The sequence below is a fragment of the Tamandua tetradactyla genome, chromosome 3 (genome assembly GCF_023851605.1).
Source record: "Tamandua tetradactyla isolate mTamTet1 chromosome 3, mTamTet1.pri, whole genome shotgun sequence".
Classification (NCBI taxonomy): Eukaryota; Metazoa; Chordata; class Mammalia; order Pilosa; family Myrmecophagidae; genus Tamandua; species Tamandua tetradactyla.
Window position 1 is genome coordinate 200135520 of NC_135329.1, and position 283141 is coordinate 200418660.

General features: G+C 37.3%; 2 protein-coding genes, 1 long non-coding RNA gene, 1 other non-coding gene and 1 pseudogene across 10 annotated transcripts in view; 2 read left to right on the forward strand and 3 right to left on the reverse strand.

The window, feature by feature from the left end:
- FAM124B (family with sequence similarity 124 member B) overlaps window positions 1-16093 on the reverse strand; it is a 20534-nt gene extending 4441 nt beyond the window's left edge. The window contains exon 1 of the mRNA XM_077155274.1: window positions 14840-16093. Coding sequence (XP_077011389.1) covers window positions 14840-15571 — 732 coding nt within the window. The 5' untranslated portion in view covers window positions 15572-16093. The remainder of the gene's footprint in view (window positions 1-14839) is intronic.
- A 75484-nt stretch (window positions 16094-91577) lies between these two features.
- On the reverse strand, window positions 91578-218696 carry CUL3 (cullin 3). Of its 7 annotated transcripts, none has more exons than XM_077155276.1 (17): window positions 218514-218696; window positions 176370-176567; window positions 155846-155881; window positions 150859-150972; window positions 130272-130432; window positions 129119-129233; window positions 127043-127271; window positions 116686-116831; window positions 115790-115966; window positions 114416-114586; window positions 113746-113853; window positions 108856-108980; window positions 108157-108253; window positions 106701-106874; window positions 97654-97840; window positions 93725-93870; window positions 91578-92047 (listed from the first exon to the last, which is right to left on the reverse strand). In XM_077155276.1, exons 1-17 carry the CDS (start codon window positions 218577-218579, stop codon window positions 91916-91918), a joined length of 2382 nt encoding a protein of 793 aa, XP_077011391.1. In that variant the 5' UTR covers window positions 218580-218696; the 3' UTR covers window positions 91578-91915. The 7 variants fall into 7 exon arrangements, with proteins under 7 accessions (XP_077011391.1, XP_077011394.1, XP_077011392.1 ...); XM_077155279.1 differs by having other exon boundaries at window positions 106701-106835; window positions 218514-218695; XM_077155277.1 differs by lacking the exon at window positions 218514-218696 and adding an exon at window positions 216179-216238.
- Window positions 131927-132029, reverse strand: LOC143678530 (U6 spliceosomal RNA). Its single transcript, XR_013173324.1, has one exon. It is a non-coding gene; the product is annotated as a U6 spliceosomal RNA (small nuclear RNA).
- LOC143678162 (polyadenylate-binding protein-interacting protein 1-like) lies at window positions 188938-191030 on the forward strand (annotated as a pseudogene).
- Window positions 218697-224097: 5401 nt separating the features above from the next.
- Window positions 224098-228936, forward strand: LOC143676593 (uncharacterized). The gene is made up of 3 exons (XR_013172205.1): window positions 224098-225040; window positions 227079-227217; window positions 227873-228936. It is a non-coding gene; the product is annotated as an uncharacterized LOC143676593 (long non-coding RNA).
- Window positions 228937-283141: the final 54205 nt, after the last annotated feature.

Sequence of the window (283141 nt, forward strand, 5' to 3'; positions counted from 1 at the left end):
CAGTGTCAAAGATTTAGCTAGGATCTTATTCATCCTCTACTATGCTGTACCCAGAACTGCCTTTCAATAGAGTTGATTGAATTGAGCAGAAGTGATAAGTACATTCAAACTATAAGGCATATGATCAGCATCAGCACGAAATATCTCTATCTTGGACTCCCTAAAACAAAAGCAAAATTCTGGTAATCAAATGACCACTTGACAACAACACACTTCCATTATATGGATTTGTTCAAATGATACCCCAAAGATGTCCATAGATATTATTTAATGACCTCATTTGAGGTCATCATTTAAGACCATTGGAATAATAAAACTGAAAGCCACCCCAAAATGTGTTCATAGTCAAGAAAGGGAGTAATAAGAATTCAGTCTTTCAAAGTACATGGTCTTCCTTTGAGATCATGCTAATAATGATATATCTCAAAAGCCATTCCAAGATGTAGGCACTCCAGGCAAGCTAATAATTTGGTACCTTTTAAGCCAATATTCTTTAAACGCTTGGGCACCATTTATTCAAAGAAGAGGACTAATATTGAAGTGGGAAAACAGAAGAGAATTGCTTCTATCAGGGCTCAGGTGCTCTAACCCTTAAAATTCCACTTGGCTGCCAAACTTGCAGACCCCACTCAGTCATCCCCATCCCCAGTTGATTGCGCTATCCCTCCTCAGAGTGGAATTCGCTGACCCATCTCCACCATTGGACTCTTGGGAGCCTCACACCCCACCCTTCATCCAACACTCCCCCTAAATGGACTTCTGGAAAAGACAAATTTCTCCTGTTGTTATATTGTTATATTCCTAGTGTCTTTTCAGCTGCCACTGGAAAGCAGTATCCAGGACCACCCCTGCCTGGCCTACCTCTTAACCAAATATTGAAATGATAGTGCATATTTATCTCATAAGACAAGAAGGCAGAAATCAGGATATTGTGGAAGCAGACCTAGAAATGACTAAATCACCATAAACATAGTATTTGTTTGTGTATATCATACCCACATATGTTTTCCTCTCAATGTTCTCCCTGATAGAAAGGGTGAGGTAGCTATTATGAAACTGCAAAACAAAGAAAGTACCAGGAACTTCCATTAATTGTTTAGATTAGAAACCAGCAAATATTTTCTGTAAAGGGCCATATAGTAAATATTTGAGACCACACAGGCCACATGGTCTTTATCACAACTGCTCAACTCTGCCCTAAAGAAGCAAATTATCTGAACACAGAAAACGTGTACATGAATGGGTATAGCTGTCTTTCAATAAAACTTTAACAAACAATTAAATCTCAAATAATTTTCAGGTGCCACAAAATATTCTTGTTTATTTTTCCAACCATTTAAAAATGGAGAACAAGATGATGGCATAAGACATCTCCAGGAAAATTTTCCCTTAGTGACAGCCAAATAAAAGGGCAGATTCAATTTGCTTGGAAATCTGGAAGACAATGAGAGTCTGGAGAAAGAATCACAAATGCTGACTCAAAAGGGAGAAAACTACACATGTCAAAAAAAGAAGTAGGAGAGTAGGTAGATCTGTCAGTACAGACCCATCCTCCCTGATCAGTCCTGCACAGATTAAGAGACACAAAAAAGTGGCAGCACTCTGGCCCAAGCATCTCCTTTCATGGTTGCTGACCATGCTCATGTGGCCAAGAAGTACAACTAACTCCAAACAAGAGAAATACTAATAGACCTATTCCAAAACACATACTTATTAAAATGTCAAATGCCAAAGATAAAGATATTGTTCTCAAAGTGGCAAGAGAAAAGCAATTCATCATCTGCAAGGGATCCTCAATAAAGCTAAGTGTCAATTTTTCATCAGAAACCATGGAGGCAAGAAGGCAATGGTATGGCATATTTAAGGTACTGAAAGAGAAAAACACTCATCAAAATTTTTTTACCTGGAAAAACTGTCCTCCAAATTGAGGAAGGGTTTAGGACACAGGTAAACAAAAACTGTGAGAGTTCATCACTAAGTGACCTGTCCTACAAGAAATACTAAGGGGAGTTCTTCATGTTAAAAGGAAAGAACTGGAGAAAGTAGCATAGAGCAGTATGAAGAAACGAAGATCTCCAGTGAAGGTAATTACATGGATGAATTCAAACCCCAGTAGTATGGTATCCTAGTATATAACTCTACTCATTATTTCCTATAAAATTTAAAATACAATTGAATAAGAAATAATCACATTTCCATGTTATGGATATGCAAAATATAAAAAGTAATGTGTGACAAAAAAAAAACAGAAAGAAAGAAACAGGGAAATAAGAGCAGAGACTGTGTATACTATTAAAATTAAGTTAGTATCTTTTTAAAATAGTAGGTTAGATGTTTTTCCTAAGAAGCAAATATTGTGGCATTTAAAAAAGAAAATATTCAGTTTTGATACTAAGATTTCACCTCAAATAGTATGGAAGCCTGGTTATCATAATCTATAGATTTACTTATGTGTTATTTGACTAGCAGTGCAAATATGAATGAATATGGTAATTAATCTCATCTATAAAAACAAATACTTTAATTATATTAAGGTAGTTTATAAAGATGTATAATTTTTATTACTACCTTGACTATAATCAGTGGATTGAATGTGACTTCATAACTGTACTATAATTGTATTAAAATATCTCTGAAATAAAGGAACTTTGCTATCAAAAAATTAATTAATTAAAAATTTAAAATAAAATAAATAGTAGGTTAGAGACTTATGTTGTTTAGTACAAAATCAGTGAACACAAATAAAGAATATAAAATATATACAGAGATGTAAATGAGAAAGGGAACAATTAGTTATATACTAAAAGATCAACTACACACAAAAGAAGTCTGAAATAAAGGGAAAGAGGAACAAAAAAAGATATGACATATAAGAAACAAAGGACAAAATGGCTGAAGTAAGTCCATCCTTATCAGTAATTGCACTGAATGTAAATGGATTAAAAACTCCAATCAAAAGACACAGATTGGCAGAATGGATAAAATACACAATCCAATTATACATTGTTTATAAGGGACTCACCTTAAACCCAAAGACACAAATAGATTGAAAGTGAAGTGATGGGGAAAAAATATTCCTTGCAAATAGTAAACAAAGAAAAAGAGCTAGGGTAGCTACAATAATACCAGACAAAATAGACTTTAAGTCAAAAATTGTTACAAGAGACAATGAAGGATACTGTATATTAATAAAAAGGTCAATCTACCAAGAAGAAATAACAATCATAAATATTTATATACATAGCCACAGTGCCCCAAAATACACATAGCAGACATTGACAAAACTGAAGGGAGAAATAGACACCTCTACAGTATACAACTTTCATTAATGGATAAATTAATCACATTAAAACATGTAGGCAGAATATCAAATTAAAATTGGAGAAGTTGAACAATACTATAAATGAACTACACCTAACAGGCATATACAGAACGCAGCACCCAAAAACGATAGACTGTATATTCTTCTCAAATGCACATGGATCATTCTTCAGCACAGACCATACATGAGGCCACAAAACAAGTTTCAATAAACTTTAAAAGATGAAGATTATACAGAGCGTCTTCTCTGACCACAATGGGATGCAGCTGGAAATCAATAACAGAGAGAGAACTTGAAAATAAACATATGTAAAAATACATTCTTAAATAATCAATAGATCAAAGAAGAAATCCCAAGGGAAATCAGGAAATAGCTTGTGATGAATGAAAGCAAATGTGCAACATATCAAAACTTATGGGACACAGCCAAGGTACTGCTCAGGGAGAAATTTATAATTCTGGATGCTTACATTTAAAATAGAAAAGCTCAAATCAGAAACCTAACCTTGCATCTGGAGGAACTAGAAAAAGATGAACAAACTAAACCCAAAACAAACAAAAGGAGGGAAATAACAATGATTAGAACAGAGATAAGTTAATAGGGAATAAAAACCCAAATAGAATCAATGAAACCAAAAGTTGGTTCTTTGAAAAGATCAATAAATTGGACAAACCTTCAGGTAGACTGTCAAATTAAAAAAAAGGAGAGAGGCAAATAACTAAAATCAGGAACAAAAGGGGGAACATCACTACCAACCCTACAGAAATAAAAAGGATTATAAGAGGTTACTGTGAACAACTGTATACCAACAAATTAGATTATCTCAAAGAAAAAGACAAATTCCTAGATGCACACAAACTGCCTACACTGACTTAAGAAGAAATAGAAGATCTCAACAGACCAGTAACAAGTAAAGAGATTGAGTCAGCATCAAAAAACTCTTAACAAAAAAAACCCAGAACCCACAGTTGCATAGTGAATTCAACCAAATATTCAAAAAAGAATAGCATTAACATTTCTCAAACTCTTCCAATAAATTGAAGAGGAGGGAACACCTCCCAACTCATTCTATAAGGCCAGCATCACCCTAATACCAAAGGCAGATAAAGATATCCCAAGAAATGAAAATTATAGACCAACAGCTCTCATTAATATAGACACAAAAATCCTAAACAAAATACTAGCAACCTGAATCCAACAGCACATTAAAAAATTATATACTAGATGGTGTGACAGTGACTCAGTGGCAGAGTTTTCACCTGTCATGCCGGAGACCCAGGTTTGATTCCCAGTGCCTGCCCATGCAAAAAAATATATGTATATACCATGATCAAGTGGGATTTATTCCCAGGTATGCAAGAGTAGTTGAATATAAGAAAATTAATTAATGCAACACACCACATTAATAGAAAAAAGAAAAAAACCACAGGATCATTTCAAATGGTGCAGTAAAGGCATTCGAAAAAAAATCAGCACTCCTTTTTGATAAAAACACTCACAAAACTAGAAATAAAAGGAAATATTCTTAACATGAAAAAGGTTATATATGAAAAACCCACAGCTTATATCAACATACTCAACGGTGAAAGACTGAAAGCCTTCCCCAGAAGATCAAGAACAAGACAAGGATGCCCATTGTCACCACTGTTATTGTACTGGAAGTTCTAGCTAGAGCAATTAGGCAAGAGAAAGAGATAAAGCATCCCAACTGGAAAGGAAGAAGTTAAATGTTTCCTATTTGTACATGATCCTACACACAGAAAATCCTGAAAAATCTACAACAAAGCTCCTAGAACTAATAAATGAATTCAGCAAAGTGGTGGGGGACAAAATCAACATGCAAAAATCAGTATTTCTATACACTAGTAATGAACATCCAGAAAAGAATTTTTTTAAAAATGTATTTCCAGTAGCAACTAAAAGAATCAAATATCTAGGAATGAATTTAATTAAGGATATAAAGGGCTAGTACACAGAAAACTAAAAAACATTGCTAAAAGAAATTAAAGAAGATCTAAATAAGTGGAAGGACATTCATTGTTCATGGATTGGACAACTAAATATTGTTAAGATACCAATTCTACCCAAAGAGATAAACAGATTCAATGCAATCCCATTCAAAATCCCAACAGACTTCTTTACAGAAATGGAACAGTCAATAATCAAATTCATATGAAAAGGTAAGTAGCTTGGAATAGCCAAAACTTTGGAAACTAGGTTAAAAGGGGCCCGGTTGGGGAGAAGAATAGGAAATTAATATTTAATTGGTAGGAAGTTTCTGGTTAGAATGATGAAAAAGTTTTGACAATGGATGATAGTGATAGAGGCACAATTTTGTGAATATCATTAGCACCACTAAGTTGTATATTTGGGGGTTTTTTGGTTTTGTTTTTTTTGAGGGGTGCATGGTCTGGGAATTGAACCTGGGTCTCCTGCATGAAAGGCAAGCAAGCATTCTACCACTGAAACACCCATGCACCCTGTATATTTGAAAAGGGACGAAAAGGGAAATTTTAGGTTGCACATAAATTGCCACACAACAAAAAAATCCAACAGAACTGCACAGCACAAAGAGTGAACCGTAATGTAAACAGTGGGCTAAAGTTAACTACATAATTATAATAATATTATTTTATCAATTGTAACAAAGATACTATACTAATGCAAAATGTTAAAATGTGTGAAAAGAGGATAAATGGTAACTGCATTTTCTGCATGATTTTTCTGTAAACATATATCTGCTTTAATAAAAAAAATAGTAAATAAAAATAGAGAAACCTCTCTGAACTCCCAAGTGATACACTGCTGACTTGTGCTGTAGATCAATATTCTCTCTCTTTATCTCTCTTTCTGCTAGTTCCTTTTCAACAGAATTAAACCTGTCAAGTCTCCTATCTTGGAAAACATATTCCTTCAACCTTCTGCCCCCTTTCAACTCTCTCTTTCCTTCCTTTCATAGTCAAACCTCCTTATAAATTTGTCTACTCATTTTTCCTACTAATTTCCCTCTTTTTCAAATACCTGCTATATTGATCTTCCTTCCTACTGCTCCGCTGACATTGCCCTTGCCAATATCATCTACAACCAACCTCCTTGTCATTAATTTTATGTGAGTGCTTGGTAGAATTTTACTATCTCCTTTAGTTACCATGTCAACACATTCTTCTGGTGCTCCTCCTTACCTTCCAACCACCCTGCTTTGGAGCCTCAACCTCTGTCAGTTCATTTAATGTCATAATACTTCAGTAGTAACCTCAACGTTCTTCTCACTCTCCCAAGGTAACTTACCTGCATTTATGCTTTCAATTACATCTAAATGATGAGGGCTCCCACCAGCACAACTACAGCTCAGCTCTGTCTCTTAAGCTTCATTCCTAAGCAACCAACTGCCTTCTAGGCATCGATAGCTCAAGGTCCTCTGGGTTCTTCAAATTCAACATGTCCATAATTGAACTAATCTCTCTCCTCACACCAAATCTGTTCCACTTACTTTTTTCCCTATTTTAGAAGATGGCATTATTAGCCACCACGTTGCTCAAGAAAGAGCATCGTTTTTCCTTCTTCCTCCCACATATATAACTGGTCACCAATACTATGGACTCTGACTCCTAAAGGTTGCTCAGCTCTTCTGTCTTTCCATTCCCACTTCCATTAATCGTAGGGCAGGCCTTCATTGTCTCTTATTTGGATTCCTGCAACAGTCTTCAAACTGGACTCCTCATGGATGCTCTAGTTCCCTCTAATCCATTCTCCACTCCACTGCCAGAGGAGCATTGAAACCACAGGTCTAGTCATGTTACCATCCTGCTTCAGTATTTCCTCATCTTCTTAGGATAAAACTAAGCCCTTTAGCTTGGTCTACTGTACTCTTCGTGGTCTGCTCCTTCTTAACGGGCCTGATAATTCACCACTTTCTCCGTTCAACCTCCACATGCCCAAACTGAACTTCATTTAATTCTTTGAACATGATTTACTCTTCCCTAATGCCAGTATATATTACTTTCTCTGTCTGAGATGTGCCTCCTCTAACCCTTTTTCCCAAAAACTTCTATTCATCAGTCATCTCGAAACTTATACATCATTTCCTATTGGAAGCCTCACCGATGGCACCAAATTTGAGTTACGTGCCCCTAAATATTGGCTCTGGCTCAATTTATCTGTAAAAGAAGATAATAATGAGTTACAATGCCATAAGGTTATCACAGGATTTGGTGATAACATTGCCCAGAAATAGGAAGTGCTGTACATGAACTGCTTATCATCTTATTGTCATCACCATTAATAGTATTGCTAGCTTTCATAGCAACCTGTGCTTACTATAGCATAGTATTTACCACACTGTATTTGCACTTGCCTGATTAATTCTCTCACTCTTTTCCTAGACTTTACTATCTGGAAGAGCAGGATTGCGCGCCTTTTCACCAGTGCATCTCCACTACCTAGCACAGTGCCCCTCACATGGTAAGCAGTCATTAAATGTCTATTGGATGAATAAATAAAGCTCAATACCTAAAAATATATAATTTTTTCACATAAAAGTGTATGGAAATGTAGTATTTATAAATTAAGTCCCTGGTTATTTTACATTTGGTGGACATAAGTTCTTTTATAAGTATTATCAAGAAAACTCAAAGCAAAAGCTTTATCGTTAGGGTTGAGGATTTCTAAGAAAGGGGAATGTCAACTTTTTTAAAAAAGAGAAGTCTAAGTTCCTTAGACCTCATGGCAAAGAGAGCATGGTACTATCAAAGTAGAAATGAATATGTGTGCAATTGGAATGAAGAATTTCCAGCAGAAGCATAATGCTGAGTGATTGAGATGACTCCCTTGAGGAGGAACAACGCTCCTCTTGCCAAAAACTAAACCGAAATGCATTTGTAGAAATTCTGATAATTTAGTGTACTTCTTTCAAAGAAATATTTGTAAAATGTTACAAATTGAGAACTAGGTTCTTTCAAGTTCAGGGAACATTGGCAAATATTATGATGAATAGGAAGATCATTTGTGACCCTCAATACTCGATATCATGAAAAGATAAGTCATAGAAAAATTATTACATTAGTAAGGGTCAGACTGCCCTCATGAAAGGAAAATAATACTATTTCTTAGTAAAAGTGATTCCAAGAAGATAGCAAAAAAGGATTTCTCCTACACTGGAAGAGAAGATTGCATGGAAACAAAAGATTACACTGGAGAAAAAGATTGTATGGGAAACAAATTTCTTATGAGATGAAACCAGCCTTTTCCAAGCAGTTGATCTTTTGAAAAGTACTCGTTTGAGTTGATTGACCAAAATCATTGATGTCCAACTGCTATTCTACAGCAGCAGTAAAGTTTTGATTAACATCAGTGGAGCTTAAACCAAATTATTGAGTTTGAACGCAAGAGTGAGTGTGTGTGTGAGTGTGTGTGTGTGTATGTGTGTGAGTGTGTGTATGTATGCGTGAGTGTGTGTGAGTGTGAATGTGTGTGAGTGTGTATATGAGTGTGTGGGTGTGAGTGTGAGTATGTATATGTGTGTGAGTGCGTGTGTGTGTGTGTGAGTGTGAGTGTGTATATGTATGTGTGAGAGTGTGAGTGTGTATGTGTGTGCATGAGTGTGTGTGTGAGTGTGTGTGTGTGCGTGCGTGAGTGTGTGTGTATATGTGTGCGTGAGTGTGTGTGTGTGTGTGTGTGTGTCTGGCTGTACAGGGTCTGCTGGAGGGAGGGGTTGGGGAGGGGGTGAAGGACGGGCACTAGATGAGGAATGAAAGGAAGAGGATGGGATGGAGCATAGGGAGTGGGAACGACTGAGAGACTCAGAAACGAGAAGGGAGTACTCAATTAATTCTAGAGGAGAAACAGAAAATAAATTACTGACCTCCTGAGAGACTGTTCTTTGATTTTAAATGGCTAACAAAGAACATAAAGATGAATATAGCTAAATATCTATGGACAACATAAAAGGAAGCCCGTTGTTCCAGTTTCTGGAAAAGGATATAGAGAAGTGTGTACATGTTTTTTAAAAAAAGACAAACTTATTTCCTGAAACCAAGTAGTCAATCAATCAACAAATATTTTCAGAAGCAACTGTCTGCCGAGTGCTGTATGGAAATACAACAAAATACTGAAAAGAGGTGGTAAGTCATAAGGTCTCAAATTATATGTTACGAGAACAGGAAAATACATTATCAGTTGCACCTTAACAAAAACTTAGGTGCAAAATGTTCTAGTTAGGAATGGAAGTTAATGTGCCCTTAAGCTTCAGAGGGGATTTCCCAGCAGAAGTGCAATTTGAGCAGAGCCTTAAAGGGTGGATAAGTGAAGAGGAAGAGAAAGACGTCCTTGGACAAGGAACCGTGCAGGTAAATACACGGATGTAGGTGTGAGCAGAGACTCACGGAGAGAAGAAAAGAGCAAGAAGCTTAGAAAGACCAAAGAATAAGGAAACAGAGACATTAGGTGGAGCCTGCTTATACAGAGCCTTGAAAACCAGGAAAGGGAGTTTTAACTTCATTTGCAAGGCTTTTGTTATCAACTGAGAAGGAACAAAAACTGGCAGTCATTCTGACAGTGGGGTGCAGTATAAAGCAGAATGGCTGAGTCAGGGAGAGGAGTTAATGTCACAGTAATAATCCACATTGGCTATTAGGTGGGCTTAAAGAAGGAACGTAGGAAGAAGAACTTAGTCCAAAGGAAAATTGGAAAGGTCTTAGGGACTGATTGGATATGATGGTTCTAGATAAACTTTAAAATAACTGATGTTTCAAAACCTGGACAAGCAGAAGAACGAACAGAGCTGGAGGGGTGGGTGAGGGAGGGCGATAGATGTCTTTTTCCCCTTCCCAACACTCAAGGTTTGTAGCTATACGTCTACTCTGGCATTTATCCCCACCCCCCTGGCCTTTCAGACCCCTGTGGAAGGATCCAGCTCCTCATTAGATTGTCAAGGGCATTATGATATCAGCACAGAGCATCTAACCAAAGGTTTAAAAAGGTGTATTAGTCAGCGCTCTCCAAAGAAACAGAACCAACAGGATATCTATTTATCTGCCTACCTTTCTATCTATCCATCCATCCACACACACAGACATATGTAAAAATTAAGAAATTTATTGTAGGAATTGGCTCACAGGACCATGGAGATTTATAAGTCCAAATTTCTAAGGCAGGCTTAGAAATTTTCTGACAGCTGAAATCATCAGTTCTCCCTTTAAGGCCTTCCATTGATTGAATACAACTTCTCTCATTGCTGAAGGCTATCTCCTTTGTTCACTGTAGATGTAACCAGCCAAAGATACAATCAACTTACTGATGATTTGAATCCATGAAACACCCTCACAGTAACAATCACTCCTTGCTTGCCATAAGCTAGCGAAGTTGGCACATGAACTTAATCATCATAAAAAGAATGGTTATGAAACCATCTCCCACATGATTATGAAATATTGACCTTGCTGGCGCATTTCAAGTAGCTTCCAGGGAGATTTTATCTTTTTAATTTATAACATGTACCTATTAAACATCAAACAGAACAAAAAGGTCACCGATTCCATACTAGAATTCGGGATCTGCCAGAGTCTGACCCCAACTTTGTGGATTTGATACTTGGATCACCCAAATCAGAGATGCCCAAATGCTGATGGCAGGTAAACTAAGGAAGACATAAGTATTATGAATTGAAAAAAAATTATTAAAAATGCAAAGAATGCAACTTTGGACAGTGTTGCTCCAACTATGGAAAGCTGAGAACCAGCAGCAGCTGACTAGGGATACTGCACATGGTTCTTTTGACAAAATAGCCCACTGGACCAAAGGCAGGGTTTAAATTTCAAGAAGTTTAAAGAAAGAACCGAGCATGATCACCTATTCTACTTGTCCTGAGCACAAATGAGACCATCACTAACGCCGGTGGAAAAGGTGAAAGGAGAAGACAAGGGACTGCTAAAACAGGGAGAGGGTAGAAGAATCCACTATATTTTTGCATCCAAAAGGAATTGAAAACACAGGATTAAACCTGCCATAAGGAGAAGAGGGCCTGGAGCACATACCAGGCATGCCATAAATATTTGGTGAATGAATAAATGTTGACATACTTGCTCGTTTATGCACACATTCATTCATTCACTGAGCACCTACTATATAACTCAATATTCTCATCAAAAACATATATCCTAAGAGGCATGGGAGGTAAGGACTTATGGCCTAATGGGTACAGAGTTTCTGTCTGGGGTGGTGAAAAAGTTTTGTTAACAGATGGTGGTGATGGCAGCACGACATTGGGAATAGAGTTACAAATAAGGAACTGTACACTTAAAAAATGGTTAAAATGGGAAATTTTGTGTTATATAGATGTTACCACATAAAAATTTTTTAAAGCAATACCTTTTAGACTCTGAGAGGAGAGACATTAAACAGTCTGCAATGACAAGAAGTCATGTGGAAAGAGAATTATTTGCCATGAGCGTTCGGTAGGACAGCTAGTGGCCTTCCTACACACAGGGCCGCTAACTGCAAGGTCTCCTACAGTTTCCACTTTACAAAGCACCTCCATCTGTATTCTCTCATTTGCTCCTCAAAACACAAGTTATTCGCATGTGTGCCATTCGTAGGCTCCACCAGTGACTGCTCGTTACACTAAGGCTAAAATAGAAGCTACTTAGCAAGACATTTGGTTATTGATACAAAAAATACTTGTCCATCATGTCCCAAACACTGTTCCAAGCACTGGGGATACAGGAGTGAGGGCAGAAAGCTTCCTGCCTCCAGGCGCTTACATTCCGGTGATTGGCCGGGTTCCTGATGAACTGCCCACTGCCCACCTGCCCCTCAACGCCCTCCACCTCACTTCCCCCCAGCCACATGGAACCTCAGGCAGTGCTCTGAACTTGCCCTGATAAAGAAATGACACACCACACATTTTCACCCACTGTCTCCCTTCTCCATCTGGCTAATTCTTTCTGGGCTGTCAGCTCAGCCCCATCCGGGCACCTTTCCTCAGGGCAGCCCCGCTGAGTCTAGCATACCTACCCTCTCCCATGCACACACACCTCCATCTGGTCCTGTGGAAGAATCATTTGTGGAGAAGTTCATTGGTGGCTAGGGTTCTCCCCGCATAGGTGCTGTCTTCTTTTTGGTGAACATTAGTCATCTGGGGCCACCCTGAACTCATCCCTCCACTCTGATCCTCTTTGGGAGTCCTCCCCATCCCCCACATGTCTCACAGGAGAGTCTGACTTCACTCAGACTCTAGGGTACGGCCTTTCCCTTAGCACTATAGAAATCTACTCCACCCAATCCCCCCAGCTGCAGTAACTGCTTTGGAGAGGAGAATTGGATGCAAGCTCGATCTAGACATTTTGCTGTTGGTCCACTGAGAAGAACATAGTCCTTGAAGCTCTGGCAGCCAGGGGTGACCACAAGGGGACGCTGCAGAGGACAGGGCCCCAACAGAGGTGCGGAGATGAGAGTTGGATCCTGGGCACTTGTAAATAACCAGCCCAACTCTTAAGCAAAAGTCAAATCATTCACCACCTACCCCCTCTCTTTTTCCTTCCCTAAGGAAGTTTGAGTTGGCCTTGTTATCCTGAAATTTTCACTCCATTCTAAGAAGGTAAACATGCTTCCTTGAGAGCTTTTATATGGGGCCTGAAGCCAAAGTTTCCAGAAGACAATCAATCCCGCATTTTATTTGCAAAAGGCAAAGCTCATTGACAGATGGGAACAAAGGCTAGTGTTTAGGAGTGGGGAAACAAAAGTACTAAAGTTTAGAGAGTTTCCCAAGACACCAGGAAGCAGGGGGTGTCTCCACAGCCAAGGGTTGTGGGAGGTCTATGAGAAGGAGGGAATAATGTTCTCTTCCTACAATCTACCCTGGAAGGGTAATGAGACTTCTAGAAAATCCAAAGAGGAATATGACTATTTTTATGTTACATACAGAGATTTTCCTTTGTCAAAAAAATAAATGAAACTACTCTGCACTCCCCAAAGTTGATTCAATTTTCCAAAGTAACTACCAGTCAGTAGCTGTAATTCAGGAGTAAAACTGTCAGTAAGCCTCTAAAACCAGAATGATTAAAAATGTGCCCCCTGCTGAATACACATATTAAATTCTTGTTTGACAGTGAGGTTGGATCTAAATTCTGGAGATTAACTAAGACTGAAGGGGAAATTTAGATGCCTTGGAAATTAGTGGGTTATATAACAGACAACTAACAGAAACAGTACTGTCTACAGTATGTGATCAAGAAGGCAAATAATCTAGAAATCATTCAATATAGGCTATGATTCATATTTTATTTAACTAAGAAGTCAAAGCTGATAACAAAATGAGCCAACAGATAAGACAGCTCATCTCAGAGCCTGTTCTTACTTTATCAGTTATGCCTTAAAGGGGTTGGTAATGCTTCCTCAGGGACAGAAGCCACAGCGTATTTTGCTGTGAATATCATGTACATGTCCCTGTCTGCTAACACACACACACTCACTTTCACACCCACAGAGCCCTAGAGTACAACAGTTAAAACCATGAGTTTTGGAGGCTGATAGACAAACCTATAGGTGGGTCTTGGGCAAGTAACAGAACCTCCATGCCTCAGTTTTATTATCTTCAAAATGAGAAAAATAATGACATCTTATGTTACCAGGATTAAATAAAATAATTCAAAGTACTTATTATAGGGCATAATAGGAATAATAGCTAAATTTGAGTTCTGGGCACTATGCTAAGAACTTCATAAGTATTAGGTTATTTACTGTGCATACCAACCATTTAAGAAAATACTATTATCCTCATTGTGCTAAATGAGGAAACTAAGATACTAAGTGACCAGGCTCAACTATCACATAATACACCAGGAGAGATGGCATGGGGAGCCCATCTTGAGAGTTCAGCTTTAATAGGAAGGTTACAAAAGAAGGCTTTCTTTTGAAGGAGATTTAACCATCTAACTTGGTTTGAGGTAAAATTTGACAGCAGTACAGGCTACTTAACAAATTAAGTCAACAGGACCACAAACTTCACATCTCCAAATGTAATCACACCTTCGACTTCCTCAGGTCAGATAGAAAGAGCTTATGATATTTCTGAACCCAAAAATAAGTAGGAACAATATTTGGATCTAGTTGATTGGCATGGTAAAAAGAAAATCTGAGAAACAGGACATGGTCTGCTTCTCCGGCAAACTATATGTGTTAGCCACAAGCTCACTGAGTCTGAATTTCCTTATCTGTCAAGTGGGAGTTTTTTAGATCAGAAAACTCTCAACTGCACTATGTATTAGAATTATCCAAGGAGCTTTTTTTAAAAATGCCCAGTCTTGGATCACCCCCTCCCCCCCACCCCACCCCTAGAGATTCTGATCTAACTGGCCTGGCAAATGACCATGGCATGGGAATTTTTTTTAAGCTCCAGAGGAATGTAATGTGTAACCAAGGTTGAGAACCACTAGATTAAATTATGTCTTCATTCACATCTCAGATGTAAAATTACACAGTCTCATATGCTTTTACAAGTCCAGAGAGGGAAAACAGAAATACCTGCAGCAGAATCTTGTTGCCATCGTAATCCTGAGTTTGCCACCTGGTGCTGCTGATGGGAATGCATGGATTGGGTAGGAGAGGCACCAACTGGCCAATCTCTTGAACCCTGAACTGTAGCACAGAAGACTCTTTCAGGTCCACCGACACCCCGAGGGGCAGCTGCTTCAAAGAAAGCTGCAAGGCAAAGCCCTTGGTGGAGTAGAGCACAAAGAAACAGAAGTCGCTCTTTTGCAAGGTGGCTTCTTTTTGTAAGATCATCTCGTAGAGTCGGATGGTGTCCTCGTAGTTATCAAAACTGCAGTAGAGGGTCACCCTCAGGATCTCGGTGCTACAGTGCACCTGCCTCACTCCCCAGATGGGCATCTGGTTGTCCAGACTGTAGAAATCCTGATTGGCAAGGATGTACGGGTACAGTCTTCCACGTGCATGCTGGGTGGGGTAGTAGTGCCAAGGCGAATGCTGTAGGGAGTCAAGAACACGAAGTATCCGCTGCTCTCCCAGGCTCTCATGCAGAAAGAGCAGAACAGACATCCCCGGGAACCGTGACCGCTTGGGGTGGTACTTTTCATAGTATTTCACTGGACTGACCCGCTCTGACACCAGGAAGACTCGAACCTCTGGGCAAATGCAATCCAGGAGCTGGTCCAGAGTTTGCTGCAGAAGCGAGCCATGCCCTGAGTTGGCAAGGAGATGTACAGTCATGGCCAGAGGCTCTTGTCTTTCATCCATTTTGGAACTGCCAGAATACTAAAAGAAAAGAAAAAGAAGAAGAAGGAAGCATTCAGTGCCCACTGCTCAAACTTCTGAAATCAATGAAGGAGCCAGGAAGGCCATGTTGGGTTCTCACGTGGAACCTTCACCTCACCAAAAATGCTTCAGCTGCAACAGCTACTAAAGAGCAAAGCACTTAGCCAGCTAGTGCACAGCCTAGTGTGTGCTCACGGATGCACAGTGCGGGAACCGCGCACAGCCTGGGCACAACTGCTTCAGCTGCACACAAAGGCAGTCAGGCTGACATCATCCAGCTTCAGCAGAATGGAGCTCTTGTGTTTTGCTTTTTCAGGCGTTCCCCATGGTTTCTGTTTGACCTAAAAACCTATAATCCTGAGAAACAACCAAATGGGTGGTTCTTACAGGCACTCAGTAAAGGAAATGACCACTCAACAAAAAAAGAACATGCTGATAGCAATCTGGTTAGTTGAAAAGATAGCCATTTTATTGACCCACATGGGTTCTGATTTCCTCCCTGCATCTCTGGGTGTTTACAGTAGCCTGCCAGGCCACCTAAATATAAGGACTTCTTTAAAACAATTCTCCAAACTTGTTCCCTTGCCAGGTTTTTTTTTTCTTCTTCCCTTCTTTGTCTTTGGGTTTTTTTTGTTTTCGAACATTGTATGCTAGAGCATTGAGACAAGGTACTTTATCTAAATGATTTTGGCAGGTCACTGAAAATTCTTTGCTCTATTGCAAAATCTGAGTGGTCTAAAAGTACATTGAAAATCAAATCTCCCCTTATTCATCAAAATCTTCAGAAAGAAAAGGCTTTCCAATGTAATAAGAAAAACAATCATTGCTCATCTTTGTTGAGGATCCACAGCTCCGGACATAAACTTCTAAAACGTCATATGAATTCATTTCATCCTCCAAAACACCTATGAAGAGGAAACTATTATCCCCAAATTCCTGATGATGAGATTCAGACGCAGAAAAACTAAGTAACTCATGCGGGTTATCATAGCAAACAAGTGCCTCCGTGAAGGTGTCAACCCAGGAATTGAGAAGCACCTCTGAGACCTTCTCTGAGGTCTGGGCAGCGGCCCCGGGTTTTCTTCCTGAGGTTCTAGTTGAGGACACGTGTCTCCTAGAGGCTTTGTGTTTTGTGGAATCCTAAATTCTTAAATTCTGAAATACTCATCAAGAATATATTCAAGCTCTAAACACTGCCCATAACACACTAATATGCTCTAAACGTCGGTTGGAAAATCAATTGCTATTTTAGGAGCTGTGTCCTAGAAAGGTGTGGACAAGCACATCTATCTAAACATAATTCTTCTTAAAAATAGGCAATTTATTACTTAACAGAACACGGTGTGATTTTATTATTTTATCGATTTAAAAAACACTTTTGTCATGAAAAATATTATCGTAACTTTTATTTTATATATGGTTCCTTTAATAGTATAATAACCAAATATAAAGCCAAAATTACTGTCCATGGATAGGAATCATTTCTATTCAGGTTTATTCCTAAATCTAACCTACAATTTTAATCATTTCTGTTTCATAATTCCAATGCTTTATGCCTTGGAAAACAAATAAATGCAGTTTGTAGAGAAATCTTTTTAAAACAACTATCAGAGACTCAATAATTAAATATATGTTGCTTAAACTTTCCAAAAGTCATTAGAGTTGTTCTTTGTTTTTTTCTTGCATGGACAAGCAGCGGGAAATGAACCCGGGTCTCCGGCATGGCAGGCGAGAACCCCACCTGCTGAGCCACCGTGGCCCTGTTTTGTTTTTTTGTTTTTTTTAAGGATTACATCTCTTGAGTTGGTTTTTTTTTTTATTTTTTAACTCAAGTTATTTTAATTGATGGCAAATGTTAACATCTGAAGGCAAACAACTTCATCACTCAATGTGAAGCCTCTCTCCTTTCCCCTTTCCATCTACCTACAAAACCAACTATGTTCTGGCACTTTCTACAAGACCATGGTTCTTGAAACAGCCTCTGCAATTCTGGAAATAACTCTAAAACTCTGAGGAGGAGAAAAATTATACACTGAGACAAAGATATTAAGCGACAACATTTTGTACAAGGCAAATGTTTAAGTCCTCCTATAGGAAAAGGTTTTCCTTCTGGATGCTATTGTTTGAATCTCCCATTCAATTCTGAAACATACTCTATCCTCTCAGGATTGTCATTTCTGTTACGATTGAAAAGATTTCATGAATCTGATGGCAGTCCAAGTGCCAAGGAATTGGGGGTAGCTAGGGGAGGCGTGGGTGGGGAACCAGCAGTCTCATTTCTGCCTGGCTGTCTCCGCACGTATTTCTCCATGAACTAGCTGATACATTGACCCTTGGAGTGACTGCTTCCACTCCCTGCCACCCACCTCCACCCACACGATGGCCACATTCTCTGCTGCATTCCATGGCACTCTTGATGCTTGCACATGGCTTCTGTTGAATGCACAGATGAAAATGCTAAGGAAAGTTGTCAACTTAGACTCCCAGGAAGTGGACAGAATCAGACACTTGATTCTCTACCTTATTTTTCTTAAACTCGCCGAGATGCGCAGGTTTTAGCTATCGATCACCAGCTCCTGGAGGGCAGCCAAGTAGCCAACTCTTCACAGAGGGCAGAGGAGCTGGCGACAGTGGTGCAGGGAAATCTAAGAACTCTGCTAGAGGATTTGGTGGAACCCAGGGAGGGCCTCACGGATTTGTCCCTGCTGCAAATCTCATAAGCAGTGCAACAAATTCACACCCCGACGTCCTACCCCCACCTCAAGAAAACTTCTCTTTTCTCTCTTTAGTTTGCAAAATCTATTGAGGTATGCAACATGTTGCGAGCCAGGCATTTTGCCAGGAGCAGAGAAAAGATAATCACCTTGTGCCTACTTTGGGGAATGTGCCAATTGTGAGTGTGACCTTTGATTAGAGGGAGATGTAACTCCACCCATTCCAGGTGGGTTTTGATTAGTTTACTGGAATCCTTTAAAAGAGGAAATATTTTGGAGAGAAACAACAGAAATAACAGGGAGAAAGCCAACAGAAACTTTAGAGCAGAGCTGACAGTCAGAGAACAGAGATACAGATGTTTGGAGATGATTGGAGCCCAGCAGACGTCGCCATGAGATGTTAAGCATGTCAGAACCTGGAGAGAGCCAAGGGAAGCCAAGAGAGGAAAGCCAGCCCTGGAGAAGCAAACTCAGAAGCCCCCAAGGAACAGGGGCTGAAAGCTACAGAGTCCAGGAGCAAGGGACCAGCAAATACTAGTCATGTGACTATCCAGCTGGCAGAGGTATTCCTGACCCATTGGCCTTCCTGGAATTATGGTATCTTTCCCTGGATGCCTTAGTTTGGAGAATTTTATAGGCTTAGAACTGTAAACTTATAACATTAAATTCCCCTTTTCAAAAGCCATTCCAGTTCTGGTATATCGCATTCTGGCAGTTTGCAAACTAACAGAGGGAGGAACACCTTAGAGTACATCACTGATGCTGTGATAAGGGTCACTGCAGGATGCCATGGGAATCTTTGAGAGCAGCCACTGGCCTAGATGGGAGGGCCAAGGATGCTATGAAGAAGAGAAAGAAGATGACGCTTGAACTAGTGAAAAGCAAGAAGGAATGAGGTGGGGGAGGTGACTGGATATGGGGAAAGGGAAGGGATCCTAGGGAGAGAAAGGTGATGGGGAAAGCACCCGGGAATGGCTAGGGAGCCTCACTCATTGGTGCAACTAGCAGCAGTTCCAGATGGCAAAGGGTGGGGACTAGGAAAGTGGTAAGAGGCTGGAAAGGTAGGCAGAGGCTCCAACAGGAAGGGCCTCATGTACCACAGTGATGGGTTTGCATTTTATTCTAACGTGAACAGATCCACAGAAGGGTTGGCTTGGAAAAGGGAAGTAACTCCTGCAGGAAGATGTGGACAGGAGTGATAAAAGGAAAGTCAGTGGACAGGCTTGTTTACAGGTCGGATGTGGGCAGAAAGCTACAGTAACTAGTCCAGGAAGCCTCCCAGGTAATACTTAATAGATGCCTGGGTGAGGCTATCAGGGACCCAAAAAGGAATATGGGAGAAAAGGAGCAGTCGGGAGGGAAGGGAAGGAGCATGGTTTGTACATGTTGAGTGTAGATGCCTTTGGGACTTCAGAGTGGAGATGTCCAGTCGGCATTTAACATACAGTTTAGAGAAGGGCTGCAGGCCACAGAATATGGATTAGGGAGCCATTGGTATTTAGGTAACCATGGGAATGGATGCAATTACCAGAAAGAGAATATACAGTGAGGATAGGATAGGGAAGAGGATGGGGCCCTGGGAGCATCCAGGTTAAGGGATAAGTGATGTTTAATTGATGCCCAGGGAGACGTGGAGAGTAGTCTGCATCTCCTACATCTGTGCAGGTGCTTGAGCCTCAGGTTCCAAGGATTTCAGGACACCACACTGCCTGGGCAGACATCTTGCAGGATAACATTTGTGACATACTCCACACTACCTTCTCAAACTCAAAAGAAGCAGCTATCACCAAGCAAGCCTCAGAGTGATCAGCTTCTATTTTCCTTGTTTCCAAAACAACCTTAACTCTGACACTGCCTAATATTCAGTTGTTATCAAGGGACTAAGAGGAATTTGAGACGATAACTGGAGAAAAAGAAAGCAGAAAAGGGACCATGTCCTGCTTATTTTTTAACCCCTGAGACCTGCATAATGGGGTGAATGAATCTTGGCTTCTCTTGAGGAATAACAGTCCCAGAGCGAGTCCCAGGGTCACCCAACTGGTTAGCAAAAGAGCCTGGACTTCTGGATTTAGACTGTGCTTCCCACCACTCCTCAGGGAAGCAGTGCAAAACAGCTGTATCAATTCAGAAAAGAGCCATTTAAGTTCAGGACATGTAGCCAGCATACACACACACACACACACACACACACACACACACACACACAAAAGGGAAAAGGAAGATAGGAGGAGTGGGAATTATTCCTGGACCTCTAAAATACATTCATGCCCCTTACTCATCAAAATGCATTAATGCCTTTTGGGTTCATGTGTATTTCCCCTATTCTAGCCATTCCTGGCCCAGTGCTTTCCCCATGCCGACCCTTTTTCCCCCAATACACACACACACACACCTATGCCCTTGGGTTGCAACTCTTAGCTTCTGCAAGAATTTGGCAGTAGCAGCAGCAGCAGCAGCAGGCAAACAATGGAGTCCTGTGTACTCCCACCCCATCTGGGCTTTTACCAGGGCAAGGGTGGGGAGGGAGGAAGTAGCCAGAGCAAGCTCCTTCTCCAAGCTATTGTGGCTCTCAGTTGAAAACTTCTCTCCCAGTTCCCAGAGGATACCTCCTGCTCAACCCAAAACAATGCTATCAGGTTCCTATTAAATGGCCATCTGTTTCCCCCTTTTCCAGGACAATGCAGCCCAGTCGCAGCCTGTGTGCTGATACCCTGCATTTTTACAGGTGCTAACAAAAAAGGCAAGTTTCCTCCTGGTTCTGTGTTATAGTTTTCTACTGTGACATCACTTCCCATGCTCTGCCCGGTTATAGTTCTCCGATGACCCAACTTGGTAACTGTGGGATAAGGCAGAGGAGTAGCCTGGAATGAGCTATGAGCCAGAGGCCTGGGCTACTCCACCTGGCTGTGCTCCTCAACTAAAGAGGACCTTAGATTCTTAATCCTTTGGCTTTAGTTTCATCATCCATTGAAGACAAAAAAGTAACAATCATAATTGACTCAACTCTCCCAAAGGATTATGGGAGAAGATCAATTGAGTCAATATACCCTAGAAGGCCTTCTAAGTGCTCAACTAGTGTAGTCATTCCAGCAGGACAGATTTTACAACTAATATTGTTATAACTCCTCAAATAGAGTCCAGAAAATACAGTAGGGAAATGGATAAATAAACGATTGTACATTATTTTGATGAAATACTATGCAACTGCAAAAAATAATGGAAGAACTTTGGAGAACAAGATTTGTTGACATCTGGTAAGGTTGAGGATATACATACACTATATCTCAGTACTTCTCCCAGGTATTATCTCTGGTGAAAATCTCTCACATATGTACAAAAGGAGGCAGCTTCAAGAATATTTGTAGCCATAGTGGTTTAAATAACAAAAATTGGAAACTACCTAAATGCCCATCAAGAGAAAAATGGATGATTATATTATATTCTTGCAGTAGAATACTCTGTGTCAAGGCAAATGGATGAATGTGAGCTGCCCATATCAGTTAGAATCAATCTCACAAACACATGATTGGGTGAGAAAAAGAAGTTGAAGAAAATGCATTCATAATAATACAATTTATATAAAATTTTAAGATATGTAAAGGCTCTATTGGGTACGCATACAAACCTATGGAGTAAAAGAATAAATAAATACATATGAATGAGAAACACCAAATTCAAGATAGTGGTTATCTTAGGTGGGGGGGTGGAATGCTATCAGGTATATTATACTCATTGTTTTTTCCTTTAGACCTTTCTGATCTAAAGTATTGCATGATCATTTTAAGAGGTTGTTTATTGTAGTGTATAATTCTATTTTATTTTAAGAACCATAGCACCTTAAAGAATGATATGGTCTATATTTTAAAACTTTAACTTTTGTGTGGGGTCAAAGGAAGAGATGTATATTTGGTCCAAAGTTTATATTTTTGGTAGCACATTAATTTAACTTGTATGATTAACTTATTCAGACACCATAATTACATAGAATCTTGAAAAGGGACTGAGATCTTGCTGGTTTGTACAGGCTAATGTGATGCCCCAATACATCCCAGAGTAATTTGAGCAGAGAACAAAAAGGTGTTTACAAAGTCCCCTTGAGGAAATGGGGAGAAAGGAGGAAATATTAAACTTCCCCACCTGGAGAATTCCTCAGATATTCTGGCAAGAATAAGGGGTAACCAATTTAATAGGCCAAGCCCTACGTCTTGGGCTTCACCCCTATGAAACTTATTCCTGCAAAGGAGAAGCTAAGCCTACTTATAACTATGCCTAAGAGTTATAAAACCCCATAAAACCACTTTTGTTGCTCAGATGTGGCCTCTCTCTCTCTAAGCCAAATTTGCAGGTGAACTCACTGTCCTCCCCCCTACATGGGACATGATTCTCAGGGATGTAAATCTCCCTGGCAACATGGGACAGGACTCTCGGGGATGAGCCGAGACTAGGATCACGGGATCAAGAAAGTCTTTTTGACCATAAAGGGGAAGAGAGAAATTAGCTAAAATAAAGTTTCAGTGGCTGAGAGATTCCAAGTAGAATCGAGAGGTTATTCTGGAGGTTGTCCATATGCATTATATAGATTTCCTATTTTAGTTTTTATTGTAGTAGAAGAGCTGGAAAGAAATACCTGAAACTTTAAGTGTATTCCAGTGGGCTTGAGTCTTGAAGATGAATAGCTCTCAGTGTGACAGTGTGGGGAAAACCTTGCGGCTGATACTCCCTTTATCCAGGGTATGGACAGATGAATAAAACAATAAGGACAACAAATAAATAAATAAATAAATAAAGGGAAAAGGGTGAAATATATGGGGCTTTTCTTTGTTCTTTTTATTTCTTTTTCTGGAGTGATGCAAATGTTCTAAAACTGATCGTGGTGATGAATACACAACTATGTGATGATATTGTGAGCCATTGAGTATATTCTTTGGATGGACTGTATGAGTATGTGAAGATAGCTCTTTAAACATATTTTTTAAAAGGAACTATATATGTGCATACATGTATGTGTGCATGACTGGTAAACACAGAAAAAAACCTGGAAGGATACAAGTAAAGTTTTTAACAATATTGTGTCCATACCGGGTACCTCTGGAAGATGGGAATAAAGGGTGTAGGAGGAGTTTCATTTCTTACTTTACAAATTTATGCATGAGTAGCATTTATTACAAATACCATGTGCTACTTCTGTAATTAAAAACAAGAATTTACCAACTAATTCAGTATAGATTTTTAATCCATTCTTTCAAGAATTATTTATCAAGCACGACTATGCATTTCAGGCACTGGTATGGATTCTGGAGATACTATCATTAACCAAAAAAACTGACACTACGCTGGTTCTCCTGGAGTTTATATTCTGATGGAAAAGGTGGATTTAATCAAATAATCACATAATTAAATGTAAAATGGCATGTGCTAAATGCTGTTGCGTAGGATTTGACCTGTTCAGGAAGATCAGACAGGGCATCTCAGCAGAAAGAAGCTTGAGCAGTGATCAGAAAAGGAGCAGGAGTTAACCGGAGAAGCAAAAAGGGAAGGACATTTTAGGAGAAGGAACACCATGTGCACAGATCCTGTGGCTGGCGAGAGCATAATCCAAGGAAGGTCTGGTTCATATAACTTGTGGTGCTACAGAGATAGGAAATTCTGCAAGAACAGGTTTGGCTCAGCTGCAGTGAGAACAGGGCAAAGAGATTACAGTGTTTGATGTGTTAGCCTCTGGGAAAATGTCATATGATTCAGAATCCTCCTGGCAACCCACCGAAGAAGTAAATTCAGACCATTGTGATAGGAATAATTGCAACCATTTATTAGGTACTTACTTAATGGTGCCAGGCATCATTTTAAGTGTTGCCATGCATTAACTAATTTAATCCTCACAACCACTTCATAAGGCAAGTACTATAATTCTTCCTACTTACAGATGAGAAGACTGAGAAACAGATGGAAAAACAGGGGCATAGAAGATTTAGTCATATGACATCTAGATATGAAAAGTCAAAACAAGAATAATTTTTAAAACAACAGTGAATTATTTGTTATCTTTGTTTTATATATATATATATATGAGGTTAATTGACTTAGGGACCGCAGCTGTGCTCTCCTGGTGGCTGAGACATAGCTTTACAACCATCCATCCCTAACACTGGTGAAATCCTGACCACTTGGCGGCCTTTCATAAATGTTGGCTGCAGGAACCTGTTGGATAAAAATATATACAAAGAATTTTGTACTTAATACATGCACATAATTTCTATCCCCCAATAAAAAAAAAATAAGGGAATTGTCAACAATTTGGGCTGTAGGTCAAGTATAAATATTTTATGCAATAGTATAAATCTTCCCCATCAAAAGTTTAAGAAATGATCCAACTCAAAAACAAACAAGCAAAAAACAGAGCGAAACAACCACAGCAGCACCCTATCAGGTTTGCAAAAGGGATCATAAATGTTGCCATTAACTCTCACCTTGCTTTTAGACAAATACCTTTCCAACATAAGGACTTAAAAAAACACTCACAAAGTGACGCACCTATAAATTGGTAAAGATGGCGCCAATCAACTTTGAACCATAAATAATTTCTAAACATTTTACTATCATATAAAAGACACCTTTAAAAATAAGTTAGAAATGATCATGTAATATAACACCACACCTCAATTCTTCTTGAAATTCTTCTTGAAATGATGTGCCATCAAAAAGTCTGGCTTTAATTACCATGTAGATTACAAATAAGGATGCAAAGCTCATGGCAAGAAGCACCGCTTCCCATGCCAACCTTTAAACCATTAAAGTTTGCTCAGCATAAAGCCAACAAGTCAATCAGACCGAAACCAACGTGCCTGAACTGGCCAGTCGGCCATGCAGAGAGCTGCTGTGCTTTGTCAGCTGTTCTTCCACTCCTAATGGGCCTCCATTCCCGCTTTATATTTGTGTCCCAGCTGCTGCAAAAGGCCACGGCTGTGCTGACCAGACAGCAAAAATAGAAGAAGGGGAAATAACCACACGCATTAAAAGCCAGTCTCTTCCCAAAATATGAAGCAGGAATTTTGGTCTATTCAGCTTCATAAAAGACTTTTCTATGACACAACTTAAAGTTGTATCTATGGTTGCATGATACAAATATCTTGAAGCTGAGTTTTTCTATAAACATGAATCATTCTGAAAACGTTTCCAAATTTATCTCTCATCCATTTTGTGGTGTAATACAGGAGAAAAATAGGAATGGCTCTTGAATTTTTTACACACAGTCTAAATACAAACAATAATGTTTGTTAAATACACAACTTAAAAAATTGCATTATAACACTGGGAAGAGAACTGGTCTGAGGAGTTGGAAGACCTGGGTTGAAGTCCTGCATCTGTTAAATGCTAACTCTGTGATTTTAGGCAAATTGCTTTGCTCATTCCCAAAATGCAGCTGGCCCACCTCCTTCCTTGGTCTCTGTGGGGATTAGTGAGATAAGGGGCATGCACATGCCTGGCACAGGGGCTCTGCCCAGCAAAGCATTTCTTTTTTAAGTGCAGGCAACTATTGCATTGTATTTCCACCTCTTCACCTTGTACTAGCTGACTTGCCTGCTTCCTATTTTTTTCATCCAACCAGTTCTAAGCATCCCTAGGATAACACACAGTTTAACTTAAATTTATTTGCATCCACTGGTCTTATTAAAAAGGTGAGTAGTTTCTATATGTGGGAAACCTAAAGTGCATAGACCAAAACCTGAAACTACCTGCTCAGCAAATACAGACTTAAAGGCTAAGAACAGGGGCCTCTTGACTCATGCCTCCCCAACCTTTCCAGAGGCTCCCAACATGCACACAGGCAAGAGCCTGTCTGGAGAGATTACTGTTGGAAGGAGGGAGAGACAAAGTGGGCACACTGGCGTGCTATTAGCATGGTGAAATCATGAAGATCAAGAGCTGAATTGGGCCTTAGGGGTCTGGTTCAATTTCCTGATATTTTAGATGGAGAATAGGAGGCTTAGGAAGATGCGTGGGTTACCTCAGGTCACCCAGTTCACAATGGTTCAGTGGAACTCGATCATAATCCAGTGGGTGCATTTCGGCCCACAGGTCTAAGAAAGGATAATCCCTAATTCATACTAGTTAACTACTTTCTAAATAGTTCAGGGAGGAGTTATATATTTTTTAATGGTGATTTCCTTTCATTGTGAAAAACAAAGAATTCTTTCCCACATCCTGAATACATGTACCTGATGAAATTCCACATCACCGGGGGAATACTAAAACTAACTGTCATTGTCACAGGGGCTTTCTTTTCCTTATGAGAAAATAGTAGGGAAGAACGTCAGATAAAGTCAAGTGAAAGGGAAATTCAGTAAACATCTTTCCACTTGATATACTCTTCTTACGGCGGAGATGATTTGTAGAGCTGTCAGGGGATTGCATACCTGCTCAAAAGCAACCTGCATGAGGAGAAGGAAATTACAGTGGACATTTAAATGAACTGGGCACCAGATCAATGAAAAGGCAGCCAGTGACTTGGAGACTCATGGAATTAAAATCATAGGCATTTTGCATAGACCTACTGCATGTCTATTTGGATTCAAGTCAAGGTCAGGGGGTTTGGTTTTGTTTGTTTACTGTTGCAAACAATGGCTTTTGAGGTTGGATTTAATAGACTGTAAATCAAAAAAATCATTCATGAAATAAAGACATCTGTTCTTCATAAAATTGGCAAGACTGTTTTGCCCATTGTGGTTGCCTTCTGGTTAGCAATTGATAAAGCAAGGCTAATTGTTACAGAATACCGGGCTAGGTTTCTTCATGGAATCAACAAAGCGGTCAGAGGGAGAGACAATTCTAGATTAAAAGAGACTTAAGATGCCTAATAACCAAATGCAACGTGTGGATCTTAACTGGATCCTGGTTCAAAGAAACCAACTGTAAATAGCATTTAAGAAAGAATCAGAAATTTTGAAAGAAAAAAACTTTGAGTATTTGTGCCAGTTTAAAACTCTCATGTACCCCCAGAAAAGCCATGATCTTAAATCCTTATTCAATATTACTGAGTGGGAATTTTTTTTCTTTTTTTGGGTGGGATCATTTTGATTGTTTCCATGGAGATGTGACCCACTCAATTGTAGGTGGTAACTTTTGACTACATGGTTTCCATGGAGATGTGTCTCCACCTATTCAAGATGGGGTTGCTTACTGAGCCCTTTAAGGGGGAAATATTTTGGAAAAAGCCAACAGAGCCCACACAGCCAGAGACCTTTGGAGATGCAGAAGGAAAACGCCCCTGGAGGTGCCTTATGAAATAAGGAAAGAAAACTAGCAAACTTTGCCTTGTGCCCTCCCAGCTGAGAGAGAAACCCCAAACTTCACCACCCTTTCTTTGGCACAAAGGTATCTTTCTCTGAATGCTTTAATTTGGACATTCTCACAGCCTTACAACTGTGAATTTGCAATTTAATAAATTCCCTTTTTAAAACCCATTCCCTTTCTGGTATATTGCATTCCAGCAGCTTATAAACTAAAATAATACCAGTATTAGCTACTATTAAATGGTATTATATGACATTGTAGTCAGATGGGAAAATGTCCTAACTTTTTACTTTTTAGAGATCCATTCTTAGTATTTGTTGGGGACCAGAGGCTAACCTAAGATGGCGATTAAGCCAACATGGCCACCCCGGCTGATGCAATAGCACCTACATATTACAACAAGGTTCTTCACGGAAATAGGTTCCCGCCAAGAGTCTGTTCTGCCCCTTTTTTCCCCTGACAATAAGCGCCACCAATCATCTAACTAACCCTTCCCGCCGGCGCGAACTCCCTCCTATCATAATGCTCCACATACCCTACTTCCCTCCCCAAGTCGGTATATATACACCCGGCTTGCTTAATAAAATTTGCAGCTTGATCAGAATCCTGTCTTGCTGTCCTTCTTGCGTCTCTCTGTCCCATAGCCATTCTTCCCTCAGCAGGTGGCGGACCCCGTTGACTGTCCTGCGGGTCGGGACAAGTATTTAAGGGAGAAATGTCATGATTTGATCTACTGAATTAAATACTTAAGCAAAACTTACAAATGAAAGCAATTAGTTATTATTTCTACTGTCCTCATTGGCCAACCAGAGCAAACAGACCTTGAGATGTCATTAGGGAAAAGAACAGCATGCTTTATGACATTCCTCCAATTGGTTTATCAGGTCCATTTGCTGTCATCACACAAGAGCCACTAAAGCTCTATTTCTGCCTTAAAAGAGATAGGACACTTGGCATTTGTGTATTTGTTAGGATTGTTTGGTAATGAAGATTACTAACTTCAAAAAAGTATAGTTTTATAGTATTTTTTTAATTTTTAAAATGTCTTTAACAGCACATGGTTTTGGCTGTGACAGTTTCAGGCAATAGAATTCTAAGCTGCAATATTAAATATGATGGAAGAAATGTGGAGGAAAAAGACCATAGTTATGTTCTCCCCCCAAAATTAGAAAATATATTTTTAAAGTGTTAAAGAAATCATCTGAAAATCTTTTGCTAGCCTCCTTTTCTCCACTCATTTGGGAGTCTTACTTTCCTAGGGATGCCATAACAAAGTACCCCAAAAGGGGTTGTTTACAGCAGAAATTCATCATCTCACATTTCTGGAGGCTAGAAGTTCAAAATTAAGGCATTGGCAGGGCGATTCTCCCTCTGAAACCTCTAGGGAAGAATCGTCTCTTGCCTCTTTCAATTTCTTGTGTTTGTTGGCAATCCATAGCATTCCTTGGCCTGTAGATGCATCACCCCAATCTCTGCTTCCATCTCCACGGGCCTTCTTTCTTGTCTCCAACTTTATACGGTGTTTTCCTTTCTGTGTCTACCTGTGTCTCTTCTCTCCTTCTTAAAATTATATTGGATCAGGGCCCATTCTAATCCAATTTTGCCTTATCTTAACTAATCACATCTTCAAAGACCTTACCCCAAACAAGCTCAACTTGTGGGACCAGGGGTTAAAACTTGGACACGTCTTTTTGAGGGAACACAATTCAACCCATAACAGGTCTGTTATGGATTATGCTCTGGGCTGGAATGGAAGGTGGAAGAGTAGTCAGATGTGGTTTTGAAAAGGCTGGCTTCATCATTCCAGAGTTCATCAATGACTATTTCCTAAGTGTCTGTGATGTGATGAGCATCAGCCCAGAGCAAGCCACTGACTTTGCACAGGAAGCAGGTTTGAAACTGAAACCACCAGGTGGCTTCAGCATGTGCTCAGGATACCTTGCACATCTTCTCTCCATGAGCATGGACCTGCCCTCTTTGTGCCCACCCTCAAACATTATCTTTGGCAGTTAATATCTGGCATTTGCTAGGAGAAACCAGGGTTACATCATGAGGCGTATTTTAAACTCTCTGATAACTAATTAGAAAATCATCAAGGATAGTAATGAGGAGAATTCATCACCATGAAGAGAGCCACTGGTGTCAGTAAGTTTGTGCTGAACTATCCTCTCCCACTGACCCAACTTCTCTCATGATAAATTGCCTCAGGTTTTGAGGTAGCTGATGAAGGTGAGGAGAATTATTTATTTAGCATCAATGGAATTAATTTTCTGGTCTTCTGGGGAGGGGGGATTGACACCTTGACCATGCCTCATTAGCACCACATTATTACCAAAAGAGCTAACATCACTGCTCCCCACTTTTCCATGTCTATTGGTGTTATCTGTTCACTTTTATTGACATATACTCAAACAGTGCTCAAAAAGATTCCTGTAAATAGCTGGATCATAGTACCAACAAGCATGCTTAAAAGAAGAAAAGGAAAACTCTTGGAAATAATTGTCCATTTGCCTAGTAATTAGTTAACACCCTAGCATACCTTCAAAGGAAAGCATGATGCATGCACAATGATTCACATCTCCGTTCGCAACTGTACACTCCTGAATAACAGGAAATACAGTGTGAAAAGAATTCAACCCCACTGGAACTGCTGCTTTAAAGACAGGAACATTTATGTCAAGCTTCGTTGTTCTGAAGTTACTGGGATTCTTCAACAGTTACCGCATAGACACTTAGATCTAAGCAGAAACTTCCAACCTGCATGGATATATTGGATCCCATAGCCTACAGAGTATATAGTTCCACATTAGAGCTCTCGCATTCTCTGTACAAACACCCTCACACACACACACACACACACATGCAAAGGCACTGTTTTTGTTATTAATTCACTGTCTTTCACCACAATCAAACCTGTGAAAAATTCCTCACTATGTTCAGTCAACACAGTTTTAAAATTAAATAGTTAAGACGCAGATTTTTAAAAAGCCAAAAATACTCATTTGATGCAGAGTAGTTATCTCTTCTCTCATTAAGAATAAAAAATGACTATTTTTTCAGAAAACTTGTCAGCCCATTGCAATTGCAATTGTTCCCTTGCTTTCAGGTTAAAAAAAAAAAAAACAGCTATCTTAAATGCTGTCTTCCAAAGGTGTTTGCCTAGTGGCCCAAACCTGACCGCTGTAAAAGAGTTGGGGGAATTAAAAAAGCTTGAAATCCTGTTTTCAGTCTCAACACACTAAATTTTTCTAGGTCTTTTGGCACTGCTTCCTTTCATCTCTTTTAATCATGCCCTATATGCTTCAGAGCTTTCCTGAAATGCTTCAGAGCACCATGGGACCAGCTGAAATACAGATTTCTATTCAAAAGTTGTAACTTTTCACAGATATAATGGATTGCTCTGGGAATTTCAACTAACCCACAATCTCCACTTTTCCCTCCAACTTAAGCTCAGGAAACCAGAGCCTAATACAGACAATTCTCCCTAGAATAATGGGGAAAATAAATGTGCAAGAGACTCAATTTAATGCCATCATTGTGTATCCATGCTTTGGGATCATTTTTTTATGGAAGACCACTCCAGAGTGAAGCCAGTTTAGTGCCTTAGCAACAAATCTCTTGGATACAATCCAACATGGGCCTCATTCATACTGGTTCCAGTCTAGAGCAAATTGAAATGCCAAAGTAGCTCTGAGATAAAATAACATACACGGGAAGGCAATTTTTCCAGAAAACAATTTGGCCATATGTTATCAAGAGCTTTAAAAATGTTAATACCTTTTGACTTAGTAATTCCCCTTCTAGGAACCTTTTCTAAGCAATTAATTTTTAACTCTGACAAACTTTGTCGACAGCACATTGTAAATTTGTAAGTGAAAAAAGTCTAAATTTCTAATGGGATAATAATAAAATAAGTTGGAGTGCATCCATGCAATAGGAGAACAGTAAAATAAACCATGGCACTATCGTTTAAAAAACTGCTTTTTGAGTAAAACTACTGATTAAAACCTGTTTCTGTGGATGCTAAATTTAAAAAGCCATGGTAGACATGTTTAGCCCCCCCCCCCCCCAATCAGGATGGCAGAGTGAGGCACCCGGGGCTCTGTCCCCGCAAAGAAGCTCTGAACAGCCAGCAAGAACTGATAGAGACATCTTTCTCAAAACTCCAGAAAACAGCTAAAGGACTACAGAAACAGCGCAAACAGCAAACCAAGAAAAAGGCTACTTAAAAGTGGTCAAATCTCATGGTGCCCTGTCCAGCCCCTCCCCTCCACCCTCCCTTGGCGTGGAGCCAGCCTTGCTCCCAGTGAAGGCCACTGGTCCTGGTTCCAGAGGGAGTGGAGTGACACATGTGCACTTATTGGGAGCACATACGTCTGGTCTGACCTGTCTGGCGGTGGCCTGAAGAACGCGCTCTACCACAACTTGCCCTGTGTTTGGAAGGCAGTTCACAGAACTCCCCTAACCAAGCGTGGTGGGAGCGCAGTCAAGAGGCTGCCGGGACCATTTCAGTTAAGGTGTGACCCACCCACACCCACACACCTTTGACTGGTGGCCAAACAAACCAACATGAAGCTCAGCCCATCCAGGGGTTTTCTGCCAAGTGGACTATGACAAGAACGAGTGGAAAAAATAAATGTCTGTTGTTCGTAAAAAAAAAAAAAGAAAGAAAGAAAGAGGCTGCCTGGAGAAAGGGATTGCTCACTGCAGGACATATAGTGCAGAGCACAGGACCATGAGGAAACTGTTTTCTAGGACAGAGAGGGCATTTGTATCCCTGTAAGTGGGGGAAATCCCAGGAACATATGTGCATGCCAAGGCAAGATGCATGTGCAGATAGGATCAGGGTGTCCTCTAGGCTTTGTCTGGAGGAATTCTCTAAACTCTTTCTATGGATAAGCTCTAAGGACAGCACTTACATACGGCAGTCTGCAAAGACTGGGAGAGGTGTTATCTTCTTCTTTGTCTTTTTTTGGTTAGTTATTGGCATCCAAGGAAAGTTCTGTCATAATACTAAGTAGCTGACTACAGGTTCAAGGAACAGATGTCTCAGATCTAGAGTTCAATGTCAGCACATCAAAATATCAAAATGCCCAAATTTCAACAAAGGATTAAAAAACATATAAAGTAACAGGAAGTGATGGCAAAAGAGAAAATTTAAGTATTAGAAACCAGCAATGAGGAGGACCAGACCTGAGATATATCAGGCAATGACTTTTTAAAAAGTGGTCCTAATTAGGCTTAAAGACCTAAAGGAAAACATGGACAAAGAACTAAAGGAAATCAGGAAAATGATAGATGAACACCGAATAGATTAGCACTAAAGAGATGGAAATTATAAAAAGGAACTAACAGAGCTGAAGACCATAGTAAAAGAAATTAAAAATCCCCTGTAGGTGCTCAATAACAAATTGGAGCTGGCAGAAGAAAGAATCAGTGAATTTGAAGATAAGACAAATGAAATTATCCAATCTCAGGAGAGAAGGAAGAAAGAATGAAGAAAAGTAAACAGAGCCTGAGGAACCTGTGGGGCTCCATCAAGTATTCCAATATATACACTGTATTAGTTTGTAAACTGCTAGAATGCAATATTCCAGAAATGGAATGGCTTTTTTAAAAGGTATTTATTAAGTTACAGGTTTACAATTATAATGCCATAGAAAGTGTTCAAATTAAGACACCAAAAGAGGTTACCTTCACTCAAGAAAGGTTAATGCTATCTTGAACACCTCTGTCAGCTGAAAAGCCATGTGGCTGGCATCTGCTGGTCCTTTGCTCCTGGGCTCCATTACTTCCAGCCTCTGTTCCTGTGGGGGTTCCTCACTTTCTTTCTCTGGGGCTGGCTTTCATCTCTTGGCTTCTGTTGGCTCTCTCCAGGTTCTGAATTAACATCTCATGGGAATATCATCACATGACATTGTCTGCTGGTCTCCAAGCATCTCCAAACATCTGTGTCTCTGTTCTCTGAAGAAGCTGTTCTCAAAGTGTCAACATCTGTTCTGTCAGCTCTCTTCTGTCAGCTCTGCTATCTCCAAAATGTATCCTCTTTTAAAAGATTCCAGTAAACTAATCAAGACCCACCTTGAATGGGTAGAGTCACATCTCCATATAATCAAGAGGTCACACCCACAAATGATTATATTACAACTCCATGGAGATAATCAAGTCAAAAGTTTCCACTCTACAATATTGAATCAATATTAAAAGAAACTGCTTCCACAAGATTGGATCAGGGTTGAAACAAGGCCTTTCTGAGGTCTATAATATTTTTAAACTAGCACATGTCCCAAGAGAGAAAGGGGTAAAGAGAATCTTCAAAGAAATAATGGTTGAAATCTTCCCAAATTTAACAAAAGACATGAATATACTCATACAAGATGGTCAACAAATTCCAAACTGGACAAACCCAAAAAAGACCCACACCTCAGCATATCATAATCAAACTATCAAATACCAAAGATAAGGAGAGAATTCTGAAAGCTAAAAGAGAATAGCAGTGTGTCATTTAAAAGGGAGGCTAAATAAGATTATATGCCCATTTTTCATCAGAAACCATGGAGGCAAGAAGACAATAGGATGACATATTTAAAGTGCTGAAAGCAAAAAAGTGTTAACAAAGAATTCTATAGCCAACAAAACTCCCTGTCAAAAATGAACAAGAGATTGAAGCAATCCCAGATTTTTTGTTAAAAGCTGAGGGAATTTGTCATTACTAGGCCAGCCCTACAAGAGATGCCAGAACAAGTTCTGCAGGATGAAAGTAAAGGACAATGGTCAATATATCAAAGCTGCATGAAGAAATTAAGATCTCTGATAAGGTAACAAATGGGGTAAATATAAATGCCAGTACTATTGCAACCCCACTTTTTACTTTCTACAGGAAGTGAAAGGCAAATGCATAAAATGTAATTATATATCGGAGGTTTTGGACTCATAATGTATAAATATAAACTTTGTAACAAGAACTACATAAAGGTGGGGGGATGGAAGGATATAGGAAAAAAGTTTGTTTATACTACTGAAGTAAAGTTGATATCAAAGAAAACAAGATTGTCATAGATTTAAGATGTTAATTTGAGGCCCCATGGTAATTACAAAGAAAATATCAGAAAATATGCAAACTCATAGAGACAGAAAATAGAGTATAGGTTGCCAGAGGAAAGGGCAGAGAAAATTGGGAGTTAATGCAAAATGGGTTTAGGGATTCTGTTTGGGAAGATGAGAATGTTTTAGTAAAGGAAAGTGGTAAGGGTACTGCAATGTACTGTGATTAATCCCATTGAATAACATGCTTAAGAGTGGTTGAGGTGGGAAAGTTTATGTTGTATATATGTTAACACAATAAAAAAAGAAAGTAAGAAAGAGGGAGAGCACAACTAAAGAAATAATGACAATTAAAGGTAATACATGATTCTGGAATGATCCTGGATGGGATCTAGCAAGGAAGGCAAGAAGATTCTAAAGGACATTATTGGGACATGTGAAAAAAATGGAATATAGATTGCAAGTTTTACATCAATATTAAATTTCTTAAACTTGATAGCTGCACTTAAAGTGGAAACATAAGTGAATATCCTTGTTTTTAGGAAATGTACCCAGCAGCATTAAGTGTTCAAGGAGCATGATGTATATGCACCCTACATTCAAATGTTCAGAAAATGGATTAACAGAAAGAAGATACTTACAGAGATAGACAGATAGTGAATGGATAGAATGATAGCTAGATAGCTAGAATGATACAACATATTTAGTAAAATGTTAAAATAGGTAGATTGAGGGATCTGGGGGAAAGAGGTATATTGAAGTTCCCTGTATGGGGTTTGTATTATTTTGTAACAACCCTGTAAGTTCAAAAGTATTTCAAAATCTTAGTTGTATGCACACACACACACACACACACACACACATTCTAACAGCATTTTATCAAACCAAATTGACTCTTTGTCAATTCAAACTTTTTATTAATGCTTCTTTACATACTGATATCTTCAGTTTCTGATATCTCAAGGCGTGTTTGTTTGTTCTTTCTTTTTATCAGTAAATATTTATTAAACACCTGTTATAGGCCAAGCCCTCTCCTAGGGGTCAAGAATACAGTAACAAACTGTACAGATACAACCTGTTCATTTTTCTCTCTCAAACTAGAACATTAATTCCAATGAATACTAAGCAAACACACATTCCAGATCACAAATAGTGCTATGCAGGAAAAGAGCCAAGTGGGACATCTGGTCTATCTTAGGTGCCAGGAAAGATTCCTCTGGAGCTTGAGGAAGAACCAGCCATGGAAACAATATTGTAGACAGATGAGAGACCATATAGAAACGTCCTGGGACAGAAAGAAGTTGGGTGGATTTTAGGAACCCCTAGGAGGCCAGTGTGGCTGAAGAAGGATAAAACTGACGGGAGACTAACACTGGGTCATGTTGGAAGAACGGTTGGTGGGGGTCAGAGCAAGCAACAATTTCTGCAGGACCAACGGTAAGGAGTTGGATCTGCTGCAGTTGAAAGCCATGGAAGTAATTCTTTTCCTCTTAAACACTTGTTTTTAAAAAACCTTTTTATAGTCCCCTTCGGGGAATGGTGAGAACGGGGGAAAATTCAACATCCCCAAGTTGAATTCTTGATATTCTCACAAGCAGTGAGGACAACCAAAGCCATAGGCTGAGCCCCAGTCTTGGGGTTTGTTCATATGAAACTTAACCCCACAAAGGACAGGTCAAGCTTACTTAAAATTAGACCTAAGAGTCACCCCCAAGAAAGCCTCTTTTGTTGCTCAGATGTGACCTCTCTATCCAGTCAACACAACAAGCAAACTCACCACCCTCCCCCTGTCTACGTGGGACATGACTCCCAGGGGTGTGGACCTTCCTGGCAACATGGGATAGAAATCCTAGGATGAGCTGAGACTCAGCATCAAGGGATTGAGAAAACCTTCTCAACCAAAAGAGGGAAGAGTGAAAAGAGACAAAGTGTCAATGGCTGAGAGATTCCAAACAGAGTCAAGAGATTATCCTGGAGGTTATTCTTGCGCATTAAGTAGATATCACCTTGTTATTCATGATGTAATGGAGAGGCTGGAGGGAACTGCCTGAAAATGTAGAGCTGTGTTCCCGTAGCCATGTTTCTTGATGGTGATTGTATAATGATGTAGCTTTCACAATGTGACTGTGTGATTGTGAAATGCTTGTGTCTGATGCTCCTTTTATCTACCTTGTCAACAGACGAGTAGAACATATGGAATAAAAATAAACAATAGGGGGAACAAATGTTAAAATAAATTTAGTTTGAAATGCTAGTGATAATGAAAGGGAGGGTAAGGGGTATGGTATGTATATGTATGTATTTTCTGTTTTCGTTTTATTTCTTTTTCTGTTGTCTTTTATTTCTTTTTCTGAATTGATGCAAATGTACTAAGAAATGATCATGATGATGAATATGCAACTGTGTGATGATATTGTGAATTACTGATTATATATGTAGAACGGAATGATCAAAATAGGAATGTTTGTGTTTATTTGGTGTTTTTTGTATTTAAAGAAAAATAATAAATAAATAAATAAATAACCTTTTTATTTAAAACTAATTATTAACTCACAGAAAGTGACGACTGGATTGGTAGAGGGGTTTAGAGCAGGTTTGGTAGGGGGCGACTCTGAACATGCGAGTCTGATAAACCAGTGGGACACCAAGACTCCAAGCGGGAGGTCTTTGGTGGAAGACACTCATTTGAAAGTCAGCAGCAGGAAGGCAGAACTGAAAGCCACAGTCCTGAGCGAGGCTAGCCTGCTACGATGATAAGAACGAGGCAGACAAAAAAGGAACACTTGTTCATTGGTTCAACAGAATCATTTTCAAGCTCTCCCCGCATTAAAATAAAGAGAATGGAGTCAAGAAGACACATGCTCTGGTGTTGATTCGACAGTTTAGTACCAAAAACTAGATGAATTTTTTTTTCTCAATACTGGCACCAGTCACCTCTACCAATTTTTTTTAAGCATTAATTCCCTGGAATTATCATATGCCAAAACAACAGATGATTATAAAATACTTTCGAGAGTCTGGGAAAACTAGTTTAGTGTTTAATAAACAGTCTCATTCCTTAAGGATAATGGGGGGACAGCTTATAGATTAATTGAATACTTCAATTGCCATAAAAACAATTTCTAGAATGTTGAATTTCAAGTATCACCATGGTGAGAAATTATCTACTATATCAAAACCAAGGAAAATATCTTTTCCATTCCATAAAATACCCTTTGACTTATTCATTTGATATCATGGGTTTTGTGCACAGCTGGGTGGTTGGCTTGAAACGGAATACACAGCAAGGAGGCTTGATGATGGTGTGAGTGGCTCTTTGCTGTCAACCTGCAAAACCTTTTGCTGTAATGGCCCAGAAACTTCTCACTCTTCAGAAAAATTAGAATTTTGTCCTCTTTCAAAATACTTCTATTGCTTCTCAGACTTTTTGGCTAGGATCAAGTGCAAATACCTCTAATTGCATTTGCTTCTTTTTTTGACTTAAAAACCCATACCATCATTCATTCATTCACTCATTCATTCAGTGGCTGTTCATTCAGCGACGGTACTATATACCTGGTACTGCTCTAGATGAGAAGGCTATAGACATGAAAAAAATAGATAAAACTCCATTTCCCCCATTCATGGGGTACTCGGAAAATAAAAAAGATGTATTTCATAAGAGGAATTCAAGACTGAAATCTGAACACAGAAAAGAGACAGGTGTGACTGTGCTAAAGACCAGAGTGAAAGCATATTCTAGGCTTTGTGGGATCCAACACAAACCAGTTTGATTTATAAGCCAGATAAAGTCAGAAACGTTACTTGCTGCTATAATCCTTAATACTTACTCTTTGATGATTTTTCATGTTTTGATTTGACAGGTAATATTAAAGCAACCAAGACTGATTTGAAAAAGAAAATGTCATTTATATCTTAAATTAAATTCTCCTTTCTTTTCTATCTATATTTATTTATCCTTAACCTCTTTCCAAAGAGGTGTGGAGTGTGCTTATTACAAAAGGCATACACCAAAATAGCAGTGACATTGGAGTAAAAAGAGAAAACAAAAGCATGGAAAGAGAGAAACGTATTCCAGGTAGAAGAACTAACAGTGAGTGGTGTCAAACCTTCTGGGAAATTGAACATTAGATTCGCCAGGTGAAAGGAGTTGGGGGATATCCGTGCCATGTGTGACCTCTGATCAGAGCTGAGCCAGTAAGGACTCAGCTGGTAATCAGCAAATGAAAACTATTCACCAGTAAGCCCACCAAAAACAAAAGATCTGTGGTGATTATTTCCCACTTGCATCTGTTCATCATAAGATTCGACTATTCCTTCCTTGTATGATTTTTCACAAATGAATGAACGGAATTGCAGAGCTACTCAAGTCAGAATTAGAAAATTAGAAAATATTACTTTTTCAGGTGCTCCCAGATGGCAGGTGCCATGCATAATAAAATTGCCCAAAGGGCACCATACAAAAGTTATATCACATAGTTTGCCACTATGCACATCTCTCTCAATGATTTGTGGTGCATTTGGAACCCCAGCCACTGTTTTCCCAATTCTATTTGCACAGAAAGTCCACCAAACCATACTGCTCCCCAGCTAGCCCCAGATGTGAGTATCTGGGGTGCTGCCAAGAAACAGGAGGTCTGGGTACTCTGCTTAGGAAGACAGTCTGGTTCTGTCCCCTGTTTTACCCTAGCTCTCCTTCAGCCCATTCATTCATTCATTCTCTCTCTCCCTCTGTGCATGCATATACACACACACACTCACAATCTCTTTTTCATCCTGAAGAAAGAACACAGAAACTTTCTAAATGACCTCTAAGTAATAAACCAGTTTGAGATTGTTAGCACGCTCTGCTGGGAACTCCCTGGAAAATCTGATAATTTACTTAACAAGTGTCAGGAAGTGTCATGAGAGACAAGTTGAGATTCTTCAGGAGCCGCACTGATCTGCCAAGAGTCAGCATTATTTTGTTGGTGATCCTCTGAGCCCTGGAATTGAGAGGAAATGCCAAAGGGGCTTCTTGGTGGTGCCACCGTGGGGCCACAGTGAGACTGTGGGCTGGATTTCCTGGGATGGTCCTACTCTCACATACTCCAGTTCCCTGACCCTGGAGGTATAATCAGGCTGGTCAGACCAGGAGCCCAGCCCAGGTGGACCAGGAGCCTAGTCCAGCCCACCCATGAACCCAGTCAGGTGGACCAGGAGTCCAGGTGAACCAGGAAGGAGCCCAGCCCAGGTGGACCAGGAGCCCAGCCCAGGTGGACTAGGAGCCCAGCCTGGCCTTGCTGCTCAGCTTCTCTCAGCCCAACCAAGTCCACTGGACTGAGGCTCCTTCCCTGCAGGGCATCTCAAGCTGGCTGCCTCTGAAGGTCACAGCTCCTTTCCCGGGTCCCTTCCAGAATCCACTATCACTCCTCTCCCCTCACCCCTATAGGCCCAGGGTCTTGACAGCAACCCCTTGTGACTTGTGCCCGAGGTCCTGCACTATTCTTAATGGTTTCCCTACACCTTGCCCACACTGTTAAAAATAGTTTCTTTATCATCCTCCCCCCAAAGTACCCAGTTTGAACGTGCCATCTGTTTCCTGATGAGACTTCAACCCAAATGCTCCCATGAACAACTGCAGTCTCATGCAGCAGACAGATCTGGATTCCACACAGCCAGTCACTGTCATTTACCAACATGTGACAAGTTGGTAAATTACTCTGGGCAAGTAATTCCACTTCTTTACGATTGCTACTATAAGCCAGACACCAAAGACAAATATTGCCTGATTTCGCTTATATGAAACACCTAAAATAAACACATTCATAGAGACAAAGTAGATTATAGGCACTAGGGGCTCAGAGGACAGTGGATTGGGGAGTTATTGTTTAATGTGTGCAGAGTTGGTGTTTTGGGTGATGACAACATTTTGGTAATAGATGGTGGAGATGCAGTAAAAGATTGTGAATTTAATTAATGTTACTGGATTACCACATGAAAGTGGTTAAAATGGGAAATTTTGCATTGTATATGTGTTATCATGATAAAATATTTTTTAAGAAAAGACTTTATTAATCAGTAAATGCAGATGACAGTAATGTCCACTTCCAAAGGCTGCTGTGAGGATCAATACATCCATAGGAGAGGCTGACACAATGTGGGTACCCAGTTAATGTTCAACAGACATTATTTCATTTTAGGAGCAGCAGTACCCCAGCCTAGATGTAGTACCCCATCATCCCTACAATCCATGGCTAGCCATCGTCCAACACTGACAATCTGAACCATATTGCCACTATCCCCTCCTTCCTTAGGAACATTCTATAGGGTTCTCAGCTAACTCCTTGGAACTGATTTTCATCCTTCACCACTCTGCCCCATTGCTTCTAAGTTTTTTGATTTCTCCTCCCTGGCTCTGGTAAACCATGTACCCTCAGATGTATCAGTCTTCTGACAGATTACTCCAACACAAGTAGAACAACTTCAGACTCATTTTCACACCACCATTCCCAAGAAGGGAAGGGGCTAGATGGGCAAGACCAAAGTCCAGAGTTCCCCAGACCCAGATCTTCATAGGCTCTCGCTCAGTCCTCCTCTCTCTCTGGATTCGAGGCCTTTGCCATCTGATCCATACCCATGGCCTCTCCTACTGCTCATATCATGATGAGCCCCTAATCTAAATCCTTAAGCCTGATCTGTATATCCAACCACACATCCACTTTTTGGTGGTCCACAGACACCTTACATACAATAAGTCAAAGCTGAGTTGACTTACTCACCACCACCCCCAGTCCTCTCCTCTTCCTATTTTCCTCTCCTGGCTATTAACACCTCACACCGCCAGATTCCCAAGCCAGCAACTCAGCGTCATCTATGAGTCACCACCCTCATTCCTCACATCCTATTGATTGCCAAGTCCTGAAGAATTTATCTTTTAAATATTTTTTGAGCCAGTCCTCCAATCAATTCCACCACTGATCCGATGTTCTCACCTGGTGACCTTCCAACCCCTTCTCATTGGGCCATGCCACTACAGTCTTTCTTCGGTTCCTTCAACCTTTCTCTCCTTGGCCCCCAGAGCCAGAGCAAGCTTTCTGAGTTCATATCCGATGACATCTCTGGCTTCTATTGATAACAGTGACCACTTATGATGATGGCCTAAGCACTGCTCTGGAGGGTGGACATACAGTCAATCATTTCATCTACCCAAGAATTTTACAAGGTGTTTTATTATTGCCCCTATTTTAAGATGAGGACATGAAGCACAGAGAGTCCCTTGTTCCAGGTTCACTCAGCTAGTAAGGAGATGCATTTAGAACCCAGGGGACTCCAGCTTCCAGTCAGAGCTTCTGCCCCCTGAATAATTAGCTTCTCTATGCTCCTACCCTCCCTCCTCTGCCCCTTCTCCTCCTCACCCACCACCACCACCACTTTTATTTACAGACTTAAAACCCTTCAGTGTTTTCACTGTCTGTCCTGCAGAACAGAGCCCCAACTCCTGGGCTTGGCACCAAGGTGCCTCTTACCTGGTCACTGACAACCTTTCCATGCCCACTCCTACAATGCCCAAAGAAAACCTGGTATCCAGCTCCACCCAACTGCTGGCAGCTTCCCCCAACATGCACCATTCTTTCTGCCTATTCACCTGCAGTTCCCTAGTAAATGCCTTTCTCCAATCTCACCCCACTTTCCACATGGTGAATTCCTACTCCTTCTTAGAGATTCAGCTTAAATATTTCTCCTCCAGGAAGCCTCCCCTGATCTCCCCAGGCCTCTCCAGGTCCATATCACAGCATTTAGCAAGTTGCTCCAAATACCTTTAAATGTCTGTCTCCAGGGTAGAAGGGCTATGGCTCTATTCATCCTTAGATCCCCAGAGCCTGACACATAGAAAGTTTATTTTTTAATGCAATATTATAGAGATATATTCACAAATCATACAATCATCCAAGGTATACAATCAGTGGTTCACAGTATCATCAATTATTGTGCATTCATCACCACAAATTTTAAACAATTTCATTACTCCAAAAATAATTAAAATAAGAATAAAAATAAAAACAAAAAAGAATACCCAAAGCATCACATGCCCTTATCTCCCCACCATTATTTATTTATTTATTGTCCTTATTTTTACCCATCTGTCACTATACTAGATAAAGGGAATGCCAGCTATAAGGTTTTTCGCAATCACACGGTCACACTGTAAAAGTTATATAGTTATATGATTGTCTTCAAGAGTTAAGCCTACTGGATTGCAGTTCAACAGTTTCAGGTATTTCCTACTAGCTATTCTAATACACTAAAAACCAAAGAGGGATATCTACATAATGCATAAGAATAACCTCCACAATGACCTCTCAACCCTATTTGAAATCTCACAGCAATGAAACTTCTTTTTGATTCATTTCTCTTCCCCCATTTGGTCAAGAAGGCTTCCTCAATCCCATGATGCCAGATCCAGACTCACTCCCGGGAGTCTTGTCCCACATACGGGAGAGGGCAGTCAGTTCACAAGCCCAGCTGGCTTAGAGAGAGAGAGGCTAGATCTGAGTAAAAAAAGAGGTTCTCTGGGGGTGACTTTTAGGCATAATTATAAATAGGCCCAGCAGGTTTTTCAAAGCTTGGTAAATAACTAAATGAATGAACAGATTAAAAGTTGTGAAAAGCAAACCTAAGGAAAGTAACTGAGGCAACTGTGGATAGTTATCATACCTCCAAAACTTTGGTTTTATATAACATCCATAATATATAGTAAGTTTTATTTTTTTTAACTACAGAAAGTATTATAACTTTTATAACTGCAGAACATCTTTACTTATCACACTTCCTGATTATACATTTAAGTTGGAACATGAAAGTGAAATTTTATCCAACCGACATACTTGATTATCCAAACAAAGTCACCAACTTGGGAGCGTTTTTTTTTTTCCTTAATTAAAAAAAATAACTCTTTTGCAGAGTTAAACTTCATCTAATCAAATACAAATATCACCCACTCCCAGCGTTACTTTTATAATTAAATGCAAATCTTATCTTTTGGAGAGTACTAAAAAACTGAGGAGTGTTAAACAATATTAGATAAAATATTAACTATGGGAGTTTATTTAAGCAGTTTAAGATTCATGAATTGGGCAGCATCCAAATTGCCTATGGAAAGGAGCTCTGCTGGGGAGTGGAAAGCAAAAGCAAATGAGGAAATGTTCTGATTGGCTGACGTTAAGTTTCCATTATACAAAGGGATGGATCTTACAAAGTGGGGAATAGATGTATACTGATTAGCATGATATACTAATCTGGTAAACCATCGCTCCTGTATTAGTATCAGGTGTTGCTTCTCTGCAATTCTGTAGAGTATGTTCCATTGTTACTTTTTTCTCAGAAAGCCCCTGCAGATGAATTGTTTTTGTCTTTCCAGAAAATCCTTTCTCAGAAAGGGGTCTCTCCTGGCAACCCCCAATGCAGGTGGCCTTTTATTTTACTTAGGGAAAATGGGTGTGAGAAAAAAGGGTTTAACAGAAATGGAAGTTCTAAACAGAATGGGTCTTGACAGACATATCTATTTGCTATAATGAAAGTCCAATCAAAGTTCACATCCCCTATCGTACAGGGCCTTCCTTTTAGGAAGAACTGAAATTCCATTCTGATGTAGGTCAATTCCTTCCTAATTACTTATTTCCTCTTGATGACTCAGATGAAGAATAAAATTCTCCACAATTATAATGGCATAATAGTTTCCTTTCATTTATCTGAAAGTATTTGTTTAAGTTTATAGTAAAATCTCCACATAGGAAACATTTGTTTGAAAAGCAAGGGCTCTTTTTAATTTTATCAGAGTGGAAAGTTGTAATAAAACTATCAAATATTATCAAAAAAGCCACTTCCCAGCAGCTCCATACTCAGCTCAGACACTGGTCCCACTACAACTACCTCAGAAAATAATGTTCAGAAAACTATGCCAAGCCTAAAGATTTTCACTTGCAAAACAAAATTCAAATGTGTACCACATACTATAGTTACAAAGGCAGGAAATTAAACTAATAGATTTTCTAATATTTTCCAACAAGAGTTGAAATAGCTAGTATCAAATAATTAAGCAGAAAAATTCAAGTTCTAGGAGCCCATTTCTGAGTATTCTGAAGGATCAAGCTTTTAAGAAGTGTGTCTAAATATATGGTCTGAATCCTGCAAAAATCAGAAAGGTGTACCTGTAAAATTTCTTTCTCGGAAGATAGTTCATCAACTAGGCAGAAAGAAGTAAGTTGTTGGAATGAGGCATATTCAAAAGGATGAGAAATAAATCATTTGGAGCTATGATCATCACCATTTTGTGGGTGACAGGTCCAGTGAGATGGTATATTGTAATGACTTTCCATGTGAATCTTTCCTACCTTCTCCTCTGTTTTCTGACCACCACAGGGCTGAGCTACTTTTCAGCAGAAAATGGTCTAAATCCTTTAATACTCAGATTCTTTATTAGAACCATCATCAGCTAATCTTTGAAAAGTAAAAAGAATGCATTTCATAACCGCAGGAGTGTTTAAAGAGTCAAAGCTCAGATTACCATCTTGGAATGAGGAGCAAATTTCAGCTAAATAGGGAAATACTGTTACAAATAGAGAAGTGCAATACTGACTAGAAGCTTAAGGCAATTTCAGGCATGGACCTGAGGGTCAGACTTGGGTGAAAGAAATAACTCCGCCATTTCCAACAGACTCACATCCTTGTAGTAAGGTTGTCTGCAAAGATGGAGGTCAATGAGCCCTGCCAACCCAGAACATTCTGCTCTTCCCATTAAAAGGTGGAGTCTATTTCCCCACCTATTGACTCTGGTCTGTCCTGTCACTTGCTTTGCCCAATAGAATAGTGCAGAAGTGATGCTGTGTGACTTACAGGCCTCAGCCTTAAGTCGCCTTGCAGCTTCCAAATATACCCTCTTGGAAGCCAGGTATCATAGAAAGAATGTTGGGGTAGCCTATAGAATGATGAGAGAGCATGGAGAGAGAGGTGGAGACCACCATGGGAGAACCAAGGCCCCACCAACACCAAAGCCCTAGGCATTTGAGTTCCACCACCTTGAGGCCTCCAGCCCCAGGTGAGCTACCCCAGCCAACAGCAGAAGAGAGAGACCCAGCCTTCCCGGCCAGTCCCAGCCAATCCCAGCCAACCTCTGCCAGGCCCTGCCAGGTCCAGCCTTTCAAGCCATCGGAGCTGAAGTCCCTAACATCATAGAGTAGAGAAGAGCTGCCCTGCTGAGCCCTACCAGAATCCCTGACCCATAGAATCTGAACAAATACAATGGTTTTGTTTTAAGTCCACTAAGATTCGTTACACAGAAATAGATGATTCTTCTGTGAAACTAGGCAGGTTATATCAAGAGTACTTACCTCACTGGATAGGCAAGGAGACCGGACAGGTGAGAAGTAGCACATCTGTGTGATTCTGTGAGCAGGTCACGTATGTATGGCTGTACCTGTTCCTGCCACGTAACGAACATTCCATTAGAGTGGGCCACTGTTGTTGCTATTGTCATTTTCAAATAAAGAAAGACCCGCCAATCACTCAGGGATATTGTTCTTTAAGATAGAGACCATCGTTCACGCTCTCTGAGGCCTTTTCCTTCCTGTATTCAGTGAGTGCTCAGCTGGTTCCTGGGCCTTCGCACACTGAACACCAAGCACACTCTCAAAAGCAGAAAATAATATCATTCCTGAGGAAGTCTCAGCCCCTTTCTATGGAGGTCTCACCCTCAGGACCTGAGGCAGGGTTAGGATTAGGGCAGTGTCTGGCGGATGAGCAAAGGGTGAAGTCCAAGGAGAAAGATACTTCTGAGAAGCAGCAACAAACAGCATATGAGGCCAACTAACCCCAAGCGAGTCATCCACAGTCACACATCAACAAAGGAGGAAAAAGAGGAGGGTAGTAAATAGTTTAAAAGGAACAAAAAACTGTTGATTAAAGGAATGAAAAACAGTTGCCAGGTGGTATAATGGTGGCTCAGCAGGCAGAATTCTCATCTACCATGCCAGAGATCAGGGTTCGATTCCTGAAGCCTATCCATGCTAAAAAAAAAAAAAAAAAAAAAAATACAAATTGCCCCACAATGCTGGAGCCTCTTGTTTCTATCTTCTTGCAAAAATGCCCACATGTCCTTCTCCATTTGTACTTAATAAATTTTCTGCCTGCCTACTCAATCTGTGCTGTGCCCTTGAATTCTTTCTCGCAGCATGGCCAAGAACCTAAGAACCCAATGAGGTCAACAGACCTGCTAAGGGAAGCAACCCCAGACAGTTCTTAAGTTCTTAAAGCAAAATCTTCTAGAGTAACTCCCCCTCCTCATGGACTTTGAGGAGTAGAGCCCCTATCCCAACCACAATGGGCACAGTGGCACATAAATTAGACCATTTGTTTATTCCTTCTAAGGAGGCATGAATGGGACACACAGAGACAGTTGATATCACAGAGATCCCCAGAGGAGGCTGGTCAGCAGAGGACACCAGTGCCTTGGTAAGCACCAACACTGGGAGCAGAGCAAAGAGACAGGAGCCACCACAGTGGAAGATATTAAAGAATTTATGCAGGAATCTGGCTCCTTTCGTTCTGTGCCACCAATTGTAATTCTCTTCTCATCACTGTGAAGTTGCTGATTTTTCAGTGGGAGTTAATTAGTGTCCTAATTTCCCTAGTATCATTGTAATAAAACCCCATTTTTTTATTAGCAGTTATCCATTATTTTTTATTTTTTTGCAATCAAAAGGATCTCCTGTTCCTTAATATATACCAAGCTCCATATAAATAAGCAAGCTAAGTGAAATCAGGATGTTTACTCTGCAGATGAGCTCCCAGATATATACTGCCAGTCATCTCTAAGTAGGTTGCTGCCCCAAATCGCCTCCTACACTAGAAATTCTGGAGCCACCACAGAAGATACACAGACTTTCTTTAGACCCTTGTCATTCTTTTTACCATACTCCCCTTGCATCACACTAAAATTCTCCTCCAGGACTTCAAGGCTCATCATAAGTACCCCTCACTTTTCCCCCCTGCCCTTTCCAGCATGACTAAATGCTCTGCCCTGTTTTGATTTGTGAGCTTATTCCTATTCCCAGCGCAAGGTCTTCCATCCCCTACCTCCCAACCTTCACTAGCACTATCTCTGCTTTCACACCTCTGCAGGAAGCTTTGTACATCTCACCCAGCTGAACTGCTCCCACCTACCATAACCTCTGAATTTTACTCCAAATAGCAGTCATCATATCAATGTTCACTCAGATTTGTGCAGAATTGGGGTATCTTTATAATAACATTTAGCTGGTGAAGGCAAGTCTGCACAAGCTTTTTCCTAGGAGAGTTAGTCATAAGGAACCAAAAGGATTTCTTTATCATGTAAATTCAGCCTTTGTAATGTAAATCCAATTGTATGGCACTCAGAGCAGAACAAGAGCAATATAAATTTATTTGCTATTTAATTATTCTCCTTGCTCTCTATCACCCTCAGGGATAGAAGCATTCCTGGCACAGGAAGTCCATCCTCCACTTCTTTTCTAACATTCCAAAGCCCTTTGCATCCTGGGAAGCCTAAATATTGACCTTGAGAACAACAAGAAAAACTGGAAGACACCCCAAATCAAAAGGGATCAGGAGTGACAAGGTGTCATTCTGTATAGTCCTGAGTATGCTCCTCTTCCTCATCTTTTCATATTATTTTTCATCATATCATTCGTTTCATTACAGAGTTGTACCTAGCGTCTTTGTGCCAAAGTCAGTAAGCTTCTCTATTATTCTAGAAATAGATATTCTAGAAATAGATATAAAGGGTTGTTCTATTAAATAGAACAAATCAGAACTTTAAAAATGCCAATATTGCCATATTCTGATAGTGAACATGATTGAACAGGGTTGTATAGAGCCATGAATCTCACCGATTAACACTACAAATATAAATAAGTTCTTGAATGAACTACTTCAAAGGTATGAATCTTGTGCAAAGAGTCAACAGTAGAGAGATATGGGGGGAAACTACTATTGCATGCTACAGGCTATATTGCACAGAAGACATCAATCATATCACAGGGTGGTAATAACTGGGGTGGGGAGGACACGAGTTAAGGGCAGGTTTGGGTATTCTCTTTGGTTAGGGGGTGCTTGTCTGTTATTTTTCTCTTTGGAGCAATGAAAATTGTCTAAAATTGAAAGTATTTAGGATTGTACAGCTAAGTGAGGATACTGTGAGACGTGGATTATTTTACTTTGGACATTATCCATGATGCCCAGAGGATGGAGTTGGCTGAAAGAACTCCATTAACTGAGAAGCAGAATGCCGAGCTGTGATGCATGCATATGGCAGAATATTGTGCAGCTACAGAAAGGAACAAGGTCGTGAGGCATGCAATGAAGTGAGTGAACTTCGGCACATTAAGTGGTGCAAAATAAGGCAGAAACAAAAGAAAATATATTGTATGGTCTCTTTTACAAAATACTTACAAGAAAATTGAGGCCTAGATTGTAAACTCCTATCGCAGTCACATTTAGTCTGGAGCTGTAAATGTTATTTCTAGATTCTGAGATGCTGTGCTATATATGTATAACCTGGTATTTCCCTGGAACTTTGGGTACCTGTGTGATACCTAAGACTCAAAGTTAGATATCTGCAAAAAAAAGATAAGTCTTCAATTAAAGATAAAAATGAAGCTGATCGGGTCAGGACTAAAGTAAATCAGAATATAGGGTAAATGACATTGTCTGTGTTTTAGAACATCCAGGGTAGACGACACTGTCTGTTTTTTAGAACTTCACCCACTATATGAGACCAAAAGAAGAGAGGTCTATTTTGTCCAAAATCTAAATTTTCTGTAGCATATAATCTAGCTCAACCTGTCTGGAGACCTCATTTAAACAACCCAAATACACAGAGCCCAGAATGGAAATAAGGGCTTGTAATTCTATATAGCTTAATGTAATACCTGGAAACATCCCCAAGTATGTGGGACAGTATTGGCAAAGTCCATTGATACACTGGGGAAAAAATACGGAACCATTAAACTTTACCACCTGGGAAACTACTGATACTGTCTCCTGTCTCAAACACTGGGGACTCCCAAGTCAATAGGCCAAGTCCTTGATCTTGAGGTTTGCTCTTATGAAGCGTATTTCTGTGATGGAGAAGTAAAGCCTTCTTATAGTTATGCTTAAGTTACTTCCAGAAAACTTCTTTTGTTGCTCAGATGTGGCCTCTCTCTCTCTCTCTCTAAGCCTAACTCTGCAGGGAAAATCATTACCCTTCCCTCTATGTGGGACCTAGCATCTAGGGGTGAAAGTCACCCTGGCAATGTGGGACATCCCAGGAATGAGCCTCGCCCTGGTACCATAGGAGCAGCAATGCTTTCCTGACCAAAAGGAAAAGAAATAAAACAAAATAAAATATCATTGGCTAAGAGAGTTCAAATAGAGTCAAGAAGAGGCTGTTTTGGGGGCTACTTTTATGCACGCTTCAGCTAGATGTTGCTAATTACCACAGTTTGCCAACCCCCAACCAACATTATTTTTGTTAACCTTAAAGAACATCTAGGGCTCTATCTGAGATTCTACAAAAGCTTCACACACTGAGGTTATTTTCCAGAAATCTACAACCTCCAGATGGTTCCTAGGCCAGATAAGTCCTAAGACACAGAAGGGCCACTTCTGCAGAACATCAACTAGTTCCATCCCCCTATCCCATATTGTTGACACCCCTTTCCAACATGAAAAAGTTAGAATGGGCATAGAATTGGGAGAGGGATCAAACGAGAAAGAGGAGTTATAAAAGAGAGGATAGGATTTAACAGGTGGATATGACTGTTGAATCATTATATTGATATTGCTTTTTAGTCTCCAGTGTCTTAGAGCAGCTAGAAGGAAAAACCTGAAATTGTAGAACTGTAACCCATATCAGACTCTGAAATCTGTTCTGTAACTACTTGTTTCAATGTACTTCAAAATTTATTGCTTTTTTGTATATATATTTCACAATTAAAAATGTTCTTAAAATGCCAATATTTTCATTTCTGTAGGATTAGGCAGTAACTATGTGACCATATATAGTTACAGATAATATTACTTATAAATTAGAGTCATTCATTTATTTAAAAATATTTATTGAATGCTTGCTTATTAGAACTGTGGTTATTAGAGCTTTGTGATTTCTACAAAGTAGTTTATTATTATGAATAATGATTTTTAGTAATGACAATTATAGTTTTTCATAGCAACGCCCCAGGGCATGTGGACATTCTGTCATTTAATTCTCACAACAACTCTAGGAGGTAAAAACTGTTATTCCTATTTAGCAGGTGAAGAGACAGAGGCTCTGAAAAATACATAGTCAAGCACCTTGGAAATGCCTGAGTTTGAATTTGAAATGACTCTTTTTTTACTCCAATGTCCATGTTCTTCCACAAAGTTTGAAATAAAACGAATTAACCTCAATCTATAAAATATTTTGTATAATTCATCATTAAAACCACATACCTTTCCCATCTTTGGCTTGCCAGCAATTAGCCAATCCATTAAAGCGATTATTCTTGGATTGGGTTTACCAATGATTAGCTTTCTTCACACTTCAATTCAACTCTGGATGCTTTTAGAGTTCCCTCCTTATTTTTCCTTTTCTTGTCCTAAGTAATGAAGAAATGGCTCTTCTGTGTTATGTTTACTTATTGGCGGCCTGCTCTATTTGACATTTCCTCTCTCACTCACTCACTTGAATTCTAATCCCTTATTAACTAGTGTCCAACTGCAGATGGATACGTCTATTTCTTACTCCTGCAGTTTCCTTCCTAGTCCCTGGAGTTACTGAGGATTTTAGAACAGGTATCCTCTAACTTGAACCATTATTCTCTAACGTATTAATTTGGTAAGCAAATGGTAAATTCACAATTTGAATTTTTTTTCATTGAGCCAGCATTGCACAAGTCACCTGTAACAACGAGGCCTTTCTAAAGCAAACCTGATACACCCAATTTAGAAAGGGGAAGAGAATGTACCATCCTGGGTACTCAAGTAGACTTGAGTTTTCACCTTGCCTTAAGCCGGGTGTCCTCCCTGCCGCTGCAGGCTTTTCATTCAAACACCTGCGGGCTTCACCCAGCTACCCACCCTCTCTAACCATAGAGCTGGGTCACCACTCACCTCCTGTGTCACCACTCACCACCTGGCTCTGGTACAAGAAGAAGAAGGAGAAAGCTTCCTGTATCCAGGAGAAAACAATCATAAACACAAGGAAAGATAATAAGGATGTGGTTAGAGTGGATTTCCACAAACCGCCTTCCAGAGGAAGTGGGTGGAGGTCAAGTGAGACGCACGGCCGCGTCTGAGGAGCCATCGGTGACCCTCCTCTCTGACCCCGGTCCTGGATCTTTTCCTGATGGACCGGGGAGGGGCGCGAGGGAGGGGCCGGACAATGGATGGAGAAGGGGGCGTAACCGGTTAGGATTTCCACAACTTTCTGCTTGCATAAGGTGCAAAGAGACTGCTGTGAACGATGGGGGACAAGGGGGCTTGGGCTGAGGGGCGATGGGTTTCGGAGGAATCCAAAACAGGAAGCCAAAGGATTCAGGGACCAGAGAATCACCGTCCGAGAGGCCGCCGGACCCAGAACCAGCCGGGGCGAGCAAGAAGGAAGCAGAGCGCCTGGCCCGCCCCCGGGGGCACCTGCAGCCCCGCCTGCCGCGCTCCCCGCAGAGGCGCCCTCGGTCCCACCGCCCGTCGCGGCCCGCGCTGCAGGGGGCCCGGTGTCCCGGGCCGGTGTCCCTGGCCGCGCCTCCCCCTCGGCGCACGCCTGACCCACGCGCGCCGCCCCGCGCTGTCCTTCGTCCCCGTCGCGGCCGTGGGTCGTACCTGCCCCACCCACCCCAGACTCGACCCCGCGGCGCCGCCGCCGGGCAGTGGATGTCTCCCGGTCCCGAGCAGCCGAGCCCCCGCCCCGGGACCCGGTTCATCCAGGTCCTCTGAAGGGCAGCAGCGCTATCCCGGAAGGCTTCCTGGAGGCGCGGAGAGAGAAAGACGAAATTGAGTCCCTCACTCCCAGCTTATTGTTTTGTTTTTTTTTTTCCATTTGCTCCGCCTTTCTCCTTTTCATAATGATTATTTTCTTACTAAGCGTAAGTAGCACCTCCTACCCATCTCCATCTCCTTAAGTGATAAGGAGTCCCTTATTACTTTGGCAGGGTCCCTCCTCCACTATAGAACTACCTGTGGCTCCTATAGCCGGCACAGTTAAACTGTCCAAAGTCCTCGGCTCTTGCACTCATGCCCTGCCTTTCAGATGTGGCTTCCACACCCCCTCCAGCTGCTCTGAGCGCTGTGGACAGGTGGGTGTCACCACCAGCTCCAGCAAGTACAGTGAAGTGTGCCCGTGGGAGCTGCAAACCTGCTCCCCTATTTTCCAGTTCACAGCATTTACCTCCCTTCTGAAGGACAAAATCAAATAAAACATTTAATAAGCGCCCCGGATTTCTTTCTTCTTTTTTTTCTTTTCCTGTTCTTCCTTCCTTGTCTTTACGTCCCGGTGGATAGCCTGCAAAGGCCAGGTTCTGGGATGCTTGTATTCACAGCACAAACCCTCACAGAGCTGGCGGGATCCTCCCAAGTGTGCAACGTGTTCCTGTTTAGCTGGTCTCTTCTCTTTCTCCCTGTCCCCACCCCCCCACACACACACACACACACGCACACCCTGTGGATATATATGGGGTTTCCCAGGCTTCCACCGACCCCCACTCCCACTCAGTCACAGAACAGATATCAGCAGTCCCATTGTTTTCCCTTAGCAATCAAGACAGGTTAGGGTTTTCTAAAAGGAAAAATATTCTGGGAAATCAACATTTAACTATTTAAGAAACAAAATATGAAACTATTAAGAAAAAAAAATCCATCTTCGAAATTCAGTCTTTAACCCTTCCTTCCACTTGCCCTCCTCCAGGTTTGGCCCAGAGATGCCCTCCAATCCTTAGGCTGCTCTCTTCCCTCCTACCCTTTCCTCCCCTGGACGTGGGGCTCTCAGCAGAATCTGGTAGCTGATCGTTCCAGGAGAAGATCTCAAGTGAAATGTCCCCCTAATTGGAGACAGCTAACTTTATGGATGACATGTTTCCTGAGGATGTGTCTTGGATATCTTCAACTTATCAAAGCCTAGCCCAGGCTCAGCAGGGGTTATTCATTTTCTTAGAGTGACATCATGTGGCAAAAGAAGGACCACCCAGCTTGTCTCTCTATTGAAAGTGCTGATTCATCTTGAGGTGGGTGATGGGAGTGGAGAGCCCAAAGGCATCAACTTAAATCAGAATCATGCATCCTAGGGATTGGAAGGACTCAGGACTTTCTGACTCTGTCTTCCAGCCAGTTCCAGAATCATCTTATTAGACTTGGAAGTCCCAGAGCTCCCTGGAAACCTGTGCCTAGACTGAGAGCTTACAGAATACCCAGCCTTGTCCATACAAAAGATGAGCCACCCACGCCTGAGCGGAAATGGAAAGCTCAAAAAGTTCCAAAGGAAGGTTTTTTCAATAGAGGTTGTCTGATTTCTAAGGTGCCGTAAACACTGGGTTGCTTAGCAATCAATACTCTCCTCAACTAAACAGGTGAAAAGGGCATTCTCCCGAGTGTACTCTAGGAATCCGATGATGTGGAAATAAAAGGATTCCAGGGCTAAATGGATGTGAATTAAACAAATACTGAGCCAAAAATAAATTTGTTTACTTTATGTAGAACTTCTTAGAAGCTAATGAGCTGCATAGGTTTGAATTTCCAAACCAGGGAGCGTGGCTGTGATAATCAGCCTTCAAGATGGACCCAAGGCGGTCCTTGCCTCCTGCTATAATACCTGGCAGAGGCTCCAGGTCTGAGATCCAGAGACCACAGGGTTGGGGACTTCTGAGGCCAGGTCAAAAAGGAACTTGTACCACGACCTCTTGGACACATAATGGCGAATTCAGTTTGCTGGTATGTTGATTACAATTTTTGCAGCTAAACCAGAAGTGAAATTTGCCTGGGCTTTTCTTCTCTTGTGTGTTCCTTGTCTATCTTGGTATCAAGGTTATATTGACCTTATATAATTAGTTGGGTAAATTCTTTGATTTAGTTTGTTTAAAATAGGGCTTAAATGCCCATTGAAAGTTCAGTAAGACCATCCCTATTAAATATCTGGCGTGGTACCTTTTTTGAAGGGGGAGTTGGGAGAATACCAGGAGAACATCTTATTACTAATTTAATTTGTTTTGTAGCTAATGTTTTATTCCAAGTTTCTTGTCTTCTTGGGTCAGTTTGTGAAATTCATATTTTTTTCTAGAAAATTGTATATCTCGTGAAACTTTTTAATGTTTTGCTATAGAGTTGTTTTTAGTACTCGTGTGGTTTAAAAAATTGTCACAATATCAATAAATGTATTCCATTTCTAATTCCTAATTGTGTGTATATGCCTTTACCAGCTTTTACTTTTTCTACTCTGTTAGTTTAGCCACAGGACTCGCTTTTGCTTTTGTTGATCCTCACTTCCTTTTTGTTTTATATTCCATTATTTTCTGCGCCTATTCTTTTAAATTTCTCCCTTCCATTTCCTTTACATTTGTTCACTGGCTAGCTTCTTGAGTGCTTTTCCCGTTTGTTTACAATATTACTTTTCCAAAACGTACAGTTAATCTTACAAATGTGTTTCTAATTATTGTTTTAGCTGCATCCCACACATTTTGACATGCCACAAATTCTTTATCATTCCGATCTAAATATGTTGCAATTTCTATTGTGAGCTCTTTTTTTTGATTAATCCAAAAATTATACAAGAGTCCACTTCAGAGTTTCCAAGTGTGTTTATTATTTTATTACTACTTTTGCTTCTTTTTAAATTTTTAATTGTTGAGTTCTCATTTAATTTCAGTGTTGCACAGAGTGAATGTGCTCTGTATTACATATTTTTTCATATTTATTTAGACTTTATTACCTATTATGTTGTCATTTATGAAGATGTTTTTTAAAAATCTACTAGAATAAATTCATTAAATCTATATCTTTGCACATATTTTTTTACTTCAAGATCAGTCAGTATCGGATACAGGTGTCTTAAAATCCCCAAGTATTATTATGGGTTTGTCTGTTTTTCCTTCCTAGAATTCAAGACTATTTTGTAAGCACATGAAAATTCATATTATAGCTTTTAGGTGTTTGCTCTTTTCAGTACAATTTCTTTCCCTCTTCATCCATTATGTTTTAACCATGTTATTTTGTGTGAAATGAATATTGCCATTCTGCCTTTCTTTGGGTTTTATTTGATTAGTATTTGCAAGGAGTAGGTTTTTTAATCCCTTTTAGTTTTAGCCAACTTGGAGGAGGAAGAATATTTTATGTGTATTTTCTATGAGAAGACCGTATGTGCTGGTTTGAATCTTTTGCGTACCCCAGAAAAGCCATGTCTTTTACTCCTCATTCAGTATTGCTGGGTGGGAGCTTTTTGATTATCCATGGAGATATGACCCACCCAATTGTGGGTGGTAACTTTTGATTAGATTGTTTCCATGAAGATATGTCTCCATCCATTCAAGGTAGGGTTTGCTTACTGGAGTCCTTTAAGAGGGAACCATTTTGGAAAGAGCTGGGAGAGCCCACGCAGCCAGAGACCTTTGGAGATGAAGAAGGAAAACACCCCCGTGGGAGTGTCATGAAGTAAGAAGCCTGATGAGAAAGCTACCAGATGTTCTATGTTCACTGTGTGCCTTTCTGGTTGAGAGAGAAACTCGGAACTTCATCGGCCTTTCTTGAGTGAAACCTCTTGTTGGTGCCTTAATTTTGACATTCTCATAGTCTTGCCTTAATTTGGTTATTTTCAGAGCCGTAGAACTATAAACTTGCAACTTAATAATTAACTTCCCCTTTTAAAAGCCATTCCTTTTCTAGTATATCGCATACTGGCAGCTTACAAACTAGAACACTATGCTAGATTTTTTAAATTTTTAATCAGTCTCTTCTTTCTTATAGAGGGAGCTTGTTTCATTTTCCACTTTTTTGATTACTGATCAATTTAAAAGTTTTTTTACTTCTTGATTTGTAGTTTCTGTTCACTTTCAGTTACCTTTCTTCCTTTCTCCCTCTTCTACATTCTATTGAATTAGTAAACCTTTCTGTATTTTCCCCCTTTCTCAATTTGGAAGCTACTAATGGTGTTCCCTTTTTTTTTTTTCTTTTTTACATTTAGCTTTTTAACATACATATCAGATCATACATTTTTCTAAGTAACCTAAAATTGTTCTGTAATTTTATTTTTCTCCTGAATAACAACACAAAAAGCTTGTAGCACACTTTAGCTGCCAGCTGACATTCCTCTTCTCCCAGTTATGACTACATAAAATTCTAGTTTTGCACTTCTTGAAACAGAACAAAGGAAATTTGATAATTTTTTACAGTCAATGATTTATAACCATTTGCTTAGGCCCTACCACTTTCCATGCATTCCACCATTTCTTGCATCCCTTCCTTGCCTTGCCTCTGTGCCCCCATTCTCCTACTGACGTCCATCCTTCAGTAATGATTTTAGTGACGGACTGTATGTGACTTGGGCTCTGAGGGCAGCATTGACTTCACGATCCATATTTGGCCCATAAAATAAATGACTTTGGTTTTGATCCAGACTATCTTAATGGTTTTCCCTTTTTTATAGCTCACCTGTCTTTTCTATGCGTTTGGAGCAAGAGGGGGCAAGTTGGAAGGTTAACTTCTGGAGTCATCTAGACTGGAAATCAGAGTTTCCCAGTTTTCAGTTTTTCCAGAAAAACAGAGTACCTGGTCCTCAGAAAGAAGGACCGAAACAGAGCAGAACAAACAAAATACAGCAACTCACCTGAAAGGAGTTTTTTGTTTGTTTGTTTGTTTGTTTGTTTAATTATGAACACATACAACTTTTAAAAAGTATTTGGGTTTGCAAGCTTTCTACATTTTTTCTTGGTTCCATTCACATTAATATTGGGGAGATAATGCTGGGTGTGCTGACCCCTGGTGGAGTGAGCAAGTGCCTGTGTATTAGAATTTTTGCAGCCAAAATGGATCTTATTCATTCGTTAATCCAGGAGACACAGACTCAAAAGCCTTCGTGGGACCAGGCAGGTTATGGAAATGTGTCAGATAACCCTGTATATGAAAACAGATCATGGTGCCAAGAGCTGAATGACTGGAGGACACAAGCTCCATGAAGGTCTATAAACACACACACACCCACGCACAGGCAACCGCAGAGCGTGGGCTTGACTGGCCCATCAGTTTGGCCCAACCTCCCATACTTAGGCACAGAAAAGCTCAGCTTCTAGGCTGAGGTCACACTCAAAGCTTGGCTTCTGAATTAATAACTAATGCTCTTTCCACGATCCGTCCTCAACTTTCCAGAAACATAGCAAAAACTCAAAAATGTTAGAATGGGCTGTTTTTGTAAAATAAGGCTAGACATCTGTTGACAAGATCCAATAGGGGAAAGCACAAATGTTCAAGTAGATTCACGTCTTATTTCTGTGTTCTAAGTAAAAAAAAAAAAAAAGAAGAAGAAAAGAAAGAAAGAAAAAATTGTACAATGTCTTATTTGAATAGTTTTCAAAATTCTCTGCTTTAAAATAAAATAAAATAAAGCAAAAAAATGTTTCATTAATTAAAAATTTTTTCATCTCCATTTTCCTATGGAGTCAACTTCAAGTTTACAATTTTAAAATCAGAAACACATGACAGCATGCTCTGTTCTTCACTGGAGAGCACCTCTAGAGAAAGCAGTGATCATACAAGAGTAGCAAGAGCCACAGTGAGCTGAAGTCAATGGATGTTATGTTGTTGAGGTTTGGAAATATCCAAATGACATTTCTAACTCAGGATCTTTAAAATAATTTTATCTATAATTATTACAGGGCATTTAATCTAATTTTTTCCTGGTTAATTTAAACTTACCCGATTCTTTTCCAGGATCCATTTGATGTCTCACTTCAAAACTTCAGTGGCTTCTTATCCTCTACCACCCTAAGTCACAAACTTTCAGCCTCCCATCCCCCACCATTAGTCCTGTTATTGCAGCTACCACATTTCTGGTATTTACTATGCCATTAAAGAAAATCTGCCTAATTCTCCCATGTAAATGTCTCAAATCCTTACCTCTTGGCCTCCCCCCAGCTTCTTATTAACGTGAAGAAATGGACTGTGGAATCCACAAGGCAAATCTCCAGTTCATTCTTCAATGCCAGTGAAGATGGAATTCTTGGTTCTGGTCCTTTCCCCAGGTCTTGATTTACTGTTCTTCTCCATTACAGTCCCATTCACAGCCACTCAAGGAGCTGACAAAACTTTATGGTGTTATAAAACACTTGAGGAATTGTTTCTTTATATGTGTGTGTGAGTGCACATTTATGCTCATATATATGCATGTATATAAACACATATATTCACATATATGCATATATATTTTTATGAATTAAAATCATTGTCTAAGAGAGATTACAGAAATTTAAAATAGAATATCAATTCTTATATAGGCCAATGACCCAAAAATATCTCCATTAAAAAACAAGAAATGACAATGAGATACAAACTATAACATATATAAGTATCGGCCACCTATGACATTTACATACAAACTTTAATAGCTCTCTAAGACAGTGCTGTCAAATTTTCATGAGCATAAGAAAAATGTATGGGTATTGTTAAATTTGAAAAGAAATCCTAGGCCCACCATTCAGAGATTCTTATTCAGTTGCATGGGAAGAAGTCCAGGCATCAATATTTTTAGCAAGTTTTTACAAGTAATTCTTAGAAATGAAACTCATGGATGACACTTTGAGAACCATTACCTTAAGAATGTTTTCCACAAATAAAGCTACCTCTTTCCTGTTTCTCTATTTGTGTTCTTATTCTGTAAACAAAATTATGGAAATGTAAATTTCAGAATTTTTAGCTTTAGCAATTTTTGGATTTTCATATTATACTTGCATTTTTATATTGTTAACTGTAGATCCCACTTAAAAATTCTCTCAAATAGGTTTTCATTTACAATACAACTTGGTCATTTATTAGAACACCTAGGGAATTTTTTCCCTCCACTCAATGATTACTTAATTCTCAGAAATATTTTTAACTTGCATGTTGGAATCCCTTTTAAAAATCTGCAAACAAGAAACATTTCCAAACAACAACAACAAAAAGGTTTATCATTCATTTTCCTTGGTATATTCCATTAGATTTAGAATAGATAATCAAATAGAGTAATTTACTTGATTCTAGAATTTTAATTGGATATACTCCCATAATTTTTTTAAATTTATTTATTAATTAAAAAAATTAACAAACCAAATAAAACATCAACATATATAATCAGTAATTCACAATATCATCACTTAGTTGCATATTCATCATTTCTTAGAACATTTGCATTAATTCAGAAAAAGAAATAAAAAGACAATAGAAAAAGAAATAAAACAAAAACAGAAAAGAAAAAAAGATTATACCTACCATACCCCTTACCCCTCACTTTCATTGATCATTAGCATTTCAAACTAAATTTATTTTAGCATTTGTTCCCCCTATTATTTATTTTTATTCCATATGTCCCTCTCATCTGTTGACAAGGTAGATAAAAGGAGCATCAGACACAAGGTTTTCACAATCACACAGTCACATTGTGAAAGCTATATCATTATTCAATCATCCTCAAGAAACATGGCTACTGGAACACAGCTCTACATTTTCAGGTAGTTCCCTCCAGCCTCTCCATTACATCTTGAATAACAAGATGATATCTACTTAATGCATAAGAATAACCTCCAGGATAACCTCTCGACTCTGTTTGGAATCTCTCAGCCATTGACACTTTGTCTCATTTCACTCTTTTCCCTTTTGGTGGAGAAGGTTTTCTCAATCCCTTGTTGCTAAGTCTCAGATCATTCTAGGATTTCTGTCCCATGTTGCCAGAAAGGTCCACACCCCTGGGAGTCATGTCCCACGTAGACAGGGAGAGGTGGTGACATTGCTTGTTGTGTTGGCTGGAGAGAGAGGCCACATCCAAATAACAAAAGAGGCTCTCTTGGGGGTGACTCTTAAGCCTAAATTTTAAGTAGATTTGACCTATCCTTTTTGGGGTTAAGTTTCATATGAACAAACCCCAAGACTGACTCCCATTATTTTGAGAGAGCCAATGTCAGGTGTACTTGAGGGAATTCCTAGGCAAAATTCCTCTTTCCCTGAAACAATGGATGTCAGAATTTTGGCCCCAAACTTTCCTTTTCTTAAAACATCCACTCACAGAAAGGCTGAGCAAGGCAGACTTTCTCCTGTAAGAGTAGAGAAGGGTGGGACATCAGGGAAAATCCCACTGTACTGCTAGAGCCCAATCCATTAAAAGTAAGATTATTTTAGACATGGTTTCTTTGTACTTATCATAATGCAAAAACATGTTTGGTGTTAGAAGTAAACATACAGTAATTCCCAGTCCCTGCACACACATACCACCCCCCCAAAAATTCAGTAAAACATGCATTAGCATTTGAGAAGTATAACTTGGGCTGTAAAACACTTTAGAAATCATCTATTTCTAAAACATCTACAACTACTCTAAAGTAAGTAAGAGATCATCTAAGTTATTGAAATCCCAATGACTTCCTTTTACAAATTGGATAGGAGAAGCCCAAACTTGCAGGAACCCCAAGATATCTTTGAGGGTAGGATTGAGCCTTATTCATTTTTACAAGCCTGTGCCCAATCCTTGGCATAAAATAAGTAGTAAACATACCATGTTTGTTGGATAAATGATAAATGAATTAAACAAAGACTAGATTTTCTCTCTCCCAAATCCAATGTCAGGCCCAGAATTAGTCAGTGTGCCTCCAAAATGACCTTTGGTATTTCCTGCAGGTAAATGAGGACCCTAGTGTATTCCAGTTATTTCAAACTGGACACAATTGGAAGTTAATTGTGGTCTCCTATCGGCCACCTATGACATTTACATACAAACTTTAATAGCTCTCTAAGACAGTGCTGTCAAATTTTCATGAGCATAAGAAAAATGTATGGGTATTGTTAAATTTGAAAAGAAATCCTAGGCCCACCATTCAGAGATTCTTATTCAGTTGCATGGGAAGAAATCAACATCTCTATCCAGTGGTCTCCATTTACTCTTTCTGAGAATCAATTTGTTTTGCCAAAAAATGATCTGTCATTGATTCACCAAATGCCAAACTCTTGGTTTTACCCATCACTCTAATTTTGCTTGCCTATTTACTAGTTTCTAGTTGTATGTTTATTACATCCTTCTTCCTTTCTTTTGTTTTGTTTTGTAGTTGCTTTTTGCATGCTTGAATTGAATGCTTTGTCTCTTTATCATTCAATAATAAAAACATTTAATTCTGTATTTTCCTCAGAGTATGGCTTGCCAAATTTGATAATTTTGATATCTAATATTCCTATGGTCATTCAATCCTAGAATAAAATCTAACTCAATTTTTATTTCCTTTCTGACAGGAAATTTAAAATCATTCTTAAATTTCCAAATGAGATTAATTTTTGTTACCTTCTGATTTATTGATCTCTGGCCTTACTTCACTGATTGAGAAAGTAGGCCTACAAGAATTTCACTAAAATTTTTGTTATTTTAAGATTATGCCTCTTGTATTTTAAAGATTCTTTTTACCACCTATAAATTTCATAAGTACCTTATGAAAAGCATTTAGGTTGAACTATAAAGTTTAACTAATACAGTGGAAATAGTTATTTTTAAAATATGTATATGCTTTTCTCTTCTACCTTTTCACTTATATGAGTCAAGGTGTTCATCTGACTTCAAGAGATGCTGGAACATGAGAATTATTAAGATTCATTTGTAGAGAAGAAATGCGATGAACAAAGAGTTTTCAGTTTCTGACATTTAAATGGCATTTCAAAGCAAGACAATAGGCGAGTGTGCCTGAAAGGCAGCTGGAGACAAAGAAATGTTTTAATTCCTTTGCTTCCATTTAATGTATCAGATGTTAGGCCTGGACCACAAAGCAATAGAATTTCTCCCAGAGTTCATAGAAAATACTCCTGTCTGCCATTAGGGTTTCTCCATGAGACTGGAATTGGTAAGTTGGAGGTCATTAAACAGGAAGTAGAAGAGTCTGTCCCTGCAGGTCCTGGGGGTGATTAGAAGAATGACCAAGAGGCAAAGGGAGATAGAGACATGGAGGAAGGAAGTCAGGGGTGTGGGCCAAGTTCTCTTTTTGGAGCCTTGGCCTGGTATTATGAGTTTAATTTTATCCCACAAAAAGTCTTAACCCTCATCTGGTGAATGTGACCTCATGGGGAAATATTATTGAGCTATGATTGGTTTAAAAAAAGGCCAAACTGGATTAGAATGAACCCTAATCCAATAGAACTGGTGTCCTTACAAGAAGACGGCCATGTGAGGACTGCAGCAGAGACAGAAGTGCTGCGGCTAGAAGCCAAGGGACATCAAGCATTGCCAGCAAACCACCAAAAGCTACAAAGAGGCAAGAAGGATTCTCCCCTATAGGGTTAATCAAATTCTGAAGTTGTTCAACACCTTGATTTTAGACTTTTAGCCTTAGATCTGTGAGACAAAAAAACCTTCTGTTGTTTAAAGCCTCCTAGTCTGCGGTACTTGTTCTGGCATCCCTAGGAAGCAAGACGCCTGGTGAGGGGAAGTTGTGTTACATGATGATGGGGCCTCCATTCCCTCCTGAGACTGTAGGAGGAGACCGATGTACAGGGAAACCCTGCTCTGAAGGGGACAACTACAGTTACACAGTGGGACGGCCTAAAGTTATGACCCCATCCTTGTTCAAATTCCAAAAGGTAGTGGATGTTGGAGGTTGGGCCAAAGGCTATGGGTGGCTGGACCGGCTGCGAGCCTCCACAGAACTGTGAGTTCCCCAAGCCGTGGTGGCTGGCGCCCCTCCCCCACAGGCTGCTTCCCAGATGGGAAAGGAAAGAGACTTTAACAGCAGCAGGGGCTGAGTCCAACCAAACACCAATTGTGGCATTCATTAACAAATTCTGACTACTAAAAATAGGCCCCCGGCTCAGGTGAACCTGGTCAAAGTGGAGGTCGCTCATTGGGCTAACGTAAAAAGAAAAAAAGAAAAGAAACAGAGGTTTTTGTGGCTGTGTTTCTACAAAGGCTTGATTGTTCTAGATTCAGCGGCAGGACTTCTTAGGCTGCAACTGCCCCAGGCCTAGGCAGAAATAAGCTTCTTTCAGGGCTTGTCTCGAGCCTATGCCTTCCCCAGGGGAGGGGTGAAGCCCAACTCAGGTGGAATCCCTCCCTCAAGGAATTCAGACACCAGGGCTTGGTAATTTGAAGCCATTAAAACCAGCCTACAACCTCTCCTCTGTCTCCACCACGCCCTCAGCAGGAAGAGTTTTCCAAAATTGAAGGTGCCACATCATCTTATGCTGGTGGGACCCGCAGGCAGACAAGCGCCACATACTGGGCAGGATAAGAAAAACAGAGTCCACAAACTTCACAGGAAATTCTTTTAACCTGCTGGGTCTCACCCTCAGGGAAAACTGATGCAGGTGACTCCTTCCCCCTAATAGGAGGCCAGTTTAGTCCAGGAAAACCTGGCTGGGGTCTATAATACCTACATGGACCCTCTTAAGGGATGGGTGGGGGGAGGCACCATACAAGCAGGGCAAGAAACAAGAAAACAAGAAGCGAAAAATTCTACTCTGTTAAACAAAACCTAAGCTAGAAAAAGATGAACTGAATGTCAAAGAACAGAGAGACAACAAATTCAACCAGCAAGAAAACCCTAGGTAAGAGAAGTGAAAGCAATCTCCAGAATAAACTAATTAAGGTAATTAAATGTCCAGATGCCAGCCAATAATAACAAATCACACCAGGAAAATTGAAGATATGGCCCAGTCAAAGGAACAAACCAACAGTTCAAATGAGATACAAGAGCTGAAACAATTAATTCAGAATATACAAACAGACATAGAAAACCTCATCAAAAACCAAATCAATGAATTGAGGGAGGATATGAAGAAGGCAGGAATGAACAAAAAGAAGAAATGGAAAGTCTGAAAAAACAAATCACAGAACTTAAGGGAATGAAAATCACAGTAGAAGAGATGAAAAAAACTATGGAAACCTACAATGGTAGATTTCAAGAGGCAAAGGATAGGAATAGTGAACTGGAGGATGGAACATCTGAAATCTGACAAGAAACAGAAATTATAGGGAAAAAAGTGGAAAAATATGAGCAGGGACTCAGGGAATTGAATGATGATATGAAGCACACAAATATACATGTTGTGGGTGTCCCAGAAGGAGAAGAGGAGGGAAAAGGAGGAGAAAAACTAATGGAGGAAATTATCACTGAAAATTTCCCAACTCTTATGAAAGACTTAAAATTACAGATCCAAGAAGTGCAGCGCACCCCAAAGAGAATAGATCCAAATAGACATACTCCAAGACACTTACTAATCAGAATGTCAGAGGTCAAAGAGAAAGAGAGGATCTTGAAAGCAGCAAGAGAAAAGCAATTCATCACATACAAGGGAAACCCAATAAGAAATCTGTGTAGATTTCTCAGCAGAAACCATGGAGACGAGAAGACAGTGGGATGATATATTTAAATTACTGAAAGAGAAAAACTGCCAACCAAGAATTCTATATCCAGCAAAATTGCCATTCAAAAATGAGGGAGAAATTAAAACATTTTCAGACAAAAAAATCACTGAGAGAATTTGTGACCAAGAGAACAGCTCTGCAAGAAATACTAAAGGGAGCACTAGAGACAGATATGAACACACAAAAGAAAGAGGTGCGGAGAAGAGTGTAGAAAGAAGGAAAATTAGATATGACATATAAAATCCAAAAGGCAAAATGGTAGCAGAAAGTGCTACCCGTACAGTAATAACACTAAATGTTAGTGGATTGAACTCCCCAATCAAAAGACATAGACTGAAAAGAATGGATTAAAAAACAAAGGCTATGGGTGGGTCAGTAGATCTTAAGTCCAGATGGAGAGTGCAGATGGGGGTCTGCAGCATCATTGGAAACTGAATGGCAGCTGGTGCAGCAAGGAGGGGAAACTGAGTCCAGGTGTTGCCTAGAAAGAGCACCCTATGAATTCATCATCTCCAGAGATTAGAAGCAGCTACCAGTACAATGCTCAGAGTAGGATAAAATAACCAAATTTCAGAAGATTCCAGCCAGCACACACCCACAGACCAACTTGAGATGAGGGGCCTGCTTTTACCCCCAAATGATATGAGACTATGGGTGCCCCTCCCCATATTCCATGCACCAAACTGGAAAGGAATAAGGGGAGGTGGGAAATGAACCCTAACACCGAAGTTATGTCATCACAGACTGAGTTGGTCCTAGAGAGAATAGAAATGATTGTTTTAAGCCAAACTGGAATTAAACATAATTGGACTAAAAATTTTAAAATTCCCCATCACTCAGTAATTAGGGGTTGGAAAGGAGTTTAGATTTTAGGGGAGAGCTTCTCACTGAGAATCTTATTAAATTGCAGATTTAGCTTCAGTACGTCTGGGGAGGAGCATGAGTTTCATTATTCATCTGTTTCTTATATGTCTTGCACTTGCATGACTTTTTAAAATTCAAATTCAGATTCAAAATTTCCTTTGACTAGAGAATTTCAAAGTAATTCTTTTCAGAAAGATGTGTGGCTGGTCTGAAAATTTCATTCTTTTGCCCTCAGAAATGACACATGGTTTGACTGGTATAGAACTCTCAGGGAAATAAAATTAGAGTACAACAAAATGCATTTTCACAAGATATTAATTATGTTCCAGTAATAAATCTAACTAAAGACAATACTGCAAAGCAGTGTACAAGTAAGATTTTGTAGGTCGTAATTATTTAATAACAAAATGTCTCAATAGTTCTTTAATGTTTTAAATCTAAGTACTTATCACAATAAAGTTTTCAAAGCTAAAGAACAAAAATATTAAATGAACCGCTTTATGGCACAGGACACCATGAACTGATTCATGTAGCAGAGAAGGTAGACTGACGTGCTAGAAACAAATTTAGAAAAAAATTAATTAAACCAATGATTCATGGAATGGGTGGTCAAAAATTTCTGACTAACTTTTTAAGGAAAAGGGGCCTTTGAACATGGATCTTTGTTTATAAAAACTTCCTCAAACATCAGTGGTATACTTCTGTACCTCTGTAAAAGTAAAGATACTTTTAATTTGATAATTCAGAATCCTGCAGTTCATTTGTCAAATTTATGAATAATAAATTTATTCATACCAATGACACTATTCAGTTGCTGTTTCTGTTGCATTTTGTTACGAATTTTTTTCCAATGAAGCTAAAACCAATTGTGTGTTTTTTTTTAATTTCCACGAAGTCTTACTTATTTTCAAAGCTATTTCTGTTTTCATGGCAATATTGACTTATTGTTGCAATATTCCTGAAATCATAGTGAGGACACATTTAAACATTTTTCATTTGACTTCTTTCTGCTGAGCCACCGTGGCCAGCCCTCTGCATTAATTCTTAATTAGGCCATTTACTGATCAATAGTTTGGCATCATACTTTCAAGTGGTTGATCCTACTCAAAATCTGTCTATCCCTGCTTTCACTTATGACAAGCCTGATTGTATTATGGAACATAATACACTGTCCATGTAGGTCTAACAGCAGGGAGCCCTCAATTCAGAGTTTCCCTAGATGCACAAGAGTATGTTGGGGTAATTTTATCTCCTGTGAGCTCGAGGTGATAATCCTGAGTTTAGGAAGCTGGTGATGGTTATTCTCTTCCTACTTTGACTAGATGGAATTTACTTGGCAAGTGAGCTTCCTTATAAACAAGATAACTGTAAGTGAACATGGTCTCATTTGTAGCATCTCAGTTGATGTTTTTAGATGATACATGTGCCAGTTTGAATTCGTGCCAGAAAAGCCATTCCTTTAATTCTCATTCAATATTGCTGGCTGGAAGTTTTTTATTGTTTCCACAGAGATGTGACCCACCCAATTGTGGGTGGTAGCTTTGGTTAGATGATTTCCATGGAAGTGTGTTTCCACCCATTCAAGGTGGGATTGCTTATTGATCCCTTTAAGAGGGTACCATTTTGGAAAGAGCCAACAGAGCCCACACAGCCAGAGACCTTTGGATATGAAGAAGGAAAACATCCCCAGGGGAGCTTCATGAAACAAGAAGCTAGAAGAGAAAGCTAGCAGACATTGCCATGTGCCTTTTCAGTTGAGAGAGAAACCCTGAATATCACCGGCCATCTCAAACCAAGGTATCTTCTCCTGGATGCCTTAGATTGGACATTTCTATAGCCTTGCTTTAATTTGGACATTTTCACAGCCTTAGAACATATAAACTTGCGACTTAATAAATTCCCCCTTTAAAAGCCATCCTGTTTCTGGTGTATCATTCTGGCAACTAACAAACTGAACAGTACCCAACTCTAGCTTTCGGTGATCAAGAGGTTTCTTTCCACATTAGCTGGGACACCTGGGTGAAGAATTGGGCAAGGGAAGGAGATCAAAACATCATAGTAATATTTGCCTGATTATTCATTTTTGGGGGTGAGAGGGACTTAGTTTTAGGGCATACTACTTTTAGGGTAATAATCATCCATTTTATAAAAACAATCATATTTTTAGAAAAAGGAAAACCTTTTTTCCCTGACTAGGTAGTAATCTTTTCCTACTCAAAGCCCATCATTACCAGTTAAATTATTTTGCTTGTGAATGAGGTTAAAATGAAAAATCCCCAGAATTTGAAGCTATAAAGAAATGAAATAAGATGGTATTTGCAAATATTGGAAAAAAATAATATTTTCAGAACAGAACTTCATCTAAACAGTAATATTCGATGGAAGCAGATAAGAGCTATATTGAAAACTATACCTTCCTACCCACTTCTCCATGTCTCAATTTTTCCTACATGAAAGTAGGTCAAAATGATGTACTAAAGGGACAAGGAACAATGTAAAGTCTTTCTGATTTATGTGCTCTTCCTCAAGACCATGTATTCTTCCCACATTGTTATATGTTCATGTGGCTTGTCTTGCCTGTCTATTTGGACGGTGTGTTGTTCAGGGTAGTTAGATAAATTTCTTGCAAATGGAGGATTCTTGATAGCAACTAGCTAAATCAACCCACTTCTACATCAATTCTTCAAATTCCTTTTGATATTGCAGACATCAGACGATAAATTGTTAAATTAACTGCCATCAGCATAAAAAAATTAAGATATAAAATTATCCTGTTGACCTGATTTCTACGTGAGTTTTCTACTGTCAAAACACTTACACAGCCTTTTTTACATGAATTCTAAAACCATGTAAAGGATGGCCTCTTAATTCAGAAATAATATTCCAAGTTGTGAAGTAATGAAAAAATATATACTGGCCAATGCAAGAAAAAACAAAGGGGATGTCCATGGTGATCTGAAATTGGTGTCTCATCTTTGACTGCTCTAATCACCTCTCATCATATTAGTGGGTAGATCATTACACTCCCCCAGCTCCTATCCACAAAAAGCATAAATCTTGTCCTATGGCTCAATGAACTAAATGTAATTTATCTTTTGAAGAAAGAAGGAATATAATTAATACACTCAATGTGGTAAGCTGAATAATCCCCCAGTTCCCCAAATGTCCATTACTTTTTATGGCAAACTGTAAATACATTACTTTTTATGGTAAAAGGGACTTTTCTTAAGTGGTTAAATTAAAAATCATAAGAGGAAAGATTATCCTGGGTTACCTGCCCGGGTCTGACGTAATCACAAAGATCCTTACAAGAGAGACACGGGAGGAACCGGAGTTGGAGAAAAGATGATGTGATGATGGAAACGGTGGCAGAGAAGGAGGGAGATGGGAAGATACTGTTCTCACTGTTGGCTTTGAAAACAGAGGAAGGGCCAACGAGCCAAGGAAGTAGGCGGCCTCAAGAATCTGCTGAGGCAAGGAAGTGGACGCCTCCCGAGAGCCTCTAGGAAGAACCAGTCCTGCTGACATTCTGAATTGAGACTACAGTGACTGATTTTGCACTTCTGACTTCCGAAATTGTAAGATAATAAATGGAAGCTGCTAAGTCTTGGGTAATTTGATACAGCAGCAAATAGGAAACCTAGAGTCAAGCAAAAATAATCCATCTAGTAGTAGCTTTCATTCTACGGTAAACTCATTCAAAATTAAGAAAATAGCAATAAACAACAACAACATGAAGCATGTTTGTGCATGTGCATCTGTATGAAAATATGTCCAGTCCACCCAGGACTCCCAGAAATCAAAAGCCCACTCAGAAAGGACTACCAGACTTCGGGAGTCTCAGGTTCTACTTCAGGAAATTCATATCTAACGAAAATGGAGTTGATTCATAATGATTGGCTTACATTAAAATCAAGAAAACTACAAATGTTTGTGATTATTTGAAGATCAAAATTTTTAAGGAAAAATGCTAATTGGTGGATGAATTAAATGTAACTGAGGAGCCAAATTCCACAAACAGGAAATCAGGAAACTCCACTTGGGATTTATGCCCCTCAGAATGTGGTCAAGTCCCAAATTCATTTCTCTATGGTGAAAATGGACACACCCACTGACAAGCACATTTTGTTAAGGCGTTGCTCTCTTTCCCTTAAGAAGCATTAACTTAGCTTGAGATGATAAGAATATACAGTACCACAAGTCAAACAGGTAAAAGAAAAGTAAGTAGGAGTAAGACAAAGTTTAATGGGAGGATTAAAACCAGGTGTGTGGTAGAGGCAAAACAGGAACTCATAAGATGAAGCGATGGGTCTGACTCCATAGAGGAACAGAAGGAGCCAAGGCGTCAGTCTCAGATGAAGCCCACCTGTTCATTTAATCAGGGGCTTGGTTTCAGGTGGCAAGCTCCTGCCAGACACCAACAGATTTGGAAAGAATTTTCTTGGTCCTGTTTTGCTTCTCTTATATGTGAGACAACAGCCTGAAACAGCACAGATTAATAGGAGACAGCTATTGCAGAGAGAAAGGGTGGGAGAAGGTTGAATTGGAAGACAGGATTCATTTCAAAGAGTAAAAATATAAGGGAGAGGACCTTCTAAACATTTAAGCAACATTTACTAGTGTTTATTTTCACCTAAATAAAGTAGAAATCATGAAAAATCAATAAAACATATATAACACATTGAGCTTGTGGGAAAAATTCTGGGTAAGAAAAGGAAATAAAAGGCATACAAATTGGAAAAGAAGTAGTAAAACTTTCATTCTTTGCAGATGACATGATCCTATATTTGGAAAATTCTGAGAAAACTATGATGAAGCTTCTTGAGCTAATAACCTAATTCAGCAACTGGCAGGATATAAGATTACTGTGAAAAAATCAGTAATATTTTTAAACACAAGTAAACACCTAATTAAGTAGGCCAGTAAGAAAAAAATTCCATTCACAATAGCTACTAAAATTATCAAGTATATAGGAATAAACTTAACTAGAGATGTAGAAGACCTGTACACAGAAAACTATACAACACTGCTAAGAAAAATCAAAGAAGATCTGAATAGGTGGAAAGACATTCTGTGTTCATGGATAGGAAGGTTAAATGCCATTGAGATGTCAGTTTTACCCAAACTGATCTACAGATTCAACGCAAAGCCAATCAAAATTCCAACAACCTACTTTGAAGACTTAGAAAAATAGTGAGTAAATGTATTTGAAAGCAAAAGGGGCTGCCAATAGCTAAAAATATCTGTGCTGGTTTGAAAGGAAGTATGCCCTCTAGAAAAGCCATGTTTTAATCAAAATCCCATTTCATAAAGGTAGAATAATCCCTATTCAATACTGTATGTTTGAAACTGTAATCAGATCATCTCCCTGGATGACGTGATTTAGTCAAGAGTGGTTGTTAAACTGGATTAGGTGACGACATGTCTCCACCCATTTGGGTGGGTCATGATTGGTTTATTGGAGTCCTATAAAAGAGGAAACATTTTGGAGTATGGGAGATTCAGAGAGAGCAGAACAACATAGCCATGAGAAGCAAAGTCCACCAGCCAGCGACCTTTGGAGATGAAGAAGGAAAATGCCTCCCAGGGAGCTTCATGAAACAGGAAGCCAGTAGAAGAAGCTAGCAGATGACGCCATGTTCAACATGTACCCTTCCAGATGTGAGAGGAACCCTGACCGTGTTCACCATGTGCCTTTTGAGATGGGAGAGAAACCCTGACTGTGTTCCCCATGTGCCTTCTCACTTGAGAGAGAAACCCTGCACTTCATCGGCCTTCTTGAACCCAGGTATCTTTCCCTGGATGCCTTTGACTGGACATTTCTATAGACTTGTTTTAATTGGATATTTTCTTGGCCTTAGAACTGTAAACTAGCAAGTTATTAAATTCCCCTTTTAAAAAGCATTCTGATTCTGGTATATTGCATTCCAGCATCTAGCAAACTAGAACAATATCCTAAAAGGGAAAGAAGTGGGAGGGCTTACACTTTCTGAACTTAAAGTTTATTGTAGAGAGCTCAAGGCGGGTGGGCCCCAGCTCCTGTCTGTGCACTCCTGCAGGCTCCGCGTCTCCACACAAGCCTCCAGCTTTCTGCTTCTCGGTTCCTTGGCCTCTGCAACCAGGGCTGCCCTATGTGGTGCAGAAGGCTCTCCCAGGTCTTTTTCTCCAGTGGTCCACCTCTCTTGAAGGGTTGTTTTTGGTGGGTAGCTTTGAAGATAAATTTGTACGTGAGTATTTAGAAGGAGCTGTATATATGCTTATCAAAAACTGGCACAAGGATAGATATATTGACCAGTGGAATTTAATTGAGAGTTCAGAAGTATATACACACCTATGGCCAACTAATTTTTGAGAAGACTGCCAAGTACATTCAATTGGTAAAGAATAGTCTCTTCAAAAAACTGGTGCTGGGAAAACTGCATATCCATATGCAAAAAAAAAAAAAAAAAATGAAAGAGGACACCTACCATCACCACTTAAATAGAAAATTAACCCAAAATGGATCAAGAGCCTAAATATAAGAAGCAAGACCATAAAACTCCCAAAAGAAAATGTAGAGAACCATCTTCAAGATCTTGTGGTGGCAATGGTCTCTTAGGCTTTACAAGCAAAAGAAGAAGAAATAGATATATAGGACCCCTACAAAATTAAAAACTTTTGTGCTTCAAAGTATGTTTCAAGAAAGCGAAGATGCAACCTATGCAATGGAGAAAATATTGGAAAACACATATTCAATAAGGGTATAATATCCATAACATAGAAATCCTACAGCTCAACAATAAAAAGACAAACAACCCAATTAAAAATGGGCAAAAGACTGAATAGATATTTGTCCAAAGAGGAAATACAAATGGCTGAAAAGCACATGAAGAGATGGCCAACATCACTAGCTACCAGGGATGTATAAATCAAAACCACAATGAATATCATTTCACATCTACTAAAATGGCCACTATTAAAAAAAAAAAATGAAAACTGCAAACATTGGAGAGATGTGGAGAAAATGAAACACTCATTCACTGCTGATGGGAATGTAAAATGGTGAAACTTCTATGTAAGAGAGTTTGGTGGGTCCTCAAAAAGCTAAGTATAGAACTACCATATGACCCCACAATCCTGTTACTAGTTATATTCCCCAAAGAAATGAAAGCAGCAATTTGAACAGATATTTGCACACCTACGTTCATAGAGGCATTATTCACAATTGCCAAAAATGGAAGCAATGTGAGTGTCTATCAACCAGTGAATGGGTAAACAAAATGTGGAGCATACACACAATGGAATATTATTCACCTGTAAAAAGGAATGACGTCCTGACATGCTACAACATAGATGAACCTTGAAGACATTTTGTTGAGTGAAATAAAGCCAAGCACAAAATGACAAATCTTACATGATCTCACTGATATGAACTAATTCTAGTAAGCAGACTTACAGAGTTAGAATATAAGATACCAAGGAATAAATTATGATAGAGATTGGGGAGCTGATGCTTAATTTGTGAAGAACTTCTATTTAGGTTGATTGAAAATGCTTAGAAATGGATGGAAGTCATAGTAGCACATTATTGTGATTGTATTTAACAGCACTGCAGTATGTGCATGATTGAAAGGGGAAGTTTTGGTTCATGTATGTTATTAGAATGAAAGTTAAGAGATAAAATATGGGACTTTATATAGAACTCAGTGAACCCTGATGTGGATAATGGATTGTAGTTAATAGCACAAATTTAAGGAAGTTCTTTCATGAATCATAACATATGTATGACACTACAACAAGATGCTAAAATAGGGTGATATATGGATTGTAGTTAATAGCACAAATTTAAGGAAGTTCTTTCATGAATCATATCATATGTATGACACTATAACAAGATGCTAAAATAGGGTGACATATGGGGAAAATACATCTAATATAAACTAAGAATTATAATGAGTAATAGTTAATATTTATTTCATCAATTGTTACAAAAGTACCACACTAATGTAAAGTGTCAACAATAAAGGGGTATATGGGAATGTTTTACTTTTTGTACACATGACTTGTGTACATGTAAATCTACACAAAATAAATAAATAAATAAAGTTTATTATAAAGCCACAGTGGTCAAAACAGCATGATACTGGCACAATTATACACATATTGAACAATGGAATTGAACTGAGAGTCAAAAAATTGACCATCAGCTATATGGCCAATTGAGCTTCAAAAAGGTCCCCAATCCACTAAACTGGGACAGAACAGTCTTCAATAAATGGACTGGGAGAACTGGATATCCATAGCCACAGGGATGAAAGAGGACCCCTACCTCACACCCTATACGAAAATTAGCTCAAAATGGATGAAAGACCTAAATATAACAGCCCGTGCCATAAAACTTCCAGAAGAAAATATAGGGAAACAGATTCCTGGTAATAAGACATAGCTTCTTAGACCTTACACTCAAGCCACAAGCAAGAGAGAAAAAAATAAATGGAACTTCCCAAGATCAAAAGCTTCTGTGCCTCAAAGAACTTTGTTAAAATGGTGAAGAGGCAGCCAACTCAATGGAAGAAAATATATGGAAATCATATGTCTGATAAGGGTTTGATACCCAGTTTATACAAAGAAATCATACAACTCAACAACAGAAGAACAAAACAGCCCAATTATAAAATGGGTAAAAGATATGAATAGACATTTTCCTAAAGAGGAAATATAAATGGCTAAAAGGCACATGAAAGATGTTCATCTCCATTAGCTATATGGGAAATGCAAATCAAAACCACAATGAGATATCACCTCACACCTACAAGAATGGCTGCTTTTAAACAAACAGGAAACTACAGGTGTTGGAGAGGATGTGGCGAAACTGAAACACTTATGCACTGCTGGTGGGAAGGTATAATGGTACAGCAGCTGTGGAAGACAGTTTGGTGGTTCCTCAGAAAACTAAATATTTTTGAATTGCCTTATGACCCAGAAATATCACCACTTGGTATATGTCAGAAGAGCTGAAAACAGTGGCACAAACAGACATTTGCAGATTAATGTTCACAGTGGCATTATTCACAATTGCCAAAAAATGGAAACAACCCAAGTGTCCATCAACTGCTGAGGGGATAAACAACATTTGGTATATACATATGATGAAATATTATGCTGCAATAAGAATAAATGAAGTCCTGAAACATATGACAAGATGGATGAAACTTGAGGATGTAATACTGAGTGAAAGAAGCCAGGCACAAAAGAATAGCTACACCATGATTGCAGTATTAGAACTCCCTAGAAAATGTAAACTCAGAGTCTTAAAATATAGAACATAGGGGACCTTGAGATAGATAGAAACTAGAGAAGGGGAAGCAGTTACCTAATATGTACAAACTTCTTTATGAGGTTGAACTTAAACATATGGGGATGAATAGAGAGATGGTAGTTCATTAGTGGAATTGTAAGTAACAGTGCCATATTGAACTGAATATGATTGTAAGGGGTTGTTTAAAGCCATGTATCTCACTAATTAGCACTATAAATATAAATAAGTTATTGCATGAACTGCTTCAAAGGTATGATGCTTGTATAAAGAGTTAGTAATTGAGCAGTGGGTCCATGGGTGGTTCAGTAGGAGAATGGTTACCTTCCATGAGGGATAGCTGGGTTCGATTCCGGGACCATGCACTCCCCCCAACAATAAAAATAATTGAGGGGATATGGGGAAATCTACCTATTGCATTCTATAGACTATATTTAGCAGGAATACATTACTAGTACTACAACAGTACTAGGATTAAATAATTGGGGGGCGGATAAGAGTTAAGGGGGGTTTGGGGTTTTCTCTTTGGTGTGGGAGTGTCTGTTATTTTCTCTTTAGAGCAAAGAAAATTCTTTAAAATTGAGAGTGATGATGACTGTAAAATTAAATGAGGATACTGTAAGACAATGATTGTTTATTTTGGATAGAATATATGCCATGTGTATATATCTCAACAAAATCTGGAGATTCAAAATAAATAAATACATAAACATAAAGATTCAAGTGCTAGAGAAGAATGTAGAGGACGAGGTATACTATCCAATGTTGGTAGGGTAGCAGAATGGCGCAGCCCCTCCGGAAAGTAATGTAGCAGAGCCAAAGGAGGCTACCTATATTAGGCAATATTGTTACTAGAATTATATTCAGAAGAACTGAAAGCAGGGCTTGAGTAGACATTTGCACACTGATGTTTATGGCAGCATTATTCACGATAGCCAATGGATGGAGGCGGCCAGAGGGTACATTGACTGAATAGTGGAAGAGCAAACAATGGTGTATACATACGCTGGAATATTGTGTGGCTGGTGAAAGAAATGAAGTTGTGAGGCATGCAACAAGGTGAATGAACCCTGAAGACATTATGTTGAGCAAAATAAGCCAGAAACAAAAGGACAAATATTGTATGGTCTCATTTAGAAAACACAAGAAAATTAGGGCTTAGACTGTAAGTTTTTATGGCAATCACATATATTCCTGAGTTTTAAGTGTTATTTCTAAATTCTGAGATGCTGTGCTCAATGTGTGTAACTTGGTATTTCCTTGGAACTTTGGGCACCTGTGTGATGCCTAAGATTCTGAGTTGGAGTTCTGCTGTTTTGAGAGTCATCATTACTCCATGTAGCAACTGTTAAAGAAGCTAAAAAAGGAGGTCAGACTTCATTTAGAAATATGAATGAAGCTGATCTGGTTGGGACAAAGGTAAATAAAATACAGGGTAAATGATGATATTTGTGTATTTTAAACTTCACCTTTTATGTGGGACCAAACGAAGAGACATTTATTTTGTCTAAAATTTAAATTTTTGGTAGCATAGAATCTGACTTAACCAGTCTGGCCAATCCATTTAAACAACTTAAGTACATGGAGCATAGAATAGGGAATGAGATCTTGTAATTCTGTATAGCTAATGTAATACCTTAATACATTCCAGAGTGTATTGGACAGATAGTAAAAAAAGTATTTGCAAGATCCCTTGAGAACTGGAGAAAAAAGTATGAAACTATTAAACTTTCCCACCTGGGAACAGACACTGACAAAGTTCATAAACAAGGAATCTGTTATACAAGAAATACTAAAGGGAGCACTACAGGCAGATAAGAAAAGACAGGAGAGAATGGCTTGGAGAAAAGTATAGCAATGAAGATTATCAGTGAGGGTAATAAAAAGAATAAAGAGAAAGAAAATTAATACATGACATAAAAAAATTTAAAAGACAAAATGGTTGAAGAAAGTATTGCCATTACAGTGATAGCATTAAATGTTAATGGATTACATTTCCCAGTCAAAAGACATACTGGCAGAATGAGTAAAAAAATAAAAAGGAACTATGTATATGCTATCTATAAGAGACTCACTTTAGATGCATGATAAAAAATAGGTTGAAAGTGACAGGTTGGTAAAAGATATTTCATGCAAACAACAATGAGAAAAGAGCAGGGGTAGCTATACTAATATCAGAAAAATTAGACTTAAAATGTAAAACAATTAAAGGAGACAAAGAAAGACACTATGTATTAACAAACAGGACAAATCATCAAAAAAAATAAAAATCATAAATAATTATACACTAAGCTAGAGTACCCCAAAATACACGAGGCAAACACTGAAGGGAAAAGTAGGTACCACTACAATAATAGTTGGAGACTTCAATACACCACTCTCATCAATGGATAGAACATCTAGAAAGAGAATCAACAAGGAAATAGAGATCTTGAATAATATAATAAATGAACTAGACTTAACAGATATTTACATAACATTGCACCCCACAACAGCAGGATATACATTTTTCTCAAGTGCTTATGGATCATTTTCCAGGATAGACCATATGCATCACAAAGCAGTTTCAATAAATTCGAAAAGATTGAAATTCTACAAAATACTTTTTTGGATCAATAATAGGCAGAAGGCAGAAAAGTTCACAAATATACAGGGGCTAAACAACACACTGTTAAACAGCCAGTGGGTCAAGATAAAAATGACAAGAGAAATCAGTAAATTTGAGACAAATTAAAATGAGGGCACAACATATCATAACTCATGGGATGCAGCAAAGGCAGTGTGAAGAGAAGAATTTATTGGCCTAAATGCCTATACTAAATTTGTTGACTGCTAGTTCCATCATATCTACATGCTGGGTCTGTCGCTTTTGACTTATTTTTCTCCTGATTATGGGTCATTTTCTGGTTCTTTCCATGTTTATTAATTTTTTTATTGAATGCTGGATACTGTGAATTTCACACACCACAGGATTTTGTTATATTCCTTTCAGTACTATTGGATTTTGTTCTGTGCACAGCTAAGGTACTTGGAGTCAGTTGGATCCCTTTGATGCTTGCTTTTAAGCTTGGCTAGATAGGTCTAGAGTAGCCTTAAGTCTAGAGGCAATTGTTCTCTACTGCTAAATTGACCCCATTCTGAGGATTTTACTCAATGCCCTCTGTATTGTGAGGCTTTTTCACTTGGCTGGTGGGAACAAATGGTTCCCAGCCCTACGTGGGCTCTAAGGACTATTCAGCCTACTCCTTTCTGGTGGATCTTTCCCCAGCTTTGGTATGAATGCTCGGATCAGTACTAGATCGATATCTAGAAAAACATCAGAGGACACCTTAGCAGGTGTCCAGAGTTCACTCCTCTCATCTCGAAACTATGACCCACAAGTTTGAGTGAACCTCTGGCCTCCATAAACTCTAATCTCTTACTCTTCAACTCAGAAAGACTGCAACTCATAAAGACTTTCTGGGTTCCTGCTTCCCTGAATTTCAGCCCGGAAGTTGCCTCCCCATAAAAAGCTGGTGAATTGGAGGGATTCCCTTGTTTCTCGCCCCCCTTCCCCTTTTCTCAGGAATCACAGTTATGAGTTGTGTGGTGGCTAAAATCTAAAACCACTCTTTATATATTTTGTCCAGTTTTCTAGTTGTTTGAAGCAAGAGGGTAGATTTCATTTCTGTTACTCCATCTTCGTTGAAATTGGAAGTCCCTTTGCTTATTTCCTTTTTACCTTATCTCACACCTCTCTCCCAAATTTCACACTGTGCTTCAGTTATTTACTCTCTATAGATTCCCTCAAATATATAAAGCTTCTCCTCTCTATCCATTTATTTGCGACACAGTCTACCTAGAATTCTCTCCTCCCAGATTTTTGCACACCTCTTTCCACATTTAGCTCAAATGCTATCACTTTGGAGAATTGTCTAACCACTGACGTAATTATGGTGCAATTCCCTACTCTGCTGTCACTACCTCTATTTTATTTCTTTTATTGCACATATCGTTCTGAAGACACAGTAGCTTGTTTATTTGTTTATTACCCATTTCTTACTGCAAAATCTAAGCTTTGAGATGGCAAGCTTTTTGTTTTCCTATTTCATTACTGAATCCTAATTCCTAGACCAATAAATGGAATAATGGATGCTCAATAAATATCAGTTAAATTACTATATAATGAGAAGTTCAGACTTTTCCCTATATTCTATGCTTTCTATATTTACAATAACTGATACTTTAATGATTGCAAAAATAAACAAAATTCAAAAATTCACAAACGCAATGGCAATAAATATTAATATTCCAAGCAAATTGAGGTGTTTGTATATATGGTGGAAGATCTATCAAGGGTACCTGGAAAGCAGTGTTGCTTTGGGTTGGAGGTAGGAGGATGAAGTCAATATTACTTCTAACTTTTCCTCTGCTTTGCAAGGTTTCTGACGATCTCCACATAACTTAATCCAATGTTTAATCCTCAGTTCTCAGTTTACATGACTTATCAGCAGTTTTTATATAGGTGATCACTTCCTTCCCTATAAATGCATCCTTTACTTGGCCTCTAGGATATAACACCATATTCTTTTGCTTTCTTCTTTCACTGGCCACTTACTTGCAGTCTCTCTTGCTACTTCCTCTTCCCAACCTTTTAACAATGGAGTGTCCCAGAGCTTAGTCTTAAAACTGCTTCTTTACTCTCAACTCCTGTATCAGCCTGGATCCAATGAGGAAGCAGATCCCACACAGTAATTTAAACAGGGGAGTTTAAAATAAAGAATTATCAAGCTATTACAGGAAAGTAATTATGAAGATGACCAAAAAAACCCTAACTAGTACTCCTATGCTAAGTGAAAGCACTCAAAGAAGGACAAGCTCTCTACTGACAAAGCTTAACATCATGCAAGCTGGAAAGGAAAAATTCTAAAGGACCCAAATTCGTTTTCACAGATCAGGCATTGAAGGGAGCATTTAAAGGTGAAAGGCAATAGATTGATAACTGACACAATACAGTTGATGAGTTCCTCTAGCTATAACTTCAGTCTCACAGCTTTAAATACCATCAACATACTGACAACTCCCAAATTTATATTTATGGCCCCTCACGCTTACCCTAAACTCCAGAGTTATATATCCAACTGCTTACTCAATAACACCCAGGGTTGTCGAGACAATAAAACTTAGAAACTTAGGTTCCAAATTGAACTCCTGATTTCCTCTCTTTCTCAAAATGAAATGAAACAAAACTACTCTACCTACCATCTCCCCCATTGGGTAATGGCAACTCTATCCTTTCTGCTTTTCAGATGAAAAATCATGGTGTCATCCTTGGTGTCTCTCCTTCTCCCACACCCCACTTCCTGTCAGTCTGATTCTACTTTCAAAATACATTTTCAGAGGGCAGGCCACGGTGGCGCCGCAGGAAGAGTTCTCGCCTGCCATGCCAGAGACCCAGGTTCGATTCCCAGTGCCTGTCCATGCAAAAAAAAAAAAAAAAAAAGGTACATCCAGAATCTGATCACTTATCACTATATCCACTCCCTGGTCCAAGCTCTAATCAGCTTTAACCTTGGGATCTTTGCCATAGCCATAAAATACAGAAGCCAGGGAGATCTTTCTGAACAATGAGTTAGATTATGCTAATCCTCTGCCTAAACCTCCACAATTGTTCTCCATTTCACTTGGAGTGAAAGCCAAAATCTTTACAGTTGTTTCACAGTCCTTCATGATTTGACACTGTTTCGGTTTGCTAATGCTGCTGGAATGCAATATACCAGAAATGGACTGGCTTTTACAAAGGGGATTTATTATACTACGAATATACAATTCTAAGGCCATGAAAATGTCCAAATTAAGGCATCAACAAGAGAACACCTTTCCTCAAGAAAGGCTGATCACATCCAAGGTTTCTCTGTCACATGGGACATTATTATTTCAGCCTCCTTTACTCCTATTTTGCCACATTATCTATTTTGTTTCTCAGTCTTTAGCAAATGAGGAGGCTGTCAAAGGTAAACACACTGAAGAGTTTGGGGTCAAAATGCAACTAAACCTGGAGGGAGGAAATGGAAAATTCAAAAGGCACAGAACTTTTAAATACTGCAATGGATGCTCACTGACACTCAGTCATCAGAGAAAACTTAGGTTATGTATCCTCTCGCCTCTTTGTAAGAAGGCATAGACATGTAACATATTTAGGTAAAACTGACACCAAAATATATGAAAAGAATATGAATCATGTATATGTTTGGCTATGCTGGATAAGTATATTTTTTACATATGTAGAAATATTTATGAGCTTCTGGTACAGTATTTTTACCAGAGGTGAAAGAAGTTATTTATAACATAGTATTTGATAATGATATGGTTAAGGATAGGAAATTAACTTAAAAACACAATGTTAATATTTCCTATTAAACAAATTTCCTAAAAAGTTCTATCTGTGTAGGCTTGTGTAGAGTAATTGTATGTGTACATTTTTGCCTAACATAGAATTTTATTTGTATTTAATAATACAGGGCTTCTTAGCAAAGTTAGTAGAATAAAACTATGATTTTAATTCATTTTATTACTATGGGGTCTGCCATTTGGTGAACAGTATATCTGGTAATTTGTAACAGAAATGATCCATTTACCTATCAGCCATCTACTAAAAATTTTAAGATGTAGTGTTACTAGTTATGTATACATCCATATGCAAGCATGCATATACATACAAAGACATGCATAAAAACATTTACACAAAAATGGATTTTAACATGATTATTTTATACCTGTATTGGTTACTCATTTTTTTTGTTGTTGTTGTTGTTTTGTCATATTGTTTGCAAAAAAGAAAAAAGTGATGAAAATGGGATTCTTAAGGAAGGACTACAGGAAGTCATAATAGATAACTAGGCATTATATTTCAGGAAGTTACCCTTGGCGCAAATGAGGGAGCCAATACATAATCTAGTTTACATTATAAATCAAAGCTTCTAGGCAATCATTCTGGGTTAGAGTGTGATGTGCTAAGGCTGAGACAGCTCTGACTCATGCAGGGTTATTAACTTTACAGAGGAGGGGGTGGGGGAGCCTAGCCAGCTGTCCTTAATGGATGGGGGGGAAGGCTTACTGACAATTTACTAACAGCACCCTGCTAAGAGCTACCTGTTGCATGAGAGCATGCTGATGGCTTCTCCTTCACTAAATTCAAGCTCTGACCTTCTGAGAGGCTACAGAGTGGGAAATGTCCCACGGGAGCAGCAATGCCGCCTGTCACCCAGATCTACCAATGGAGTCATAATCCATAGGCCTATGGAGAAGGAAACGTTCTATAGAGTAGTAAACATTAGTAGGGGAAGATGGCAGAATAGGATCGGTTGAGTTCACCCCTGCTCCAAGGAGCAAATGGTGAAGGGACAGGAGGATGACTGAGATGGTAACTCCAGGGTGTAAGTGACCTGGGAGAGTCTTCTGCAGCACATAGGAGGTCCTGGTTGCAAAAGCTGAGGAACTGAGAAGCAGAGAACCAGAGACCGTCCAGCTGGTGCAAACACCATAACGCAGAAGCCCGGAGCCCTCAGGAGTGCACAGATGGGAAGAAGGGGACTAGGAAGTAAGCCAAGCCCTGTTCCTTGATGCACTACCCTCACCAGCACAGCCCTGTGACTTACCCCACACCCGTCACACCTGAACACCACCACCCACTGCCCTCCCCATGCTCCAAGCACCCCCGGCCCCTACATGTGTACCTGCCTCACACCCCCACCCCAAGTGCACGCACGCCTGCCCCAGCCCACCTCTCCTGCAAAAGTGCAGTCTCGCTCCACCCTTTCCAAGAGCTACCTATCTGTCCCTGCCCCCTGCAGATGGTCGCCAGCCAATAAAGGCTGCAGAAGCTTACCTCCATACCCAGGCCAACCTGCCCACAGCCCATACAGTAGTGCAACCCCACCTGCCCCCTTGAGCTCTGTACATCACTTTATGGCCCTCCCAGATCTGTGCATGCGCACAGGCCCCAGTCACACCCCCCAGCTCTGACAAGCACAGTCCTGTGCAGGTAGGGCACATCCACCCCCAGCCCATGCACCCACAATGCTGACCTGCTGCCGTAGCTCTGCACATGCCCACAAAGGGCCCCACGCTCTAGACCTGTGCACATGAAGACCCCACCCCCCCAGATCTGTGCACCCACACAGCCACATCCTCCCTGGCCACTGGGCACCCACAATCTCAGACATCAACATAGCATCCACAACCTGCACCTATACCTGCACTGCAATGTATACTACTGTTGTGCCCTGCCCCGCACCCCTCATCCTCTTCCACATCCATCCTGCAAATACAAGGCTTTAGACTACTGAAGGAAATCAATTCCAAAGTAACCCAATCAAGATATTTACATACCACCAACAACAGAAGATCATTTAGCATATCACAATGTAGACAGATATAGCCTAGCCTAATGACCAAATTAAAACACCAGAGGAGATGCAGATGTTTGAACTGATCAAAGATAGTATATAACTTTACTAAATTAAATACATGGAATGGCTAATGACATAAAGGAGAACAAGAATATATTAGAAGAGAATAAAGAGGAATTTGAAAGAATGAATAGAAAAATAGATATCAGAGACATTAAAGATGTTGTAGACAAAATTAAAAACATACTAGAGACACACAACAGCAGATTTGAAGAGGCAGAAGAAAGAATAAGCAAACTAGAGGACAGGACAACTGATCAAACACTCAAGAAAAAAGATAGAATTTGAATTGGATATCAGGGAAATGATGGAGAAAACGAAGCATGCAAATATACAAATCATTGGTGCCCCAGAAAGAGAAGAGGAGAGTAAAGGGCTAGGAAGATCAGTTGAGGATATAATGGGGGAAAACTTCTCAACCTTTGTAAAGGACATAAATATGCAAGTCAATGAAGCTCAATGAACTCCAAATAGAATAAATCCAAATAGGCTTCACCCTGGACACATACTAATCAGTCTGTCAAATGTGGAAAAGAAGCAAAAAACCCTGAAAGCAGCAAGAGAAAAATAATCTGCTACATACAAGGGAAACCACATAAAACTGAATTCAGACTATTCTACTGGCACTATGGAGGCAAGAAGGCAGTGAGTGGTATGATATATTTCAGATCCTGAAAAAGAAAGACTTCTAGCCAAAAATTCTGTACCCAGCCAAACTGTCCTTCAAAATTGAGGGAGAGATTAAAATTTTCACAGCAAATAAATCCTGAAAGAATTTGTCAACAAGAGACCAGCCTTACAAGAAATACTAAAGGGAGATCTACATGTTGAAAAAAAAAAAAACTGAAGAAGGAGGTGAGGAGGAGGGCACAGAATTAAAGAGTACCAGTAAGGGTAACTGAAAGGATAAAAAGAGAAAAAGGGAAAAGATATAGATATGGCAAATAAAATCCAAAATATAAGATGGTGGATTCAAGAAATGCCTTTTCAGTAACAACTCTGAATATTAACAGACTAAACTTATCAATTAAAAGATACAAATTGGGAAAAAAAATTGGCAGAGTGCATTAAGAAATACAATGTAGCTATATGCTGTTTACAACAGACTCATCTTAAACAGAAGGATACAAATAGATTGAAGTGAAAGGATGGAAAAAGATGTTCCATGCAAGTTGTAATCAAAAGAAAGGAGTATTATTGCTTTTTTGTATATATGCTATTTTTCACAAAAAAAGGAAAAAAAAGTCTATTGTGATTAAAAAAAACAATTTATTCCTTCTCCGTCCTGTATTCTTGAGCAGCTAGAAGAAAAAACCTGAGATGATGATGGTATGGTAGCCCATGACAAACCCTAGGATCTGTCCTGTAACTACTCGTTGAAGAGTGCTTTGAAAACCATTGCTTTTTTGTTTGCCTTGTGTATATGTTATATTATACAATTTAAAAAAGTTAAAAAAAAAAAAAACATAAGTAAGATTTCCAAAGGTTAAGGTGCATCTTCAGATGTCAAAGTACAGGCTGGATGGGGGTCCTCCCTCTTTTGGAGTTGGATTTTATCAAGGAGCTTGTGAATTTCTTTACACACTTAGCCCTACATCTTCTACAATCTTATGAGGGTGTTATTTTTATGAGTCCTAATTTTATTTCAGGAATGAGAGAAGTTAATATGTATTTTGGTTTAATTACCAGTTTGAGAACATGGATAATCATTGAAAACATTATGGAGAAATAATTCAGAAATAAGTTGGGGTGTCATGTTCTCAAGGGATTCACATCATATTAGATTATGTGGATCATCATCAAACTAGACTGTCTCTTACTCTGTACCATTTGGGTTAGACTATGTTACTTGTGAATTTACAAAGTTGGCAACACAACTAAAACATTTTTCTTACCTTATTTCACCACATTGCTTCAGAATCCAATGGTTCTTATGAGGAAAAAAATCCAAATCTCTTCAGCAGGCACTTGCTTTCTGCTTAAGCTTACTCCTTTAGGGCTGATAGTTAAATTCATACCAATAGGATAGAGATCTTTGAGCTTTTAATATTTGATTTCTTGATTTTGTTTCTTCCAATTAGAGTGCCTAAGTAAAATGGTAAAAACAGGTTGCCCTTTGGCCATAAGGAAAATTCTATCGATTTTTTGCTCCTCATTAGGATTCAATAATGACAACTGGTTGGCTGTGATTAATACTGTGATCTGTGACCATGAATAACTTGAAATTAACTGGCCCACTTTACAATCCAACCTCTTCACTAGAATAGCATGCTGCCTTAACCAGCAGAGGTGTATGATTTGCATGCAAGAAATGTTAAAGAAAATTTCACAACTTTATCAAGTGAATGTTCTCTTCCAAATGGTAAAAATGAGTGTATCTGTTATTGTGATACCTATAATTTAAAACAATGAATGCTTTCCATATTTAGCTGTCAAAAAAGTCACCTCAGATATACTAAATCATAATCCCCACAAGAAATACTAGCTTGTTTCTTAAACTTCTCTTGGAAATTCCGTTCAGCTAGGTTTGAAAACACCCAAACATTGCATTCTCTTTTTAAAGTCTGTTTCACACTCTTTTGTATAGTCTTAATATCAAACCTTCATTTCAAGTATGGATTATGTTATTTTTAACCAGCTTAAGTCAAGTCTGGTGAATACTGGTGCCTTATTACAAAATTGTATATTAATTTTGGTTAGAAATTTTTAACACTTGAGGACTGTGAAATAGCTCTACAGAAACTTTAGAGAGAAATTTTTTAAATGTGATGAGAATTAGTATTAATACTTTTGCTTTACAGAGGTGGCCCTTCTCTTTCCCCCCTCATTTCAGATGTAAAAGTTTCAATAGGTTTGCTACTTATTTCAAAGTTATACTCATAAAATTGTTGCATATTATTAGAGCTTAATCTGGAGCAAGATGCAAAGATTACCTTCACTGCCCCACTCGATTCCATGCCTTCAGGCAAATTTTCTTTTGGCCTACAATTCCATTCCATTTAAAAATCTGCCCAGTGGCTATTTTTTAAATACAGTTGGTAGTATGATATGGGAATTTAAACTTAATTAACTTAAGATTAATTCTGTAGGCAGTGATATCTGACATTAGTTCTATAGACCTATTATAAACAAAATAATCCACATGTATATAGTCATATGCACAGCTAATATTAATATTTCTGTGGAGGATCGATAAGTTTCATGGTATCAAATTCTCCAAGAAAATTTTTTACCAAACCAACACATTCATCAAAATATTCACAAAGAAATTTTTATCTTCAGATCTAAATTCAATTCATAAAGTCTACTATCAAAAGAACCAGTTGCTGGGTATACATGTTAACAGTCATTAAAAGGTTTGGGAGCCACACTTGAGCCAAAAATTCTGTACCTCACTTGCAATTAGTAGGAACTTGCATGAAGTTTTCTGTAACTAAGCCTGTTTTTTCCACAGAATCACAGGGAGGATCAAATGAACTAATATTGGTAAGGTGCTTGTCACACTGATACAAGAGGGCCTCAAAATTGGAACTTAATGCCACCTGGAACAGCTCAGCAGTCTGTTTACATTTTCTACTTTTTACCTAAATGAAAATCAAAGAAAAAAATTTCCCATTTATAAAGCCAAAAAGTATAACCCTTATACCATCAATAGTCATACCTCCAGTAATGAGGTACAAATTTTAATTTATAAAGTTACAAAGAAGGCTTCCTTTCGAGACACTTAGTCTCGAAATTATTATTTAGGAATCACATCTGCAGAGAGAATCCCAAGACTTAGAATTTTAATCTTCACACAAAATTTCTATGTGCAATAGTTACATCAGACAGACAACAGCGTCTCAGTAGGGAGAGTTCTTGCCTGCCATACTGGACACCTGGCTTTGATTCTTGGTGCCTGCCTATGCAATAAAGAATAAAGTTTTATATTACTTGGACTATATTTTGCTATAGGAATATTATTTTGGACAATTTCATTGTTACTAAAAACGTACAATACATGGTTACTTAGAGTTCTTCACATACAATTTTAAAAGCTATTTTTGCTTGGCTCACTTCAGGTCAACTTAGACCTCAATATTGAGGAGCATACCATTCAGGTGACATGTTTACAGAACAAATTTGAAACTTGCTATTTCTTAATTTATTAAATGCACGGGGACCTTCAAGCTGTTCATACTCTCCTGGTCAATCTATCATTACGTGTCTCCTTTCACTTCTGACTATTCAATTTATAATATACAAAAAAGTATACAATAAGGAGAATGTTTTAAAACTTTAGATTCGAATTTTTAGCACCTGTGTCTAGTGTATATAAAACTTGCATTAAGATTGGGGGCAGTAAGGCAAAACACTTTCTTTTAAATGGACACATTCCAAAACAGCAACTATCCCCTTCCCTGCTTCCCCCTCCTACCAAAGGGTTATGTCAGCAAAATACATTCAGGAAGTAAAAATATCCGAAGTTCCAGATTGATATGCTTCCTGCATCGTTTTTACCACACAAGTCTATTTTGTTCACGTGAAAAAAAAAGGAAAAAAAGAAAAAAAATTTAAAAATGGAAAACCATGGCAACTTGCAACATGAAATAACAGGTTTTAGAATCAGAACCTAGGATTAAATCTAGTCCAATTCCTGGATTTGCCATTTCCTAGCAACACTCTTGAGCAAAAGGGATTTAATAATGTTTTTTATCTTACAGAGCTGATGTGAAGACTAAATGAATCAATATAATGCACTCAGAACAGCATCTGGCACATGGTCAACACTAAGCTTATAAAACATTAAATTACTTCTGCCTTTATGAATAGAAATGGGTTGTAATACTTCCGCTAACCTGAAACGTTTTCACACTCAGCTAAGAGTACTAGTTATTGAAAATTCTGCACTATATAGTGAACATTAACTATGACTTTGATATACAATAGCTTTCCTTCAAAGACTGAGTCTTCCAAGACAACCTTACAGCATTATACATACGTAACTTATACAAATTTAGGTTATAAAGTCAACCATTAAGTAATATATGAACAAAGATAAATGTATGTAATTCTGGTCAGTTATTCAAAGTGAATATTTAAAGAGAAAACAGCATTATCTATAACTTTAGTATTTTAAAATTGTTTTTCAAATTAAGTAAATTTAATGTAGAAGCCTGAGGTGATGCCAGGTACAGGTGTTATCTTCAGATCATGGATTCTCACCTTAGCCTTTCCTGCTACCCAACATACTGGAGAGAAATAACAATGTGCCTCGCATATGACAAGACTCTTACTGAGGAGGCAAAGTGGCATTTCAGGAGTTGAGAGTAGTACATATGGTCACAATGCCCCACAAGTGACTCATATATATCATCTACAGAGGCATGCACCCTTCCCCGAGCCCACTTTTAAATTGACTGACATGGAGAATCCTTGCGATCACAACCACTTTTTATTTTGTGAGGCTGTGTGTTCCCTAATTGCAATGAACTTCAAACTTTAAATAACTAGAACATAATTCAAAATAAACACTGACCTGGATTCAAAAATGATAAAAGAGCATTACAATTTAACAGTTTCTGAACAGAGATTACATCATTTTTGCAGCTTTAAATCATGTATCCATCCTCCTACGATTCTTAAATTCACCAAAATTTATTCACATAAAAAGAACTGAACAGCTAAGATGCATTTTTCTTTGAAATGAAAACATAAAATCACTGGGAGAAAAAATGCCATCAATGACCTCCTGCTGAAAGAAGTTCAGTGTCAAAGTCTATCTTGTTATGAACTTTGCTAAAGTAATACCTGTAAGTTAAAATACTTAAATATTTTAGGTGCCTTAATTATCTCAATGCAGCATCACCTGCACTCTCCAACCATTCAACTGAACTGTAATTCAGAAATGTATTTCAATATATTGATAAGCATTTAGAAGCACAAATATCAAATTTGTGCCCCAATACAAACAAGCATGTCTCTCTAGATTTGATTTGTACATTCACAGAAGAGACAATGACATAAACTTTAACTTTACTGATTTTTAATGGTTTTTAACTAGCACTTAACATTTTTGTTTTAATGTCTCATTCAGGAGATTTTGAAAAGGTGAAGTTCTTACATCTTTCATATGACCTGATAATCTGAGATGTTTTGTTCCATTTGATTTTCCATTTAATTGGACATTCAGAGCAATGAAAAAATTCACAAACCTCAAATACCAGTATCTTCCTTTGGATAAGCATCTAACCATTATAGAAATTCCAATTATGTTAGTATCAGAAAGTAAATCCCTTTAGCTTTCCATGTTACACCTGACTTACTACTTACTGCTCAAGTATGATAAATGTGTCCTGAGAATGTCTGTGATATTTTCATCTGCATTTAACTTACATCAAGTAAAAGCGGAAAAAGTAGATTAAGAGCATGAGGTTAATAATTCTACAGTATAAATGGAGACAAACAAATGTAATAAAAGCATATTTGCAAGTCTAAAAGGAAAATTATAACCCAAGACGCATGGGGAAAAATATTTCTGTGGAGTTTTTAATCCAGATTAGAGAATTCAGTTGTAACTTGACTATAATTTTAAACAGAAACCATCTTCTGAGACATACATTCTAATAAATGTATAGACAGTACTTTTAGTCAATGAAGGGTCGGTTATTTAAACTTACTAGTAACATTTCACTTATCCACCCAACAGATATCTGTAGTGGTTTGCCCCAAATACATATTTAAAACATTGTCTTATTAAAACAAAATGAAACAAAATTAAATAATTGAAGATAAAAATACTTTGAAGTTAAAAGAAAGCAAACTACAGTCCTTGGCAGATAAATCACATAAAAAACATTGGTGACAGTTGGAAGCACAGGATAACTGATGTGACTCTTTAGTACAGAGCACATCTTTGAAAATGTGAAATGATGACTCTTTGGAGGACAAAAGCTATATCCAAGAATCATCAGGTTTGAAAATATTGCTTAATCAATCTCCAAAACATAGTTAACTGCAAGAACTGAAGATTTCATTAAAAATATCAAGGTAATCATATTTATTGCATCTTTAGATTGCATTTTAAAACAGAAAATTAATAGTGCACCACAGCTTCACCAAAATATATGTTTAAGGTTGGGGGGAGGGTAGGAGACCTAAGACATTTATAAACAAAGTGTAAACTGTATGTGCTTTTCAAAGGGGCTGAAGTAAATATAACCAGCTGCCAACTTTGTGCTCTGACATACTTGAATTAGTGGGTTTGTGTATATTAAGTTCATTTATTTTTCTCTATAATAATTGAAATAAAAACACGCCCTATACACTATTAGCAGAGTACAACAACAAAAAAAATATTGTACAATTTATACATACTAAAATATTTTCTTTCTCTAGAAATAACTCAGAACAAAACCTAATCATTATAGGACACTTAATTTGGGACATCTCAAATTACAACAGGGAAAAACCAAATCAGGGTGTGCACTGAGCCCAAAACAAAGCTTCTTGGTCATAAGGCTATATATAAGATTAGTAAGTGCAAGTTGTAGAATAAACATGCTCAAATTGTATGCTTGGGTCTCTGTATATTTATCAAAACTTTAAATTAAACAAGACTAGCTTAAGCAGAGCAAGATAATTGGGAATCTTGTCATTTCTTTTCACCATTTTTGTTACCCAACTTATACAATGCACAAAGTGCTAAGCAACACTACAGAAACACATTTACATCAACACTGAAGACCTGGGGAAATGAAATCCAACAATTTTATTTTAATGAGCTGTATTTTCTAAATTTTTGTTTTATTTTTTCTTGTTTTCATACAGTATTGAAAACAAAACGCGGCACATTCACATTTTCCCGAGGAACTGTAAAGATGATCTCTACAGGGATAAACGTTGAAAAGCCTGAAGCTCAATCAATTGATGTTGAAAACTCTCAAAGGGAGTAAAGGCTTGATCTGAATGGTCTAGAACATGTACTGTAATTTAATAGAAGAGATGGTCGTCTTAATATTTAATGATTTAAAAGAACTTCCAAGTCCATGCGAAGAATACAGTCCAAGAATAAATCAAATTTCTGAATGCATTTTATGCTACATATGTGTATACTTTGCGATCCTCAGGTGTTCGTGCCAAATATTCTCTCTCAATAAGTCCTTCAATACGTTTCTTAATAACAACTGGACTTGGTAAGAATCGAGCCTTCAACTGCTGTGTTACCTAAAAAAAGAAGAGAAAACGACTAATTCCTACCAGAAAAAAACATTTTTAAGTAAAACGCTTTATATAAACATACTAAAATTCCTTTATTTGAATAGGATCAATGTCATTTTCAGACTCGGAGATCAAACTGAGTTTGATTTATTTACTTAAAAGTACAAAAAAATTAAGAAAGGCTGTATTTGTAATGTAATTTCCTCATATCAGAATGTGAATGCTGAAGTGGAACCACAGTTGAACCATCCATGTTACTACATCTACCACCTTGACTTATTTCATCCCATTTTTTTTTTTTTTTTTAGAGTATCCTTTCCTTATCCTTAGGATATAAAGATACGCCAAATTTTGCTATCTCAAAACACAAAAACAAAATCCCAAACCCCTCAACTCAACACTTATTTCTCTAGTACAGCTCTCTCTCTGCTCTTTTCCACAAGCCAACAACTCAAAGGACAAACCCCTCTGTTGGTTTCTATCTCTATTCTTTTCTCTCCAGGCACTGCCCTCAGATATCCACTCTGATCCATCCAATGATACGCTTTGGGAAAGCTCACCAGTCACTTAACTGTCAATACCTTCTAAGTATTTAAGTGACTTGTTCTGCTCATGCTTTTTGACATTACTGGCCATTTGGTTCCTTGTAATTTTCTTCCCCTGCCAAGTGACATTGTTTTCTTTCCTTTTTCCACTGTAGCAGTCAAACTCTCCTTGTATCAGAATGGCCCAGAGAGCTTGTTAAAATATGATCACTAGGTCCTAACTTGAGAGTTTCTGACTTACTAGGTCAGTGCTGGAGGCTGACAATTCGAATTTCTAACAAATTCCCAGGTGATGCTGACGCAGCTGGTCCAAGGTTCACACTTTAGGAACTACTGCTCTCTAGGCTTTCCTTTTCAAGTGTCTCATTGTTCTAAAAATGGGAAAGAGGAGATCCATCCTCTAGTTTCTATTTTTCTTGCTCTCCATGCTATTCCACACTCACGGCTGTAACTACATTCCCATATGTGAATTATCAATTAAATTTTGAGCCCTCACTTTTCTCCTACTTCCAGCTGCTCCACTGGATACACTAAAAGACAATAAAGTCAACTTGTACAAAATACATTTGGACCACTGCAATTGCCCTTCCATCTGTATTTGCTTTTCCAGTTAAAAGGACCAACCTCTACCCAGTCACAAAAACCAGATATCTGAGAGTCATCCTCAATTCCTCCCTCTCATATCTCATCACCTGTGAACAAATCCTGTCAATCTTACTTCCCAACTGTCTTGATTCAGCTCTCTACCCTCTACCAATACTCAGGCTCTAATCAACTCTTACCTGACTATTCCACTGGTCTCTTGACCTTACTGTGTTTCCTAACTTGTAAAATGGAGGTTCTCAATAAATGATGTTATTCTTTGAAATGAAGCTAGTTTAGTTTTACACAGATTGATTATATATTGCACCAAAAATCTTTTCCTTTATATTATATAACTTTCATAAAAAAATATAAAGTATGCACATACTTTAATGAATTGCTGTATGAAGTGACTACTATGATTTTAATGAGAAGCTTTATCTGACTACTATTTCTGAAATGTAAAATTATTTTTGAAATAGTTGACTATAGTAATTTCCTAACTTTAACATTATTTTGCCTTTTCTACATTGAACCAGATTTGAAGTGCTCTCACCTCTGCTACTAACACATTGTGCTGCATCTTCTTCCTAGATTTCATTATCCGTACTATAGCAGCTTCTATCTCATGTTTTCTGTCATCATCTACTTTCTGCCTTGTTTCTTTCCTTTCTGGGTCAGATTCACCTTGTTTGGCAGCAACTAAAATAGAAACAAAGACATTTTTACCATGAATGTAATGAACAAAATTATATGCAAATTTAATATATTTTAGTATTATTTACAGATAAGAATCTCGAACATTAAGTAGACACACATACCTATTATTTCAACTAAACATTGAAGAAGTGCCTAATTCAATGTTTATTTTAATAAATGTTTAAATAATAAAGTCAGTGATCTAAATGTCTAAATTACCTTTTCTAAAAATTAGGAATTCAATTTTACAAAGATAATAAAACCAATTTCATCTCTATAAAATAAAATGATTGCTTTTCTGGAAGAAAAATGGCAGCTGGATATCTTCAGGAGTAAAACTGTCAAAACAACAACTTCCATAGTTTGTGACCTCTAGAATGCAAGCAGCATTTCACCACCAGGGTTCCAAATTAAACCTCACCAAAAGTATCCCAAAATAGATGAATATCTACTGTCTTATTAACTCAAGATTGTGACCATAATCTCTACAGATTCAAGGGAAATAAAACACATTTATTTTTTAAATTCTATCAGTCAAATAATTAAAAATTACCACTAGAATGTCAGTTAAAAGAACTTTACTAGAGTTTAGCAATTTGTACTTCTCATTCAAATCTCCTAGGATTCTACTATCTAATGGTTTCTTGTCATATATCTTATTAATATTTTTTATGTCAATACCTCATTATCTCTCATTTATACTACATTTCAATCTCAGGAGAGGTCTTAATCTGCCCTTCCCTATAATGTTCAAGGCAACTGCTAAGGGATTAAACATAGAAGTCCCTTTCTCTTACAACTTTGTTCTAATTGAAGCAGAGAAAGAAACTGTACGTATGAATTTTTGTTTATTTAGTCACTGATACAGATAAATGTGAAGTTTCAAGAGACAGAAACTCCAAAATTAAAAACTCCAAAATTAAAAACAAGCACACTGCTGACACAGGTATGGGCACAGCCATGAGAAAGCACACTGTACAATTATTCTGGCATACATACCCATTCAGCTATGTGCTTTCTAATTAGAATCCCTTTCTTAAAAATAATACTGCTTTCAGTATCACCTTCCAAGTAAAAGATAATTCGTATCATAGCTAAAATGAATAAAATTAGATTTAAAATAGACAACTAGTAATAATGGTTTTCTTCAAAAAAAAGTCAGTCATGCAATTGAAAAAAAAAAAAAGTAGAGGTACTGGTCTAGATTAAAATGAACAGAAGAGACATATAAATTAAACATGATTTGACTGAATCCTGGATTTAAAAGGTAAGGTATGAAAGGCATTTTTGAGAGAACAGAGGAAGGACATCTCTAAATACAGGTGGTAGACAGACAATATGGCATTGCCAATTTTCTTGGGTATGACATAGTATTAATGTTTTGTGGGAAAGTGTCCTCATCCTAAGGAGATACGAGCTGAAGTTTTAGGAGGCAAGTGTTAAAATGCTTGCAAATTAATTTCAAATGCTGCAGCAAAAAAAAAAAATTATATATATACACACACACATACACATATATACAGAGAAAGAAAACACATGTGGCAAAATTTCAGTTATTAGAAAACACAGGTGATATCCAGAATACTGTTTTTCATTTTTTCTATGGATTTGAAAATTTTTTAAATAAAAAGTCGGGGTAAAGATAGGAGGTTAACATTAAAAAAAAAAACAAACCAATCTGGTTCATCTGAATTTGGTCACCTAAATAGATCTTAAATACCTGCAGGAAAAAAAATGGTAAGACTGTGGTGATGTACACAATGAGTTGTGCCACTTTAAAAAATTGTTCAGGAGCTCACTCCTCCCAGAGTCTAGCACAATCCTCTGTACAGAGGAAGAGCCAAAGAGATGGTGTGTGCTGCTGGTACATGTAAGTACACGTGGATCTATACTGGCAGAAGGGAGAGAGAAGGCAAGTGGAGAGGGGAAGACTATCAACGATAGGAAATACTGTAAATTTCAGTAAATACAACTTTTTTCAAAAGTTGTGTTACGTGAGGAATTCTTTTAACTTTTTTCCTTAGACTTCCATTACTGGCTACAGTCAATAAAAAGAAAAGCAGCATAAATAGGTAAGATAAGAATCTGTGAGTATTTGATTATGGGACTGAGCATGAGTACTTTCTCCAAAAGATAAACATGTATTTTGACAATTTAAGAAAAGCTACCTGGGTCACAAAAATTTGACACCAGAGGAAAAATCTTTGACTGAGACAAAATGTCAGAAACAAGATTATCTAAGAATCATAATCAAATGAGAAATATTATTACACAGAACTTTATAGGTGAAAAGAACTTTAAGAGATTATCTAATCAAAGACTTTATCATATTTAACTAAATACGAAACATACACATACAAATACTTCACACCAAAAAATAAAAATACCCCAAGAAAGAACTTTTTCTTTTTTTTCATTTTTGGTCATAATAATATCCAACAATATTATTGGTTGACATTATGGAATCTGAAACTACAACTAGGGTAAAGCAGGGCAGGATTAGGTAATTCAAATATCTATCATCATACATTTTCCTCCAAATCTGGGATACATACAAACTTTAAGATCCAAAACCTATAGCTTCTTAAAACTGTGAAGTCAATCATATTTCTTGCATGAGAGGAAAAATAGTTATTCCATCGACTCTCATTAGCAAAGTTAACGTTTTATTTTCAATATATACCTGTGTCACAAAAAATGGGGCCAATCTTGGCCAATGAAGATTACAATGATATAGTTCGCAACTATGGGATAAAGTAGTAAAGGATTTAACTGAGACAACACCCAAGTTTATAAAGTATACATATAAACCAGGATCAAAAAGGAAAACAAAAGTGTGTTTACAAAGTTCTTCAATCAATGTATTCTGGCAATCAATTAGATGTTTAAAATTGAAATAACTTCTCAAAAGAAATTACTAATGTATATATAGCAAGTATAATTAAGTAAGAATCAGAAAATTAGCTTTTTTTTTTAAAAAAAGATCTTATTTTAAAATACTACTTTATTATACTAATATATTTGCTATGATGGAAGTACTACTGGGAAGCTATCTAATACCACTTTTGAAACCAGGTTAGTAAAATGAATTAGAGTTTTAAACATCGGCATGAGAGAAGTAAATATTTTCTGGCTTAAATACATAAGGAAAAGACATCCTGCATTGTATGCTGAATTTACAATGAACAGTATTTTCACTATCAACTTGAAAGCATGGCTGCATATCAGTTCTATGTTTTAAAACTAGAGATAATATGGGTTTAAATATTCTGAAACTCAAAAATATTTCTCAAAATATAGATAGCTATATCTAAAGACCAAACTTTATACAGATAATTTCCAATTTTGAAATACCTATAAATTAGTTTTAAAATTAGACTTCCATTGAGTATTTGGTTAACAACTTCACCTGTTAAAAACAATTATGTTATCGGTTCCCGGTGCCTGCCCATTCAAAAAAAAAGACAAAAAAATTATGTTATAAAAGGGGTAACATGTTTTACAAAATTATATTTCATTTGTACCTTATTCATATATGAATTATCTTTTAAAATATTCAGTTTTAAAACTGCTACCATGCTTGGATACAACTGTCATTTGGAAAGGAATACTTATCAAAAAAAGCTTCTTTATTTCTTAAGCCAAAGTGTCATGCAGGACCAGAAAACATTACTTACTTTTTTCTTTAAGACGAATGCAACAGATAAGAAATTTTTTAAGAGAAAAAAAATGTATGTGTGTGTGTTTATATTTTTTTAAATAAGGAAAAACATTAATTCCAGATACCTGTTTGAATCTTGACTCTGTGTAGTTTGGATGTAAACTGGTCATTAACTGTAAATATGTGACCATTTTCTATTTCCTTTGACTTGGGTTCTTTTGTAAGAACCCGCTGTGTTGGTTTACCACAGGCGAGGGACTGCAGGGCTCTAACAAGTTCTCTTTCAGGGATATCAGTCTCTTGTTGAATTTCCTGAAATTTCATCAGATTGACATTATTATACTCTTTGAAAGATTAAAGTAGATTAGTTAATTAGCAAGTAAAATTGATAAAAAGCAGTAGAGGTAATTCCATTAACAAAATAATTTATAAGGAAAATTCTCTGAACATTATGACACTTCACTAAAATTTCATTTATTTGAGCAAAGTAAAGGGTGATATGAATTTTAAAATACTGAAAGGACAATTTTTTGTTACTTTCAGGAGATATAATGCCTAGTCTAAAAACGTCATTATGCAGACGTTATTCAGGACCTGTATACTACTGAGGAAGTATTAACCAACATATAACTAACTGCTTTTAGAAATTTACTCATATTATCCTTTTCTTAGTAACCTCTTTCATAGAAAGAAGCAAAGTAAGCCTGAGTCAGTCAAACCTCCCATCATACACCCCAAATTTATAATCCAAATTGACCATATACTGCCCCCGTATGACTAAATGGGGTGGGGGGAAAATGAATATATCTGGTAATAACACTAAACATGAAAATCAACAAGAAATCTACTTTTGTGATTCCAGGTTTGATAACTTTTGCTACATATTATGGTATAAATAAAATTTGACAGTGAAATATAGAAAGAAAAGCAGCGAGGGAAAGAATGCAGTTTATTTATTTACATTTATTTGCAGTATAATTTTTAATTCACTATATTCTTCTTAGTTTTTGTCAATGGAACAAAAGAAAATTCTTTATCTTCTATAATTTATTTCCTACATGTCTACAGAGATGTATAATGGAACAAAGATCTTCACATTAGGAGATAAAGCTTTGATTCACTGTCAAACCTGTTTCCTTCTTAAAAGCAGCTCAGGAAGGGTGGGGTGGGCTGAAGATAGTGATACTAAGCTTACCTAACTCATCTGCTGAGTCTTTCTCCCTATCATGAGTCTCTGAGCAACAGTTTAGATTTTGCTAAAGGATTGTCATGTAAATGAGTATTCAGAGAAATCTGAATTTCAGTGATGATGCACACCACTTAGTCCTTTGTTTCTTCATCAAATAATTCCTGTTTTACCCCAGGGATTAGATATTTCAAATACCCTAACTGTTAAACTCAGCAAATCAAACAAGTGATATTTAAAGATCCGCAATGGTAATTACACTTACTAAAAGTGACTTATTTACACATTTTAATTACAGTTTAATCATTAAAAAAAAACTGGAAATTCCTTGTGGTATTTGAAAACTGCAGATTATCCCCAGATAAATATTGCAATTCAATCTGTATCCTTCTATGTCTTTTCCTACTTTTATACACATATATATGAATATAAAGACACACACATACATGTATGTATGTACACGAATAGACCTAGCTACACATTAGTAATAGCAGTGAAACACAAATGGGATCACAGCACATGACTTCTAATTTCTTGGGTATTTTCTATGTGAGCATAAAGAGATTAAAAGTACAAGGAATTTAACAGTACTGTTATGTGGCTGGACAATGGAATTGTATCCAATGTTGTGTGGGGGTAGTATACCTATCTACCTTTGAGCACAAAAGCCAGTTTCTTGAGGGTGCACGGGTGGTGCACCCTGTGGGAGAATGCTCGCCTTCCATGCGGGAGACCTGGTTTTGATTTCCGGACCATGCCCCCCCACCCCAAATAAGGACAAGAGCCAGTTTTTTGAAGTAGATTCTAGAAATGCACTTGCTTCCTCAAAAGTTGTAAAAATTTTACATTTGATAATGACAGACTAACTTTTAAGTCACTTAACAATTTAACTCCTACAACAATGTACATGTATCCATTTTGGATAGCCAACACGGACTTTCTCTTTTCCTTACATGTTGGACTAAAAATGAGATCTCCTTTTAATTTGCACATCTATGACCACTAAGGGAAAAGAACATCTTTTTTATATTTGTTATGCAAATATAAAAACATACAGGGTATTTGTAACTCCTCTTCTTTTATGCTTTGCCTATTCTTATTTCTTGACTGCTTTTCTACTGTTTTTTATTGGTACTTTCCTTATGTTTTCAATTGTTATATAATTTTTTCAAGTCTTATTTCATTTTATACCACTTTATCATATGGGTGTTTTATTACTTTTTATTTGGTTATATCTGTCAAACTTTTCCTTTATGGCTTTTTTAATAGGTTTAAAAAAACATCTTTCTCATCTTATGGTCATCTAAAACACTGTATATTTTCTTCCATTACTTTTCTAGACGTACTTATAATTAGAATCATTTATCTGGTATTTTATTTTGTATTTGATGTGATAAATGGATCAAAGGTCCGCACACTACCACACTACCCTTTTCCTACTCCCAAAAATGAAGAGCCAACTATTTTAATTCAATCTGATTAGAAATAACAGACTTGCCACATCCCAAACACCACATATATTATTAGTCTGTTTCTAGACTCTCCATTTTGTTCAAATGAACTACCTGTCTATGCCTTACAAAAATAACTTTAACTTTACAATATGTCTTGATATTAGGAAAAATTCCTTCTTTTCTCATTTAGGCTTCTCTATCCTAAGCTTCTCCAAAAAAGGTTCACTATTCATGTACATTTTCTTGTCCAGATAAATTTTAGGCTCTTCTTGTCAAGTTTCATTAAAAAAAATAAGTTATTATTAAAAAAAAATAAAACTTTTTTGGATGTTGACTGGGATTTCATTCAATTTGCATATCTTTTTTTTAAAAAGTGACAACTTTGTAACATGAAGTCCTCCCACTCAGGCACATTTGCCCTTTCATATTCTTCTGCTTTTACAGTGTTCTTGGTATGACTTCTTCATTGTAATTAGAACGATCCTTAGAAAAGTTATGCCTCTTATAGTAGTTAGAATATTTTCTTCATGTCATTTTCCTGTTAACTAATGATGATTTATAGAAAAAGGTGATTTTTAAACCAAACTATTCTCAGAGAATGCTGTCTTAGTTGATTATCATCTATTGGCCAAGTAGACAAGCATACCATCAACACATTTGAAAACTGTCAACTTCTTTATGACATTTATAATTTTTTTTCTTTTCTTAGTGTATTAATTAGGACGAGAGCAAGGCTAAAAGTAGTAGCAAAGGTAGTCATTCTTATCTTGCTCCAAACTTTAATGGGATAGTGTCCAATTTTCACTACTAGTTACTGTTTGTATATAGTTACTGTTTGTATAAATCTCTCATTAGATAGCCTTTTGACATTAAAGGCATTTATTTCTATTTTTTACTGGCAGGTAGTCTTCCAGCCCCCAAATAACGAATGGGTACCAACTTTAATCAAAGTCTTTTTGTACATCTATAGCAATCATCAACTAGTTGTAACTTAAAACAGCAAGTATGCAGTTGATATTATATCTTTACAAATGTCTGTTAATAAATTTCTTTATGATGATTCTTTAAATTCCAGAGACAATCTTATTTGGACACATTCTTTCAACTCAATGCTGAACAATACTTGCTAGTATTTTATTTAAGATTTATACATTTATGCTGAATAACCTAATGTTTCCTTTTCTTTTTTTCTTGTTCAGTTTTAGTAATAAGATTATGCCAGTCTCATATATTTTTCGAGAGAAATATGAGTACTTTGCCTTCTGAGTTCAAAGTTCTCTAAATAACTTTCAATTTAATTTGCTAATTTTGTTACCCAAATCTGCTATATATTCCTCTTTTATAGCCTGGTAAATCCGTAAACTTGTAAGGGATTTCAATCATTGTGGGATGATCTATTTCTCCTTGTACTTACAACCACTTTCCTTTATATATTGTGAAGCTATGTCAATAATGATTGTGAAACTTCATAGTGAGTTCTTTATCAGTGTCAAATATCACTATCTGTTAATAGTTTTCTATCTTAAATTCTATTATCTGATATTAGCATCGCTATCACCCACAACTGGTTTTTCTATTTCTGATTCATTCTCAGAAACATAAAAAGAACACTCAGAAAAGCATGTGTTAATAATGCTTTTCTACATATATAGCCTCTGAAAATCAAATGCCAGTTGCTAAAATCTACTCTCTGTATTTCCTATATTCAGCCATTTCACATCAGAATAAACTGACTTCTATTTGTTAACAAATGTGTGTGTATATATATATAAAGAGAGAGACAGATAAAAAAGGAAAAGCCTCAGCAACATGACTACTATGGGGGAAATATGAGACTCTAAATAAATGTCACCTGTTATAACTAGCCTACAAGACACCTGGCAATTATGCTTGCCTCCTGGTATATTTAAACTTGAGTAGTCCTCTCACTGTATTAGGGTTGGCCTGGGTAAGCAAGAGAGTAAGGGGAAAGAAACAGTATGTGATTTCCAAGGACAGATCATAAAGACATCGTAGGTTCTGCTTGGGTCTCTTGGACTGCATGCTCAGAGGATAGCTAGCCACCAGGATGTGAGGACAATCAAACAGCCCTGCAAAAAGGCACATGTGGAGAGAAACTAAGGTCTCTTGCCAGCAACCCAAGCAAATTTGCTAGCTATGTGTGCTACCCTGGAGGTATATTCTATAGCCTCAGTCAAACTGTTAGAGGACTACCACCCCAGCCAACATCTGAATGCACCCCCCCACGGGAGACCTGGAGCCAGAATCATGCAGCCAAGCTTCCTTTCTTGAATCCCTGATAAAAAACCATGAGAGATAACAAATTATTACAATCATTTTAAACTACTAAGCTTTGGGATTACTTAGTATGAAGCATTAAATAACTAAAACACTATCGTATAACTTCATGAAGAAAGGAGACAAAAGATCAGTGTGCTGGTTTGAAGTTGTTATGTACCCCATGAAAGGCCATGTTCCCTTAATGCACTCCTGTGAGGACAGACCTATTATTGGGAGGGACCTTATGATTAGGTTGTTTCCATGGAGAAACAACATTGTTTCCATGGGTCTTAATCCACTTGCTGGTGTCCTTTAAGCAGAGACATTTTGAAGAGAGTTCAGAGCTAAGAGAAGCTAGGAGACCAGGAGAAGCCAGAAGGGCCTATAGGAGCTGAGAGAGCCATTTTCAAACCAACCCAGGAGAAGAGAATGAGCAAATGGAACAGCAGATATCAGCATATGCCTTCCCATGTGACAAAGGAACCCAAGATACCACCAGCCTAATTCTCAGAAAAGGTATTTTCCTCTTAATGCCTTAATTTAGGCATTTTCATGGCCTTAAAACTATACATCTGTAACCTAATAAAACCCATCGAAAAAGCTAACCCATTTCTGGTATGCTGCATTCTGGCATCTTTCGCAAATCCAAACAATCAGTTTCCTTGGAAATCATTAAAGTTAAATAAACTACTTTTAATTATCTTCTCTAATTTGTGCAGATGACATCTGTAAAGAGATGGCTAACAAAACATATGCAGCAGACTGTAGAGAAACACACAGTATGAGAAAAGGTAAACTTTTTCTGCCTTATTGCAATGCCCTAGATTCAAGGGTGAGCAGCCAGAAGGCTTTGAAGCCACAGACATGGTATTGTACATATGCTGTTTATGTTAGACTTCTGGCCTGTGACTTAGCTGACTCTGAAATATTAGAGGAATTTTTTATTTTATTTTATCTTCTAGTCAATCACTGCTAATAAGTTATCAATGATTCCAAGCTGGCTGGGAAATAGAACCAACTAAAATTACCAACAATTCCAATAATGCTATGGAAAATGAATTAATATTTTTGTTTATCTCTTTATGTCTACCATTTCTCTATAAACTAAGACTGTGAAAACCGACTTTCACACTTATCAAGAAGTGTATCTGCTTAAAATATATTATTATGAGACCTGCAAATTATAACATACCTACAAAATCAGCTGTTAGAGATAATTCCACCTCTGTCTGAAAAGCTGCATAATGTCTGAGTAAGGTTCTCAATATTTGCTTACTCAATCACTAGTCTTAGGACTCATCACATACAAACTGTACTTGAAAATAAAGTTGACTCCCTAGGTAAGACTCACCTGGAAATATGTAAGAGAAAAACCCCTTGACTCAGCCAATGAACTAAAACTCTCAGTTTTTAAAACATTTCCTCTAAGTATATCACATAAAAATGGCTATCTCTTACAGGTTCAATGCACTAGGGAAATCTTCCTGAAGCCTAACAACCTCCAGATAGGTCCCTGGGACCAGCCTCTCCAGAACATCAACTAGTTCTATCCCCCTATCCCATATTATCGGTAGCCCCCTCCAAGATGAAAAAGTTAGAATACACAGAGCACAAATATCCCTAAAGAGTGGGAGAAAGATCAAAGGTGATGGTGGAGTTATATGGAGAAGGTAGGGTTTAAAAAACGAGTAAGACTGCTGAATCATTATACTGATATTTCTTTTAGTCTCTAGTATCTTAGAGCAGCTAGAAGTAAAAAACCTAAAATTGTGGAATTGTAACCCATACCAAACTCTGAAATCTGTTCTACAACTAATTGCTGCAATGCGCTCTGAAATTTGTTTTTTTGTATATGTTATTTTTCAGAAAAAAAGAAAAAAGGTCAATTGTGAAGATAAATACACAGCTATATGAAAAAAAGGAAAAAAAATCTTCTAACCTCCAGCATTTTGGAGCAGCCAGAAGGAAAAATCTGAAATAGTAGAATGGTAACCCAAAACAAACTCGGAAATGTGTTCTGTAACTACTTGCTGATGTGTACTTCGAAAATCATTGCTTTTTCTTTCTTTTCTTCGTTTATACGTAATTTTTAACAATAGAAAGCGCTTTTTTTTTTTTTAATGGCCACCTCTTAATTACATCCACCACACAAGTAGGGATTTGGAGATGACTACTAATACCAGCTTAGAATTTAATCTTGTTCTTAATTTCAAATTTTCAAAGACATTTTTCTTACAATCACCTGAATATCTGAAAATTGGCTTTTAATATAAATAAAACAATCATTTTAGACCTTTTCAAAATATTTATGTGGTCTCTCAAATTTAAGTTTAATAACAATTGCACAAACTTCAACCCACCCTTTAAAGTCATAAGAAGATTAAATGAAGTCAACATAAGCAAATCATAACCTGATGGGGGAAAAAAAGATAATAAAAAGTAACCCATACCAAACTCTGAAATCTGTTCTATAATTAATTGTTGTGCTGTGCTTTGAAATTTATTGTTTTGTATACATCTTATTTATTACAAAAAAGAAAAAAGTCAATTGTGATGATAAAAAAATATTTATTCTGCCTAGCCTCCTATATTCTGGAGCAGCTAGAAGGAAAAATCTGAGAGGATGGTGTGGTAGCCCATGACAAACTCTGGGATCTATCCTGTAACTACTTGTTGAAGAGTGCTCTGAAAAGTATTGCTTTCTTCTTTCTTTGCTTTGTGTATATGTTATAATGTATAATTTAAAAAAGGATGGGGAGTAACCATATTATATGTCGCTCTAAGAAAAGATGCGTGGGAAAAAAAAATTGACTACACTAATCAAGGTAGTGTGAAACTGGCATAAAGAGAGACCTATAAATCAATAAAATCAGAGAGGTTAGGAATAGACAAATACATGGTCATTTGTTTTTTCAATTCAAGTGCCAATGTAATTCAATGGGTACAGAAAAGTACTTTCAACAAATGGTGCTGGAACACTGTATGAGGGTAAAGAAATCTTAATTCTTATCTCATACCATATGAAAAATTAACTTGAAACTGATCATAGATCTAAATACAAAACCTAAAATTATCAAGCACCTACAAGAAAATCTTTGCAACCTCGACTAGGCAAAAATCTCTAAAACAGACTACAAAAAGAATGAACTAAAAAGAAAAAAAGACAGCAAATATTTAAAAGTTCTACAAAGACAGCATTAAGTAAACAAAAAGTTAGGTGACTGGGAGAAACTATTGACAACACATAATTCTCACAAAGGATTTGTAATAGGACTTCATAGTTTCTGCAAGTCAATCATAAGGTGGGGGGGAGGGGGGGCGACAAAAACCAGCACTTCCCCAAACAAGATATAGAAATGGTGTGTAAACAACAAAAAATGCTCAACATCATTAGTCCTCAAGGAAACGCAACTTAAATTCACAATGAGATACAACTACACACCACCCAAAATGGCTTAAAATTAAAAAACTGACAATACCAAATTTCAAAGAAGATGTGGAGCAGGTGGAACTCTCATGTACTGCTAGTGGGAATGTTAAATTGTAACAATCACTTTGGGACACAGCTTGGTAGTTTCTTATAAAATTAAACATATAGCTCTACATAACAGCAAAAATCTGGAAAACAGCTCAAATGTCCACACACAGGTGAATGGATAAAGAAAACATAGTATAAATATATAATGGACTATGTCAGAGAAAAAAAAGGAAACAAATTGATGCTATGGGCATAAGAACATGGATGAATTGCAATATTATGCTACATGAAGTAAGCTGGACAGAAGCGATACAAACTATACAATTACATTATATAAAATCCTAGGAAAGGCAAAACTAATCTTTTAGTAACATACAGCAGATCTGAGGTTGCCTAGGCGTTACAAGAGGCATTAACTGAAAAGGGGCACAAAGAAAATTTTTTTTTCCTTTGTCAACAAACTACTGACTGTAATAGTGTTTATACAGATGCATACATCTGTAAAACCTCAAACTGTGCATTAAAATTTAGAGTATATTTTATTATATGAAAATTATACTGCAATAAAGTTGATTAAAAAGAAACAACAAAATGAAATATGGCTCAATAAATGTTTGATGTTTATATAGTTTCATGGCCCGATTTTACGTAATTTTCTCTAATGGTACTCAAAAAGACACCCTCAAGTAAGATTCTCAAGTAAGAAACACTCCAATAACAGGTGAGAGTTAGAAACAATACAATAGATTAAACTTCATAAAATGTAACCCATACCTCAAATGTGTATTTTTCTCTATTATTAAAGAGCATTAATATGGTCATCTGGAAAGTGGAGACTTGCAATATGTGCTTCCTTGTATTAGAGCCTGTTACTTGTGCACCTCCAACACCAACTTCAGATCCATCTTCCTGTTTCATTTTATAAAAGATAAACAAGATATGTATCTCCTGTTAACCGTAATATTAATGTTTCAGGAATAAGCCTCAGGACCTCCAAGCCCCTCAACAAAACTATATAACTTATTCTTGTATAAAAAGGAAAATATTTTAAAATTATTTCTTTACTCAGTACTGATCCCATTTAAAAATTGTTACATATTAGTGTATCTGAACAAATAATTAATCAAAACTCCCTATATTATGGCTAAATTGAGATTAAAAAGCAGCATAACCCTCTACCATTCTCAAAGCCTGTTTCTGCTCTATGACTTAAAAGAGCTACAAAGCAGAACCTGAAGCTTTCAATAACGAACAGGAATTATACTTTAAAATGTACTGGTCCATTTACTAAATCCTCAAAAGATATGTTTTCTTTTTACATCCTTTAAACAGAAACAAGGAAAATTAAAGTGAGTTTTTTTATAATGTCAAATAATTTATGCACCTAAATGAACTGGAAGGAATATTTCCCATTTCAAGTAAATATTAAAACTGCAATACCTATAGGTGTTTACAACAATGCTAAAAAAAATTAAAATGTAAAAAAAGACTTAGGTGTTACAGTGACTTGCCATATAAAACGAGTAAGAATCTAACAAAAATACAGAATAAAGTATTGCTACTTGCTGCCCAGATGACCACTTAGGATTTTAATGTTTTTCTAAAAGCTTCTAGTGATTTTTCTTTTTAAGGCAAATGACCATGATTTGATTCACACCAAGTAATAAAATTATTTCTCTAAAGCTCATATATATATAAAGCAATTACTCTTTTTAAATAAAGGCAATCCACTGATTTATTATAAATTTTTAAATAATGACCAGTTATATTTTGTACATCTCACAAATCTCAAGTGTTAGTTTTCAGTCTTCATTTACTGGGAATAAGGCTATAAGAGACTGAGAATGCTGAAAATGGGCTCAGGGCTTTTATGCTGTCAAAGAAACTTACATTTTACTATTTTAGCAATATTGTCTAAGTCTAATCTGATAAAATAAAATGTGTAATTATCCTACTATTATTTATTCCTTAACAAGGGCTCCTAGTATAGTTATATTTTCAAATGAAGTTAGCTACATAATTTGTAACGGAAGTAAAAAAAAAAAAATCAAACCAAGGGTTTTCTCCTTTTAATACTTGAAAGTGGCAGAGAAACTGAAATAAATAATGTATATATACTCTGAATTTGTAGCTAGGTTTCTCAGATCAACTTAAATATAAATAACAAAGTAGTCCTACAGATGAATTTTCAGTTACTCAATATAAACAAGTTCAAACTCTCAATATTTACCTTTTTAACTGGTCCATAAAAAGTGGCATTGAGATCTGCAGAACCCATATGATGTTGGAGTGTGAGCTGTCGACCGCTGTGTTTGGCTAAGTAAAACCTTCAGCAAATCAAACCAAAGTTCAGAGATGCATACAATTTAATAAGTGAAATCATAGGCTAGAAGGTATCATTCTTTAATAAATACATGTGCAAGGGAGACTCTAAAAGCCAAAGGAAGCCTTAAGAATTAAGTTCACTTTCAACTTTTTACAGAAGAGAAAACAGAAAGAATGGGGGTGGGGGAGAGGGAGGCCTAAGCAATTCAATACATATATCAAACGATCAAGGGTAACGTATAAATAATTTTCCTGGTCTACTGCTCAGCCACTATGGTTCACAACACCAGTTTTCTCCACAGTAACCCGATAACTGATTTGTCTTATGTCAGTGGCGGATACAACGACAGTATAAAAATACTCCCCTAATAAAGCACTGATGCTAAAAACAAAGACATTAATAAAATAACTCCCTGAAGGGAGTTTTATGCAACTCATTGTTAAATATCCGAAATTATAAAGGACAAATTTTCTTTCTGAACGTGAGGTAAAAGGGGGCAGACGTTCATTTTCAATCAGGAATACTCTACCAACATGCACATTTATTTCAATTTTTGACAATTATTTGTCAAATTTAGAAATTCAAAGCCTGATTTAGATTTACCTTCTGAATATTTCAAAAGCATGCCGTGGTGCTGGTGGGATGTTGCACTTTGGTGTGGCTGACTGAGTGGGCCAATATCCTGTTGTGAGCACCCGGACTGTGAGATCAACACCACCTAAAGACACCTATATAAAACAGAAAAAATACCCGCCCCCACCCAATAATTAAAAATGATTTGTTATCCATTCATTCCATCTAGACACTGTTAGATTTATTGAAATAGCTGCATCTTGATGTAAGGGTCAGTCTTAGTTTCATGTCCAATATCTAATAAATAAAAGTGGCCTTAAAGATTGGACCCACCCAGTGTTTTCCAAATTTTAACTATCTTGGCAAATACTTATAAATATTGCTTACGATGTTTACTTAAAAATATTGACTATCCAGGAAAATTCCTGGGAGGCACTCTTGATTTGTAACCTCTTAAAAAAGCAAAGCATAATTCTTAGCACACAAATGTTACTAGTGCCACTGAAAACTGCAAAGTTTTGGCCTTTGAGCTTTTTCAATAAAATGTCAAGGGGCCAAACATCCTATTCTGGGTATTTTTCACCTCAGTTTTAAATATTTTTATCATCTTCATACATGAACACCATTTCTAACATCCCACCTACATTTCAAGTTCATTGATCAAAATGTTTGTTTTCATGTGTAGTTCACATTATCTAACAGCTTTTCCAAATATAGGAAGCTGCAGACACAGTGACACAGTAGGTGCTCTACAAATATTTGTAAAATGGATAAATTTTCTTTACAAAATATATGCTAGCATAACTGTCACAATGAGATATTTTCTTTTTAAACACATTACAATTTTAAAATAACAATAAAATACGTCAACAGGAAATCTTAAGTATCTTTATTATTGACATTCACACCTTGCTCTACACCATTATTCCATTTTTATCTAACCTGGATGTTCAGGGACACAGACTGTATGGGATCTCAAAGACGGAAATACAATCAAGTCTTTTGTCTCTTCTCCTATATAATCACATAGCAGGCTCCCTCATCTCCTTTTACAACTTTTCTTATAAAATGTCATTTTTTAAACGAGGCCTTCCCTCACCACTCTTCCCTGCTAAAGATTTCATCTCTAGCTCAAATCACCATCTAAAGTAATATGTATTTACTTATCTTGCTTATCACCTGACTCCCTGATTACAATGTAAACTCCACCATGGCAGGGATTTTTGTCTATTTCATTCTCTGCTTTATCCCCAATGCCTGAAATAATGCCTAGCACAGAAGTCACTTGTTAAATGAATAATTAAAAAAAAAGAATTTCAAAGAACAATTCCTCTAGTGGTAACGCCTCTTCTTCACTATCTTAGTAATATTTTGAAAACATTCAGCTTTTAGTCAAAGAAAGTAAATGAAAGGTAGGAGTACCAGAAAGTCTACAAGAGTATACATGTTTGATTATTATAAGTAAATAGGAATATAATAGCCCCATTTTGAAAATAAAAACATGGGAAGAAAGTAGATAAATACTTAAAAAACCATTCTGTCCATATATTTCAATGGCCATGAAGTTTTAAGAAAGTTACAGCAAAAATTCTGTTTGAGAACTGATATTTTCAAAGAGCTCAAACATTTCAGAACACTCAAAATTTGTTTTGATTGTTCTATCATTTCTTATCATGTATTTTCTAAAGTAGATTCAAGTTTAGGAGACAAAGCTTAAGGGTCCTAGCAATTATAAAAAAATCAATAACTATATGCAAATAATGGCCTTACAGTAAGTGGAAACTAAATGGGTTAGCACATACCTAACTCTGAGCATCTTGAAAATTAGTCTACTTACTACAGTCGACAAATTACTGAAGAAATATTCTACCATAGAGTGCAGGACGTATATGAATAACTGTTAAGATGACAGATGTAGAAAATTCACAAGTTTCAGAACAATAGGAAACAACAAAGGCAAATAGAATCTGATGAAATCCCTATGTTAAACAATCGTCCTTTCTTCTGATTAAACAACTGCCAACATGGGTGGTCAAGACTGTAATTTTCCTAATCAAGAGGCCTTTAACTATCATGGAGATGATATTTAGGCACATGATCCTATCCAGGAATATTCCATTACAAACCGTTTCAATGGAGTACTTATTCAGACCAGGTTATCTACCTATATTTGTTGTGTAAGATTAGTTGAAGAAAAAAATAAGCAGGAAAACTATTAAAACAAATAAAAATTTATACAAAAATATAATTACAGGCCTCTCTCTCTCAGCCAACACAACAAGCAAACTCACTGCCCACCCCCTCTCGGTGGAACATGACTCCCAGGAGTGTGGACCTTTCTGGAAACGTGGGACAGAAATCCTAGAATAAGCTGAGACTCAGCACCAAGGAAAATATTCTCGATCAAAAGGAGGATGAGAGAAATGAGACAAAATAAGTGTCAATGGCTGAGAGATTTCAAACAGAGTCAAGAGGTTATGTTATCCTGGAGGTTATTCTTACGCATTAAATAGCTATCACCTTTTTAGTTAAGGCATAACAGAGAGGCTGGAGGGAACTGTCTGAAAATGTAGAGCTGTGTTCCAGTAACCATGTTTCTTGGAGATGACTGTATAATGATACAGCTTTCTCAAGGTGACTGTGTGATTGTGAAAACTTTGTATCTGATGCTTCTTTTATCTACGTTATGGACAGATGAGTAAAACATATGGATTAAAAATAAACAAACAGAGGGAACAAATGTTAAAAGAATATATATATTTTATATATATATATATATATAATTACAGAAAATTATTAACAGATAACAATGCAAATCCCTAAACAATCTAAGAAAGAAAAAATTATCTAGGATAATCTCCTTATTCAGTTCTTGCCTGCCCAAACTTCAATTTTTCACTGATGTGAAAAATTCTGTTTCTCAGGTCTCCTCCATGGTAAACACTGGTATCTATGAGGCAAATCATACAATTATTGACAATGGAGAGAGACCACAATGTCTATGAATCCGAATGTCTTAATGCATATAAATGTCCATTTCTAGAGAAATGGCATTCCTGCTGTGTTCTATGAGTATGAGTGAGTATGAGTTTGTGGGATCAGTATAACTGATGATCTCTATTTAAATATCAAAGGACAGACCTCCAAACTTTCTAATGATGTGATATGTCTGAAATACAAGAGTATGTGGTCACTTTTTAAAAGTTTTCTGACTGTGGAGTTCTCTAAACTTAAAAGTTAAGATAAAGCTGAAAAACTGAGCAATAAAGCAACAAAATTCTGAACCTCCCTAAATTCTTACAAAATCCAATCTGACTCTGTGGTCTCACTCTCTCTAAGACCAATTCTGTTAGTGAAATCATTGTCCTCCCCCCTACATGGGCCATGACATCCAGGAGTGGAAGTGTCCCTGGCAGCATGGGAGATGATTCCCAAGGATGAGTCTGGCCCTGGTACCGTGGGATCAACAATATATCCATCCTGACCAAAAGGGGGAAAAGAAGTGTGACAAATAAAGTATTAGAGGCTAAGAGAGTTCAATTAGAGCCGAGTGGCTACTCTAGAGATCACTCTTACGCAAGCTTCAGTTAGACATTGCTACCTATCAAAACTTGCCAAACTCCAACCAAAACCATTCCAGCAAATCCTAAAGAACACTTAAGACAATATATAAGATTCTATAAAGATTCCATGCATTAGGGTAACTTTTTCAGAAACCTACAACCTCCAGATGGGTCCCTGAATCAAATAAGTCATAAAACCTAGAAGGGCCAGCCTCTCCAGAACATAAGCTAGTTCCATCTCCCTATCCCATATAGGGAGCCCCTCCCAAAATGAAAAAATTAAAATGGGCACAACCCAAATATCCCTAGAGAGCGGGAAAAAGATCAAAGGTGATGGAGTTATACAGAGACGGTAGTGTTAAATGAGCATTAAAAATGAGCATGACTGTTGAATCAGTATATTGATATTTCTTTTAGTTTCCAGTATTTTAGATCAGCTAGAAGTAAAAACCTAAAATTTTGGAATTGTAACCCATACCAAAATCTGAAATCTGTTTTACAACTGTGCTGTGGTTTGGCATTTACTGCTTGTTTTTTTTTTATATGTTATTTTCACAAAAAGAAAACGTTGATTGTGATGATGAAAAAGTATTTATTCCTTCTAGCCTCCAATGTTCTGGAGGAGCTAGAAGGTGAAATCTGAGATGACGGTATGGTAGCCCATAACAAACTCTGGGATCTGTCCTGTAACTACTTGTTGAAGAGTGCGTTGAAAACGATTGCTTTTTTCCTTTCTTCGCTTTGTATATATGTTATATTATATAATAAAAAAAGTTTAAACAATCCAACCTGACTGCAAAGCTGTGATGGTTTCACCACTCCACCTTCTAGGAGTCGTAATACAAAATTTGGATCTAATACACTGACTTCTGTATTTTTAAAGTAGTCTCAGCTTGCCCCTCATCTATCCTGAAGATGTCTGATCCACATATGCTGACTTTACAAATGGGAATAGTTAGATATAGGAAGGCCAGGTAACCAACCCAAGATAACAGAATCTGGCATAAAATGAAAAGAAAGAGTACTAAAGGTCTGTACACTTGCCTAAGCCCAGTACTTTTTCCACAATCTACAATGGTTATAATGAATGGCAGAACCATTCTATTTGCTCGATTTTCACTGCATTCCTTCAAGTAGAGAGAACAAAGCTTTAGAAGAAAGAAAAAAACACCAAAAACATTTTAACACAAATATGGTTTAAAAAAGAGGTTGTATGGGGAAAATCACTTTTGAAGTACTCATAGACAATACATGTGTTACCAGACAAGTTTCATTATCTGCTATATAGATGAAAATACGCATTATAAAGGGTTTTACACAAATAAATGTATAGAAGAAATTAATGCAGATTTCTTACCCCAGTTGCCTGTAGGTGTTGTCTAAATTCATCCATAGTTGTGTTTGAGATGCTCATATCCCTAAACATTCCTTCCAGTTTTGATGTGAACTGACATCCACATTCCGTCTGCAAAAGAAAAACATAAACACTCACAAATAAATGCAGGATTTTCAATAACACAATGTAGATAGAAAGAAACGTTTCTAATAGCTGCTTTATGCCTAATTTTTAAATGTTAGTGTGCTTGAGAAAAATCCAAAGATTTTATTTTAAAATGCAGATTCCCAGGTTCTTCCACAGAGTACAAAATATTTCACTGAAAGTGGGGCCAGAACTCTGCATTTTTAATAAGCACCTCAGGTGACAAGGGTACAGGTAGTCTGAAGACTACACTTTGGAAGCAGAACTATATCATTATAGTTTTCTCTATTGTTTCCCTTGTACTAACCCTCCCCCAGACTCCCATGATGTATCCTGTCACACCAAAAGGAACTCTAGTAAATTTCTGAGTCCCAGAACTTGAATGAACGGAAGTTTAGCCTGTTTCCTGCTCAAAAATATCTGATATTAAATTTTAGAAATAAACATTTAAAATCAACTAAATAATTTTCAGTCACACGTTTGTGGTGTTCAATCATGTGCAAAATGTTAGTTTGGTGCACTCCATTCCATCTTACATACACCTTACCTTTAATTTAGATATCATGTTTTTTTCAGAATCATCAGAAACACTTTTATTTGTGAGCAGTCTCCTTGCCAAGTGTTGTTTATAATAACGTTCAAACACATCTTTTTCTTGCATAAACCTAAACAGGACCATTGCCTTATCCAATATTGTTTCTACTTCTTGTTCTGTTAGCTGCAAAATTAATTAAAAGATTTAGCAATTATGAAATTTTCATTCTATAAAAATAGCATTATAGTTCGTGTACATTTAAAAATAATATTCTTTGAAAAGAAACATAAATATCTTTTAGATGAGCAAAACATACAGATTAAAAATAAATATGGTGGACATATTCATAAACGGTGGACAACAAATGTCAGAAGAAGGGATTTTGTTCGAAAAGTGCCTCCTAGTTCAGTTATACAATTCTTACACCCTCATCCAGAGGCAGAATTAATCAGGCGTTGGAATGGAATTTTAGTCCCTAGAGAGCTACTGCTGAAACTGAGGGAAGAGGTGATATGGGTCTGGATTAAGGGATGAATAAGAACAGAAAAAATGAAATTTTAATCACAAAAAAGTCTTTGAATAGTATTTAGGCAGAAATTTCCAAAGCCAAAGCTGATTCAAAACCTAAATTCTGAACACAGAAAGGTTATATAAACTGCAAAAAGGCTCCTTGGCCTCAGCTTTTAAATGAAGGAAATAAGATACTGTGATAGATTATATTAAGCTTGTATTTAAAAATATGGAAGATTAAATGGATGCATATTTAATGGTCTCTCCTACTCAATGTCCTTGATCTTTCTCTGGTGTTTTTGTAATATATACAGCCTGTAAAACCTTGAAAATATTTAAGGTTTTATACTTTTCCCTTTTATCTCACAAATTCCAAGATGAAGTTAAAAAAAAAAAAAAGGACAATTTATGTATGATCATGAAATACTTAATCTGTTTTTCTGTGCTGTAGTGTGCTTCCAAGATCCCACATATATCATAAAGGCTTGAAATTGAACTTCAGTATATGCTTTCAAACTATTTCCTTCTAGTTTATGTGTATAAACTCTTGTTTTTCAGAATCTTTTTACATAACTTACAGAATTAGATGAGAACAAACCAAGTTCTGTGCTATTATTTTCTATTTCCTTGTTACTGCTGGTTTATCTAACTTTCAGTCATAGACTAGCCTCCATGGCTGTGTAGTTTTTCTTTATGGTACCAATTATACATAACTAAAATGGAAAAGTACTTTTGGTCATTTCAAAGACCCTAAGCAATCTGTTTAATATATCATGGCAAACATTTAAGCATAACAAAGGGCTAAGAAAAAATATCCTTCTCCTAATTTTACATCTATCAGTAAAACAATGTATTTCTAGAAGTATTCATACTTACCCCTTTGACTCCCTTTTTCAGCTTATCATCAATAAATAATGAGAGGTATTCAGGGGACCTGGAGTTGAGGTTGAGAAAATACTCAAAGTCACCCGCTATAGTTTGTTTAAAGAGCCGGTCATTATTGAACGATTCCTGGAGGAAGCGATCAAACCTACTCTTCAGATCCAACAAGCCCTTACAGAATAAAACAAAGAAATTTAGGATACATCGTCATGATTTCTCCATAAACAATATGCTTCAGATCATGAAAGTTTATTTCAATTTGCTGGTAATATGTGTATTTATAATGTTTCACTTAAGAGAGTCTATCTTACTTTAAAACAAACTTATAATTAAAAATGCCAGTGATGAGAGAAGTATTTTATCTACTACTTATGTATTTACTATATTAATGATGAATAAAAAAACCTCACTACTTCTCCCCACCCTCCTCTTTCTTAACTGAATGGGCTAGCCACAGAGAAAATTAGCTTTAAAAATGCAAAAGCTGTTTATTTTTATTAAAACACAAGGAAAACTTGAGAATAATTTGTTCAGAGTATCGCTAGAGAACAAAACATTCTGAAACAAAATGTATTTGACTAAAACAATCATCTTCCTAATACACTAAAGTATACAAACTCTAAAGTATATTTAAAAACACAGCACACGTTCATTCTTGGGACTATTTAAATAAGATTTTCATTAGAGAGATTAAATAAATGAAAAAGAACAGCTCAATTTGGCTCCCTGCAGTAAATATGTATACCTTGCAAAATTCTAAAATATGCAGGATGCTTACACTTAATAACTTATCACTGGGACAATTAGGTCAAAAGTACACAACACATAGCTTAGTAAGGGTCACCTTTTTTCTGTACTTGTTAAAACTAAAGAGAATCTTTGTTACTTACCTGGATATAGTCAACGGGATTCTTTCCTTCTCCTTCCTCAGAAACGAGGGCTTTACCTTGCTCCCTCAAATAAGAACTCATACATTCACACATTGTTTTCAAACCATTTGGCACACGACTAAATAATTTGTACATGCAAGCAAGGTCTGCAATTAGAAAGAAAAAACAAAGTGGCTACAATAAAGATTAAGAAAAAAAAGTTTGTTTGCACTGATCTGTGATGATTAAAGAAGCTTATTTCTCCTTTACCACCATTTGCCGACCACATGAAAAACTATTTTAAAAAATAGCAAAATGAAAAAAATGGGCTGGCTAATTGTTATTACAATTTATAAAATACAGCTTTTTTTATAGACATGATACTTTGAAAGCACCAATAAAATGTCTTAGCAAATTTTAATTCACATGGAAGAGATGCCAAAGAGCAAAACAAAGCAAGTAATGTAATAAAAAATGAAAACTACAGTTTTGAGTTTCTACATAATTTATCAAAAGGAGAATTATGGTGTAATTGGTTGTCAATATAAGGAGGAAATTAATAAATCAGGTCTTGCAAATATGTTCAAGCATCTCTATCTCAAAAATTAAAATGACAACAAATATGATGAAATATGACATATCATTGCACCTCAGGGTACGAAGTTTATATGAAATTTATAGGTGTTTATTCTTCAATACTTTCCTCAAAGAAATCCCTGATATTTCCTAGCTGATGTCCTAAGCCAACAGTTAGATTTAAAACTTTGGCTATCTCGATATGTTTTTATTTAGAATGAAAACTCTAGATTGTCCATTATACTCAAGACTAAATTGTAGAGTTAATTTTGTTTTTCCAACTTTCAAATTTTTTCTTAAATAAATTACTGGGAAACATGTCAGAATTTTACAATGATATAAAAAATGTTCTTCAATAAGGAACTTTTAGAAACAGAATTAGAAGAGCAGTTCTAGATTAGAGGTAGGCAAAGTTTTTCTGTAAAGGGTTAGACAGGAAATACTGTACAATTATAGACCTTACAGTTCTGTCCCCACTATTTAACTCTGCCATTATCATAAGAAAAAGAAGCCACACATAATATATTAATGGATGGGTGCGGCTGTGTTTCAATAAAACTTAACAGACACTATAACATAATATTCATGTAATTTTCTTCATTTTTAATTTTTTCAACCATTTAATGATGTAAAAAACTGTAGGCTGGACACAAACTGATGGCAGGCCAGACTTGGTGGGCACAGTGTAGTTTGCTCACCTTGGTAGATTTATAAAAGCAATTTACTTCCATGTGGGAGACCCGGGTTCGATTCCCGGACCATGCACCAAAAACAAAAAACAAAAAACAAAAAAACAATTTAGATCCTAAAACTAAAATTATATGTATTTAGAAAACACCTAAAAGCAAATTTTACCATTCTACAAAAAAAGGGCTTCTAAAATTTGTTTCAGCAACTTTTAAGGGCAAATTTCATTAAAAATAAGTTTTCATTAATACTGTATTATCCAAAGTAATATAGATGTATGACAAATCTTACAAATTTCTCACAACTGGCATAAACTACAACAAAACCTCCATATTAAAAAGATATAACAGAAGTTCTGAGAAGATGATGGAAGAGGATAGATAGAAATCAACCCTGCTCCACGGAATGGCTAGAGAAGGGATGGAAGGGCGACTGAGACGGTGATTTCAGGTGTAAGTGAACTTTGAGTCTTCAGTACCACATAGGGTGGCCCTAATTGTAAAAGCTGAGGAAGTGAGAAGCAGAGAACCAGAGACCATCCAGCTGGTACAAACGCCCTAATATGGAAGTCCGGAGCCCTCAGGAGTGCACAGGTAGGGAGACCGGAACTAGGAAGTAAGTCAAGCTGTGTTCCTTGAATGCACTACCCTCACCAGCACAGCCCTGTAAGCCACTACTCACCTCATACTCAACACACCTGAACCCCATCACCTGCCCCCACTCTCCATGCTCCAAATGCCCTCACAATGTGCACCCTCCTTTGCATACCCACCCCACATCCATACCCCAAGCGCAGTCCAACCCACCTCTCCAGAGCCAGGGCAATCTCGCCCCGCCCCTCCAGAGCCCTACTTTCCAAGTCCCTACCCCCTGTAGGTGGTCGCCAAGTGCATAAAGGCTGTTGTCACTTACCTCCATACACAGGCTACACCCACCTCAGCCCAGACACTCGTGCAGCTCCACCTTAACCTGACCCTACACCCTGCAGCTCTGGGAAAGCAGTGACCTGCACAGCCAGGCCACATCCACCCCAAGGCCATGAAGTCGTAACACCAACCCACTGCCCTACCTCTGTGCATGAGTAAAAAGAGCCCTGTATCCTAGACCCGCACACACCAGAGCACTGTCCCCCAGACCCATAGACCCAGGCACACACACACAGCCACATTCTCCCCACCCCGTGTTGGACAGGCCCACTCACAGGTACCAGCATAGCATTCCCAACCTGCAGCTATACCTGCACTGCAACGCATCACTGCACTGCACTGCTATACCCCACCCTGCGCCCTGCATACTGTTTCATATCCATCCCACAAATACAAGTCTTTAGACTACTGAAGGAAATCAACTTCCAAAGTAAACCAATCAAGATATTTACATACCACGAAGACAGCAGCAGATCATTAACAATATCATGGTGCAGACAGATAGAGCCCAGCCTAACGACCAAATTAAAACACCATAGGAGACACAGACATTGGAACAACTAATCAAAGATGTTCATATAACTCTACTACATAAAATAAATGGGATGGCTAATGACACAAAGGAGATCAAGAAGACACTTCAAGAGCATAAAGAGGAATTTGAATGAATAAATAGAAACATAGCAGATATCACAGAGATCAAACATTCTGTAGACTAAATAAAAAACATACTACAGACACACAACAGCAGATTTTAAGAGTGAGAAGAAAGAATAAGACTACCAGAGGATAGGACAACTGATTTCCAACACTCAAAACAGCAAAAGGCAAAAAAGATGGAAAAATATGAACTGGATCTCAAGGAAATGATGAAAAACATAAAGCTCATAAATATAAGACTCACTGGTGTCCCAGAAGGAGAAGGGAAAAGGGTTAGAAAGATTACTTGAGGATGTAATGGGGGAAAACTTCTCAACCCCTATAAAGGACATAAATACATAAGTCAAAGAAGCTCAATGGACCCAAATAGAATAACTCCAAATAGGCTTTCCCCAAGGCACATACTAATCAGTCTGTCAAATGTCGAAGAGAAGCAGAAAATCCTGAAAGCACCAAGAGAAAAGCAATCTACTGCCAACAAGGGAAACCACATAAGACTGAGTTCAGACTTCTCAACTGGCACCATGGAGGCAAGGCAGTAGTATAGATACATTTAAGATCCTAAAAGCGTAAAACTTTCAGCCAAGAATCACTTACCCAGCCAAACCGTCCTTCAAAATTGAGGGAGAGATTAAAATTTTCACAGACAAACAAATACTGCAAGAATATGTCAACAAGAGACCAGCCATACAAGAAATACTAAAGGGACTTCTGCCAGTTGAAAAAAAGCCAGGAGAGGGAGGTCTGGAGGATGGCACAGAACTGAAGAGTACAAGTAAGGGAAACTTAAAGGGTAAAAAGAGAAGGAGGGAAAATAGCATATAGAGCTGACAAAATTCAAAAGATAAGGTGGTGGATTCAAGAAATACTTTTTCAGCAATAACCCTGAATGTTAACAAACTAAATTTACCAATGAAAACATACAGAATGGCAGAATGGATTAAGAAACATAATCCAGAGACTCATCTTAGACACAAGGATACAAATAGACTGCAAGCGTAAGCATGGAAAAAGATGTTCCACGCAAGTTGTAACCAAAAAAAGCAGGAGTAGCTATACTAATATCAGACAAAATAGATTTAAAATGTAAAGACATCATAAGAGACAAAGAGGGACACTATATATTATTTAAAGAGACAATTCACCAAGAAAAAATAACAATCATAAATATTTATGCTCTCAATCAAGGAGTTCCAAAATACACAAGAAATCGATTGGCAAAACTGAAGGGATCGATATACATTTCAACAATAATAGTAGACCTTCAATACACCACTCTCCTCTATAGACAGAACAACCAGACAGAAGATCAACGAGGAAAACAGAGAAGTCAAACTACTTGATAAATAAAGTAGACCTAACAGACATAAACAGGTCATTACAACTAAAAACATCAGGATATACATTCTTCTCTAGTGCTCATGGAACATTCTCCAGGATAGATCATATGCTGGGGCACAAAACAAGTCTTTATAAATGTAAAAATATTGAAATTATTCAAAGCACTTTCTCTAATCACAATGGAATGAAGCTGGATCTCAATAACTACCAAAGAACAAGAACATTCACAAATACATGGGGATTAAATAATACATTCTTACCCAGTGGGTAACAGAAGAAATTGCTAGAGAAATCAGTAGCTATCTGGAGAAGAATGAAAATCAGAATACAACATATCATAACTTATGGGATGTGGCCAAGGCTGTGCTGAGAAGGAAGTTTATTGCCCTAGAGACCTATATGAAAAAAACAAGAGGTTGGTGCAATGGTAGCTCAGTAGCAGAATTCTCGCCTGTCATGCCAGAGACCCAGGTTCCATTTCTGGAGCCTGCCCATATGAAAAAATAAAAATAAAAAAATAAAAAACAAGAAAAAGCTCACCTTGAGGAACTTAAGAACAGCAAACTAATCCCAAAACAAATACAAGAAGAAACATAAAAATTAAAGCACAGTTAAATGAATGGAAGAACAAAATAACAATAGAAACAATCAATAAAACCAAAAGTCAGATCTTTGAGAAAATCAGTAAAACTGATCAGCCACTAGCAAGACTGACAAAGAAAAAAAGAGAGAGAATGCATATAAACAAAATCAGAAATGAGAAGGGCTGCGTTACCACACACCCTGAAGAAAAAAAAAGAAATCATAAGAGATTACTATGAACAACTATATGCCAACAAACTAGACAACTTACATGAAATGGACAAATTCCTGGAAACACACAAACAAGTACACAGACTTAACAAGAAATAGATCTCAACAAACCAGTGACAAGTAAAGAGATTAATCAGTCATCAAAAAATCTTCCCACTAAGAAAAGCCCAGGCGTATTATGAAGCTGCAGTGATCAAAACAGCATGGATCTGGCATAAAGATAGATATATTGACCAATGGAATCAAACAGAGTGCTCAGATATAGACCTTCTAATCCATGGACAACTGATCTTTGATAAGGCAGTCAAGCCAACTCACCTGACAGAACAGTCTCTTCAATAAATGGTGCCTAGAGAACTGGATATCTATATGTAAAAGAATGAAAGAGGACCCATATCTCACACCCTATACAAAAGTTAACTCAAAATGGATCCAAGACCTAAATATTAGATCTAAGACCATAAAACCGTTAGAAGAAAATGTAGGGAAATTATCTTACAGATCTTATACTTGGAGGCGGTTTTCTAGACCTTAGACCCAAAGCAAGAGTACTGAAGGAAGAAATAAATAAATGGGAACTCCTCAAAACTAAACACTTTTGTGCATCAAAGAACTTCATCAAGAAAGTAAAAAGACAGCATACACAATGGGAGACAATATTTGGAAACAACGTATCAGATAAAGGTCTAGTTGCCCTCCTGGCAACATGGGACAGAAACCCTAGAATGAGCTGAGACTCAGCATCAAGGGATTGAGAAAACCTTCTCAACGGAAAGGGGGAAGAGTGAAATGAGACAGAGTGTCAATGGCTGAGAGATTCCAAACAGAGTGGAGAGGTTATCCTGGGGTTATTCTTAGGCATTAAGCAGATACACCTCCTTAGTCAAGATGTAACGGAGAGGTCGGAAGGAACTGCCTGAAAATGTAGAGCCTGTGTTCCAGTAGCCATGTCTCTTGAAGATGATTGTACAATGATATAGCTTTCACAATGTGACTGTGATTGTGAAAACCTTGTGTCTGATGCTCTTTTATCTACCTTGTCAACAGATGAGTAGAACATATGAAATAAAAATAAATAATAGGGGGAACAAATGTTAAAATAAATTTAGTTTGAAATGCTAGTGATCAATGAAAGGGAGGGGGTAAGGGGTTTGGTATGTATAATATTTTTTTCTGTTTTCGTTTCATTTCTTTTTCTGAATAGATGCAAATGTCCTAAGAAATGATCATTACGATGAATATGCAACTACGTGATGATATTGTGAATTACTGATTATATATGTAGAACGGAATGATCAAAATAGGAACGTTTGCGTTTGTTTGGTGTTTTTTGGTATTTAAAAAAATAAAATAAAAAAATTATTAAAAAAAAAAAAGCCCAAGGCCAGATGGCTTCACAGGGGAATTTTATCAAACATTCCAAAAAGAACTAACACCAATCCTGATGAAATGTTTCCGGAAACAGGATACTATGAAAATTATTTCATGAATCTAAGAACATTTTACTACTAAAACAGGATAAAGACGCTATAAGAAAAGAAAACTACAGGTCAATCTTCCTAAGGAACACAGATGCAGAAATTCTCAACAAAATACTAGCAAATCAAATCCAACACCACATTAAAGAATTATGCACCACTACCAAGTGGGATTTATACCAGGAATGCAAGGATGGTTCTTAGCACAAGAAAATCAATTAATATAATACAGAACATTAACAAAACGAAAGGGAAACACCATATGATCATCTCAATTGATGCTGAAAAAACAGCTGACAAAGTTCAACAACCTTTTCTGATAAAAATACTTCAAAATATAGGACTCAAAGGTAACTTCCTCAATATGATGAAAGGCATTTATGAAAAACCAATAGCAAGCATCATACTTAATGGAGAGAGACTGAAAGCTTTCCCCTTAAGATCAGGAACAAGACAAGGATTCCCTCTGTCACCACTATTATTCAACGTTGTGCTAGAAGTTCTACCTAGGGCAATCAAGCAAGAGACAGAAATAAAATAAAAGGCATTCAAATTGGAAAGAAAGAAGTAAAACTGATTATTTGCAGATGACATGATACTATACTTGGAAAATCCTGAGAAGTCTACAACAAAGTTACTTGAGCTATTAAATTTAACAAAGTGGCGGGATATAGAATTAATCTGCAAAAATCAGTAACATTTCTATGCAGAAGTAATGACCTAAGAAGTCAGTTAAGGAAAAAATTTCATTCCAAAATAGCAGAATTTAGTACTTAGGAATGAACTTAATTAGGGACATAAAGGACTTGTACACAGAAAACTACATAACACTGCTAAATGAAATCAAAGATGTAAATAGGTGGAAAGACATTCATGCTCATGGATAGGAAGGTTAAATGTAGTTAAGATGTCAAGTCTACCCAAATTGATATACTGATTCAATGCAGTACCAATCAAAATTCAAACAACTACTTTGGAAGACTTGGAAAAGCAAGTTACCAAATTTATCTGGAAGGGAAAAGACCCCAAATAGTTACAAGTATTCTAAAAAAGAAGAATGAAGTGAGAGGATTAACACTTCCTGACTTTAAAATTTATTATAAAGGACATAATGCTGGATAAAATAAGCCAGACACTTTATGACCATGGTAAAGGCCAAATTAGAGGCTTATAATACAGAATATAGGAGACTTAGACATACATAGAAGCTAGAAATAGGTGAATGGTTAGCTAATGAGGCTGAATTCAAATGTAAGAGAATAGATAGAAATGAAGGCGGTTCTCTAGTGGATCTGTAAGTATTATTACCATATTGAAGGTAAACATGATTGAAAGGAGCTGTATATACCTATGTGTCCCACTGATTAACACTAGAAATATAAATTAGTTTTTGTGAGAACTACTTCAAAGGTATGATTCATTTACAAAGAGTATTTCAGCCCAGGGTACAGGGGAAAACTGCTATTGCATGCTATGGGCTATGTTTAATAGGAAAATAGCAGTGTTACAGCAACAGCAGGCGTAACTAATGGGGGGAATGACAAGAGCTAAGGCGAGGTTCAAAATTCCTATTTGGTGAGGGTGTATGTACTGGTTATCCTTCTCATGGGAACAATGAAATTATCTAAAACTGAGAGTGCTGATGGACTGCAGACTTTGGGCATTACTCATGATGCCTAATGAGTGCAGGTATCTGAAGGATGTACTGACTGAGAAGTAGATTGGTGAATGATGGTGTATACTTATCATCGAATATTGTGCTGTTACAAAAAGGAACAAAGCCATGAAGCACGCAATGATGTGAATGAACCTGTGGGACCTTTGGTGAGGCAAAAGAAGCCAGAAACGTTATGAACAATTATTGTATTAATGAAAGCCCCTTTCAACATGAAAAAGTTAGAATGGCTATAGCCCAAATATCCCTAAAGTATGGGGCAAAGATTAAAGGTGATGGTGGAATTATACAAAGAAGGTAGGATTAAAGAAACAAGTATGACTGCTGAATTATTGTATTGATATTTCCTTCAGTCTCCAGTATCTTAAAGCAGATAGGAGTAAAAATCTAAAATTGTGGAATTGTAATCCATCCAAACTCTGAAATCTATTCTACAACGAACTATTGTGCTGTGCTTTGAAAGTTATTGTTTTTTAGTATATATGTTATTTTTCACAAAAAAGAAAAAAAAAGTGATGATAAAAAGTATTATTTAAGTTAATGCAGTTTCACTGTACTTAATTCGTTCTATTTAAATGAATGATAGAGAAAATGAAAAATATTTGGCATTCAAAAATTAAACATCGTTTCTTCCGTACAAAATTTAAAAATACAATTGATACCACTTGAACATAAATTCATAGTGCTGTGTGTATCTAATAACCAATCCAAAATTCATAATAGGAATATTACTTTCCCCTTTCTGATTAATGAGACATTGGCTTCCTAATGGCTAAACTGGGCCTCTGACCTATTCTGACACACCGTAAGCACTACATCTAGCGCAGTTAAGACATTTAGCTATTAGTTGTCTAGTGGAAAGTCAGGAAACTTAAGTCACACATAGTTACTTGCTGAAAATACTATGCAGTAGAGAGGAACTGTGAAGTAGCTACTCATATTTCTTCATTCACATACTTACTGACCATTTACCAGGTGTTAGGCATACTTAATGCCTTTAACATAAATTTCTACACAAGTTACAGAGATACTGGAATACAACTATGCTCAATACAACTGATACACCAGTATCAAACATTCCTAAGCCCCTAGTCTCTCGCCCTTTTAATCATTCCACCTGGTTAGGTAAGAATGCATTAACCCAATACCTAAATAGTACATTAGATAATCTACTGATGTGCAAATAATCCAAGACCTGCATTTTGTTTTCTCTATTACAGCAGAGGTTAGTAGCTGACTGGCCCGCAAGGCCTGAAATGTTTATTCTCTGGCACATTACAAAAAAACTTGCCAATCCCTGACTCAGACCCTAGACTCCTGTACCTCCCTTTAGAAAATACGACAAAGCACACTTAAGCTTAATTCTTGTGTGTACGCTTTGTTGCATTTACAAGAGGAAGCAGAGGAATAGCAAGAGTAACCATGTTTATTTTTTAACACTGTACCAGTAATTTAAAATGCCCAAACTTTAAAGGAAGAAAGCAACAGAAATTAAGGATTAGAACAATACAATTGTTCTTTTACTTATAATTTCTTTTGGGGTACTTGTCGCTCAGAAATTCTTTTCTTCAGGAAAATAAAGGTCAATAGTTCTAGGGAATAAATGCTATAGTTATCCCCAAAATGCTTGCCTTTACAAAAGAGCAGTTTTCTTTTTTTTTTCCTTGGGCCATAATCTTCAGGTTCCCAAAACCAATCTATTAACTTATCTAAATATGTCAATATGAAGATACGGATTTTTGCTTTTTCAGCACCCTTATCACAACTAATTCCCAAAGGAAAGCCTACTGGCATTTTAAGATAGAAACTTTAGATTTTAAAATATCACAATATCTACAGGAGAGTATGTGGAAATGGAGAGAAAGCTGAATCCTTTGGTAAATACAAACAAAGTACAGAAATGAATGAGTATTAGTATCTATTACAATACTAACAATATTAGTCTTCTTAACTTCTAGGTTAAGAAAAACATGAAATGAGGAGACTTGAGAGGAAAGACAGGAGAAAAGGCCACTTACTTGCCTTACTAAAAAAAATCTAATGCCCCATTAATAAAACAGTAAAAAGTTTTATAATTAAATCTCACCAAAGTAACAAAACTAATGACTCAAAAACTTCTTTAAAACCAACTATCATAATTACTTCTTTAACTGTGAGAGATTAAAAAACTTATCGAGAACATACTAGAAGGACTTAGTTACTTTTCAATTGCTAACACTTACCTTCTGTCTTTCCATTTTTCAACATATGTACTAGTCCAGAATTCTCCATTTCTACTATAGTCTTCATGTGCTTGGAAATGAGTTCCCTCTCAACCACCTTCACAATTGGCTCTTCAGTTGATTTGTCAAGGCAGTGCATCACCCGTTCTATTTCTTCATTAATTCTAGCTTCTACTTTCTTTATATATACCGAAGCACTGTTTTCTGCTAAAAACTTCTGACTTTCCATCTGCAATTCAGAAGCATGAATTTTTTTTTTTTAAACACATAAGCAAAATGTTTCTGCTTTTAACCGGGTTCCTTGGTATTTATCATAAATCAACCTAAATATCATTAACATTAGTTATTCTTACTACAAAGACTCATATAGTCTGAACTATATCTTTAAAGCATTGCTTCTATAACATAAGACTAAATTAATATATTATCCTTAAGCCGGTGTTTTTCAAACTTTGCCAAAGGACCCAAAATAGCAGAAAAAGTAAACATACGACAGAATCAAAAGTATACATCTCACACCAAGCAAGAGAGATAAATTCTTTGATTTGTTTTAATGTAAAACTACGTCTAGAAAGACTCATCATGTTTATTATACACTTTTGTTGACATACTGCTGGTTATCAAAGTCCTCTGGCCCCTTCTCCCCAGTCTTAAAGGAGTAGATATACCGAAGCTTGAGAAAGAACTTTCAAATAACTACTAATATTGTATGTGAACCAGCCTTATGGAAGTTCCACTAAACTTATGTTATCCCAATTGATTCAAATCTACTTGATAGTAGCCATTAACAGGCTATGTATGTTATACATAGATAACAAACTATGCACAAAGTTTCACATTTCCCATCTTCCTAACAAAAAGTAGTTTTAATATTTGAAAATAAGATCTTAACAATATACATAAATTCAAACAAATCTTAGTGAGATAATTTTTCCACTATTTTAAAAATAGCAAAACGTATATGTGTATATCTATACATACAAATATACATATATGTTACTGCAATACATTTTGGAATCTTGATTTACAAACAGTTGTTTGGAACTACACTACAGAAAAATCCGTGGAACCCTAAGTTAAATCATGGACTTTACTCAATAGTACAACTACAAATATGTGCTACAATCAATTGTAACAAATGCTCCACATTAATTTAAGGTGCCGCTGGTCGAGTAGTTTATGGGGATCCCATATTTTACACATAATTGTTCCTCATTAACCCACAACTTCTTTAATAAAACGGGGTGGGGGTGGGGGTAAGCACATAATTCCATTGTATATATAGATCCAAGGGTTCTTATGAATGACCTAATAAGTTATTTAAGGGTTATGATGCTTCCATATTTTTTTAAGTCTGTTATAGGAGTGAAAACATTATATCAGCATTCTACTAAGTTTGCTTTGGCAACACTACAAAACCCCCACTGTAAATCACATAGAGAGCTGCAGTTTTCACGGAATATGTCTTGTTACCATTCTATTATAAAGTTTATCTTACATTTGTCATGGTACTCAGCTACTGCTATCATTATCATCATCATCATCATCAATTCATTACAAACTAGTACTAATTTAACTGCTTCACTTTAAGCAATTTATATGGTTTGGGATTGTATATATGCTAAATATCTGTATCACAGTATACTGGACTGTAATTTTCTGATCAACAGCCCTTAAGACACATATACACTATGGCAGCATCCATATTCCTATTACCAAAAGCCTGTACAATGAGACCTCACTGGTAATACGCTGTGAATTTGTTATTTAAATAATCTTTAACACATTAATAATAAGTTATATATTATTTATACATCATATAAGTTACTTCTAAGTGTGAAGAGCACTACGCTTTATATATTTAGTTTAAAAATTATACTATAAATTATAAGCTTTTCAATTATTTATCATCAACAAGTTTCTGCACTGGGATGAGAGAATTTGGGGCAGGTGTGCTGAAGGGTATTTTGCCCCATGGATCTCCATTAAAAGGTTCAAAATGTTCAAATTAGGAACTGCATTCAATAATCTTAAGAACATTGTAAAATAACATAAATTTATATCTTCACTGATTACCTGAAAAAATTCTGCAGACATTTCCAAAAAAGGAGCCTCAAAATCTTCTTCATAGACTGATCTTCCTTCAAGACCTAAAATCATTAGCATCTGGCAAGCATTTCTGATTGCGCCTCTGTCAAAAGAAAATTAAACCACCTGATAATCAAATTACATTAAAGAGCCATATAAAATGAATGCAACAGAAATAGCTAAAAATACTGTGAAAATATTTAGCTTTTATTGCAGTGACCAATCTCCCAAGCAACTTATTTATGAAATAAGGATTAAGAGTAACTTTAATTGGAAAACACAGTTTAAGTATACAACTATTTCAAGTTATTCTCATCCTATTATAACTTAAAAATTCTAAAGAAAATATGTTAAAGATGTCTGAATATTTCTATGGATTTAAAAACTCAGAGAGAATAAAAAGGCTATCAGGAAACAGAGGAGTAAGTGCGGGGAGGAAGCAGGCCATACTGTCTGATATGGGTACAACATACAGCTACTTCTAGGTCATACAATTTTTGTTCTAAATTGCTTTTGGGCAATCCCAACACCAAGCACCAAAGCTTGTGAAGTGGTAAGAACTTTAAAAGTCTCCATCTATCTAACAGCTGTTCTGAAAACAGAGAAGTGGAATGAAGGCAAACTTGCCAATTTCAAGTCACTCTATCTGCAGTGACACAAAATGGCCCACATTAGGAAGTGGGAGAGAATATGATTTAACAGAAAGGAGACAGTTGTTCTTAAATTTAGATTATGTTCAATGTTTTTCTTTAAACATGTTAACAATGAAATATAACCAAAAGTCCTTAAAGAGAAAAGGACCAAGAAAAGTAATAAAAATGTTAGCACAGAGTAAAAAAAGGAACAAAATGTTAGCATGAAAAAAATACTAAAAAAACAAAAGGGAAGATTAATGGCTGAGGTTTTTTTTTCAGTATATAAATAAAAGCTTAGGATGGTCTCATCTAAAAATATAACAGACGTGTGCTTTTCAGTTAAATCCTAGGTAATTTTTTTTAACAATTAATACAAGGTTTTCGAGAACTTTCATGAAGTATACCGGACATTCAAATTTTTATTTATTTTAATAAGATGCAGGGAATCAATTCTCAAGACAGAACCATGAAAATCCAAAACCCCAAGAGTAAAAAGATTATTATACCTGTCTACAACTTCTCCTTTGCGTTCTCTTGCAATCATATCCAACAGAGTTTGCCGTAGATGATCCCTAATACACCCATAACGTACAACTTGATCTCGAAAAATAATTAATCCCAAATTGTAGACATTCTCCACATTATTTTGTTGTACATATACACGGTCCTGTGGTTAAAGACAAAAATCATACAAACGTCGCATGCAGTTCTTACAAAAGTAAAAACAATCTGCGTGCTACAACGATGAATAAGGAAATAAAATCCACAAAGCAGTCGTTTTTCAGACTATCTTAAACAACAGAATTTTCTAGTACCTCCTAAATTATACAAAAGTTAGGAAGTCTTTATGATTTACAATAATTACTGAAATATGCAATGGCTATAAGACTGTCACTCATTTATCCTAAAAAAAAAAAGGGGGGGGGGGGAGGTACAACCCAGAGACAGGCAGGTGATTTGAGAGTGGAGAAGAAAAGGGAGACAAAGGTAGCAGACAGACTGGTCACCTCTTCCCTCAAAGTCGTACCATGCCCAAACATGGTTTGATTATACTTTCAAGTTCTTACCAAAATGATTAGTTATTTCACTTTATAAAGCACAGATGACCCAGAAATCACTGGCTTGATCTAAAGCCCTACTGTGTGCATTATTTGAAAATCCATGTTTATACCATAAATCATTCCGAAATGAATTAACTATATTTAATTCATGAAAGGACTCGTACTCATATTCCTTTTAACCGGGATCTCTCTGGGTTTTGGTAAGTCTAAAATTATTGTGGTAGTTCATACATACTTTTGGAAAGAAGGACATAGTTTTCTCCAGATTCTTTAAGCACCTGTAATCCAAATACAATCAGAACTGTTGCAAACAACAATCTTAGGACTTTTCAAAGAAACAATGCCACTTATATAAATCTAATTCATTACAACGCAACCCATCAAACAAAGCTGAAAGATAAACATGAACTGAAGCTCTAACGTATTAGCAATGCAACTAGAATGGTACAGATCACAATTTCAACTCAATTCTCCACTGTGCAGCACTCACATTACAGACATTCTTCTTAACCTTCCTTCATTCATCTTATACAATATACACACCTAATGGCCAAAAAGAAAGTTGTCTTTTTATTAGCATCATCAGTGCTCACATTTCTATATTCTACAATCTTAGTGCAAGCTCAAATTTTTCAGATCCTCACTTCAACTTTAATGAGGTCAAATTTCATAGATGACTTATTCAAGAAGTTCTTGGACTTCATAATTTCACATTTAATGCCTTAAATTCCATTTCCTCCTGATTCCAGCTTTCACCTTTCTTGTGATGATGATTCCCACTCTTTTGTAATGAACCTGTTTTTACTCTCACTGTGACCCTGAGGTTCAATCTTTTTCAACTGCCAGCCCAATCCTGACATATCTTTCAGCATAAAACAAAAACAAGCAATAAAAATTGATGCAAATCTAAAAATTTAAGAGGCATTCATTATACACCATGTATGGAATGTTTGTATGTTAAGAGCGTATGTTTGTATGTTCACTTTTGTCAATAAAAATATTTTTTTAAAAAGAGTAACAAGAGGTATACGGGAAATATATAATTAATGTAAATTAAAGCCTATAAGTTAAGAGTGACACTGTAATATTCTTTCATTAGTTTTAATATGGAACGCTTTACAAATTTGTGTGTCGTTCTTGCACACCATGTTAATCTTCTCTGTATTATTTCAATTTTAGTATATGCACTGCTGAAGCAAGAACTTTTCATTAATTTTAACAAAGGCACTATACTAAAGCTAAATGCCCATCAATAATAGGGAGATTTAAAGGGTATCAGGTTTTTGTTTTTGTTTTTTAATGAAAAAGTTCTCATATTGACTATAGTGGTGAATGCAAAACTATGTGTTTATACCAAGAGCTACTATTGATTGTACATTCAGGATGGGATGTACGTTTTGTGACTATAACTTAAAAATACATACATACATGCATGTATACACACTTACACACATAAATACATACACCATAGAAATGAGGATGAACCATAAACTAGTATCAGGGATTTGACTGGGGGTGAAGAAAATGTTCTGAAACCAGATTATGTGATGGTTGTACAACTCAATAAATTTATTAAAACTCAAAAATTAAAAACAAAACATGAGGACGTATAACTTAATAAATCTTGTGGTGGATGATGACTGTGATTAACAGTACAAACACAAAAATTTCTTCCATGAACTACAACACATGTACTAATCTATTACAAGGAATTCAAAATAGAGTAGTACATGGAGGTAAAGAACCTACTGCAAATTTTGGACTGTAGTTGACTATACGATCTTAGTATTCTCTCATCTACAGTAACAAAATGTACCACACCAATGTTAGGAATCAATGATGGGAGGAATAAGGGAAAGGGATGGTTTGGGTTTTCTCTTTTTTTCCCTTGGAGTAATGAAAATGTTCTAAAATTGATTGTGGTGATGAATGTATAACTGTGCTGAAAGAGAAAGCCAATGATTGCATACTTTGTTACTATATCACAATAAAACTGCATTTAAAAAGTAAAGGGAAAAGAATCCTTTTTATTGTGAAAATAATTACTCCTATTCCTGCTTAAATTAATTATTTTATAAATCTGATTGTTACAGTTCTGAATATCAATTTCTGTGGTATAAAAAAGCAGTGCTTTTAAGAAGATACTCCCTCTTATCCAATGTGATCAGAAGCACTATTTGGTTAATTGAAAACAAATGTTAAAAAGAAGAAAATTATTAAACATGAAACTGCATATCTTAAACATATAAATGTTCATTCAGGTATCAAGATCTTTTCTTTGAACATGATCCCTGTAATCATGATTCAATTTCAAACTTATCATTCTTATATATTCATGACACTCATATATAATAGATTGTCTAACCTTCCTAGCTAGAGTTTCAGTAGGGTAAAGCCTGAACTAGAGACATTTATGAAGCAATATGAATGTAAAATCTTCCTAGAGTCTTACAATTTCTACTCCAATTTTTTTGTACAACCCAAGTCTAATTCAAACCAATATTTAATGATTTGCCTTTAAGTCTTTCTACAGCATTCAACTTAGTTTGCCTAAATAGAAAAAAAAATTCTATTGCTTTGTACATTATCATTTTATCAATTTCGACAATATTCAATTATGTTAACAAGAAATATAACTGGCACAAACAGGTTTGAGAACAAATTCCACTGGCTCTCTAACACAGCTCAGTTGGTAAGAGCAAAATTTGAACGCTATACAAGAAAGTAATCTAACAGCAACAAGAGAACTTTGACTTCACATCAGCCAGGAACTGGTAATTCTGGCAAGTTAAGTTTCTACTGTTTGACACGCCTATGGGACATCAAGTAAATTTTGTAGGGGAAATATACATATATTGGCAACTCTAATATATGTCTACTGAGATACTAAGCCCTTTTTTAGGAAACCCAATGTTCTTAATTTAGGCTGATACCTGTCAAACAATTAGGTCAGATTTTATTGTTTTTAGCAAAAGGGCACTCCCTACAAGAATTATAGAGCAAAAGCCATATACAGTGTAATGTTCAGAGTAAATTACAGGGTTATAGTGCAATTTTTTAATGTCTCTTTTTTAAAGACTATACTGCAGTATTATTTATACGTCATAAAATTAACCCATTTCAAGAGTGCTGTTCAGTAACTTTCAGTGAATTTCTCTAGTTGTGTAACAGTTGCTAAAATTCAGTTTTAAAGCATTTCCATCCTTTACTGCCACCCCTAATAAAAAAATCCCTCAAGCAAACTCGCAATCAATCTCATACATGCATATACAACAATTGTATATGGCTATACAACATTTGTTTATCCAATTATCAGTTGATGGTTATTTCCAGGTCTTTCCAGTTTGGGGGTATTATGAATAATGCCGCTATGAACATTTGGGTACAATGCTTGGGTAGACATAAACTTTTGTGATTTTTGGGTAGGTACCTAGAAATGGGATTACTGACTTGTATGGAATTTGCCAAACTGCTTTATAAAATGCTATTACCATTTACAGTAAACTTTTGAATGTGAAAATTACAGTAGTGGAAAGAATACTAGATATGGAATTAGGAATTCTTTGTATGAGCCCTGGCTCGATGATTAGTGGTTGTGTGACCATGCGTAAGTCATTTATTTATCTCCCTGGCTTTCAGTTAAACGATGGACTGGTAAAGATCATCTCTAAAAATTCCTATAGATACCCTATGAAGCACGATGAAAAAAAGCACACACTGGAAGCAGGATACATTTCACTATGACGTCTTCCTTTTCCATTTGTTATCATCAGTGTCCTCTGGGCTGCAGTTCTAAGTTCCCAACCCCTCAGCATAGTGACACTATCACTACTGAAGTAGGTGGATCTATAATTTTAAGGCCTACATTGTCTGCTTTCTCAAGCCCTGTGGCAAAAGACTGGAGAGGGTTCAGGTGCAGTTGATGAATCCCTGAGGTATACTGTATATGGGGAGAAATGACGGTTCAGTAAAAGAAACCAAGCAGGATGGGAACATATGGTAGGAAGAGGGCACAGGCAAGGCAAAGGACGCCCAAGTTCATGGAGGATAAGTGGAAACAAAGTTGTGATATAAGAATTAAAACTTTGTCTTTTAACTTGAAACTATTAAGATGTATACAATGAGTATAATTAAATAACCTAAGATCTTAATGAAACCTGTTAACCCTGAATGATAAATCATGGACAGCTAACAAATGAGAAAGCACAAAACTGATAACATGAGTGTGGCTATATAAAGTTAGTAACACTAGTCATGTATATTAAAATGCTGGTATGTATGCTTTACTACCATCAAGTAAAATAAACACTGACCATGCATATACTTACAGTGAACTTATGATCTGCACATATATATTAAATTATCTGCAAATGAATATGTGTTTATTGCTTATAAGCACTATCAAAAGGAATGCAGGGAGTGCAAGGGAGTTCAGTGGTAGAATTCTTGCCTGCTATGCAGGAGATTCGGGTCCATGCACATTCCCCCAACCCAAATTTCAACAAATGGTGCTACAATAACGGGATAGGAATGCAGCCTATGAGTTCACGAACAGCATTTTCATAACAGATTCTATTCTAGTAGGAATCTCGCTCTGCTAAAAACTAAGTAACTATTTTATGTAACTCAATGTTAATGTTGCTCTGATCATTAAAATCACTGTGGAACTTTTATTTTTGTATGTTTTCATATATATATTTCATTAAAGAAAAAGACTTATTTGAAGTCCAGCTCTGGTTAATCTCAAGTAGATAAAAAATATATATAACCTCAAAATGCGGACAAGATTAATTTCAGGCCAGATTACAAAGAAAAAACTAAGAAAGGTATTTATGATACATATATAGTAAGTACCTCTCTAAGTTTTATATATATAACTTAGATCCTAATCTCAGTCTTTGATAAAAATGCAGTTTGTATGGGCCCCAAATTAGTCACTTATCTACTATAGAGAGTTCACCAAAGATGGAAAGTGGTGACTGCTTCTATTTGCCTTCTTTATGCTAAATACCGACACTTTAAATATAAAATGTTCTGAAAACCATGTTTGAAAGCCTCAACTCTTAATCAAACATTAGACTTACATAAAGGGATGTGTGTTTCATCACCACATGGACAAACCTCATTTTAAATCGCTTTTAATTCTTCTCTCTCAGGAGTTGCCATTTCTAAGCCAGGCAAGCCTACTGTGGGCAAGAAACTTTAACAGTGCAGGTGGACCCTGCGGTGAGAGGGAGATACAATGACGGGAGCCTGTCTCGTGTCCCCCTTTTTGCAAAGAGCTTGGAAGTCAAGACTGCTTCTGCATCTTAAAACCAATCCCCACTCCCCCACCCCTGCCAAAAAGGAAAAGCAGATCCCTCGGAGTTGGGTAGAGAGAGCTGGAGTCTTTCTTCTGTAAGAATAAGGAGCCTCAAACAGCTGACATCCAGGTAAAAGTCCTAAGAATGCCTACTTTCATGACACAGGGCTCTTTGAATTTCCAACAGACAAAAGACACCCGCTACATGGTGTTTGGCATTACAAAGCTGCAGATATTTCCATACTTCTTATCTTGGCAAAGAAGTGCCTTTTCCTTCTTAAAAGATGGTGCAAAACTCACCAATACCTAAATAGTAAATTGTGTGAGAACTCAAACTCAGCAAACAGAAGTATCCTTAGAGTTGCCAAGATGTGATGTGCAAAAAAATATAGATCTTATGAAAACAAATTTGCGCAAAATCAGAAGAATGCCTTTGTAAGCAAGCGACCCAAACAGCTTTGTTATGCAGGAAATGGTATTAGTAACAACTCAAAATAAAACAAAAAATAAATGAAAGCAAAAACAAAAGAGGGACAAATTTCAAAATGAAGTTCAAAAAATAATTTATTCTTACTGCTTAAATAATTTATCTCCAAGAAGTGGTTCAGCAAATATTTTTAAACAACACTCAATCTAGTCATAGAAAAAGGGTCCTGGGAATAGTAATCAGTAACTCAGGGAAAGAAACAACTTATATGTACTTTCAGCATCATGCATAATTAATATCTCTCACATTCTGAGTAATAAATATTTTCTTGCAGGATAAAAAAAAGGTATTTGGAAAGCCAATTCTGAAACTAATCCTTGGGGCACATTCAACTCTGAAAATTCTATTCTAAAAATATAAATAAGACTCAACAGTTCTTTGTTTCAATTACAAAGTTCAAAGGAGCGCTTCATAAGATTTCTGCTTCAAAGTTCAGTATTTCTGTACTTACCATTAATGAACGAACGGTGGCTATGAATTACTAATGAGTACTAAGTACTAATTCCTTAGTACTCACTCATCCACACTTTCTTGCCTTGGTCCCATTTATGACCAATGGCAGCTATTTATTTTGGTAAAGACTTCTCTTAAAATTATAGTGAAGAGCTGTGAAATTTAGTTTATCAAGATGGTTAATCAAACTCTAAATAATTACTTTCATTCTCTTGTTCTCATAGCAAGAGGATGGTATAACTTTTTTGTCATTTATTTTTTTAAAGAAAGGATACGAAAAAGAGGAAAATTTTAACCCTAAACAGGGTTAAAATTCTGTACAAATATAAGTATTTAATATATATTTATATAAATAAGTATATATAAAATACTACTAGAGATGGATTCCCCCAAAGTTAAACTCATTTAAAAAAAAAAAAAAGAGCAATGTCTAGGAAGTAAGCTACTGCCTGTTAAAACATGTTTGAACCTGCTTTTCCAAGCTTAATCACCAGGCAAGCTTCTATCAAAACAAGTAATAAATGTCAGTGTTTGCAACAAGGGTTCACTTTTTTTTTTTTTTTAGGTGTATGGCCAGGGAATTGAACCAGGGTCTCCCACATGGAAGGTGAGCATTCTACCACTGAACCACCCATGCACCCAAGGGTTCACTTTTAAATGATGAAAGAAATACAAGTTAAGAAGGCATCACACAATGAAAACACTAAATAAAATAATCTATTTCAAATTCATAGGAGCAGAAAAATATCAGGTCACAGTATAAAGAACTGCCTTAATATTTTCCTACAATGATAGCATGTGACTACAGTTGTTGAAAGGACACAGTAAGAGATGAACTAGTAAACTGTACAGACTGATTATATTCATGAATTCAACAACAGTATTGGTAAAATGAGTGGAAAAGAACAGGATATAGTGTCAAAAAACTTGGGCCAAAGAACTAGCTCTACAACTTAAGCTAGGAGTCACAGTTTCCACTACTTTAAAAAACTGGTCCCAAACTAACAACATAATTGTAAAATTTCTATTTAAAAACTATATCCATTTATTCTAAGAACTGACTACTAACTAAACCAAAACCCTAGCTATGTTTCTCGACAGTTGTGTACATGGTTCCAAATCAGAAAATACTGTATAATATGTACAGAAGCTGAATACCGAGAATTTTCCCTACTCCAAATTTTAATAATGGGGAGGGGGATCCCACTAGAAAATAATCTTTTTTAGAACCACAAGAGTAATCATTTCAAAATCTTACAGCAATGAAATGATAAGACTATCTTTTAAAAGAGAAGTGATAATCAATGGTTAAGAGCACCAATTACAGAGCCAAGACAGGTTCTGTTTGAATCCTGTCTTTGCCATTTATTTGGTGCAACCTAAACATTTGTGTTTCAGTTTCCTCATCTACAGAATGAAAGATGAAATAACATAACTCAAAATGCTATCCACCTCTTTCTGCTTCTAGTACTAAAAAGAACAGCTTTTATAATTTCCTTCCCAAGAACAACTATAAAAGCTGGATTAAAGAAAAGCATAGACTTAAAAAAGCTCTACAAAGGCAACCTGGACTTGGGGGATCAAGATTATAAAGAAAAGGCACATATGCTGAGGGGAGTCCTACCATTGCCTCCACGTGTTCCCTTGGGTTATTTTGAAAATAAGAGTGCAAGCAGGGAGTCACAGCTAGGGCTTAGGAGGCCAAGGTTCTTAAGAGGAGAGAGCTGCAAAGAAAAGAATCAGAACTTTTGCAAAAAAGTTCCATAGGGATGTTTACTGACAGATAACCTAAGCACAAGGTGTGATAAAACAAATAGAAAGGAACACCAGGAAGCTCTTTTAAAGAGCTGAACAGAAATTTTTGGCAGTCTACCAGTACTTAAGAGACAAAGTTGGAATTCAAGACATAGTAAAATGGAGAGCAAACTGGTAATGGTAAGCACTCTAAGTTTTCAGGTGAGAACCCAAAAGGGCTATGCTTTGTGAGCAAAGCTATGCCCTGGAAATAAAGACTAAAACTGAAAACACATCAGTCCTAATAGAGCCTTTTAAAAGACAGTCTCTACTAGATTTAGTGATCTGGCCATACTCTGCCTCCTGCCTGAAGAAAGATAATATCATCTAGAGTCTCCATAATTTTTCATATATAGTATCAGCAATCAATCCAAAATTACCAGGCATGCCCCAAAAAACACAGGAGCAAATGTCTAAAAACCAAGAGGAAAGAAACAAAAAGTCAAAGTGTTCTAAAGCTCTTACACTATCCAGGAAGTAGTAAAAGCACTAATATTAAGATAGATTATAAGAAGTAAAGGATGCTGCAATCTCTAGGGTAACCATAGATAGTAATAAAAGAATATATAAACAAACCAATGGATACGTGCAGACGGGATAATAAAATACACTTTATTAATCCAAAAGAAGGTAAGAAAGGTGGAAAACAAATAAAGAGACAAGTAAAAAAAAATACCATGGTGGTAAATTTAAACCAAAATACGTCAATCATTTCATTAAACGTAAATGAAATAAATGCTTCAATTTAAAAACAAAGATGGGTACATTAACTCAAAGAAGCTGATATAGTAATACCAGACAAGGTAGACTTTGGGCAATTAGTATTCCTAGAAGCAAAGAGAGATATTTAAAAAGAGAGGGGAATATTTTTTAAATTCAACAAGAAGATAAAATTATGCTAAATTTGAATTTACTTTATAACAAAACCTCAAAATACATAAACTAAAAGAAGAAAGACACAGTCACAATCAAATCTGAAGATGTAACATTTAACATTTGATAAAAGCACAAGCAGACAAAAAATTTACTAGTTACAGTAGATCTGGACATGATTAATAAACTCAACCAAATATATTTATCTTCATCCAACACAGAAAGAAAAACTGAAATTCAGAGAAATTGAAAACTTTTCATCAAAAGCACCATTAAGAGAAGGAAAAGGAAAATTACCAAATGGAAGTAAAGAACTCCTAAAAATTGTTTTTAAAAGAGTTGGCAAAAGACTTGTGCACTTTCCTTTTATGTTATATATCAACAAAAGTCCCCCCCCCCCCAAATTGGAGGACTTTCAAATTGGCTTAGAGCTAGTGGTTAGAATAATTATAATGGAATCTAAGATTTTGGGTTAGTTTCAAGTTTTCCAAAAATGATGATTTTTAAATAACTTCTGACAGCAATTAAGCATCATAAATCTTCAATTAGAATTTTAATACCTCACATTCTAAATCAAAACTGAAAAAAGAAACAAAGTATACCAAAGACTTTTAATATGCTTTGACATCTTATACTTGGATTATACATAAAATCACTGTTTTCAAATAAAGTTTGGGAAGCTAGGATTATCTGCTCAAATGGGTTTCCATATTACAAAATTACACCCTACTGAAGAACCTGGAAAAAAGAACCACAGTTACTTAGAACAGCGGTTGATACCTAATATACAGTAAATATTTGTTGAATGCATGAATTTATCCTTATAGTAAAATAAAATATTAGCTCAAAGGATAAATTATCATAAATTCTGTTATGCAGTCAATACAATTCTTCTGCACTATAGCGATACAGAGAAGCAGTGAAGACCATATACTTTAGACAAAAAAGACTGGCTTGATTCTTTACACCAGTATTTAGTAAACTGGGTGCTCTGAGCTGATTGGCTTTTTAACCTCAGTTTTTAGCCTCTCTAACCTCAGTTTCTTCATACACAAAATGGAGATTATAAAACCCACCTCAAAAGCCAGGTATTCAAATCGTTAGCACGGTAATATAGTCATGTAATAAATGACAGCTACTATTATGTACTCAGAAATATGGTTTGACTTCTTCAAAGAAACAACAAAAAATTAAATTTTAATGTTTTCTTCAACTACTGTTTAAAAACGACAAAGGTATTTGTGAGGATTAAATGAATTAATATACTAGAAGTGTTCAAAACAGTGCCTGGCACAGACGAGGGACTGTTACTGTTATCTACTTTTTTATTGGTGGTAGTAGGTAGACTTGTAGCCTATTGGAAGGCTCTGATCAACCCATTTGGAGGGTTCTTACAGGAACTGACATCAACTTAATGTTGATGCACGTACCTGTTTCCATTCATAGGTACCATATCACCCTCAGTTTTCAAATGGTACAAAACTTCAGAACTGGAAAGGATTAAAATTACCTAACCAAGATTCAAGCTAGGCCTTCAGAACACCCATAAATCCCTTTAAACATATATAAAAATGGGTGTTGTATGGTATGTGCATGCACACATGCCAACTTTTGCGAGAAAATTCCTGAATTTTGACCATTCTGCAAGGAGTTTCTAGCCCCCAAAGAGATAAAAACCACAAGACTTATCCAATAAGCCTATTTTACAGATTGAAAAAAAAAAAGAATCTTACCAAGATAAGTTAAATGATTTAAGCAAATTAATAACAAGGCAGGAACTAAAATCCAGGCTGTCAATTCATCCTCCCATTTTTTTTTCACTACTCTATCCTTCCTATATATATATATATATATATATATATATATAGGTGCAAATTTCTTTTCTTTTTACTACTTCAAGAGATGTGTGCTTTTATCTCTCCACCAGAGGGCCTACCTCATGCTGGACAGTATGGACCATGAAAAAAAGACTTACCTAAATTCAATATGATAGACTGTAAATCATCACTGCACAAAAAATAAATAGTTCACAAGGCATAGTGATCAAAGTTTTTATGGTTCTATTAATTTGTTTGAAACAGGAGTTGAGATGGAAGGCAAGGAAGAAACTAATTCATCAAGCACAAAGCTGTTTACTAAGTACTTATGATGATACCTTGGCTTTATTTTAAACCAACCAATCCTAAAGAACACCTAGGACATTAGATAAGATTCTACAAAGGTTCCATACACTAGGGTAACTTTCCAAAAACCTACCACCTCCAGATGGGTCCCTGAACAAGATAAGTCCTGAAACGCAGCGGGGCCAGTCTCTCCAGAACATCAACTAGTTCCATCCCCCTATACCATATTATTGACAGCCTCTTTCAACATGAAGAAGTTAGAATGGGAATAGCCCAAATACCCCCAAAAGAGTGGGAAAAAGATCAGAGGTGATGGTGGAGTTATACAGAGAAGGTCAGGTTTTGATTGCTGAATCATTATACTGATATTTCTTTTAGTCGCCAGTATCTTAGAGCAGTCAGAAGTAAAAACCTAAAATGGTGGAATTGTAACCCATACCAAACTCTGAAATCTGTTCTACAAGTAATTTTTTCAATGTGCTTTGAAATTTATTGCCTTTTTAAATATTATGTTATTTTTCACAAAAAAAGAAAAAATTATTTCTTCTAGCCTCCAGCGTTTTGAAGCAACTAGAAGGAAAAATCTGAAATAGTGGAATGGTAACCCATAACAAACTCTTGAGTTCTGTTCCGTATGTACTTTCTGAAGTGTACCTTGAAAATCATTGTTTTTACTTTCTTTTCTTTGTAATGTTATATTTAACAATAAAAAATGTTACATATATTAAAAAAAAACCTATTACTTTACTTTTGCCCTAACCATAACCATATGCCTTAACAGTATGCCAAGGTATTAGATGTTATCAGTTACAGCTGTAAAAATATACCAGGAAGATTCTTAAGCAATCTGTTTTTCCACAATGAATCTATTTTCAAACTTTCTTCAATGTGTAATCTAAAAAATCGTGAGGAAGAAATGTTTTTGGACCTGAAAGCATCAAAATCTACAAGAGAAAACAGATCCATAAATTCCTCCTCCTATCTTCTGGCCTCTAGTGACACTCAAGTTCTTTCCGGTAATTTCAGCAATTAACCGTATTGCTCTCAACTGTATTCCTTGTTCTCTATTGGCTTTGGGAATGCAACACTCATACCAATAACCCATCTAACACACTCCTCACAGATAACAAATGCCTCAATTTTCAATTTCCCTTTTATCAGGATTCCCTCAGTCACATATCAACATAAGCAAACCTTAAATCTCATTATTATAAGACATCAAATAGCTCTGATACTGAAAATGATCCACTTACTTTCCATCTCCCCTACTTTGTTACATTTAAATGAACCAAATCTTCACTCTCACAAGATCTCCAGGCCTACTTAGCCCTACTACCCAACATTTCTATTTTCAGGGACATTATAACTGATTCACATGCCTCCTCAAACTGCACAGACCTACCACAATCAACTATTCCACAATGCTAACAGCCTAGAATTCTACCCCATATCCAATATGGCAAATCTTAGTGAATCTTCCTTATTTTGAACATTCTTTCCCTAAACAGTTAAGTATCCCTGGAAAAAGTTACAAACTCTGTTGACTGGCTTCACTATACAAAATCAGTGCCAACTCAGCAAAATTAAGCCCTGACAACTACAGGTAATTCTTTTTTATTCATACTTAGTTGATACCTGTACAGTAGGTATTACAAACTTTTGACCATATTTCTTCTCTACTAGTTTCCTATTACTTCTTTAGCAAATTACCACAAACTAAGTGGCTTAAAACAACAGAAATCCGTTCTTATAGTTCTAAAAGGTCAAAAAACTGAAACCAGTTTCACTAAGCTAAAGTCAAGGTGTCATATGGGCTGGTTCTTCTGGATGCTCTGAAAGGACAATCTGCTGCTTCCTTGCCTGTTAAGCTTATAGTAGCCATATGCATTTCTTGTCTTGTAGACCTCCCTCCACCTTCAAAGTATATCATCGCAGTCTCTATTTCCATCATCACATACCCTTCTCCTCAATTCTCATTTCTCCTGTGACCCTTTTATAAGATCCTGATGTAAGATCCTGATGTAATCACATTCAGGATTACATCTGTGATTACATCAGGACCGTTCAGAAAATCCAGGACAATCTCCTCGTATCAGATACTTAATCACATCTACAAAGTCCCTTTTAACATATAAGGTATATCCAAGGGTTCCAGGGATTAGGACCTGGACATAATTGCGGGGAGGGGGTAGCCCTTATAGTAGGTCACCCTGCCACACTCCTCAAGTTCCCAATACCTCACATGCTTCTGTCACCCTAAGCTGATAGTTCTACCTTCTCATTTATTAAACAGACTCATGGCATCCGAACAGAGTTCCTCAGTTTCTCTCTTCACAAATGTTGCTGCATTCCACCTCACCTCTTCACATCCTTAACAACTTTTCAAACAGCTCAAAGAGGCAGTGATCCTCTCTTCCTAGGTTAACTCTCTACCTGTACTTTTGAATTTTCTCCTCTAATCTTATTTAATGATGACCTACAATACTACTGTAGCACAAATCTCATTTGTGAAAGCGACTGGAAATGTAGACAATTTCAAGTGAAAACCTGAAAACGTCTTTGAAATTGTTCAACAAAGTTTCATGCAGGAAATTTCCCTATTCACCCCATCTATCAAGATAGGAAATGCTTTTTCTATTTGACATTAGCTCTAATTGGTAAAAAGTAGACTGGAATATTATGCAGAAATTAAATTTTCCCTTGATATTTTATACAAATCTGAGGGAAAAGTAAAACAGTTATACTCATAGATTATATAAATAATTAAGGCTACTGTGTAACCTATGTTATAACCAATTTTCCCCATAACATATTGAACCTTTTCCCAATTGTTAATGTTTGAAAAAGTCAAAATGAAAATAAAACTTATGATACAGCTCCAAACTAATCTTACAAGCTTAACAAACACACATTTCTTTTAAGAATGGATTTAAAATAATAAATTTAAGTAAAGCAGGGATTACAAGCTAATACCTACAGGGACCAAGCAGGTAATGTTAAGTCGGAAAAATCAGGAAAGGACAGAATGGCAAAAATTAGAGGTCACAAGGTCCATGCATAGCCACATACACCTGTCCTTTTGAAACAATGAACCTGCCAAACTAAAAAGTTAAGTGTACCAAATTTTAATCACTGGCTGCCTTCATGTAATGTGATTCCATTTCATTTTCAATAAGTGTATTTCATGGTATCTATATGCTGAGGCTCATGAGTGACATTTTAGGCAGAAAGCTCCTTGTTAAAAGTAAAGCTCAGCTAGTTGAACAGCTGCAGGTGGACAAGTAACGAAGCATTTTCATCTTTCCTCTCTGAGCCTGAGATCTAAAACTCCAACCAATTCCAACAATTAGAGCTAGTATTCAACAGGAAGAAGAAAACTGTATAGGCCCCATGCAGGTATAGTCAGTACACCGAAGAGTAGATGCCATATCCAGCAGGTAGTGTGACCTATGTATGATGTCTGAGATGAGGGTAAAAGTCTTCTAAGCAAATAATGTGGATGAAAACAGAAAAAAATGTTTTTATTTTTACATAGTTAAAAAGCCTTTATTTATATTCTTTATCTTGACTGAGATACTGGTTACATAGGTACATACATTTGTAAACAAAAAAACTGTACTTTAGTTCTGTACATTTTAATGCATATAAGTTTTATTTTAATTATTAAAAGTCCAGAAAGGCAAAAGTAAGAGAATGAAAGAAAGTAAAAGGATTTTATCTTGTGGAAACTGTAATTATCATTACTTCAGTTTCTTTCTGAATCTAAAATAGTATCCTTCTTTTATGAGCAGTTTAAAAAGCCATGGTCTACAAAAAAAAAAGTACTTTCAGGTGTTACATAAAAAGTGTTGTGTATTAATTCATTCAAGATATACATGAGCACCTATTATGTGCAAGGGGCTGCGTGCTAGGTGTTGAAGATCCAGTGGTAACACAAACATGGTCCCTTCGCAGAACTCAAAGTCTAGTGGAGAGGCTAGGTACTAAACAGTTGTTAATAATGGTTGTAATAAATGCTGCCAAGGAACAGTACTGGGTACAGTGAGAGCAACAGTACCTAGTGTGGGTACTGAGCATGGGTCAGGGAAAGTTTACCAGAAACTTAAGCTATGGCTTGAAAGAAAACATTTCCAAAGGAAAGATGCATGAAGATTCCAAGTTGGAAGGGTAAGGATTTCAGCAGAGCAGAAATATGATTAGATCTATGTTTTAAAATAATATAGCTGGGGCAATACAGAGAATAGTACAGAAAGGAACACAAGTGCAAGTTACAAGACTAGAGACTGCTAAATACTTCAGGAGAGAAATAAAGATGGTTTGGTGTTGGGTAGTAGACATGATAGCACAGAGAAACTGTGTGGTGGTAACAGATGATGGAAAGAGAGAGGAAGAAGGAATGGACTAGAATAATTCCCTAGGTTTCCGGTATAAACAACTGGAATGATGCTGATTATGAGCTCATTTGAACATGCCAAATTTAAAGTACTCCTCAGAGAATGAAAAAGAGCCATCAACTACACAAATGCACAAACGAGCCTGAATCTCAAAGAATGAGGTTAGAGACATAATTTGGGAATCACCTACACAATAATGTCAAAGATCACTGATCACAGATCACTATAATAAATACAGTAATAATGAAAAAGTTTGAAATATTGCAAGAATTACCAAAATATGGCACAGAGACACAAAGTGAGCAGATGCTGCTGGAAAAATGGTGTCAACAGACCTGCTCAACACAAGGTTGCCACAAACCTTCAATCTCTAAAAAAAAAACAAACAAAAACAAAAAACACGCTATTTAGAACAAAGCACAATAAAATGTGGTATGCCTCTACACAGTGGCAGTAAATGAAGCTATGGGAGTGAATGAGGTGAAGAGATCATGAAAAGAACATGGAGGACTCAGCCCAAGGAATACCTGTATTTAAGGGGAGAGCAGGGGGAGGAGTGGTTGAGAAAGAACAGCCAGAAAGGTAGGAAGCACACCAAGGAAGTGTGTTATCACAGAAACAGGACACAACATGTTATGGCTGCTGAAAAATTAATGAGGATGAAGATTTGCAGTGGTCTTCGTATCCCTCTAGAGATATGCAGATGTCATGGTAATCCAAGTAAGGGCAAAAGTGGTCAGAATATTAGATGCGCTATTATTACTACTGTAACATCTGAGAGACTGTAAACTTCACTCAACATGAAAACCTTGAACATAAAGGATTAAGTATAAATCTAGAATTATACAATGCTTTTGGAGAAAAAAATAGAGGAATGATGACCCATAAAAGACATCTGGAGCTGATATATTCCACTGAGTCTCCCATTTTTCAAATTGTCTTTATTGGAACTTTTCAGTAGAATAAGCAAAGAAATATTTTCTAATCCTAATTCAAAAAATGAAGGCAACAAAATCAATCAGAACCAATTCCAAAAGTTGGCACCCGAGGAGAGAACTTCACACTGGGTCTGGAAAAAAAATGTATGCTCAAAGATCTGGATACAGAAAAGGAAAAGGTAAACACTTTGAACTTCAATTTTAAGGAATAAAAAAAATCGCTAAAGTGATCATACTTTCAATTTTTTCAATATAAATTCTACAGGATAACATTTGAAATGCGCTGCAAATTCATGTTTGAAGTAAGCTATGTATATAATTCTTGGCCAATGAAATATCACATTACTGTATTTAAACATTTTTTTTCTGTCAGGACATTATCTTCTAATCTTACATATGAAAAACTTATTTTTGTAGGCCTTTTTTATTACCGAAATAGAATATCTAGAAAATACAGGTAAGCAGAAAAGACATCTATAGAGTCACTGCTCAGAGATAAACACTATAGATGTTTTTGTTTGTCCTTCCAGACAATGCATATATTATATTGCAAGCTGATTTTTCCTGCAATTACTATAATATGACCATCTTTCCATGCCAACCCATACACATGATGCTATTTTTTTTAATTTTTTAATTTTCTTAAAATACAAAAAAACACCAAACAAATGCAAACATTCTTAACTTCTGATCATTCTGTTCTACATAATCAGTAATTCACAAAATCATATCACAGTTGCATATTCATCAACATGATCATTTCTTTGAACATTTGCATCTATTCAGAAAAAGAAATAAAATGAAAACAGAAAAAAATTTATACATACCATACCCCTTACCCCTCCCTTTCATTGATCACTAACATTTCAAACTAAATTTATTTTAACATTTGTTCCCCCTATTATTTATTTTTTATTCCATATGTTCTACTTATCTGTTGACAAGGTAGATAAAAGGAGCATCAGACACAGGTTTTCACAATCACACAGTCACATTGTGAAAGCTATATCATTGTACAATCATCTTCAAGAAACATGGCTACTGGAACACAGCTCTAATTTTCAGGCAATTTCCTCCAGCCTCTCCATTACATCTTGACTAACAAGGTGATATATACTTAATGTGTAGGAATAACCTCCAGGATAACCTCTCGACTCTGTTTGGAATCTCTCAGCCATTGACACTTTATTTTGTCTCATTTCACTCTTCCCCCTTCCAGTTAAGAAGGTTTTCTCAATCCCTTGATGCTGAGTCTCAGCTCATTCTAGGGGTTTTCTCAATCCCTTGATACTGAGTCTCAACTCATTCTAGGATTTCTGTTCCAGGTTACCAGGAAGGTCCACACCCCTGGGAGTCATATCCCATGTAGACAGGGGAAGGGTGGTGAGTTTGCTTGTTGTGTTGGCTGGAGAGAGAGGCCACATCTGAGCAACAAAAGAGGTTCTCTTAGGGGTGACTCTTAGGCCTAATTTTAAGTAGGCTTGACCTATCCTTTGTGGGATTAAGTTTCATAGGAACAAATCCCAAGACTGGGACATGCCGCTATTTTTAAGGGCTTCATAGTATCCTATTGTATATATGTACCATAATTTACTTAACCAACTCTGCCTCGTACATATTCAGGTAGTTTATTATAAAACATGGTGATAATCCATTCTCAAAAAAAAACACATGACCAGAATAGCTGGGGTAAAAGCTTAAATGGAACATAATCAAAGTGAATGGAAGAAGAGAAAACGGAATTAGAAAGTGTCAACAATTCTTACGACACATTTAACAATGAATAAGAGAGACTCTAGGAAGCAGTGCCAAGAGAACACCAGAAAATTTAATGGAACTTTATTTTTAAGACATGAATGGCCTAAAAATGTCTAATGCTGATGAGTAAGAGCCAATAAGAAGGCAGAACCTGAAAATACATCAGAATACTTAAGATTTCCTGAAAAGGGTAGAAAGGGAAAGATTCACACTATAGACAGAGAACTCGCCTTTGACAAGAAAGGAGACACTGTCCTCCATTAATACAGGGGGGAAAGGTGGGGGAGATACATGTAAAATTGTAGATTCAGTAGCAAGAAAAGAATATAAAAGCTCCCATCTGATGCCTTCTCTTTTCTCTGAGAAGTAGAAGAAAAAGGTCATTTACTAAGAGGGAGAGCTGTGGGTATGAACAGAAATCTGCTTCAAACTGGTGGAGCAAGATGACTAGTGAAAAAGCAACACTGCTGGGCAGTATGGAGGGTCTAATAAAGGTTTCTGACCATGGAAAGATAGTAACACTGATCTGCCCTGTATGACGTTTCCTCCATCAGAAGTCAGGAAAGGTGTGGCTATGTCAAGGGTTGTGGTACTACCAGATGGGTCTGCTGTAAGGATGAAGGACAAGAAATATTCATTTTTAATGAGCACATTACCACAAGCCAGGCCTGTGTATGCTTTAAATGAATGGCTCACCTAAGTCACAGAGCTACCTCACCTAATAGGTAGAATATTATTTTCAAATTATATATGAGAAAGCTAAGGTATGGACTAACAAACTTCTTGACTGCGGTCATGTAAGAAACCACCCAGGAATCAAGGATTCTTCAAATCCCTGAAGAATGAGGTGACCTCTTCTTGACTCCCTTGGCATTAAATCTTTACAAAATCAGGGTTAAGAAGTCTGATTGAATTTATCCAGCAAGACACAATCTTTATAGCTCTGTTTGCTCTTATTGGCAATTATTTCTAAATACTGCTTCATTCTATCAAGCAAAAGAAATCAGAGCAAGCTTTCATTATAGCCAAAAACCAAAACTAAAGCAACTGAAAATAAAAATCAGAAATAAAGAGAGCAAAACCTTGGGACAAAGTCATAATGTCCAATTCCTAAACACAAACCCTGAATTACTGAGATAAGTCACTGGACTAGTTAATTTTGCACTGACACAGTAGTTCAGCTTGATCAATCTGGCTTCACCTATAATCATACTAAGGTTACATAATTTTTCAAAAGATAGCTTAACCCCACTGAAAGCAATTGAACAGCTTAGCCCAAGTCAATGTTTTACAAATTGTCCTGCTAAATAAGATTTTTCTGAAGTGATAAAAACACTAACAATTCAAAAAAAAAAAATAGCAGATGAGAAATGGAACATATTTCTGAATAAACTAATATCTTTACACAAGATTGGTTATAATAATTCTCTACAAGAATCTCTTATTAGTAGAGATTTACTATTAAAAGAGATGGATGGTAGGTATAAGAGTATAATTACTGCAAAAATATTTGTATTAATATGACATCCTCTTGTCACTGAAAGATGACAGCAGAAAACATAAGTTTTTAAAAACCTGTAAGAGAATATTCCATTTCTGTCCCTCCTGCTGTCATTAAACCACCTTTATTCAAGATGAGATGGCTTTTCAATATTTTCCATTTTGAAGCACCAGTGCCAAACACAAAAACGAAAATTTTAATCTTTCCCTTTCATTTTCCATTCTAATCCTTCAGTAACTATAGAACAAGTTAAGGGCTGAGCTTGGCCTTTGCAAAGAAAGACTATTTATTAAAAAGTACTTTAAACAGCTGACATGTACCATTCCAAGTAAATCTGAGAGAAAGAAGACATTGTGTTTGAAACTTAACTTCTTAAAGGGAAAGAAAAACACAAGAAAGTTTGACTTACCATATACATTAGTATGTCTCTAATCATCACCATAGCTGTTTGATGATCATTCCATGCTTGATTTAGTGTTTGAAGAAAGTTGTTATTCAATGAATTTAGCACATCTTCTCGCACCTATTAACAGAAGAGGTTCATTAAATTTTGTTTATACATACACATTCATACATACATTCATATTTCTTTTAAATAAAATTACGAAACACAATTCTCAATTTTAAATCAAAGAAATATGTTATAGGTCAGAAGAAATATTTTAAGTTATAATCAATACACAGATGACAACCAAATGTATATGTATAGTCCAGACCTCTCTCTTGACTTCCAGAATCATAAAGCAACCTACAGAACATCTGTCTCTTGACTGTCCAAAGTTTAAACATCAGAATAAAATCCAAAGTCCTCATAATTAACAACTGACCCTACAGAACTGGTCCCAGGCTACTGCTACCACCGAATTTCCTACTACACCTCCTTCTCTCTCACCACTGAATAATGGCTGAGTATACTGAGTTTACAATTGAACTACCCCAACTCCCATCCCAGCTCGCTGATTAGCTGTGTGATGTTGGACAAGTAATACTAGTCTCCATGTCTCAGTTTCATCATATCAGACGTAGTCCATCTTAGAGGAATGTTGTAATAATTGAATTAACACTAGTGATAATGCCTGACCCTTAGTAAATATTCAAAAGACCAAAGTAGTGCTTAGTATGCTCCAACCACAATGACTCCTTGAGCATACACCACCTGTGTTGTCACTTCTTCCGCCTCAATTCACATAGCTCACTCCCTTTATTTTGTTCAAGTTTCACTTCCACAGAGATCCTTCCCTAATCACTCTAGAGTCTAATCCTTTAGCCTACACTTTATTTTCTTCACAGTGCTTAATACTTAACACTATCTAACCACTGTGTTATGTAACTATTGTTTTTCCCACTAAAATAAAAGCTCAATGACGATTGCAGGGATTCTGTCCTTTCAATGCGTACCTCCCACACTTAGAACAATGTCTAGCCTACATAAAAGATTCTTTATTTCATACCCACTCTCCAATAACACGGAATGATTTACCTCCAACATAGCAAGCACTTTGTGACTTTGCACATAAAGTTTCTTTAGGTCTGGAATGTCTTCCAAATCCAATCCTAATAAAAAACTACTCAGATTTCAAGAATTCCATTCCACAAACTATAAGCTTAGTATTACTTCTACTCCTTGCTATGCTTTCAGTTCAATGAAAAGATTATTCGACCAGGAAACAGAATCTAGACACTGATTCTAGCTTTATCATGAAATAATGTGTTTGTACTGTAAATTCTTACAACACTTTAGGACTGTTACCATATTCTCCAGTTTGTTAATCCAAACCATCTTCCATGTCTAACTTGAGTCTCAATAACAACAGCCCAAACAACAGGTATCTTCTTTTATCCAGACATCCTTTACCACAGATGATCTGCAGTAATTGTTAAACTTTTTCAGGTTGGAAAGAATCTGCAGTCATGATACTTATTGAGAAACGTGAAGTTTGTATTTTTAAAATCCAACTGGAGATACACAGAAATCTATGAACCTGAATTATAAACATACACTAAATATAATGCTTTTCAGTACTAGCACTAGTACAAGTAAGTAAATAGCTGAAGTACCAAAGATAGAAGGAAAATACACACACACTATGGAAGAACAAGTTAAAACTGGGAAAACTATGTTCAATTCATCTTTTCCTCATATTGGGGAAAATGGTGTCATTAGTAAACTGCAATGATAGAACAATACATCCAGTCTACAAAGTATGTAGTGTGAAAACAACTAGTCTATACTACGTAATTTAGAACATTTTACATGGCATTTACTCTTTTCTTTCATATTTAAGTCTCTTCTCTAACAAGACTAAGTTTTGTGACTTCAAAATACAGAGCTGAGATATTACTCCATAACTATAAACATCCATGTCAGTTAGCTGAGCACAACCGTGTTTTAAACAAACACTTTTATGCAAAATGGAAACATATCTTGTTTCAACTCATTAAGTCAAGCACATAGAATGCAAATCTCAAAGGTAACACTAGAAAAAAATAGCTATTTACTGTTTTGAAAATACGTCTATTTACGAAATTCTTCACCAAGATTCATGATCTTCCACTGAATCACTAAATTCTAAGTAGCAATTAAAATCACTACGATACTAAAGCAAACTGTACTACATAACAAAAATAAAATATATTCCAAACATCAGAAAATCTAATCAGTTAATTATTCTTAAGTGATTTAAGGGAAGTTCTGTATACCCTTTATTATAAAATCATCTCATGTAATAACTGTCCATAAGAAAATCAATTTGATTATGGAACATAAAGATGCACTTCAGATACTTGTTGGATGAATGAGAAAGTAATCAACTAAATAAAATGCTAATGTTACTGAATGTGTTTTCCAAAATCACCTATTTATACATGTTAAGATAAAATATACCGAGAGGTATTTATGGAATATTTATTTACACTGTCATGAATGATAAAATCTAATGTACATCATACTTCAAAAAATCACCCTAATTAATAACAGTGAACTTTAAGCAAAAAAAATAAAAAGAAAACCAACTACTATTAAGAACTTTATGTTTGAAAGATTATACATATATATAGGAATATGACAAAAGTAAAATATATGTCTTAAATACAACTGCTATATAATCTCCCCTCTTACTCAAATCAGTTTATGAGCAATAAACTATTGCTATTCTGCTATCTACTATTTCCTAAAAAAAAAATTTCTTCTCTGCTACTTGAAAAGTGAATGGATATTTGCTCAAATATATATAATAAAATAGTAAGAAATAGAGGAAAATCAAACTTTTTGAAGACTGGAAAGAGTTTTTTAAAAAGAAGTTGGCATATACACCAAAATACACATTAAGTGAAGAAAAAAATAATGAACCTTTATTTTCTCTCTCTCTCTCTCTCTCTGGATATGACTTCCAGGGATGAACTGGGCAACATGGACTGAGAAACCCTTCTTGACCAAAAGGGAGAAGAGAGAAATGAGAAATTTCAAACAGTTGAAAGATCATCTTAGAGGTTATTCTTACGCATTATATAGATATTCCTTTTTACTTTATGGTGTACTAAAGTGGCTAGAGGAAGTACCTCAAACTGTGAGCTGTGTTCTTATAGTTTTGATTTTTGGAGACGAGTGTGTAACTATATAGCTTTTACAATGGGACCGTATGATTGTGAAAACTTTGTGGCTGACATACCCTTTATCCAAGGTATGGACAAATGAGTAATAAATAAATAAATAAAGACAAAAAAACAAATAAATAATGGGGATGATAAGGGGTTAAAATTTTGTGACATTGAAATACTAGTGGTCATGAGAGGGAGGTGTAAGTATGGCATGTGTGAGGTTTTTTCCTTTCTATTTTTTTTTCTGGAGTGATGCTAATGCTCTAAAAATGATCATGGTGCACAGTAGGATAATAGTGTACACATTTTATGTATTTGTCAAAACCTATAAAACAGTGCAACAAAGAGAATGACCCTCCAATGTAAACTATAGACCTTAGTTTTAAAAATAATATTTCAACATTGGCTTCATCAACTGTAAGAAAAGTACCATGTTAATGCAGGACGTTAATAATAAAGGGAATTGTGCAGGGGAATTTATTATTAAAAATCAGAAGAAAAAAATGGTCATGGTGATGAATACACAACTATGTGATGATACTGTGAGCCACTGATTATATGCCATGTATGCACAGTATGTGTGAAGATTTCTCAATAAAAATATTAAAATTCTAAAAAAAGGGACACCTGCATTAAGGCTATGCAGGTGAAGAGTTAGAATTTGAAGGGTGACAAAGATAGACAAGGAAGAACAAATGCCCACAGCAGAAAAGTTGAGAGTAGGATGGGAGCAGCTGTGACAATGAGGCTGAAACAAGTAACTGACAACTGATGGCCTGACACTCAGCCTTGCAAAAGGGTGAAGAGAGAAACAGTAACAGTGGATCACAACTCTGGCAGAGAATAAGAATGCCTAAAGAGCTTTAAAGAATATATTTTGGGTCCCACTCAGCCCCAAAGAAAGAAACTCTGTTTTTGTTTTTTTTAAAGTCGACGATCCAGATGATTATGAAACCACTGGTTTAAAAGAGCCATTTCTGTTTCCTTCCCTTGTAGAATTTGTTCAGAGCCCTGATTTATTTATTATTATTATTTTTTACATGGGCAGGCTCCAGGAAACAAACTGGGTCTCCAGCATGGCAGGCAAGAACTCTGCCACTGAGCTACCACTGCACCGCCCATTTTTTTTTAAAGCCAATCCATTAAAATTTATCATTAACCTTTGCTTTAAGAAAAGAATACCTATCATGTCATTTCCAAAGCACCACAGTAATCCAAAGAAAAAGACACTATTACAGTGAAACACAAGAAAAAATATTATTTGATCAAGTAACTTCCAACATGACTACCAAAAACACATTTCATAACAGAAATAAATGACAACTTCTACTCTACCAGAATTATGAAATTTAGCTCTGGTAAAGACACTATTAAAACAAACAAACAAACAAACAAAAAACCCGCTAAAGACAGAAAAAATATTTGCAAATCAAATAACTAGCATATAGAATATATAAAGAATTCTCAAAATTCAACAATAAGGCAAACAACTCAAAAATGATCAAAAAGCTTGAACAGATACTTAGTCAAAGAGGATTTAAGGAAAGCAATTTAAATTTTGCACATGAAAAGATATTCAAATGCATTAGCCACTGGGGAAATGCAATCAAAACCATGATGAGATATCACCACATAACTATTAGAATGGCTAAAATAAAAGATACTAACAATATCATTTTGCTGATGAGGCTATGGAGCAACTGGAATGCTCATACATTTTGCTGGTGGCAATGCAAAAACGTACAAATCCCTCAAGAAAACAGCATTACAATATCTTATGAAGTTAAATATACACTTACCATATGACCCGCTAATCCCACTTCTAGGTATTTACCCTAGAGAAATGAAAATTTATATTCACACAAAAACCTGCACACAAATGTTCATAGCAGTTCTATTCATTTCACAAAAAAGCTTGTATATACAACTAAATGCCCTTTAACAGTAAATGGATAAACAAACCGTGGTATATTCATACAAAAGAATACAATAAAAAGGAACAAACTACTGACATACACAATGGAATGGACTAATCTCAAAATAATTATGCTGAATGAAAGAAGCCAATCTCAAAAGGTTACATACTATATGCTATATGACTCCATTTATTTGACATTCTTAAAATACAGAACTATAGTATCAGAGAACAGATGAGTCTTTGTGACAAAAAGGGTAATAGCGTATTTATAGGGTGATGGAATGTTTCTTTAACAACTGACAGTGGAAAAACAAATCTAAACGTGTTAAAACTCATAGAACTGTTCATAAAAACAAAGGCCAATTTTATATTAATTTAATAGAATTTGAAGTAAATGTGATTCTCAAGTTGAGTTCTGATTTATTATTATATCATAAATATAAATTATGATGCCACAGCTTTGATTCATAAAAACTTAAATGACCATGGAAGAAATACTAAGTAATTTAATTAACATCAAACTTATAAACTATTCTGCAGCAATTCAAATTGAAATACTATACTCATCGTACCTGTGATTAGAGCTTTTCAGCATATTTTAACAGATGCTTTAGCAAAGATTAAAGTGGAATTACCAAATCAAAAGGAAATCATTTTTCCAATGCTGTAGTAAAACCTACTCACTGAGAAGGTAATGTTCAAGCTCCATGAAACCACCCCCAAATCAATTAAATTAGTCACAAGGGGAGAAAAAGGGGTGGGAAGAGGGATGATAGGAGAAGCCAGGAGGGATGATAGGAGAAGCCAGGAGGGATGAGAGCTTGTCAAGGGCTCCCAGTCTCTGCCCCTCAGGTTTTTCAATCCAAGTAACTCCATGAAGTAACAAGAAAGCTGACCCTGGACTAGCAGTTCTTGGCTGGTGAAGAGCTGAAGGACTTGAACAATCTGCATACAGTAACCCTCATAATTACTCAAAATCATTAATTAAAAAATTTTCACCTTCTAAATTTCAGTGCCCTGGAGCATCAGCTAATCCCAATTAAATGTCTAGGGAAAACAAAGAAATCATCAGCTAAAACTAATTATAAAGCCTTTAATTCTAAAACTCACTGAAACTGGAACTGAGACATAAAATCATTGCTAATGTGGTCTACTGAATAGGAAGGATTTCCTTCTAAACAAATCTCAAAGCTCAGGACATAAATGCTGTCCCAACACAGACAAATCTCTAAAGTACTGAAATTTGTATTTAACACTAGTTTGCATTGAAATACATACCAGGTATTAAAAACATAAAATGAGGCATAGAGAAAATGGAGCACAAGGTAATTATTCAGAAAATACTGTTAAAATATCACACAGGTATTAACAATGACAAGAGATGAGTCCTTCTAGAAATCTTGTAGCATTTTAAGATTTTAGAAGTTTTGAAGATATTTTAAACTTTCTAAGAATTGGCTAAAGACAAGAGAGTCCTGAATAATATAAAATCCACTGCTTTCTTGATATTTCTTAATTGGCAGCATTATTCTCATCATTTTTTCACCTACTTTTAGAATAAAGGTAGCAACCATGGTCAGTGAAATCATACAGTAATATTAACAAAGCAATAACATAATCACTACAGGAAAAACTGTCTTCTCTGTTGCTGTCAGGTTAGAAGATCCTTCTGAAAGTATTTTTACTAACATATCTATATAGTGAATTGTATAAATTTAACCACTTCAAAGAAACACTACTTTCAATTTTAAATCAAATTCACACACAGTGGCAACATTCCCTCACTCTTTCTTAAAATTTTTATCATCACAACCAATTGTTTTTTTCTTTTGGTGAAAATAACATACACAAATTCCAAAGCACAACGCACAAAGCACAACAAATTCCAAAGCACAACGCAACAATCAGTTGTAGAACAGATTCTCACTTTCTTTTTAAGTGTTTTTACTTACTGGTTGGAAAAGAAAGCAGAAAGAAAAGAGGTAGTATATCACAGGAGGACAATATGAGTTATCATTTGTAAAGTACTGCATTCCCAATAGCTAAGACAGTAAGATATAAAAAAAAAGTCATCAGTACAACAGTTAAACATTGAGAAGTACGGACACAGACAGGATTAAATCGTAAAACTGACAAAACAAGTCAAAATATGGGAAACGGTATTTTTGTTCTCTTGTGTACCATGGGGAAAAAGGATCACAGTTCTATAAGATCACATGATCTGGTTCCCAACAGACTGACACACTCTAGTCTCAAAAAAACCAGAAATATACAGCCCTAAAATTATCCTATGCTTTTAAAGAGTGGTTAGATTCTGTTGTTAACTTGGGTAAGTAGAAGGAATATTCCACACATAGAAAATAACACAGACCTCTACACTAAGATATAAATTTCTGTGGTTTACATGTTGACTGCTGATGTTATTCTCAGAAATTCATTTCAACAGAGAATTAGTGATGCCAACTACATACAATGAAGATGAAATGAAGTAGGTCCTAACTCATTCATTCACTTATTTAATAAATATTAAAAGAATGTCATTATTGCTACCTATCATAGCTTGCCAAATCCCAACCGGAACCATTCTAGCCAATTCTAAAAAACACCTGGGGCGTTATATAAAATTCTACAAAAGTTCCATGCACTAGGGTAACTTTCCAGAAACTACAACCTCCAGATGGGTCCCTAGATCAGATAAGTCCTGAAACCTAGAGGGGCCAGCCTCTCGAGAACATCAGCTAGTTTCATCTCCCTATCCATATTATTGGCAGCCATTTCCCAATATGAAAAAACTGGAATAGGTATAGCCCAAATACCCCTGAAGAGTGGGAGAAAGATCAAAGGTGATCTACAGAGAAGCTAGGATTAACAAATGAGTATGATTGCTGAATCATTGCATCAATATATTCCTTTTAGTCTCCCATATCTTAGGGCAGCTAGAAGTAAAAACCTAAGTTTATGAAATTGTAACCCATATCAAACTCTGAAATCTGTTCTATAACTAATTGTTGTGCTGTGCTTTGAAAGTCATTGCTTTTCTGTATATATATTATTTTTCACAAAAAAAGAAAAGTCAATTGTGATGATGAAAAAGTATTTATTCCCTCTAGCCTCCAATGTTCTGGAGCAGCTAGAAGGAAAAATCTGAGAGGATGGATGGTATGGTAGCCCATGACAAACTCTGAGATATATCCTGTAACTACTTGAAGAGTACTTTGAAAACTATTGCTTTTTTCTTTCTTTGCTTTGTATACATGTTATATTATACAACTAAAAAAGCAAAAAAAAAAAAAAGAATGGCACTAGAAAATATAACAGAAAACAAGATAGAGAAGATACCTGCCCTCATAGTGCTTTAGCCTATTCCACAGTTTAAGCAGGAATAGCTGGTACCTAACAAACGAATTTGCTAACAATGTGGCTCTCCCCCAACATCATTTCTTTCCAACCTTCTGAAAGGGAAGCTTCTCAAATCCTATGCTCCCACATCCAGGACTAGGATCTTCCTGGGTCTCTAATAATCCCTATTACCTACCCAATCCCCAATAATCTCTTCCTCTTCTGGGATTACTCTATTCATATTCAAATTACTCTATTCATCATATTCATAAAGGGTTTTTACAACTGTCTCACAGCCTCCTCTCTCATCTTTATTACTCCCATCATCAGCCTTAGCAATTTCCATATTAACTCTAATGGACTGACCACTGTAGGTACTTAATTTCTTTCAACTTAACTCTCTTGAAAAAAAAAGGACAAGGCAAGATAGCAGGAGAAGATGAGTACTAATGAAGCACTGAAATGGTACACAAGTTAAAACTTTTAACTCCTTTCTTCCCCACTGCAGTCTCTTTTTGATGCTTAAAAACCTCCCCTGGGGGTGTGAAGTGGGGTAAGAGCTATGGAATGTCACATCCCTTTTATATCACTTTTTCTGGAGTGCTATAAATGTTCTAAAAACAGTCATGGTAATAAATACACAACTATGTGATGATATTGTAAGTTACTGATTGTATACTATAGATGGACTGTATACATGTGAAGATTCCTCAATAATAATAATAATAATAATTTAATCAAACAATAATGTTCACATCTGCCTGCCTTTTTACTTATGACATTTTTTCTACTGGAACTATCTTTTGCCTTTATTTATATGATGAATCTTTAATAATACCTTAGGACTCACTCAGAAGTGGCTTCCTTTTCCACCTTGTCCTGAATTCCTCCGAAAGAATAATTTCCCTTCAAATATGATTACTTCACTAAAACTGTGAGCTTCTTGCTGGCCAAAATCATATCTCATTTATTTTTTGGCCTGAAACATAGGAGAGATTCAACAACTGTTACCTCAACTAAATCTGCCTTTGCTAAAGAAAATCTTCATTCCCACAGTATTTTCTGTCTTTCATAATTCACTGTGACCACTTGCAATACATTTTATCCATAAATGCCATTAAAAGAAAATCTCTCTACATTCATTCATATTTGCCCAGTAAGGGGGGGGGGGGGGCACTAAAAAAGCTTTATTATAAATGTTATATCTGTTCAAGGAATTAGTCTACAAATATTGCAGAGTTTATTACTAGAAAGTTACCAACTTCATTTCCACAAGTAATTAATCTTAACTTAATTATGAATAAACATAATACTTAAAACTCTTCTCCTTTCCCCTCCTCAGATGAGGAGAAAATCAATATATACAGAAAAAAATAGTTTACAAGGAGACATCATTTTCAGTAAAGGAGACCCTACATTAAAAGATAAATAGTAATGTATTATGCTTTCTATTAAAAAGACTTTTAGGTTTACAAAAAGATTCAAACAAGAAAATCACTTAACTATGAATATACCCCCTCAAGGCTTCACTTTCCCTACCTGTAAAACAAAGTAGTCAGAAAAGATCAGGATCACAAGATACAAAATCCAAGTACATAAATCCAAGAGCTAAATTCCACAAGGCAGGGGTCTTTAATATATTCCAAATGCTTAGACCACAACAGGTCTTCAAAAGGCATTTTTCTGGCTGAATGAAGAGCAAGCAATATGATGCTCCTTTTGTTCTGCCTGCCATCCATTCAAGGAAACTCAAGATTTTATTTGAAGAATAGGATCTATGAATAGAAAGACTTTGAATAACACAAGAATAAATACATTACAAAGTTGCTTCTAGTAGATTTACAGAGTCAACATTTTTTTCTGTTCAGGAGTTTTCTGATAAGGAAATAAATTTTCAAGTTCAAGAATTAGCTTTGATAGGTTCATTTACAAGGCTGACATTATTCAATTATTACAACTGAGTAAATGTGAGGGGAAATTAGCATAAAGCAAATCTAGGAACTCTATTAAGCATCACAAAATTGAGATGATAAAGCTCTTGACACATTAAAGCCAAAGAAGGTTTATCCCCTGGCTTTAATGAATAATTAAAACTTGAAATTTTTAAATAATAAACATTTATTTTGGTATAGGAACGAACACTAGTCAACTATAAAAAAAAATGCTTATCCTAGGTCTTACTAACCCAAACTGATCAAGACATACATAATCAGCATATAATATTCAAGCCATTTCAAGATTTAAAAAAACCTACCCCTACCTTATTTTTTATTAATAATCTGTGGTCCAGGGCAGGCCACGGTAGCTCAGCAGGTAAGAATGCTTGCCTGCCAAGCCTGAGGACCCGGGTTCGATTCCCAGTGCCTGCCCATGTAAAAAAATAATAATAATACTACTACTAATAATAATCTGTGGTCCAGACGGTGTGGAACTTCAACCTTCAATTTGTTCAAGATTGTCACCGGCAGAATAATTGCCAATATTTCTACCCAGTATTTTTTTTTTCACTGTAGCTGCTTTTAAGTTAATTCTCATTATTAAACACAACGTGCTCAACCCTATGTGTAGAAGACAACAAGCAAGTCCTCCATCATGTCACTATGAGCTTAGACTGCTCAAAGTCTAAAATGCAAATTTGAATCTCAGATAGAAATCTTAAGAGAATGAAAAAGAGATGGGTTGCACTCTTGCCCTCCTACAAGTAACAGAAGTGATAATCACTATTTCTGAACCTAAAACTATCTTTTAACATTTTAAAAATAAGACACACACAAAATTGGGGGGTGCGAGGGTAGTTCAGTGGTAGAATTCTCACCTACCATGCAGAGGATCTGGGTTCAATTCCCAAATCATGCACTTTCCAAACAAACAAATAAAAATTCAACAAATGGGGGGGGCCAAGATGGCAGATTTCCAAGATGGCGGCTTAGTAAGGTGCGCGCGTCTTAGTTCCTCCTCCAGAACAACTACTAAATAACCAGAAACAGTACAAAACAGCTCCCGGAGCCACGACAGACACTGGACACACAGCGTACCCAAGTCTGGACTGCCTAGACAGACTGCGAGACTCTGCTACGGTGAGATCACCAAGCGGCGTGTGCTTCCCCGGGCCACAGCAGCTGGCGGCCGGCGCCCCTCCCTCCCTCCTTCCCGGGCCGGCTGAGAGTCTCGGAGAGGCAAGTCCCCCAAGCTGTGGTGGCCGGCACCCCTCCCTCGCGGGCGGCTTCCCAGACCGGCTATGAGTCTTGGATCAGCAAGATCTCCAAGCCGCGGGGGCCGGCGACCGGCGCCCCCTCCCCCACAGGCAGCTTCCCGGTCCAGCGGCAAGCCTCGGATCAGCGAGATACTCAAGCTGCAGCGGCCGGCGCACCTCCCCCACAGGCAGCTACCCGAAGGAAAAGGAAAGAGTCTCCAACAGTAGTAGGGACTGAGTCCAACCAAACACCAATAGCGGCATTAATAAACAAATTCTGACTACTAAAAATAGGCCCCCAGCTCAGGCAAAACTGATCAAGGCGGAAGTCGCCTATTGGGCTAACTGAAAAAGAGGAAAGGGGGCGAATCAGAGCCTTCTGCAGCTGTTTCTACGGAGGCTTGGTGCCTCTGGGCTCAGCGCCGGGATAACACAGGTTGCAACTGCCCCAAACGCAGATACAGGCTGCTTTCAGGGCTCTCTACCACCTGAACCTTCCCCACAGGAGGGGTGAAACGCATCTCAGGTGGAATCCCTCTCTCAAGGAATTCAGATCCCAGGATTTCGCAATTTGAAGCCATTAAAACCAGCCTACAACCTTTCCTCTGTCTCCACCAGCACACAGCAGGGAGAGCCTTCCAAAGTTAAAAGAGCCACAACATCTTTTGCAGGTGGGACCCGCAGACAGACAAGCGCCACATACTGGGCAGGATAAGAAAAACAGAGCCCAGAGACTTCACAGGAAAGTCTTTCAACCTGCTGGGTCTCACACTCAGGGAAATCTGATTAAATGTCCAGACACCAGCAAAAAATAACAAATCACACCAGGAAAATTGAAGATATGGCCCAGTCAAAGGAACAAACCAATAGTTCAAATGAGATACAGGAGCTGAGACAACTAATTCTGAATATACGAATAGATATGGAAAACCTCTTTAAAAACCAAATCAATAAATTGAGGGGGGACATGAAGAAGGCAAGGGATGAACAAAAAAGAAGAAATGGAAAGTCTGAAAATACAAATAACAGAACTTATGGGAATGAAAGATACAGTAGAAGAGATGAAAAAAACAATGGAAACCTACAATGGTAGATTTCAAGACACAGAGCTTAGAATTAGTGAACTGGAGGATGGAACATCTGAAATCCAAAAAGAAACAGAAACTATAGGGAAAAGAATGGAAAAATTTGAACAAGGGCTCAGGGAATTGAATGATAATATGAAGCGCACATATACGTGTTGTGGGTGTCCCAGAAGGAGAAGAGAAGGGAAAAGGAGGAGAAAAACTAATGGAAGAAATTATCACTGAAAATTTCCCAACTCTTATGAAAGACCTAAAACTACAGATCCAAGAACTGCAACGCACCCCAAAGAGAATAGATCCAAATAGGCGTTCCCCAAGACACTTACTAGTTAGAATGTCAGAGGTCAAAGAGAAAGAGAGGATCTTGAAAGCAGCAAGAGAAAAACAATCCATCACATACAAGGGAAACCCAATAAGACTATGTGTAGATTTCTCAGCAGAAACCATGGAAGCAAGAAGACAGTGGGATGATATATTTAAATTACTAAAAGAGAAAAACTGCCAACCAAGAATTCTATATCCAGCAAAATTGTCCTTCAAAAATGAGGGAGAAATTAAAACATTTTCACACAAAAAGTCACTGAGAGAATTTGTGACCAAGAGACCAGCTCTGCAAGAAATACTAAACGGAGCACTAGAGTCAGATACAAAAAGACAGAAGAGAGAAGTGTGGAGTGTAGAAAGAAGGAAAATTAGATGTGACATATATAATACAAAAGGCAAAATGGTAGAGGAAAGTATTACCCAAACAATAATAACACTAAATGTTAATGGACTGAATTCCCCAATCAAAAGACATAGATTGGCAGAATGGATTAAAAAACAGGATCCTTCTATATGCTGTCTATAGAAAACACATCTTAGACGCAAAGATAAACATAGGTTGAAAGTGAAAGGTTGGGAAAAGATATTTCATGCAAATGACAACCAGAAAAGAGCAGGAGTAGCTATACTAATATCCAACAAACTAGACTTCAAACGTAAAACAGTTAAAAGGAACAATTAAACAAGAAAACATAACAATCATAAATATTTACACACCGAACCAGAATGCCCCAAAATACGTGAGGAATACACTGCAAATACTGAAAAGGGAAATAGACACATCTACCATAATAGTTGGAGACTTCAATTCACCACTCTCATCAATGGACAGAACATCCAGACAGAGGATCAATAAAGAAACAGAGAATTTGAATATTACAATAAATGAGCTAGACTTAACAGACTATTTATAGGACATTACACCCCACAACAGCAGGATACACCTTTTTCTCAAGTGCTCATGGATCATTCTCAAAGATAGACCATATGCTGGGTCACAAAGCTAGTCTCAACAAATTTAAAAAGATTGAAATCATACACAACACTTTCTCAGATCATAAATGAATGAAGTTGGAAATCAATAATAGGCAGAGTGCCAGAAAATTCACAAATACGTGGAGGCTCAACAACACACTCTTAAACAACCAGTGGGTCAAGGAAGAAATTACAAGAGAAATTAGTAAATATCTCAAGGCGAATGAAAATGAAAACACAACATATCAAAACCTATGGGACGCAGCAAAGGCAGTGCTAAGAGGGAAATTTATTGCCCTAAATGCCTATATCAAAAAGAAGAAACGGCAAAAATTCGGGAATTAACTGTCCACTTGGAAGAACTGGAGAAAGAACAGCAAACTAACCCCAAAGCAAGCAAAAGGAAAGAAATAACAAAAATTAGAACAGAAATAAATGAAATTGAGAATATGAAAACAATAGAGAAAATCAATAAGACCAGAAGTTGGTTCTAAGAGAAAATCAACAAGATTGATGAGCCCTTAGCAAGATTGACAAAAAGAAAAACAGAGGACGCAAATAAGTAAGATCAGAAATGGAAGAGGAGACATAACCACTGACCTCACGGAAATAAAGGAGATAATAACAGGATACTATGAACAACTTTATACTAATAAATACAACAATGTAGATGAAATGGACAAGTTCCTAGAAAGGCATGAACAACCAACTTTGACTCAAGAAGAAATAGACGACCTCAACAAACCAATCACAAGTAAAGAAATTGAATTAGTCATTCAAAAGCTTCCCCAAAAGAAAAGTCCAGGACCAGACGGCTTCACATGTGAATTCTACCAAACATTCCAGAAAGAATTAGTACCAACCCTGCTCAAACTCTTCAAAAAAATTGAAGTGGAGGGAAAGCTACCTAATTCATTCTATGAAGCCAACATCACACTCATACCAAAACCAGGCAAAGATATTACAAAAAAAGAAAACTACAGACCAATCTCTCTAATGAATATAGATGCAAAAATCCTCAACAAAATTCTAGCAAATCGAATCCAGCAACACATTAAAAGAATTATACATCATGACCAAGTAGGATTCATCCCAGGTACGCAAGGATGGTTCAACATAAGAAAATCAATTAATGTAATACACCGTATCAACAAATCAAAGCAGAAAAATCACATGATCATCTCAATTGATGCAGAGAAGGCATTTGACAAGATTCAACATCCTTTCCTGTTGAAAATACTTCAAAGGATAGGAATACAAGGGAACTTCCTTAAAATGATAGAGGGAATATATGAAAAACCCACAGCTAATATCATCCTCAATGGGGAAAAATTGAAAACTTTCCCAAGATCAGGAACAAGACAAGGATGTCCATTATCACCACTACTATTCAACATCATGTTGGAGGTTCTAGCCAGAGCAATTAGACAAGAAAAAGAAATACAAGGCATCAAAATTGGAAAGGAAGAAGTAAAACTATCACTGTTTGCAGATGATATGATACTATACGTCGAAAACCCTGAAAAATTCACAGCAAAACTACTAGAGCTAATAAATGAGTACAGCAAAGTAGCAGGTTACAAGATCAACATTCAAAAATCTGTAGTGTTTCTATACACTAGCAACGAACAAGCTGAGGGGGAAATCAAGACACGAATTCCATTTACAACTGCAACTAAAAGAATAAAATACTTAGGAATAAATTTAACTAAAGAGACAAAAGGCCTATACAAAGAAAACTACAAAAAATTGTTCAAAGAAATCAGAGAAGACCTAAATAGATGGAAGGGCATATCGTGTTCATGGATTGGAAGACTAAATATAGTTAAGATGTCAATTCTACCTAAATTGATTTACAGATTCAACGCAATACCAATCAAAATCCCAACAACTTATTTTTCAGAAATAGAAAAACCAATAAGCAAATTTATCTGGAAGGACAGGGTGCCCCGAATTGCTAAAAGTATCTTGAGGGAAAAAAAAACTAAGCTGGAGGTCTCACGCTGCCTGACTTTAAGGCATATTATGAAGCCACAGTGGTCAAACCAGCATGGTACTGGCATAAACATAGATATATCGACCAATGGAATCGAATAGAGTGCTCAGATATAGACCCTCTCATCTATGGACATTTGATCTTTGATAAGGCAGTCAAGCCAACTCACCTGGGACAGAACAGTCTGTTCAGTAAACGGTGACTAGAAAATTGGATATTCATATGCAAAAGAATGAAAGAGGACCCATATCTCACACCCTATACAAAAGTTAACTCAAAATGGATCAAAGATCTAAACATTAGGTCTAAGACCATAAAACAGTTAGAGGAAAATGAAGGGAGATAGCTTATGAATCTTACAATTGGAGGCGGTTTATGGACCTTAAACCTAAAGCAAGAGCACTGAAGAACGAAATAAATAAATGGGAGCTCCTCAAAATTAAACACTTTTGTGCATCAAAGAACTTCATCAAGAAAGTAGAAAGACAGCCTACACAATGGGAGACAATATCTGGAAACAACATATCAGATAAAGGTCTAGTATCCAGAATTCATAAAGAGATTGTTCAACTCAACAACAACAAAAAGACAGCCAATCCAATTACAAAATGGGAAAAAGACTTGAACAAACACCTCTCAGAAGAGGAAATACAAATGGCCAAAAGGCACATGAAGAGATGCTCAATGTCCCTGGCCATTAGAGAAATGCAAATCAAAACCACAATGAGATATCATCTCACACCCACCAGAATGGCCATTATCAACAAAACAGAAAATGACAAGTGCTGGAGAGGATGTGGAGAAAGAGGCACACTTATCCACTGTTGGTGGGAATGTCAAATGGTGCAACCACTGTGGAAGGCAGTTTGGCGGTTCCTCAAAAAGCTGAATATAGAATTGCCATACGACCCAGCAATACCATTGCTAGGTATCTACTCAGAGGACTTAAGGGCAAAGACACAAACGAACATTTGCACACCAATGTTTATAGCAGCATTATTTACAATTGCAAAGAGATGGAAACAGCCAAAATGTCCATCAACAGACGAATGGCTAAACAAACTGTGGTATATACATATGATGGAATATTATGCAGCTTTAAGACAGAATAAACTTATAAAGTATGTAACAACATGGATGGACCTAGAGAACATCATGCTGAGTGAGACTAGCCAAAAACTAAAGGACAAATACTGTATGGTCCCACTGATGTGAACCGACATTAGAGAATAATCTTGGAATATGTCATTGGTAACAGAGACCATCAGGAGATAGAAATAGGGTAAGATAATGGGTAATTGGAGCTGAAGGGATACAGACTGTGCAACAGGACTGGATACAAAAACTCAGATATGGACAGCACAATACCTAATTGTAATGTAATTATGTTAAAACACTGAATGAAGCTGCATCTGAGGTATAGTTTTTTTTACTTTATTTTTAATTTTTAATTTTTATTTTTTTCTATTATCGTTTTATTTCTTTTTCTGTTGTCTTTCTATTTTTTCCGAATCGATGCAAATGTACTAAGAAATGATGAATATGCATCTATGTGATGATATTAAGAATTACTGATTATTATGTAGAATGGAATGATTTCTAAATGTGTTAATTTTTTTAATTAATAAAAAAAATTCAACAAATGGTGCTACAATAAGGAGATATTCACATGGAAAAAGAATGAAGTATGACCCCCACCATACAGGACACAAAGAAAAAAATAAAACACACACAAAATGGTTGTGAAAAAATGTAACTGCAATGATATATAAATGTCACAATTAAATTATTTTATATATTAAGTTAACACTGAGTCTTTAAAAAGTTCCATTAACCACCTGGCCACTTTTGAATCTTCACTGCAATCCTTGATCTACTTTGAAGGCTAATGGTTTAAATTTCTCACAGTTCAGTCCTGTGTGCCCCTCTTTTTTTTTTTTTTCTCTCTGTATTGCTTCTGCTTCTAGGACTTTAAACAACCATATGCTAACAATTACCAAATTTTTGTCTCCAGCCCGGACTCAAAGACCTACATTTGCACATCCAATTCTACCAGTATCTTAAAATTAACCTTCCAAAATAGGGTTCCTTGTTTTTTTTTTTTTTGCCCCAAATCTGTATCAGAAAATAGAATCACCTAGTTAGTTGTCCAAACCAAAAATCTAGAAATCATCACATACTTCCCTCTTCCTCATTTCCTACAATCAATGTACCAGCAAGTAATATCCCCTCTACATCCAAACTACAACTAAAACCTAAAAACTTTTCTCTCACAACTGTCATTATAATGGTGTAAACCTTCTTTATCACTCACCTGGGTTACTAAATTATTACTTTATGGTCTCTGTACCCAAACTCTTGAGTCCTCTAACTTATTCATCATATGGTAGCCATAGTCGTATTTTTAAAATACCTATCAGATCACACTCCTTTCTTACTTAAAATCTTTAAATGGCTCTTCCTAATATACCTATACATTAAGCTCAAAGCCCTTATAGCATGGCTTTGGGGCCTAGGCACAATTTGGCTTCTGACTCGTCTCTCCAACCTCATCTTGTCCGGTTCTTCTCCACTGTCAACTCTTAAATTCCCAAGCTCAACAGGTTTTTTCCCTTTAGTTTCTCTCATCCAAGGGTGCACAAGACCATGGCCTGCTTTTTTTTTTTAAAGGAAGTTTTTAATGGCACACAGGCACACCTGTTAATTTACATATTGTCTATTGCTGCTCAATATCAGAGAACTGGGACAGGCAGGGATTATGCGGCCCAGAAAGCCAAAAATATTGAATATCAAGTCCTTTATAGAAAATATGTTGTATAGCAATCTCCTTCGTTTGAAATGCTCTTCAATCCACTCTTCTTGGGGGCACCTTCTCATTCTTCTAGTCCCAGACAAAACTCACCAATTCCTCAAAAAACCCTTTTTTGACCAATATTAAGAGGGTGCCCTCATGACTTTTCTCTCACTGTATCCTGTTTTCTTCATTATATATATATTTTTTGTTTTGTTTTGTTTTTTTCATGGGCAGGCAACAGGAATCAAACTCAGGTCTCTGGCAAGGCAGGAGAGAATTCTGCCACTGAGCCACCACTGCACTGCCCTCTTCATTGTATTTTATAAATAAATTTGTTTACCTGTTTGTTATGTGTTCCACAAGGGTAGGAACCCGATATGTTATATTTACAAGTATATTTTTTGTACATAACTTAAAGCCTGCCAAGTAATAAATATTTTGAACATTGAATTTTGGGTTGAGAAGTCTGATAAGAATATCTGAGACACTAACAAAAATAAGTGAGAATTTAAAAGTCCTTAAATCTGGAAAGTAGCAGAAGTTTATCCCCCATGATAACGATGCTGTTTAAGTTAAAATAATTTCTCAGAATTCTGAAATATTTTCACGTTTACAAAAATGAGGCAGGATTTTTCTTATAGTAAGGCACAAAAGCCACATCACACTCTAGGTTTTGCTTTGTTGGCCTAAGAAATTCATCAACTTCCTCTGACACATTTTTCTAGAGATAGGAAGAATGATGTACAACCAGGAGGAATTTAAGTTACTTCAAGATATAAAATTTATTTTTCCTATGCCTGTCTTAATTTTATGAACTGATTTCCAGAGACAATAATCAACTATTTCATGCCAAAGAAGTGTCCTCTCTGGAATCTTCCTTTATGTTCCCTAATGCTTTGTACCTCTCCACCTCACCAAAAATGTTTGTGAAAGTGTTCCTTGAAATCAGGGTATCAAAAAACTGTGTAACAAACCAGACCTGATTTCACATGACACTGGTCCGTCCTTTTAATTCTTCAATGTAGCCACACCTGGCTTACTTATCAGGTGGCAAGCTGGGTCCTAGCGATCTACAGCAGAGCACTGAAAGGCTCGCGTCAGTAAGAAAATACTTGCTTTAAAAAAAAAAAATTATTAATTCAGCAATTCAGCTAACAGACAAGAAAGAGCATTCTGGACAAAAAACTGAAGAACAGACCAAGTAGTAATTCTCTCAGAAACACAAAAAGGGACATATTCTAAGCAAATCATGATAGATACTTAGATACCACTCTGAACCATTCTCTGAATTTCCAGTCAAAAGATGCAACACAGATAGGTACTACTGGTTTTTATGCAAATGATAATTTTCCACATTATATCGAGAACATCCCTAAATTCCATTCAATAGAACAAATTGATATCCTACATCAGGAAACAAACACTTTGCATTACTGTATGATGATGCTTCTGGCAGTGTCTCCTTCAGACATACTGTATTTTTAAGAATTTTTCATAAAATAAGAGTAATTTAAGATAAATGGAAAACACACAATAGGGTATTAGCAGTGATCCCCAAAACTTAATTCAACTGAAATGAAAAAAAATGTCAATCATCAGATATGTTGAAACTGCTACATTTTCATCCTAGTCAACAGATTTAAGCTGGTAGCAGCTGAAAGTGTGAAAGAAAAATAAAATGAACATTTTCAGAGACTGATAATCTATCACTGATGACTATGTGTAGGAGAAGTCAAATTAAGGCACAAAACATTTTTTTTAATACAATCAACTTAAATCATGTTATCCAAAATGCATTATATGGGACTGCCTTGTAATTTCAATTAACAGTTCGTCCCAGATATGGAACCACTTTAAGCAACTTACAATAGGCTGGAGCTCTTAAGAGTTCTCGTGGAGTCATGGTGTTCACATGACCTATCTGCCCATCCTTCAGAGTACAAAAATCCCATTTAATCACTGATCTCACTGGCCTCTTTTCTTCTTCACGCTTTTTGGATGAGCCAGTTCTCAGTCATAGCATATGACTACAGATACTTCTTTTTGTATCTGTGCCCAAAACACAAAGCAGTACTTAAAAAATAATAACAAACCACACATTCAGGGTGACTCCAACTCAGCTATCTTTTTGCTCATGTGCCACTTCCTTCGTGTATTCCCCACAAGGGACACACCAAGTGTTCTTCATAGTTTCAGGTTACTAGTATATTTAGAACTAAAAAAAAAATTCTAGATTACTTCCAACACCTTCATTTCACATGTAAATAAATCAAGACATAGAATGTAAAGGACTACAAACCTGACCAACACTGAACCAATTAACTTGAAGTTCCCATCCCCCTCAATTTCAGTGTATCTATTGTATCTTGATCCATTCTCCTGCCCCAGGAACAAATCTGCAGAGATTTGTTTCTGGATCTGAAGTCACACTGCCTGGATTCAGTTCCAGCTAGGCTATTTACTATGTGCATTGGGACAAATTACCAATTCTCTTCGCCTCAGTTTCTTCATCTGTAACATAAAGGTAGTAATATCTTGCCCACAGGGTTGTGAGCATTAATCAAGTTAAATACATGCAGAAGCATTAAAACTCAGCCTAGACCAAAATAAATTCCAAATAAGAGTTAGTTATAAGCATTATTATCATTTCCTATAGAACTTTCGGTAAATGAAGACCGAGCCCTTTTCTACACCCACTCCTTTCACCATTGCACTCTTTCCATCTCCAAACTATGAACTGCGTCAATATTCTCCCATTCAGTAGCTTCAAGCAAAACACTTCCACTCTACTTTTCTTTTGCTGCCAAACTTCTTAGTCTTTTTCCTTTGTTCCCCATACCTACACCTTAACCATAGTTTGCCCCTCAAGATTCAGTTCTTGGCACTGCCACTCCAATATATACTACACTAAATGTCAGATCTCTGATGCTTGTTCTAACTTCCTGCCCAAGGATATTCCTACTTAAGTATGTTATGATCTCACACTCAAATTTTTTCACATATAAAATTACTTCTAAGACCACACTTTCAACTATAGAAATCTCTAATATAATCTAAAACAAAATGTCATCTCGTCTACCCAAGCGAGCTTTCTACTACAACTTTACAGTATTTCCACGGGTGCCACCATAATTTTCTCAGTAAACAAATTCTATCTAGTTTACGTCAGAATTTCTAACAGTATCCACTCATTTCTAGCCCACAATTTTTTTTATTTTCCCAGTTCTCCTGCTTTTAGTAAACATTTTCTCAAATTCTACATCTGTATCATTCCCATATTAATCTTCTTTAAATACTGCATATCATCATTCATTTAAAAAGCTCCAACAGGACCAAAGGAAGAAATATTTGGTACAAAATTTATATTTTAGATAGCACAGTCTCTAATTTAATTTGTATGGTTAATTTATTCTAACACCATAATTTCATGGAATCTTGAATAGGGGATAAGGTCTTGTTGGTTTGTACAGGTTAATGTGATGCGCCAATACATCCCAGAGTAATCTGGGCAGAGATAAAAAAAGGATTTGCAAAGTCCCCTTGAGGGACTGTGAATAAAGGAGGAAATATTAAACTTTCCCATGTGGGGAATTTCTCATATTTCTTGCAAGCGGTGGGTACAACCAATGCAATAGATTGAGCCCTCAATCTTAGGGCTTGGCCCTATGAAACTTATTTCTGCATAGGAGAATCTAAGCCTACTTATAATGTATACCTAAGAGTCACCCCCAGAGAACCTCTTTTGTTGCTCAGATGTGGCCTCTCTAAGCCAACATGACAGATGAACTCACTGCCCCCACCCCCATGTGGGACACTGACTCCCAGGGGTGTAAATCTCCCTGGCAACATGGGACATGTGTCCCAGGAATGAACTGGGACCCGGCATCTTGACTAAGAAAGACTTCTTGACCAAAAGGGGGAAGTGAAAAATGAGACAAAATAAAGTTCCAGTGGCTGAGTGATTTCAAACAGAGTTGAGAGGTTAACCTGGAGATTATTCTTTTGCATTATATAAATGAATTATATAATTTATTATGTAAATTATATAAATATCCTAAACAAACAATTTTTGAATATTTATTTAAATTTTATTTAAAAATTTAGAGTTTATTTAAATAATAAACTAAAAAAATTAAAAGTTTATTTAAACAATAAACTAAAAATTTTTGTTTATGGTTTACCGGAATATAGGAGGAAAACTGTTGAGCTGTGTTCTTAGAGCCATGTTTTTTGGAGATGACTGTATAACTATAAAGCATTTACAATGGGACTGTGTGATTGTGAAAACCTCGCGGTGTTGGAGATGACTGTATAACTATATAGCATTTACAATGGCACTGTGAGCTTGTGAAAACCTTGTGGCTGGCACACCCTTTATCCAGGGTATGGACAGATGAGGGGAAAAATTAGACAAAAAATAAACAATGGGTGGGGGGGATAAGGGGTAAAAAAAAATCGTGTAGACTGAAATACTAGCAGTCAGTGAGAGGAAGGGGGTAAGGGGTATGAGATGTATGAGTTTTTTTTTTTTTTTTTTTACTTCTTCTTCTGGAGTGAGGCAAATGTTCTCAATATGATCATGGAGATGAATATACAAGCACGATGTGTTATTGTGAGCAAATGATTGCATATTTTGGATGGACTATATGTGTGTGAAGATACCCCAATAAAAATATTTTTTTAAAAAAAGAAAGCTCCAACAGCGCTTCTACTGTCAAGTCCAAACTCCTTAGCCTGACTTTCAAGTACTTCTGCAATCTGTTCCCAAACTGTTTTTGCAACACTATAATCCACTAATTCCTAAAATTATCACATACTTCAACCAAGCTCCAATGTCTACTCACTACTCAAGTGTACCCCCATTCAATTCTATATAATCAGATCAGGTGCCATCCTGGAATGCCTTCTTCATTGCTCACTTACATCCCAAATTTTTCAAAGCTCAATTCAATTTGATCCCTTCCCATGATATTTTACAGTCCAGAGTAATCTCTCCTTCAACTGAATTCCTTAACCACTAAATATCTTTACAATTCACTTCCTACTTAATATAATACTTCACACTGATCTCTAAACGTATATATCATGTTTCATATCATAGTAAAAACCACCCCAGGGAGGGACAGTATCTTACATCTTTTCATAGAAAACTGTACATAGTAAGCACTTAACAAAAAACTGTTGATTGAATGAAAACATCACCTAGGTTCATGAGATACTAGCTACCTGCTCATGTAATCCCATTTAAGAGAAATAAACTATAGAAGGAGTAAAAGAAATAAAGTTACCATTTTACAACCACCACAGTAATAATGGTTCATGCAAGAATCATCAATGGATGCTAAAACCATCTCAACAAAGTTTCTTGGGGAACAGGATATTCATACAGTCTCAAAATATATCTCAACAGATTACTTATGAATTACAAAGGGAAAAAAAGGTACCTTCACAGTGGAGAAATCTGGCGGACACCAAGTGATCAAAGTTAACATCACCAATAATGGGATAAACTGACATCATGTGCCTCCTGATGTGATGCACTGAGGACACAACATCACTTATGTATTATTCCTGCCAAAAATGCATAACCTGAAACTAGTCATGAGGAAACAATCAGACAAACCAAAAACTGAGGGACAATCTACAAAACAACTGACCTACACTCTTCAAAAATGTCAACATGCTCAAAGACCAGGAAAACTAAGGAACTGATCCTGGATCAGGAAAAAAAAAAAATTGCTATAAAGGACAACTGATGAAATTGGAATATGGGCTATATTAAGTAACAGTATTATGTTAATGTCAAATTGCCCGATTTTGGCCATTTTTCTTTAGATGGTATCAGTAATAATGGTAATAACAAGTATCAATAGAAAGATTGCCAAAAATGTGACAAAATGTTAACAATTGGTCAATCTAGGTGAAGACACAGTATGCAAGAGGTTACTGTACTATTCATGCAACCTGTTTCTTCAAAATAAAATTTAAAGAATGAATATCCAACACTATGCAAAAACTATGGGAAGTTTCTATGAATCTACCTTATAATCTCAAAGAAAAGCATTGAAGAAAATTTATTTTATAAATTAATTAATTTTATAAATTAATTACATTTTACAGGGGGAAAGTATGTTCTATAAAAACCTTTGTTTTAAAAAAACAAATACATCTTTTTGGAACCAAGGGCTCTAAAGAATAAATATATCCTTTTGGAATTCCAATGAACCATTTAATAATATTAACAGCCCACTATGAATTTCTTTTAAAAAAGAGGGGAAAAAAAAAATCAAACTCAATTTACTAAGGTAAAACTCAGTTAAAATTAATACGGTCAGTTTCAATTAATGAAAAGTCTTAGTGAGTATTTTTTAAACAATGTAAGTTTATTATTTTCAAATATACAGAGCAAGGAGAGAAAGCTGCAATAGGCTGACTAAATAATTTTAAGCAAAAAAATCTGTAATTAGCATATAATAAACTTGTAATGACTTAAGTTTGCTTTTAAACATTATAGAGAATATTTCATTTATCATAGATCACAAACCACACGTTCCTCTAATTATCAAAAATTGATTTATCATAAATTTTGAGCGAGCATTTATAGCACAGTCATCAACTGACTTTGAGTCAAAGTAAAATATGTTATAAGGAATTTTCCATATTCAGTATTATTAGTAAGAGTCTTACAAAATTGGATACCTTATTTATGAGATGTTCGGTAACAACTTCTCTCAGTCCAGTGTAGAGCTTTTCTCCATGTTTATGCAAAACCATTGTATATGCATTTCTATAGAGCTCCTCAAAACTAAGACCACTGTTATTCTTACGCTGGATTTCTTGAATTGCATTTTTCAGAAGGTCCCAAATGCTGTTTACATATTTTTCATCCATGGTCATCTATAATATCCAAGAGAGGGAGAAAAAAAAACAATGGTTGAAAATCTTTCCATATTTGTCAATATAGTAAATATTTTATCATATGGTTATGATTATAAACCTGCATGACTTATGAGGATATTAAGAACATGATTTAAAAGTCTGACACAAAGAACACATTTAAAGATAGTTTCTGGAGCTGAAAGAAACAATTTCTTTTAATCCTTTACACCTCCCTCCTGTAGGAGAAACTTAAACTTTAAATTAAAATTGGAATCCCTGATGGCAATACTTCCTTTAGCCAAAAGTACAAAGTATCTTTTTCCTAAGTTTATTTAACAGAATAACAAGAGTTCAAAGAGATGCTGGAGCAAAAAGGGTTCCGTCATTAGGAAAAAAACAAACTAGGGACATGAATACTATTTCCCCCTTCCAAAGAATTACAATAACATCTTAGCAAATTCAAAGATTTGGAGAAGACCAATTAAAGCATCCACACATTTTTTCTGTTTAAACTACCATTCTTTTATTTCCTCCTTTCACCAGTCCGTCACTGTAACCACTCTGTATGCATTCACAGATCACTTGCTCCACCCTGTCCAAAACACTTGCCAGGTTAAACACCAACTGCTCCTCATCTGCACCTGTCTAGCTGAAAGTAAATGAAGAATAATATATTCACTCAGTCTCTGTTCAAATTCATTATCGCTAGCCACAAGTAGGCTCTTAGTACAAATCACAACCTTATTTTTTCAGCCCCCTGACTTCTCTCCTAGATAATCTTAAACCATATTTCCTCCATCCTCACTCAGAGATGGATGGTTTACATGCTGGTCCACTGACAAAACAGAAACAACCTAAAGAGACATTACATAAGCTCCAACCACAGCCACAAACCTATCTGCTTTTATGCCAATATAATCTGTCTTCTATGTTATCACAGATGAGCTGTGCCTAGTTCTTATACTCAAAGAATGACCAGAAGCACTGGCATCATCTAGGAATTTGTTAGAAATACAATTTCAGGTTCCACCCCAGAATCTGTAACAAGAATCCCAGTTGATACCTATATACATTAAAGTTTGACAAGTACTGCTTTAGTACAATCTTCCTTCCCAGCACTGTTCTCCCCTCTTTACTAGATAATTTCCATCAGCATCCAAAACCATCAAGTTTCCCATTTTAAAAACAAACAAATCTTCCCAACTCCACGTATTTTCCCAGCTCCTCTTTTCCACCTATATCCATCTACAGCAAGGTTACAGGGGTTGGGGATGAGTTTCTACATGCACTGCCTTCAAGTCCCATCCTTCCATTATATCTTGAATCTACTCCAAGCTTTCATCTCTATCATTACAATGAAACTACTCTTGAGAAGTTCACCAGTGACCTCCACCTTCTAAATCTAGTTATCAGTGTTTCATGCATCTTACTTTACCTGTCCAACAGCATCTGAAAAAGCTTATAACACCCTCCTTCTTGAAACAGATTCCTCACTTGCCTTACAAGTAAGTAATACCATCTCTTGTTTTTCTTCCTACTTCACTGATTCTTTCTTGTTAGTGTGCTTTACTGGTTCTTACTTGTCACCACAACCTCAACTGTAAGGCTCAGATTCTGGAGCTCATGTCTATCCACATTCAGTTTCTAGGTGGGGGTTGATCTCGTTCCATCTCACGGTTTTAAACGCCATCTACAACACGAACACAACCTCAAAATTATATATCCTGTTTGGTCCTCTTCCCTGCATACTTAACTTAATATTCTACTCACTGTTCCAACTTGAATGACTAGAAGGCATCTCAAACTTCTCAAGCCTAAAAAGAAAGACCTACCTAATCTTCCCATGCCCACCAAAATCTGCTTCCCCTGCAGTCTTCTTCTGGCTGAACAAATGTAAACTCCATCCTTTCAGGTGTTGAAGTCAAAAATCTTGCAATCATTTTTGAGTACTCTCTCACCTCACTTCTCATCCACCACAGGAATTTCTACTGTCTATAACTTCAAAATGTATCCAGAATACAGCTCCTCCTCACCATTTCCATAGTCACTTTCATCTCTCACTAAGATTATTGCAATAGTCTCCTAACTGATCTGTTTCTGCTCTTGCCTCACTCCCTAATATTCTCTTGAAAGTTTCAAAAGCAACTCTTTAATAGAGTATCATAGAGCAGGCAGAGTGACATCACTCATCTGCTCACAACCCTCAAATGACTTCCCATCTCCTTTAAAGTCAAAGCCCTCACAATATCCAAGGCCTTACTGGATGTGATAATCTCTTCTTATCTATTTTTTCCCCTTGCTCATTCAATTCCAGCCACATTCAATTCCTTGCTATTCCTTGGGATACATGAACAAGTTCAGCTCGGAGTCTTTCAACTTGCTACTCTAACTGGAATGTTTCCCCCCGCATATCCGTGTGGCTCATTCACTCATGAACCTAAACCCTCTGCTTACTTGTCACCTTACACAGTCATTTTAACTCCAATTGATCAACTTTAATCCCATATTCCTCATCCCTTTTCTTTGCCTCCTTCCCTCAGTCGAAATGTCAGCTTCATGAAAACGGAATTTTTTCACGGCTGAATTCACCAGTTTTAGGAAACTGGGGAATTTGAGTTACTTTCTGCTAATATCTTACTAAGGACCCCTTTTTATCCCACAAAAAACCTATAAATATTATATTTACAATCTGGGAAACACTGTAACAATTACTCATCAGCTTCATATATACTTTCAACCTAGATTGGATAGAAATTACTGAGCTATGGTAATTCTCCCTGAGCCATATCCAATGGATATGAATGTGAAAGAGAAAGGATTAACTAAAAGCGTTTCTTCATTGGCCCTAACAGTATAATAAATATCGGGTCAACTTTCAATCAAGTGGATCCCTAAGCAGACTCAATTGAGTCTATTATTCTAATCTTTTCCTGAAAGCTCAAAAGATTAAAGAGTTCCTTTAACAGAATAATTTTTTTCTGTTACTCAAATCTTATTCAAACCCCAAGACTTTTATCAAATGACCTAAACTGCTATCTAATTTATCAGAATCCTGATATATTGCATGTCATCCATATGAAATATAAGTAAAACACAGTAGTCAACTGTAACTCCACAAATAAAAGATACAAGTCTATGTGATAATGATGACTTCAAATACTTCACATATATGCAACACAGGGTTTAGTGTGCAGACAGCATATGCTGGGGTATAATAAATCAAACTAAGATACAATTCCTCAACAGTAAAGAACACATTAAACTCAAGAAGACATTAAATTCAGAACTTCAAAGAAATTCATTATTGTGGACTACAAACTCCACAGAGCTGAGTTTTGAGTAAAACTTCAAATGCTCTTTCCAGGTTCTATAACATAAATCTTTGATCCCATAAACGCTAGAAAAAGTACAAAAAGTTATTTACTCAATGCAAAAACTTTTCAAGTAAAGAATTTTTTAAATATAAACCAGGAACATTCAAATATTGTACAAGTATCCCCACATTATGAAAAAAAGAACCATAAAAGAAATCAAGAGCTGTTTTACAATAATCCAAGATTGTATTCAGTATTTTTCTCAAGATTTTTGCCTTACAGATAAAGCAGAGAAGAGTCCAAAAGGACAAAGTTATTCCTTCATGCGACTTCTTAGGTGTGCTGGTTTGAAACAGTTATGTACCCTATAAAAGTCATGTTCTTCTGATCCAATCTTGCAGGAGAAGATCTGTTTAGGGTGGGACCTTTTGATTAGACTGTTTCCACGGAGATGTGATCCATTTATCCGAGTCTCCTCTTATAGCCAAGAGGAGTCAGAAAGAAATACACTGGGTGCTAAGCAAGGACTCAGAGAAATTAGCCAGAACCTGAAGAGTCATAGGAAGCTAAGAGAAGAAATCCAGAGTTTGCCTCAGAGAAGCTAAGCAATGGCCCACAGATGCTTGGAGTGAAAGCCACTGCAATCAGAAGTTAGAAGCAAGGAGCCATGAGCATGGAAGGACCTCAGATGCCTGCCATGTGACTTTCCAGCTGACAGAGGTGTCCTAGATGCAGGATGTCTTTTCTCCAAGAAGATATCTTCTTATTGGTGCCTTAATTTGGACATTTTCACAACCTTACATTTGTAACTTAATCAATCCCCTTTACAAAAGCCAATCATTTCTGATATATTGCATTCTAGCAGCCTTAGCAAACTGAAACACCAAGGTATAAAATTTTCCAGATAAAAGAAAAAAAATAGACCCAGAGTTATCAAATAGTCACTCAAAATCACAAAGTTAGGATTAGAACTCACGTAACCTCAAACCACTGGATTTACCTCACATTCCATGCTGCTAATACAGCAAAATAGTAATAACAGTGTTAGTCACTATTTATCTTGGTAAATAGAGAATGATACAGTAGTAGAGAACATAGGTTTTGCAGTGAGACAAGCCTGGATTTGTGTCATGCATGGTTTTGTTACTCACAAGCCATGTGTCCTTGGCCTGCCTCCTCTAAGCTTAATTTCCTCAACTGTAAAATGGATTTAATAGAATCAACCTCAAAGGACTTTCATGAAGATTAAATGAGAATGTCAGTAGAACTTAGTGCAGCCTAGGACACAATATAAACACTCAAACATCAACTAACAGAAGTGGCCAATGATAGAGTCACTTGAATTCTCATTTCTGAGTATCAAATGTCAGAAACAAAGTTTTTCAAGTATAGCAGATAAATACATGTCCGCTAAAACAAAAGCAACTTAAGAGATAACAATCCTAATGTGAATCAGTATTATTTCCCACTTCATTACTCCTATCCTTTTAGAACCATTTAAATCATGATCCTTGACCTCTGTCCTTGGCTCTTTTCACTCTACATGGGGTCCTTATACATTCTGACCAATTATCATAGTTACAACTACTACCTACACATCTAGGGTTCTAAAACATGATTCTCTAGATTAACCATGAGGAATTTCTGAGCCTCCTAAAAGTATATACAATTATTTTGCAAATATGTATGTATGTGTACTTCTTCTCTTGGAGGGCTGGTTTCTAGCTTTTATCAAATTTACAAAGAACTTTGGGCCACATCTCAAAGAAACTTTATACCAGTTTATACGCTTAAAAGTTCCCAAATCTGTACTTCCAGCCCAAAGCTTAAAACTCCTGTGTTCAAAAGTGCAAACGGTCTCAAACAGATACTTGGATGCCAGTGTTATAGCACCATTATTCACAATAGCCAAACAACCTCAGAATACATCAACAAACTAACGGATAAACAAAATGTGGTACATAGACACAATGGATTATTCAGCCATAAGAAGGAATGCTGTTCTCAGAAATGCTGTAACATTTAAGAACCTTGAAAGCATTAGGCTTAGTAAAGTAAGACATATAAGAACAAATATTGTATGATGTCACTTAAAAAATATCTAGAAATAGAAAACGTGCACAGACAGAAAATAGATTAGAGGTTTCCAGGCAATGGGAATCAGGAGATCAGGTGAAAGGGGGAGTTTTTGCTTACTGGGTATAGAGTATAAACAAAAATTTTTATAGTAAACAAACCAAAAAACTCCCATATTCAAACACCCATTCTACATTTCCAACAAAATGTTCCAGTCACTCATCAAACTCACAACATCCAAAATCCCTAGTGAACTCACCACCTAGCCCACCCAAATCTTTTTCATGTGTATATATATATATATATATATTTTTTTTTTTTTTTTGTCCCCCTCCCTTTTAGGGTACATGGTCCAGGAATCGAACCTGAGTCTCCCTGCATGGAAGGCGAGCATCTGCCACTGAACTACCTATGGACCCTTCTCCTGTATTATTAAATTCAGAGGTACCAACACCAGTCACCTGGTTATACAAGCTAGAAGCATAAGCACAGCCTTTATTCTTTCCTTTCTTCCCCTTCTCATCCAACCATCAAGTGCTACTGATATTAAATCCAAGATAATTTGTTGGTCTCTACATTTTTGTCTACCGTCAAACCCACCTGGCTCACCACCCTTAAAACATCATAAGCCCCGCCCCTCCTCCTGCCTCTTTATCTGATTCTTTAATATACTATGAACAAAGTTCAAGCATCACATCCTCCAGGCATCCCTCTCTGATGTCCTCAAGCAACCTCCAGGAATCCCACCCTGATGGCCTCAAGTGTTAATAACTTCTTCTAAGCTCTTCCATAATAGTTAAATTATACCTCTATCCCCACATTCCCACATTGCTTTATAATTATTTGTCCGTTTTTTTCTTCCACTAAATTGTGAGATCCTTGAGGCACTGTGCAATTTCCTTCAATGCCACTTAGGAGGTCATCTACAAATGTCTGCTGAATGAGTACTGCTTTACCCATGTTATACCAACGCAACTTTGAAAAACTACATTTGAATGACTAGGCAAAATGATATGAGAATTTATTATAATGTGACTAGCTAAGGCAAATAAAACAATTTTTAAATAATCACGTGGCCTTTTCAAATAGAAATAAAGCACAATAATATATCAGACTCTCAATTTCATATAAGTAATATTTTCATATTTTCCCATTCACCTAACTAAATGCCTAACAAGCTGCATAATCATTAATTTTACTAATAAATGTTAAATGGGAAGAAAATAGAAGGAACAGGTGCTTCAGGAGTGGTAATAAGCTACAATCTCCCCCTTGATCAAGTCTGAAAACAAGAGGCCACACAAGATGGGATTCAAGTGCAGATTCCTATATAGAGATGTTCTATTTGGTTTTGGTAGCAAAGTGAACCTATTAACAATAATAACTATGTTACTGATGAACCTTAATTTCTCACTCACCCACCCCTCATGCAGAATATAGTACTAAAAGCCAACGAAACTTAAAAGAATTAAATGTTAAGGTCCAATCTCATCAGTGCGTTAACGGTAAATGGATCAGTCTATACTGATGCATATACCTCATTTACAAAATAAAGCTTAAAGGACCAAACCTCATATTAAGTTATATACATTTTTAAAAAAGAGTAACATTATTTTCAAGTAATATTCTAAACTATTGAGCAGAATTTTCATCTTCAATGAAATTTATTTACTTAGATTGCAATAATACTGAATATACTTGGAAGGGATTTAGCTACAATGTTTTGGCAAAACAATAAACAATGTGTGCTCACTTATGAATTTTAGTGTTTGTTACCTATATATATATCTGTATCTATACATATATATATATCTGTCTATCTATATATCTTGAATACAGCACCCTTCTCCAAGAAGCTCCTGTTACAAAGTGACCAGAAAGCAAAGTAAATGAATTTAATAGTAAAAGGAACAAAAACCCTTTTTGGGGGGGAGGGATTTATAATTACATAGTCCTAAATGCTTATGGTTTAGTTTAGACAAACCTTTAAAAACCAATTCAAAACCTTAAATTTAAAATGTGATCGTTAACTCTCTCCTCCTCTCACCAACTGATCAGTAAGTATCAATGAGAAAAATAACTAATTTTCATTGTTTTCTCTCACAAATATCTCTGGTTGTTCATCTACTATACTTCAAACAATACATAAAACAACCTTCATAACACTTAAATTTGAAAGAATGTCCATCTCAAATACTTACACATCTTGAAGGTACCGTAATTACTGAGAACTGGAGAGAACTACTTCATGAGACAAATTAAAAACTAAAATGAAGAGAACCATATTCTTCCCATCCACTGCACAAAAGAGACCAGAAGTCTTTAACTCCCTGTGAATAATTTTCTAGAAGCAGAAATTTAGAACAGGGTGGGTGGGGGAAAAGGGTGAGAATTTGACATTCCAGGCAATTCAGAATGACACAGCTAGAAAAAAAAATAAACAAAGAAAAAAGCTCACTGTTAATTTCAAACTTCAACCTCAAAAAAAAAAGCTGCTTTTGTTACCAAATATCTGAGGAATGGCAGTATTCTTATCAATCACAACTAAGCCATAAATTATGTAAGGAAGCACGTTTTCAGATGTAAGCACCTTAGAATAGATAAGGTCTATCCTCATTTTACTATATCCCTCATAGGCTGCCTAGAAGACTTTCAAAAATTATAATTTGAATGCAGTCCAGTTACAGATAATAATGAGGAGGAACTTTAATGATCAATGGCTACTCAATGATTTATGACATCTGCAATAATCCTATTTAATCATTAGTTAAACTTTAAGCAATCCCAACCATCAAAAATATAGCCTGGGGGTACAAGGATGGTTCAGTGCTAGAATTTTCACCTGCCATGCAGAGCACCTGGGTTTAATTCCCAGTTCATGCACCTCCAAAAAAAAAAAATTCCCCCCCCCCCCCCCAACAAATGGTGCTGCAATTATAGGATACTTACATGGGGAAAAAAATGAAATGTTACCCCCACCATGCAGCATAAAATAATATATATATAGCTAGGTCTCCAAACTTCAAAATAAAGAGCCCAGTGGGGAACAATTAAACAGACTCTGGATCAGTTATTTAACTTTTCTAAACCTCAAAATCCTCATCTGCTTGTGGCAAGAGGAATGGTGATAAATTAGTTGTTAATTAAGACAGTTTGTGAAAGCAGGATTTGATCAATAAATTAATTTCCTTTCGTCCTTTACTATGGAGTCCTGTTTAATGACTTAAAACCAAACATAAAGCTAAGGCTACTGATGTGTAATTAACTGGTTTCTCTTTAGCTACAGCGGAGAATAGACCAGAGTGGAAGTCTGCAGCCAGAAGTAATGATGTTAAAGAAGGAGGAAAAAAATGATTAATAATAATAAAAGCAATCTGGGACAATTCCATGAAATCACAAAGTAAGCCTAATAATCATTCAACTGGCTTCTAAAAAATTCAATTACAGAACAGTAACATTCATAACGAGAAAGTTAAATCAACAATAGAAAGTTCAATTATGATCTGTATATGGGTCTTCAACCTGAACCGGCTATTCAAAAATCAATTTGAAAATTTGTTTGGGGAACTTGTAACAATTTGTTTAAAGACACAAGATTAAGCTTCCTGTAAAAATCCACTTGTCATAAACGTGAACTGTAGTTCTAACAGTGCTATTTCAGCTATATCTATCTGAATAACTTCTGCCTGTATGAAAAAAAATTGTGTATCACATCTCATCATCTCATTAGGACCACAACAAATAAGATGGAATTATTTAAGTATTCTCATTGAGGCAAGTTTGCCACTGCTGTTTTTTAACAAATGAAACAAGATAAGGTTTATTACTAGGACCCTGAAACATATTTTATCCACAGGATAAATACCATATCATTTTAACTGGATCTCTTCAAACATTACAATCAGAGAACCTCTTTATGAGGAAAATTAGCTTACAACATTGATAACAACACTACTTTAAAATAATAATGAAGTTTACTGTAGTTCCCACACACTATTAGATTCCAAACACAACTTTTAAAAGGCCATTTGTATAAAACTACTCTTTAAATATTTCTGGGAAGATACAAATAGAAAAGCAGGAATCATATTTTGAATCAAATCCCGTAGTAATAGTAGTAATGTTACAGAGAAAACAATTTTATATTTAAGTACATTTTTTAGTTCTTAACTTCTATCCTACAATCTAAAATCATTAATTTTTATAAAAATAACAATATTTCTTCCCTTTAGCTTAAGTAACTGTTTTCTTTTAATGGATAAAGCCACCTTTATAAAACTATGATAATGTGGAACAACTTTATTAACTGTGAGACAAAAACGAAACATTTTCACCTGAATCAACTACATACAGCTCAGAAAGTAAAAGCATGTGAAGCAGTATAAATTTCCACTTTAGCTTTTTGTCTTTGAGTGAACCTACTGTAACCAAATCTGTTATGAGAACAAAAGGCCAATCACATAAAATTATTACCTAATTTTGAGAAAGTCTGCTCAGAATGTCTATAAAACTAAGTATCAACTCAGAAAAAAAGGAGTAAGTATGCAAGACTCTAGCTAAACTTCCAACTGCTTCATATTAAGATTTAATCATCATCACTAAAATACACCAATTTGTATTTTAAAGCACAACCTATGAAAAGGTAGGTGAGTTTCACAATGTGCAAAGTATTTTAAACAAAAGCCACAGATGTTAGAGTTCAGTGGCTAGTCTGTTTATAAAAACTGCTTTCTAACTGCAATTTTTAAAGCTGGAATGAAGCTAAAATATCTCCAAGTTGAGAGCTCTTCATTTCACAAATTAGGAAACTAAAGGTTAAGTCACTTATCCAAGATCACAGAGCTAGAGTACTGAAGGATTCCAAGTGCCCTAAGTTGTGCCTTTCATTACAACATGTTGACATCAGCTCACATAACTAGGCTGCTCAATATCAAGAAATCATTTTATAATTGCACAGGTCAATGTAAGCACTGAATTATTATGGTTACATACTTATTAGTGAAAGTGCTTTTAACTAGAAATCAGTCATGGTTCTTCCATGATACAAATTATCAGCTCTAAGGCCTTAAGTTTCATCATCTGTTAAATAAATCTGTTAAAGGACTTCCAGGAAGACAGTAGTATAGGATAGGCTGAGTTCACCCCTGCTTCATGGAACTACAACTAGAGAAGTGATAGAAAACCACATGAGAGCAGTTTCAGGGTAGGAGTGACCAGAGAGATTTCTATATCATATAGAGAGGACCTGGATGAAAAAGTGGAGAAGTAACAACCCAGAGGACACGGTGAGTTTACCGAGTCATGACCACACCTGGGGCAGGCTGCAACACACGAGCCAGAGTGGGTGCTGAAGGAGTAATGCGTTCCTGCACTCCCGCCTCCCTATCGTTTTGAGAGATCTTGACTCTCAATTCCCCAGCCAGGAGCTTCTATGGGGAACTCAAAAGCCAGCGGTCTTGGCATACCTACAAGCAGAGATCTGTGGTGCAGAGTGCTTACCCCATCCCTGAGGCAGGCTGCTATACGTGGCTGGTTTTGGCTGAGACTGGGGGGTCCTTTCGTTGGAAGGAAGGGTAGGGACGCAGAGCTGAGCTGAGCTGACAAATGGCCAGCTAGAGACTCTCCAGGTCACGCTGCTTCCATTTTTTCTCATGGAGGCCTGGAGTACTAATGGCGTACATGGGAGGAGTGAGCCCTGCCACGCCACCAAGCACTCCTGAGCAGGCTGTGGGCAGGGGAAGGAAAAAATACTCAGTTGTTGAAATACCCTTCACAGCCAAGATCATTCCACGTGGAAGTTGAGGGACCACCAGACCCATCATGTTCACAAGAGGATTCTCTACCAAGGTGCACACTGCCCACACCCCAGCCCCAGGGTTGGCAGCTTTCAGCCTGTACCCAGACATGCAGCCTTGACTGGATTTGCACCTGGTCTGGATCCTGCCCAGCTGGCTGACAGTCAGGGAGAGCCCAGCCTGAGGAGAAGAGGTAGCCCAACTGTGCCATCTGCTGGGAAGACAGGGAAAGTGCACTTCAGCAAACTGCCAAGATATCTCCTAACTTTTAAAAGATCTTCAATTAGACATAAACTTGCTGCCTGAGGACAAGGACTTGCCTTGGCTGTGAACTCACAAACCAAGTGCAAGAACAGATCTTCAACACAAACCTCAGCAATTACAAAACTGTAGATGAACAAGGGAAATCAAATTTCAAAATAACCTTATCAAGGTAATCAAATGCCTCAAAGTCAACAGAAAATCATAAAGCATATGAACATGCAAGAAAATACAACTCAACCAAATGATCAAATCAGAACACCAGAGGAGACACAGAATATGAAACTAATCAGAGATGTAAATCATCTAAATAATTTCAATGAGTTGGCTAAAGAAAAAAGTATCAAGAAGACACTAGAAGAGTATAAATAATTTGAAAGAAACAGAAAAAAAAGATCTTACAGAAATGAAAGATGGCAATCAAAATAGAAATATACTATAGAAGACTTTTATAAATTTAAAAACATTGAAATATTCAAAGCACCTTCTCTCATCACAATGGAATGAAACTGGAAATCAATAACCACCAAAGAATAAGAACTTTCATAAATGTATGGAAATTAAATAACACACTCTTAATCAACCAACGGGTCAAAGAAGAAATTGCCAGAGAAATGAGTAACTATATAAAAATGAAGGACAGCGAGAATACAACATATCACAACTTGTGGGATGGAACAAAGGCTGTTCTGAGAGGAAAATTAATAGTCCTAAATGCCTATATTAAAAAAGGAAGAGGTAGCCATGGGGAGTGGGTACTTTCGAGCGGCAGGTTTGGGGTGTGCTCAGGCTGCCGTATGCTCCTCCTGAAGCGCAGAGGAGCCTAGCCAGGGTCCAATATCCTCCTCCTCCATGAAGCCAGAGTGAGGCACAGTGATTAGAGCTGGCCTCCCCACTGCACCCTCTCCCAAGCTTAGCCGCAGGGGCTCCCGAAGGACAAGCATGTTGGACAGCTTTGATTTGGCCCCAGGTGCTGGTCCGGGCCAGGGCCACGGAGGGGCGGGGCCTGAGGGTGGCAATTTCCAGAATGGACTGGGGCCTGCTAAGTGGTCAAGGCAACAGCCACCACCTCAGCCCAAAGCCCCAGGCTACCTGCAGCCACTGGGCCGGCCCAGAACAGCCCCTGCTGCCCCCAGTGGCCTACCTGGCCCAGGGCTCTCCCAGAACAAATCAGGTCTCTGAGAGCTTCACCTAGTTCACAGGATAAAATACCACAGCAGAACTCAGATTCATGAATGGCTAAACCCCAGGTGGTTGTAGCTCCTGAGCTCCTGTATTAATATTTAAGCAGTCTGTGACCATCCCACAATTTTACCCATCTGGTTATTCTTCTAATTATACAGAATCTCATGAGGATGGCTGTGAGAATTATTCCACTCTATCAGAATATATTCAGGACTTTTTGAATCACCTTACAGGGCAACCCGGCAGTTTTGAAACTGAAATTGAACAGTCTGCAGAGAGCCTGAATGACTGGGTTACAACAGATGATGCTTTGCAAGAACTGTGGAACTCATCAACAGGCCACATCTATACCAAATTTCTCTTACATGGGAGCTCGCCAGTGTAATTGCCTGTCTCATCATCTGACAATTAGCCCACATAGCAGCAACTGCTGCCAACTGCTACTTAAAAGATGTGGGGCTGAATATGAAGTTAAAGACCAAGCTGCAAAAGGGGATGAAATGACTCAAAAGCGATTTCATGCAGCTGTCCTCTTTCTAGGAGAACTTTATCTTAACCTGGTGTGCTGGTTTGAACGGAAGCATGCCCCCTAAGAAAAGCCATGTTTTAATATAAATCCCATTTCATAAAGGTAGAATAATCTCTATTCAATACTGTATGCTTGAAACTGTGATTGGATCATCTCCCTAGTTGATGTGATTTAGTCAAGAATGGTTGTTAAATGGGATTAAGGGAAGACATGTCTCCACCCATTTGGGTGGGTCTTGATTAGTTTCTGAAGTCCTATAAAAGGAAATATTTTGGAGAATGAGAGATTCAGAGACAAGAGAGAATGCTGTAGCATCACAAAGCAGAGAGTCCACCAGCCAGCAACCTTTGGAGATGAAGAAGGAAAATGCCTCCCAGGGAGCTTCATGAAACCAGAAGCCAGGAGAGAAAACTAGCAGATGACAATGACATGCTTGCTATGTGCCCTTCCAGCTGAGAGAGAAGCCCTGAGTGTGTTCACCATGTGCCTTCTCATTTGAGAGAGAAACCCTGAACTTCATCGGCCTTCTTGAACCAAGGTATTTCTCCCTGGATGCCTTTGATTGGACATTTCTATAGACTTGTTTTAATTGGGGCATTTTCTCGGCCTTGGAACTGTAAACCAGCAACTTATTAAATTCCCCTTGTTAATAGTCACTCCATTTCTGGTATATTGCATCCCAGCAGCTAGCAAACTAGAACACCTGGAGATCATGGGAACAAATGGACAGGTTACAAGGGGTGTTGTAACACCTGGAGATCATGGGAACAAATGGACAGGTTACAAGGGGTGTTGTTAAACGCCCTCTTTTCTAATCCTGTGGATGATAACTTAATTTGTGTGGTAAAATTACTGAAGTTGCAGGGTCAGTTTTGGAAGATGCCTGGAAGGAAAAAGGAAAGACTGATATGGAAGAAATTATTCAGAGAATTGAAAATGTTGTCCTAGACACAAATTGCAGGAGATGTAAAAAAGATGCTTCTGAAACTTGTAGAACTCCGGTCAAGTAACTGGGGAACAGTACATGAAACAATCGACATACAGAGAAGCAACATCTGAAAATGATCCAAACTATTTCATGAATGAAGCAACATTTTATACATCTGATGGTGTTTGTTTCACTGCAGCTGATTCAGATTACCCAGAGAAATATCAAGAGTTACTTGAAAGAGAAGACTTTTTTCCATAATATGAAGAAAATGGAACACATTTATCAGGGGCTGGTGATCCACAGTTGGATGATATTTATGATGAGAGGGGCCCAGAGATAGAAGCCTATGAAAAGTTTGGTCTAGAATAAGAGCATAAGCAAGAGCAGTAAATTTAACTTTCAGCATATCAGTTTTATAAAGTAGTGGAGGTATGGTGATTTAGCAGAACATGGGAAAGGAATAAAATGTTTCACACATATACCAAATTAAGGATCTTAACGTTACTAATGTATACAACTTTAACACTATCTGCCGAAATAAACCTTATTCCCTATAACTTAAAATGAACGTGTATGAACGTGTATAAATACATACTAGCTTATATTGTACTGTACATGATATAAACAAAATTTCAATGTTTTTACTACAGTAAAATCGATTTTGAAATAAATGAAATGTTGAAAGTAAATTTTGCTACGTGGTTAGAAGCTCTTCCTTTAAATTCTACTTTATTTGGGGAAAAAGTCTTAGTCTAGAAATACATATTACTGCAAAATGCAGTATCCTTTTTTTTCATATACAACTACTTTACATTTCATTTTAGTTTACTTAGTGTCTTAGTGAATTGGGTTTCAACTATGAATCACAATCATGAAAATCTTTAGAACTAAACTCTTGGACTACATCATTAACAACTGATAATACATATGCAAATGCTATCTGATACCAAGGGCTTTTAAAATGTCATTACTAGAAAGACAGACTTAGAGAACTTCCAGTTAAACAACCCAGACTCTATTCCAATTCTAAAATTGATCTTTTGGCTACTTTAAAGCCTCTAAACTTTTTTTCACCAGAATAACTAACTTCATTACTCCTAAGGCCTAGAACATTATTCTGCTCTATATGGCTTTCTAATTTTTGTTTTGTAGCATGAGTTGCATTGACTTTTTTACTAGAGAATTTTATTAGCTCTTTGTCACTCGACTTTTCATCTGCTTTATGATTTATATACCTTGAGATAATATTTCTAATACTTTTACCATAACGTGGTACCACCTAGGCCTATTCAATATTTTTTACCTGTTCTCAAAAATCTCTTTCCAATTAACTAAAAGCAAAACTTCTGTAAAAAAGGATTGCTTGCGAATAAGCATGTAAATAGTTCTGTTAATAATCTGCTGTTTCACATTGGCACATTTGTCTGTTAATACAATTAGCTTTCTCACTTTTCTGCTTGTTTGTTCAGGCTGAATTAAAATTAGACTTTGAAAAAAAAAAAGAAGAGCAAAAATCAAGGACCTGGGTGGGCCATGGTGGCGCAGCAGGTAGAGTTCTCACCTGCCATGCCAGACACCCAGGGTTCAATTCCCTGTGCCTGCCCATGCAAATAAATAAAGAAAATAAAATCAAGGACCTGACTGCTCACCTGGAGGAACATGAGAAAGAACCAACCCAAAGCAAATACAAGAAGAGAAATAACAAGGATTAAAGCAGAATTCAATGAATGGGAGAACAAAAGAACAACAGAAAGAATGAATAAAATGAAAAGTTAGTTCTTCGAGAAAATCAATAAAATCCATGGACCACTAGCAAGGCTAACTAACAAAGAAAAAAAGAGATGGAAATAAAAGAGAAATGAGAGGGGGGTCATTACCACAGACCCTGAAGAAATAAAAAGAAATCTTAAGAGGATACCGTCAACAATTATATGCCAATAAACTAAACACTTAGATGAAATGGACAAATTCCTGAAAACACACAAACAAGCTACACTGACTCAAGAAGAAACAGAAGATCTCAACAAACCAATCACAAGTAAAGAGATTCAATCAGTCATCAAAAATCTTCCTACCAAGAAAAGCCTAGGGCCAGATGGCTTCACAGAGGAATCTTATCAAATGTTCCAAAAAGAACACCAATCCTGATCAAACTTTTCTAAAAAAAATTAAGGAAAAAGAAACACTATCTAACTCATTTTATGAGGCTAACATCACTTTATTACCAAAACCAGGTAAAGGTGCTACAAGAAAGGAAAACAACAGGCAACTCTCCCTAATGAACACAGATGCAAAAACTCTCAACAAAATAGCAGCAAATCAAATCCAACAACACATTTAAAGAATTATGTACCACACCAAGTGGGGTTTATGCTAGGAATGCAAGGATGGTTCAGCACAAGAAAATCAATTAATGTAATACAGCACATTAACAAAGCGAAAAGGAAAAATCGTATCATCTTCTCAACTGATGCTGAAAAAGCAATTGACAAAATTCAATATCCTTTTCTGATAAAAACACCTCAAAAGTTAGGAATCAAAGTTAACTTCCTCAATACAATAAAGAGCATATATGAAAAACTTATCACCAACATCATACTCAACAGAGAGAGACTGAATGCTTCCTTCCTAAGATCGGGAACAAGACAAGGATGCCCTCTGTCACTATTATTCAACATTGTAGCAGAAGTTCTAGCTAGAGTAATCAGGCAGGACAAAGAAATAAAAGGCATCCAATCGGAAAGGAAGAAGTAAAACTTTCTCTATTTGCAGGTGACAAGGGATACTTGGCAAATCCTGAGAAATCTACAACAAAGTTACCTGAGCTAATAAACTAATTCAGCAACATGGAAGGATATAAAATAATGCAAAAGTCATTAATGTTTCTATACACAAGCAATGACCTAACTGAGGAGTCACTTGAGTAAAAAATTCCATTAAAAACAGCAACTAAAAGAATCAAGTATCTAGGAATGAACTTAACTAGGGATGTAAAAGACTTGTACACAGAAAACTATATAAACCAAAAAAGATCTAAATAGGTGGAAAAACATTCCCTGGATAGGAAGGTTACACATAGTTAAGATGTTGAATCTACCCCAAATGATTTTACCATTCAAAACCAATACCAATCAAAATTCCAACAACCTACTTTGAAGACTGGGAAAAACTAATTAACAAATTCATCTGGAAGTGAGAGACTCCAAATTGCTAAAAGTATCCCAAAAAGAAGAAGAAAGTGGAAGAATTAACACGCCCCAATTTTAAAACTTACTATAAAGCAACAGCGGTCAAAACAGTATGATCCGGGTGGGCCACGGTGGCTCAATGCAGAGGACCCGGGTTAGATTCCCAGTGCCTGCCCATTTAAAAAACAAACAAACAAAAAAAACAGTATGATCCTGACATAAAGATTAAAGTACTGATCAATGGAATCAAATCAAGAGCACAGAAATAAACCACCAAAATCTATGGTCAACTGATCTTCGACAAGGCCCTGAAATCCACTGAACTGGGATAAAAGTCTTTTCAATAAATGAACAACGTAGAAATGGACATCAATAGCCAAAACAATGAAAGAGGACCCTTACCTCACACCCTATACAAAAATTAACTCAAAGTGGATCAAACACCTAAATATAAGAACTGGTAGCTTCCAAAGCACAAGCAAAAGAAAAAACAGATGAATAGGAACTCCTCAAAATCAAATGCATTTGTGCCTCAAAAGACTCTGTCAAAAGGTGAAGAGGCAACGGACTCAATGGGAGAAAATATTTGGAAATTATGCACCTGATAAAGACTTGATACCCTGTACACATAAAGAAATCACATCCAGGGTTGAATGTCTCCCCATGGCATGGGAGATGACTCCCAGGAATAAGTCCAGCCCTGGCACCAGGGGATCAACAATGCCATCCTGATCAAACGGAGGAAAAGTGTAACAAATGAGGTATGAGTGGCTGAGAGAGTTCAGAGTCAAGAGGCTACTCTGACACAAGCTTCAGTTAGACATAGCTACCTATCATAAACTTGCCAAACCCCAGTCAGGATCATTCCAGTCAATAGTAAAGAACAACCAGGGCAATATATAAGATTCCACAAGGGTTCCATGCACTAGGGTAACTTTCCAGAAACCTACAACCTCCAGATGGGTCCCTGGACCAGATAAGTCCTAAAACCTAGAGGGACCAGCCTCTCCAGAACATCAGCTAGTTTCATCTCCCTACCCCATACTACTGACAACCCCTCCCAACATGAAAAAAGTTTGAATGGGCATAGCCCAAAAACCCCTAAAGAGTGGGGGAAAAGATTAAAGGTGATGGCGGAGTCATATGGAGAAGATTGGGTTTAACAAATGAGTATGGCTGCTGAATCATTACATTGATGTTTCTTTTAGTCTCCAGAACCTTACAGTAGCTAGAAGTAAAAACCTCAAATTGTGGAATTGTAATTCATACCAAACTCTGAAATCCGTTCTACAACTAACTGTTGCATTGTGCTTTGAAATTTATTACTTTTTTGTATTGACATTATTTTTCACAAAAAGGTCGATTGTGATGATAAAAAAGTATTTATTCCTTCTAGTTTCCAATTTTCTGGAGCAGCTAGAAGGAAAAATCTGAGATGATGGTATGGTAGACCATGACAAACTCTGGGATCTGTCCTGTGACTATCTGTTGAAGAATGCTTTGAAAACTATTGTTTTTTCTTTCTTTGTCTTTGTATATATGTTAAATTTCACAATAAAAAGTTAAAAAAAGATAAAACCAATTTCAGAAATGCTAATACATGAAAAAAGAAATATCTTACTAAAGAGTACCTACTGTCTGATACCATTTATGTGAAACTCTAGTAACTAAAAGGCAAAACTAAAATCTATTGACTCTCTGGGGTGATGGAAATATTCTATATCTTGACTGTGTTGGTGGATTAAACATATGTATATACGTTTGCCAAAACTTATAAAACTGTACTCTTAAAATACGTGCAGGCTATGGTGGCTCAGTGGCAGAATTCTCACCTGCTATGCTGGAGACCCAGGTTCAATTCCTAGTGCCAGACCATGCAAAGAATAAACAAATAAATAAAATTCAAAAATTGGAGCATTTTTAAAAATCTTCTAATTTTTTGTATAATATTACATATGTACAAAGCAAAGAAAGAAAAATGCATCAGTGTTCAAAGCACTCTTTTATAGGCAGGTAGTTATAGGACAGATCCCAGAGTTTGTCATGGGTTACCATACCATCCTCTCAGGTTTTTCCTTCTAGCTGCTCCAGAATACAGGAGGCTAGAAGGCTTAAATAGTTTTTTTATCACCATAATCGACTTTTTTTCTTTGTTTGTAAAATATAACATATATTTAAAAAAGCAATCAATTTCAAAACAAAACACAACAATGAGTTGTAGAACATATTTCGAAGTTTGACATGGGTTGCAATTCCACAATTTTAGGTTTTTACTTGTAAGATACTGGAGACTAAAAGACGTACGAATTTAATGATTCAGCAATCATATTCATCTGTTAGATTCTATCTTCTCTGTATAGCTCCACCATCATTTTTGATCTTTCTATCCCTCTCTTTAGAGGTGTTTAGACTATGGCCATTCTAACCTTTTCATTTTGGAAGGGTCTGTCACTAATATGGAGTAGGGAGATGGAACTATCTGATGTTCTGGAGAGGCTGGGCCCTCTGGGTTTCAGGTCCAAGGACCCATCTGTAAGTTGCAGGTTTCTGGAAAGTTACACTAGTGCATGGAACCCTTATGGACTCTTATATATTGCCCTAGGTGTTCTTCACAATTGGCTGGAATGGTCCTGGTTGGGGTTTGGCAAGTTATGATAGGGAGCAATGTCTAACTGAAGTTTGCATAAGCGCAACGTCGAAGAGTAGCCTCTCAACTCTTATTTGAACTGTCTCTGCCACTGATAGTTTATTAGTTGCCCTTCTTTTCCCCCTTCTGATCAGGATGAACTGTTGATGCCACAGTGCCAGGGCTGGATTCATCCCTGGGAGTCATCTCCCACGTTGTCAAGGAGACTTTCATTCCTGGATGTCCCACATAGCAGGGAGGGCAATGATTTCACCTACAGAGTTGGACTTACAGAGAGTGAGAACACAGCTGAACAACAAAAGAGGTCCTCCACAAGTAACTCTTACGCATACCTATAGGTAGACTAAGCTTTTCTGCTACCTACATAAACTTCCCAGGAGTCAGCCTCAAGATCAAGGGCTTGGCCTATTGATTTGGGTGTCTCTAATGTTTGACAAGTATCAGGGGCTTCCCTGATGGTAAAGTTTAATAGTTCCATATTTTTTCTCCCATCCCTCAAGGAACTTTGCCAATACTTTTTGACTATCTGCTCAATATATTTTAGGATGTATCCAGACATTACATTAAGCTATACAAGGCCCTCATTCTTATTCTGGGCTCCCTGTGTTTCAATTGTCCAAATGAGCTATCCAGACAGGTTGAATTCAATCATGTGCTACAGAAAATTTAGGTTCCGGACAAAATAAACCTCTCTTCTTTTGATCTCAAAGAGTAAGTGCAGTTCTAAAATACAATGTCTTTCTTACCCCTGTGTTCTCAATCAGGGCTTGATTGGCTTCATTCTTATCTCTGAATACCAGGTTACAGATACATAAAACAGCCTCTCAAAATTCAGAAATAATGATGATCTCTTTGGACTAAATATATCTGCTTTAAGAGCTTACAATCTAGGTTGTCGTTTTCTTATAAGCATTTTCTAAAGTTCATACAATAATTGTTCTTTTGTTTCTGGCTTATTTTGCCTCATAAAGTAGGTGCATATCCTATGTAAATTATAACCCATAAAAATTTGATTAAAACACAGAAGTCTTGGACTCAAAAAAAAAAAAAAAAAACAAATCACAGAACTCAACAACAAAAGAACAAGCAAGCAACCCAATTTTAAAGTGGGCTAAAGACATGAACAAACTTTTTTCTGAAGAACAAATACAGATGGTTCAAAAGCATATGAAGAGATGTTCATTCTTATTAGCTATGAGGGAAATACAGATCAAAACTACAATGAGATACCACCTCACACCTATAAGAATGGCTGCTATCAAACAAACAGGAAACTACAAATGTTGGAGAGGAGGTGGAGAAATTGGGACACTTATGCACTGCTGGTGGGAATGTATAATGCTACAGATGCTATGGAAGACAGTCTGGCGGTTCCTCAAGAACTAAATATTGAGTTGCTCTATGACCCACCAATAATACCACAACTCAATACATACTCAGAAGAGCTGAAAACAGTGACACAAACACTTGCACACTGATATTCAAAGCAGCACTATTCACAATCGCCAAAAGATGGAAACAATCCAAGTGACCATCAATTGACAAGTGGCTTAACAAAATGTGGTATATACATATGACAGAATATTACAAAGCAGTAAGACAAAATGATGTCCTGAACCACATGACTAGATAGATGAGCCTCGAGGACACAATGCTGAGTGAAATAAGCCAGACACAAAAGGAGAGATACTGTAAGATTTCACTTTCACTACCATGATAAACATAAAACCAGAGGCATATAATACAGAATATAGAGGACTTAGAGGGACAAAGAAGCTTGAGATGGGTCAATGGCTGCTTATGAGGTTGAACTTCACTATAAGTGAATAGATCGAAGTGAAGACAGTTCACTAATGACTCTATAGGTAACATTACCAAATTGAAGGTGAACACAATTGAAAGGGGTTATATACATTCATGTGTCTCACTGATTAACACTACATATATAAATAAATTATTGCAATGCTTACTGCAAAGGTATGAATCTTGTACGAAGAGTGTATAATTTCAGGGTAAAGGGGGGGGAATGCTGTTGCATACTATGGGCCATATTTAAGACAAAAACATGAACAGTATAACAGCAATCATCAATATCAGGGGTACATAATGGGGGAAGGGACAAGAATTAGGGGGAGGTATGCATCTTCTACTTGATGAGGGTGTGTTTATTGACTTATCTTTCTCTTGGAACAATGAAAGTATCTAAAATTGATGGACTGTTGACTTTGGATATTATACATGAGGCCCAGCATATGGAGGCAGCTGAAAGACCCACTGCCTGAGAAGCAGAATGGCAAACAATGGTGCATTTTTTTTAAAAGAATTTATTTTATTTTATTTTATTTTTTATACATGGGCAGGCACTGGGAATCGAACCCCTGGTCCTCTGGCATGGCAGGCAAGCATTCTTGCCTGCTGAGCCACCGTGGCCCCAATGGTGCATTTTTATGATTGAACATTATGCTGCTACAAAAAGGAATGAAGTTGTGAGGCATGAAACAATGTGAGTGAACAAGTGGGACATCTGGTGAGGCAAAATAAGTGAGAAACAAAACAGCAAGTATTGAATGATCTCATTTAGAAAATACTTATAAGAATACTGGGGCCTAGATTGTAAGCACTTATAGCAGTCACATTTAGACCAGAGTCACATTTAAACCAATAATAATTGTTATTTCTGGATTTTGAAGGTCTAAATTTATGTATGTATAAACTGGTATTTAGAGATAAGAACAAAACTGATCAGGTCATGATTAAAGTAATTCGGAGTACAAGGTAAAGAAGACAATGCCTGTATTTTAGAACTTCACCAACTCTTTGAGACCAAAGGAAGAAAGGTTTATTTTGTCCAGAACCTAAATTTTCAGTAATCCATAATCCTATTCAATCTTTCCGGATAGAGCATTTAAACAACGCAAACACAGGGAGCCCAGAGAAAGAATGAGAGTCTTTAATCCTATATAGTTTAATGTAATACCTGGATACATCCAAGGGTATATTAAGCAGATAATCAAAAAGAAATTGGCAAAGTCCTTTGAGGATTGGGAGGAAGAATATGGTACTATTAAACTTAACACCAGGAAAACCCCAGATCCTGTGTCAAACGTTAGAGATCTCCAAATCAATGGGCCAAGCCTTTGATCTTGAGGCTTGCTCCTGTGAAGCTTAATGTATGTAATGGAGAAGTTTAGCCTACCCATGGGTATGCCTAAGTCACCTCCCAAGGACCTCTATTTGTTGCTCAGATGTGGCCTCTCTCTAAGCCCAACTCTGCAAGTAAAACAATTGCCTTCCCCCCTACGTGGGACAGGACATCCAGGGGTGAAAGTCTCCTTGGCAGCATGGGAGATAAGCACCAAGGATGAAGTCTGACCCAGGCACCAACAACAATGCCACACTGACCAAAAGGAGGGAAAGAAGTATAAAAGATAAGGTACCAGTGGCTGAGAGACTTCAAATAGTTAGGAGGCTACTCTGGAGGTGACTCTTACATAAGCTTCAGTTAGACATTGCTACCTATCATAACTTACCAAACCCCAAACAAAATTATTCCAGCCAATCCTAAAGAATATCAAGTGCATTGTTCTAGTTTGCTAGGTGCCAGAATGCAATATACCAGAGACAGAATGGCTTTTAACAAGGGGAATTTAATGAGTTCCTAGTTTACAGTTCTAAGGCTGAGAAAATGTCCCAATTAAAACAAGTCTATAGAAATGCCCAATCAAAGGCATCCAGGGAAAGATACCTTGGTTCAAGAAGGCCAATGAAGTTCAGGGTTTCTCTCTCTCAAGTGGAAGGGCACATGGTGAACACAGTCAGGGCTTCTCTCTCATCTGGAAGGGCACATGGCGAATACGGTGTCATGTGCTAGCTTTCTCTTCTGGCTTCTGGTTTCATGAAGCTTCCCGGGAGGCGTTTTCCTTCTTCATCTCCAAAGGTCGCTGCCTGGTGGACTCTCTGCTTCATAGTGTTGCTCTCTCTGAATCTCTCATTCTCCAAAATATTTCCTCTTTTATAGGACTTCAGAAACTAATCAAGACCCACCCAAATGGGTGGAGACATGTCATCCCCTAATCCAGTTTAACAACCACTCTTGACTAAATCACATCATCCAGGGAGATAATCTCATTACAGTTTCAAGCATACAGTATTGAATAGAGATTATTCTACCTTTATGAAATGGGATTTATATTAAAACATGGCTTTTCTTAGGGGGCATGCTTCCTTTCAAACCAGCACATGCATTATATAAGATTTTATAAATGTTCCATGCACTATAGTAACTTTCCAGAAACCTATAACCTCCAGATAGGTCCCTGGACGAGATAAGTCATAAAACCTAGTGGGGCCAGCCTCTCCAGAACATCAACTAGTTCCATCTCCCTACCCCACATGTGGACAGCCCGTTCCTACATGACAAAGTCAAAATGGCCATACCCCAAATACCCCTATAGAGTGAGAAAAAGATCAAAGGCGATGGTGGTATAGTACAGAGATCGGTTTAACAAATGAGTATGAGTTCTTAACCAATATACTGATATCTCTTTTAGTCTCCAGAACCTTAGAGCAGCTAGATAAAAAATCTAAAACTATAGAACTATAACCCATATCAAACCCTGAAATCTGTTCTACAACTAATTGTTGCAATGTACTTGAAATTTATTGCTTTTCTATATATACGTTATTTATTGTTTTATATATGTTACCTTTCACAAAAATAAAAAAGAGAAGGAAAAGTATAATAAAGATAGAATTAAACAAATGAATAAGAAAATCAATATACTGATGCTTCTTTTGGTCTCCGGTGTCTTGGAGCAGCTAGTAGAAAAAAATGAAAAATAGTGGAATTGTAACTTTAAAATCTGTTTTATAGCTATTTATTAAAATGTACTTGGAAGTTTATTGTTTTGTATATATGTTACTTTTCACAATTAAAAATGTTAAATATATATACACACACACACACATACATACATATATTGGAGACACACAACAGCAGATTTGAACAGGCAGAATAAACGAACTAGAGAACAGGACAACGGAATCCGAATGTGCCAAAGAATAAATAATGAAAAAGATGGAAATATTTGAATTGTACCTGCGAATTGATACAGTACAAAAAGGGCACAAACATAAGAGTCATTGGTGTCTTAGAAGGAGAAAAAAGAGTAAAGGTCTAGGAAGATTGAGGAGATAATTGAAGACGACGTCCCAACCCTTATAAAAGATATAAAAATGCCATTTAAAGAATCCCAATGAACTTCAAATAGAGTAAATCCAAATACACCGACTTCAAGACATATACTAATCAAACTGTCAAATGCTGAGATGTAAAGTCCTGAAAGCAGCAAGAGAAAAGTGATTCACTACATACCAGGGAAGCCATGTAAGATTTACAGACTATTCAACAGGCACCACAGAGGCGAGAAGGCAGCAATATGATATAATTAAGAGTCTGAAAGAGAAAAACTTCCAGCCAAGAATTCTTTATCCAGCAAATTTGCCCTTCAAAAGTGAGAGAACAGGAACAAAAAAAAAAAAGGAAAAGAAAAAAAGAAAGTGAGAAAATAGAAGGTGCAAGGGTAGTTCAGTGGTAGAATTCTACCCTATGCAGGAGACCCAGTTCGATTCCTGGCCCATTCACTGCCCAAACAAAGAAACCAACAAAAACAAACAAAAAAATCAATAGATGGTGCTATAGTAACTACATACTCAAATGGAAAAAGAACGAAATGCAACCCAGCCACAAAGCATAAAAAAAAAGTGAGAGTAAAATTTTCACAGACAAACAAATGCTGACAGTATCTGTTAACAAGAGACCAGTAGTAGTACGTTCAGATGTCAACTTGGGCAGGTGATGGTACCCTGTTGTTGTACACTTAACCCATCAGTATGTGAGTTTCATCTATGGTTGATTACATCTGCAGTCAGCTAAGGGCAGTGCTTTCAACAATGAGTGACATTTATTTAATTAGGTGGAGGCTTAAAAGACAGAGGTCAGAAGAGTGCTCAGGCGCTCAGACCCAGACATTTGGAAATACAGAAACGAAGTGCCCCGGGGAAAATCATTTGAACCCAGAAGCCAGAAGGGAAGCCAGCAGACTGCAATGTGCCTTCCCATGTGACACAGAAATTCACATGAAAGCTAGCTGCCTTTCCTCCAAGAGCTGCAAATTTGCAACTAAATATATTCCCTTATAAAAGCCAGTCCATCTCTGGCATATTATATTCCAGCAGCCTTGGCAAACTAAAACACCGACCATGCAAGAAATACTAAAAGAAGTCCTGTCTGTTGGGGGAAAAAAAGAGAGAGAGAGGTCGGGAGGAGGGCACAGAACTGCGGAATATTAGTAAGGTCAAGTTAAAGGATAAAAAGAGAGGGAGGGAAAAAACACATAGATCTGACAAAGAAAAACAAAAGGGTAAGATGGTAGACTGAAGAACTGCCTTACCGTAATAACTTTGAATGTTAACAGACTAAACACCCCAAGTATTGGCAGAATGGATTAAAAAATGTTTCCTCTATATGCTGCTTATAAAAGACTCATCCGAGATCAAAGGATACAAAGAGGTTGAAAGTGAAAGGATGAAAAAAGATATTCCACACAAGCTACAGCCAAAAGAAAGCAGTAGTAGTTATACTATTATCAGACAAAATAGACTTTAAACGCAAAGATATGAGACAAGGAATGGCACTATATTAATAAAAAGGACAATTCACCACGAAGAAATAACAATCATAAACGTTTATGCATCCAATCGAGGAGCACAAAAGTACATGACAAACTGAAGGTACTAATAGATGTCTCAACAATAATAGTGGGAGACTTCAAAACACCACTCTTGTCTATAGACAGAACTAGACAGAGGATCAATAAGGAAACAGAGAACCTAAACAACGTGATAAATGAATTAAGACCTAACAGACATATATAGATTTGTTACACCCCCAAAAAGCAAGACATACATTCTTCTCTAGTGCTCATGGAGCATTCTCCAAGATAGGTCATATGCTGGGGCACAAAATAGGACTTAATAAATAGAAAAAGACTGAAATTATTCAACGCACATTCTCTGACCATAATGGAATGAAACTGGAAATCAATAATGACCAAAGAACCAGAATTTTCACAAATACACGGAGATTAACACTCAAACAATCAGTGGGTCAAAGCACTCAATAAATACCAGCATCCTTTCCTGATTAAAAAAACACTTCAGAAGGCAGGAACTAAAGGAAACTTCCTCAGTATTAAAGGGCATATATGAAAAACCCACATCCAGCATCATACTCAATGGTGACAGACAAAGTTTTTTCCCCTGAAATCAGGAACAAGACAAGGATGCCCACTGTCACCACTATTACCCAACGTGCTAGTAGTTCTAGCTAGAGCAATCAGGGACGAAAAAGAAATAAAAGGCACCCAAATGGAAAGGAAGAAGTAAAACTTTCATTATTTGCAGATAACATGGTATCATACTTGGAAAATCCTGAGAAATCTATGACAAATCTACTTGGGTTAATAAACAAATTCAGCAAAGTGACAGGATACAAGATTGACTGTGCAAAAATCAGTAATGTTTCTATACACAAGTAATGACCTGAGGACACAATTTAGAAAAAAATTCCATTCATAAAAAGAACCAAGTATCTAGGGATAAATTTAACCAGGAGGTAAAGGACCTGAAAATAAATCTGTTAAATAAGATTATTAATAAGAACTCTGAAGTTCCTTCTGTTTTTAAAAATTAAGATACTAACACAAGGGCAAATAAATTACTTGTTTACTTGGTTAGTGACAGCGGTCATCAATAAAAGTATGCTTCTTTCATGTCTTATTTGCATAAAATATGTGGAAAAGCAAATTATTACTACTTTAATGTATCTGGTTTTTGTGCTTCAAAATTCATTTTACTTTTCTAACTATTTCTCAGTCTAGTTTCAAAGAGAAAAAAATTAGACTTATATTAAGATATTTAAACATTAACTTCAATGAAGGAATCACCTTTTTCTAAACAGTGTTTTAAAAGATAAATTTCAACTAACTAAAAAAGTTAAAAATTTGTTCCATCAGTCTTACAATTTAAAATAAAGTGTTATATCAACTAATGTCTTTTTTATAGGTTATGATTTCTCCAAGTCAATACACACTAGGGCCCCCTTAAAGCAATTTACATATTCAAATTTTATAATTGGTTCAAATTTTTTAACTTTTTTTCTCTTAAGAGAGCTTATTATCTTGAATCTAGTGAATCTTGCAAAAGCTCTTTCCAAGGCCTATACCTAATTTTGAATTATTTTCATAAAGACAGTACCAAAAGATAGAAGTTTCAGAGGCCCTGGATTTGTTGGCTAATATAAATGGTAACCTTGGAGAAAGATCAAAGGTGACAGTAGAATTACATGAGAAGGTAGGGTTTAACAAATGAGTCGGATTGCTGAAGCATTAAATTGATATTTCCTTTAGTCTCCACTATGTTAAAGCAGCTAGAAGTAAGAACCTAAAATTGTGGAACTGTAACCCATACCAAACTCTGAAATCTGTTCTACAACTAACTGTTGTGATGTGACGGGCTTCGAAATTTTTTTGTATATATATGCTGTTTTTCACAGAAAAGAAAAAAAAGTCTGTTGTGATGATAAATGCACAGCTATGACAACATTGCAGACCACTGATTACATGCTTTAGATGATTACATGCTATGTGAATACATTTACCAACTTAAACTGAATCATGATAAAAACGGAGTTCAGCATTTAATTTTAGGACTTTACTAAAATACATAAATTTCTTCTAGAGATTCTTGTACTGATTTTAGTTCATTTTAAACAGCTTGTTTGGGATTCTACCTAGAATTATTCATGAAACTATGTGACCCTGCTTAAATCTTCCTTTCCAGCATTATTTGAATTACCTTTGTTACCTTCTATTAATTCTACAAAATAGCTACCTCTATGGTAAACACCAAAATTTCTACATTCAAGGAGGGTATTAGGCTCTGGATCAAGTCTACTAAGTTATCACTGAACTGGTTTTTTTTGTTGTCATTAAAGCTGCAGATGGAAAGGTATTCCTGGATCCAAAATATGCCTTGTCTTTTGAGGTAGCCTAACTATACTCTGAGGATCTGACTTTTTCTTTCTTAGGACAGTAAGATTTACTGTTATTCTGCCTAATCACATGTCAAAAAGAAACATGTTTGTTTTTTAAAATGGCAATCTTGAAATTAATTTTCCAATATATTCCCATTAGGAAAATGAGTATTTCAGAATCTAGCAAATTCTTAACAGGCTATAATTTTGGCAGTATGATGTGATAAAAAGAACATGGACTTCTGAGTCAGACATTTCAATTCCAACTCTGCCCTTTCCTAGGGGCGAGTATAATCATGCATATTTTCCTAGGTCTTTCTAAACCTCAAACAGATTTTTTAAACAAAATAACATACAAATTTCTTAAGATCATTCTGAGGTTTTGAGACAATTAGTTTAAAGTACATAAAAAGAGCCTAACAAAAGGATTTCAGCACAGACGCCTTTTCTCATTATTAAATTAGCCAGAGATGTTTTTAAAAATCATTCATTCTTTCATTTTCTCTGGAAAAAATAAATGTGCCAATTGTCTGGCGTAGTTTCTAAAATCAAGTAAATAAAATATCTATTAGATGGTGCAGCCAACATGGAAGACTGTTTGGTGATTCCTTAGGAAACTAAATATCGAGTTGCCCTATGACCCAGCAAAAGCACTACTTGGTATATACTCAGAAGAGCTGAAAGCAAAGACACAGACACTAGCACACCAATGTTCACAACAGCATTATTCACAATCGCCAAAAGACGGAAACAAACCAAATGCCCATCAACAACCGAGTGGATCAACAACATGTGGTATATACATACGTTGGAATATTATGCAGCAGTAAGACAGCATGATGTCCTGAAGCACATGACAAGACAGATGAGCCTTGAAGACATAATGCTGAGTGAAATTTAGCCATACACAAAAGGAGAGATACTGTATGATTCCACTTTTATGATGAGCATAAGGTATAATCAGAGGCTTATAATACAGAATATAAAGGACTTAAAGATACATAGAAACTAGATATAGGTGAACCATTAGCTAATGAGGTTGAACTTCAATGCAAGGGAGTAAGATAAGAGTGAAGGTGATTCTCCAGTGGGTCTAGAAGTAATATTACTATATTGAAGATGAACAAGATTGAAAGGGGTTGTACAGACCTACGTGCCCCACTGATTCACACTAGAAATATGAATTAGTTCAAAGAATTATTTCAAAGATATGATTCTTGTATAAAGAGTGGTTAACTCCAAGGTACAGGGGGAAAACTGCTATTGCATGCTATGAGCTATGTTCAAAAGGAAACCATTAGCACTACCACAACAACAGTAGAGGTAAACAATGAAGTGAGTAACAAGAGTTAAGAGGAGGTTTAGATTTCCGATTTGGCCAGAGGGTGTGTTTATTGGCTTTCTTTCTCTTGGGAACAATGAAATTATCTAAAATTGAGAATGTTGATGGACTGTGGACTTTGGGCCTTCTACATGATGCCCGATGAATGCAGGTAGCTGAAGGATGTGCTGACGAAGAAGCAGATTGGCAAAAGATGGTGTATACTTATGAACAAAGGTTGTGCTGCTACAAAAAGGAACAAGGCGTGAGGGATATAACGATGTGATTGAACACATGGGACATTTGGTGAGACAAAGTAAGCCAGGAACAAAAAAAACAACAATGGTATGGTCACCTTTAGAAAATGCTTTTTAGAGGGGCCTGGGCTGTAAAACTTTTAGAGCAGACATATTAAGTCCGGAGTGGTGATTAGAATTTCTGGATTTTGAGAGGCTGTTTATACATATATAACCTGATATTTAGAGATAAGATCAAAGCTGAACAGGTTGGGATTAAAGTAATTCAGAACATAGAGGTAAGGAAGACAGAGTCTATAGTTTAGAACCACACATATTCTGAGAGCAATGGAAGAGAGGTTTATTTGATCTGGAACTGAAATCTTCTGTAATGCATAATCTAATTCAACTTATCTGTATAGCTCATCTGAACAACTGAAACACAGGGAGCACAGAATGAGGAGGTCCTTTAATCCTGTATAGATTATTGTAATGCCTGGAAACATCCTAGAATATTAAGCAGATAATCAAAAGTACTGGGAAAGTCCCCTGAGGGACGGGAGAAAGAATATGGAACTATTAAACCTTACCATCAGGGAAACCCCTGATACTGTGTCAAACTTTAGGGACAACCAAATCAACAGACCATGCCCTCAATCAGGAGACTTACTCTTGTGAAGCTAATGTAGGTAGCAAAAAGCTTAGACTACATATAGGCATGCCTAAGAGTTACTTCTGGAGGACCTCTGTTGTTGCTCAGATGGGGTCTCAGTCTCTCTCAGCCCAACTTTGCAAGTGAAATCATTGTCCTCCCCCCTACGTGGAACATGACATCCAGAGGTGAAAGTCTCTCTGGCAACATGGGAGATGACTTTCAGGGATGAATCCAGACCTGACCCCATGGTCTCAACAATTACATCCTGACCAAAAGGGGGGAAGAAGTATAATTTTAAAGTATCAGTGGCAGAGAGAGTTCAAATACAGTCGAGAGGCTACTCTGGAGGTTGCTCTTATGCAAGCTTCAAGTAGACCTGGCTATCTATTATAACATGCCACCCCCAACCAGGACCATTCTAGCCAATCCTAAAGAACACCTAGGGCAACAGATAAGACTCCACAAGGGTCCCATGCACTAAAGTAACTTTCCAGAAACCTACCACCTCCAGATGGGTCCCTGGTCCAGATAGGTTCTGAAACCTAGCCCAGCCTCTCCAGAACATCAGAAAGCTCCATCTCCCTACTCCATATTAGTGACAGACGACCCTTTCAATATCAAAAATTTAGAACTGCCATAGTCCAAACTACCCTAAAGAGAAGTATGGAAAGATCAAGGGTGATGGTGGAATTATACATAGAACACAGGATTTAACAAATGAATATGAATACTGAATACTTAAATTGATATCTCTTTTAGTCTCCAGCATCTTAGAGAAACTAAAAGTAAAAACCTAAAATTGTGAAACTGTAACCCATGTCAAAGTCCAAAATATGTTCTACAATTAATTGTGCTGCTGTGCTTTGTAATTTATAGCTTTTTTTGTACAGATCTTATTTTTCACAAAAAAAAGGAAAAAAATTGATTGGGATGATAAAAAAAATATTTAAGCCCTCTAGCCTCCTATATTCTGGAGTAGCTAGAAGGAAGAATCTGAAGAGGATGGTAATGGTAGTCCATGATAAACTCTGGGATCTGTCCTTAACAGTCCTTACAACAAGTAACCACTTTTTGAAGAGTGCTTTGAAAACTATTGCTTTTTTATTTCTTTGCTTTGTATATATGTTATACTGTACAATAAAAAAAGTTAAAAAAATTTATTAGATTAAAACTTCTTCAATCTGGACTCCTTGGGCAGTATGAATTGTGAGATGTATGTATAGATGGTTATGCACACATACATTTCATATATACTTACATTTTATACGTATTAAAAATACATAATTACTTTCAAGAGGATATAGCAAATAGAACAGACTAAGTGTTGCCCTGGTTTAGACAAGAATGACTTGCAATCAGCATATTAAAGCATTCCTCTTAGTAACGATGGCTTACTTTATTAAAAAAAAACTCTAAGGAATATTATATTCTCTTAAAGTAGATAAAGATACCCTTTGAAGTTTATTCATTTTCTCAGCAACACACTTTTCTCCTTACCAGAACAAATTCGGGCCCATTCTTTTCTAAATGATTGTGAGCACTAAATAACCAGAAGTGAAATTAAGAAGTTTCTATTACAAAGGGTCTACATTAACTGCTAAAGCAACTACACAAACAGTTCTCAATTTCCTTTTAAATATATCAACTTGGGTAAACAGGGCTTACTTTACTCATTTTTAAAACAATAATTCTGATTAGTGATTTTAAAAGCAATGCTTAGTAAAATTTTTTATAATGAAATCTTTTACAGAACCCTATCATATACAAATGGACAATATAGGAGCTACCATAAATGGCCAATAAGGAAGACTCTGAAGATAACTACTCCACCCCCTCCTAAGTATGTTGGGTCCCTGATCCCTCTAGGATTCCTGTAAGAGTTTGAAAATTACAGCCCTACATCAAAGTAATGTTAACTTTAGTTGAAAACTCTTGACTTTATGATCAAGAAATTCTTCTTTTAAATGCCTTAGTTAATACATTTATAAGAAAGCAATTTCTGACATTATTTCATTTAATCCTCATAGTATGTAACAAAGATTGCTATAATCCCCATTTTAAAGATGTGAAAAATTCAGTTCATTCATTCAGCAATGTCTACTATATGTTGGACACTAGTGCGTCAAGCTAATACCAACTAAAGAATGAACGCACACACTCTTCATGCCTTCTCTAAAGGAAATTATGCCCCAATAAAGATATAGCCCAGGGCAGGCCACGGTGGCTCAGCTGGCAGAGTTCTCGCCTGCCATGCTGGAGACTGGTGTTCGATTGCCGGTACCTAGCCATGCAAAAAAAAACGATATAGTCCATTCTCTGAAAAATCTTGGCTGTGAAAGGGCATAAGATGGTTGTTATTATGATAGGGAAGACTGGGAAAAGTACACCTTTCTTTTCCGAGATCAAAGAGAAGGAGGTGAGAATGCATAAAGATACAAGCTAAAATATATAATGGAAAGGGAAGAAAGCTGAAGGAACATCCACCTAATAACATTAGTTTTCAGTGAAGGAGTAGCAAATTCCTAGAAGACAAGAGAATTCACAATAAAGAGGTTAAAGATAATGATTAAAATTCGGGATAATTAACGCAGAAAAGCGGAAAGATAACTTACTAGTACAGACACTGAGAGTCCAGCTTATTCAGAAATCACTGTCTTGTTATTTTTCTTCAGGAGCACATAATAGCCTGGAAAATAGAAGCAGTGAAGGTAGAGGGGAGAATAACCCAAGACGCATTTTGCTGATACCTCTGGCCTTGCTCTCCAAAGGTAACAGGAAATAAGGGGTAACTAGGAAAAGGCAGAAGTGATAGTATTAAGGCTTGGGAGAATGAAAGCAGTCTTTCTGAAATTCAAGATTACATTAATAAGAGAAGAAACCACATAAGACAGAATAATTAAATAATAACAGTTTGCATTTACTTACAATGCTTACCGTGCGGGCACTATTCAAAGAGCTTTATATGTATTAACTCTTTCTATTCTTACAACAACCTTAAGTAGTAAGTACTTTTATCTCCATTTAACAAAAAAGGAAACACTAAGTAATATGCTCAAAATCCCACAATTAGTATATAGAGCCTAAAGACAGAATGCAATATTGGAATTTTAAGCTTTCTAAGGTATTGGGTTGTAGGGTGAGGACCAATGGAATACAGAGGCCAGGTATGTTTTATGACCACTGTATATCCAGTGCCTGATCCACAGTAAGGACTCATTAAATGTATTTTAAATTAAATAAATGAATGATTATGCTTACAAAAACTGGATAAAAGTGAGATTTGGACTATAGAGCACGTCTGTGAAGCAGGTATTAAAGTCTTCAATGACAGAAGAAATGTGTTAAGTTACTAGATGCCATAGGTAGAGAGAAGACTAGCTGGCAAGGGCATGAGCCACAAAAGAGGATGATAGATTTGGCAATAAGAGGGCTCTGGGCCCAATGAGTCAAAGATTACAAATAAAAGACACCTCAACTCAAGAAGGTAAGTTTGATTCCTCAGGGCAAAGCCAGGTCTCAGCTGGGGAAAGGGCAGAGAAGATTGAGAACATGTTGAGGATATGGGACATTTAACATGCAATGACAGTAGGGGTTCAGAGTGTAATAGGCTAGGAGAAAGGGATCAGATGCAAAGAGGAGTCAAAACAGAAAGTCTAGTAAACAGAAAAGACTGGACCAAAGATTAAATCTCCTGAATTCAATCCTGAGTTATTGCTAATGCATCATATTACTTTTAAATCACTATCGTTCCAGGAGACTATGCTGACTATTCTTCTAAAGAAGGTGTCACAGATCTTTAATAACCTACCACATCTTAAGACTTCATTTTTAGCTACAAAAAGCATTCAAATATTTCAGAGCACTACTTGCATTGACTTATCTAATTAATCAATTACTATGGTCTGACTTAGAAAAATAGTTTCTCATTTAATCATTCACTAACCATCCACTCTGTGTCTAATATTGAGATAAATGCTTTGTGGTTCAAAAGGTCTGATGTAAAATTTGGTAGAGACCCCAACCAATTCAGGATTGAAAACAAAAAGGCAAGAGGGAGAGAAGGAGAAAAGAAGGGAAGGAAGAAACAAAATTTTTTAAAATGTGTGTTTTTTGATGAACATTTTATGTACACATTAGAATGTACATACCAAATGGGTGTTTTCTCCTTCAATAAAGTTACACACTTATCCCAATGATAATCAGAAACATTATTGGAACTTCTCTTTTGAAACTAACCCCCAAGAGTCTGCAGCATATTTTTTTGAAATGTCCCAGTTGTACAAACCTACATCCCTTGAGACTGATTTCTTAGTGTGGTTCATAAATTGGCTCTGCAGTTTTTCAAAACATGAGTTCTAAAAATTGCACAAAAAATTTGCAGGATCACTAAACTAGGTATATAGCATTCCAAGATTACTTGCAAAAACAATGAATATTGTTTAATATGGGAATTTTTTAAAATTCACTTTAATATGTGAATTTTGGCATAATGATGGCTAAATTTTGATATAATAGCTGACCGGTTAAATCTCACAACCACCTTATAAGGTATGTCCTATCAGTAATTTCATTTTACACAACAGAAACCTGAGGCTAAAAGAGGTTAAGCAACACAGCTAGAAAGAGGTGAACCTATCATGTGAATACTAGCAATTCAGAGCTCATTCACCTATTACTCTGTCTCATTTACTTTTTAGTCACACTCCTAAATACATATGTTGAATATGCTAATGCAAAATTATATGAAAATTCACTATAGACTATACATACTTTTATTCTTAGTAAGTCATATAAGTAGTCAAAGGTATGCCAATTAAAGGGTTAACATATCATTTTTTCACCTTGGAACTTAAAAATATATGTCAACTAAAACACTGCTGAACAGCAGAAGTTAAACTTGAAAGGCATAATTAATCCTTAAGAGCCCTCATTCTAGAGTCTGTCTGGGTTAGAATCCTAGTTTCAAATTATTTAACCTCTCTAGGCCTCATCTGTAACAGGTAATAATAGTGTTCCATACAGTTGTCATGTGAACAAAATGAAATAATATACACAGGAAACAGCGTCTGACACATGCTAGGGATTCAATAAGTGTTCGATATTATTATTACTTCCTTTCTGGATGTAAATTTGACAATATATATCAGTTACATTTAGTCCAGCAATTTCATAATCAAGGTTGGGCACAACTGTTTATGTGCCTAAATAGTCAAATTTGCATTACTTATAACAGGGAAAGTATAGAATCCAAGTACCAAGCAGTAGGGAAAAAGGCTAAGCAAACTGAGGTTCTGTGGAGTATTACAGAGTTACTTAACAACCATATTTTCAGAAATAAAATTCTACATGAGAAAATATACACAGTAAGATATCAAAAAAATGGCAGTATATAAAATATTATACCTCAGTTTTACTGGTACATGCATGTGTATGAAAGACTAAAAGGAAATATATCAAAATGTTAATATAGCTTATTCCTAAACTGTGATTTTTATATACTTCCTTATAAATTTAGATATTTATCAAACTGTCTGAATTTGCATCACTTTCATAAACAGAAAAGCTACCAAAATTAATCTATTGCTTTGACAGACTATATTAGAATAATTTTCACCATACATTGTAATAGATTCAGACCAAATGTAATTTATAATGCATTTCAATGATTTACTCTTACTAGTAACGCCAATACGTTTTTGCTGACCTTACTTAGACAAAGAAGAACTATTTCCAAAAGCTACATTATTTAAAACTATAAATGGTTCAGTAATTTTTACAAAAATCTAAAACTGCTAAAAAAATCCATATAATCTTGAATGAAAATAAGAAAAAATTACCTCTAAGATCTTCCAATTTTTATTAAAGGGAATGTACCTACTTTCTCCAGTCTTAAATACATAATCTTCCAGAATTAGACAAATGCTACTATTAGCTATATTTCAAGACTGAGTAATATACAAACAAACGAAGCTTTCTCTCTTTTACTTGAAGGACTCAAACTTGTGACCAATGTGCAAAAATGCCAAATTTTCACATAATATTTACTACCAAAATAGTTTAAAATTAATATTGGTACTAATAATTTTCCAGTCTCCCCTAAAATGCTATCTAGAAAGACAATGCAAAATAAACACTTTATAGATGGTTCCTAGTCCAGATAAACCCAGAAACCCTGAGTTACCAAGTCTCTCCAAAAACATCAGCCACTTACATGTCCCTACCTCTTAACGTTGACATCCCTTTTCAACATTTAGTATTTAGAATAGTCATTGCCCAAATATCCCTAAAGATTAGGAGAAGGATCAAAGGAGCAGGAATCATAATAGAAAAGATTTGACAAATGACATGACTACTAAAAATCATTATATTAACATTTCTTTTTAGTCTTAGAGCAGCTAAAAGGAAATAAACCCATACCACACACTTAAATTTTTTCTATAAAAACTACCTGTTAAAATGTACTCTGAAATTTACTGCTTTTTTATAGATTACATTTCACAACTAAAAAAGTAAAAAACAATAATAATAATAATGGGAGGCATAGGACCTTCTAATTGTTATTGGAAGAGCACAAAGTTTTCCTTATTGAATGTTCACAGGAAACAAAATTAGCGGAAAAAATACTTTATAGATAACTAATTTACACTCCTTGAATTTCCCAACTTCTAAAGTCAGAGAAACAGCTACAACACAGCCTACTCTCCCAGAACTATTAAACAAGAAAATCATTAACACTTCAATGCATGTTATATCTTATTCCAAAATTTCCCTCTAAGTAAGTATACAGAGAATGAAAAACAAATTTATAGCTAATTCTATTACTCAGCTCTCCTACCTATATAGTTCAGATAGTTCTAGGTAAAATTTCTCTTCCCTGAGAAAGAGAAACCTATTATGAAGATTAAAGCTGTTTCCCAAAATCTGGGAAATATCACTATAGTTAGAAAAACAAAACAAAATAATTCACTATCCCCATTTTATTCTTAGACTTTTCTTCCTTTTATCTTAAATCTCATTCATTGGGTGGTACACCAGTAGCTCAGTGGCAGAATTCTCTCCTGCTCTGCTGAGACCGGGTTCGATTCCCGGAGCTTACCCATGCCAAAAAAAATATGAAAAAGAAAAAAGAAACTCATTTATTTCATTAATATCAATCCTCTGTGGGTTCCACCAAACAAAACCACATCATTCACTGTCCATACTCAAAGACTACTCCTTATAGAGCTCTTCTAGAATTATGCGGTGATTTCACAAAAGGAGATCTTTTCTTATCATGATTTAGCACACTTTTATTAACTAGTACTTGAAGTCATTTCCAGGGTCTCAAGATAAAGGTCTTAAGAGCCTGATCACCTTCACTCATTTTCCTAATGTCTTCTGAAGTCTGAAGACTGAACTAAGAATGACAAAACCACAGTGGACAGCTTTTTCATTCAAACATTTTCGTTCTGATAGCAAAAAACTTTCATACCTTTGTGGACCCAAACTCTAACAGTACAGATGGGCGAGGTATGGCTTTTCAAAGATAGGGACAAAATGTTCATCCTACAGTAACCAACCAGACATAGTGAAAGAAAGACTCAGGAGTAAGACACATGCAGGCAGCAAGGAAAAGAGTAGGGATTTCTTGGGGCAGCATTATTTGGTTCAAACCCATATGACTTTTTACAACTATAGCCTGCTGCTTCCTTATATGTTTTGTGGCCTTGCTCTGACTTTAGGTACCAAAAAAACATTTCTTAAAACATTAACACAAATGAAATGACAAATATTTTGTACACTTCAAGAAAGCTTACAAACCAGAATAAACTTATTGTCAGCAGTTTACAAATACATAAAGTTCCTTGTTGCTTTTCATCTTTAAGAGAACCAGTTTCTCCTGAAATCTTACGAAAAGGTCTACTTCAAAAGCAAATAGTGCATTAAATGGTGGTACGATAAAACTTTCACTCTTCAGCACAATCATAAAAGCACACTTTAAGTATGCACTCAAATCACTAAAAAGCACCTGACTTTACTAAGTAGGACTATACCTAGAGTCCACCCACACATCTATACAATATATTTGGTAAGTTCACTCACCACTCCATTTTGCAATGAAAAAAAACGTTCGCAAAATATATTTTCATAAATTCTGACACATCAATTTTGTAAAAACATCATTAGTGAGCACTTGAGACTTGAGGGTAAACTATAATTTCCTTTAACTTCTAAGAAACTATATGGCCACATGGTATACGTAAAACCCACTAGCTGTAAGTATACCACACAAACAATATTTTTTTCTTTAAGGAAGGCTATGCATTTACTACTTCTGACTAGTGACCCATGAAGACTGTAGTTAGGTAGTCAAGGTTGCTAACCTGGAAGAAAAAAAAAAGAATATAAGTACTCAACCACGAGAGGGTAAATCAGTTGAACAGCATTCACAGAAGCATGCATCTGTCCTTAATGAAGGCTCATGGAACTATGAATTAAAAAATAAATATTAAAAAACAATGATTCTTTTCAACAGGAGCTACTTCCAAATAGCTTACTTATAAAATAGTAATGAAAAAACTCCCGCTTTTAAAAATTAGATTTTTTTAACTACTAAATATCAAACCTTGCAAACTTTTATTAAAGGATTTTAGAAAAACAGGACAATAAAGTATAGACAGAAAGGGTCTAAATTAGCTCATAACCATACAGCACTGTAAATAACATTAAGTAGAATCTTAAAACATTCATAATTAAACCAATTCCAGTACTATTTGTGAACCTATCATCACAAATATTTGTCAGTTAAAGGATAAAGAAAATTCACTTCCATCGAAGCCCTGCAACAATACACGTTCCAGAAAGCAGAGATCTTGGTCTTCCAAGCTATACAGATTTACCCCAAGCCCCTAGAATAGCATGTGGTTCATATACTCAATAAACATTTGCTGAATGAAAAGAGGGGGAACAGGTAAAAGCAGGCAAATCTAGAGATCAAACAGTCGGTAAGTAGGTAAAGGTGAAAAGAGAAACAACTCTTTAATCAGTATAATATTATCGTAACAGGTGAGTTGATGTTAAATATGAGCTACTCCACATTTTAGCAACAAATCTCAACTAAAAGAGCTCAGACTTCAAGAAAGAGCAGTTTTAAGATAGTAAACACTTCCTAGAAAATGTGTTGTCCATTTAATTGACAAAAGTCTGAATAGTTCTAAACTCTGCTAAAAAAGGTCTTAGTAGGAAAACGTTACTCACAAATTCATAAATCCAGCTCTTTGCCCCATCACGAGAAAAACATGCCAGTTACATTTGTACTCTTACCAACATTTCTCATGTTCTAATGCAATTTCTCACATTTGCTTAGGGAATAAACTTTAAAAATTCAAAACCCGTTTAAACAGTATCAAAACATGTAATTCTCTAGAGTACATCCTACCTTTATTTACATAGTCTTAAATTTCTAAACAATGACATTTCAGATTTCTGCACCAGTGTATTTTCTTTTTCTCCGGGACTGTTACTCATTCAACTACGACAATTATATTAAGTTTTTTCTCTCTGCAAACAGTGTACTTTAGAAAAAGCACGCTTAAAAAAAAAGTACAAATGTCCTTCCTTTCTCGCTCACCTGATGTACGTTTATGCTTTTAAGAAAGGAAAATCAAGATCTTTCTCTAGTTTGACTTTTTAAAATTAATCCTAGTTCAACTGCTACTTTGTCTATCCTGTCGTATGCCTGTTACCGTAGCGACAAGAGCAAGTATGTCCAGTTTCTGTTACAGCAGCGCATTTTAATTGCTTGCCATTGGCTATCTGAATCAGATAGGAAATCAAAAGTTATACCCTATCTAACCAAACGCCGCAAGCGTTTGACTCAACGCGATACATAAAAACAAAGTTTCTAAACATAATACATCTGCTGTCACTAAAACCGATAGAGTAATGCAACTTAGGGCAACGACTATTCATTCGTTTGGACTTCCAAGGCTGGGAAATCGAGGACCAATTGTCCAATCTGTTCTCTCTTGCTTCCCCTAGTCCCTGGTGAGGCAATTTCTGCACGAGAGAAATTGTGAAGTGCTTTGGACGGTTATGGGAAGAAAGATGTGATAAATACACGGATTTATTAGCATATTACCATCAAGCATTACGTGGAACCACTGTCACTACATCGAGAGTAAGTTGATGGCCCATAACCCTTCCTAAGGAGGGAATAGAGTAGGAGATAAAGAAAAAGAGAGAGAAAGGATAGTCCCCTATCACCCTAAAGGCTTGGCCGTCTTTTAGGATGGGTTATTTCTTAAGACGCTGCAAATCACACGTGAAATTTTACACACACACCCCATACAAGGAGGACTACGATACTCCCCATCCCTGCTGGGCTGGAGTCCCAGGAAACGAGCGGGGAGAGGAGTGCCTGGGTTTGGGCCTACACCCCAGTAATGAGGGGAAGTGTTGGGACCAGCGAAGGGGCTCCGGCCGCAGCCGACGCCCGTCGACCGGCTGGCAGCGCAGCTACGGGGCGTGGGGCAGGGAGCCGGGCCTGGGCACGGGGAACGGCCCAGGAGAGCGGCCGCGCCGGGGCCCTGCGCCGCCCGGTTGCCTAGAAGGCTTGCGCCCCGCGGCCGGCGGGCGTGGGGGGAGGGGAGACCGGGCCTGCGGCCTGTTGGGGGACTTCAGCCCGGGCCTCGCGTGCGGCTTTCGGCCGGAGCTCCGGCCCCGGGGTCCCGGGCGCCGAGGAGGTACTCACCGGAAAGGCCCGGATACGCATCTTGGTGTCCTTCCGGCTGCCCGTGCCTTTGCTCAGATTCGACATGGTGCTCGTCCCCTCCCCGGCGGCGGCTTCAGGTCGCACTCCGAGCGCCGGTGTCACATTTAAGGCGGGCGGGCAGGCGAGGGGCGACGCTGGGGGCGGCGGCGGCACGGCCCCCGGACTGGGCTGGGGAAGCTGGCCGGCCCCTGGGCGGCCGCGGCGGCGGCGGCGGCTCGAGCTCCGACGGCTCGGGCTCGGCTAGGGGGCTGCGCTGGCGCGGCGGCTCCGCGGGGTGCCCCTCACGCCCGGCTCGGCTCCCTTTATCGCGCTCCTCCGCGATGGCGGCGGCGGCGGCGACGGACAAACATCTCACTGCGCAGGCCGAACGTCCTCCTCCTCCTCCTTCTCCTCCTCCGCCTCAGCGAGACGAGATCCGGCCCAGAGGGTGGAGGGGGGAGGAGGGAGGGAGGAGAGCCGGAGAGTGGAGAGATTGGGGGGAGGGGGGGACGGGAGGACGGGAGGGGTAGGCAGGCGGCCGCGGCGGGGACGCTCAGATCTCGCGAGAAAGGGGCGAGCGCGCTGCCCCAGGTGGGGCGGCACAGAGCCCGGGAGCGGGAGGGTGCAGCGAGAAGGGAGGAGGGGAACCGGGAGTTGCAGAAATGGGAGGGGCCGCTGGGGCGAGGAGCCGGGGAAAGAGGCGGGGCTGAGGGCGGAAGGAGTTAGCAGCCTTCTCCACAGGCGAGCGTCGGAACCAGGCTCTGGGCAGAGGTGGTTGCTGATTGGTGGGGCGCGGGGGTGTTCTGGTCACGTGGGCGAAGTGGGAGGGGGAAGTCCGGAGAGCGGGCGCGGCGGGGAAGTGGACAGCACGGGGTTTGGCTGGGTGGGCAAAGGCTAGTCTCGGGGAGGAGCGTGGGATGCTAGGTGCATAGCTACGTCCTAGAACTGGTTCCTGTGTTTTTCTAGGGCATGTGTACTAGGGATGGGTACCTGGGTAGAAGCCAGAAAGCCGAAAGAGTTTGTGCCAGAGTGTCCTGCAGTGTCGGAAATTAGGGTTCTGTATGCTTAACAGAGTATTCGTACAGGTTGTGCTCACCGAGCTCTCAGGACTTAGTGGTGAAGGTGTTAATCCGCAACATTTCCTTAAATTGAGGAAGCTCCCAGACTCTGAACTCACTGACATTTTCTGGGGACTAAGGGCTTATTGGTGTTAAAATCTGTTTTTCGTTTCCGTTGAAATACAGTAACTCCCTTAGAGTAGTGCCATAGTTTGGAAAATAGCATTAAATGGAAGATAAGAACCTACCTTTAACCTGTCAAAACATTTTTACCATTACCAAGAGCATTGTAGGTATTTAAAACCAAAATTATTGTCTTTAACTCAAGCTGCTGTAAAATTGAAAGGTTTTTTTTATCACTGTACTCAAAACACTTAGTTTTGACTTGTCCGTTTTGCCTTTTCATTCATTTTGAATTTTACTTCCTGATTTTACCTACTTGCTCAGTTATTGTTATATTTGGGTTTCAGGCTCTGCGGAGGGATGTGTGCATTCCTACTAAAGTATTTGATCTTCACAATTCTTGGAAGGGGCATCTACTTTGGAAAACCGGAGTTTTAATTGTTTTATAACAAAACCGATTAAGTAAACTCAAGTGTGCTTTTTTTAGTTGTTAATTTACGGTTGAATTTGCCCTAAGTTAACATAGTCCTGGTAACTACCTTGTGAGTATGCTTTCAGCCCCTACTTGGTTGACACGCCCCATTGGAAATGTATTTTCTTGTTTTTGATTTTTGCTATTAACCTATCAAAGCAGGAGCTTAAGAAATGAGGGTGTTGCTTGAGGCAATATCTGAATAAATACTGAAGCTAAAAATAGGTCATCAATAACTGGGACAATAAGGTAAGATTGGGAGGGGCTCTGGTTTAAATATCAGATAATATAAATCTTGGATAGGAGTTTATAATCTGTGTGCTAATTGAGCCATCATTTCCATGATCATTAGAATATGAAAACAGCCAGTGCTTTCCTACTGGTGTACTGTCATGTGGCCCAGTTTCTTTGTAATATTGCTTTGAATCCCAGCCTTGCCATTTTACTGGCTGTGTTATGTGTATTTTGGGACAAGAACTTGTGCCTAGAGTTCCTCATCTGTAAAACTGAAATAATAATAATACCTCCTGTTTGGGCTGTTAGCAACTTTAAATGACTTAATACATTTTTAAAAGCCCTGAGAGCAGTGCTCATCAGCTACCCTCTTGGTATCTTGCTTATACTCACAGATAATGGTTTATCTTCTTTTATTTAATATGTGGGTTTCTAAAAGGTACATGTATGTTTTTTTAAAATGTTCATATTTTAAAACTAAGCCAGGCTTCAAGACATAGACTTCACAAACTAGTAAAATATTTTTCAAAATATTAGGAAACGGATGTAGGATTAACAACTTTAATTTGATAATTATGGCATTAGAAAAGAAAAACTACCACAGATTATCCCATCAGTTTAGTAAAGAAAAAGCATTTTAACCACTGAAAGAAGGAAGGTCAATTTTTTAGTAAAGAGCTGTTCTTTACATTGATTAATTTAGCTTTATGAAAAGCAACACATTGTGCTGATTTTTCTTATTCCACTGTAAACCTGAGAAAACTTCATACTCCAGCATTGCATCAATTGTTTTGTGAACCCAGTTTTTCTTACCTTGCTTTTGCTTATGCAAAATTTAGCTGCACTTAAGAAGAATCTTTTCAGCTATGTCTTCTGTTAGGCTTTTAAGCACACACACACACACAAAACAGAAAAACTTCAAAATGAATTTGTCTGTCACTGCCATTAAGAAATCCACTACTCATTCATGTGTTCATTTATTCTTCCGTTCAATCAAGATATGTTTATCGAATGGCTACTGTATGTCAGGCACTAAGGTTAAATGACAAATGAGACCTGCCTTCACAGGACATATAGTCCTATTCACATTCTCAGGATTTGGAAACCACAAACCCATGAACCATTCAGCAATAGCTTTATGTACCCTACGGTCCAGAAGTCAGAAATGTCCTTTCTTAGGAACGCAGCATCCTTTAAATATGTATGACATAACCCCTAAAGTAGCAGTAGACTATTCTTTTATGCCCACTGATAGTCCCTGATTCACAAATAGCAAATGAACTTTCAGGATATTAGCTTTGCTATACAGTTACAGAGAAAGCAGGGCTGGAATAGGAACTCACTAGATCATGCATGCCTGCCAGTTGGAGTTGCTACTTATGCTGACTGTGTCCTGACGTGGGAAAATGGTAGCCCCATTTCCATTGATTTGTATGGAGCATGTGCATAGCAGTCAGGAAGGGGACCTGTGGGCCAGCTCTCTTTCTACACCCCAGTCTGTGAATAGATAGAATGGGCTCTGAAGAGCCTGTGAAAGGGAGTAGCTTCTACTTACTTAGCTGGAAGTTTTAGGTATCTGGGATACCACTGCACTTTAATCACTGTGTCAGACTGCTGATTTGATTATGCAGATATTAAAACAGCTGACACCAATTAAATTAGAAAGATCTGTTCGGTGTATTTGAATAAGGAAAGACTGTGTTAGGAAAAGATGCATGTTTTTCAAATTGGAAGGGAAAGATATAGATTATAAATATTATCATTTCCTTGAAAGCAAGAGCTATGTCTTCTACTTTTTTTTACCTTGTCTCCACCAGACAATTAATAAGCATTGCAGGCCGTTGGACGTGGCTTTGTATATATTTAAGGTAGATGTATGCTTACAAGCTTTGTAAGATAACATGTTAATGGGGAGAGAGTTCCCCATTAAGAACATAACCACAGATACTTTGACCGATTTATTTATTTATTTATTTGTTTGCATGGGCAGGGCAGGGAATCGAACGCAGGTCTTCAGTATGGCAGGCGAGAAGTCTGCCTGCTTAACCACCGTGGCCTGCCCAATCATAGATACTTTAAATACATGAAAACTGTACGCCTTCTCCATGTACCTTTTCTTCTTTGTCTTTACTGTTTTCCTTATATCATTGAGACAAGAAGCATGTGAAACATGAGCATATGAGACAAGCTGCATCCTGAACAAAAAGAAAAATCATAAATGACTAATTACATCATAAAAGCCCATCTCTTAATTTTTCTTCACACGGTCAGGCTAAAAAAAAAAATAATAATCTCCCTGGCAGCTCTGGAAAGTTTCTAGTTGGCCTGGACAGTGTTGTACTTTTACCCAGTAAATTAATATTTTGGCGATAAAAGTACCTACGTACAAAACTAACATAAAAAAAGGAAAAAATACTAACATAATTTAACAATATAAATTCTAAATTAAAAATTATAGGTATCACATCCATGTGATTTTATTTTGAAGCAAAAGAATTTCCTCCAGGGGGCAATTATGAATATGTATTGCTTTCATTTGTGATGAGTAAAATACATGTTGAAATTTATAACTCATGTCAGTCCTTGTGAAGTTAATTGTGGAGTTGACGTAAAGTGTATGTGTAAAGTGACGTATAGCTGTAAAAGTATATAGAACTAAATTTTACACTGGATTTGGAAATTGTAATGAATTCTAACTATGATAGTCAACAAATGTAATATATAGCATTATCTTTAAACTTATCCAATAAGCTATTTGTCTTCAGTTACAATGAACTGTATTCTTAGTTCTTAGAACTAAGTAAAAATCAAAATCTGCGTAAAGCAAAAGAGCCCCAGTAGAGAGAGAAGAAAAACCTTTAAGAAACTAAAAGATATAAACATTGTCAGGGCCTATTTCTAACCCATGATTAATATCATGCATTAATTGTTAATCCTTGTCTTAGTTTGCCAGAATTATTATTGCAAAGACCACATAATGGGTCGGCTTAAACAAGAGGAATTTATTGGTTCCCAGTTTTAAGGCCAGGCGAAGTCCAAAGTCCAGTGTCAGCAAGGCTTGCTGTAGTCCTGAAGACTGTGGCATTCTGGTGCTGGCTGCAGGCAATCCTTGGGATTCCTTGGCTGATATTTCTGCCACCTATCACCTGGTGGATGGATTCCCTCTGAATTCCACCTTCTTGCTCTTACCTACGGCTTTTTCTTTATAAGCCTTCCAGTGATCCATATTAAGACTAACTGTGCTTCAGTTGGCCATACCCTGACTGAAAATAACATCTTGGAAAGTCCCTACTAACAATGGGTTCATACCCATAGAGATGTGGATTAACAACGTGAGTTTGTTGGGGTAGATAATTTAACTTACCACAGACCCGTAAATTGATTTTAAATTTCTAAACGCTCAGTTCTTCAGTGGCTGATTATTGGGTAAAAGACTAATTGAATGGCTAGTTTTAACATCCAGTTATGAGACAGTGGATACCTCATTAAGCTGAAAAGCAGCAACTTTATAATCTAACCCATTCATAAACTTTTAAAGAACTTTCATTTATGAGAAATATATATATATATATATATATATATATATATATATATATATATATATATATATATATATATATATATATATATATATATATATATATATATATATATATATATATATATATATATATATATTGGGGGGGTGCATGGTCTGGGAATCGAACCCAGGTCTTGCTCATGAAAGGTGAGCATTCTACAACTGAGCCACCCGTGCACCTATGAGACCCCTAGAAATGGCACTTCTCTGCTACTGATATTCTTGTTGAGAATTGTGTATCTTCATTTTGCTTCTTGGTGTAATTTGTTCTTTTAGGTAATTAGATGAAGATAGTTCCACATCCCTTAATTAATATAATGAAATTTGTCTTGTTTGGGGGAGGAGGGTGGCTTTCTATTAGCACCTGATCTCTTTTTTTTTGTTGTTGTTAAAGGAATCATCCATTGGGTATTGTCTTGGTTCATGGTAGTTTCTGCTTCCCATGATATTAGCCAATGGGGACTGATTCTCCTTCTCGGCTCCCCACGTCAGCCTGGAGTGGATGCATAAAGTTTACTCAGGCGATTAGACCCTGCCCTAGAAACTGACTCTTCAGGTGACTGAAGGACATGGAGACGAGTAGTGGACATGTGGGCCATAGCAATGGGGGGGCCGAGTCTTTTCCCACCGAATGGCTATTGCTGTCATTCCTGTGTATCATTTCCCAGTGGTTCCCTGGTTCCTGCTTGTTTTCCAAGTTTGGTCCTCCCACCTCTCCTCAATTCTGTGATTCCAAACATGCTTTCCCCAAATTCCATTTTTACTTAAAATAGTCAGTTTCCGCTGCATATCAGGGTCCTGGCAGGAAACAGATGGCTCCCTCAAACAGGGAAATTGAGGGGGGTGGTATTTAAGGGACTGTTTTCAGAAGTGTGGGCAGAGTTAAAGCATAATCAAGGGTTGATGAAGCATCTCAGGACTAGCAACAGCAGGGAGCCTTGCACCACTTCTAGGCTAGAAGGGCCAAGTGAAGAAGTGGTCACCGGAACCCGAAGAGAGGACTGTTGCAGTAGCAATGGGAGAGAGAGCCTGAAAAGCTGAAGCCTAGGAGAGGACCAAGGTAACTGCTCCACTAGAGTGGCAGCTAGGAGACAAAATAGGCTGTCCACACTCACCTCTATCCCTCAGAGTTCTGGCTGGAAGCAGAAGGCAAGAGAGCTTTCTGATATGGTCCATAAAAGTCAACCTTCCTGGGTGCAGAGCAGGGGGTTACCGGTGGAGAATAGATCTGAAGAGGCAAACACGTGGAAAGAAGACCACATTTAGCCACCAATATCTGAACATTATTTCATCATGAAATCTAAATGTGTCTGGAAATAGGCCCACTCGTTAGCTGGATGGTATCTTTAAAAAGAAAAACATTCAGTCTGGCAGTTACTCAAAAAGTTAAGCATGGTGGAATTGACCCAGCAGTTGCACTCCTAGGTACATACCCAAGAGAAATGAAAACACACGCGAGAACTTGCACACGGATGTTTATAGCAACATTCGTCATAATAGCCACAAGATGGAAACAGCCCATCAGCTCATGAATGGATAAATGAAATGTGATATGACCATACACTGAAATATAATTGTATTATTATATATTATGTATTATATGATTATATTATTCCACCATAAAAAAGGAATGAAGTTCTGATTCATGCCCTCCTATGGATGAATCTTGAAAATATGCCAGTCATTTAAAAAATATATTGTATGTAATTCCATTTATATGAAATGTTCATTATGGGCAAATAGAGAAAGTAGATTAGTGGTTGCTTGGGGCTGAGTAGGGATCAGAAAATTGGAGGATAGTAAGGTGCAGGCTTTGTTTTTTTTGTGTGTGTGTGTGTGGGCAGGCACTGGGAATCAAACCTGGGTCTCCAGCATGGTAGGCAAGAACTCTTCCTGCTGAGCCATCATGGCGTGCCCAGGGGTTTCTTTCTGAGATGATAAAAATGTTCTAAAATTGATTATGATATGGTTACACAGCTGTGAGTATACTAAAAACTTGAATTGTGTATGGTAAATGAGTGAATTGTATGTGAATTCTATCTCAGTAAAACTGCTACAAAAATTTAGAAAGGGAAAAGCAACCTCTTTATCATTTTGCCTAGATTTCAAGACTGTTTTAGTTTGCTGGAGCTGCTGGAATGCAGTATACCAGAAATGGCTTGACTTTTATAAAGGAGATGTATTAAGTTACAAATTTACAGATCTAAGTCCTCAAAAATGTCCAAACTAAGGCATCCAGGGAAAGGTACCTTGACTCCGAAGAAAGACCCATGTGTGTCACATGGGAAGGTACATGGCTGGTGTCTGCTGATCCTTGTTCCTGGTTCGGTTGTTTCCATTGCTTAGAGAGTGACTTCCTTTCTAAGTGTCTCAGGGCCCTCACTTAGCAAGGCAAAACTCTGGTTCTGGCTTGCTTAGCATGTCATGGAAAGGCACATGGCAACATCTGCTTGGCTCCTCTCCTGGCTTCAGATTTCAAGTGGCTCCCACAGATCCTGTGTATCCTTCTGGCATTTTTCTCTGCATCTCCAAACCTCAAACTGCAACTAACTAGTCAAGACCCATCTTGAATGGTTTCACATTTCCATCTAATCAAAAGGTCATGCCCACCCAATTGTAGGGTGGGAACTAATCAAGGGATTCTACCCTACAATTTTGGATCAGGATTAAAAGAACATAGCTTTTCTGGGGGTACATAACAGCTTCAAACCAGCACAGACAGACATATCTTTATAAAACGCATAGGAAAATATTGTGATGAAGAAATTCAAACGTGCTATATGTGAGCCGATATATGGGGTAGAAATGCAGCTACAATTCTCTGAGGAGGGAGACCAGTGTGGCCCTCTAGAAGCAACTTTTCTCCTAGTCTGGCCCCTACCAGGGATTCTAGAAGCTCTGTTCCTCACTTCCTGCTTGTCGACAAGAGTTTGGCTCCTCTCTCTGTCACAGTGGAGATTAATTAAGCCATCTCCAAAGAATGAAGTATGATTGGAGTTATTTTAGACCCCCTAAGTCAGGATGTGTCTGTGAGAAATTTGTTTGGGGATGTTTAGATAGAAAGTGTTTACACTTGACTAATGTATTTTTTTTTAAAGTGTTTTTCAGTCATTCTGGAACCCCTCAATCTCTTGATCCTGTCATTAGGGTTTGGCAACAAAGATGTGTGTGTCTTCCCAAGGTGTATGAAGAGCTGTTGTAACAAGGAAATCTCCTGTGGTAATAGAAGTATTACAGGTCAGGTGTATTCTTAATTCATTATTTTTTTTTTACATTCACTAACATCTTAAACATAAAAAAATTGTCCAAAGTACTATTTCTGGGTGTCTTGATTTGGGTACACTTTTGCAAGAGAATGGAGGGCTACCTCTGATAACCATGTAGTACATGCCTACTCCATGACTCAGTTTTGCTAAATTCATCCTCATAGCACCCCCGTGCTAGTATTATTTGCAATCGTGATTAATGGTACTGGGTTCGATACACGGCTCTCTGCTAATTAGCTGAAAGACCCTGAATGCTTCTGGATAAAAAGGGAATAATAACAATACATATCTCATAAGGTTGTTGTGAAAATTAAATGAGCTAAGAAACAGCAAATGCTCTTAGCTCAGCACCTCCCAGATAATAAGCACGTAACAAATGTCTGTTCTTGTTTTTAATATCGTCATTTTACAGGTAAGAAAGTTATGTCTTAGAGAGATTAAGTAACTTGTTATACCTAAGAGACGTTAGTAACTTGCCTAAGGTCAACACGTAAATAAATGGTGAGAGAAGGATTCAAACCTTTTTATCTAATTTCAGATTTGTCTATTTCTAGAGTCTGTATGTTTCCCCACTGTCATTTTTCTATTAAATCATCTGCTTCGTATTCTTTATTCCCACTACACAGGATAGCAGGATGACGCTCCTCAAAGTTGGAGATCAAACTATACCTGGAGGGCACTAGTAGATGTGGCTGAAGGACAAATGGATCCTGTGCCTAAAACCCTGACCAACGATGCTGTTGTACTTTTGAGTGATGTCCTGAAAATGTAATAACAATAGTAATAATATCCTGGTGAAGAGAAGCAGTTTTTCCAAGGGGTCAAATAGCTAGCAGGTGACAGAGGCCTGGGGGCAGCTTCTGGAGGGGTGCATCTTGCATGCTCCTGAGCTCCCTGCTTTGAAGAAGCCCTCATTGTGTACAAGATGGATTTAGCACCAATACACAGCAGAACCTCAGATGGCCAGTACTCAAGAACAAGGTTTTGTTTTCTGTGTTCTGGTGAAAGAAATGACTAGAAAGTAAACATGTAAAACCAAAGAAGTGACATGCAAAACTGAGCCAAACGAGCACACTAGCAAATGAAGCAAAAACAGTGATGGACTTGGTTAAGGTGGGGATCACATTATAGAGATTCTGATGATCTTTCTTGTGTCATCTGCAGATTCTCTATTTCTGTCTACATTACTATGATCCTAACTCATGAAGGTCTTCTCTAGGGACTTGAAGGCATAAGCTACATCAGCAAGGAAAGATTTACTTTTACTGAATGTGTTGTTTTCACTGTTTTAGAGAAAGGAACCAAAATTTCAACAGAGATTTTTGGAGCAAGATGGATTTTCTTAGTTCATCAGAAACTTTGGACTAATCTGAGTGCCCAGCTTTGATACACTGGTGCTTTTTTAGTAACTACATTAGAACTTGTTTTTATAATAGTTCATTATTTTATGGATTTGAACATGTGGATAAAATTACGTGTCCCCAGATAAGTAAAAACTGGATAAAAAAATAATGAGGGGAAGCAAGGTTAAAATAAATTGAGTAGATTGAAATACTAGTGGTCAATGGAAGGGAGGAGTAAGGGGTGTGGCATATATGAGTTTTTTCCCTTTTTATTTCTTTTGCTGGAGACATGCAAATGTTCAAGAAAAAATGATCGTGGTGATGGATACACAACTGTGATGATTTTGTGAGCATTAATTGTACACCATTTATAGAATGTTTGTATGTCAAGAATGTTTGTATGTTTGTTGTATACAATAAAAATATTTTTAAAAAAACATTTAAAAAAAGTTCATGTCCCCAGATAGAGCACCCACCACAGAAAAACTTGACAGCGTTCAGCTGACCTATAAGGTAAGACAATCTTCCACACCAGGATTATAAAGGCATTCTGATGCCTTATGTTGCAGGTTATAAAACATGTAATTGATGATTCACTTTTTTTTGTATGTTGTATGATGCAGTCACATTTCATTATTTTTCCATGTGAGTATCCCGTTATTGCAGCACCATTTGTTGAATTTTTTTCTTTTATTTGTTTGGTTTTGGTTTGTTTGTTTTTGGGGGAAGTGCGTGGATGGGGAATTGAACCTTAGTCTCCCACATGGCAGGTGAGAATTCTACCACTGAACTATCCTTGCACCCCTGATGATTCCTTTTTGAATGTTTAAATCCCCACAAGAGTTCATTTTGAACATTTAACTCACCCCAACATATAAAAACAAACCTAATTTTATTGGATGTAAATTTCACCTCAAAAGGTAAAAAATGGGCCAAACAAGCAATTACTGAATTCTGGTTAATAGGCAGGTTTAGGGGTGAAATGTGCTGATATTTTCAACTGAGATTGAGATGCATCAAAAAAGATTTTTTGGATGGCATTTTAGTTTTCCTTTGCTGCTTGAGCAAATACCATGCGATGGGATTTTATCAGCTCATGGTTTTGAGATTGGAAAAGTCCAAATCAGGGCATCATCAAGACAATGCTTTCTTTCTGATGACACTCATTCCAAGTCTAGCTGTCAGTGATTTTTGGTCCTTGGTGCCTCTGTCACATGGGAGTGCACATGGAGGCCTCTCCTGACCTCTCCCTTCTCTTCCAGGCTTGTTGACCTTCAGCTTCTTATTTCCATGGCTTTCAATCTGTCTGAATTTCATTCCACTTGCAAAGGACTCCAGTGATAGGATTAAGATCCATCCTGATTGAGGTGGTCCACACTTTAACTGAATTAACCTCATCAGAAGATCCTACTTAAAATAGCTTCACATTTGCAAGAATGGATTATGTTTACGAACATGTTTATCTGTATACATCATTCCAAGCAACCATGGATGGATGTAGGAATAGATTGGCTGGTACATGTGAGACAAAGCAGTAAAAATACAGTAAAAACCTTAATTTTAGTGTCTAGGTGGTTGTAATATGGTATTCACTGCACATTCTTTCAATTTACAGTAGTCTTGAAAATTTTCAATAAAATTTGGGGAAAAAATGAATGCATGGATTAAATAACATAGTCAAGCTTAAGAGTCCAATAACACATCTCACATTAAGTGAAACTGATGCATGAAAATGTAGAATTATTAATGATATTGGTAATAATTTATTGAATGCCTAATATCTGCTAGGCATTGTACAAAGTGCTCATTTTAGTTTTTTAATGCTGTTGGAAATGCAATATACCAAAAATGGGTTGGCTTTTATAAAGGGTATTTATTAAGTTGCAAGTTTACAGTTCTAAGGCCATAAAAATGTCCAAACTAAGACATCTAGGGAATGATACCTTGACTCAAGAAAGGCAGATGGGTCCAGAACACCTCTCTCAGCTGAAAAGGCACATGGCTGGCATCTGCTGATCCTTTGGCTTCTGGTTTCAAATAGCTTCCCCAGGGGTGTTTTCTTTTTGCATCTTCAGACATCTCTCTCTGTGTCAGCTCTGAAGCTTTTTCCAAAATGCTTCCCTCTTAAATTCCAGTAAATGATTAAATTGAATGGGTGGAGACATCTCCATGGAAACCACATAATCAAAAGGTCTCACCCACAATTGGGTAGATTACATCTCCATGGAAACAACTTAATCAAAAAGATTCTATCCAACAATATTGAATCAGGATTAAAGATTTTCTGGGGTACACCCCAACTTCAAACCAGCACAGTGTTCCTAAGTGTTATCTTATGTATACATAAACTTATGTAAGTTTAATATACTTAAGTATCATTTAAAGTATGTGTTGTTATCCTTATTTTACAGTTTAGGAATCATGCTCAAATTCACATAATTTCAGGAGTGTACACTTGCAGATCAACACAGCTGAGAGTCAAACCACATCTGTCTAACTCTCTAGTCAATGCTGTTAGCCACTCCACTATTGGAAAGCAAATCTGAATTGGAGCCCTGTAAAGACTATCAATTTCCCCATGTCCACTTATAAATGAGTCCAAGATTTAAATAGGACTAGAATCCCAGATTTTCTACTCCTTGCCCAAGGTTTTTTTCCCACTAATCATGTCATCTTTTTACAAAATGTACTCACTATTCCTTTAAATAACAAATTTCCATAATGCACTTTAAGTGTAATTTTATATAGTATAACTTGATCTATATACTTTTTTGGAGGGAATCACATATATCATAAACAGAGGTACCATGATGCTATAAACAGTCTGTCCATAAGTGCAGCATTAGTTTGGGCTTTTCAGAGCACTCAAATTCTGAAAGACCAATTGCATTCATTTTAGTGAAAATGCTATAATTCTGATTCTGGATTTTTTTTCACATCTCAAGTCCAAACCCATGGTTTTTCTTGAGCAGAATGTCTTTCAAACAAGAATATTTATCTTTTCGTTTTTAAGTAATGACTGATTTGTACATTGCAAACCCTTTTTTTAAAAAAACCTGAACAGGGGAAAGAGGAGTTAAGCATTAAAAACAAACCAGAAAACGTCATATTTATTTCCTTTCCTCACCTGCACCTTTCCTTTTTCCCCAGCTTTGTCTTCAGTGCTGCTTTTGAAATCTTGACATGGAGATGCGGCAGCATTGAAGAAATGAAGAGATTAACTGTATCTTCTTTTTGGTTTTAAGGCCTAACCAGTTGTCCATCTACTCTGGTACTATTAGTTAAATGTTTGGCAGCTGTGGAGTTTAATCCTGGGTTTAAGTTTTGTCTCCACTACTCATTAGGTGAGTGTCGGGGAGGTTCCTCATATTCTGAGTCATTTTTCCATGGGGTTTTTGTGAACATCAGAAGAAGTCGTATTTACACTTTTGGAAAAAAATAAAAACAAAAACTAAGAACAATGCACCAAACAATTTTTTAAATTTTATTATTTATTTGGTTTTGCTGTTTTCTATACAACTCTATTACATGCTTTCAGTGTGGGATGAAGCTCTTTCTTGAATTCAGAACATAGAATTGTTGGGACACAACTCTTCATAGGTCTTTCACATATGTGCATGTTGTGAATGAGGGACTAATGGTCCTTTTGTTATGGAGTATCTTTTCAAGGATATTGGTATAGCAAACAGCCTTGAAAGACAGATGTCTCCATTTGGAGCAAAGGACAGGCATGCTTACTGTCTTGTATAAAAAATCTGGTTTCCCTAACCTCAGGATTCCTCCCCAAAAATGCAACCACTGCATGTGCAGCCATCCATCTGGGCTTATCCATGTAGTCCCATGGGAAATGGGCCTTAGGGATCCTGTGCAAATGCTGTACGTGGACTACTTCTATTGCTGTGTGTAATGAAGTCCTTTATCTCTGACCCTTGGAATCTCATGTGTTCTGCCAGCCTCCATGAGACTGTGGCAGACTAACCTGTTGGCAGGCTCTTAGGTTAGTAAACTCAGACCCTTTGCAGTTATTGACAAGAAGTTGCTATATAAAATTGAGACAATGATTCTTCCTTCTGTCATGTCTTGAAACAATTTTTATAAAATATATCAGCTTTTGGGGAGAATGAGCAGTGTATTGCAGTGGTTAAGCAAACAGACTGTACACAGACTGTCTGGATTCTCATCATCGTTAGGGCTTTCTCTTAGACTTTAAGACAAAGATGTGAGTGAAAATAATTTATCTGGGAGGTAATCCCTGGAATCACTGGTGGAACTGAGAAAGTCATACAGGAGGGAAGGCAGCAAGTTAAGGGTATATTTTCAAATAAATTGTAACTGTAGATTATTGAAATTTAATCCCACCTGGGAACTCTTGTAGCCAGTATAGAACATGTGTCTCAGAGTTATTCCCCTGAAGGGTGAGGGAGCTGCTTATTTTACTCCAACACCCATGAGTCATTTGGTTGAGGGCCTGGGAGGAGGGGTGCTGTCTCTAGCTCTGGTTTTTCTGGTCTGGCTGGCATACAGTGCAAGAGTGGGCTCCAGTAGCTAAACGGAGCCTTTAGGCAAAGAGATGCAGTCCCTGGCAGTTGGAAGTGAGGCCTGTGTGCCCACTACATTGATAAGGTCCAGGAGAATTGAACTGGCATGCCCATAGCCATTACTAGAGATTTACTAGCAGAACATTCTTACAAACTTTCTCAGCCTGGTTATGCCCCAGGTTCCTTATCTGTAAAGTGGGAATACTATATATATATATATATTATATATATATATATATAAAATAACAGCACCTACTACCAAGGATGATAGGAGGATTGAAGATTTTAATCCATAAAGAGCATTTAGGAAATGTCCCCTATAGTTATAGAAAAACTAGACATTAGTTTATTTTTTTTTGTATTTTGCTTGTATCATTCTCACCTGTATCATTCTCTGATATCTTGGAGTTTGACTTCTGATTCTGTAACACAGTGAAGTTTTAGTTTACTAAATGCCTGAGATGGACACTTACAGATTCCAGGTATCTTTACGCTTGCCATTTGTCAAGGGGCGATATTAGCTGCCTCATGGGAAGTACCAAGAAAGATGTGTTTAAAACTTGTTATTCCTATTTAAATTTCCCTAGAGAATTTGTGGGGCTAAGCGCTACTGAACTCTTTAATTTAAAGATTTACTGCTTTGTCAGAGAAACTAATTAAATCTTATTTGAAGTGTCAGTAACCCAGCAGCATTAGACTCTAATTTTCTGTTCTTCTACTATGGGAGTGAGGATATAAAAGAGAAGTGTATTTTAAACTCAATTTTCTAGCATTATGTATCATTTATATCAGACTCTTACAGATCACCATCCTGGTAACTATTGAATTCAACAAAACAAAATGCTCAACAATTTTATTAAATCTACTTTACTTTTGATTAGGCAAAATTCTGTTATTAAGCCAAACAACACTAGTAGGAAATTATGGTTTACCAGGGAAGAGAGCCGTCTTTATGGAAACCAATTCTTCAGTGTTCTATAAATTTGTCTATTTCTTACGTTAATAGTGTCTCTGAACTCTATCGTTTTTTCTTCTCCCCAAATAGCACTTTTGGCTTTCTCTGTCTTGACTCCTTTTTTTTTTTTTTTTCTAAATATTTTTATTGACAAATCCTCATCTGCCTTGACTCTAGATTTTGGTCACTTTTACCTATGATCCAAGTCTTTGTATTAAGGAAATTGCCTAAAGGATTTTTCCCAAAATGCTTTTTTCATTTTTGCATTTATTTGCCCATTTGTGTTTTCTTTTCTTTGCTAAGTCTGAGGATATCTTAAAGCAAGATGTATGTGCATATATATGAATATTAAAAGAAAGTTAGGAAAACTGTAATCTATAAATATTTATCAGTGTTTAGGCTAAAAGAAAACTAACCATGATTTTAAACCTTAGAAGTTCAACAGTTTTAATAAAATACAGTTTTTCCTAGCTACTTCTTGTTTATACCCTTAAATATCTTACATTTGAACACTGTTAAATGGTGCTTAATTTTTATTCTGAACCAAAAGGGTTGGAAAAACTTGTATACATTTTTTCTTCTGTTCGTCGACTTAAAAATTTTTTTTGATGTCTTATTGACCTATAAAATTTTTTTAAGTACAGTAGGAGAAAGTTCCTTATAAATTTAATCCATATATATTATAATATCATTTTTATTTCTTGAAACTTCCTTGCCAATTTCTTCCTTGCTCAGTATCAGTTTAATAGACTACATTGCTATAGATAGTATGAATCAAATGTTTTTTATCTTAAATATAGGATATTTAGGCTATTAGGGATGAAAAATAATAAAATTCAGCATTTAACCTACTCAATTATAATAAAGCATAAAATAAATCAAGTTTTTTATAAGTCCAAATTGTATTACATATTTATGGATACTAAGAAGTGTTTTAAGTGTTTTAAATAGTCTTTTAGTGCATACATGTGAATATAAAAATAATGTAACTATCGTAATAACTGTTTGAATTCTCTGTTACATTTTTTTAATTTTTAAAAATTCTTCTAAATTTTTCTGAAAGGTATACATCGATCCAAATCTTCTGAAAATGAGTTTCTATCCTTACTATTTTTAAGGTAAGACTTTAAACTCCACTTCTAAAATTTTGACATTCATTTTTCCTTTTCTCATTAACTGAATGATACTCACTGAGTGTTTACTGTGTGCCAATCTCCCAGAATATGATAGTAAACATTGTGTTTTCTGATCAAGGAGACAGACAGTAATCAAATAACACCACAAAACACCATAAAAGACAACTGTAATAAGTGCTGTGCACAGAAGAACCCAGCACAATGTGAGTAGATGTTAAGGAGAGCTGACCCAACCAGGTGAGAAGAGGGGTCCTTCCTGGAGGAAGCAGCATGTGAATTGAGATCCGAGGGACATGCCAGGGTAAGTCAGACAAGAAATACAGTTTGGGCTATAATTACAAGTCTGAATCAAAACCTTTATTCACCCTCAGAGTGAATACACTGAATTCTGTATCCAGATTTCACAAAGTTTGCAGCACATCAAAATTCATGACAATCCTCTCAACCTCCACCCCAACGCCAACTCCAGTTTCATTGGAGCTATGCTCCCTCAGGAACTAATGATCTGGCCTTAAATTCCTCTTTTATTAGCAAAGCATTATAGTACTGGCTTCTGTTTCTGAGAAGATTAAGGATAAAATGAAATAGGGTATGTGAAAGTGTTTTTATTTTTACATGATAGGGGTCTATGCCAATACCATTATCGGTTATGTGATTTGCATAATTACTTATAAAAATAAGTAATATACTTGTATGGCAAGTGGATAAAGAGAGATAATGCCTTAGAGAAAAGGATTATTTGTCCTCTACAACTAACATATCTAGGTATTCTTACCCAATTGTTTATTAACAAAGAAATTTTTTTGTATGTGTATGGTGGGGTCACATTTCATTATTTTTCCATGTGAGTATCCCATTATTGCAGCATCATCTGGTTGATTTTTAAATTTATTTGTTTGTTTTGTTTGGTTTTCTGTTTTTTAGGAAGTGTATAGACCAGGAACTGAACCTGGGTCCCCCACATGGCAGGCAAGAATTCTACCACTGTTTAGCATTCTACCACTAAATAACTACCCTTGCACCCCCATTACCAAAGAATTTTTAGTAAATGGTTTCCTGACACAGCTGCCTGCTAGGCACAGAGTAAGTTTTTCCTTAAAAGAATGATCATAGCCAAGATGCACAATCAACATAGACAACATAACATCAAGGGCATAGGTAAATTCATTCATTCATTCATTCACTCCTTCCTTCATTCAATCCATCAGTGCTTACATCTAAGGATATTAAGAAAAACAAGACAGTAAGACAGATGTGGTCCCTGCCCTCATAAAGCTGATAATCTTGCTCTAGTCAGTTGTTGTGAACCTGTGAAGATACGCATTTTATTTCAGGAGTATGCACTAGAAATAACACAAGCTACTAAGTAATATCTGTACAATACAGGGCCAATGATTTTATCAAGATTCAAGGGTAGACCTTCCACAAGGAGCAGAAGATACCTAAGCTGTTTGCATTGCTTCATCCAATTCCTCATCACATACCTTCTTGGCATCTGTCTAGATTTCAATAGGAAGGGGGTGTACAGCTGGCAGAAGCACACTCACCCCACCTCTACTTGGAGAAGGGATCAGAGGTGTTCTGATCAGGCTTCTGATCAAGTGGATCATCATTTCAGAGGGAAATGGTAGGCCCAGCTCAATGTGCTGATAGAGTGGAGGCCATCTCCTGTAACTCAATGCATCTGAGAGGACCTTGCGGGAGAGAAAGAAGTCAAACCTGCATCCTTAACAGCTCAGCTTACAACCAGCCCTGCTCAGCTTCCAAAAAATGCCGCAGGAAATATCAGCTCATTCTGGAAGGTTATCTACTTACTGAGACCAGCCCAACAGAACCTGAGGAACTTAGGTTATTCCTACTGACTTTGAATGTGACAGCGTCAAAGCCAGAATGTGACCCTGGCGTAGCAAAGAAGAGGATCGTTCTCAAAGCACAAGTTCCACCAGAATGGTAACTCAGGCAAAACATGTATTTGCTGCACTACTGTCCCCTCTGTCTGTATCATCTCCCTTCTTTCCTACCTTCCCTGGTCCCCAGGGTCCTGATTCACATCCTGTCTGTCCAGTGTTTCTCACTGCAGGTCTTTCTGGGACATCCTCTGATGCTAACTAAATTCTATCTTTCAACGAAAGTTATAACCCTGTATTCCATTCCTTATGAATGAGTCCTGTGTTTAATTAATTAATTTATTTCACTAAGCAGAAGGTAATAATCCATTTCTGATCAATGAGTAATGGTGTTAATGGACTTAGGACAGAATGTGGCATAGAAATGCTTCCTGAGAATGTAAAAGCCTCTGGTAATCTCTGTAGGCCATTTGTATATATTCCAACAGGAGCCACTTGTAGACCTTTCTTAAGCTACAGGGAATGGTACTAAAATGTAAAAAGTTCTAGCCCTACAGGAGATTTTATTTATTATCTTTGTGTCCTCATATAACATCTGCATATGGTTTAATGAGACAGGTCTTTTTAGCATTCTACCACTAAATAACTACCCTTGCACCCCCATTACCAAAGAATTTTTAGTAAATGGTTTCCTGACACAGCTGCCTGCTAGGCACAGAGTAAGTTTTTCCTTAAAAGAATGATCATAGCCAAGATGCACAATCAACATAGACAACATAACATCAAGGGCATAGGTAAATTCATTCATTCATTCATTCACTCCTTCCTTCATTCAATCCATCAGTGCTTACATCTAAGGATATTAAGAAAAACAAGACAGTAAGACAGATGTGGTCCCTGCCCTCATAAAGCTGATGATCTTGCTCTAGTCAGTTGTTGTGAACCTGTGAAGATACACATTTTATTTCAGGAGTATGCACTAGAAATAACACGAGCTACTAAGTAATATCTGTACAATACAGGGCTAATGATTTTATCAAGATTCAGGTCTTTTGGCTAAATCTGACGTTGTATGACTATTCATTAACCCCAAGGTACAATGCTGGAAATTCAAGGCTTGTCAGTGAGGTTGACTACTTCTGGGTACTGGTACTGTGCCAGAAAGAAAGATTAGTTACATGTTTTCTTTAGTAATGACATGAGTTAAATAATGTACCCTCAGATTAAATTTGTCACCTATTCAACCCAGGGTTCTAACAACAGGCCACAAGGCAAATATGGTCTATTAAGTATAGAAACTGGGGGATGTTGACAGCTGCCAAGTCCACACAGCGTTTACACATTGTACATGCTGAGCAAACACATCAGTCAATTTGTCTGACCTGTCCATGCCCCCTTCCTTAGAACCTTCTCCCATTGTTTCTGATGAGCAGGCAGCAAGTCATGTGATCCCCTTTCCTGACCACAACTGATAGAAACAAGACAGAGAGAGAGGAGGTTAAAGTCATTATGTAGTGACACAGAAACCAGCAAACATGTGGTTCCAGTGCGGGAGGGATAAGTAAAGGAGACAGCACACCCCTTGACTCCTGAGGGCTTTCCGGTTTCTACTTCTGGTTCCCTAAGTGTCCAGATATCCTTCCTATCTTGATTCTATGGGATAACCTGTTTAACAGAGAAGGCTAATTTCCATAGCAGCCTAACCCACTAGAAATATACTGGAAGTCACAAGGTAATTAAAAATTTTCTGGTAACTACATTTAGAAAGTAAAAAGATATTGATTGAAAGTAAAAAGATATATTGATTATATACCAAGAATGGAATGATCATACGGTGAGAATGTTTGTGTTTATATGTTATGTTTAAAAAAAATTTTTTTTAATTATTAAAAAAGATGGAATCATAAAAAAAAGAAAGTAAAAAGAAATAGGTGAAAATTAATTTTATTAATATATTTTATTTAACCCAATATGTCCACAGTATTACAGCATATCTCAATATGGACAAATTGCATCTTAAGTGCTTAATAGCCTCATGTGGCCAGTGGGGACAGTGCAGGGATAGAGTGGTTCCTGGGAAGCAGCTGTACTATCAGGGACTACATTTCCCAGCTCTCTTCTTGCATCTAGGAAGGGGCAGGTGACTAGTCATTCAAAGGCTCGTTAGTAAAAGTTATATTTATCATTTTTATGTTAGTTTACAAGCTACTGGAATGCAGTATACCAGAAGTGGAATGGCTTTTAAAAAGGGGAATTTAATAAGTTACAAATTTACAGTTCTAAGCCTATGAAAATGTCCAAACCAAGGCATCCAGAGAAAGATACCTTAATCCAAGGAAGGCCAATGGGTCAAGAGCACCTCTGTCAGGTGAGTAGTCCTGTGGCTGACATCTGCTGGTCCCTTGCTCTTGGGCTCTGTTCTTTCAGCCTCTTCCTGGGGGTCTCCCTCACTTTGCTTCTCCGGGGCTAGCCTTCATCTCTTGGCTTCCCTTGGCTCTGTCCAGGTTCTTGCTTATGGAGATGTCTGCTGGACTCCAAGCATCTCCGTGTCTCTGTTCTGTGCCTGTCAGCTCTATTATGAAGTTTCTGTCCACTCTGTCATTTCTCCTCTGTCAACTCTGGCTCTTTCCAAAATGTTTCCTCTTTTAAAGATTCCAGTAATTTAATCAAGACCCATCTTGAATGGGTGGAGTCACATCTCCACCTCATCAATAGTCACACCCACAATTGGGCACAACGCATCTCTGTGGAGATAATCTAATAAAAAATTTCCAACCTACAGTATTGAATCAGGATTAAAAGAAATGGCTGCCCTCACAAGATTGATCAGGATTAAAACATGGCTTTTCTGTGGTATATAATAGTTTCAAACCAGCACAACATTCAAACCAAGGTGGTTAAGAAGCACATATTCCTTCTCCACACTCTCTGTCTCCTTCTACCAACTTGATGAAGATGGACATGGCGCCCTTGAAAACCACATGTGAAAGATGGCAGAGGGTACCACAAGAAGGAAGGAGCATGGGCCTCTGAATAATCATTGGCCTACCTTTGATCAGGAGCATTCTTTTTGGACCATAAGCAAGAAATAAACTTCTTTTTTACTTGAGCTATTAAACTTAAGATTTTTTTTTAATTAGAGAAGATGTACATTTAAGAAAAATCATGTAAAACATACAGTGTACCATATACTGTCCCCCCCATTGCTGACATATTGCAGTAGTGTGGTACCTTGACAACAATTGATGAAAAACTAATAAAATTGTATTATTAACTACAATCCATGGTTTACATTAGGTGCATTCCCCCCCCATATACCACCCTATTATTAACACCTTGCATTAATGTGGTACATTTATGATAATTCATGAAAGAACATTTTTATACTAGTACTATTAACTGTAGTCCATCATCTACAATAAGGTACACTGTTAAACAGTCATATGTGCTATCTTTTAATTTTTATTCTGGTAGCATATATGAGAACTAAAATTTAACCACATTCACATATATAATTCAGTGCTGTTAATTACACACACAATATTGTGCTACCATTATCATTATCCTTTTGCAAACATTTACAACCAACCTAGATAGAAATTCTATACAAATTAAGCATTAACTCCCCATTCTCTTCCCCCAACCCAACCCTTGTAACCTGTATTCTAGATTCTCTCTCTGTGAATTTGCTTATTCTAATTATATCATATCAGTGAGGTCAAACAATAGTTGTCCTTTTGTGTCTGGCTTATTTCCTTTTTAGGACTGAATAATATTCTATTGTGTGCACATACTGCATTTTGTTAACGCATTCTTCGGTTGAACACTTGGACTGCTTCTATCTTTAGGCAGTTATGAATAATGCCGCTATGAACATGCAAATATCTGTTTGAGTTCCTGCTTTCAATCCTTCTGGATTTAAATATAGTAGGGAAATTGCTGAGTGTGATGATTTGGAGTTTTTGGCCCCCAGGAAAGATCGTATTCTTAAAGCTAATCCATTCCTGTGAGTGTAGACCTATTGCGGGTGGGACCTTTGCTTAGGTTATTTCAGCTGAGGCGTGCTCCAGGTGGGTCTTAATCCTCTTACTGGAGCCCTTAACAAGAGCATGAAATAGAGAGAAGGCACAGAAGTCGAGAGAAGGACATGAACAGAAGCTCAGAAAGAAAGCTACAGGCAAAGTAGCCAGAAGCCAAAAGCAATGAAACCCAGGAGAGAAGGACCAGCAAATATACTATGTGCCTTGCCATGTGACAGAGGAGTCCAGGATCACCTGATTGCTTATTGATGCCTTGATTTGGACATTTTCACAGCCTCAGAACTGTAAGCTTGTAAATGATAAATCCCTGTTGTAAAAAGTCAAACCATTTCTGGAATAAAGCATTTCAGCAACTTTAGCAAATGAAAACACCGAGTCATATGGTAGTTCCATACTTAACTTTCTGAGGAACTGCCAAACTGTATTTTAGAGAAGCTGTACCATTTGCACTCCCACTAGCAATGAATGAGGGTTCCTGTTTCTCTGAATTTTCTCCTCCAATACTTGTTATTTTGTTTTATTAATAGCAGCCTTTCTAATGGTTGTGAAATGGTATCTCACTATAGTTTTGATTTGCATTTCCCTATTTACTAGTGATGTTGGGCATTTTTTCATGTGCTTTTAGTCATTTGTATATCCTCTTTGGAGAAATGTGTATTCAAGTATTTTGCCTGTTATTTTAAATTGGACTGTTTGTCTTTTTATGGCTGATTTGTAGGATTTCTTTATATATTTTGGATAGTAAACCTTTATTAGATATGTGGTTTCCAAATATTTTCCCCCTTTGAGTAAGATATCTTTTCACATTTGTGACAAAATCTTTTGATGCACAAAGTTTTTAATTTTGAGGAGACCACATTTATCTATTTCTCCATTTGTTGTTTGTGTTTTGGGTATAAAGTCTAAGAAACCATTGCCTAACACAACATCCTAAAGATGTTTCCCTGCATTTTCTTCTAGGAATTTTATAGTCCTGGTTCTTATATTCAGATATTTGATCCATTTTGGTTAATATTTGTATATGGTGTGAGACAGGGGTCCTCTTTCATTCTTTTTCATAGGGATATCCAGTTCTCCCACCACCATTTGTTGAAGAGACTATTCTTTCCCAATTGAGTGGACTTGGAAGTCTTGTCAAAAAATCAATTGGTAGGGCAGTGCAACGGTGGCTCAGTGGCAGAATTCTTACCTGCTGTGCCGGAGACCCAGGTTCATTTCCTGGTGCCTGCCCATGCAAAGAAAAAAAAAATCAATTGGCTGTAGATGTGATGATCTATTTTTGAACCCTCAATTAGATTCCATTGGTCTATATATCTGTCCTTGTGCCAGGGCCATGCTGCTTTGACCCCTATAGCTTTGTAATAAGCTTTAAGAGCAGGATGTATGAGTCCTCCAACTTCATTCTTCTTTCTCAAGATGAGTTAGGCTATTTGGGGCCTCTTATCCTTCCAAACAAATATGATGATTGGCTTTTCTGTTTCTGCAAAGTAGGCTATTGAAATTTTGATTCGAATTGCACTGAATCTGTATATCATTTTGGGTAGAATTGACATCTTAATAATATGTAATCTTCTAATCCATGAACATGGAATGTCCTTCCATTTATTTAGATCTTCCCTGATTTCTTTTAGCAATGTTTTGTAGTTTTTAGGGTACAGGTCCTTTATATCCTTGGTTAAATTTATTGCTAAATATTCAACTCTTTCAGTTGCCACTGTAAATGGAAAATTTTCCTCCATTTCCTCCTCATATTGGTCCTTACAATGTATAGAAACACTACTGGTTTTTGTGTGTTGACCTTGTACCCAGCCACTTTGCTGAATTCATTTACTAGCTCTAGTAGCTTTGTTGTAGATTTTTTGGAGCTTTCTATGTATAGGATCATATAATCTGTAAGTAGTGAAAGTTTTGCTTCTTATTTTCCAATTTGAAAGTCTTTTTTTTTCTTGCTTGACTGCTCTGGCTAGAACTTCCAGCACAATGTTATAAAACAGTGGTGACAATGGACATCCTTGCCTTTTTCCAGATTTAGAGGGAAAGACTTCAGTCTTTCACCAGGGAGTATGATGTTAGCTGTGGGTTTTTCATATATGCCCTTTATCGTATTGAGGATTTTACATTTTTTCAAATGCCTTTTCTGTATCAAATGAGGTGATGATGTTTTTACCCTTCATTATGTTAATGTGTTGTATGATATTAGTTGATTTTCTTATGTTGAACCACCCTTGCACACCTGAGATAAACCACTTTATCATAGTGTACAATTCTTTTAATAAGCTGTTGGATTCAATTTGCAAGTATTTTGCTAAAGATTTTTGCACCTTTATTCATAAGAGAAATTGGTCTTTAATTTCCTTTTCTTGCAGTATCTTTATCTGACTTTGGTGGTAAGGTGATGTTGGCCTTATAGAATGAGTTCGGTAGTGTTCCCACCCCTTCAGTTTTTAGAAAGAGTTTGAGCAGGATTGGGATTCATTCTTCTCGAAATGACTGGTAGTATTCCCCTGTGTTGGTAGTAGTCACTAGATGGCTTCATCTAGTCCTGGGCTTTTGTTGTGTGATTCAATCTCTTTGCTTCTAATTGGTCTGTTCAGATCTATTTCTTCTAGAATCAGTGCCGGTTATTCATGAGTTTCTAGGAATTTGTCCATTTCATCTAGGTTGTCTATTTTGTTGGCATTCAGTTGTTCATAGTATCCTCTTATGAACAACTTTTTATTGTTGAGCCTTTTTATTTCTGTGTGGTAAGTGGTAATGTTTGAACCTTCTCTCTTTTTTTTCTTTGTCAGCCTAGCTAAGAACTCAGCACACAGTGCCTGGCACGGAGTATAAACTCAATCCATGTCAATTTTAAGGATTTGTCAATTTTATTGATCTTTTCCAAGAACCATTTTTTCGTTTGCTAATGCTTTCTATTGTTTTGTTATTCTAATACACACCTGCACACTCACAAGATAACTAATTACCTTTGTTTTTAATGATGTGTAATTTATCTAAGTATATTTTACCCAGGGAATGCTTAGGCTGCAGAATTTACCTGGAAATATGAAGCTCTTAAGACCAATCAAGAGGAGAATATGACCAAAGTGTTTAGAATCCATAAAGGTGTGATAAGTAAATATGGAGTTCACCGCCACCATAATACTTTTCCAATCCCAAAGTATCAATAGAATCAAAGAAGGGATAGTCAGAGAATGGGATAATTATCTAAAAAGTGTTTTTTTCATTGAATAAACATAATTACGAGCAAAGTACTAAAGATCCAGAAGGTACTGCGTTAGGACCTGTAACATCTCTACCACAAATGCATCTATATTTTTATGAAGGGAGATTCTTAAGCACAGAGTTGTTAAATAACTTCCTCAGGATCACTTGCCCAGCACTCTAAACTAGAGTTTCTCATCTGCAGCACTATTGGCCTTGGGCTGGATAATTCTTTCAGTGGAGGGGGTGGCATCCTGTGCATTTAGGATGTTTAGCAGCATCCCTGATGTAGGGTTTAGCCAACTACGAAGTTAGAAGGAAACCCTCACTTCCATCACCTATTGTAAGTTTGAGCGGTTCCCTAAAGTGCCCTCAGTTTTGATAATTTGCCAGAAGGACTCAGAGAACTCAATAAAGCTCTTACAATGAGAGCTATTGTGTATTACAGATAGAGGCTGCATATTAAAAACATGTTCAAAAAGACGTGCATAGGACAGCATCCAAGAAAAGCACCAAATACAGAGTTTCCGGTGTCTTCTCCCCACCCCAGAGCAGAGTCTTCTCTAATACATCGCTGGTAACTGGTCATCCAGCTAGAACCAGCTAGTCCAGGTTATACAGCCCTCCAAGTCCAAGGCCTGGACAGGCAGTTCCATACATGGAGGTACAGTAGGTTTAGAGAACTATTTTTGGCCTTAGAGTCCACATTAGAATATCCAAAGTGTTTTGCAAAGTACATATCTGAAAAAATAAAAATTGACTCTAGGATTTAATAAGCCTGCATCTTGCTTCAAATTTAATGCTAATGGTAAACTGAAAAGATTTCCAGTGGCAGATAATTAGAGATAATGGTGATTACCGGCCTTTATATAGTCTTTCACCCAAACAGATGGCAAAGAGCTTAAAAAATGAATGCTTAAAGGCCTAATTTCTGCCCACCCTCCCCCCATTCTTAAATAAAAGTTCCTCCAGGGTCAGAAAGAGTTTGTATTTAACACATTGCCTGATGTTACCCACACTAAATAACAATCTCCGGGCAATTCGGTTAGTCTGTTAATTTGCCTAGCAATTAGCTTTGAATGGATTTCTGCCCTGAATGCATGATAAATGTATGAATGCATGTGTGCCTTGTTTATTTACTTATTTATTTTCTTTTTACAAGCTGCTGTGATTGCCATCACATGGGTTACATCTAGGGCACAGGAGAATTGGGTCACTTAGCCTGTCCCTGTCCTGTTGCCCCTGTGCCCCGTCCACCCACAGCCTCTTCTGAAGTACGAGGATGGAATCAGGTTTAAGATCTGCAGGCTTGGTGATGAGGATTCCTGTGTTCACAGATGCATTTTCTGGGTGTCTTTTCTTCCCCCTTTTATGTAGATTTTTAAGGACATAATATTTAAAAAAAGGCATCAATGTTTAATAAAAATTCATCTAGATGTAAACCCTGAAAGGAAACATTCTCTCCTTTGTCTTTCCTTCCTTTCTTGCATCTCTCGGGAAAGGTGGTTTGGGCCTTGTGTTCGTCACTGTTTCCATGGGATGTTTCAGGGATCTGGGGAAAAGTCAGACAAATGCTCTCTAGGCCTACTAAAATTAGGATATTAATTTGAAAGAAAAAAAGCCAGGGTTATGCTAATGAGAGGAATATGAATTTCTCTGCTAGGCTTACCAGACCAAGCTTCAGGAGGAAATGAGTCTGTGTTGCTGGATGTGTTTGGCTTTGCCTCTTGGCAGGGGAGTGTTGGGAGGGTAGGAGGAGGGGTTGCTGCCTGGAGGAAAGGCTCCCACTTTCCCTCTCTTCTGTTTCCCCCTCCCTCTCTGCTTATCCTCCCCCACCCCCAACCCCTAACAACTTCACAGCCCAAGGGCAAGCTTGGTGGCCGAGGGAGAAAGCAAAAGCAGTAGCACCACTGCCGAGAGCCCAAGGCAGGCTGTCTGGGTTGGAATCCAACGGCCTGGTGCCACTAGGAAAGTTATTCTCTGCCTGGAGTGCTAGTTTCTTAATGTAAAATAGTGTTAACAGTTTCCTTAAGCATCACATAAAATACCAAAGCCCTCAGCACACAGTGCTGGCACACTGTATAAACTCAATCCAGGCTGAGTAATATTGTTATTATTATTATTATTGCTATTCAATGCTTGGAATTTGCTTGGTTATTCCCAAGAATGGAGAACCCTGGGCAAAGGTAAAGAAATGGGGTATTGGAGGGAAAAGGTTAACGGGAGAAAGAGGAGAGAAAAGTGAGGAACCAGGGGGGTACAGGCAGCCACTCTGTACCCATTCTTCATGGCTAATCCCCCTGGCCTTGAAATGGTCGCTGCAGTGAGGCTGAAGTTGACCTGAGCATCTAGATGAGGGTACAATACCAGATTGCACCCCCAGCTCCCCACACTCCCTATTCAGTGCAGTTTTGGAATTAATAAGGTCTGCCCCAGCAGAGAGTCCTGGGCTTCAGGAGTTACAAATTCATATGCCTTCAGGGGCCACACAGGTGTCTTGAAATCCAGGAGCAGCCAAGTGTGAGACAGATGGATTTTGTGACAATGTTTCTTACCTGAAGGCCTTCAGATTCAAATGTTCAGAAAAGAAAAGCCATCCAAATGGCTCAGTGGCTCTGCATGCCTTTGGTTTTGTTTGCAAGCTTTGGCTTTACTCCTCATGGTGTCTGGATGAGGGAGAAGCACAGCTCTTTCTCTTCCTAGCCTCTTCCTAGGCTATCTGAGTCCTCATCATGGATTACTGGACTCCAGAAGAATCTACTGCAGACAAGGAATACCGCAGAGGGGCAGAGGGACAGAGAGAGAGGGAGTGGGGGAGAGGAAGTCTACCCCATGGATTATATAACAATTTGTCTTTATTGGGAGTAGAATCACAAAATTAGAATTGTCTTGAAACAGCATCGAAGTTAATGAGAAGGTTAACCAGAGAAAAGCAGAACATGCCTGAAAGCTGGTGTGTTGCCCTGTTTTAGAGTCTTGGATTGTATAGTTACCAAAGCTCCAAGCCTCAAATTTCTAATCTGTAAAACAGGACATTACTATCACCTCATGAAGCTGTTGTGTCAAATAAGGCCAGGTAGAGGAAAGTACTCTGTAAATATAGAGGACTATCCAAATGCAACAGATTTTTACAGCTTTTAAAATTTCCACTGACCATTTATTTGCATAGGTATTTACTGCCTGCATATGCTTCCGTTAGATTTTAGCACCCAATTGTTCCTTTTTCTCAAAGTGTTTCTGTTTGGTTTCTAATCTCCCCTTCAAATAATTGCACAGTTCACAGATATTTTCAGATGTTTTTGGCTTCTCTCATGAATAAGAAGGTAACTTCTTTTCATAATATCATTATGTTCCTTCACTCCAATGCCAGGGATGTATTTTAATTCTGAGGTTTTAAAAAATGTTCTTTTGTCAATTGCAATGGAATTAAGCAAAAACAACTCAAAGTTCTGATCCATCTACCCCAACTGCTGCTTTGTGGGTATTTTTATCTATAACTCCCCTGCCAAAATGCACGTATCATCCATCATGATGCAGGTAGCTGCCATGGCTGAAAGGATTTGTGGTTTAATTCAGTCTCTTCTGATAGTCTAGCAAATCCATTTCTCTATATGCAGATTTTGCTGTACAAGTCATATATGCCCATATACACCAAATGAGAAATTGGAGGTTTATTTATGAACATGTGAAACAAATAAGAAAAGAGAAGTTAGCATAGAGGTTTCTCAGTAATGTTCTAGTAGAAGTGCTAGAGCATGTTGTGATGGTTGGGTTCATGTGCCAACTTGCCCAGCTGATGGTGCCCAGTTGTCTGGTCAAGCAAGCACTGGCCTGACCATCACTGCAGGGACATGCATCTGTGGCTAGTTACATCTATGATCAACTAGGGAGTGTCTTCTGCAACGAGAGAATCCAATGATGGGTTTAATTCAATCATTGGAAGACTTTTAAGGGAGGGGAGAGAACTTTCATTTCTTCAGCCCGCCAGCCTCTCCTAGAGTTGCCAGCTAGCAGCCTGCCCTACACAATTTGGATCCCCACAGTTGCATGAAACCATTTAATGAAGTCTCACATTTACAGATATCTCCTGTTGCTTCTGTCTCTCTAGAGAACTCTAACACACCTCTCTAAACCATTTTCTGACCCCTGCTGTTCTCCTCTGTCAGGAGAAGCCACTTTGAAGAGCAGGCTACTAGCCACAAGGGATCTGGGGTTCCCACTTTCTCTGGGTTCTTATGGCCTAGAATCTGGTGTAAAATTGGATTCTGAAGTTTCCAAGCCCTGAATTTTCTCTGACCCTCAATGAATCCACATTGGAATTATATAATGATAAAAAGAAAGAAACACAGTTTTGTTATTAATCAATTAATCCACACATTCAGCACATACAGAATGCCTGCTGTATACCAGGAGCTGTGGTACATGTGAAGCACGTTACAGCTTAGGACACAGTTTTGTTATTAATCAATTAATCCACACATTCAGCACATACTGAATGCCTGCTGTATACCAGGAGCTGTGGTACATGTGAAGCACGTTACAGCTTAGGACACAGTTTTGTTATTAATCAATTAATCCACACATTCAGCACATACTGAACGCCTGCTGTATACCAGGAGCTGTGGTACATGTGAAGCACGTTACAGCTTAGGAATGCAACTGCAAAGGGTTAGACATAAGACCTAAGGAGTAGTGGTGAAACAAGGCAACGTAGAAAAGAAAAGTCTAAATAAATAAGAATAAAGCACTATATAATTAAGTGCATGTTTTAATAAAACCACGTTAAAACCGTCTATTTTTGAATGTGTCTATTTGTTCAAAATGTTTGGGGAAGGGAGTATTTTGAGTTATGAAATATTATATATGTCTGTATACAGTCATGCATATAATATATATAGTGATATATATATATACCCCATCAATTTCAAAAGAATTAGTACACAAAAGAGGTTTGACATAAACCATATTGAACCAAATTTAATCTTTAATGATTTTAAAAGCACTTAAGTAACATTGACACTTCTAAGATATTGCTACAAATATAATTTTTAATTTCATCATATTTGATTTGTAGAAAATTAGACTGACCCTTTATCAGGTATGTGACATTTCCTAGAAGTCTTAGTATGAAAGAAAGGCATGCCCATACGGCGTGAACAGTATAGACAGGAATAAACTAAAATATGAAATTTCACCTTAAACAACTGTGGCTTCCGGCCCCACACTCCAGAAGCAACTGTACTTTCAGATGTTCTTTCAGCTGTTTTTATGCATCCATATGCCTATATCTATATCCTTTTTATTTATTAACACAAAGCAATCCTACAATACCTGTTGGTTTATATTTTATAATGTTCACTCAATGGTATATCTTGTAGATCTTCCTGTTTATTTTTTAATGATTGCATAATATTCTATCATTTGGTGACACCCTGATTTAATTTAGGCAGTTGAGAATTAATAGATATATTTGTCGTATTCAGTTTCTTGCTGTTCTAGTTTGCTAGCTGCAGGAATGCAACACACCAGAGACAGATTGGCTTTAGGGGATTTATTTTGTTAGCTCTTCAGAGGAGAGGCAGCTAACTTTTCACTGAGGTTCTTTCTTATGTGGGAAGGCTCAGGATGGTCTCTGCTGGCCTTCTCTCCAGGCCTCTGGGTTCCAACAACTTTCCCCAGGGTGATTCCTTTCTGCATCTCCAAAGGCCTGGGCTGAGCTTCAAGTGCTGAGATGAAGTATGCTGAGCTGCTTGTGCTGTGCTATGTTGAGCTCTCCCATTTAAGCACCAGCCAATTAAGTCAAATGTCATTCATTGCAGCAGGCACGCCTCCTAGCTGACTGCAGATGTAATCAGCAACAGATGAGGTTCACATACGATTGGCTCATGTCCACAGCAACAGAAGTAGGTGCCTTCACCTGGCCAAGAATCAGGTGAAATGACAATATTTGTACACATGACAGGCTGAATTTTACTTCTATTTTTCCTACGAAACTAGATTTTACGAATACAAACAGTAACATAAACAAAAATCTCCTACCTATTTAAGAATAAACTTAAAATCACCTGCTATTAGTGCCCAATATTCTACTTACAATTTATTCTTATAATTTGAGGTAAAATAATAAAAAGAAAATTCCCTTAAAATCATTCTATAATTTAGGGCATCTCTAGAGGGGGAGGACAGTGAATTTGTTTTTTTTTTTTTTAAAAATCATTCTATAATTTAGGTAGGGTCCCTCATGACTGCCAAATAGCTGAAACAGGAAAACTTTCATCAAACATTTAACTGACAACAACTTTTGTTTTTTTAAAGGATTCACTTTGCATGAACTTGGCTTAGACTGACTAAATTGTCCTTGTCTTATTCTGAATTTATATCAGTCTTGCAAAAACCATTGAGGAGCTGTCCTTACTCTTTGGGCATCTGTTTTGAAAACTGGATTAAACCAATGACAGTCTTTGACATTTATAAACAACTTCTTTTCTCTTTAAAAGGACTGAGAATCAGAAGGAGCACAAAGAAGCTGAGACCAGAGGACCTACACCCTTAGAAGCAGTTGCTAGTAAAGCCCCCACATCCTCATCTTTTCATGTTTATATGTTGGAAACAATGAAAAGGGAGCGTCTTACATGGCTGCTTTGTGACCTGTTCTTACGTGTTCGTCTATACGTACAGAACACTCCTCAATAAATTATTTTAAAAATTCTGTATCTGTTGCTCCATTCTCTCTCTTTGGGTGGTAAAGCATAATAACCAGCACAATAACAAATGAATTCTTTATGAAGCGCAGGTGAATATGTTCCTGAATATATTTTTCTGTCTGGTCTATATTCCTTAGTTGTTCTTACAGAAATTACTAACCCCCCAAAATTTTATTTCCTTTTGCTTGAAAACAGTTTGTAAGTAGGAAATAAACATGGTGACATATTTGGGGTGATGATATTATGTGATTTTAGTGAACGTTTTAATATTGATTATATTTTTGATTGCTTATCCTCTGCAGATAAATTTTTTTTTTAATTCAGAAGTGCTAGGAATTAAGAAATCCTCTAAAACAAGCGAAAATGGTAAAAATTGGGTGAATATTAGTGCTAAGAAGAGTAAAGCCCTTGTCAAACTATGTTGTGTCTTCACAGTTTTTTTTTTTGACATGTGCATGTGCACATGCACACACAGATTACACACGTACACACACACATACCTTTTTACTCAGGTGAATTGGCTTAAACACTAAGTGACAGTAAGTGCAACTTTGAAAAGTGATGTAAAAGCACATCTACTCTAAGGATGCTATATTAGAAAAAGTTCCCTCTATGAGCTGATGGTCAGCTCATGGAAAGAAAGAGTTTTTATATGTGCTCACATGTATGATTCTGCTTTCTTTTTTTGGGGGGGTAAGTGGTGGGATGCATTGCCCAGAAATTGAACCCGGGTGTCTCCTGCATGTAAGACAAGCATTCTACCACTGAACCACCCATACCCTGCTTTCTTTTAAGGACCAATTACTTCTTTAGTCATTATCCAAAAGCCTTGTAAGGAAGCTCCAAGTAGTTTAGAGAGAGATTTTGAGATGAGAAATGGACAATAGGATGGTCTCAGGGAAGGACTCCAGTCCCGAAAATCAAGAACTAAATCACAGCAATAATAACTATAAACGAATCAATTTCTTTTAGATTGAGGTTTAATTCATATACCATAAAGTTCACCCCTTTAAAGTGTACAGTTCAGTGGTTTTCATTGTATTTACAGAGTTGTGCAACCATTGCCACTATCTAATTTCAGAACATTTTCATCACCCTCAGAAGACACCCCTTGGCAGTCATGACTCCCCCTGGACCCTGGCCATCACTGACCTACTCTCCATCTGTAGATCTGCCTACTCGGAACACTTTGTATAAATGGAACCAAATATGTGGCTTTGTATGTCTGGCTTCTTTCACTTAGCACAATGTTCTCAAGGTTTATTTTGTGTAGAAGCATGAATCAGAACACTTCTTTTTATGACCAAATAATCTTTCATTGAATGGATAAACCACATCTTGTTGATCCATTCATCAGTGGATGCCTGCTCGTTTCTTCTACTTTTTGGCTATTATGAATAATGCTGCTATGAGCGTTCATGCCAGAGTTTTGTTTGTTTATAATGCTTTTACTACTTCTCAGGTGCTTTTAGTTCATTTCAGTATTAATTACATTTTTTGAATTAATTCTTTTACCATTAATTAAAATTTTAAATCGATGCTCTTACTATTTCTCAGGTGCTTTCTTAATTCCTAGCAATTTTGAATTAAAAATTGTGGTCTCATTCGGTCGGCCCAAATGCTTTTGTGAGACAAGAAAAGTGTTCCTATTTCCACTTTACAAGTAAAGAAACAGGCAAAAGGAGCATGCTATTCCCAAGGAAAGGTGCAATTTGTTGTTTATTTTTAGTTTTGTAAAAATGTGAATGTATTGACCCATGCCTATTGAAAAAGCAATGTCAAGACTAATTTACAGATTTCAGAAGAAAATGTTTTCAAAACGCGTTGTTAAAATTTCTTAAAACAGAATTTAACCCAGAATATTATACTCTGGTTGATTTGGGGGGCAGAGGGGCAGTTAGAGACACTTTTGCTCTTTGCTAGTTTTATGTTTTTTACTTTCAAGGAAAACTCAAAGACAGATTGTAGCTGTTTGCAGTTCTAATGGTTCAAAGAAAGAAAGAGATTATTTTTTTCTCCTAATTATCATGCATCTTATCTGGGATACATGTTTGTGACTAGATTTAAATCTTAACACAGACTATTAATAGTTCAGTTTTGGCATCAGATACATGAAATAGTATTATTCAGGCAAAACTTGCCAAAAAGCATTCAGTGGGTCCAAACTTGACTAAATTAATATGGTCCTTTTTTTATCATTTAAGTCAATGTACATAAAAATTTGCAAGGGACTTTGGAAATAGTTTAATCAAAACTCTTTACCCATGGTAGTATTACAATCCATACATTGAACCGCGTTGCCCAACTGGTACACTTAGGGCCAAAAATAGCATTACTGGTAATAAAGTTTGTAGTTAAGCAAACAAACACAATCCTGCTCTATTTTTCTTTGCTTTGGCCCTATTGTCTGACTTTTATCCTTCCCTGACTCTCAGAGTTGATTATTCTCACCCTGTATCAATACCCACAATCTGTTTATCACACTGTATTGAAATTATTTGTTTAAATCACTGTGTTCTCTATCAGACTGTGTGTGTCCTGATAGTTCCTTATTTTATTATCACCAGAACCCAATAAAATTTCTAGTGTATGATAGTTACATACAAAAGATGTGTTGGATTGGATTGACATTTTCATAGGATCTCAAGAACTGTGAGTTCTGATTTTGCCGGTGGGGATATCACTACCTGCATTACCATCAATTAACACTTACTGGGCCTGATAGCTAGAAGAACTAAACTGTGACAATGAGCCTAATAAAGTATCTTGCACCTGCCTGTTCTAAGGGAGATAATGAAGTTATAATCTATACAAACCAGAAATCAAACCAGAGAAATGTAGACCCAACATTAATATTTAGAAAGACAACCCATACATAAGCATAAACATGTATTTAATGGGAAATTAAAGTGTGGGATATGTCAAAGTACTAGAGATAATGAGATTGAGTCATGTTATTAGCCAGCTTCACAAGAATCAATGAGTGCTTCATTCAACATAAGGTAATTGAGCAATTATTTTGAAGGTGGAGCCAACAGGATTTCCTGAATGATTGCTTGTGGGTGTAACAAACAGATAAGCAGTCAAGGGTGCCTACAATGTTTTGACCTGCGCCACTGGAGGGGTGGAGTTTGTCATCAACTGAGTTGGGCTGTCTGTGGGGTAGCAGGTTGGGGGGAGGCCCTCACGAGTCAGTCTCTACGCTCTCAGGAGGCACTTGGGACTTGCACAGAATAAGGAAAGGTCCTGTCCCTGCCATTAGACTGTACTTGAGGGGTGATGGACAAAAACATAATAAGTAAGAAAATGTTCAGGGGTGCAAGGATAGTTCAGTGGTAGAATTCTTGCCTGCTATGCGGGAGACCTGGATTTGATGTCTGGTCCATGCACTCCCCTGTCCCACCAAAAAAACAAAACAACAAACTAACAAACAAACAAAAAACAAACAAGCAAAGAAAAATTCAACAAATGGTGTTGCAATAATGGGATACCCACATGGAGAAATAATGAAATGTGACCCCACCAAACAGCATACAGGGAAAAAAAAAAAAAGAAAATTATGAAGATGTTAGAATGGAGAAGAGCTAGGGGAAAGCAGAGGTCAGGGTAGGGGATCTGGAGGGCTCAGGTGGGCAGGGAGGATTTCTGGTGGGTAGAGTGGTTTAGACAGAGGAAACAGTAGGTTCCAGTGCCATAAGACAGGAGAGTGCTTGCCAGTTCCTTCTGGGAGCAGTGGGGACTGCTGAGTGGTTAGAGCAGAGTGAGTGGGGGAGCCTGTGAGAAGTGATCCGAGAGGTCAAGGGCCAGTCAGACCAAGCAAGGCTGGGTGGGCCATGCAAGGACCTTGGCTTGTAGTATTCAGATTTTAACAGGTAATCTTTGGAAGGTTTCCAGCAGCGTGGTGACATGATCTGACATATATTTAAAGGATTGCTCTGGCTGCTAGGTTGAGAAGAGACTCTGGGGTGGAGAGGGTGGACGCAGGGAGTCTTTAAAAGAGGTAATTGCAGTAATCCAGGTGAGGGATTTGGGTGGGTCACTTGGGGTAGTGGGAATAGATGAGATCCTAGACATATTTTGAAAGTGGAGCCGACAGAATTTCCTTACCAATAGACTGTGGGTGAGACAGGAAAGACAATTAAAGATGACACCAAGGTTTCTGACCTGAGCAACTGGAAGGATGAAATTGCCATCAGTAGAATATGGGACTCTGTGGGGGATAAGTTTTGCAGAGGTGGAATATCAGGTTTGGAAGTGTTAGCCTTGAAATGCCTACCAAAGATCCAAATGACACAAGGGCTCTGGGAGATAAAGAGACCCTGGGTTGAGAGGCTACAGAGGAAATGGTGTCCTCAGGTGAGAGCCAGGATGTCACCAGATGTCAGGTTGTTATTAAAAGCAAGAAAAAGAAGAGGACATTTATAGACATCTTGAGGATATGAGGATTGCACAAAGGATGGATCATGAAGCCCAGAGGGCAGGGAGGAGAGGAGGCGAGGAGGAGTAGCTGGGGTCAGTTAGGAGCTATGCAGAGCAGCGTGGGGGTTAGAATGAGGAAGATGAGAGATCACCTGAGAATCTGAATTTATTAGAGTGATGAACAAACATAAAGACATGGGGCATAATGAGGTTAGTCCCGGGGCGCTCAAGGCACCAGTGGTGAGGCTTTGAATGTTGGGGGCTGGGGACAGGGAGTACCTGGGGCTTCCTTCTGACCCAGCTGGAGGTGAGGAAGGCAGGGCAGGAGGCTTCTCGGACACCTGTTGATGCTTTTAGGAACCAGTGGGGAAGCCAGCTGTGGCTCTAAAGAAGTTGTCGCTTCTATCGACTCCTGTTCATGTGTAGGATAGAAGGTCTAGGATGCTTAGAGCTCATCATATTTAACGCACTTGGCTAAGCAATGTGGGGCAAAGAGAAGTCATACGATTCTTGCTCTTAATGTATTTGTATTATATTAAAATTGAAACAATAATTCTTGTAGTAGGCTAAAATAACAATATCCCAAGTTAATCAATAAAAGGGTCTGCGTCACTTTGATATTGCTCAGACACATTCCTCAGGGGCACATTTTCAGTGCTGCTTCTTCAAGATGGTCAGGATTTTTACAGCATTATTTTGAAAGGGCACTAAATTGGCAGCCAAAAAATTTGGGGTTCATGTTTCACTTTTTAATCTACTAATTGTGAGGCGTCATGCTCTTGATATATTCAATTTTCATATCTTTTAATATTGGGATGGTGAAACCTACCTCACAGTAAGTGAAAAATAAAATGTGATAATGTATGTAAAGAAGTGTAATAAATGAAACATACACGATGGTATTATCATAGTGAGAAATGTTGAATATTTTTCTGGATACATAATCTGTGAATACTGTGGGAGTCTCAAAAGCACACATTAAAATCCTCATCTGATCAGATGCCCCATCAATGGTAGCTGGAGAAACCAGCATTGATACTTTGAAAATGACAGTCTCTTCTTGCATTGAGAAATATAATAAAGAAAAAGAAAAAATAATTCCTAAATTTAATGGTTGGCATTTGCTTTATTTAGCAATGTCGACAACAAGGAATGACTAGAATTTAAATAATTTTACCTACATGAAAAATTGACATTGAAGTATTGTCCATTCAAAAGAAAATCATAAACATTACAGGATTTTATTCTTGAATTAATGCATTTTAATTAAGAATTTCAGAAATAAAATATTGTTAATTTTGGCATTTTATTACTTGATTTTATATGTTGATTCTACTGTCTTCATGTTAAATGGTATAATTTGGTCATTAAATAAATGACCATCTGTAGACAATGTTCCAAAATGTACACATGGTCTTTCTGTACCAGAATTTATTTGTTTGAACGCAGCCAAGGGGAAGTAGGATTAAAGGAAAGTGAGTAAGAGAGAATGCTTTGCTGTTATCCCCAGTGGTTTTTGTTGTTGTTGTTTGTTTGTTTCCCCAGTGGTTTGGAGGAAACCAGGACTAGAACACAATTTTCCTAAAACCAGTTTCAGAACCTTCGCCCTCTGTACCCATCCCAGCCATCCCATTTTGAGTCACTGATGGTTGATGAACAGAATGGAACCCTCTGATGGTGAACAACCAAAGCCATGGCCAGTGCAAGGCCAGCAGATCCCCAGGGTTAGGATTTGTCATATGTGATGGGTCTCTAGCCTTCAATTGCGCCACCCTAAAGGCCCATCTTTCCTACTTTCAGCCCTTTTCTACTGTGGCTAGCAAAGAGTAGAGTTTACCTAACATTTCATGCCTGCTGCAAAAGGAGCCATGATTCATCAGCTCCGGCTAGAACCCCTCAGGAGAGACTGTCCCCTCCGCCTGCATTCACCCTTCATGGCCTTGTTGCAGGAGAACTGCCCTTACCCATGTCAGACGAATGCAACCATGTCCTAATTTTAAAGATATTTACACTCATTTTCATTGAAAAAGTTTTTCTATAATGGAAAACATACCTAGAGAAGTAGTTTTTGAGAAACTTTCCTATGTCTACCTTACATATCTCCTGTCATAGTTTATCAACTGGGAATAAAGGGAAGGTTCACTGCAAATACGAGAGCAAAGAAAGAGAAGAAAGTGTCCAATAACATCAGGAGTCTTGACTGAGAAGCAGAAGCAGTTAGTGCTAATGCCATGAAATGGTTGTGGCATTTTTGTCAATGTCACCTTTGAGGAAAACCGGCGCAAACCATGGATCTTCTTACAGGAATTGTTGGTGGTTGAGGCACATCAGACAAGGTGCTGTGGTTTGCAAGTACAAGCAAATCCAACTCAAATGGGCTCAAATGACAAAGAAATTCATTGGTTGCCTTAACTGGAAGCCCAGACCTGGGACATTCGAGTTGTCTTAATCCCTTGATTCTGGCTCTGTTTCCCTGTGCCTTTCTCTCTGCACCCTTCCTTGAGCCAGCTTCATCCTCAGGCTGGCAGTGAGTTGGATGCAGCATTTCCAGATGTATAATCTAAGAACGACATTATCCAGAGGAAGACAAATAAAAGCTTCCAGAAACTCTTCCTGAGAGCATGGAGGAAGCCCCCAGAAGGCTTAAGGGGAAATGTATGCTACGTAAGCAATCGACAGTGTTCACATATCTTACTATTTGTGCTGAATTCTGATGAAGGTCGTTGTGATTTACTCATTCTTGTATTTCTGGTACCTATTATAGTAGCTGTCTCATAAATGTTGTTGAATGAATAAATTAATAAATGAGTACCTGAAAAGGTGGCAATCTGGTCTATATTTAAACTCAAGTTCAAGAAAAGAAGTCTAAATAATCCCTGGTTTCCTGAAATTCAAAAAGGGAAGTATTTATAAGCACATTCTATCTGGAGGGTAGAGAGGAAGATTTAATAATATATCCAGTGCTCAAATTACATAGGATTTTATAATAGACCAGATGTCAACCATTTGAATAACATTTAGCAGTAAACAGACATAAGCGCTACATTTTTTTATGAACCAATTTGGATCCAGAATCAAATGAGCTACTGAATTTCACACAGTGGGAGCTTCCAGATCTGCAGCCTGCATTAATAGATTTAGAGTTATTTTGCTGCAAGATGGGGGATGGATTAGTGGGTGGTGATTTGTAGGTATTTCCTCCAGATTTTATGACCATTCAACAGAACTGAAACTGACAGCAGCTTTAATGAACTACTCCCTGTTTGTGCAAGTCTTCTACTTCCCTCCCATTTTACCTAGGACAATAGAAATGTTACAAATCACTGGCATTAAATTACCATGAGTGGGCGGGAACTATTAACAAATGTTTTGTAGCAGCCTTTTGGTCTGCTGGTTTTTTAGGGCTTTAGCCTAGAGCCCATTTCATTGCATGGAGGATATCTTCCAGTCCCTGCCAAACTCTTTATAATGTAAACAGTTCAAACAGGTGGGTGTCCTTGGTGGGGAGGAGTGTCCTGGCATTCCCTAACAAACTTCAGCACTTCCTCTTTCAGCTGCCTTCTCAGGCCCTTTCAAAAGAAAACAAAGGAGCCAGACCGCCATCCTCACTGCACACCTGCAAGACTATTTACCAAGGGAAGCCTTAATTAAGCTGACATTCTAATCAGAGGTTACAAATTGGGCAGCTGACTGTTTTGCTGAGCTGGTACAAGGTTGTTTTTGTTTTGTTTCATTTATTGACTATTTGGAGTTGAGGGTCTTTAGCTGAGCCATGCATTCTTGTTCACTGTCAGTTTCATTATCCTTATTTGTGACTCCATTACCTTCCCAGTCTGTTGGCATTGACCTGACCACCCCAGGCTAAACCATGGAAGGAAATAGACAGTGAGCCTAAGCATATCTGGGTTAAGTAGGAAAAATAACAGAGGAAAACAGATGCTTTTTTTTTTTTATCATTCTAGAATAAATGTAACCATTGGCATTTTCAATCAGCGCTTCCAGAAACCAGTATTGGAAGGACCCTGAAAAGATAAGCAATCTTTACATCTATAGAGAACTATGACTTTGGATTGACTTGACACCCAAAAGAGTTTCCTGGGGGCTACCTTAAAGTTCATCTAGAATATTTCTGTTAGAATGTATGATTTTGGAGAGAAGAATAGTGTTTTCTCTTTCTTTTTGTGGGGGGCGGGGCATGGACAGGCACGGCAGATCGAACCCGGGTCTCGGGCATGACAGCTGAGAATTCTGCCACTGAGCCACTGTCACACTGCCATAAGAACAGTGTTTTCTATATGTGTTTCTGTATGGCACTAATGTAACTGTGCAATTAGGATTTAAGGGTTGATTTTGATTACTGGGTCATTATATAGATACTCCTTTTTGCCTTCTGGTATATTGGTGTAGATAGGCAAACTCCTGAAATCTCTAAAATTGTATTCAGTTGCCTTGATCTCTGATAATTGTATAGCCTTTATCCTCTGCACCTGTGATTGTAAAAACCTTGTGACTAAGGTATCCAGTTTTTCAACTTCAGAGCTTTGTAATTGCTAAAGACAGTCCCTAATAAATATTAATGAAAGGTCTTGGGTCAGCCCAGAGCTAACCCATCCCAAATCTAAAGTTATCTTGATAACAGAGACAATTTCTAACCATATTGGGTCCACTTGACATATGCAGTAGCTTAGACTTTGACCTACAAATCACCTCTACCTCATTCCGCCATTTTCTCACACACGTTCTGTGACTAAGCATGTAATCAATCTGCACATGCTCAGTAAGGAGATTACCGCTAATTACATCATCTGGGGCCACTGTGCTCATTATCTTAAACCCTGTCCATGTTTTTCTCTAATAAAACTATCAGAATTACTGCAGTTCGGGGAGACAGATTTTGGGCTGCTAGGCCATCTGCTCTCCTACTGTGCACCTAGTAGTAAACTTTTTCTCTTTGAAACCCCCCCCCCCCCGCGTCTCAGGAATTGGTTATTGAAAGAATCCATGGTCTTTGAATGGTAACACTAATTGAAAAACCACCCCCACCCCCACCCCCAACCCCTTTAAATTTCCCAGTCTACCTTCCTTCTTTCTCACCCTTTCGCCTCCTAAACCTTTCAGTAAGATGTTTTATTAATATTCTTTCCAATTTTCCCATACAGATTGCCTTGTTGTTTTGTCCCCTTATGTTCTTATACACCTACTCTTAGTACTCTTTTATTCATGTATCTTCTCAACCAGTATTTATTGAACAGCAACTGTGTATGGGGCACTTGCTGAATCAGGGTGGAGTGCACCAAGCCCTGCCCAGCTGATGGAAGCTAAATTTGTGTAAGAATCTACTCTCTGAAAAAGAACTGTTTTTATAAGTCAGAGATTTAAGGGAACAGTTTGTTCAGGTCATCTGTCAGAATAGAAAGTTTTTAGAAGAATAGCATAAATCCTTATGATGTATAGAAATTTCTGTTGTTTCAATTTGAGGGTGAATGATCTTCTTTATGCCAGCAATTTCCTAGATACTCAAAGTGCCTTAAGCATACTGGTTTTCTAAACTTTTTGTTTTGAAATAATTATAGAGTCAATTAACAGAAAGTTGCAAAGATAGTGCAGATAGTGCAGAGTGGTCCCGTGAACCTTCCACCAGTTGTTTTCCCCAACTGTTGCATCTTATATGACTATAGAAAAACATCAGAACTAGGAAACTGGCATTGGTAAATGTGTATGGATAATTCTGTGTCATTTTATCACCTGTGTCATTTTATCTTTCTATCACATTTAGAATGTGGTAGATTCTCATGACAGTCACTACAACCAAGATATACAGAACTATTCCATCACCACAAAGAACATCCTTATGCTACCCTTTTATTGTCACACCCAGCCCCCTTCCTAGCCATCCCTAACTCCTGGCAACCACTAGTCTGTTTTCTGTTTCTTTAATTTTGTCATTTTGAGAGTGTTGTGTAAATGGAAGCATACAGTATGCAGTTTTTTATGATTGGCTTTTGTCATTCCACATGATGTCCTAGAGATGCATCCTGCTTATTGCGTATATCAATAGCTCATTCCTTTTTATTGCTCTGTAGTATTTCATAGTATGGATGTAGCCCAGTTTTCTTGCTATTACAAACAGAGCTGCTGTGAACAATCATGTGAAAGCGTTTTGTGTGGACATACGTTTTCATTTCTCTGGGTTAAATGCAATTTCTGGGTCTTTTGGTAAGGGTATGTTTAATTTTGTTTTTTTTCAAAATAAACTGTCAATCTGTTTCGCAGAGTGGCTGTACCATATTGTACTCCCAGGTATGTTATTTTTTTTATTACTATTATTTTTTGGCATGGGCATACTCCAGGATTTGAAGCCGGATCTCAGTCATAGCAGGTGAGAATTCTGCCACTGAGCCACGTAAGCACTGCCGCCCCTGCACCTTTTTTTGGGGGGGGTGCATGGTCTAGGAATCGAACCTGGGTCTCCTGCATGGAAGGCGAGCATTCTACCACTGAACCCCTTATATTTTATTTTAAAAATATAAACCATCAATTCCTTAAGAATCTGATTCTTGAGAAAGGTTCCTCAAATGGGAGAAGCCAATTTGTGAATAATTTTGTAATCATATTGTCTGGTCACAGGATGGTTCTTTTGCAAGGTAAGGCATCTTTACTGACACTGGAAACTTAGGCTACTAATACAAGGCTTGTTTATACACTAGCACATACAAAGCTATATTGGGCAGATTACGAGCAAGAGTGGATACATCCGAACTTCAATTGCTGACATCACTCTATCCACTTGGATACAATTTAAGTGCTCTGGCATTCCAGATAATCATGAGGCACTTTGTCTTCAAAGAGTGATCTTCTTCCAGGCTGGTAAAACAATTTGTGAATATTATCTTATTGCCTCAGCCACATTCCTAGGATTTAAAGTGCAAGGATATAAAGTCATGACAGAGAATCTCAGAGACAGTAGTCAAAACCAGCAGAGTCGTGGGAGGAAAAGATCTGTGGCTTTGAGTCAGTCCTGCTGTTTTCCATTTGTGTGACTGGCCTGTGCTGCTTAAAACTTCTCAGCCTCGGCTCCCTTTTCTGTGAAGTGGGGACACTCATGTCCGTGTGAGTATTAAGTGCAATGGTGCATGTAGAACAGGGTTATATAGTATCAGCAACCACAGCTGCCATTTGTCAAGGGTTTAGTACATTCGAGGTCCTGTGCTTGCCTTCTAGGCACTTAAAAAATATGACTAAGTTTCGTTTCCCGCTTTCTGATTTCTCTTTGCCTGCCTACTATTTTTATCCCCTTGAAGTTAGAAATGTGATGGCAAGTTTATAAACTTATTCTTTTATTCAACAAATATTTATTGAGCATGTCCTGTGTGCCTGGCATGGTCTGAGGTCCTGAGGACACAGCTGTGAACAGGACAGACAAGGGCATTATTCTGATGGAGTGGAGGTAGACTCCCAAGAAACAAGTGAGCAAATGCATAAACTAGACAGTTTGGACAGTGCTAAGTGAAAAGGGTCAGCTGAGATGGGGGCAGGGAGAGAAGGAATGGAGGATCTTTTAGAAATGGTGTTCAGAAAAGCATCTTTTGAAGAGGTGATATTAGAGCAGAAGCATGAGGGAAGTGAGGCAACAGTAAGGGAAGATGTAGGGAAAGAGGATGAATTAGCGTGTGTCTGGGGACCAGGAAGAGCTCAGCCTTCCTAGGCCTTAATAAATGAGAGCGAGAGTGCAGGAGATGAAGGTGAGGGCTAGAGCTCTCTGGGACAATGCTGCAAGGGGTTTGGACTTTATTCAAAATGTGATGGGAAGGGGCGGGCCACGGTGGCTCAGCAGGTAAGAGTGCTTACCTGCCATGCCCAAGAACCCAGGTTTGATTCCTGGTGCCTGCCCATGTAAAAAAAAAAAAAAAAAGTGTGATGGGAGGGATTGGAATATTGGAGTGACAAGATATGATTTATTTTTTATAGAGAGTATTTATTTGCTGCTTCAAAAGTGGATTGGAGGGGTTAAAGTGGTAAGGGAGCATGAAAAAGATGAGTTAGGAGGCTACTGGAGTGAGTAATCCAGGTGAAAGATGATTGTGGCTCGGCTAAGGGGTTTGGAAGATGGAGAGAAGAGGATAGAGTTGGGATAAGTTTCATAAAAGAAACATACTTCCCATGATGGATGGAACATAGGAAGCAAGAGGAAGGGAGGAGTCAAGAAAGACTCCCAGGCTTTTGGCTGAGCTGAGCCTTTTTTTGGTTGGGAAAACCAGTGCTCTCTGCACTGCTCCACTGTATGTTTTAAAAGGAGAGCAGTTTCTGGTGTTGTACAAGACTCGTTTAGGTCTGCATATGCTGCAGTCAATGAGAAACAAGACAGCTGTAGACTCGGTAGGATTTTACAGACGTTCAGTGTGTCTAATGTTCTGAAATGTCGATCACTTCCTGAAGCCTTTAGAGTTTGTCCTTTCTGTATAACAATGGTAGATTACTTTGTAATTTTTGCTTCAGTTATCCCCCAATTATCTCAATTTCTTACCCTCCTCCCGGGCTCCCACTTCTGCTTCCTTTCCACCTCAGCAGCAGCAGAACAGCTGCCCAGGGCACGGCAAGTTCAGCAGATTTGGCATGGGTCCTGGGAGAAGTCCTGCCCTTCAGATGGTCTGGCTTCCTGGCTTGGGAAATTTGAAATGCTTTGCTGGCTGTGTCTGCTGATCAGCTTAGGTTTGGGTGATAGAGCAGAACAGACCACAACTTAGCCCTCCTTTCTTTAAGAGATTAAGTTGAGGGTGGGCCACAGTGGTTCAGCAGGCAGAGTTCTTGCCTGCCATGCAGGAGACCCGGGTTCGATTACTGGTGCCTGCCCATGTGGGGAAAAAAAAAAAAAAAGAGAGAGAGAGAGAGGGAGAGAGATTAAGTTGGGGGGATGGGGGTAGGTTACAACCATGGGTGGCTCAGGGTGCTGAAAACAACACTGAGGCTTTGAGTGGACTCTCAGGGAAACTCTGAGGAATAGATATCTCTCATCTACAGAGTCTCAGTTTTCTTATCTGAAAAAAACAGCAATCATAGTTACCTCTTCTCAGTTATTGTGAGAATTAACTTAATTTGAGAGGCAGTAAATGCCAAGGAAAGCCTGGCTCAGAGTCCAGAGTCAGGCTGCCTGTTTTTGTTTTATTTTGGTTGTGAGGCGTTGGAACCAGTTATGTAATCTCTATGTGCCTCAGTTTCTTTATTTCCAATAGGAAGATGATAATGGCACTTGTTTGCTGGTGGTTGTGAGAATTGGATGAAATCATTTATGAAAAGTATTTCAAATTGTGGTGGGCATTTGATTACAGCACTGAAAAACAGTACTTGATAAGATAAGACACTTGATAAATGTCTGTTATGAAAAAATGATGTCTGGGGAGCCCTTTTAAAAAATGTTTTATTGAGAACTCTTCACACACATTCATTCCATACATGGTGTACAATCAGTGGCTCAAAATATCATCACATAGTTGCGTAGTCATCACCATGATCATTTTTTAGAACATTTGTATCACTTCAGAAAATGAAATAAAAAAAAAAAACCTCATACATCCCATACCCTTATCCCTCCTTCTCATTGACCACTAGTATTTCCATCTACCCAATTTTGGGCGTCTTTTAATAGCATCAAAAAGCTTTTTTTTTTTTTTAATTGTTACATCTCCAATCATCTAGCTGATTGTGTTTTCCATAAATAGTTACAATTTTAGCATGTGAATATCTGGAGTCCAGATGAAAGGATCACAAACTCAGATGCCTACGGAATCAAGGCAGGTAGCACAGATAAACAAACCAGTGAAGCAGCCCCGGGATCAACCAGGGAGCAGGGGTCCTGCTTAAACAGGTTGCTACGGCTTAGCCTGGCTCATTGCCAGTAGTGTCACATGCAAGCTCAGGAGAAACTGGAAATCTGGATTTTTTAGATAAGATTTCTGAAGTTGTAAATGTGGTAAAATTTTAAACTCTGAATCAAAGAGTTTAAAAACACCATGCTGGCTAGGGAAATGCTCATTTCATGGGGTGAACTTGGCCCATGGATCACCAGTTTGAAAACTCTGGTCTAGGTTACTGCAGATGAGTTTGTGAGCTCAGACAGAAATGGGATCTAGGAAAGGTTCATTTTAATGGGAGGATGGGTTAAACGCGGAAGTGACCCGGGGAAGACAGGCTCAGGTGGGTGATGGTGCAGAGGCTACTCGGGCGGAGGAGGGTTGGATTTGAAAGTGAGGAAGATGCTGAAAAGATGAAGCATGTGACCCAGCGTTACCTGGGCATACTTCACAACCTGATTTGGGGCTGGCCCCAATGCCACAGATGTCTACACTTTGAAAGTGTTGGTTATTTTTACTTCTTTGGCAGTCAGGTCACACAGAGGCTGCATTGTTCAATTCCCACAGCTTCCTGGGTCCCAGTTTACACCTGCTGTGCTATGGCGTCGTCCGTAGTTAGGCAACTGCTTGCCTTTGTCTTCAGGGTCCTATGGGCCTTTCCTGATGGGGGCATTTTGGAGACATGTGGGAGGCATAACAGAAAGTTCTGCCAGAGCCCAGGCGGTGTAAACAAGTACCCTAAACTGAACTACAGAATAGACCATAAGCAATGCTATAGTTTAGTTTTAATGACCTGGATCACCACACAGCTATTTGATTATAGGTTTCATGACTCGACAATGCTGAATTAAGGCTTTATGATGTTTACGTAACGCTCTTCCATCCACTGGCAAAGAAAAAACAAAGTACAACATTAGGGAAGAAGTCAATCTTAGTATTTATCACTATTATTCAGAATAAGAGCCAAACATTTAATGAAATTTAAAAGTGATGGGGCCACATCAATTAGTAGTTCTCAACAGGGGGTGATTTTGCCCTCAAGGACATTCAGCAATGTCTGGAGGTATTCTTGGTTTCATGACTGAGGAGGGCTTTGTTACTGACATCTAGTGGGTAGAGGTCAGAGAGCTGGCCTGGATGCTAGATAGTCCACAGAACACAGGGCAGCCCCTTACAACAAAGACCATCTGGCTCGACATGCCAAGAGCACTGAGGTTCAGAGACCTGCAGTAGATTGAAAGAAGAAAACTTCAAGATATCAGTGTTGATGTGCGAAGGTAAATTTAGAAATGAAATTAGGGGCATAAATTAAAAGCAGCCATGGACTGAATTAAAGGTGGATGTATGTGAGAGTTCAGCAAAATGATATCCTTTCAAAAACCCTTTGCTGGATTCATCAAACCAGTTAAGAAGTAATCCACCTCCTCTTATAGCAAGAAACCATTTCCACTATACAGGGGATGGTTATAGCTGCACTGGAACCCTCCTCCCCGCAGCAAATAAAAAAAGAGAGGAATGAACTGATATGCAGAGTGTTTTCGTTTGAAAGGATGTATGTCCCCTAGAAAAGCCATGTTTTAATCTTAAATCCCATTTCATAAAGGCAGAATAATCCCTATTCAATACTGTATGTTTGAAACTGTAATCAAATCATCTCCCTAGAGACATGATTTAATCAAGAGTGGTTGTTAAACTGGATTAAGTGACGACATGTCTCCACCCATTGGGGTAGGTCTTGATAAGTTTCTGGAGTCCTATAAAAGAGGAAACATTTTGGAGAATGATAGAGATTCAGAGAGAGCAGAGCAGAACAACATAGCCACAAGAAGCAGAGTCCATCGGCCAGCAATCTTTGGAGATGAAGAAGGAACATGCCTTCGAGGGAGCTTCATGAAGCAGGAAGCCAGGAGAAGAAGCTAGCAGATGACACCATGTTTGCCATGTGCCCTTCCAGATGAGAGAGGAACCCTGACCGTGTTCACCATGTGCCTTTCCAGATGAGAGAGAAACTATGACTGTGTTTTCCATGTGCCCTTCCACTTGAGAGAGAAACCCTGAACTTCAGCGGCCTTCTTGAACCAAGGTATCTTTCCCTGGGTGCCTTCGATTGGACATTTCTATAGACTTGTTTTAATTGGGACATTTTCTCGGCCTTAGAACTGTAAACTAGCAACTTATTAAATTCCCCTTTTTAAAAGCCATTCTGTTTCTGGTATATTGCATTCCTGCAGCTAGCAAAGTAGAACACAGAGCAATACAAATAGGTGGATCTTGAGGAACAAAACCTCGAGTCCTTGATCGTAGCCGTCTAAGTGGGTGTGACCAATGGTGCTGTTGTCCACCAATTGCCCCCATGCATTTAAAAAGTAGATGATATACGACCCAGCAATACCATTGCTAGGTATCTACTCAAAGGACTTAAGGGCAAAGACACAAACGGACATTTGCACACCAATGTTTATAGCAGCGTTATTTACAATTGCAAAGAGATGGAAACAGCCAAAATCTCCATCAACAGAAGAGTGGCTAAACAAACTGTGGTATATACATACGATGGAATATTATGCAGCTTTAAGACAAGATAAACTTATGAACCATGTAATAACATGGATGGACCTAGAGAATATTATGCTGAGTGAATCCAGCCAAAAACTAAAGGACAGATACTGTATGGTCCCACTGATGTGAACGGACATTCGAGAATAAACTTGAAATATGTCATTGGTAACAGAGTTCAGCAGGAGTTAGAAACAGGGTAAGACAATGGGTAATTGAAGCTGAAGGGATACAGACTGTGCAACAGGACTAGATACAAAAACTCAAAAATGGACAGCACAATAATACCTAATTGTAAAGTAATCATGTTAAAACACTGAATGAAGCTGCATCTGAGCTATAGGTTTTTTTGTTTTTGTTTGCTTGTTTGTTTGTTTGTTGTTGTTGTTTTTTACTATTATTACTACTTTTATTTCTTTTCTTTATATTAACATTTTATATCTTTTTCTGTTGTGTTGCTAGTTCCTCTAAACCGATGCAAATGTACTAAGAAACAATGATCATGCATCTATGTGATGATGTTAAGAATTACTGAGTGCATATGTAGAACGGTATGATTTCTAAATGTTATGTTAATTTCTTTTTTTTTTTCTTTCCGTTAATAAAAAAATTAAAAATAAAAAAAAGTAGATGATAGAGTTGATCTCCTTTGATATCTTGCTTTACTGACAGATGCTTTAAATATGAGGGAAATTCAAAGGCAAGCAAGCTGAAGAGTTCATACCACAGGGTGTGCTGTGGACTCACTTATGTTGAGTATAATGTTTGGTAGAAGTGCCCTGAAGAGGCAAGTCATTTTTTCCAAAGACTCTCTATCCCGAAATAGAGACTGAGCTGTTGAGGATAGAGGATAACAAAAGTGCGTGTGGGCTTGGGATACTGAGATGAAATATCGAATTTCCTAAGATATCTAATAGACTTTGACGTATTCTTAAAGAAGAGAGACATTTCAATTTATGGCAAAGGGACGGAAGTGGGTTTGGCATCTGGAGTGAAGTCTGTCTGTGACCTGGTGAACCAGGGAGAACTTTTTCTTGTCTAGCAACAGTCTCGTGCACCATGGAAGAAGTCATATTGCCCAAATACACCAAACAGAAACCCCAACCCCAACTGGAATACTTCCATGAAATCTTTTTTTTTAACCTTTTAAATTGTATAACATAACGTATATGCAAAGCAAAGAAAGAAAAAAAGCAGTAATTTTCAAAGCACTCTTCAACAAATAGTTTACAGGACAGATCTCAGAGTTTATCATGGACTACCGTACCATCATTTCAGATTTCTCCTTCTAGCTGCTCCAGAACATTGGAGGTTAGAAGGAACATATATATTTTTATCATCACAATCTATATATTTCCTTTTTTTGTGAAAAATAACATATATGTATATATAACAGCAATAAATTTCAAAGCACAGCACAACAATTAGTTGTAGAACAGATTTCAGAGTTTGATATGGGTTACAATTTCGTAATTTCAGGTTTTTATTTCTAGCTGCGGCTCCAAGGTACTAGAGGCTAAAAGAAATAGCAGTGTAATGATTCAGCACTCATACTCACTTGTTAAACCCAACCTTCTCTGTATAACTCCACCATCACCCTTAATCTTTCTCCCAGTCTTTAGAGGTATTTGGGCTATGCCTATTCTAACATTTTCATGTTGGAAGGGGCTGTCGATAATATGGGATGGGGGATGGAACTAGCTGATATTCTGGAAGGGCTGGCCCCTCTCATTTCAGGACTTATCTGGTCCAGAGACCGATCTGGAGGTTGTAGGTTTCTCGAAAGTTACCTAGTACATGGAACCTTTGTAGAATCTCATATATTGCTTACATGGGATCTTTAAACAGTCTTATTTGTTAAGCTTAATTGATACACACATCCTTTTTATTTCTTTATTAAGTGGGTTATCCTCTCTTACAGTTCCCCTTATTGAATCTCTCTCATCTTTGACTTTAAACAGAAGTCATAAGAGGTTGCATTTATTGATTGCTTACCAGATGTTATAAGCACTTCACATGTAGTCGTTTATTTAATTCACACCCAAGGAGGATATATTATAATCCGCTTTCCAAATGAGGACACTGAGGCCCAGGGAGGTTAAATAATTTGATAAAAGTAACTCAACTAGTAAGTGAGGAGCTGAAAATTCAATCCAGGTGGTCTGGCTCCAGAATCTGTAATTTAAATACTATTCAATACTGCCTCTTCAATATGGTCTGAAATCAGAGTTTAGACTTTCTTTAAGCCAAGTGAGTCAATTTTGCTAGGAAGGGAGTGGTGAGGTGGTGAGGGTGGAGGGTAAATAGAAAAAAAACTGATTCCTTGTTTTCCCTGGGATTTCTTCTTTGAAAGAAAGGCATACTCAGAATTTAAGTTTACAGATTTGGAGACATTTTAAGTCAGTCTTCACAGGTTGCGGTGACAGCAGTGGACAAGTACACGGACTCTGTTAGAAGTGGTTTGAAGTCTAGTTTAACCCACTAGCTGTGTGATATTGGACAAGTTATTTAATGTCTCTGAGCCTTGGGTTTCTCATTTATTAAGTAGATAATAATACATCCTTGAGTTGTTGTAAGGACTAAATGATTCAGGTAATGTGCCTGATAAATGCCTGGCCCATAGAGAGAGCTCAGTAAGTGTTAGTTCTTGGTTTTGTAGGGAGTCTTATAGAATAGTATGTATCTGTGAGCAAGCATCAGATGAATGTTTTAAAAACTGTGAGACTCAGTTCTGGCTCTGCCACTAAGATATGAGGTGGCCCTTAGAAAATGAATTTTTGGAAACTTTTATTTATAAAGAACAAGTATTACATATATAAAAGTCTAAAATATATGGCTGTATTTATAATTATTAAATGGCATGTTTTTCACTAGTAACCTTTTTCTGTTCCACCATGGTAAAACATTTCTATAAACAAAACAAAACAAAACACTTCTATATAATCTGTGCTTTAAAAAGCCAAACAAAAACAAACAAACCAAGCACTGCAAGAGAAAGCTAAAGATGGCACACATAATATGTCAATATTTTGATATCTAACAAACTGCCTTGACTGTTTGGTGCCGAGAAACAAAATCACACAAGGGAGATGGTAGGATGTGCGAAGCTGGAAGGGACTTTTAAGAATTGCCTAACTTTTTCTTGACATCAAGATAATTAAAGGTGATTCAACATTTCATGGATGAGGGAATGAAAAAGGCATATTATGAAAATAGATGATAGGTGATTGGGTGTTACAGGTAACTTGGAAATAGTAGCGATAGGTTTCCTCTAATATAGTTTCAACAGGAGCTCACTTGTGAATTCTGGGATTTGGTTAGCTTCTCAGCCCTTTTCCAAGGCATTAGATGCCTTTAAAATTAGGAAGGATCGCCCTCTAGAGGTCATACTAGAGAGAGTATAACTGCAAAATGGACAGATTTCTGCAGATGAGCGTCCATTCATGAGGATTTTGGAGATAAAAGAAACTCTAATTTGAGAGGCGATGCAAAGGGGAAGGGACTTTCCCCCGCGGAGCTAATTAGTGGCTGATCCAGCTTCCCTCCCTTGGGAGGGTGCCCCCATTACACTAATTAAGGAAAGCAACAAATTTTCAATGACAAATGCCTTCTGTAAGCAGGAAGCTCAAAAACAATGAAGGAAACAAAAGCTAATCTATAGCTGATGGCCCTGCTTCTATTTATTTATTCCCATCCCTGTTGCAACAGTGATTGCTGTATTCATAATTCTGTTAGGTTACTGTGACTAGACGGTGTATTGAAGAGTCGGGAGCCAACACATTTTGCTTGTGTTCCTCTTGTGCTGACTGTTTATGAATGTCTTAAAGTGAATTAATGAAGTGCATGTCATTACGGTTGAGACTGGTGTGATCACAACTTTGACAGAAGAAAGGAGAAATCCTACTGAAGGCATGACAGTGTTAATTCATAAAACATATTTATCAATGTTGGAACAGGGTCAGGGTTAAAACTGGCATCTAAGTCTATGCAAGATATTTTATTCAAAATTTGCATCAGTTTGTAAATGGTACACACCGAAGATATTAGTATTAATTTACTTTGGCCACTGAAGATCTAAATGCATTTGTTTTAACAGCAATAATTTTGGCACTGTAAAGTTACTTTCAAAGTAATGAAAGACTCTAGTTTACATGTCGTACACAAGCTGGTAAAAGCAAGTGTTGTAGCCATGTAATCTTTTATATAGACAGGTCTTTAATAAATTGGTAATAGATAAATAAGAGAGTGCTCTGTAATCACTGATACTTCGTTCTCTGCTATTTACCATCAGCATGCTTAGAGAATTGAATTCAGGAATGGAAAAAAGATCACCCTTCTTTTATAATATCACATATTTCTAAATGTTTTTTTTTGGTTCCTCACTGAAGGTGAGCTGAAAACTGATTGGATCTTAGCTGTCAGCTCTTTCAAGACCATAAATTCTATAAGTCAGGCATAAAACTCAGTAAACAGGATTATAGCATCAGTGAAGTACAAGTCTAAGGGCCTAAAGGAAGGACGTGACATTGACTTGAAAGATGCAGCACTTAAAACCCAGGACACAGGTGTAGATAACCAGGAGGAAAAAAGAATTGCTTTTGAATAAGAACAGAAATATTGGACCACTGACTTAAACTTAACAGAATACATATGGAAACACTTTTTTGCATCAAGAATCCGGAACTACTTATAGTTTTAGGGAATGAAATATAATTTAAACTTAAATAATATATTGACAATTCCCACCCCACCTCACATACCTCAAAAGGCCATTTACACATGGGAAAGTATCACTCAAAAAATGACCACAACAAAGACACAAAAAAATTGTCTTTGTTGACCTTAAAGAATGTTGAATGAAATGAATATTAACCTCAAGTTTGTAAACATGATCCTTTTTGTAAAAATGATGAAATCATTTAACATTTTTGTTAAACATTTGAAATTACTCAAAATATAATGGATTGTGTTTTGATGTGGCTACTTTAAGAAAAGATTGTGGTTTATATATATATTGCCTTTAGTACTTATGAAAGAACTGGGACACATTTTTGTGAGATTGAACCCAAGAAACATATTCATACACGCACGATATAATGTATTATTGCATGTTATTTTTTTCTAAGACGAAATTGTCTAATGTAGGTAGCATGTGTGGAATTTACTGGCCAACTGAACAATGACATAAGGAAAAAATGCATGATGACCTAAATGTGCAGCCCCAAAACTTTATGTTTTAAATATATATTGTGAAAAGTCCACCCTTAGAAGAATAGTAAGGTTCTCTGAAATCAATAATAATTACGTTCTTATGTCTAAAGTAGTACTCTATCATAGTAGATACCAGAATTTTCATGTTGCAAAGGCCTTTATGTTGCAAAGGCCTTCACCTTCCAGGGCAGACTATGGTTAGATCATGAAGTCTGATTGAGTTTGAATTCCCTTTTCCTGGCATTGAACCCAGTGGCCGACCAGCTACGTTATTCCTGAGGCTTGCATTCTGCCAGAGTTGGATGGACAGTTATTTTCTCTGTGCATGTGGTTTCAGAGGATGCTCACAGGAGCAGCCACACAGCTTTGACCTTGAGGAGTACATTGTAATGTCCCCAGAGTCACAGGAATGACTGAGAGTTCCTCAATGAGGGAATCAATCAATTCAGCACCACCCTCTGAACAGCTCCTCAAACACAGCTGCTTCATGGCAAACTGCAGGTCACTCCAAGAAAACACACTTAAACCTGGTGCGCAATTGAATCTGGCCTGCGACAGCTTAGAAATCAGAGGGCAAAACTACATATAAAACAGAGAAGTGGGAAAAACATTTAAAATTTCTCCTGAGTGCTGAACAGCCTGTGGGTGTTTACTCAGTAGAAGGGGTAGAGAAGGAGGAGAGTGATGGATAAAGAAATAAAAGATAAAGTAAGGAGTTTGGAAAACTGACTTTTTTTTATGTATGATGTTTTTCATTGCAAAAAAGTTTTTTTTCTGCATATTCATCATCATGATCATTTCTTAGAACATTTGCATCAATTCAGAAAAAGAAATAAAAAGACAACAGAAAAAAAATCCTACATACCATACCCCTTACCCTTCCCTTTCATTGATCACTAGCATTTCAATCTAAATTTATTTTAACATTTGTTCCCCCTATTATTTATTTTTATTCCATATGTTTTACTCATCTATTGATAAGGTAGATAAAAGGAGCATCAGACACAAGGTTTTCACAATCACGCAATCACATTGTGAAAGCTCTATCATTATACAATCATCTTCAAGAAACATGGCTACTGGGACACAGCTCTACATTTTCAGGCAGTTCCCTCCAGCCTCTCTGTTACATCTTGACTAACAAGGTGAGATCTATTTAATGTGTAAGAATAACCTCCAGGATAACCTCTCCACTCTGTTTGGAATCTCTCAGCCATTGACACTTTGTCTCATTTCCCTCTTCCCCCTTTTGGTCGAGAAGGTTTTCTCAATCCCTTGTTGCTGAGTCTCAGCTCATTCTAGGGTTTTTCTCAATCCCTTGATGCTGAGTCTCAGCTCATTCTAGGATATCTGTCCCACCTTGCCAGGAAGGTCCACACCCCTGGGAGTCATGTCCCACGTAAACAGGGGAAGGGCAGTGAGTTTGCTTGTTGTGTTGGCTGGAGAGAGAAAGGCCACATCTGAGCAACAAAAGAGGCTCTCTGGGGGTGACTTTAGGCCTAATTTTAAGTAGCTTGACCTATCCTTTGTGGGGTTAAGAAAAACTGACTTTTGCTTGGAAAGGAGGACAAATGGTAGTAATGTTTTCTAGACTACAGCACTTTTAATAAAAAAAATTTGATTCCAATCAGTGAGAAATGCTTTCTAAGTCACCAGAAGTGGAAGTGTTGTGAGAGCCAATTTATACTTGTAATAGTCCTATGATATTGACATAAAGAAAATATATGTTTATATGAGAGACAGAAGGTAAAAGAGAAATACATTTTTTTTTATTTGAGGAAATAGCATGGTCATCTTTTTTTCCTCCTACATAAGTTTTAGAACAGATGGTCAGATTCTGAGTTGTTTCCAATAATGGGCTCATTCCTGATGGCAACGGGAGACTTCTCAGACCTTAACTTCAGCGTTCTATGAGTATCAACGCTTGACCAGCTGGCACAAGAAGGTTGAGAGGCATTTGGTGCTTCAGTTTGATATCTGTCCTAACCCATGCAAATGTCTCTCCTCTCCCCACTTTCAGGAATCAGAGATCAACAATGTCTCCTTATCTCCCTTTATCCAAATAAGATTTATCTAGAGAAATGCTTTTCTGAAGAAGACATTTGAATATCTTTATTTTCCCTTTCCTTATTCTAAGCCCCATGGCTGTGCCCAGTTCTTTCTGCAGTAAAGAATCATGATTGAAAGCTGGCTATTTCTTGGGAAAGAGAGAGAAAAATAGCCACTGACATTGTCTGAGATGCCTCTAGAAATCTGTTGGTATTTTCATCATCTCTCTTGTGGAAAAGGGTGCTAACAGTTGTAGAAGAGCTGGCGCTCTTCCCAGATATTTCTGTACTTCTTTTTGTTATTTTTTGTACCCCTCCCCCTTCCTTCAACTTGCTGCTCTTGCTCTTTGAGAGGTCTGCCTGAGGGCTCCTGGAATCCTTTGCCTGTGCAGAGAATTTACACTCCCTGGGGCTGTGCCAATGACTGACAGGTGAGGGAGTATGAAAGCCCCAGTTTCCTTGCCTCAAATGGGGACAACCCTGAGATGTAACTTAGACTCCAGAGCTCCTTAGGAGGGTCAGGCTGAAACCACCCTCTTTGGGACTCTGCCTGGGATAGCACCTTGTTCAGCTTCCTCACTTTCTTTGCCCTGCTTCTCCCTTTCTTTGATCTGTTTCTCCACTTCCTAAAAAATATCCCTTGCATGTGAATCCTTGCTTCAAAATCAGCATTTCAGTCAGTATCTTCACTAAGGAATAGAGGAAAGGAGATGAGCTGATTTCCACAGTCATGTGTTTTCTCCATGCATGTTTAGCTTGGATTCTTTGCTAACATTTTATCAAATCATTATGCAACCACAGAAGTGGAGCTCATTAGAAAAGGAAACAGATTCCTTGGCTCTGCTACCTATTTGTGGATGCCCTTGTTAACACCAGGAATTTTACATTTTATTGTTAATCAATACAGTGGAGACATTGGGTGATTATGTTTTATTTTGTTTATGAATTGAGAATAAACTAGATACAATTAGGAAATCTAAAACAGATTTCCACATGTTTGCATGCATGTCCTGTGTTTGTGCATATGTACATGTTAGCATTTGATGTAAGATCAGCCTAGATTTCTTGTTGAAGCAGGGAGCGGTTGGCAATTTTTGTCTGTAAAGAGCCAGAGAATAAATATTTTAGGTTTTGCTAGCCATAAGAGGTCTCTTTCACACAGTCTTCTTTGTCTTTGTTTCTTTTTTGTTTTTTACAACCCTTTAAAATGTAAAGAGGAATAAAATACATGCTACAATGTGGATGAACCTTGAAAATACTATTCTGAGTGAAAGAAGCCAGACATAAGAGGACACATGTTGCATGATTCCATTTACATAAAATTATTCAGAATAGGTAAATTCATGGAGATGGAAAGCAGATTGGTGGTTGCCAAGGGATGGGAAGGGGGGTTGCGAAATGCATGCTAATGGGGTCAGGGTTTTGTTTTGGGCTTATGAAAATATTTTGGAATTAGATAGAGGTGGTCATTGGACAATATAGTGAATATTCAAAATGCCACAGAATTGTTCACTTTAAAATGGCCAATTTTATGTTATATGGATTTCACCTCAATAAAAACAAACAAACGAACAAATAAAAATGCATTCTTAGCTTGAAGGCCTTTAAAAAACAGGTTGTTGAGCTGAATTTGGCCCCAGGGTTGTTCATAGTTCATGTACTCCTAGATTAAAGGATGGGTTGATTTCTTCTGCCGGATATAAAGTAAATAATACAATGATAAGTTCTCTGGGGACATGCATTTTATGCCACTCACTTTTTTTTGTGTGTGAATTTGATGGAGTATTTTTTTATTTTATTTTTTTATTAATTAATGGAAAAAAAGAAATTAACCCAACATTTTGAAATCATACCATTCTACATATGCAATCAGTAATTCTTAACATCATCACATAGATGCATGATCATCGTTTCTTAGTACATTTGCATCGGTTTAGAAGAACTAGCAACACAACAGAAAAAGATATAGAATGTTAATATAGAGAAAAAAATAAAAGTAATAATAATAGTAAAAAAAAAAACCTATAACTCAGATGCAGCTTCATTCAGTGTTTTAACATGATTACTTTACAATTAGGTATTATTGTACTGTCCATTTTTGAGTTTTTGTATCTAGTCCTATTGCACCGTCTGTATTCCATCAGCTCCGATTACCCATTATCTTACCCTGTTTCTAACTCCTGCTGAACTCTGTTACCAATGACATATTCCAAGTTTACTCTCGAGTGTCGATTCACATCAGTGGGACCATACAGTATTTGTCCTTTAGTTTTTGGCTAGACTCACTCAGCATAATGTTCTCTAGGTCCATCCATGTTATTACATGCTTCATAAGTTTATTCTGTCTTAAAGCTGCATAATATTCCATCGTATGTATATACCACAGTTTGTTGAGCCACTCGTCTGTTGATGGACATTTTGGCTGTTTCCATCTCTTTGCAATTGTAAATAACGCTGCTATAAACATTGGTGCGCAAATGTCCGTTTGTGTCTTTGCCCTTAAGTCCTTTGAGTAGATACCCAGCAATGGTATTGCTGGGTCATATGGCAATTCTATATTCAGCTTTTTGAGGAACCGCCAAACTGCCTTCCACAGTGGTTGCACCATTTGACATTCCCACCAACAGTGGATAAGTGTGCCTCTTTCACCGCATCCTCTCCAGCACTTGTCATTTTCTGTTTTGTTGATAATGGCCATTCTGGTGGGTGTGAGATGATATCTCATTGTGGTTTTGATTTGCATTTCTCTGATGGCCAGGGACATTGAGCATCTCTTCATGTGCCTTTTGGCCATTTGTATTTCCTCTTCTGATAGGTGTCTGTTCAAGTCTTTTTCCCATTTTGTAATTGGGTTGACTGTCTTATGCCACTCACTTTATTAATTCATAAATGGTCATTCAGGGGGCACATACCAGATATCACAATTACAGAGTGGGTGAGACAGACATTTCTCTGCCCTAATCGAGCTTGCAGTCCTTGCTTTGTTTTATTTCCCAGGAAGCACATATAACACAGGCCAATCCGTGAGGAGTGGATAGGAAAGTTTATATTTCATTGCATTTGAGCAGTTTTCTGACTTGCGTCTCTTTCTTATAGCAGAGCCCTGTTTGCCCATATATTTTTTTTAACAGTTTCATTGGGATATGATTCACTTACCATTAAATTCACCTAGAGGTTTTTAGTGTATGCACAGGATTGTGCAACAGTCACCATAATCAATTTTAGAAGATTTTTCCTTCCCCCCAGAAGAAACCTGACCCTATTAGCTGACACCTGTGCAATCCACCCCTCTTTCCCCCAATCCTTAGGCCGCCACTAATCTACTTTCTGTCTCTATGGATTTGCCTGTTCTGAACATTTCAAGTAAATGGAACCATACAATGTGTGACCTCTTGTGACTGGCTTCTTTCATTTAGCATAATGTTTCACGGCCTGTCACGTTGTAGCATGTATCAAAACTTCATCCCTTTTTATGACCGAATAATCGTCCCTTGTATGTATTTATACCGCCTATATATTTTTATGGCTACAAATTGTGTTGGGTAGAGTTTATGACTTTGCAAAAAGGGCAGTCTTGGCTGGTTGAATGTCTGGACATGCCCACACCAGAGAGAGGGAGCTGGTTTCCAGAACATTGCCTTCCTTTTTCTACCCCTGACCTTTAGTTATTGTTTCCTTGCAGGCCTATTCTGCATATTGAAGGGTCTGAGGCATGAGTGCAAATGGAGGCCACTGTATTATAGGTTTAAATATTTAAGAGTTATAAATAATGGTAACAAACAAAATGAGTTCTGTTCTCACACCTTGAAAAATATACCTTAATAACGACTAGAAGTTTGGGGTCAATTTTAGAATGTTTGAACTCCTTGGAGTTACCCCATCTATGCCCCTGGTACCCTTCTTTTCCCATTGAGTTCTATCCTGTGCGGCCAAGAACTTCCTGCACAGTCTTTCTTCACCTCCTACAAATAGCTGCCCTTTGGCACTCTGTCAAGAGAGGGACCCTAGGGAGATCCCAGGCTCTGGACACAAGGGCGGATGATCCAGGACTCTGGTTTATGTGTCGTGTGGTCTAGAAGCGGAACATATGGGATTCAGGGGAGTATGTTCTACTGGCCCTGTAGACCCATTGGTCTATGGGAGGGTGGGTGCCAGAGAAGGGATAGTGTGGGACACCTCTAAAGCATGAGGCCCCTCCTCCTTGGGTCCAAAGTAGATACTGTTCCTGTGGTTCCCAGGGAATAGAGACTCAGTTTCCAGCAGCGTTCCAAGCATCTGCCTTTGATTTTCTCTGCGCTGTGGGTTTATCTATCTACTATACTATGACTTTATGATTTTGTGACCATTTGGCTCATTAAGTCATACATGTCTGAGTTATTTATTTTAAAAATTTTCTGAATTGAAAGATTTGGGTTGGTTTGCAAAACAAAACAAGTGTTCAGTGAGCTGAGACTATATTTAGTGTGTGTGTACACACTACATATATCTATATCTATATGATTTTTTCTGGGACAGTGGTCCTTGACTGTTGGGGACCAGAGGCTAACCTAAGATGGCGATTGAGCCAACATGGCCACCCCGGCTAATGCCATGGCATCTATATAGTACAACAAGGTTCTTCCGGGAAATAGGTTCCCGCCGGGACCTTCCCGCCGGTGCGAACTCCCCACCAATTATCTAACCAGCCCTTCCCGCCGGCGCGAACTCCCTCCTATCATAATGCCCCACATACCCTACTCCCTCCCCAAGTCGGTATATATACACCCGGCTTGCTTAATAAAATTTGCAGCTTGATCAGAATCCTGTCTTGCTGTCCTTCTTGCGTCTCTCTGTCCCATAGCCATTCTTCCCTCAGCAGGTGGCGGACCCCGTTGACTGTCCTGCGGGTCAGGACACTTGACTTCTCAGTCTGTGGCAGTGCAGTGTGTGCATGTCAAAAACTGTTTTTTGTGAAACTGATGAAAGCCATGAGCCTTTGACTCCAGAAAAATGCATCAACACATGTATACACCAACATTTGCATTCGATTTCAGGAGCTCCTGAAGCAGTGATGACTGCTTTAGAGGTCTTTGGGCTTCAGGACTCTCGCTCAGAGTGAATTTCACTGGTATAAGAAATACATAAAAATGTATCCGAATTTTTAAATTCCGAATTTTTCTCCTTTTAATTCTCAGCTTCTCCGGACAATACTGTGAGTGGGAGGGCAGACTCTTGGGATTGATATGCTTGTCTTCCATCTCCTTCGTCAAGGTGTTAGGGCCTCTGTTATAGTCTGGAGAATAGGGGGTTAAAGAGAGGCAGTCAGTTACAAGACCTATGTCGAATCTGGTTTGTCACATCATATTTCTCCAAGTTACACTAATATAAAAATGTTTTCCAAGGATCCCGAGGTCTGTAACCTTAATGCTATTCACAACAATTTCTATGACCATTATATACATACCTATGTTAGTGACGTAAGCCAGCAAGCAATCCAGTAAGTCTCAGCAAGCTTTATTGTCCTTCCACATCCCACCTTGAGACTCGTGCTACTACATCTCGTTTGCTCCACAGGCACTGGTTTTATAAATTCTAAACCACTGCTTACTCAATAATAAGGGTAATTATTGGATCCAGAATTTCCCCTCTGAAAAAACATTTTATGTGTGTGCATGTGTGACACCATTTGGATGTGTGCATGTTAAATTCCTTGCTGAGAAGATAGCACTAAATCTCAGGATTCTGTCTTGTAGCTCTCAGGTGTTACGGCCACTTTTTTTTTTTTTTTTAACATTTGAAGTTCAAAAAAGTCAGTCATCAAAGAAGATAGCTGATAAAACCAGCAAAATGCTCAGAAGGATCCATAGCCTACTTGTAAAATTTACTTTGCTTTAAAAAATATTTTATTTTTTGCTTTAAAATTTTAATCACAAAGATTTAAGTATATTAGGAACTTGGGAAAATATATTGTATGGATTATGATGGATAGAGTTTGAATCCTGGGGATAGGAATTAATCTTTAAATTCTTTTGTAAGTTTATTAACTTTTTTGGTAGAATTTTAAGCTGTTAGGATTAGGTCAGGACTGTTTTAGTATCAACTGACCGAAATCTCACTTCAGTTGGCTGAAAAGAGAATACCTGTTTGCCCACATACCCGAACAATCAACCAGTAGTGTTTTAGGCATAGCTGAATACAGGTGCCCATCAAAATCATCAATAATATGTTTCTCTCAGTTCCTGGTTCTTTTTTCCTTCATGTTGGTTAGATCCTTGTGCAGATTCTCCCAGGTGGTGAGAGAGAGGGCGCCAGGCTATCCTAGCACCCTCTGAAAAAGCTCATCTGGTAAAAGGACTAGAGTCAATTCCCTTGGAAACATCTCGGGTCAGGAGTTTATTCTCGAATCAGTAATTATAGCCAGGGGAATGGAATGCTCCTATTGACTATTTTTAATCACATGTGACACTTCTAGAGCCAAGGGCCTGTGGGGAGTGGAGTCCGCTCATCCAGTCCCATGCACTGAGTTGGGGAAGGGCTGGTTCCTTGAAGGAACACCAGCTGCTCCACAGTGGTCAGGCCAAAACACTGCGCATTGCCTACAACATGCAGTGGGGACACCAAAACGTGCTTTTCCTTACTACACTGCATCAAATTCAATTTCTGCATGAATTTTAAAACCTTTAAAGGATTTTTAGAAAGGCAGGGTGATAGTGTGATTTATCTTTTTCAGGTCATTTGATGAAGGGACAATGTTAGAAGATATTTCTAAAGTACAAATCATACCCAATTTTCTTTATCTTACCAGATATTTCTACCAATATAATTTTGAAGGAATTTGGTGAAAATTTGTTTGAGTTTTGCAAAAGCTCAGGTTCTGATCATAAACTGATGTCTAGCTGGAAATCTCTGTAACTCCGTGAAAACATGGATGCATTATATTGTTACCTGTACTGCCATTTCTGGTTGCTCAGCCAGCCAAGAAATGACATATTTTGAGAGCTATCAAACTTGCAAAAAGTCACTTGGAATTATAGGCTGAGCAAGTATCTCCGCTTTCACTTCCTCTCTTTGGTAAGAGTTTAAAAGTTTTCAGTAGATAATCTGCAAAACGATTAATTTGCCTGGGGATAATGAAAGTAGGCTCTGTTAGTCTGAGAATTGTTCTTACTTTTTAATGGTGGGTATTTTTCTTTGTAAGGAATACTATATTATGGGAGGACATGGGGAATTTAATTATTCAGTTAAACAATAAAGTCTTTAAATTACTTTACTTTCCAAGGAATTCAGCGGTTCTATTAGTTGAATTATAAATACATAAGTACAACCTCAAAACAATTGAAAAACCCTTGTACAAAAGGCAAAAGATTAGAAAAGACTTAGTACCCTGGGGCTTAGGTAATATAATTAAAAGCAGCATTTAAAAAAATAAGTTATCTTATAAAGCAGAGGAGAGCACCAAAGCCATTTCTCTGTTTCTCAGATGTTTTCAGACACTGAGACCATTTCTTAGATTTGCATAATTGTTATACTCTCTTGTATTTTATAAATCATAGAAGATACATAATTTATTTTTCAAATATATAAAAGACCTCTTGAAACAGTTTTGTTTAAATATTTATATGCCACAACCTGTAGTAAAGGTAGAAAGGAGACACACACTCTGTGTTGGGGGAGACAATGGAATATCCTAATATTTAATGGCTGTCATTATTTAGGGTTTATAAATGTCAGCCATTCTGCTGAGTATGTTACACATATTATCTCCTAAAGTCTCAGAGCGACCTTGAGAAGAAGGCACTATTATGGACCTGGTTTTACAGATGAAGATATTTATCAGAGAGAGAAATATACCCGAAGTCTAACATCCAGGGATGGGGCAGAGCTGAGGTTGGGTCTGTTAAAATGTCAATTCCTGGATCTACCCCAGACCTACTGAATCAGAAACTGGGGTGAGGGGTGGGTAGGGTGACTGATGATGGAAGAAATCGAACTCTAAATGACGACCTTGAGTACCTAATGAAATTAGAGCCTTTCAGCCTCCTCTCTGTACTGTTCTGAGCTAGGGGT

Coding starts and splice junctions, on each gene's coding strand:
- CUL3 (XM_077155276.1), bottom strand. CDS start 218,579: ATGTCGAATCTGAGCAAAGGCACGGGCAGCCGGAAGGACACCAAGATG. Junction 127,272..129,118: donor TGTCTGCAGAATTTTTTCAG/GTAATCAGTGAA, acceptor TCTGAATTGCAG/ATGGAAAGTCAGAAGTTTTT. Junction 108,981..113,745: donor AACACCTACAGGCAACTGGG/GTAAGAAATCTG, acceptor TGTTTTATATAG/GTGTCTTTAGGTGGTGTTGA.